This window comes from Dipodomys spectabilis, unplaced genomic scaffold, assembly GCF_019054845.1.
Source record: "Dipodomys spectabilis isolate Male_0828 unplaced genomic scaffold, ASM1905484v1 ptg000018l, whole genome shotgun sequence".
In the NCBI taxonomy this organism is placed as follows: domain Eukaryota; kingdom Metazoa; phylum Chordata; class Mammalia; order Rodentia; family Heteromyidae; genus Dipodomys; species Dipodomys spectabilis.
Window position 1 is genome coordinate 13,437,965 of NW_024870695.1, and position 282,011 is coordinate 13,719,975.

A 282,011-nucleotide genomic window follows, 5' to 3' on the forward strand; every position below is an offset into this window, starting at 1 on the left:
GTCCTGGGGCTTGAACTCGAGCTTTTTTTGCTCAAGGCTAGCGCTCTACCACTTGAGCCACAGCTCTGCTTCTGGGTTTTTGGTGGTTAATTGGGGATAAGAATCTTATAGACTTTCTTGCCTGGGCTAGCTTTGAATTGAGATTGTCAGATCTCAGCCTCCTAAGTAGATAGTATAGGCATTATAGGTTATGTGCCACTGGCAGCCAGCTCTTCTTGATTTTTTTTGAGTCTCATTATGTAGCTCAAACTTCCTTCAAATTTAAAATCATTCTGTCTCTGACACCCAAATGCTGCAATGACAGTTACTACCATGACCAATTTTTGGTGGTTCTTAAGATTCTCCGGAGCAAAGAAAAGTAAAAAGTTCCAGGCAAATAAACCACCCATTGAATATTGAATATTCTCTCCCCAGAAAATGTTTATTATCTTCAGCTTTAAGCTGGTTCAGGGATACCCCAGAGCTTAACCACAAAGTCCAAAGTTAAGAATATCCAAGAACAACAATAAAATTATCCATTTCTTGTGTTCTTACTCTGCCTGGCTCTTTACATATGTTTAATTTAACTCTCAAAGGAATACTAAGAGATATAACCTCATATACTATAATCAAACACCTCATGTCACCCTCATCTAATCCAATTATGTCAGTCAAAGAATGAACCCAAAGTCCCTCTAGAGCCAAGAGCCATAAAATTAGAAAGGCAGAACCAAGCACGTAGCTCACACCTATAATACTAGCTACTCAGGAAGCTAAGATCAGTTCAAAACCATCCTGGTTAGACAAATCTCTCTCTCTCTCTTTTTTTTTTTTTTGTCAGTCATGCGGCTTGAACTCTGGGCCTGGACCCTGTCCCTCAGCTCTTCAGCTCAAGGCTAGGGCTCTACCACTTGAGCCACAGCACCACCTCGGTTTTCTGGTGGTTAATGGGAGATGACAGTCTCACAGACTTTCCTGCCCAGGCTGGCTTTGAACCGTGATCTGCAGATCTCAGCCTTCTGAATAGCTAGGATTATAGGTGTGAGCCATTGGCACCCGGCTCTGGATAGACAAATCTAAGAGACTTCTTTTATTTGTCAGTGGTGGGGCTTGAACTCAGAGCCTGGGCACTGTCCCTGAGCCTCTTCGTATTCAAGGATAGTACTCTACCACTTGAGCCACAGCACCACTTCTGGTTTGTTTGTTTGTTTGTTTGGGGGGGGAGGGGGATGAGGTTGAGAATGTGGCTTAGTGGTAGAGTGCTTGCCTAGCATGTATGAAGCCCTGGGTTTGATTCCTCTGTACCACAAAAACAGAAAAGGCTGGAAGTGGTGCTGTGGCTCAGATGGTAGAGTGCTAGCCTTGTGCTGAAGAACTGAGGGACAGTACGTACCCAGGCCCAGAGTTCAGGCCCTATGACTGGCCAAAAAAAGAAAAGAAAAGCTGGAAGAAAAGCTGGAAGTGGATGCATGGCTCAAGTGGAAGAGTGTCTCAACTTGTGAGCAGAAAAACTGAATGAAAGCTCAAGGCCCTGAGTTCAAGAACCAGTACTAGGACAAACAATAACAATAAGGGCAGAAAAGAAACAAGAACAGGAACTAGATATCATACTACACACAGAGCTGAAGTTATCTGGTCTACCTCTCCAGGGTCCCAGGGCCTCATGGTATAATAAGACACCCAACGGTCTAACTGCCAATGCCTGAGAGGCCCTTCAAGGTATCACTGGCCTCTACCATCCTGGCATGCCTGCCCTTGCTCTACCTGCTTCTCATTTCTGCCCTCTAAATGTGAGCAGAGACAAGGGTCCTCCCTCCCCAAGAGAAGCTGGACTGGCTGCTTCGGCCCTGTCTCTGAGCCACTGCAGTGGGAGTTGTCGGCTGAGAGCAATGACTCAGACTGAGTTCATGAAAGACCGCTCTGAGACACAAAGGCTGCAGTCAGAAAGGACATCCAGAGGTCATAGGATCCAACCCCTTGCCTCCTCTACACTGGCCCCAGAGGCTTCTGATGCCCAGACCAGATGGATCCCCCACTTTCCTGGCTCTCCTTGGTCGATGGTACCACTGGTCCCCCTGGGTATTCTTTCTGTGATGAGTCAGAATCTCTTTGTTCACAGATAGCTACTTCTTGGTGAGTCTCCCCCCGCCCTCCCCACATACTTTCCCCCACGGAATACCAGGTTCTGAATGGCCAAGGAGGGAAAAGCTGCTTTTTCCTCCTTTCTGCGTCAAGGAAGGTGCTGAGATAATGGGGAAGGTGTAAATATGATCCAAGTACATTATATACATGTACAACAATGTCACACAAAAACCCATCATTTTGTATAAGAAAACAAACAAGAAGGAAGTACTAGGAAAAGCGCAACTTTACCAGAAGAGAGGAGGGACAAAAAACTAAATGAAGTGTCCTTGCAGGTCTTGTCTGGGCCAAGCGTTGTACTGAGTGGTCTCCTGAATTCTCCAGTGGCAAGGATTGGATGGCAGACAATGGCACAGTCACCATCTTTCTGATGCCCAAATCAGGCTTTAAAAGACTTGTTACACAATCAACCTAGGGTCTAGGTTTTATTTTATTTTTATTTTTTATTTATTTATTGTCAGTCGTAGGGCTTGAACTTGGGGCCTGGACGCTTATCCCTCAGCTCTTCAGCTCAAGGCAAGTGCTCTACCACTTGAGCCACAATGCCACTTCTGGTTTTCTGAGTGGTTTATTAGAGATAAGAATCTCACAGAGTTTCCTGCCCAGGCTGGCTTTGAACTGTGATCCTCAGATCTCAGCCTCCTGAGTATCTAGGATTATAGCAAGTACTTTTTTTTTTTGTCGGTCGTGGGGCTTGAACTCTGGGCCTGGGCACTGTCCCTCAGCTCTTCAGCTCAAAGCTAGCGCTCTACCACTTGAGCTACAGCGCCACTTCCGTATCTAGGATTATAGGCGTGAGCCCCCCAGCACCCAGTTTAGGGTCTAGGATTTAGACCCTAAGAATCAAGGCCTGAGGGAATGAGAGGGAAAGAGGGAACAGCTTACACTAAGCAAAAGAAAAGAAATGTACATATCACCTGTGGAAGAAATAGTTGTATTGTCAAAGCTCATAGAATTCACAAACTTTATAGACCATGATAATGACAATTTGCCTTGTGAAGGTTAAAATGTGTTTGTAACTTTAAGTATCACTATTCCACAATATTGTGAAATATGTGAAATTTATGTAATCACCTAATCTCAATAAAAAAATTTTTTTAAAAAGAATCAAGGCCCTAACTCATTGAGGAGAAACAAAAGTACCATCTCCAAAACAAAATCTCCAAACACTGAAAAAGCCCCTGATTGTTCCAACCTGGGACGGATGAATTGCTATGTCAGGGTGCTCTAAGTATCCTGAGCTGCCCAAGAGAGGGGAAATTGGGCTGGGCTGGCTAGCAGGAGAGAAAGAAAACCTTCAGAGGAGATGGGGGTTCTTAGACAGCTGGTAGTGAGTGGGTCTTTGGTGCGATGGGTTTGTGGGCTGAGCTTGCAGAATGAGCTCAGGCTCCACCCCAGCTCCTTTCAGGAAAGCCAGGAGTCAAAGGCAGACTGCAGGGGCACTAGATCTGGAGGAGGAGGGGACCAAGCCCCCACACCACTGAACACTCACTGTCTGCCCTTGTCCTACTTCTGCCACTAGCAAATAAATCTCTATTCCTGGACACAGTAACCTGAGCAGTGCTTCAATATGAGCTCATGCTTGAGAGGCCAATGGTCCTGTGGATGGCTGACAGAGGGGGTCAGTCAGCTCTGTCCTTCAGGGCTCACATATAGCAGGAAAATTATCACCACAGGTTCCCCTGACTGCCACCACCCACATGTGGTAAAGGAAGAGGCAGGCTAAAACCCAGAAACCTCTCCACCCACACCCAGCTCATCTCCTTTCCTTGGATAAGCCAAGAGATGAAGCTAGAGCTATTGGTTGGGACCTGAAGGGGCTAGAGATGAGGGAGGAATTGGGAAAATCCATCTTAGGTTGTCACTAAGCTTTAGAGGAAGCATCTTTAGACCAGATGGGGGAGGGCACCTTTGAGTGTGAAAACTTCTTCCCCGGTATTTCTGATCTAACTCCAGCGGTGCCAGGATCTTTAGGAAGGTATATCTTAAAGATGCTTCTAACTTGAGCTGGGCATTGGTGGCTTACACCTGTAATCCTAGCTACTCAAATGGCTGAGATCTGAGGATCACAGTTTGAAGTCAGTGCAGGTAAGAAAGTCCACAAGACTCTTATCTCCAATAAACTGACTACAAAAAAAAAAAAAAAAAAAAAAAGAAGTCGGGTGCCAGTGGCTCATGCCTGTAATCCTTACTACTCAGAAGGCTGAGAGCTGAGGATTGTGGTTCAAAGCTAGCTTGGGCAGGAAAGTCCATGAGATTCTTATCTCCAATAAACCACCAGAAAATCAGAAGTGGTGCTATGATTCAAGTGGTGGAGTCCTAACCTTAAGCTGAAGAGCTGAGGGACAGTGCCTAGGCCCAGAGTTCAAGTCCCACGACCAACAAAAATGAATAAATAAAAGAATAAATAAAATGCCAGAAGTGGAGGAGGTGTGGCTCAAGTGGTAGAGTATCAGCCATAAGCAAAAAGCTTAGGGACAGCACTCAGGACTTGAGTTCCAGCCCCAGGACAGGAACTACAACAACAAAAGAGACCAGAGGTTTGAGGATAGAGGTCATTGGCTCTGCTAAAACCCATACAGCAAGAATGGAAAGGATTATAGTTGTCCTGATTTCCACAAGGAAACATTGCCAATCTTGGTTTTTGGCTCATTAAGTTTTGTTTTATTCATTGTTGAGGTTTGAACTCAAGGACTCATACTTGCTTTGCTGGCACTGTACTGCTTGCACCATGCATCCAGGCTAGCCTTTTGCTGGTTATTTTGGCAACAAAGTCTGGAGAATTCTTCTGATCAGGCTGGCTTCAAACTATGATCCTCCAGATCTTAGCTTCCTGTATAGCCCAGGATTATAGGCAAGACCCATCAATGCCAGTTTAAGTTGTCTTCTTTTTTAGGTCCAAGATGGACTCACACTCAGTAATTGATGTTCACGGGCTAGCGCTCTACCAACGGAGCCACATCTCCAACCTTAAGTTGTCTATCCATTTGAGGGGTGCGGTGGTACATGCCTGTAATCCTAGCTCTAGGGACAGTAAGGCGGGAGCTTCTGGGCTACATAGTGAGCTTCTGGGTTATATAGTGAAACTCTGATTCAAAAAATCCTCTCTTCCTCAGGAGACCCTATGCTCTAATACAGGTATCTGGAAGTTTCTCTCTCCAGGCCAGATAGGCATCAAGTTAATGGAGTGGATGATTCCCTTATTTTTCGTTCGCCAAGCATCTTCCTCCTGCACTATCAGGAAATATAACTTCGATCTCAGCTATTCTGCCGCAGCCTCAAAACCTATATATCTATTTCCTGCCTTCCCCCTCCCCACAACCCCATCCAGACCCCTGCCTTCCTTCAAGTCATGTTACGTGCACCCCTCATCTCGGGGATGTGGGGTTCGTTGTCAAGCAACCCCCACCACTTCTTTTTCCTCCAAGCCCCGCCCCGTCTTGTCGAGCCCCCCCAGACTCCGCCCAGCTGGCCCTCCTGGCCACCGCGGCAGCCAATGGCTGCGAGTCTTGATTTGCATAGCAGCGCGGGGGCGCGGCGGAGGAAGGGGGAGGGACCAGGCGACCTCCTAAATCAAAGTTGGGAGGCGAGGACTGGGCGGAGGGGCCGCGGGGTGCTGGGCTGGGGCCGGCGGGGAGGGGGGGGGAGGAGGATGGGGGGCGGGCGCAGAGGACGGCGGAGCGGGCCGGACACGGACAGCTCCGTCGCTCCTTCCTTCGGCTCATCCCCACATCCCCGCTTCCCCCCTCCTTCGGCGGTGAGCAGCCTCCTCTGCGGACCCTCGGTCCTGTCGGCCGGGGGTCGTCCGTCTCCCGCGGCTCCCCGCACTCGCCACCTCGGCAACTTTCTCCACCAGAGCCCGGGGCTGGGGGGGCTGCTCTGCCTGGGCGGGTTTCTCCCGGGGTTCCTCGGGGGGCAGCCTCTGGAGGAAGGCTTCAGAGTCCCGTAGAGACGCCCGTCGCCCGCACCCTGCCCTGGGCCGGCCTGCCGTCGGGTCTCCGCACCCTCGCTTCTCCGGTTCCCCCCCACCCCCGACAACCATGACCGAAATGAGCGAGAAGGAGAACGAGCCGGATGACGCGGCCACCCACACCCCCCCGGGGACCGTCTCCGCCCTCCAGGAAACCAAGGCAAGTCGGGGGAAGGGGGGCGCGCCGGGCCTGGCCCCCCCGCCCGGGACGCCCCTGGCCGGGCGCTCTCCTCCGGGGATGCGCGGGCCGCCGTGGGCTTCGGAGCCTTGGGGTCACGGACGCCCGCGTGATCCCCAAGACTGCGAGCCGCGGCGGGGCGGGGGAGGGGAGTGGGCTCGCGACGCGGGGTGTCAAGGACCCTCTCCCCACCACCACCACCCCAACCACACGCGCCGGGACGCGCGCAGCAGCGGACGCGTCTCGCCCCCTCCCGGGCGGCCGCAACTCGGCTTTGTTGGAGGGAAGCGGCGCGGCGGAGGCGCAGCGAGTGTGGCCGTGTGTAGCGGGTGTGGGCCGGTGTACGCGCGCGGGTGTGCGTGCGAGACGCACCCCCTCCCGGGGCCGCCACCCCTGTCTGCAGCTCCGTCGCTCAGTCGCGTCTCTGGGAATTGTCTCTACAACCGTCTGTCCCTGCCCTGGCGTCCTCTGCGTGCCTCTCGCGCGGTTTCTCTCCGCGTCCCTACGTGCTGAGTTCCCGCGCGCCTCTCTCACACCCACCGCGGGCTCGGATTCCCGCTCCCCGCCGGGTTGGGTTCGGGGGGACCCGGGGGCTGCGGCTCGCCGGGCGGGCGCCCCGGGGCTGCGGCAGCGCGGGCACTCCGTCGCAGGCCAGGGACCCGGGGTGTCGTTGCGGCTTCCGAGCCGCTGCGAGAAAAGCAGCCCCACCCCCCACCCCCACCCCGGGAGCAGGGTGAGGGGAGGAGGGCGGGCAGGAGCAAAAGGAGAAGTCATCCTAATTAATGAATGTCATAATTAACCCTAATTATGTATGATTGTTACTCCTGCGGGAGTCGCAATGAATAAATTATTCCCCAGTGAAGACAGGCGGAGCCCAGACTCCAGGCATTGAAAGACAGTCAGGGGGGTGGGGGAGGCCTATGCTCACATTCAGCCCCCCTCCTCTCTTAATCTGTCTAATCCATCCCCAAGTTCTAGGTACCCAAGAAGTTCTGCAGGAAGCAACCTGAGTGGGGCTGGGGATGGAAAAGAGCAGAGGCCGTGTCCAGGATGCCCCCTGCACCTCTTCCCCTCACGCCCCACCCCAGACTTCAGGCCAAGACCTCCTTCCTTCTCTCCTGATGTTTTGCATTGTTTTGGTTTTTTTTTTTTTTCCTCCTGCTCTGGGTATCCAGAAGAAAGGAGCCACGAAGACCAGAAATGGGTGCGGTCTTGAGTTGTCCAGTGCCACTAGCTCATCTAGCTAGACCTCTTCCTGTGATGCCCTTTTCTCCCCATTCCATGGGACTGCTACTCACAATGAGAGGTTAAGTCAAGGTCAAGGTCATCAAGGAAGTGACCAAGGAGAGGTGAACAGGACTAGAGTCCTGTCTGCAGGAGGCCTCTCAGTTTCTTTCTATCTCTGAACCAGGAGACCCAGTGGGTCTCCATGTTCAAGCCTTCAGGGTACACTTGACCTGCTGCTGCCTTCTGAAAATGAGACTCTGGCCCTTCACAATCAAGTCCCCCTTATAGAGCCACATCTCTCCTGGGAAAGGAATGAAGTGTTGGGGGCGGGGGTGAATAAGTTCCTGGTTATTTGTGACAGCTTCTGTCAAGCAGAATCCTTGGAGTTGAGCCACACCCTGAGTTCCAATATCCCTGACCTCTTTGGCTGCCCTGTAGTCACCGTGGGCAGACATACAATTCCTTGCTTGCTTCCCAGGGACTTGGAGCTTCCCAAGGCTCCCCATTCCAAGGTCTGCCTCCTCCGGCCGGCTGGTCCCTCAGGAGCTCTCCAAGGCAAGCAGGCAGGCAGGAATGCAGTGCCACCTCAGCAGTCCTGCAGGCTGCAAGCTCAGCAATGTGGGGAGGCGGGGGTCAGGGCCTGGCAGATCCCTGCCTCACTCCTACTTACACAAGGACCCTCCAATGTCATCAGCTCCGGGTCTGAGCCACAGAGGTCCATGAAACAGAGGAGAGGGATTGCACATTTGGCCTGACCCCTTTGTACTAGGCCAGTTGGAGCCCTGGCCCTTTGGACTCCCTTCACATATATGAAAGATTAAAAAATGACAACAAACCAGGTGCCCAGAGCTCATGCCTATAATCCTAGCTAAGGAGGGCTGAGATCTGAGGATTGTGGTTCAAAGCTAGTCCTGGGCAGAAAAGTCCATGAGACTTTTTTTTTTTTTTGGGTCCAGTCGTGATGCCTGAACTCTGGGCCTGGGCGCTGTCCCTCAGCTCTTCAGCTCAAGGCTAGCGCTCTACCACTTGAGCCATAGCGCCACTTCCGGCTTTTTTCTTTTTGCTTATGTGGTGCTGAGGAATCGAACCCAGGGCCTTAAGCATGCAAGGCAAGCACTCTACCACTGAGCCACCTTCCCAGCCCCCTCCATGAGACTCTTATCTCCAGCTAACCACCAAAAAGCCAGAAGTGGAGCTGGGGGGGCAGGGGGACTTAAGAACAGTGCCTAGGTCCTGAGTTCACTGGTGTGCAAACATGCACGCACTCACGCATGCGCACGCGCGCGCGCGCGCGCGCACACACACACACACACACACACACACACACACACACACACACACACACACACACACACACACACTACCCTGGGCTGTGGGAACATCAGGGGAAGCTATTCAGCAAGGCAGAGGTGGACAGGGAGAGAAATCAGGGTCCTTGCTCAGTCAGACCCAAAGGGCTTTGTGTCCCCAGACTCTAGGGGGAGGGAGATGGAAGAGAAAGGGGATGGTTACTGCCCATCCAGCTCAGTGTGAAGTGGGTACAAGAGAACTGATGCCATGAGGCAATGAAGCTAACATTCCAGGCTTATTTATTAGTTTGGTGCCACCTGGCATTTCTTGCCAGACTGAGCCCAACCTCTGCCTGACTCTTAAGTCAGGGTTGCAGCCCTGTAACCTACCAATTCAGTGATCTTCTTAGTGGATCTTCCTCCAGTTTGGGTCTCCAACCATCTTACTACACTGGGCCTGCTCATCACCCTTTTTGATGCCATCCCTGGGAGGACCCTGCCATGCCAGCTCTGTCATCTGAGTCAGCTTGCGCCACATCCGCCTCCACCCACTGCCAGCTGCCTAGTGTCCTTTCAGGAGAGGCTGTGGGAAATTGAGGAAAGAAGGGGCCTTCGGGGAGTGATGAGGTAGGGGAAGATGAGGTCAGCCCCTGGCTCTGGAGCAGGTTCCAAAAGACAGACCTGGTAGCCTAGGTTCCAAGTCAGACAGACTGTAAGTACAATATGAAGGAATAGGGTCTGTGCAGGCCAAGTTGCCAGAGTACATGCCAAGGAATGGGTCCCAGGGCAGTGGAGATACCGAAAAAAATAGCTAAGCCAGGCACTGGTGCCTCATACCTGAAATCCTAGCTACTCATGTGACTGAGATCTGAGGATTGCTGTTGAAGCTTATCTTCCATTAACCAGAAAAATGCCAGAACTAGAGCTGTGGATCAAATGGTAAGGCACCAGACTTGGGTGAAAGAGTTAAGTGAGAATGCAAGGCCCCGAGTTCAAGCTCCAGTACTAACATTCAGAGAGAGAGAGAGAGAGAGGTAAGATGGGGAAAGATCCTCTTCAGGACTAAGAGACCCAGGAACAAGAATACCTCATTTAGCAGAGTTGCCAAGCCAGATACCACTAAAGTGGGCAGGCATCAAACCACTTGGCACAGGTGTCCCTGTCTTGCCTCTGGGCCACAGCCCTAGCCAACTGCCAGCCACCCCAGGTGGCATGTCATTTTTTCACTTCTCTGCCCTCCTGGGATGTAAGGCCCACAGCTGAGCCAGGGAGTGGGCAGGCAGAGTTGAGACTGCTCTAGTGCTGGAGAACATTCTGTTCTAGAGGCCTCTGGTACCCTGCAGAGGTGGCTGTTGGCACTGAGATCCAGGGAGGGGTATACCAGGAAAGAGCACAGGCTGGAGAGTGGGGAGGCTTACAGTCTCATTCCACAACAATCACTGTATCAGAAGGGCTCGTGTGTCTAAGAGGGAGTGATCATTGTTGGAGCCAAGAGAGGAGTTGTTTGTCCAAAGTCACAAGGGGGCTGGTTTCAGCTCTATGCTTTCAAGACATTGTAGCTGCCCAAAGATAGAATGGCCATCCCAAGAGAGGGTGTGCAAGAGGTCACCAACAGCCATCCAAAGGAGAGGTGGGGGACAAGCCCACAACCCCCTTCTAGCCCTAAATGCCTTCACAGACCTGGTGGGCCAGCCTATAGCACAGCTGAGGGCAAGGATGGCAGGTGGCTCCCAGAGCAGACAGATGCTCTTGGTCATTTGGGTCCAGCAGCCAGGGCCATGTGAAAATTCCAGTTCTGACTCTAGTGGTTACCAGACAAGTCATGCAAAAGTGATTTAAGCCCTCTGAGCCTCCGTTGCTCATCTGAAAAGTGGGGCAATAATGGTCATTACCTCAGAGGGGAGCATCAGCCAGGCGCTGGTGGCTCATGCCTGTAATTCTAGCTACCCAAGGGGTTGAGCTCAGAGCATCACAGTTTAAAATCATCCTGGGCATAAAAATTCTTGAGACTCCTCTTATCTCGTTAACCATCTAAAAGCCAGATGTGGAGATGAGGCTCAAGTGGCAGAATGCTAGACTTGAGCAAACAAAACAAAACAAAAAACTAAGGGATGGCAGCCAGGCCCTGAATTCAAGCCTCAGATTCCCCCCGCCACACACACACACACACATACACACAAAGAGATTAACGGGTTGGGAAATGGCGCTGTGGCTCAAGTGGTAGAGCTCTTCAGCTCAAGGATAGCTCCCAGGCCCAGAGTTCAAGCCCCACAACCAACCAAAAAAAAAAAAAAAATTAATGGGATGCTGCATAGAAAGTTCTAGTTCAATTCTAGTGATCTGACAAAGACAGCCTCTCATGTACATTCTCTGGGTTTATTTGAACTCAGAGTTTTGTATTGCCCAGAGAGTATCTCATCCTGCCTCTTCTATCTTAGATGTGGGGAAACTGAGATTCACAGAAAGGAAGTAGAATGATTTATGTTCAGGAAACAGATTGATTTTCTCATCATTGCCTGAGCATGTCTCCCTAGTCTAACCTCCCATGTGCTATATGTCTGAGACCCCTGGGCAGAACAATGGGAGATTTACTGATCTCTCGGGGCTCATCAAAGCCCGTAGTCATATTTGGTCGTAAATGGCCACCACCTAACCTGGCATTTGTTTTCTCCTTAATTGTCTCCCTGGCACTTTGTCTCTACTCCTGTGCCCAGGCATCTGGGGCCCAGGGCCCTGATTCTCACAGATGCACAAAGAAGCCCACAGTGCTGTCCAGGAAGCTGGGCTTGGAAGGAGCTGAGCAATTTAATGTGCCAGATACCCCAGGGCCCTGGCCTCCCAGCTGGCACACCAGTGCCTGCCTTGTGTCCAAACATCCCCTCTGCTTCCCTTCCATCTTACTGCCTACTGCCTCCTAGACACTGGAGGGGCCACTACTTCCATCTTTTTGGCACAGGTGCCAGGCAGGCAGCCATAACACACAGGCTGCCTGGCATGCCAATTGGAAACCCTAGCCAAGATCCTTTGTCTGCAGCCAAACCTGTGTTGTCCCCCACCCTCTGCCCCTCTGCTTTTCTATCCCTAGTGGGCAGGGGGTAAAACAGCTTCCAACAGGAGGAAAGAGGGGTGAGGCTCTGGGAAGGAAGGCCTCCACATCTTGTTCTGGGAAGACTCAGTAAGGTTATGTGTGGGTAAGCAATGGAAAGAATGCTAGGTTCACTGGTGAATTGACCCAGAACTTTGGTCATGTGAGCTCCATGTAAGATGGAAGCCACTTGAGTCAGATGCTAGTTGCTTACACCTGTAATCCTAGCTACACACAAGGCTGAGATCTGAAGATCACAGTTCAAAGCCAGCCTGGGTAGGAAAGTCTGTGAGACTCTTATCTCCAATTAATCAGCAAAATGCTAGAAGTGGAGATGTGGTTCAAGTGGTATTACACCAGCCTTGAGCAAAAAACCAAAAAACTGGCCCTGAGTTCAAGCCCTAGTACTGGCACGTACACACACATGTGCACGTACCCACTCCCCCACCCCCCACAAAGTGTCAAACAGCCACTTGCTCATCAGGTATCCAGGAGAGGCACACTGAGCCCTTACTGTATATTGAGGCCCTCTATAGGGATTTGAGGTGGCAGTGCCTGCCCTTGAGGAACTCACAGTCTCCAGAGGAAACAAAAAGTAGATGACAAGCCAGGCACCGGTGGCTCACGCCTGTAATCCTAGCTACTCAGGAGGCTGAGATCTGAGGATAGAGGTTCAAAGCCAGCCTGGGCAGGAAAGTCCATGAGACTCTTATCTCCAATAAACCACTAGACAGCCGGAAGTGAACACTGTGGCTCAAGTGGTAGAGCGCTCGCCTTGAACTGAAGAGCGCAGGCATAGAGCCCAAGCCCAGAGTTCAAGCCTTATGACCAACCAAAAAAAAAAGTAGATGACAGGTGCAACCTGATTGGAGCTGTAATGCAGATTGGTCCTGGAGTAGGTGCAGTGGTCACAGGAGGAGGAAGTGGTTCTATTCATGGACTTCCTACAGAAAAGCTGGCTTGGCCAGAGAGGGAAGGTATTGAGTAGGTAAAGAGAATGGTCATTAGACTTGATCTCCAGAGCTCAGCTTTCTGAGTAGGATTACAGGCAGAAGCTATGGAGTCCCTATGTTTTGTTTTAACTTGACTAATAGTTCATTCAGGCAATGAAATGATATGTGACCGTAAAAAAAAGAATGATGAGCCGGGCACTCACATCTCAGGGGGCTGAGATCTGAGGATCGTGGTTCAAAGCCAGCCTGGGCGGGAAAGTCCCTGTGAGACTCTTATCTCCAGTTAACCACCAGAAAACCAGAAGTAGTGCTATGGCTCAAGTGGTTGAGTGCTTGCCTTGAGCTGAAGAGCTCAGGGACAAAACCCAGGCCCAGAGTTCAAGCCCCATGACTGAAAAAAAAAAAAAGAATGATGAAACTCCTTATGCATTTGTCTAGAATGATTTCCAAAATAAAATTAAGTGAAGAAAGCAAAGTAAAAGAGAAAGTTTATTTTTTTATTTTCTGCTAAGAGCAAAGAAAATCTTTTCAGTTGTTTCTATCCCATTTCAATAATAGTTTTTTGGTTTTGGTTTTGGTTTTTTGTTGGACACGGGGCTTGAACTCTGGGCCTGGGCGCTGTCTCCCAGCTCTTCAGCTCAAGGCTAGCCATCTACCACTTGAGCCACAGTGCCACTTCCAGGGTTTTTTTTTGTTTGTTTTTTGTTTTGGATCCGGTCATGGGGCTTGAACTCTGGGCCTGGTCGCTGTCCCTCAGCTCTTCAGCTCAAGGCTAGCTAGCACTCTACCACTTGAGCCACGCCACTTCTGGCTTTTTTCTTTTTGCTTATGTGGTGCTGAGGAATCGAACCCAGGGCCTCATGCATGCAAGGCAAGCGCTCTACCACTGAGCCACCTTCCCAGCCCACTTCCAGTTTTCTTGTGGTTTATTGGAGATAAGAATCTCACGGATTTTCCTGCCTGGGCTGGCTTTGAACTGTGATCCTCAGATCTCAGCCTCTGCGTAGCTAGGATTACAGGCATGAGCCACCAGCACCTGGCTTGTTTTGCTTTTTTTTTTTTTTTTTTTGGTCGGTTGTGGGGCTTGAACTCAGGCTTGGGCTCTGTCCCTGCGCTCTTCAGCTCAAGGTGAATGCTCTAACAATTTAGCCACAGCGCCACTTCCAGTTTTCTAGTGGTTTATTGGAGATAAGAGTCTCACGGGCTTTCCTTCCCTGGGCTGGCTTTGAACCTCGATCCTCAGCTCTCAGCTTCCTGAGTAGCTAGGATTACAAGCGTGAGCCACCGGCATTCGGTTTGTTTTGCTTTTGAGACAGGGTCTTGTATATATCCTATCAGCCTTCTGAGTACTGTGATGATAGGCATGTATCACCACACTTGACAAAGTCGAAATAATTTCTTTTGGAAAGGTGGGGGTGGTGGGTAAACCTGGCTAGCCTTACAGCCAGCCTCAACTGGCTGGAGGACACCAGGCACTATTCCCTAGCTATAGGTTTGCCACTCTTTCTTGTGTACCCATCTGGACAGAACTCCCTTAAAGATTTTGAAGGTTACCTGCCTAGCTCCTGCAAGCTGGAACACAGGAGCCTCACTTAGTGCTTCCTCTTGGCTCTAGGCCTCTGCACGGCTGGCTGCTACAAGCAACACCCTGCAGGAATCCTGCCATGGGCAGCCCCCAACTGCTTCCCACTCACAGCTCTTCTTCTTCTTCTCCCAGCTCCAGCGATTCAAGCGCTCCCTCTCTCTCAAGACCATCCTCCGCAGTAAGAGTGTGGAGAACTTCTTCCTTCGCTCGGGCTCTGAACTCAAGTGCCCGACCGAGGTGCTGCTGACACCCCCAACCCCACTGCCCCCTCCTTCTCCACCACCTGCATCCACAGACAGAGGTCTGCCCACTCCAGCACCGTCCCCGTGCCCTGTCCCACGCCCCCTGGCACCACTCAAACCGGTAAGGCTGCACAGCTTCCAGGAACATGTCTTCAAGAGAGCCAGTCCTTGCGAGCTATGCCATCAGCTCATTGTAGGTAGGCACCTGGGCCCTGTGGTGGGCAAAGGGAAGGGATCCAGTGGGCCGTGGAGAATAGAACAGCCTGATATTAGAGTCTTGCTCCACACACCCACCCCCCAGCACTAACTGTGTTGACTGTGCTCGCTCCCCCCCACACCTCTCCCTCTCTCTGTTTCTCTCTGTAGACAAATGTGCATCATGAAGGGCTGGAGGGTAGCTTGGTGCATAATATGTATAAGGCTTTGGGTTCTATCCCCGGTGGCACAAAATAAATCAATGCATTGTCCTGAGAGGTGACCATGTGCCCAGTGTGGCTCTATGTTCATAGACACCTTGGCTTTAAGTGTTACTTTATACACTGTATGAGGCAGAGGTGCCAAGTTTCAAGACTGGCATGACAGTGCCCAACCTCTGCTCTCTCCTCATGCCCTCACTGGCCAACCCTTGCCCAACCCTTCTCACTGAACTCAAATTCTTCCCAGGAAACTCCAAGCAAGGCTTACGATGTAAGACATGTAAAGTCAGTGTCCATCTCTGGTGCTCTGAGGAGATCTCTCACCAGCAATGCCCAGGCAAGACGGTAAGCTGGGGCAGGGGGAGCATCATATGGAGATATGAGTGAATGAACCCCTCCAAGCTGGTTCTTCCTGTGAGGCTTTCCCTAGCTGTGGGAAGGGCCAAGCTCTCCATAAGCCATGACTTCCTCTGCCTCTTCTTGCCACAGTCCACCTCCTTCCGCCGTAACTTCAGCTCTCCCCTCCTGGTGCACGAGCCACCACCAGCCTGTGCCATGAGCAGAGAGTCCCCACCCACTGGTAAGTTTCCCCCCTGGGGCCCATGCTAGAAGTGGTGTGATGAGAAGTCTATATATTCCTCAGATGGGTGCCAGAGTCCCACTGGCCACTGTCTGCTTGGCATTCTTACCATGTCCCTTCTGTGGATGCCCTTGTGCTGAATGCCACCATGCTAGACACTGGGACACAGCTCTGAAGAAGGTGGCATTTATGAACTACAAAGGAACTAGACATGAAATAGACAACCCTACCAATCATCTATTGCTCACCATCCAATGAGTGCCTCAGAATGAGACTAGGGAATAAAGAGAATCAAATGCATTCTGTGCCCATCTGCAGTCAGGGAAGACTGCCTGGAAACATGAAAGGATCCGAGGAAGGCATGTGAGCAGAGGGAGGCCTGAGACAGACAGCGAGAGGCAGGGAGGTAATGAAAGAAGAACTGAGGATGCCAGGCCTTGTGGTCCATTTTCTTATGGTCTTTTAGTCTCTCCTCTAAGAGAAATCATGTGTTTTTAGGTGATCCTCTGGCTGCTGTGTAGATGGGAGGGGATGGAGTGGAGGCAGAGAGTTGGGTTGGAAGCCATGGCAGTTGTCAGGAGAGTCGGGTAAGCTTGATTGGGCTAGAGGCAGTGGTGATGAAGAGAAGTGGGCAGAGTCTAAGGATATTGGATTAGGGGCTGAAATAGCCGTGGTTCCTAAGGGCAACAAGGAGTAAAGAAGGCTCCAGATCTCTGCATGGGCACCGTGGGAGGACATGGGATACCACTGGATGAAGAGGTCTTAGAGGGGTGGGTAAAGCATAAGATGGAGACTCTGCCTGGAACGTGCTAAGCTAGAGGACCTGACCAGGCAACCAGGACTAGAAATGGCTCCTTCAGGGAGGAGCCAGACTGGAAGCTGATGCCAGGCCTTTGAAGGTGCATGCTCCACAGGAACCAGTGGAAAGGTGGACCCAGTCTATGAGACCCTGCGCTATGGCACCTCCCTGGCACTTATGAACCGCTCCAGCTTCAGCAGCACATCTGAGTCCCCCACTCGGAGCCTGGTACGGTGGGCACAGAAGGGGAGTCCAGAAGGAGGGAATGTCTGAACATGATAGTAGACCCCACGATGGAGCCTTCTCTTCTCTCTGTTCCCAGAGTGAGCGGGATGAGCTGACTGAGGATGGGGAAGGCAGCATCCGCAGCTCGGAGGAGGGACCTGGGGACAGCGGTGAGCTGCGGTGGGAAGGACAGAGGGGCAGGGAGGAGGGTGCTCTGCTCTTCTCCCCTCCGTTTTATACCTTGGCTCCACCCTGGTGTGTCTAGTATTTACAGCTCCAGCTGAGAGTGAAGGATCAGGACCAGAGGAGAAGAGCCCTGGACAGCAGGTGAGCCCAGGCTGGCCCAGAGCCTCATCAGTGGGGAGTGGAAAGGGGTGTCATTGTTGTCACTGTCCATGTTGTTCTTGTCATTGGCCCATAGATGGGGAGAACATTCACTGCTCCCTCACTTACCTGAAGCCTTCAGGGACAGGCAATGTCAAAGTTAGAGGCACAGGGGGTGGAGGAGATCCCTCTCACCCTGCCTGCTTCCTACAAGGGCAGGCAATTTCAGGGTGCAGCAGGCAGAAAGTGTCTTTTCTTCCCAGGCCCAGTCCATCCTTTTCAAAGTGAACAAGCACAGCAGGCAGAAGGTGATGTAGCACAGGTTAGCTGCAGTTTACTGAGGGCTGGGATTACAGGTGTGTACCACCTTGCTAGAGTGTCTTTTTTTTTTTTTTTGTCAGTCTTGGAGCTTGAAGTCAAAGCTAGCACTCTACCATTTTGAGCCACAAACCTACCCGTTTCTTAGGTTTGTTTTTTGTTTTTGTGGCTAACTGGAGATAAGATTACAGGTGCACACCTGTAATCCTAGCTACTCAGGTGGCTGAGATCTGAGGTTCAAAGCCAGCCCAGGTAGGAAAGGCCAGGAGACTCTGATCTCTAGTAAACTACTCAAAAAAAGCTAGGTGCTACGAATGTGGCTTAGTGGTAGAGTGGTAAAGTGCTTGCCTAGCATGCATGAAACCCTGCATTCAATTCCTCAGTACCACATACATAGAAAAAGCCCAAAGTGGTGCTGTGGCTCAAGTGGTAGAGTGCTAGCTTTGAGCAAAAGAAGCTTAGGGACAGTGCCCAGGCCCAGAGCTCAAGCCCCAGGACTGGAAGAAAAAAAAGAAGAGAGAGAGTGAGAGAGAGAAAGAAAGAAAGAGGGAAGGAAGGAAGGAGGAAAGAAAGAAAGAAAGAAAAGAAAGAAAGAAGAAAGAAAAGAAAGGAAGGAAGGAAGAAAAGGAAGGAAGGAAGAAAGAAAAGCCGGGTGCCAGTGGCTCACATCTGTAATCCTAGCTACTCAGGAGGCTGAGATCTGAGGATAACAGTTCAAAGCCACCCAGGGCAGGAAAGTCCGTGAGACTCTTATCTCCAATTAACCACCAGAAAACAGGAAGTGGTGCTGTGGCTCAAGTGGTAGAGCACTCCCCTTGAGCTGAAGAGCTGAGGGACAGCACCCAGGCCCAGAGTTCAAACCCCATGACCCACAAAAAGAAAGAAAGAAAGAATGAAGAAGAAAAAGCCAGTAGTGGCACTGGCTCAAGTGGTAGAGGCACTATTCTTGAGTACAGAGAGACTCAAGGACAGAGCCCAGGACCTGAATTCAAGCACCAGGACTGGCAAAAAAAAAAAAAAGTCTCATAGGGATTTTCCTGCTTAAGCTGACTTTGAACCATGATCTTCAAATCTTAGCGTCCTGAGTAGCTAAAATGACAGGCATGAGCCACCAGAGCCTGGCTAGAGGATCTTACTTCTATCACTGACATAGGACCCATCATGTCCTACCTCATGATTATTGGGGAAAGCATGCCCAGAATGCCTGGGCAGTGGGAAGAACCAATGTGATGTTTACTGCTGACCCAGAGCTTCTCCCCCAGCTCCCCAGGCCGCCCCTGCGGAAGGATGTAGGCCCCATGTACTCCTACGTTGCACTGTACAAGTTCATGCCCCAAGAGAACAATGACCTGGCTCTACAGTAAGTCCTCTCTGTGATTGGGCCCCACGGTACAGCTGCCAGACTCCAGCCGCAGGGATCTACCTCCCATTCCTTGCTACCCTGGCTACATGATGGGGTGGGGGACTTTCTTGAATCTTCTTCTTGCACACTTGAGGCTGCTGAGCCCAGACGGGCACCCAACCTACCCAGGGTATAAGAGTGACTGGTGCAGCCCTTTCTGGGCTGTCCTTGAGAAACGCCTGCTGTACCTATGGTCACAGTGCACTCGAAGAATATTGAGGCTCCTCTCCCAGCTGAGGGGCATGCAGAGGGCCCAGTTGCCTAGATGCTACCCCAGCTCTGTCCTCCCCAGGCCTGGAGACCGGATTATGCTGGTGGATGACTCTAATGAAGATTGGTGGAAGGTAACTTGACAGAATGGGGCATGGAGGGACTCTGGCAGGCTCTGCCCCCAGCTTTTCTCAGGGTCCTAAAGAGACCTGTGTGTGTGTGTGTGTGTGTGTGTGTGTGTGTGTGTGTGTGTGTGTGTGTGTGTTTCTGTCTATCTGTCTGTCTTTGTCAGTACTTAAGGCCTGGGTGCTGTCCCTTACTTTGCTCAAGGCTGGTGCTCTATCACTTGAGCCATAGCTCTACTTCTGGCTTTTTGCTAGTGAACTGGAGATGAGAGCCTCATGGACTTTCCTGCCAGGGCTGACTTTGAATTGCAGTCTCTGGATCTCAGCTTCCCGAGTAGCTAGATTTACAGTAGTGAGCCCATGGGTGCCCAGCTAACCTCCCTTCTGACCACAGGCCTGGCCAAGCCTAGGACCAACCCTGAGGCCTTGCTGACAGTTTGACTCTCTTTGCCTCGGTTTTGTCCCCTGATCAGCTCATACCCTTCCCATCTCAGAAGCACCAGCTGAGGGTTGGAATTATGACAACCCAGAATCTGGAGGATAATGGCATTGGCTCTGAGTGTGAACTAGGTCTAGAGAAGGCATGGGGGTAGCACTGAGGCTCAAGGCCAACCTCATCCCCAGGGCAAGATCGGCGACCGGGTTGGCTTCTTCCCAGCCAATTTTGTACAGCGGGTGAGGCCAGGAGAGAATGTTTGGCGCTGCTGCCAGCCCTTCTCCGGGAACAAGGAACAGGGTTACATGAGCCTGAAGGAGAACCAGGTAGGTACCGGGGGTGCTAGCTTAAGCCCTGTTGAGAGCATGGGAGAGAGGTGCAGAGACAGGGAAGAGTGCCCTGGGAAAGGTTTTGTGGCCTGACATAGGAGGAAAAGCAGGTTAGAAGTGAAGAGACTTCAGGGCCCTCCCATCATTCCCTGTGAGAAATTAGGGCTGGTGATTGATAGAGGCAGGGAGCTGAATGACCCGGGGGCATCGCAGGAGCACTGGGTTGAGTCCAGAAGTTTGTTGAGTGTGGGTGGCTCACACCTATAATCCTAGCTACCTAGGAGACTGAAATCTAAGGGTCAAAGTTCAAAGCCAGCCAGGGCAGAAACATCCATGAGATGCTTATTGTCAGTTAACCAGCAAAAACCCAAAAGTGGGGATTTGGCTCAAGTGGTAGAGCTAAATGAGAGGCCAAAGCCCCGAGTTTAAGCCCCAATACTGGCACCAGAAGAAAAAAAAAAAAAAGCCCAGTAGTTTGGATTTGAATGCTGATTCTGCCTCTGGCCTGTTGTGTCATTGTGGATGAGCTCTATTCCCTCTGTTACCTCCTCTGAGAAATGGATATAAGGAAGAACATTGGACCAGCTAATTTCCAGAGTCAGCCCTGAAGTGCTTCCTGGTGCCCACTGAGCCCAGGGCCTGATGCTGAACTCTGCACCTTCATGGGAATGGGATCTGCTCCCATCAGCCCAGAAGACTCCATCCACATCTCCCATGGGGCCCGTTGTCCTCGGGAGTGGGTCCCCTGGGGGCATCTGCAGTACTTGGGCCAGGGATGTAGATCATGCCAGGCCTCAGCTGTGTGTCTTCCATCCAGATCTGTGTGGGCGTGGGCAGAAGCAAAGATGCTGACGGCTTCATCCGCGTCAGCAGTGGCAAGAAACGGGGCCTGGTGCCAGCCGACGCCCTGACCGAGATCTGATGGAAGCCAAGAAAACCCAGATGCCACCCCTGCCCATGCCTGGCCCTTGCTTCTGGCCCAGGAAGGGAGCAGGCATCCTGGCCATGCCCTTCCTCCCTCTGCCTCTCTCCTAGGCGCCACCCATCACAGCTTAGGAAACTTCTGCACTGAGGAAGGTTTATTTCTTGGGCAGGGTGCCCTTGAATGGGTTGATACTACTCTGGGACTTGGGAGCAGGGAGGAGAAAGTGGGAAGGAATAAGGTAGGTCCACCCAGTGCCCAGGTACGCCCAGTCCCCTTGTAATGCTGAGTCCTACCGTGGGGAGGATCCTTGCTGTGTCTTCCAGAGACTGTCCACATGCCTTTGCATGCCTGACCCACCCTCTCTGTCCACAGAGCCTTTGCTTGGGTCTATGTGTGTTTGCCCCTTTGCAAATGGGGCTTTGGGAGGGGGCCTATCCCTGTCCCTTAGCTCTCTACCCTGACTCAGGGCCATAGGAGAGCCCTGAGTCCATCTCTTGGTCTCACCACCTCTATCACTCCGTCAATTCTCAGGAAAGTTCTGCAGGAATCTCTCCCATTACTTGAAACCTGGGCGGACAGAACCCGGAAGGGCTGAGGTCTGAGGAGGGGGTGACAAATAGGAGACTGTCTCTTCAAGGAAGCCCATCACCACAGAGCAGCCTCGTCACACTTCGTTTACCAGAAGAGGGTGTCCAAGAACATCCTGGACACAGAAATCCAACGAAGAACAACACCCATTTCACTGTTGGTCCGCCACTCCCTCCGTCACCAGGAACAGCCAGCCAAGGGATTGTCAGTTCTAGTTCCCCCAGGAGCCCCACCCAAAGGACTGATTTTCCTTACCCCATCTTGCTGGAATCTGCAGTGCACAGAACTGATGTTTTGGGGGGCCCCTCTTGTTGGGTCTTCTTTGTCCAGGACAAAGAGCTGTGGGAGAATACATCCTGGGGTAGACAGGGAAGGTGGAAAGCTCAGACTGATGTCTGGGCTGGGATGTGAAGTAGCAAGGAGGCCTTACTATGGGGTGGGAAGTGTGAAAAGGACCTCTCCCTTGCAGGCTGCTTTTGTCTGGTGCCAGTCCCCTTACCCCCAAGCTCAGAGCCTCCTCTTGTGCCCTCGGTTGTGTCAGCCCAGCGCCACTCATCCTGGGCTCAGTCACACCCTCCATCCAGTGAGAGTGACACAGATTCTTCTATCCCACAGACCTTGCCCCACTTCTCCCCAGCAGAGGGGGGGCTCAAGCCACACTGCCCTGTTTGCTGCCATGAGGCCTCCCCCCGCCACCCTCCCGGGGTGGGCCCAATGCCCACTGTACATGAGGCTGCATGATGAGTCTACTGGGGTACTGCCAAACCCCCAGACTCCTAATTAAATGTTTCTTGTCCCAGCCTGACTACTTGCTGCATCTGACTGAGATGGAGGAAGGGTAGGGAGCAAAGGGTGGGGGGGTGCTTCCACAGGGGCCGCTGGGGGAGGGTGGGATCTGGGAGGTGTGGAGATCTCTGGAACCTGAAGAAAGGGGGGCGGGGAAGCGGTGATTTGGGAGGCTGGGGGGAGGGGATCCCCCCCCCCCCCCCCCGCAGTCACTTTCCCCATATCCTGCGCACTCGGGGCCGGGGGGGGGGGGGGGGGGGAGAGGGGGGGCGGTGTCTGGGTCACGGCCTGCCCATCAGGGGGTGCCCCTCCCACCCTAGGCCCTCCTGCCCTGGCTAGGGAAGGGTGCAGTACCCGCCCAAGATCAGCCTCACCCCGCGGTCCCCCAAGACCGAAACGCTGGCAGAGGGGACAGTTGCGGATATTGGGACCCTGAGGTGACTCAGCCGTCATCGGGAGCCTGGCGTGAGAGGCCGAGCGTGCCCCGCCTGGCGCAGCCGGCCCGACGCCCACCTGCTCCGGCACAGCGGCCTCCTTCTGCGCCTCTCGGGCAGCCGCGTCACCAACGCAGCGAGCACGTCCTGGGCTATTTATAGGCCGAGGGGAGAGCGGTGGAGCACGAGGCGGGCTGCGTGGGGGTGCCAGGGCACCGTGGCGCTGCCAGGCTGCAGAGGGGAGGGGCTTCTCTCCTGACAAGTGTCCCCCTCCCTTTCCTGGGTCCCAGAACCCACCCTCTGCGTTAGGAAGGGCAGGAGGGGCCAGACTTTGAGTCCCTGTCCTTGAGCTTTCTTTGGGGCTCTTCACCCAGAGAAGGACCTAAAAATTGGATGTGTGTGTGTGTGTGTGTGTGTGTGTGTGTGTGTCAGAAGAGGAGGGCAGCCCTCTCCCTTTCTATGATCCCTGTCTGTGGGAGTAGAAGAAGGAAATAAAAAAAGGAGGGGGGTCACTCACCTAGATTGAAGGCTCAGAGCTGGACACTGGTGGCTCATGCCTAGTTACTCTGGAGGGCGAGATCTGAGCATTGCAGTGCAAAGCCAGCCACGGCAAGAAATTCCAGGAGACTTGTATCTCCAATTAGTCATCAAAACTGGATGTAGAGCTGTGGTGGGTCGAGAGGCACAGCACCAGCCTTGAGCAGAAACAGCTAAAGGATCACACCTAAGCTGTGAGTTCAAGCCTCAGTCCTGGGGCAGGAAAAAAAAGGAGACTCATAGAGAGGGGAACTCAGATAAAGACATCTGCTGTACCAAAAGGAGCATGCCCCGGGCTGGGAAGGTGGCTCCGTGGTAGAGCACTTGCCTTGCATGCCTGAGGCCCTGGGTTCGATTCCTCAGCACCACATAAGCAAAAAGAAAAAAGCCGTAAGTAGTTCTGTGGCTCAAGTGGTAGAGCGCTAGCCTTGCATGCCTGAGGCCCTGGGTTCAATTCATCAGCACCACATAAACAAAAAGAAAAAAGCCAGAAGTGGTGCTGTGGCTCAAGTGGTAGAGCGCTAGCCTTGAGCTGAAGAGCTGAGGGACAGCACCCAGGCCCAGAGTTCAGGCCCCACATCCGGACCCCCCCCCCCAAAAAAAGCATGCCCCAAACTTCCTGTGTTTTATTTCTCTTCATGATTCCATAGGGAAAGCCTTGCTGAACCCCCTCCACAGATGAAAATACTGAGGCATAAAAATGGTAAGTGGTTTGTTCATCCAAGGCTAAGACCAATCTGCCCTTTTCAACACAAGGACGTTGAGGCCCAGAGCCAGTAATGACTTATCACAGAGTAAATCAATGGTCACTGTTTTTGTTTTTTGGTGCTAGTCCTGGGACTTGAACTGAGAGCTTCACTTTATTGCTCAGCTTTTCTGTTTATGATTGGCACGCTACCTTTTTTTTTTTTTTTTTACTAGTTAATTGGAGATTAAGAATCTCACAGACTTTCTTCCTGCCCAGGCTGGCTTGGAATCATAATTCTCAGATCTCAGCCTCCTAAGTAGTTAGGATTACAGGCCTGAGGCACAGGTGCCGGGCAATGACTGTCAATAGAAACCACTTTTTCCCTCAGTTCAGCTGTTGTCCTAACCCTAGTCCTTCAATGCCTTAAATCACCAAGATGGAGCTAGAGACAGGGCTCCAGGGATGGATCTCCCACCTCACTGGAAACAGCAAAACTTTTGTAGCCACGCCTCTGCTCACCCAGAGTCTGCCACTAGCCAGCAGCTGGTCTGGACCCTCCTCCTCCCCAGCCTGTTTGCTGCACTGCTGAGCACAGCAGCTTTTTCTGGTGGCTGACAGCATGTTCCTAGCCTAAGGGCTGGGAACAGCTGGTATCCCCATAGTAGCCCCTGCTGCCTGCCTCTGTGCCTACTCTTAGGGATTTGGACCCACAACAGCATTGGCCTAAATCAGAGAATGTCCAGGAGCCCTCTGGTAGGGCATCTACCATTTGTCTCTGCTCTCTGACCTACACTTGCCCTTCACCCCCACCCCAGCCTGATTTTCACCTCATTTGCTGGCAATATGCTGGGTAAATGATACTCTGACTCAGGTAGAGGTGCAAAAAAGAGAGTCTGGGAGCCAGACAAGGGACAGAGACTATAGATAGTGAGGTAGAGCAAGGCATAGGAAGCCCCTCCATGCACCCCCACCCATCTTTTGTATGTGTGCCAATACTAGGGCTTGAACTCAGCTAAACTCTCACTTGGCTTTTTTCTTCAAGGAATCCTCAGATCTCAGTATCCTGAGTAGCTAGTATAACAGGCATGAGCCACCAGCGCTCAGTTCCCAGCTATCCTAGCCTACTCCTTTCCACTCCTTTGGCCTTCTGCATCCCATTGCCACCCAGGGCTTGAATCAGCTATAGGACCTGCTGAAGGAATGCCTCTGGGGATGTCTAGCCTGTCTCTAGTCCCTGTCTCAGCTATAGAAAGGAGGCCAAAGTTCCTCATAGCCCTTTCTTAGCTCACAGCCCAACTGCATGCCTTCACAGTGTCCGCTCTGAGTCACACCCTCCCACAGCTGGTGACCCAGAGCTGGACTCAGATGATACTAGTGGGCAGGTAACACAAATTCTGGTGAGTCATTGGCTCATTGGGGCCTCATTTTCTCATTGAGATGTAAGCTCAAAGAGTGTCTCTTGGTGGACAGTGAACCCCTTGGAAAAGCATGAGTTATGAGGTCAGTTGTAGGCTTTTGAAAAGATACACCTTTTTTGGGGGGGTGGGGGGAGTTGTGTACTGGAGATAGAATACAGAGCCTTGTTTGTACTAAGCATACACTCTACCATTGAGCTGTACCCCTAGCCCCAGGTACATCCTTTAACTGGATCTTCATGAAGCTCTAAGCTCTAGAAGAGATGCCCCTATATAGTTCTTTCTGTTTGAGGCTTCCTGGGATTTGACCATTCCCTACCCCCATCCAAAGCACTGCTCTAGAAAGGGGTTGGAGGCCCATATGGTTTACTTAGGGTGTTAGCCAACCAGTAGTAGGTAAGGTTCAGAAAAGTAACATGGGGCTAAGGTGTAGGTAGCAGTGATAGAACTCTTGCCTAACATGTATGGAAGAAGAAGAGTGACTCAAAGCTTCTGAGAGGCAGGTCTCTCAACACAGCCCATCCTAAACCTTCCAAAAAATAAAAACAAAAAAACCCAATCAGCTAATGAACCAAACAAAAAGGCCCAGAGAGGACTGTGTATACCCATAGTGACCTGTGAGTGAATAGCACCACCTCCTGGCCGAGGGTGGAACTGGCCATAAGCTCAGGGCCTGTGAATGTCCAATGCTTGGAGTACCTTGTTCTCTACTGAAGATGGGGTGGGGAAGGCTGGTCGCCAACACCCTTTCTAATTCAAACCTGGCAAAGACATTTCCCCACATCGAGATGCTATTTGGCTATGGCCTTTCCCCTTCTGGGCCTCAATGTTTCCACTTAGGAAGGCAAAGATTTAGAGCCAGAGCCCATGGATAAAGAGCACACAGGGCCAGGCACTGGTGGCTCACACCTGTAATCCTCGCTGCTGAGGCTGAGATCTGAGGATCATGGTTCAAAGCCAGCCTGGGCAGAAAAGTCTGTGAGACTCTTATCTCCAACTAACAACCAGAAAACCAGAAGTGGTGCTGTGGCTCAAGTGGTAGTGCTCGCCTTGAGCTGAAGAGCTGAGGGACAGTGCCCAGGCCCAGAGTTCAAGCCCCATGACAGGCGGGTGTGTGTGTGATGGAAGCACACAGGCTGTTCTAGTGGACAAGGGAGTTCCTTGCCCTGGGCTCTGATGCCCATGGCTGGAAGTGTGGGTGGATCCTTTAGATGTTTTAAGTCTAGGCTTCCCAGTCTTCTCCGCCTGGATAGGGATTATGGAGCTGAGCTGAGTCTGCTAGTCCCAATGCTACTTCAGACCCTCCTCTTCCATGTACCCTGCACATCTCAGAATACTGCTGCTGGTTATTCTAAGCATTCCCAGAACTAGATGGGGAGCAGGGAAGTAACCAGCAAGGGCATACACCTGGTCAAGTTGTGCTTTATTATACTAAGCAGGTGCCCCTTGGCCCAACTTTCTTCCCCAAAGTCAGTCCAAGTTGTAACACTCACATGTAGCTGCCTGAGACCTCTTCCACAAAGATATATGGCCCTTATTGCCACTCAACTACTCTTCCTCTCCCCGTCCCTACATTGATTGGTTTATGCCTTATACCTCCAAGGCTTGGAGGCTTACTGCTTTCATCTTCAGTGTCTATTCCACTCCTATCTTAGTTCAGGCTCTGTAAAACTTATAGATCCACAAGTGGAAATGGTGACCTTACTTCAGTATAGAATCAATGGAAGTCGATGTAATATACTTGTAAGTACTTGGCTCACAAAGCAGATTTTTATTGAAAAAATTATTGGCAGTTGTCACTACCAGTTAAGTGGGTAAAATAAAACCACTTCCTGCTAACGGCAGAAAAAATTCATTAAGCTGACATAAATTAAGCAACTCAGCAACTTTAATGAGACTGACATGCCTGTATTCCGATTCCTGCTGGATGAGGTCATAAACTAGGGTAAAAAGATTGAATTCAGGTAAACGGACACTGGTGGCCTGTCTGTAATCCTAGCTACTTGGGAGCTAGAAACAGAGAAAGTGGTGGTCCAAGACCATCCAGAGCAAGTTTTAAGAATCATCTCTGGTGGCTCACACCTGTAATCCTAGCTACTCAAGAGGCTGAGATCTGAAGATCTCGGTTCAAAGCCAGCCAAGGCAGGAAATCTCATTACACTCATTTCCAATAAACCACTCAGAAAACTGAAAGTGTGGCACTGTGGCTCAAATGGTAGTGCTCACCTTGAGCTGAAGAACTCAGGGACAGCACCCAGGCCGAGTTCAAACAAAAAATCCAAAGCAGCCCAGACAGGAAAGTCTATGAGACTCTTATCTCCAATTAACTACCACAAAACCATAAGTGGCACTGTGGCTCAACTGGTAAAAGGGCTTGCCTTGAAGGGACAGCACCCAGGCCCAGGACTGAAAAAAATTTTATCTCAACAGAAAAAACTAGGCATGGTGGTCACAAATGTTATGCCAGACACAAAGGAAGCATAAATAGGGAACTGTGACCTAGCCCAAAAATCACTTCGTCTTAAAAATCAGGGTTAGAGGTAATAATTAGGGATCAGTAGTATGTGTAGCACCTGGCTAGTAATTCAAACCCCAGCATGACCAAAAACAAGGTGGGGGGGAAAAAACCTTTTAGTAAAAAACAAGTTTGTAAGATGGGTTGCTTAAGTAAGAACATCTTAATAAATTATACCTGTTTAGGCATCTTAAGTAGTCCATTTCTGGATGAGTACAGTAATAATCCTCCACTTTCTAGGAGAACCCTAGAACAGTAGATTTCAAGTGTAGGCCTTAGAGGGCAGTTAAGAAGCACACTTTTTCCAGGCACCATTTAGAAAGTGTTGTATTCATCCTCCTGTCCCAGCTTCCCTAGTGCTAGGACTGTAGGTGTATACCACCATGATGGGCCAGAGGGTATTCCATTTTGGAGGGTTGGGCTAAAAGGCCAATCTTTGCCTACCTCCCAAGATGGCCCTGCAACCCAGTAAGGCAAGACCAAAGATATCTCTCTTGCAGTTGAAGTCAAAAGGAAATGGACTAATTGGGAAAAAGACTACCCCGTAAGCCTGGTATGGCTAGCTCTGAACATGAAATCAGCTCTGAATACTCATTAAAGCCAGAAATTTTGCAACCAGTAGAGAGGAAACAGTTAAGATAAAGGCTTGTTTTATTTCAACGATTGATCTGTAATCAGAGGCCACTATGTACAGACATGAGAGGGAAGCTTCATTTCTTGGTCTCTTCCTCCTTAGATAGAGTCTTGATGATCTCTTCCTTCTTGGCCTGAAGACGCTCCTCCCGACGCTTGCGGGCTTCCTTGGTCTTAGACCTGCGAGCCTCAGCCTGGTCACTGAGAGAGAAAAAAGATGGTTAGTTTGGAAAGACCTGCTGGAGAAGCTGAAGTATATAACCTTAGACTTCAACTTACGCCAGGAGTTTCTTGCGGGCCTTGTCTGCCTTCAGCTTGTGGATGTGTTCCATGAGAATGCGCTTGTTTTTGAACACGTTCCCCTTAACCTTCAGGTATAGGCTGTGATACCTGCAGGGCACAATAAGCAATGACATCAGAAGTGGGCTTCTGTGTACAGTTCCTAAACAGAATTTGATTTGCAAATAAATTCAATTTTAGGTTAGCTGATGGCATGCACAAAAGTGGGGATGACAAAAAAACAGATCTTGGAAAGGCCCATTCTCAAGGCCACTGAGACAGAGCTCTGTGCAAAAAGTGAACCATTAAGGCAACGAATGGGTCTTAGTTGGAGGGTAAGCTCACATGTGGCGGTCAATCTTCTTAGATTCACGGTATCTCCTCAGCAGCCTTCGCAGAATCCTCATCCTCCTCATCCAGGTCACCTTCTCTGGCATGCGAGCGTTGGCTGTACCCTTTCGCTTCCCTGTAGGGAAGGGAGTCAGGAATATTATCTGATGTTAATTAGACCCCTTGAAGCTTCAGTTACTGAAGCTACCTGAAGGGTCCACAATGAACCTGAAGTCTCATTTAAGCAGTATTACTTCCATTTTACAGATGCTGATTCTAAGTATTTAGCTTTTTTCACTTACTGAAAAATATTTTGACAATACTTGAGTTTATTACCATTTGAGTGGTACCACTCCCTCTAGTTTAATTTCCTTGGGTTTTAGGAAACACAAGGCAACTTAAGAAAGTTTTCTTCTGGAGTTGGGGGCCAGTGGTTCATACCTATAATCTCAGCTACAGTTCAAAACCAATCCAGACAGGAAAGCCTATGAAACTCTTATTCCCAGTTAAACCAAAAACCAAAGTGGAACTGTGGCTTAAATAACAGTGTGCTAGCCTGGGGTGGGGGTGGGAGATAGGAAAGGTAGGGGGGAAACAAAGGAGGAGGCAACAATGCTTGATAAAAAAAATGTACTCGGGGCTGGGAAGGTGGCTCAGTGGTAGAGCCCTTGCCTTGCAAAAAAATGTACTCATTATCTTGCCCATGTAATTGTGACCCCTGGGTACCATATTTTCACAGGTTAGAAAAAAAAAAAAAAAAGAACAAAAAGAACAACAACAAAAAAGATCACGATAAAGACATAAAACTCACACACAAAAAAAGTGTTAGCAATAAGGCAAGAAGTTTAGGGACAGGCCCTGAGTTCAAGCTCCAGGACCAGAACCAAAAATAAAGATAACATTTCAGAGACAGGGTCTTACTATTACATAGCTCAGGCTGGCCTAGAACTAGATCTTTCTCTGAAGTCTCCTTCCCAGTGCTGAGATCAATCACAGATTGTATACCACCACACTGGACCCACACCAGGGAAGCAAAATAAGCTGGAAGTGATCTTCATTCTTCTGAAACCATCCTGATATTACAAAGTAGTTTCATAAAACCATTATTCAAGTACCCAGTTCAGCATAACACAGGGATTTTACCAAGAATATTGTCAATTCCAATGTGTTCCTATACATACAAAGAACACAATCAAATACCATGGCCAAGTGATAAGAAAAGAACACAACACAAAATAGATCCCGAATGTACTTGTTTGAGTTTTAATTTTGCTAGGGATCAAACCCAGGACTCTAGCACATAGCTATTCCGCCCCCCACCCCCCATCTTGTACAGTTTAAGTCATAGGTAGAAATAAAAATCATGCTTACCTATACCCATATGTCTACCCTTTCGGCGAGCCAAGGTGTTTTTGCGGCATCGGGCCCGGGAGTGGACAGTCACAGGCTTGCGAATGATCAGCCCATCTTTGATCAGCTTCCGGATCTGCTGACCTGGGAAAGCACAGTAACACAATCATTGAGTGGAGACCCTATAGTCTGAAAAATCTTGAAATTTATTCTTTGCTTTTTAAAACTTTATTGGGAACGGATGGCTGCCTATAATCCTAGCAACTCAGGAGGCTGAGATCTGAGGGTCATGGTTCAAAGAAAGGACCGTTTATGAGATTCCACTATCTCCAACAAACTACTCCTAACAAGATAGAAGTGGAAATGTGGCTCAAATGGTGGACCATTAGCCCCGAGGAAGAAAAAAAAAGGGTCAGAGACAGTACCCAGTTAAAACTCAAGGACTGAAGGGGTGGGGGAACCTTTACTAGAGTTTGAACTCAGGGACCCATGTTAGAGGCAGACAGGCCACCTACCACTTGAGTCACAACGTCACAACCTCCAACTTGATTCCTTGCCTTTTAATAAATGTCTTAAATGTTTTCGAGTACACTTAAAAGATCATCCTTGATATAATGTAAAAGCAATGCAGGAGCCTTAGAGCAATTTATAGGACTGCTATCTGCTTAACTGCTATGAATAATCAATCACAGGCCAAGAGGCCTGTTTACTGAGTGACTGCATTACCTTCCACTCTATCCTTCAGGAATCCTCTGATAATTCTGTATTTTGAGTAACATTTTTTGACAGGTCACTTTGGTTGTGAGCTTAGGTTTGTACATGTATTTGATGTTTAACAAGGCAAGAGGTAAATACTCACGAGAGTTGGCATTGGCGATTTCATTGGTCTCATTGGGGTCCAACCAGACCTTCTTTTTGCCACAACGGAGGACACTAGAGGCAAGCCTCTTCTGCAGCCTGAGCATACTGGGACACAGAAGGTTCTCTATTAAGCCCTGAAGTCACTCGTACTCAAGAATGGGTTTCCCAAACAGAACTCTACCTTTCCAAGTATTTCAATACGGTAAGAGTTTACAAATAAGTGAGTAAAATATCAACACACCTAAGTCTAAGTGCACTTCCTCCTAAGGGCAAATAAATCTCCAAAAAAAATCGAAATCGTCGTTAAAGCCCCGGACGGTGTTAGCATGCCACATTGGAAGATTTTAAGATCAAATTAAACCTTGAACCTCAAACCTGTTTTTAACTGTTAAAAGTAATACGGGAGCGGTGGTGTTTATCCCCTCTCTGGTATTCGGCTGAGTTTTAGTGCGATCGACTTAGGAAGGCAGATTCCTTTGCTTTCTGGCCTCGTAACTAAGTTTTGTCACGGTCGTAAACTACAACTGATCATCCTTAAGAGGTGGAAGGCGTTCAGAAGCTACGCGTCGCTCACCCCGGGCCTGAGGCCTGCGCGAGGCCGGCCCCACGTCACATGGTAGCAATCTGCTTGGCTCTGGGAGCGCCCAGGGAACCGGGGATGAGGGGCGGGGGGAGCTGACTGCCTAATCCCCATCGCCGGCTCTGTTCTACCCGGGAGTCGCCGTCGCGGCGCTGCCACGAGCGGGACGCAGCGGCCGCCGGGGGCAGGCCTTTCCGGGTCTCCGGTTCCCGCGACTCTGCCCACCCCCAGCTCCTACAGGCCGGGGCCTAGTGCGCTCCTTCTACCCCAAGTTCTCGGACCCGCCGGTTCGGAGTTGCCCGCATCTCCTCTTCTCTATACTGGACCATGATACTCGGTCCCGCCAACCCCTTCTGTCTCGGGTCAATTCAGAACAGAGCCCCGCGCACCCTCACCTCATGGCTGCGGCCGCAGCAGCGAAAGGAAAGAACTCGCTCTGGATTGGCTTCTCCCATTATCTGTGAAGGGGAGAGCCCAAATCCATCCCCATTTGTGTTTTCACTCCCGTCTGATACTTTCATCCTCTGAAAGCACCCCCACACTCATATCCTTCCTAATGACCTGGGATAATAGGAGACTAGTATCCGAAATCGGTTTTAAACTTAAAAACGTAGAACATATACCCCTTCGGTAAGACAAAGTGGTATAGCCCGACTTCCCAGTACACATGCGCAGTAAGGATATTTGATCACGTGGGTAGTGGACGGCCGGAAGTCACGCTAGATGGCGCAGGCGGAGGGAGGGGTTTGGTTCCCAGGGCCTAGCCGAATAGTTTAAATTCATCCTTCTGTGGAAGGTTGTTGTGTTAGATTAAAGGTGGTGAACGAAGCAAGAGAGAATAATGAGAGATATCAAATAAAGGTAACTTTTTATTTACGTTAGAGCTCCTGGATCACAAACTATCACCAAAAGACAACGTTTCTGTGCCACTTGTTAGATCCTTAGATGCTGGGTGCCTGAATTTCCTCCTCTGTAAAGTGGACTTTAATTCTAATATTTGTGTTACGTGAAGTAAGCTTTGCAAAAGAAAACATTAAGACAGCGGGCTTTTTGTATGTGCCAGTCCTGGGGCTTGAACTCGGGGCCCGATTGATGTCCCTGAACTAACTCCTGTAGCTCAAACTAGCACTCTTACCACGGAGCCAGCTTTTTCTGTGATTAATGGGGGATAAAGAGCCTCACCGACTTCTTCCTCCGGCTGGCTTTGAACCGCGATCTTCAGAATGCAGCATGCACAGAACCTAGCAAGTAGCACACACCTCAGAAACACTGCACTGACAAGATAAATGTCGAAAATCAAGGGGAAAAAATCAAGTGGCTTTGGATGACCTAAGCAAAACACCAGAGGGAGTGTTTTGGGTTTAAGAATCATAAGGGGCAGGGCACTGGTAGCTCACACCTGTAATCCTAGCTACTTAGGAGGCTGAGAGCTGAGGATGGGGGTTCAAAGTCAGCCCAGGCAGGAAAGTCCCTGAGACTCTTATCTCCAATTAACCACCAGAAAACCGGAAGTGGCACTGTGGCTCAGGTGGTAGAGTGTTCTCCTTGAGCTGAAGAGCTGAGAGACAGAGCCCAGGTCCCAAAGTTCAAGCCCCATGACTGACCAAAAAAAAAAAAAAAATCATATGGGAAACCCAAGGCCAGTGGCTCATGCCTGTAGTCATAGCTATTCAGAAAGCTAAGATTTTTTTTTTAATTTTTAAATTGTTGTTATAAAGGTGATGTACAGAGAGGTTACAGTTACATAAGTCAGGTAAAGAGTACATTTATCCTGAGGCTTGAACTCTGGGCCTGGGCACTATCCATGAGCTTCTTTTGATCAAAGCTAGTGCTCTATCTCTTGAGCCACAGACCCACTTCCAGCTTTTTCTGAGTAGTTTATTTCCTGCCCAGGCTGGCTTTGAACCTCGACCCACAGATCTTAGCCTCTTGAGTAGCTAGAATTACAGGCATGAGCCACTGGAGCCTGGCTAAGAGTACATTTCTTTTTTTCTCTTTCTTTCTTTCTTTCTTTCTTTTTTTTTTTTTGGGTCCGGTCGTGAGGCCTGAACTCTGGGCCTTAGTGCTGTCCCTCAGGTCTTCAGCTCAAGGCTAGTGCTCTACCACTTGAGCCACAGCACCACTTCCGGCTTTTTTCTTTTTGCTTATGTGGTGCTGAGGAATCAATCGAACTCAGGGCCTCATGCATGCAAGGCAAGCGCTCTACCACTGAGCTACCTTCCCAGTCCCAAGAGTACGTTTCTTTTTGGACAATGTCACCACCTCTCTCATTCTCTCCCAGCTTTTCCCTCCCATCCTACCCACAAATTGTACGGTTCATTTTCAATATAGTGTCCAGTGAGTACCATTGCTGCATTTGTTCACTTTTTGTTCATCCATTTCTGTGAGAAAGCTGAGATTTTGAGGATCACAGCTGGGAGCTAGCAGGGGCAGGAAAATGTGTGAAGCTCTTATCTCCAATTAACCACCAAAAAGCTGGAAGTGGAGCTGTGGCTCAAGTGGTAGAGTGCTAGCCTTAAGTAAAAAAAAGCTCAGGGATAGCACCCACATCCTTTGTTCTAGCTCCAGGACAGGCACAAAATAAAGAAAGGAAGAAAGGGAGGGAGGATGGAAGGAAAGATGGAAGGACGGAAGGAAGAAAGGAAGGAAAGAAGGATTCTTTAAAAACAGAATCAGATTTGAGGTCTGGTTTCAATGGTTGTTTGGTTCAAGTTGGCTTTCTTTTCACCTGTTTGTTTTTGAGAGATGATTGTACTATGTTGTCCAGGCTAGCCTTAAACTCTGCAACTTTCTTCCCAGTGTTAGGATTACACATGTGCAACACCATGACAGGCCTTCATTCTGTCTCCATCTGAGCTTCTCCTGACAAGTATAGTTGAGAAATCCAAAAAGAAAACTAATATCTCATAACAATACAACATTTTATTTTATTTCTTGTCAGTTGTAGGGGGCCTGGGCACTGTCCCTCAGCTCTTCAGCTCAAGGTTAGCGCTCTGCTACTTGAGCCACAGTGCCACTTCCAGTTTTCTGGTGGTTTATTGGAGATGAGAGTCTTAAGGACTTTCCTGCCCAGGGTGTTTTTGAACCATGATCCTCAGATGTCAGCCTCCTAAGTAGCTAGAATTACAGATGTGAGCCCCTGGCACCCGGCACAATACAACTTTTTAAAACCTCATTTTGCAGCTGAGGTAGATTAAAAACACAGATCTGTCTGGGTTTTCAAAGCTCAGGCTTCCTGGTCATGCCAGGCTCTTTTTTTGGGGGGGGGGAGGGGGGGTCTGGTCGTGGAGCCTGAACTCTGGGCCTGGGCGCTGTCCCTCAGCTCTTCAGCTCAAGGCTAGCACTCTACCACTTGAGCCACAGCGCCACTTCCGGCTTTTTTCTTTTTGCTTATGTGGTGCTGAGGAATCAAACCCAGGGCCTCATGCATGCAAAGCAAGTGCTCTACCACTGAGCCACCTTCCCAGCCCTCATGCCAGGCTCTTGTTCCCAGTGAGTAAATGGGAATCTCAGCCCACAGTTGGAGCTATTCTTGGTATAATAAATAGTACTGGACTTCAGCTTAGTCACAGTTCTTCCCCCAAGTAACATGATCAGAGAAAAAAACTATAAACATCAAGGGCATCCATGGCTCATGCCTATAATCCTAGCTACTCAGGAGGCTGTGATCTGTGAGTCTCCTATCTCCAATAAGTTATCCAAAAAAACATAAATGGAGCCATGGTTCAAGTGATAGAGCACTAACCTTGAGGGAAAAAAAAAAAAAAAAAAAAAGCCCAGGGACAGCTCCCAAGCCTTGAATTCAAGCACCAGCACTGACAAAAAATAATAATAATAAATAAAATAAAAAATAATTTAAAAAATCCAGGGTGGACCATTTCTACAATTCTAGCTACTCAGGTGGCTGAGATCTGAGAATCACAATTCTGTTTTGTTTTATGCCAGTTCTGGGGCTTGAACTCAGGATCTGGATGCTGTCCCTGAACTTTTCTTGCCCAAGGAGACTAGCTCTCTACCACTTGAGCCACAGCTCTACTTCTGGCTTTTTGAAGTTCATTGAAGAATATCACAGACTTTCCTGCCCGGGCTGACTTTGAACAACCATTTGAAGATCTCAGCCTCCTGAGTAGCTAGAATTACAGAAATGAGCCTGAGCACCCTGCTGAGAATCATAATTCTAAGCCAATCTAGGCAAACAAATCCATGAGATTCTATCTCCAATGAATTCTCAAAAAGCCATATCTAGTCGGGCACCCATGGCTCATACCTGTAATCCTAGCTACTCAGGAGGCTGAGATCTGATGATGCTGATTCAAAATCAGTCCAGGCAGGAAAGTCCATGAGACTCTTATCTCCAATTAACCACCAGAAAACTGGAAGTGGCACTGTGGCTTGAGTGGTAATATGCTCATTTTGAGCTAAAGAACTCAGGAACAGTACCTAGGCCCAGAGAGCAAGTCCCATGACAAACAACAACAAAAAAATGCCATATCTGGAGATATGGCTCAAGTGATAGAGTGCCACTGGGGATTGAGAAAACAGAAGCAAGAGGACCTAGAGCTGGATTTCTAGCTCCATCATTGGTACAAGAAAAGAAAGAAAAAAGCTAGGCACAGGTGGCTCATGTTATAATCCTAGCTACTCAGGAGGCTGAGATTTTTTTGAGGATCACAGCTGGTAGCCGGCCTGGTCAGGAAAATCTCTAAGATTCTTATTTCCAACTAGCCACCAAGAAGCTGGAAGTAGAAATACAGCTCAAGTGGCAGAGTGCTAACCTTGAGTAAAAAAGGGACAACGTCCAGGCTCTGAGTTCAAGCCCCAGGACTGCCAAAAGAAAGAAAGAAGGAAGAAAAGAAAGAAAGAGGAAGGAAGAAGGAAGGAAGGAAGGAAGGAAAGAAGGAAGGAAGAGGGCTGACTGGGAAGGTGGCTCAGTGGTAGAGTGCTTGCCTTGCATGCATGAGGCCCTGGGTTCAATTCCTCAGCACCACAGAAACAGAAATAGCTGGAAGTGGCACTGTGGCTCAAGTGGTAGAGCACTAGCCTTGAGCTGAAGAGCAGAGGGACAGTGCCCAGGCCCAGAGTTCAAGCCTCACGACTGGAAAAAGAGAGAGAGAGAGAGAGAGAAAGGATGAATGAAAGAAAAGGAGGTGGCGGGGAGAAACACAGGGTGAGAGGCTTTGCTCCATTAATTTGGCCTTATTTTAGGGGCAGTTGACTTGGAAAAGTCTTCATCAATTTTTCAAGGAACAGGGAAAGGGGGGGAATAGGAAGGAAATTGATCCTCATATCTTGACTCTGCTCTGCTCCTAGAACATCTACACAAAATCTAGCAATCTTTTCATTCTTATCCTCCCAGTAATCCCAAGTGAGCAAATCACCAGTGTCAGAAAACCCTTTTTTTTGTGTGTGTGTGTGTCATGGGGTCTGAACTCTGGGCCGGGGTACTGTCCCTCAGCTCTTCAGCTCAAGGTGAGTGCTCTACCACTTGAGCCACAGCGCCACTTCTGGCTTTTTCTGCTTACTTGGTGCTGAGGAATCAAACCCAGGGCCTCATGCATGCAAGGCAAGCACTCTACCACTGAGCCACCTTCCCAGCCCAGAAAACCCATTTTTATAAGAAAGAAAACTGAGGCTTCAAGAGAAATGCAGTGATTTGTCCACTGCCACACAACCAGAAAGAGCCTGAGCTAACCCCAAGGACCTGGAGTCTCTTACTCCTCCTCGCCATCAGTCAAGGTTCAGGCCTTCGAAAAAGGGAGAGCAATGCTAGGTCAAAGATCATGAGATCTGATTTCTGGCCTGTCTCACTTCTCTCAGCTCCATATTTCCTCCTCTTTCCTTTCTTATCTAAGGTATGGACTCTTGAGGGCCCTAGGAACTCAACAAGGGCATAGATGCCTTCCTGGGTCCCTGGGATTTCTTGTTGTATGTTTTAGAGGCTCACCGCACCCCAGGCGTCAGCCCCCAGCCAGCAGCCAGGATGGGGAAGCAGAAACAATTTTGCTTGGTTCCAGGCGACCTGGGGCCCCTTGCTGGAAAGAAAGGAGTTAAAAGTCAGGTCCCAGGATCAACGGGAACGGGAAGTTCCGGTGGCCCCCAAGCAGGAATCGGTTAGAGAGACCCATAGGAATAATGGTTTAGGACAGAAAAGGAAGCGGTGCCAGCCATGCCAACCGGTGCTGGGGATACACTGGTCACCCCCTGTCACGCACCACACCCTCACCCCCACCGGGTGGCTGTCACCCTGGGCCGGCCGGAGGCCAGCGATCCAACCCCTCCAGAATCCCCAGGGCCGGCCCCCCTCGGCCTCCCTCTCATTGTCTGCGCGCGGCGGGCGGAGGGGCTGCGCGGGGCGGGGCCGGCGGGAGGGAGGGAGCGAGGGAGGGGCGGTGGGAGCGGAGGGGGCGGGGGGAGATGCTGAGCTTCAGGGGCGGAGGCGGCGGCGGCGGCGGCGGTGGGGAGAGCGTGAGCGCGAGCGCGAGCGCGGAGGGAGGCCAGGCGGCGAGGGGCAGCCCGGGGCCCGGCTGGGTGGCCGCGCTCGGTGCGGGCTGCGCGGCGCCGCGCCGCTCTCGTCTCCGACCGCCTCTCCCATGCGCTGAGGGTGCCCGGCTGGGCCGGGCCGGCGGCCGGAGGGAAGGCTCCTCTCCATGGTCCAGAAGAGCAGCATGTCCCGGGGTTCTTACCCACCCTCCCAGGAGATCCCCATGGAGGTCTTCGATCCCAGCCCACAGGTGAGGGCTCCGTGCCGGGCAGGCGGGCAGGCAAGAAGGGAGCCGTGGTTGTGGCCATCGGGATGGGCTGGAGGAGTCCTGGGAAGGAAAGGGTTATTTATGCCGACGCCGAGGGGGAGAAAAGGGTGCCTGTGCCCCCCCCTCCGTTCTCGCAGGTTAATGATTGATGGGCGCCTGGCCCGGAGTTGGGCTGCGGTGTGGCGGAGCGGGGAGGGGGCGGGTGGGCTGCCTGTCACTCTCGCCGCCTCGTCTCCCCCGCGTCCCGGTCCCTGCTGCTCCGGTACTGGCTTCGGTGGACGGAGAGTGGGGGTGCTGGCGGGGAGATCCGGGCCTTGTGAAGAGGAGGCTCGAGAGTGAGCCAAGGCAAGGGGGCGACGCTCAGCACGCTTGGGGGCGCCGGGCGGGGGTGGGTGGGGCGGAGGTGGCACCGGGAGATGGCCGAGTCGATGGTCAGAGGGCGGTGCCAACAAGGCCTTCGAAGCTGCAGACACTGGCTTTCGAGGGTGGAGAAGCGGGGGGGGGGGGGGGGGGGGGGGGCAGTCCTGAGCCGGGATTCATTCCCCCTACCAGCCACCTGGGTTTCTTCTCTCGGTCTTAGATTAGTTCCCTTCCCCCCCCCCACCCACGTTGGCTTGCCCTTCTCCCCAGCCCCCCTAAAACGCCTCCAAAGTTTGGAAAGTTGGACTGATGCCAACTCACTGTCCTGGAGGGGAGGAAGCTGTTTTCCTGCTTGAATGGGGTTTGCTGCCCCCCTTCACACTTAAGCTCCTGAGTTACCCCCAGATAGGAGCATTCTTGGGCAAGGTGGGTTTCCATAGAGTGACCAGCACAGTCTAGGGCAGTCATGCCAGGGGATTTCTCTGGGACACGTCCTTCTCCAAGGATAGCATTAACTCTTGCATTGCTGTGGCCAGCCTGAGCAACTGTTATCTGCCATGAGAGTGTGGTTATGGGTGTGTGTGTTGGGGGTGGGGGTCAGGTCAGACCTAAAAATACTTCCTTCCTCCACCCCAGGCCCCTTGGAGCCTGAGAGGCAGCTGACTGGGGCCTTCCTTTCAGCTGTCCCCTGTCCCTCTGAGCGCCACTCCCTTTGCCCAGTGAGGGGTGGGGTGGATGGTGTGAAAGTGTCTGGGGCACACTGTAGGGATCTGTTAGGTTTGTAGGGAGCCTGAAAACTACCTTGGGAATGAGAGAAGAGGAGGAGATGGAGGATCCTAGAAGAGTCTTAAGATTCTTTCATCTCCCATTATCCATTTGCCTTCTTGTACCCAGGTCGCATGAGCCAGAGCTTGGTGTAGTTGTGGCTCATCTAGGGTCTTTAGCCGAAGGAAATCTGAGATGGAGGCTGGGACAGGGACTCAGCTGGGAACTAAGCCTCAGTCATCTAACGTTCTGGACTGAGTGAAGGCCAAGTGTGTGTGTGTGGAGGGGAGGGTGTAGAAGCAACTCCTCCTCTGAAGGCCTAGAGGTACCTGAAACCTATGGCTGCCTGATATTCAGGTAGCATCCATCTGCCTCAGCCAGGGGCCCTTCCAGAGAGGCCAGCCAGCCTACAAGGGACCTGTGGGACTGTGTCTTAGACTTGGCTTGGGGTGGGGCTAAGGGGCTTTTAGATTGATGTAGCTGGGTTGGTACTTTGGGGATGGTAGGATAGGGCATGGGCAGCTGGGGAGGAAGCATTAGAGGGAGTTCTTGCCCCTTGGGAAAGATATGGCCACTATGATTATGAGGAAGGGGCTGAGAAAAAGCCTCTCTGCCCACCCACCAGAGCACTAAGCCAGAGGTAAGGTTTAGTATTTGATCTCCAGATAAGGTTTCATGGTGCTTCCCTCAAAATGTAGCTTTGGGTCTTCAAGAGCCCAGAGCCACCATCCCCTCCATACACTAGAAGACAAGAATTGGACTCAGGGGAGAAGCCAGGCTGGGCCTGGGTTGTCCATCAATCCTTCTTCTCTCTAGAGTCCAGGCACACTCAACTGGAGCTGAGAGGAAGCAAGAGAGGACTTTCCTCTCCCCCGCTCTCTCTCTGCACCCCCAGCACTGCAGGCAGCCTCTCCCTTCCCCAGAGGCTCTGCAGCCTGCCCAGCATCTTAATTAGCTTTGCTGCCTAATGAGCTTCCAGCTCCTTAGACGTTCCTCTTCCCAGCCTGTGGCTTGGTTTGGGGGGGTCCCTATATGAGCCTCCAAGGCTCTGTTCACTGTTCCCTACAGTGGTTGTGGTCGGAGCCCTTCCTGTGAGATCAGAGACCCTCCCTCCCTTTGGGCTGTACCACTTCTGCTAGAAGAGGCAGGGGTGGGAGTGGGGCTGTGCAGAGCACGAATGATATTCCCCAGGCTTGGCTGTATCATTAGCCCTGGTGGGATGAGGGCAGGAAAAGGGCCTGTCTGATTCCACTCTTGTTCCTTCCTGGCCTCTCCAGGGCAAATACAGCAAGAGGAAAGGGCGGTTCAAGCGGTCAGATGGGAGTACGTCCTCAGATACAACATCCAACAGCTTTGTCCGCCAGGTAATGGGGAGGCTGGGCTGGGAGTGGGAGGTGGCTAGTTGGCAGAGGACAGCTTTGGTGAGCTGGCCTGCAGCATTCTCCAGGCACCCTTCGCCGTGTCATTTGTCACCTGCTTGGAACCACCCCAACACCCTGACACCCTGTGACCTCTCCTAGATGTGCTGTCAGCTGCACCCACTGCCTCAGCCCCCACCCCCGCCAGCCCCTCCTCCAGCACCAACCACCAGCCCCTGCGCCTGCCTGCCTGCGTCATCTCATTCAGGGACAGCCTGGCCTGCCTCCTCCTGGCTTGCTTCGGGCTGTCACCCACTCCCCCTGCCGGCTGTCTGCTTCTATGTCCTCCCCCAGAATCTGTGACAGGGTGGGGTGGAGGCAGGTGCTAGGGAATGAGGTGCTGGGACATTTAGGTCCCTGGAGCCCTGGGTAGGTATGGGCCAGGGAGACACATTCCCGACATCCAATCATGCAGGGAAAGTGTGATGGGGTAGGCAGGAGGTATTTGATTTTAGACTGGAGTCCCACACCCCTCTCTGAAGGTAGAGGTGCTGAGAGTAGTTTTCTGGGCCTCCTGCACTCAGCCAGGAAGCTGCCACTTGCTTCTCTTCCAACTCTCAACCCTGGGCCATCTTAGGCCCAGGGAGAGGCAGTGAGGAGGCATGTGGTTGCTATGACTACTGAGCATCTCAGCAAAACCTGGTACCCAGAAAAGGCGAGAGGAGCTTGGGATCAGACAAGGCAAGGAACACATAAAAGAGGAAACAGGCAGGGCATGTGAGGGCAGAGGACTGCAGGTGGGAGGACACTTCTAGGGATGAGCCCCTTTTCTCCCCAGAGCCAGGAGAGAGGGCAAGAAGATCCCCCACAGATTGAAGTGAAGATCTTTTTGATTCTTCTGTCTCTATACTCGGCACATGTGAGCTTAAGCTTGACTTGGGAATTTCAGGAAGGGAGGCCTTCATCCCAGTGTCTGCTAAGTACACAAACAAATGGGAAGTCCTTTTTTCAACCACTCCCTCATCCCTCCTGTTGCAGAACTGGGCCAGAGCTAGCCCTAGGAAGATTGATAGTATACTGTTGTTATCCCTGTTGGCAGGAAAGCACCTTGGTTCCTTTTATTCATATTTGCCAAGCAGGAGGTCAGACCCCAGCCTCTAATTCTTCCTCCTCTCATCTCCTAGCACCTATCTCCAGTAGGTGGCAGGAATGGGGTGGGGTGGGGGGTAGACCTTGCCACATCTCTGAGCTAAATATACCCCAGCAGTTTGCACATGTAGCAACTCTGCTTGTAACCTGAGCCTGTTGGGGGAAACGGGCAGCGTGGGCCACCTCCTAGGCCAGTGGGGCTGGGCACTGAGGGTGCCGGGATGGAGGCACCCAGCCGGACCCTGGTGGTGGTGAGCTGGGGATGGGCAGGTGGTGGGTGAGTAGAGCAGCCCTTGGAAAGCTGGTGGAGCCTTCATCTAGCCCATGGCTGCTTCCTTGCTGTTTCCTGTCTCTTACCATTTCTGGTGTGTGTGTGTGTGTGTGTGTGTGTGTGTGTGTGTGTGTGTTCATGTATGTGTGTTGGTATTGGTGTCTGTGGGTGTCGGGGGTCAGTGAGCAACTCTGTCGGTTCATCTCTGCATCAGTTTCACTCTCTGTCTATCTCTGGCTCTCTGGCCGTCTCCCTCATTCTGGGTGCTTCTGGAAGGAGGGCAGGAAGGTGGGTAAACTATTTTTCCTTCTTGCTTTACATTTTTTTTTTCAGCCTCTACTAGTGACCCCCAACTCCAGCCTGTTTTCATGATTTGTCTGAGAAAAGGGTGGGCACCTGTCCCAGCTAAAATCCAGGGACCTCTGGGGAGAGGTGGGACTTGGTTGTCTCTTTCCTGGGTCCCCTTCCATGCCAAGCCAATGGGCCTTCCCTTCTCAGTAGCCTTTTTGTGCCATCAGGAAAGATCCCACCTCCCCACAGTCCTGATCCCACTTCCTACCTCTGTCAGCTACCAGCCTGGAAATCACACATAAACCTACACCTCCTGTCTCCTGCACTTATGTGGATCCCAGCCTCAGGGACAAACACCTCTGGGTATCCAGGATGGCTCAGTCACACACAGTCCACATATACCATAACCCTCCCGGGCCCCTCCCCCCCCCCCGGCCACTTTTTGCCATTGATCTTTGAAATGTACACATGATTTAGCATGTTCATGACCTGTACTGACAGGTCTATGCCTGGTACATGTGTGTTACACATCTGGGTATGTCTCTAAGAGAGTCTCTTGTGCTCTGAGTCGGTCAGTGTGGTCACAGCTAGCGTCCTGGCACACCCAGGTTTTTTAATCTGCCTTGCACAGCCACCTGGCAGTCTAATGTTGGGGAAAAGGCTGCCCCATGACCTGCTCTTAACCTGAAGTTTCTGTGTGTGCCACCAGAGAATTGTGGTGTGGCCTGATTCCGGCAGAATATCAGCTAAAAGGGCAGGAGAGGTGGGACTCTGGCTCCCTACACCCTCAAGTAGAAAATAGCATTTGTTTTGGTAGCCTCATCATGCTGAGCAGACTACCCATTGGCAGTAATGCAGAGACTTAAGCCTTAGCTGGTGGCTGCAGTCCCTGGAAGGGATGCCACTAGGCTTCTGTTGAGACTTCTTAGTGATGCCGGTGGCAGGGCAAGGAAGGAGGAGCAGGGAGCAGGACTCGTCCCCTGGCACTCCTCCTCTGCCCTATGCCCCTATCAGGTTCCCTCTCCTCCCAGGGCTCCAGGCAGCTGTCTTTGGACTTGCCTTAACCCCTGCTTGCTGCTGTCATTCTTCTCTGGGCCACAGTCTACCCATAAGCCTGCAAACTCTGACCATTAGTCCCTTCTACCTCTTCCTAGGCATCATGCTGGGTTTCCTGGGGCTTGAGATATTGTGGTAGGTGGCACCTCCACACTTTCCTTCCAGGCCCAGAAGCCAGGGAGGTAGCTCTAGCCTCGAGCTGGCCCCCTCTGCTTTCAGGGTTCAGCGGAGTCCTACACCAGTCGGCCGTCAGACTCCGATGTATCTCTGGAGGAGGACCGGGAGGCCTTAAGGAAAGAAGCAGAACGTCAGGCCTTAGCTCAGCTGGAGAAAGCCAAGGTGAGGGAGATGTGGGAGGGGCCTGCTGGTATGATTTCCCTACAGATTTCCAGATCCAACAGAGCCAGAATCAAATCCTGACCCATCACTCCAGTAGTGTACTCTTGACTTCCATGGCTCTCATCTTCCCCTGTAAAATAAGGATCATAACAGCTGCCTTAGATGTGGTATGAGAAGTGCTTGGTACTGTTTCTACACATAGTAGGGGCTTGATAAACACTAAAAGTGACTGCTTCTTCCTGAATCAAACTGCTTAGGCTAGAATTGAAGCCCTGAGATATATATATATATATATATATATATATATATATATATATACACACACATATATATATATATATACATATATATACATATATATATATATATATATATATATATTTTTTTTTTTTTTTTTTTTTTTGTCAGTACTGGGAATTGAACCCAGGGCTTAGCATTTTCTATCTTTTTTTTTTTTTTTGGGGGGGGGGGAGTCCAGTCGTGGGGCCTGAACTCTGGGCCTGGGCGCTGTCCCTCAGCTCTTCAGCTCAAGGCTAGCACTCTACCACTTGAGCCACAGCGCCACTTCCGGCTTTTGTTTTTTCTGCTTATGTGGTGCTGAGGAATCGAACCCAGGGCCTCATGCATGCAAGGCAAGCACTCTACCACTGAGCCACCTTCCCAGTCCCATTTTCTATCTTTTGTTGTTTTTTGTTAGTTGTGGGGCTTGAACTCAGCGCTTGGGCACTATCCCTGAGCTTTTTTGCTCTAGGCTAGCTCACTACCACTTTGAGCCACAGAGCTACTTCTTTTTTCTGGTGCTTAATTGGAGATAAGAGTCTCATGGACTTTCCTGCCCAGGCTGGCAACCTAGATCCTCAGATCTCAGCCTCCTCAGTAGCTAGGATTACAGATGTGAGCCACCAGCATCCAACAAACTAGTACTTTTTAGGCAAGTATTCTATGACTGAGCTATACTCCTGGCAATTTTGTTTTTATTATACTATATAACCCAGGCTGATCTAGAATTTACAATCTTTTACCTCTACCTCCAAGAGTTGGTATTATAGATATGTACCACTATGTTAGGCTATTTTTAAATTTTTATTTTGAGACCAGGTCTTGCCATATTGCAAAGGTTGGCCTCAAACTACTGGTACTTCTGTCTCTGCCTCTTGAGTGGCTGAGATTACAGGCATTTACTACCATATTTGGATAAATGCCAAGTTTTTAATAGGATATGCTCTGAAATCGTTGTTTTCTAACAGACAATGGTGATGAAGCATGATTACTTAGATGAATTTGAAATCTTTGCCGTGCAAGGAGTAGTTTTGGACTCTACAGAGAGTTAAACATGTGGAACGATTAGTAGTTCAAATATCTAAATAAATGACAGCTACTTAGTAGTAGTTGTCCCAACCTATTTGAAAATTAGAGACAGAAGGATCATTTTAGCCCAAGAAGTTGATGGCCAGCCTGGACAACATATCAAAACCCTGACTCAAATGAAAAAAAAAAAAAAAAAAATGAAAACGAAAAAGGGAAGAAAATGGCAGAACACTCTGCTTCCATCCCTCAGTTTGATTTCACTGTACTGACTACCTCAACTGGCATCACGAACCATGAAGAAGCAAGATAGGAACACACAGGAGGGAAAATCCTGAGATTCTTTTTCTAGGGATGTGCTACTCATATAAATAGGGAGCCAGGAAAAGTTTCTCCCTCTCTCTCTCTTTTTTTTTTAACTTTATCCAGTTATATTAAAACAAGTCCTTGCTAAAACCCCAAAATAAATAAACAAATGCAATGAAGATAAAATTAAGCAACAGCATAGGATTTTTGTAGGAATCAATGAGACACTACACATGAAGCCTGTAACAGTTCCTAGTATGATGAACAGTCATTGCTGGCAGTGTTATTGTCATTCCTTCTGTTCTCATTCTAGGCTCCTCCCACTTTCCCCCAATATTTGCAGTCTTCATATTTCCCACCACCCTGGGAGACCTGCATTCCTATTTATTTATTTATTGTTGGTCTTGGGGCTTGAACTCAAGGCCTGGGCACTGTCCCAGAACTCAGAGCTTTTTTTGTTCAAGGCTAGTGACATACCACTTTTTTTTTTCCGTTTGTTTTTTTTTTTTGTCGATGTGGGCATGAACTCTGAGCTTGGGTACTGTCCCTCAGCTCAAGGCTAGCGCTCTACCACTTGAGTCACAGAGCCACTTCCGGCTTTTTCTGCTTATGTGGTGCTGAGGAATCAAATCCAGGACCTCATGCATGCAAGGCAAGCACGCTACCACTGAGCCACCTTCCCAGGTCTGCTCTACCACCTTGAGCCATAGCAACACTTCTGGTTTTAAGATAAGAGTCTCATGGACTTTTCTGCCCAGGCTGGCTTTGAACCATGATCCTCAGATTTCAGCTTCTTGAGTAGCTAAGATTACAGGCTTAGCCTCTGGTTCCAGCTCCTTTTTATTTTTTTGGTACCAGTATAGTGGCTTGAAATCAGGCCTGGGTGCTGTTCCTTAACTTTGTACTCAAGACTGGTGCTCTACTACTGGATTCAGAGCTCCACTTTCCTGCTTTTGGTGGTTCATTGGAAATAAAAAGTCTCATAGACTTTTCTGCCTGGACTGGCTTTGAATATCTATCTCAGATCTCAACCTCCTCAGTAGCTAGGACTACAGACGTGAACCACCAGCCCCCATTTTCCTTTTTTTCGGGGGAGGAGAAGGTTGGTCATGGGGCTTGAACTCTGAGCCTGGGCACTGCCCTTCAGCTCTTTAGCTCAAGGAAAGCGCTCTACCCCTTGAGCCTTAGCCCCACTTCTGGCTTTTTCTGCTTATGTGCTACTGAGGAATCGAACCCAGGGCCTCATGCATGCAAGGCAAGTGCTCTATCACTGAGCCATCTTCTCAGCCCCTCTCCCCTTTTTTAAAAATAGTCCTGGGGCTTGAACTCAGGTCCTGGACACTGTCCCTGAGCTTCTTTTGCTCAAGACTAGCATTCTACCACTTGAGCCACAGCCCCACTTCTGGCTTTTTCTGTTTATGTGGTACTGAGGAACCGAACTCAGGGCTTCATGCATTCTAGGTAAGCACTCTCCCACTAAGCCACATTCCCAGCCCTAATTTCCTTTTTTTAATTGCTTTCTTTTTAATTTTTAGACAGTTTTGGGGATTGAACTCAGGTGTTGTATTACTTGAGCCACATCCTCAGATTTAGTTCATTTCTGAGATAAGTTCTTAACTTCTTGCTCAGGCTGGCTTTGAATTGAGATCCTCTTATCTTTGACTCTAGAGTAGCTGGAACTACAGGTATATACCACCTTTCATTTTCATTGAAAATTTAACATACATATAGGAAACCACACAAACCATTTAATGTTCATTCTGTTTATTATTGTTTTGTTGGTCATGGGGCTTGAATTCAGGGCCTGGGGATTGTCCCTGAGCTCTTCTTACTTAAGGCTAGCACTATACCACTTTGAGCCACACAACCACTCCCATTTTTCTGGTTGTTAACTGGAGATAAGAGCCTCTCAGGGGCTGGGAAGGTGGCTCCGTGGTAGAGCACTTACCTTGCATGCCTGAGGCCCTGGGTTCAATTCCTCAGCACCACATAAGTAAAAAGAAAAAAGCTGGAAGTGGCACTGTGGCTCAAGTGGTAGAACGCTAGCCTTGGGCTGAAGAGCTGGGACAGCACCCAGGCCCAGAGTTCAGGCCCCACGACCGGACCCAAAAAAAAAAAAAAAAGAGTCTCTCAGACTTTCCTGCCCAGGTTGCCTTTGAACTGCAATCCTCAGATCTTAGCTTACAGGTGTGAGCCACCAGCACCTGGCTTTAATGTACATTTTAATTATTTACAAAGTAAACATCTGGATAAGCACCAGCTCCATTATTATTATTGTTAGGCTTTAGCCTGTGGTGTCAACCTTCCCCCCTTTTGTGTACCTCCTAGACTAAGCCAGTGGCTTTTGCTGTGCGGACTAACGTTGGCTACAATCCATCTCCAGGAGATGAGGTGCCTGTACAAGGAGTGGCCATTACCTTTGAGCCTAAGGACTTCCTGCACATCAAGGAGGTGGGCTGGGTGCCTGGCACCTGGAAGGAGGATGGGAGTGGGTGCCAAGGGAGAGGCAGCCCAAGCTATTGTGGGGGGAAAATGTCTCCTGAGCCAAGCTGCTATGGCATCTTAGATAAATCTTTCTACCTCTCTGAGCCTCTAATTTCTCATTGTTTAATGGGTGGTAATGTCTAGGTCACTTTGTCATGTGGCCTATGGCTGGAGTGGTGATGAGCTTGGAGTGTATAAGTGTCTGCGTTTGCTCCTGCCTGCCTCCAGCAGCTTGGGTCCCAGAGGCAGGAAAGACTCTCTTCTTCTCTCTAAGGGAAGGGCACCATGGCCAGAGGGGATGATAGTTCTGGTATTGTCTTGAGAACTGTGGAGGGGGGTGGGCACTATCCTCGCAGGCTGGAGCTGGGGTAGAGATGACGTTGTGTGCAGGGTGAGCAATCCAGTGATTCCCCTGGAAGGGTGACTGTGGCTTACACCTCCAGTGCAAGACCTCCTGGTCTCTTCCACCCCACCTGCTGTTGTTTGCAGAAATACAATAATGACTGGTGGATTGGGCGACTGGTGAAGGAGGGCTGTGAGGTTGGCTTCATCCCCAGCCCCGTCAAACTGGACAGCCTGCGCCTGCTACAGGAACAGACGATGCGCCAGAACCGCCTCAGCTCCAGGTGTCTGGCTTGGGGGGAGGGGGAGCTCTACCACCCTGGGAGAGGCTACCAGCCAGGACTAGGCCTCAGGGCTGGCCCCACTGAGCTGCTTGTGGGGATGCTGGAGGACCTCTGAGGGCACAGCTTATAACAGGCCTGGGTTCCCCGCCTGCACGCCCACCCCATGGCTCACCAAATCCATTTGCCTCCCTGCCCACACAGCAAATCAGGTGACAACTCCACTTCCAGTCTGGGAGACGTGGTGACTGGCACCCGCCGCCCCACACCCCCTGCCAGTGGTAAGAGTTTTTCTGCCAAACTAAGGGGTGGGGAGGTGTTCCTGGGTGGGGTGATCACCCCACTGCCTGACCCCCTCCTCCCTATACCAAGGGAGTCCCCCCTCGCACAATGAGTACCCCTCCATGAGGCATAGTGTACCCCAACAAGCTACACCTGTCGTGTCTCTCCTCCCCTCTTCTTTGGTAGCTCCATCTCTCTGCCTGCCCCTCCCTGCCCCTCAATCCCCCCCCATTCATTTCTCCCAGCCCTGTTCCATTCACCTCTTCTTCTTTCTTTTTTCCCCCATCCCATCCCTGTGTTCTGTTCTGTGTCTCCATGCTCATCTCACTCCTCTCTTCCTCACCTCCCTCTCCTTCCATCTCACCTCTGGTCCAGGTAATGAAATGACTAACTTAGCCTTTGAACTAGACCCCTTAGAATTAGAGGATGAGGAGGCAGAGTTTGGGGAGCAGAGCGGCTCTGCCAAGACTAGCATTAGCAGTGTCACCACCCCACCTCCTCATGGCAAGCGCATCCCCTTCTTTAAGAAGGTAATTGTGACTGGGTTCCTGCAAGGTGGGTGGTGAAGGCCCAGCTCTTGGCAGGGAGAGGGAGCTGGAGTGGTCAGATGCAATTGGGTTTATGCTGTGGGCCTCAGGGCTTCCCCCTAAGCTGGAGGAGGGCTGGGGGCGGGGGTGACATCCCTCTCCACATACAACCCCACCTTGGCCATTCACCAGGAAGGGGTGGCTCTTGCCCTTGGAATTCTGCCTGCCCTGTGGAAGCAGGGACGGTGGTAATAAGACATGATCTTTGGTCACTTCCAATGCAGTGGAATAGTCCAATGTGTACCCCACTCTGGCTTGTGAAGTGGGGAGCGGGATGGCATTTCTTCTTTGTCCTTTTCCAACTCTATGGGTAGGCACATGAAGGGGGGGTCTCTTGGTTGCAGAGAAAGACAGACAAGGGACCCCTTAAAATTTATGGGCTGATAGGAGGTGGGCTCCAAATTAGGGGTTATCATATTTGCAACTCTTTTCCAAGAGGTGGAAGAAGGGTAGGGCTTGTCCAACGATGCCCAAGTCCAGTGGACTGATAATGCTTCCTGCCCTGGGCCAGGGCCACTTCTCCCTTGCCCTTGGCATGGGGTCCCGTTCCCTTTCTGGCTCTGTCTGTCACTAACACGCATGCCCTGTTATCTCTCCTCGTCTGCCCGCTCTCCCTCCTTCTCTGGTCCTGGCTCCTCCCTTGCCCTTTGCCCCTGCCTGGGTGGCCCCTTTCTCCTCCTCCCCTCCCCTCTCCTGGCAATCTCTGGACCCAGCCAAACAGAAGCAGAAGTCGGTGAGTATCACAGCTTTCTGTGTACCCCTCTCCACCCCTGGGATGAGCTGGGAAACCTTCTAACACCCACTCCCATATCTACCCTCTCTTCCCTACCCTTCCTGGTCCTCCCTGGTCATCCCTTCCCAACCCCTCCTTGATCCCCACATCTGGGCTCTGGGAGCAGGGGGAGGAAAGGCTGCATGGGGGAATTGGAGGCTGAGGGAGAGGGTGAAATGCCATCTCCACTCTGGGGTTTCCCTTCCCTGCTTCCCCCCACCCCAGACAGAGCATGTGCCCCCGTATGACGTGGTGCCTTCCATGAGGCCCATCATCCTGGTGGGACCGTCGCTCAAGGGCTATGAGGTAGGAGCCTTAGAGGGGAGTGGGCCCAGAGGGACCAAGACCTTCAGAAAAAATCCACAGAAAGATCCCCAGACCCAGAGAAATCCACAAGAGGGGTCTAGTTCCCCAGGGTATCCTCCCCCAAGGGCCACAGAAATCCAGAGAAAAATCCCTAGAAGGGCCTAACCTACAGGAGACACCCTTAGAGGGCCTCAGTCCTGCAAGGATGCCCCTAAAGAGCCCTCCAGAGATACCTAGAAGGACCCTTGAAATCAGACTACACTGGAGTCCCAGCCCCAGAAGGACCCCCCTCCCCCCCCCCCCCCCCCCCCCGCCCCGGCACACGGCAGCAGGCCACTTCATCTCAGCACTTTTTAAAGAAGGTGGAATATGAGGGTCCAAATGCCCATCAGGCCAACCCCCAGCGTGGTTTTTCAATTCCTGACTTCTCCCCCTCCAAACTCTCAACGGCAGGTTACAGACATGATGCAGAAAGCTTTATTTGACTTCTTGAAACATCGGTTTGATGGCAGGTAAGACCCTGGGAGCTGACTTCCCAGCCCCACCTACAGATGAGCAGGCTCTCTGGAAGGACAAGCCTTGGATTGAGGGACAAGAGGCAGGCCTGAAGGCTGGGGCCTGGGCCGTGCATTCTAGCCCATCCTGACTCCCCCCATTCCCTCCTGTGCCTCATCACCCAGGATCTCCATCACACGAGTGACAGCTGACATTTCCCTGGCCAAGCGCTCAGTTCTCAACAACCCCAGCAAGCATATCATCATTGAACGATCCAATACCCGTTCCAGCCTGGGTAAACTATTCACCTCCTCTACTCTCTGCTTCCTCTTCTGGACCACTGGGTGGGATGTGGGAAGTCTCTAGAAACTTCTCTTTTCTGGCTACTTCCTGGGCACTACCTTACATCTCCCTCCCCATGACTTCATGCCCCTAGCTGAGGTACAGAGTGAGATTGAGCGGATCTTTGAGCTGGCCCGGACCCTTCAGTTGGTCGCCCTGGATGCTGACACCATCAACCACCCCGCCCAGCTCTCCAAGACCTCGCTGGCCCCCATCATTGTTTACATCAAAATTACCTCTCCCAAGGTAGGTGCAGGGGCATGACCCCAGCGGAATGGCATGGTTCACAAAGAGGGCTCTGTAGTTGGCCTGCCTGGGTTCACTTGTTTCCTAATGGGGTGACTGAATAGTTTCCCTCTCAGTAAAACCCCACCCTGTGGACATGGGAAAGAGGCAGTCTAATGTGAATACCCAGCAATCAGCACAGGGCCTGGGACCACATACCTCATCATGCACTAGCTATTACTGACATGATTATTAGGGACATGCATCCAATCCCCTGTTTCTACTCCGGTTGACTCCATCCTTAGACTAAATCACTGAAATAATTATGCTTTTGTCCCAATGTCACTCAGCTACTTGGCAGGGAGAAGTCTTTCCTGGCTCTGATGTCAGCCTTTTTTTAAAAAATTGTGCTGTCCTCATTTGGACTTGAATAGAGAGGGTATTGATAGGAAAGCTGATTTACTTGTCATGTTGCAGCTCCTTAAACTTTCTTTCTAATTGTTAGTGAAGACTTGAGGAATGTGGAGTGTAAGGTGAAGGTTTTGAAGTCAGTTTTTTTTTTCTGTTGTTGGGGAGCAACTGGCCTTGTGCAGGCTAGGTAAAGCACTCTACTATTGAGCTAAATCCCAGTCTTAAGGTTTTGTGGGGTTTTTTTGCTTTATTTTTTATTGGTGTATATTAATTATATAAGGGGTCTTATTATAATATGTCATACCTGCGTATAGTGTGTGTGTGTGTGTGTGTGTGTGTGTCTACTAGGACTTAGACTTAGGCCCTTGCTTTTTTTTTTGCCAGTCCTGAGGCTTGAACTCAACACCAGGGACTATCTCTGAGCTTCTTTTGCTCAAGGCTAGCACTCTACCACTTGAGCCACAGTGCCACTTCTGGCTTTTTCTGTGTATGTGGTACTGAGGAGTGGAACCCAGGGCTTCATGCACGTTAGGCAAGCACTCTACCACTAGGCCACATTCCCAGCCTGCCCTTGCACTCTTGCTTGGCTGTTTCACTCAAGGTTGGTGTTCTACCACCTTAGCAACACCTCCATTTTGGGCCTTTTGCTGGTTATTTAGAGATAAGAGTGTCTCAGATTTGTCTGCCAGTTCTGGCTTCAAACTTCAATCCTCAAATCTCAGCTTCCTGAGCAGCTAGGGTTACAGGCACGAGGCACCAGCACTCTGCTAGCAAATAATGTGGTTAGATTAGATTCACACCCCTACTCTTGTTAGGTTTTGGAGTTAGAAGGCAGTGTGGGGTTGAAATCTTTGCTTTGGTTGGTTTTCAAATTTATTTATTGGTGTTAGTTGTTTTTATTAAGCTTGGGATTTGGGGGGAATTACTTAGTCCTTAAGCCTCAAATAATTCACTTACAAAATGGCATTCCTTCTCTGGTGTGATTATATTTTTGATGCTGAGGATGGAACTCAAAGCCTCAAACATGCCAACTACACACCCTACCATCAAGTTACATCCTCAGCCTCTATTATTTCTGAGAGATTGGAGGTGATAGAGATAAAGACCCCAGTAGACTGACTCTTGATGGCTGGAAGTGCTACTAACTGTTGTTGTTCTACATTAACATCTTGGGAATTAGTTTTAAGTTTCCAATGAGATAAAAGTGACGATGGAATATAAGTACTTGGGAGTGTGGGAGCTGAAAGGATCAAATGAGGTAATGATGCAAAAACATTTTGTGACCTAGAAAGTAACAGATGCCCACAGAGGTTATGGTGGGTACTCTTGAGCTAGACTTAACAGCACTGTGTCCTTTTGGCAAGTTATCTAACATCTCAGGCCCTGGTTTTGTCATCTATAACAAAGGCATTCTTGGGCTGGGAAGGTGGCTCAGAGGTAGAGTGCTTGCCTCACATGCATGAGGCCCTGGATTTGATTCCTCAGCACCACATAAGCAGAAAAAGCCAGAAGTGGTGCTGAGGCTCAAGTGGTAGAGTGCTAGCCTTAAGCTGAAGAGCTGAGGGACAGCGCCCAGGCCGAGTTCAGGGCCCATGACCGACAAAAAAAGAAAGAAAGAAAAAGACATTCTCCAATGAAGACTAAGTAAATAGACTGATCATACAAGATGCCTGGTACCCACAAAGGTACTCTGTGTGTGTGTGTGTGTGTGTGTGTGTGTGTGTGTGTGTGTGTGTTACTGGGAATTGAATAAAGGTTTCATACTTGCTGGACAAATGCTATCCCAAGTTCTATTTTGTTGTTGTTGTTGGTGGTGGTGGTGGTGGTGGTCATGGTCATGGGGTTTGAACTCTGGGCCTGGGCACTATCCCTGAGCTCTTCAGCTTAAGGCGAGTATTCTACCACTTGAGCCACAGAGCCAGTTCTGGTTTTCTGGTGGTTAATTGGAAATAAGAATGCATGGACTGGGGCTGGAAGGTGGCTCAGTGGTAGAGTGCTTGCCTTGCATGCAAGAGGCCCTGGGTTCAATTCCTCAGCACCACATAAGCAGAAAAAGCCAGAAGTGGGTGCTGTGGCTCAAGTGGTAGAGCACTCATCTTGAACTGAAGAGCTCAGGGACAGTTCCTAGGCCCAGAGTTCAGGCCCCACAAAAAAAAAAAAAAAAAAAAAAAAGTGCACAGACTTTCCTGCCTGGGCTGGCTTTGAATTGTGATCCTCAGATCTCAGTCTCCTGAGTAGCTAGGATTACAGGTGTGAGTAACCAGCTCCAGGCTTCAAGTTCTGTTCTGTTTTGTTTTGTTTTTTCTTTTCTGTGTGTGTGTGTGTGTGTGTGTGTGTACTTGGGCTTCAACCAGAGATTTACACTCTTGCTTAGCTTTTTTGCTCAAGGATGGTATTCTACCACTTGATCAGCTGTACTTCTGGCTTTTTGGTGGTTAATTGGAGATAAAGAGTCTTATGGACATTACTACCTGGGCTGGCTACTCAGCCTCCTGAGTAGCTAGGATTAAAGGCATGAGCCACCAGTGCCCAGCCCAGTTTTCTTTAATGTGGAACAATTCTTTAGTCTTTCACGACACTGACATCTTAGTATAGCCCTGTTAATTTTGCAAACTGTCCCTCAGTTTTATGTTTCCTTATGATTACTTTTAAATGTTGCATTTTATTATAATCATTATTGATTATAATTAAATTTAACTTTAATTTATTTAAAACTAAATTTATTTATTTTAATTATAAATTATAATTATTAATAATAATAACTAATGGGATTATTGTCAGGACTGAATTGAGAGTACAGAAAGCACACATCAGGTGGTCAAGGTGGCATGCCTCTCTACCTGTAGTGGTCCCAACTACTCATCAGACTGAAACAGAAAGATCACCTTTTCTGGCCTGCCAGCCTGGGTGAACTTAGCTAGACACGATCTCAATAAAAAGCACAATGACTGTTAACACGGGTTAGAGGAAGCAAAGCTGGAGGATGAAGCCCATAGACGAGGTTGGGCATGGGGAAGAATTACTGTCCTTCACATAGACAGCCTGAATGCATGTGGGGTGGACACAGGCCCGGTGAGGTCATTTTTGCAGAGGTGCCCAGGGCTGAGAGTCATGGAACATTCCATAGTCCTAACACTGGCTCTCCATTCTGACTCCAGGCAGAATCTGACCTTGGTACATTGCCTGGGTCCCTCTAACTCTCCTTTCCCCAAACCAGGTACTTCAGAGGCTCATCAAATCTCGAGGGAAATCTCAGTCCAAACACCTCAATGTTCAAATAGCAGCCTCAGAGAAGCTGGCACAGTGTCCCCCCGTGAGTGCCCAGAACTGGGGGAGAAGGGGAGAAGGGTATTTGGTTTCTTCTGGTCTGCACTGAAGACAAAGTGACCAGAAACACCTGGGCCAAGGTCTGTGGATACAGACCGATCTTGGGAAAGACAAACAAAGGGTAGACCCAAGCAGGGATTGAAACCCCCTCTCTCCTAGTCATGGCTATCTTATTTCCAGAAGGAGGTAGTTGGGCTGAGTTGCACTAGCAGACTTCTGGCAGGTCTGCCAAGTCCTCTTTCCCATTCTCCATATCCCTAGGCTTTTTTTTTTCCCCCTGGTCCTGGGGCTTGAACTCAGGACCTGGGTGCTGATCCTGAGCTGTTTTTGCATAGTGCTCCACCACTTGAGCCACAGCTCCACTTCTGGCTTTTGTGGTAATTTATTGGAGATAAGAGTCTCATGGACTTTCCTGCCCCAGCTGGCTTTGAACCATGATTCTCAGATCTCAGATTCCTGAGTAGCTAGGAGTCTCACAGACTCCTGCCCTGCCTGGCTTTGAACCATGATTCTGAGATCTCAGCCTCCTGAGTAGCTAGGAGTGAGCCACCAGACACCGGCCAGGCCACCCCCACAAGGCTTCTTTTTAACTTTGTCCTTCAACCCCTTGGCTCCACCCACTGCACCCAGGCCACACCCTCAACCCCTTGGACACGCCCCCGCTCATCCCAGCCCTGCCCCTAACCCCACCTCCGCAGGAAATGTTTGACATCATCCTGGACGAGAACCAATTGGAGGATGCCTGTGAGCACCTGGCCGAATACTTGGAAGCCTACTGGAAGGCCACACACCCACCCAGCAGCACGCCACCCAATCCGCTGCTGAACCGCACCATGGCTACAGCAGCCCTGGCTGCCAGCCCTGCCCCGGTCTCCAACCTCCAGGTACAGGTGCTCACCTCGCTCAGGAGAAACCTCAGCTTCTGGGGCGGGCTGGAAGCCTCTCAGAGAGGCGGCAGCGCGGTGGCCCAGCAGCAAGAGCAAGCCATGTAGCAGGTCCCCCTCTCGCCTTCCCTCCAGGAGTGGAGTGCAGGGAACACTGGGAAGGAAGGGAAGAGTTTTATTTTGTAAAAAACGTGGTTGAGTGGCACATTTCTGGTGTCTGTGGTTTTTGGTGGGGCTGGGGCTGGCTGGTGCTGCCTCCCTGGTCCTGGTTTTACCCGTTGGACATGAGACCTGATTGGGCCCTTAAAAAGGCCAGAGACTAATGAGGAAAATAGGAGAAAGATTCACTCACTGGACTCCACACCCATTTTAACTCAGGGCCTTGCACTTGTGTTTGTTTTTGTTTTCTACTTATGGCTGACACTCTACCATTTGAGCTACATCTCCAATTCCTCCGCACCCCTTTTAGAACCACAGAGCAGGAACTATTAGCTCCAGAGAAGCTGCTGCTATGTCAGAGCGTTAACTTCCTGGTCCCTCAGGAAGGGCCCAGAATGAACATCTTCTATGAGTTGGTGCTGAGCTAGGAAAGGCCCTCCTGTAGGTATCCACTGGGCCTCACCCTCCTCCTGTGGAAGCCACAACCCATCATCTGAGATCATACCATTAAGTATATGGTTCTGGGGGTAGAGCCAGCCAAACTCCATGAAACTTTCCAGGCTGCTGTTTTCCAAGCCTGTTTTCAGCAACAGAGTCCACTTGTTTACCAGGCCCCCAAGAAGCACTTCTGTGCTCTTTCTCCACTGAGACCCCAGAAGCACTCCCTACCTCCTCCCAGAGCTCCAGAAAACTGGGTCACACAGCAGAAACATTTGCTTAGGGTCACACAGTTTAAGGTGGCAGGGTGTGTGTAGAACTTGATCCTCTTTGCAACCTACCTGACAATCTCTACTGTCCATGGCCAGCAACTCAACTTCAGGAGGCATTTGGTGATGACAGCATTGAGCCACCATGGAAGGGGGGGGGGTCTCCAGTTGAGGAAGGTGACCCATCAGCTTTTTCTAGCTTTGCATCCTTGTTGGGGTGGGGGGGGGGGGAGGGGGGGAGGATGCTATCAGCCCTGGAGACTCATCCAGGGAGGAGATGCGTGGGGTTCTAGAAGCCTGTGATTGAAGTCTGGTGTGGGCTGAAGAAGCAAGGGTCAGTGGAGTTTGAGTTGAAATCTCTTAATGTATTTGGAAAAGTGGAAGGATTGACTAACCTAATCAACCACTAGTGAGTGGCAGCAGTACTAATGAACTGTTCATGATGATTAACCTCAAGACATTAATGATATGCATTGAGGAAGTGGTGACTAATTGTTTAGGGGCTTCCTTACCATGGTTTCTGTGAGAAATCATGAGTCCTGACTTACCACGAAGTTGGTGCCCCAGCCCTAACAGTGGTGCAAATGTGCCCAGCCTTGTCCTCTGGCTGGGTTCTAAAGCCATTTGCCCAGGTACCAGGTGCCCCTTCCCTAGATCCAGTGCCCTTCTCCTTCAGCCAGGCTGGGTATTATGGTGCTGTCACTAACCTGCCTTGCTTTGTGTGTTTTTCTCACCCCTGCCTGCCTGATCTGCATGGTGTGTGCCGTCTGTCTGCTAACCAGGGACCCTACCTTGCTTCCGGGGACCAGCCACTGGAACGGGCCACCGGGGAGCACGCCAGCGTGCACAAGTACCCGGGAGAGCTGGGCCAGCCCCCGGGCCTTTACCCCAGCAGCCATCCACCAGGCCGGGCTGGCACGCTGCGGGCATTGTCCCGCCAAGACACGTTTGATGCTGACACCCCCGGCAGCCGAAACTCTGCCTACACCGAGCCGGGAGACTCATGTGTGGACATGGAGACTGACCCCTCAGAGGGGCCAGGGCCTGGAGACCCTGCCGGGGGCGGCACTCCACCAGCTCGGCAGGGCTCCTGGGAGGATGAGGAAGACTATGAGGAAGAGCAGACCGACAACCGGAACCGGGCCCGGAATAAGGCTCGCTACTGTGCAGAGGGTGGGGGTCCGGTGTTGGGGCGTAACAAGAATGAGCTGGAGGGCTGGGGGCAAGGTGTCTACATCCGTTGAGGCCGAGGCTGCTTAGTGGGAGAAGGACTCGGAGCCCGGGGAGGGGATCCAGAAGAGGGGCTCACCGCCTGAGCTGTGTCTTGCCTCCAGGAGGCGCTGTCTCCCTCCTTTCAGATGCCTTTGCTCAGTGTTTGGGGTTTCTTTGATGGTTATCATTCCAGCTCCTGGGAGGCCTTTAAGCCCCAACAGTAGGTTTTTTCCTACTTGTTTGTGGTTGATGGTTGTTGGATACCCATCTTCCTAAACTGGCCCATTTCCCCCATCTTAGGGGGCCTCTCCTCTCCCCCTCCCAAGAGAAAAGGTGCACTTCCTTAAATCTTTCTACTCGGGCCTTTAAGTGAAGGTCCTAAATGAGGAGGGGCCCCTTCTTTTCCCAACTTGGGGTATTAGTGAAGGGTTGGTTGGGTGGTTTGGCTGGAGAGGGAAGCCACAGAATCTTCCCCCATGGGGGCTCTCCTTCCCCACACCCCAGATCCAAGGTCCATCACCATGCCCCAGCTTTCTGGCAGTATTCTCTGGTAGGTGAAAGCTACAACTTGGACACCCATAGGGAGTGTGGTCTTGGGGAGGGGTCTGGGTGGGAACACAGACATCAGAGGTGTATCCTCTGCCCTCTGTGACTGTGGCAAAGCCCATGGCAGAGAACTTGGAGGACTGGGCAACTTGAGATGCTGCTACCCACCCCACCTCCATGTTTCAGCCCTTGCCTACCCAGGAATGAGCTTTGCCTACAAACTCTCCTGCCTGCTGCCATCAGAAGAGGGGGGGCCCACTCTGCATCTGAGCTCCCCGCACATCTCCGTGCCACTTGGGTGTGGAGACTATGAACAGTCTGGTCCGCTTCATTCTAAACCAAAAAAAAACCAAAAAAACAAAAAAAAAAACAAAAAAAACCTGCTCCTTCACCGTCATTCACCCTGAGGCCTCAGGGGAGAGGCCTGGTGGGTTGGTACCCAAGAGGTGACCACCACCCCAGGGGTCACCTGGGGACCTACCTGGGTCTCCCTCGGGGGACTTGGCTGCTGCTGCTTTCTGTACTTGCCTCTTGTGATCCTGTCCTTTACTAGTGTCCACTTCTCCCAGGAGAGGCCTTGGTAGCCCCCTCCCCTAGAGTGCCCTCCGCCTCATCATCCTTCTAGCCCAGCAGTCCTGCCCCTCCCTCAGCATCCTAGCTGGGCCAGAGAGAGCCGATTGTGCCAACGAGGACTGGGCCCTGCCCGGCTGCCCACCTCAGGGATGGGTACCCCACACCTGTCTCTCCACCTCCTGTGCCAATGTTGGCCCACCCTCACCTGAGGGTGGGGTGCAGCTTTCACTTACTGGTTAGAAGATACCACTGCCCAACCTAGCCCCTGTCTGGTGTTCTGTTCCCCATCTATCTGTCTGTCTTGTCTGTACTCCTGTAGGAGAAATATTTTGCCACATATAAAACCGCCTTCCTCTCCTTTGCGGCTACCTCCTGAGCTTGCCTCTTTGTCCCCCCCACACGGTTGTCAGCTCAAACAGCCTCACACGCACAAGGCACGTGGGAGCTCTGCCCACTTGCAGGGGCGGGAAGGGGAGGTGCAGGAAGCTGTGCCAGAGTTGTTGTTTTGCAAAGTTCTGATGCTTCTGACACATCATCTTCAGGACTGACAGGAACTGCGTGGCAGGTCTCAGCTCCCCATTCAGCTGCAAGCTCAGACCTTTACCTGGCGCCCCCACACAGCACAGCCTGGGGAAGTGGGGACTGAAGTGTGGCTGGGGGTGGTGGGGAGAGATTCACTCATGCCTGGCACGTGCTTGTTTGTCTGCTGTGGCCTCACTGAGCCCCAGCAGCTCATAGAAAGAGGGGCTGAGCTTCCCGTTCCACTCATGCCCAGCTCAAAGTGAATCAGCATTGAGGTTGGGAAGATGATCGACGTGGGTGCAGAGAAGACTAGGGACTCTCACCAGTCCTGCCTGAGTGAAGTAAGAAGAAAATCATCAAGTGGCTGGTCCCTCTGCCATTACCAGCTGGCAGGATGTGGAGTCTAACGGCTCCTACCGCTGTCACCTGTGTCCTATTTCAGATAGCAGCTGCAAGCTTTCTCACGTTTTTTTTTTTTTCTTGCATTTTCTTTTTTTGTTTTTTTTTTGTGCCCTCAACGTTAGCCCTCTACCACTTGAGCCATAGCTCTACTTCTGGCTTTTGGATGGCTAAATGGAGATTAGAGTCTCACAGCCTTTCTGGTGTAAGCTGGCTTTGAAACAAGATCCTCAGGTCTCAGCCTTCTGAGTAGCTGGGATTACAAGCTTGAGCACTGGCATCTGGTCTTTTTTCTAGTTTCTGAGGTGATCCGGAACATGCATACACCTAGGTCCTCCTTCTCAATGCTCCAGTGCAATGTGTGTGTGCGTGTGTTTCACAGCAAACCTCCAAGGCCCTCCAGATGAGCAGTCAGCATGTCACTGAGAAGAGCAACTGGCCTAATGTCAGGTGGCTGACCCAAACTTTCTAAAGGATTGGTGTCCAAGTTGCTGGCAGGCAGGTCTCTGACTCCCAGCACAGTGCTCTTCGCACTACTTTTCCATTTGAGTCAATGTTTATTCATTGAACAAACATTTATTCGGCACCTCTTGTGTACTAGGTCAGAGGAGGGTAAGGGGTTGGGGAGGAAGAAGCAGGTGTCTGAATATGTTTATTTGCTCCTCATTTAACTCTACCTGAAATTACATTTGCCCAGAACTTGCAAGAAAGGCTTCTCCTCGTTGATGTAGAGATACAAGAAATGGGGAGAGATTTTGGTTTCTTGGTAACCACAGCCCTCAACCCACTCTGGTTGCTCAGTCAGCAAGCTGGTGGCTGTCAACATGTGAGCATCTCAACAGCCATGACATCAGCTGGCCCAGCTCCCACAGTCACCACTGGGACTAAGGGACAGAGGCATAGAGGACTCTTCCTAGCTGGTAGCTCCCTGACGAGCTAGTTCTGTGTTTGTGGTGGACCGTGCCCCAGCGTGAACAGGAGTGGGGCAGGCCACAGACCCTAGGGGTGACCTAAGGTTTTCACTGTCCTAAAATGAAGTGAGTTGAGCTAAGGCCTCCATGGCCCAAGGTCCAAGGGGTGCTCTTTCCCAGTACCCTACAAGAAGTCTTGTGTTAGTGGCGGTGATGGCTTCCTTAGAGAAATGACTCACCTTCCAAACCTTTCCACCTGTCTCTCAGAAGAGGGTGTGTGTGTGTGTGTGTGTGTGTGTGTGTGTGTGTGTGTGTGTGTGTGTGTGTGTGTGTGTGTGTGTGTTTCTAGACTTTAAATTCTGGCCCAGGTGTTTTGTCTACTTGGTCTGTTTCCTGAATCATATTTGCTGAGTAAATGAATACATAAATTGTCAAATGAATAAATAAATGAATATCCCACCACCACCAAGAGCTAGGTTCTGGGCCTCCCTGCAGAGTTAGGCTTTTTAACCCCTAGTGATAAGGTCTCACTATAGCTCAGGCTGACCCTAAACTTTCTTTGTGTGTATGCCACTAGTCATGGGATTTGAACTCAGAGCCTGATCACTGTCCCTGAACTTTTTGTGCTCAAAGCTAGCTCTTTACCACTTGAACCACAGCTCCATTTCTTGCTTTTTGGTGGTTAATTACAGATAACTTTCCTGCCTGGGCTAGCTTTGAACCGATACCCTCAGATCTCATCCTCCTGGGTAGCTAGGATTACAGGTATGGTTTAATCGTTCTGCCTCAGTCTCTCAAAGGTTGGCATTACAGTTGTGTATCACTGCATCTACCTGGAGGAAGCTCTTCAGTGCAGCACTTCCTTTCTTCCTTTATGGTACTCATGCTGGCCAGGCAGGCCAGAGGGTCACTTTCAATTTTGCATTTGGTGGAGGATACTCAGTGCATGAAGACATGTCTTTCTCAACATTCTCCCACCACCCCCCAAAAAATCACAAAATATGGTAGGAATGCTTACAATACTGCTGTTGCCCCCAGCACTCTTCTGTGCCCCATACTGACTTTTAGCTCCAGTCCCACTTGTTCTTTTCCAGGGCCGAAATGGAATCCACCTACATGGGATCTGGAAGTCAAGCCAAGGAGCATGAATATCTGTGCTGAGTGAGCAGTTTCCCTCTGCTTTCTTTCCACAAGCTTTTCCTTCTTCCTCAATTCTCTCACGTTTGTGTTCACGTTCTTTTTTTCTTTTTTCTTTTAACATTCCAAGTACATATTTTCAGACTGCAGCTTACTCATTCTAAGTCAACCCAATAGCAACAGAGTTCTAACTAACCAGGCTCTGGGCCAGGCAGGAAGGGAACATGCACTGGTGAATAAGATACAAATTCTATCAGGGCACTGGTGGCTTGTGTCTATAATCCTAACTATGTAGGAGGCTGAGATCTGAAGATCCCAGTTCAAAGGCAGCCTGGGAAGACAAATCCAATGGTTTCTTATTAACCAACAAAAAGCCAGGAGTGGAGTCTATGCTTCAAGTGGTAGAGCACCAGCCTTGAGCAAAAAGCTAAGCCAGAGAATTAGACCTTGAGTTCAAGTCCCGGTACTGGTACACAACATACACACAATGCCAAAACATATAAAAATTCAAACATACAAATATTTCAAAGATACAATTCCTAGCAGTAGTCATGTGTGATTGAAGGAAGCAGGCCAGGAAATCTATAGGCTCTTTGTAAAAAGTGGCTCCACGTTGCTAGAGAAACCAAGCCAAGCTTGTGTGAGCAGGTGGCTTTTACACAGGGTAGCTGGAGTCCCTTTCAGAGCACCTGGAGGAAATGCAGAAACAAAGGCACATTTGGAAGAGCTAGGCCCATGTGGGCAAGAACCAGTGAATGCAAAACCCAGGAGATAAATGTACAAATGCAGGTGGAAGCTATTCATGGAGGCTCTTGAATATGAGAATAGGAGGCTGCTCTGGAGCCAGAGGGCAGTGGATGGTTATTGAAAGCTTCTGAGTTAGGGAGTAAGAGTCCCTGACCTTTGCTTTTGGAATACTAATAGGGCATGAAGAAGATGCTCTGGACAAGGTGAGGACCAGTTAAAAAATTACTTGTCAGTGGAGGGAAACCCTCGTGGGCTGTGGGAGGACAGTGGCAGTGAGGTGGAATGTGATGACCACAGTCTCTTTCTCCTTGATTTGAAGGCAGGGGAGCAGAACACCCAGACAACTTCAGTGTTTTCTTAGGGTGACAGAATCAGCATGGTGTCTGAGACTCTACTTTTCTCAGCCTGAAACTGCTGTGTTTTTCCCACTTCTCTTGTGTTTTTTGGGGTTTTCCCAGTTTATGCAAAGAAGGAAATTCACAAACAACAACCTTCGTTTTTTTTTCTCTCCCTCTTCTCACCAGGCCTACTGTTTCTCTTTTGGCTCATGTTTCCTGTACTTCTGGCCTTACTACTGGCCTGCCTACTTCTGGCACCTGTGGTCCAGCTGATCAGGCAACTGAGGTAGGAGGATCACTTGAGTCCTCTCCAAACCAAAACTAAAACCAAAAGACCAACAGAAGAATGTTTCTCTCCAAGCATAGTGGTTCACACCTATCATCCCAGCACTCTAGAGGCTGAGGTAGAGGGATCATGAGGTCAAAGTCAATCTGGACTACAAAAAAGCTATAGGTGGGGCTGGGAAGGTGGCTCAGTGGTAGAGCGCTTGCCTTGCATGCATGAGGCCCTGGGTTCGATTCCTCAGCACCACATAAGCAAAAAGAACAAAGCCGGAAGTGGTGCTGTGGCTCAAGTGGTAGAACACTAGCCTTGAGCTGAAGAGCTGAGGGACAGCGCCCAGGCCCAGAGTTCAGGCACCATGATTGGCAAAAAAAAAAAAAAAAGGCTATAGGTTTGGCCGGGCGCTGGTGGCTCCTGCCCGTAATCCTAGCTACTTAGGAGGCTGAGATCTGAAGATAACCATCTGGGCAGGAAAGTCTAAGATTGTTATTTCCAATTAACCACCAGAAAAATGGAAGTGGCACTGTGGCTCAAAGTAGTTGAGTGCTAGCTTTTAACAGAAAAAGTTCAGGGACAGCTCTCAGGCCCTGAGTTCAAGCCCCTAACCAACAAAATGAAAAAAGAATATACTGTGAGACAGAAGAAGAAGAAGAAGAAGAAGAAGAAGAAGAAGAAGAAGAAGAAGAAGAAGAAGAAGAAGAAGAAGAAGAAGAAGAAGAAGAAGAAGCAGCAGCAGAGGCAGCAGCAGCAGCAGAGGCAGCAGCAGCAGCAGCTGGGCGCCAGGGGCTCATGCCTGTAATCCTAGCTACTCAAGGGGCTGAGATCTGAGGATCACAGTTCAAAGCCAGCCAGAGCAGGAAAGTCTGTGAGACTCTTATCTCCAATAAACCATCAGAAAACTGGAAGCATCGCTGTGGTGCAAATGGTAGAGTGCTGGCCTTGAGTGGAAGAGCTGGGGACTGCGCCCAGGCCTCACGACCAAAAAAAAAAAAGAAAAAGAAAAAGAAAAATCACCTCATATGTTTCTCTTCTGTTGGGGGTTTTCTTATTTATTTCTTTATATGTTTGCCTATTTAGTTGTTTTTGTTTTTTTTTGTCAGTCTTTGTGTTTGAACTCTGGGCCTGGGCGATGTCCCTCAGCTCTTCAGCTCAAGGCTAGCGCTCTAGCACTCGAGCCAGAGTGCCACTTTCAGTTTTCTGGTGGTTTATTGGAGATAAGAGTCTCATAGACTTTCCTGCTCGGGCTGGCTTTGAACCGTGATCCTCAGATCTCAGCCTCCTGAGTAGCTAGGACTATGTGTGAGCCACTGGCTCCCAGCTGTCTATTTAGTTTTTTTTTTTTTAATCTGCTTATAACAAACCTTTGTGTAGAGGGCTGACTTTCAATAGATCACAGCAAGGGAGCTGTTCTGCCACATACAAAACCCCAACCCAGCAGCAGGTTGTCTATGAATGGTTTGGCATCAGGTAGGTTCCACATGAATGTGCACATGTTTTACATGAGTTTGTGGGGTTTTTTTTTTGTTGTTTGTTTGTTTTTAAGGGTCTTGCTATGTAGCCTGGGCAGGCTTGGAACTCTACATCCCCGTCTCTGCCTTCTCAGTGCTGCAGTTATAGGTGTGAGCTCCTCCACAGGGTTTTAGTACCTGGGTCTTTACTGCAGGGTCTCTGCTAGAGATTTCTATTCTAGCCCTGTCTGAATTCAGACACCATTCTTAAGATCAACTGCCTGACCAGATCGTTTGTCAGTGGTGTGTAGAAGAGACCTCGGTTTCTCCTGGAAACTTCCTGAGAGGGACCTGAAGGTGGAGAAGGGACCTTGCCCTTTCCCAGGAGATAACATAAGGCCCCAAGACTGGAATAACTAGAATACTTCTTAAGACTGGAATATTCTCCCACATCAGAGGGGATCAGAGATCCCTGTGTGTCTCACAGTTGGTAGGTGCCTGGGGTCACCTGGGTCTTTACTTTAATCTAGGGTCTTGCCCTAGCAATGGCTCTTAGGGGAGGGAGAGCTGGCAGCAGTGATTTGCAGTGAAGCAGCAGAACGCCCAGAGAACTTGTCAGAGTTTTCTCAGGGCGAGGGAAGGCTATAGAGTCTGAGACTCCCTTTTCCTTGCGTCTCCAGGGTCCAGGTCAAACAGAATATGGTCACGATAACCTTTCATGCCAGCCCTCCCTCTCCCAGGGGATTCCCAGGTGGAGCCGGTGGCACGAGGGTTTCCCCAATCTCATAGGCAAAACCCGATTGGCTCTGCCCTGGGGGCGGGGCTCCCAAAACTTAAGTGAGACTGGGTTGAGAGAGAGAGACGATTGACTCCTACTGCTACTTGGTTTGGGAGGTGCCATGGGACAACTGATCGCCAAGCTGATGGGCATCTTCGGGAACCAGGGTAAGGGGTGCACAGAGCACCTCGTGATCTCTTTGATTTCGTTGTCTCCTGGGGCTCCCCGGTTTAGGGTCGTTGAGGCAGGGGTGCTGGGGATCCTTGAACTCCTAGAGTCCTATGTGGAGTTCTTCTCTTGCTTGGGGTGGGGTAGGGTGGGGGTCTCCTCGATCCTTGTGCCAGCCCTGTCCTCGGGTCCCCGCGCTTCCATGTGCCAGGGTGCCGGGCTAGAAAAGCCTCGTTCTTCCCCAACTAAACGGCGCTGGGCTGGTGGATCACTGCCGGATTTCCGCAATTGTGACTTAGGGTTTGTCTCTTTCCCACGACCCCTTGGCAAGCCCAGAGCCTCCCAGACTCACCCCCTCTGCCCCCCGCCCCAGTCCCTTTTCTAGAAATGTGGGTGGTAGGGGGACTGTCTTATCCGCTGACCCAGGGCAGCATAGGTGGGAAGTAGAAAGTGGTGAGGTGGGCAGAGACCCCCCTGGAACACTAGGGAGGAGGGATGAGCCCTTAGTTAATCACCGGGTTTGAATATGACCCTGCCTTTCCCTCGGATGCCTCCAGAACACAAAGTCATCATCCTCGGGCTGGACAATGCAGGAAAGACCACCATTCTCTATCAGTTGTAAGTGTCTGGGGTGGGGAGGGAGGGGGCGGAGAGGAGGCGGGGAGGGGGGGCGGGGCCTCCCAGTAGACTGACAGGCACTTGGGCCAATCGCCAAAGCCCTCCCCTTGGTTCTGTACCCACCGGGAGGGAAGGGTGATGGGAATGAGGATGAGGTTCCTGGCGTCGTGGCCTGGCATTGGAACCCTGCAGCTGTGGGCAGCTCCAGATGCCACGGCCTCCGCCCTCCACCCTGGGCCACGCGCACACCCTGTTACAATCTGGGCAGGTCTAGAAACCGGCCTCCTTTCCCGCACCTTGCACAGGTTAACTTGGGTCTCCAGCCTCCACCCCAGCTCCCGGGGGAGGACTCACCCTGCAGACCCCAGTCCAGCAGAGCTGCACACGTGCTCAGGGCTGCGCTGCTGGGCTCGCGCTCACGATGGCCTCTCTCCCCTTAAGGAGCTTGTACTTTGTGGAGCTAGAACAAAGACTTTCCTGAAAAAAGCAGTATGTGTAAATGTTATTTATTTATTTTGTCGGTCATGGGGCCTGAACTCTGGGCCTGGGCGCTGTCCCTCAGCTCTTCAGCTCAAGGCTAGCGCTCTACCACTTGAGCCTTAGCACCACTTCCGGTTTTTTCTTTTTGCTTATGTGGTGCTGAGGAATCGAACCCAGGGCCTCATGCATGCGAGGCAAGTGCTCTACCACTGAGCCACCTTCCTGACCCCTGTGTAAATTTTTTTTTTTTTTTTTTTGGGGTCCGGTTGTGGGGCCTTGAACTCTGGGCCTGGGCGCTGTCCCTCAGCTCTTCAGCTCAAGGCTAGCGCTCTACCACTTGAGCCACAGCGCCACTTCCAGCTTTTTTCTTTTTGCTTATGTGGTGCTGAGGAATCGAACCCAGGGCCTCTGGCATGCAAGGCAAGCGCTCTACCACTGAGCCACCTTCCCAGCCCCTGTGTAAATATTTTTGAAAAATCTAAAAGTTGCTGGGGGGAGGGTGTCAAGTGGTAGAGCTCCTGCCTGGCAAGCGTGAGGTCCTGAGTTCAAAATCCAGGATGGCCAAAATATAAGATTAGAGCAGAAAAAATTCAAGCAGTGCAGAGTAAATGTCCCTGTCACTCCCAGATTTTCTCCTCATCCTAACCAACATTATAAGCTTTGAAAAGCATTCATTTTGTATGTATGTGCTTCTGGGACTCCAACTCAGGGCTTGAACACTGTCCTTTAGCTTTTCTACTCAAGGCTGGTGCTCTACCACTTGAGCCACAGCTCGACTCCTGGCTTTTTGCTGGTTAATTTGAAGTAAGAGTCTCATGGACTTTGCTACCTGGGTGGCTCAGAGAGTCTGTGTGGCTGAAGCAGTGGCCTCATATCTCAGTCTCCTGAGTAGCTACAGTTACAGACATGAGGCCCCAGGGCCCAGCTCACAAGCAATCTTCACATACATGTGCGTCTATTCCATGTCACTGGGAGTGGGGCATTTGTCTTATGGCACTTACTTACATCTTTTTCCCAAGCCCATGCAACTCCAAGTGTGGTCCACAGACCAGAAGCAAGGACAGTATCTAAGAGCTTGTAAGAAATGCAAAAAACCCTGGGTACTGTGAGTGATGGCCCAAATGTGCCATCCCAGCACTTGGGGAGCAGAGACCAGAGGATCTATAGTTCTAGGCCAGTGTGGGCTGCAGAGTAAGAACTTACCTCACTGCAGCTCAGCACATTGAATCAAAAACCTGCATTTTTACAAGGCTTTCCCATGATTCAACTACATATGAAAATTTGAGATTGCCCTAAAGACTTTCCCTTCTGTGGCATCCAAGCCTGCTCACTACTTGATCTCACTTCTGCCTTCATTTTCCCTAGGTCAACCCTTGTCCCAGCTTCCCCAGCAGGTGCTTGGTTAAGCTTGTTTGAGTTATTCTGACTTAGACTAGGCTATGCATTTTGGGAATAAGAGATGGGGGGGCGGTGGTGGTCAGAGCTGGAAGTAGGCTGGGCTGACTCTTCTCCTGCCTCTCTAGCCTGACTAATGAGGCGGTTCACACGTGTCCCACCATTGGTAGCAACATGGAAGAGATTGTTGTTCAGAAGACCCACTTCCTCATGTGGGACATTGGGGGGCAGGAGGCTCTGCGCTCCAGCTGGAATGTCTATTATGCCAACACAGAGGTGAGGAGGACACCAGGCCTGTGGGGGATCTCCAAGCAGCTGTGTGATGTTAGCTTGCCCACTTACCCTCTCTGAATATCCGTTCTGCTGCCTATGAAGTCAGAGCTTAAGAACTTCTCCAAGTCATGATGGAAATTAAATAACAACAGAACAATTGCTAATGCATGTGTGCCAGTACGTAACATAGTGCAGTATCTATCAACATTTTTTTGAATCCTAGGTGGGGCATGATGGTGCGTATCTGTATCCCAGCTAGTTGGGAGGCTGAAGCTGAAGGATTATGAGTTCTAGGCCAGCCTGCTTCTAGAAGTTTTCTATTTGATATTCTGCATGGCAGAGGCCCTTTGTCTCCGTGGCAGAAGTCAAACTCCACGGTTTAATTCTTGAAGTGAGACAAAGCAGTTTGAATTCCAGCACTGTTACTCACAAGCTATGTGGCTCAGGGCAAGGTAGTTCATCTCACTGGGCCTTGTTCTTGTCTATAAAATGGGAGTCATAATAATAACGATTCCCTATGGTGATCATGAGGCCTAAATGGATCCAGGAATCTCCAGGGCTTAGCACCACCCACCGTGTACATCAGGTACGGGTATTCTGTCTGGACAGAAAGGCAGATAAAAGAGAACCAGGCTGTACAGTTCCTTTCCTGTGGGGCTGGCAGAGGCCAGTGGGCAGCACTGTGGATAGAAATCTGTTCTCCAAAAAGAAAGCCCCACCATTCATGGCTTTCCTCTGCTGGCCAGTTTATCATCCTCGTGATTGACAGCTCAGATCGAGATCGGCTGCTGACTACTCGTGAGGAGCTGTATAAGATGCTGGCCCATGAGGTAAGGAGAAGGCTCAGTGGGTCTAGCTGTGTGTCCTTAGTCCAATCACATAGTCTCTCTGAGCTTTGTTCCCAATGCCCTAGGCTGAGAGCATCTCTCTCATCTGTCCCAGATGAAAGATTGCAGTGCCCTCAACACAGTGATCACAGAAGCCAGAGTTGTTTTGTTTTGGGGCTGAACTCAGGGCCTGGGCACTGTCCCTGAGCTCTTTGCTCAAAGCTAGCGCTCTACCACTTTGAGCCACTCTGCTCGCTTCCAGTTTTCAAGTGGTTAATTGAAGATAAGAGTCTTACAGACTTTCCTGCTCAGGCTGGCTTTGAACCATGATCCTCAGATCTCAGCCTCCTGAGTAGCTAGGGTTATAGGTGTGAGCCACCAGTGCCTGGTCGCACTTCTTACTGTGGGGATCTGGGCAAGGTGCTTCTTCTCTGTCTCTGTCTCTGTCTCTGTTTCTGTATCTCTGTCTCTGTCTGTCTGTCTCTCTCTCTCTGTCTCTCTCTCTCTCTCTCTCTTGCTCTCTTTCTGCTGTTATGAGGGCTTGAAGTCAGGGATAGAGGACTTTCTCTTAGCTTTTGTGCTGGTGTTCTACCACTTGAGCCATAGTTCCAGTTTTGTGGTGGTTCATTCAATATAAAAGTCTCATGGAGTTTTCTTCCTGGACTGACTTTGAACTGTGCTCCTCAGATCTCAGCCTCCTGAGTAGCTAGGATTACAGGCATGAGCCACCAGTGCCTGGACTTGACTAGGGCTTTTCTGTCTACAGGCACTTCGAGATGCTTCAGTCCTGATCTTTGCCAACAAGCAGGATGTGAAGGACTCCATGACTGCGGCAGAGATCTCTCAGTTCCTCTCTCTCAGTGCCATCAAAGATCACCCATGGCACATCCAAGGCTGCTGTGCTCTGACGGGGGAAGGGTCAGTGGCAACCCCCTCCTGCAGAACCTGGACCATGCGTGGGATGATGGACCACAAGATCTTGTCCTCTGTCATTCCTCCTCTCAGAATTTGGTTCCCTATTGGCTCTGGCCTCAGTCAGATGAGCACTTGTCCACAGCCTGAGTGCGGTGGGTGCTCTGTGGGCAGGGCAGAGTCTCTGCTGCCTGGGGGCTGTTAATAGTGAGAGGTAGCATTCCCCAGAGGAACCATCATTTTAGTAACTAGGAAGTGTTGAGAAGGAAGTGAAACTGGGTAAGAATGATGGGGGGTGGGCAGGGACTGGTCTGATTGGATCCTGGTGGGCAGCAATAACATTTCCCAGGAGGTTGCCCTTGAGCCAACACCTCAACAAAGCAAAGGAGATGATCATGGAAAGGCTCAAGGGACAAACCTTCCAGTCGAAGTCATTGACTCTTCCGACATTGGATTTTTTGATCTGCCATCCCTACAGCTTCTGCAGAGAGGAAATGGTGGCACTGTTTCGTCAAATCTTTCTGAGTACTGGAGAAACAGCAGTGAACAAGCAGACACATAGCCCTGCCCCTTGTGATACGCAATCCTAGCACACCTGTAATCCCAGCACTTGAGAGATGGAGGCCGGAGGACCTCAGGCTTTACTACTGAGCTGGGGATTTTGTATTTTTAATAAGATGGCAGAAGGAAGCTGCTGAGAAGGAAACTATTTTTCCAATTCCCAGAATAATACCTGGCACACAGTAGTTGTTCAAGAAATGAGGTCACTTACTCTGTGTAGAAAGTCAAAGGAGCAGAGTAGTATAAAACCCAGCAAATACTTTCAGGGTATGAATGAGTTGGGCTACCCCAAAAGTACATTCCTTTGGTTTTGGACAGTTCCCTTTTCTTGGACCTCTTGAATAGAATAGTAGCAAGCTAGGAACCCAGTGTTTTCTTTCTTTCTGGCTCCAAATTGGAAAGCCTGCTGCCTCAGCCTCCTGAAACTTGGCTGCCAGTATCACCCCCAGAGTCCTTTTTTGAAGAAGATGCGTTAGGCCAGTTAGTCCAAGGAACCACAGATTTCCTTTTTGTGCCTGTCCTGAGGTTTGAACTCAAGGCCTGGGTGCTGTCCTTGAGCTCTTTTGCTCAAGGCTAGTGCTCTACCACCTTGAGCCAAAGTGCCACTTTTGGTTTTCTGGTGGTTAGTTGAATAAAGATCTCATGGATTTTCCTGCCCACGCTGTCTTTGAACCATGATCCTCAGATCTCAGCCTCTTGAGTAGCTAGGATTACAGGTGTGAGCCACCAGTATCTGATGGAACTACAGATTTCTTTCTTTCTTGCTGTGAGCCACCAGTGCCTGATGGATTTCTTTCTTTCCTTCTTCCTTCCTTCCTTCCTTCCTTCCTTCCTTCCTTCCTTCCTTCCTTCCTTCCTTCCTTCTTTCTCAGTTGTGGGGCTTGAATTCTGGGCCTGGGCACTGTCCCTGAACTCTTGCTCAAGGCTAGTGTTCTACCACTTGAGCCACAGTGCCACCTCTGGTTTTCTGGTGGTTTATTGGAGATAAGAGTCTGAAGGACTTTGCTGCTTAGGCTGGCTTTGAACCATGATCCTCAGACTCAGCCTCCTGAATAGCTAGGATTACAGGTGTGAGCCCTTGGCCCCTGGCTAAGGAACCACAGATTTCTGATAGTATATTTTCCCCTCTCTGTTAAGAAGGCCCTCCCTTCCCCCAACCTATAGTCAGTTTGGTCCAACCAGTATTTCCTAAGTACTCCCCACATGCCAGGGCCTGGAGATGACGCATTCCATCTTGCTTTGAGCTTGTTTACTCTTTCATGGGAGAAGTTCCTTGTGAAGCTTCTTCCCTGGCATTTGAAGTCATCCTGCACTGTCACTAGTGACAACAGCTGGGACAGAGACCCAGGCTTGCCCAGAGGTATTGCTAAGGGACCCAGCAAGGTGGGACTCCAGTTTGCTTCCTCAGAGGACCCTTCCCTGACTCCCAGAGGCCCTAGTACATCTCCTTCACAATCACTGAAGCATGGTTTGTGGATTTACTACTTGGAGCACTAGCTTGACACCTATGCCTCTGCTAGCCAGTAAACATCAGAGAATGTGATTGCTTTATGTCGGAAATCTCTGCCCCTGACCGGCACAGGTGGCTCACGCCTGTAATCCTAGCTACTTAGGAGGCTGAGACGTGAAGATCACAGTTCAAAGCCAGCCCAGGCAGGAAAGTCTGTGAGACTCTTATCTCCAATTAACCACCAGAAAACTGGAAGTGGCACTGTGGCTCAAGTGGTAGAGCCTTAGCCTTGAGCTGAAGAGCTGAGGGCCAGCGCCCAGGCCCAGAGTTCAAGCCCCACGACCCCCCACCCACCCCCAAAAAAGAAATTTCTGCCCCTGACCCAGATAGTACTTGATATAAGAACTCAGGTCAGTTGCCTTTGGATATTAAATGACTGCATGTCACCTTGGCTGCTCCCTTAGTCTGCTCCAGCCAAGGCCTTAGCCTTCAAGGCCATCACCTTACAGAAGTGCTAATCCCCTGCCCCTTTTTCCCTCCCACAGGCTGCCTGCCGGGCTCCAGTGGATGCAGTCTCAGGCCTCTGCTAAATGATGGCCCAGCCCCAGGCCCACTGGAAACTATGGGCATTCTGCACAGTTCAGTGTGGATGAGAAACCCAAGTGACTTTTGTGCTTTTCTCTGATTCACTGGTGGTTGCCGAGCAGCTATGGACAGTTGTCACCGCCAACTGCCACAGAGGAGCGAGTCCACAGACCCTAAGTTGCTCTGGCAAAGTTGTCATCCATTCTACAACCTCAGTGTTCTGGAGACCCCAGGGGAGCTGCGGGGTGTGTTGGGGAATGGGGAAGTGCAGCCCAGCACCCAAACAGGGAGGGACCTTTTACACCCTTTCACCCTTGCCTCTGAGGTGCTTACTCTGATCAAAGGGCTTGAGCTTTAAGCCGCCAGGTGCTATCCCTTCCCTTCCCTTCCAGCGTCCTTCCCTGAGAACCCCACTCCTCCCAAGGGTTCCAGCTTCCTATGGGGACTATTTATTTTGTTTGTCTTTGCATCATGATTTTTTTCCCTTTACATTGCATTAGGATTTTTTTTTTTAAAGATGCGGATGTAGTAATAAATATCGTTGAAAATTGTTCATCTTTTCTACCTGACTGTTCCTCAAACTGACTTGGTCTTTAAAGCTCTCAGAATATGGGGGGGGGGGGGGGGGGGGAAGGGGAGGCTGCCGCAAAGGATCATGTGGCCAGGGGGCTGGCTTAGGTGCTTTAAGCTGAAGGGCATTCCTGATAACATGAAGTTTATACTCAAGGAATCTTCAGATCAAAAGCGCAGGGAAGATTAGATAACGTTACACCCTCATGCTACCAAAGTGTATTCAAATGGAGCTGTGTTACCACCGCGGGGGTATAGCTCAGTGGTAGAGCATTTGACTGCAGATCAAGAGGTCCCCGGTTCAAATCCGGGTGCCCCCTCTGTGGTTATATCTTTTAATGTTTTGTGTGAGTATCCCTGGCCACGCTTAGATGTCGTCAGGCAAATCGGAACGGAGTAAGCCTGGGGCCCTTCACTCTTCTACGCGTGGGTACGGGTGTGTGGGACTTCCATCCCCGCGCTTGCCATCGGTCGGTCTGTGTACCTCCAACGGGGCACGGCCGGGAGGACGCGCCGAACAACCCCCTCGTGGAATGACAGGTGTCGCCTGTGCACCCCGAGTGCGGGTCACCCCCTGCTCCCCCTCAAAGGGAAGCCTAAGTTTCCAGGATCCTGGAACGGCCTAAGAAAGGAAAGGGGAGGCGGGAGAGGCTGCCCGAGCTTGTGCAAGGGAGAACGGGACGCCGAGGAGCAGGGGACTCCGGCCAGCCGGGGAAGCGCCCCGGAAAGGGTTTCGGAGACCCGCACACTCTCTGATTCCATTTTCCTTCCATCGTCAATAGGAATCTTTAGCTCAGAGCGTTGGGAAACGCGTCCGGTTTCCAAGCGAGCGATCTCGATGGATCTAGCCGGTTTCTTGAAAATCTCCGAGACACTATTTCCCTACTTTTGGTAGGGACGCACTGCGCCTGCGCAGCCGTAGCACTAAGAAACTACCAGCGCCCGGCCACCGGCAGAGGGGGTATAGCTCAGTGGTAGAGCATTTGACTGCAGATCAAGAGGTCCCCGGTTCAAATCCGGGTGCCCCCTTCCCTTTCTATTTTCTTCTCTTGAAACTGGGAATTTCTAGAGTGGTGTTTGTAAAAATATGCACCACCTGCGTTCGTGTTAGAAATGCAGATTCCCCGGCCTTGGAATTCGATACACGGGTATGAAACACATTTCCTAGAAACCTGGAAATAGGTTTTAATAAGCGCCCCAGGTGACTCTGACGATGCTCGAGTGCTACACATTTCAAACACGTGCAAGTCATTTGCTCTCAACGATTTCCAAGTTGCAAACAGTAACTCTGAGCCCCACTTACATCTTATAAGATGGACCTCTGACACGCCAGGCTCGGAGATTCTGTAGGGATCTGAAAGTCCATCCTGGGCGCTCTCACCTCCAACGAGGTGCAAGGCGGGGGCGAGCGCTGGAGGTGGGCACCGCGCCTGCGCAGGCCGGGGAGAGAGGATCTGGCAGGAAGGTAAGGGGTAGCGGGGGAACGTGGGGAGACTCGGGGCGCGCGCGGGGGAAAGGGGCGATTCACCTCAAAACGCCGAGCGTTGCGGCTCACCACGTGTCCACTGGAGGGCAGTCAGAAGCCACCGCTGCAAACCGAGCCCATTTGATCTCTGGGAGTCGGTCAAGTTGGGCTTTAAGTTAGACATCCAGCCCTACCTTAACGGTCCCAGAGTTCCGAGGATCGGAGGTTTAGGGCTGGAGGAGGGCGGCCTCCCGGGACCCTGGGTCCTGAGGAAGGAGGAACTGGGATTCGGGGAGGGGGGGGGCTTTGCTTCCTTCCTCAGGGCTTCTTTTTGACCTCGGTGACAGGCAATTTGCTCCTTCCAGCTTACACTGTCCCTCCCCTCGCCCCACCCGGCCCCCTCCTTCCGAGGACATCCACCCCCCCACCCCAGGAAGTCCAGCACCCACATTCTTCCTATGGCGATCGTGAAGGTCCCCAGGCCTGGGGCCCCTCCCCCGCCCACGCCGGCGCCCCCAGCTCCTGGCTTTTCCCACGAAGTAGGTCGGAGGCGCCTCCGCGTCCTGACCTGATTGCCTGCCGTCTATTAAATCTCCTAAGTTGCGGGTATTTTTATTCTGTCCTGGAAGCGAAAAGAAAAAAAAAAAAAAAGATACTGTGTCCCCAGAGCCGGGTGGTGACCGGGGGTGCGCGGGGAGGGGCCCGTGCAATTTCAGAGTGTGTGGAGGGGATCCAGACCCCGGCACCCCCTAGGTTGCCGTGCTGGGGGTGGGACGGGGTCTCGAAGGAGTTTGGGAGGGGAGTGGAATCGGGCCGCTGTGGGGGTACAGCTGGGGTCCTGGCGGTGGGGTCGTTTCGGGGACGTGTCTAACATCGCAGCCCCTCTGAACTCCGAGGGTCCGCTCAGAGAGTCGCGCTGCCTGGAGGAGGGGGCGCTGGGGTTAGGGGGGCTCCCTCTGGGCCTTCCTCCTGCGTTCCCTGGGAAGCGGGGGAGGGGCGCAGGACCCTCATCGACAGCGCAGGGCGGGTGGAGGCAGCTCTGGAGGAGAGGGAGGAAACCCAGGCCGAGGGTCCCCAGCCCAGTCCCTCGCCACCCCCTCCCTGCCCCGCCTCGGAGCCCCGGGGAGGCGGGGAAGTCGGGGCGCCCGCCCGGCCCCGCCTCCCTCCTCTCCCCCCTGCGTGGCTCGCGCTCTGGCTCCCCAGGCCGCAGCGCCGCCGCTCCGCTTGCTCCGTGCGCCCCGCGCTCTGTGCGCCCCTGCCCGGCCCGGTCCCCTCCCCCGCGGCGGGCCGGGGGCGAGCCCGGCGCCCACCATGCGGGGTGATCTCTGGTTCCTGGTGCTGGTGCTCAGGGGGGCGGCCAGCGCGCTGAACCCCCAGCCCCGAGCAGGTAGGAGACACCGGAACGGCGGGGTGGGCGCAGGCAGGTGCGGACCCGATGGGGAAGTCTGTGGTCCGGGAGGCCTGGGCTGGGGGAGTGAGGAGGAGGGACTCCACTTTCCCAAACACCCGAGGGGTACAAGGCATCGCATTGGACAGCGACGCCTCCTTACCTCCTTGGAAAGACGCTGGAGGGGGTTCTGTAAGGCTGTGGCCCCCAGGGAAGAGTGGGAACGGTGGGGACCCCCTGGCTGCTCTAGGGGACCAAGCTGAATTATAACGGAAAGAGTACTAGGGGACCTCCCCCCCCCTTTCCTTTCCTCTTCTCTGTCCCCAGTCCAGCTGACCCAGGCTGGGTGTGAGACCTGCCGGGTCTGCCTGGGGACCTGCCCTCACCTGCCTCTCCCCCAGCACAGCCACAGCTGCCGAACTTGCCACTGCAGCCCGCGGGGTACAGCAGAGAAGCAGGAGGCTGGGAAGAAGCAACTTGTGCCCCATCCCCAGCCTCAGTGGTCCCCCGGGTCTCTTGCTCCGTTCTGCCCTAGTGGCTTTCGGCTTTCCACTGCTCGACCTCGAGATTGGGTGTGAGCAGGACTCCCAAGCTATACTTTCTCTGGAGAAGACAGAGATCTATGTCTCCCTGGCCTAGGTGCCCCTCAGGTGAGGGAAGGGGTCTTCATAGGACAAGGGAGGGGAAGGTGGGATTTGCCATCAGGGTTGATGGCCTCAGTGTGTAGCTGAGCCTGGGTCCCTGTTGAGAAGGTACATGGGGGGTGGGGGGAAGGTGTGAACAGAGGGCAGTGGAAGGAATGTGTTCAGAGGCTGCAGGTGCAGAACTACCAGTTTTCAAGGCACCAGAGACTCTGCTTCTAGGCTTGTTTCATTTGCTGTGCAAAACGCTTTACCTCTCTGGGCTTTCTCCATTTACAAAGCCAGGCTGTAGGCAAAATCATTGCCGTGGTTGTGGGATTTGAAGGATCTCTCCCCCCTACCCCTTTTAGGATCACCTTTCCTTCTCAGACATGTATGAGAAGCAAATAATTAGGCAGGGGGGACCCTTTTGTAACCAGGAAGGGATTAGACAGGTTAATTTCTGAGATCTTTTGTTGCCCCAGTCCGGTTGCTCTTCTGAATTCAGCTGTGTTGGGTTGATGAGGGGTGGAACCTCTGGAGAGGAAAGGGAAGGGAAGGGGATGAGAAATCAAGCTTCAGGAGGGAGCCAGACCCAGACCTGGCTGAGCTCTGACTTCTGTCAGGGTGAGGTGGTAGATTGAGGAAGGCCAAGAGGAGGAAGGCAGAGATAACCCGGCTGAGTAGAGAACACCTTGTTTTCTCAGCATTGACAGGCTCCAGTGTGAAGCATGGACTTTCTCTGCAGCAGGCAAGGTTGAGGTTAGACCTGAGGAAGCTGTAAAGAAGCCAGGGGACAGCTGTCGACTCCCCATCAAGTGCTTTGTGTTGTTTTTCCCCCAGCCAGGCTGGATTTGGGGAGGCAGGGGATGTCATGTGGAAGGGGACAGGTTGGGAGCTGGTCCCCAGCTGGTCTGGGTTTCTTCAGGAGGGAGCCTGTGTGGTCAGGAAAGAGCAGCTGAGCGGCTCCTAGCAGCCCTCCCTTCTGGCTCTCTGGGCTGGTGCTAGGGAACTGTGTCTCCAGGTTAGCTCCCATGTTTAGGGTCAATGGCACCAATGTCAGGGACCCTCCAGGAACACAAGCCAGTGCCAGCCCTGCTCCCGCATCCTTTTTTGTTTTGGTCCGTCATGGGGCCTGAACTCTGGGCCTGAGCGCTGTCCCTCAGCTCTTCAGCTCAAAGCTAGCACTCTACCACTTGAGCCACAGCACCACTTCCGGCTTTTTCTGCTTATGTGGTGCTGAAGAATGGAACCCAGGGCCTCATGCATGCAAGGCAAGCACTCTACCAATGAGCCACCTTCCCAGCCGTCCCTCCTCCCCCCTCCCCCACATCTTTTTTTATTTTTATGTGTGCCAGAACTGCTTGAACTTAGCCTGGGTGCTGTCCAAGAGTTCTGTTGCTCAAGGCTAGCATTCTATCACTTGAGCCACAGCTCCACTTCTGGCTTTTTGTGGTTAGTTGGAGATGAGTCTTTTGGATTTCTCCTGCCTGGCCTGGCTTCAAAACCTGGATCCATAGATTCAGCCTCCTGAGTAGCCAGCTTTCTTGAGTTTAAATCCTGCTACCCAATGATTGCATGACCTTGAGAGGTTTCTTTTCATCGTTGTGCCTCCATTTCCCCATGTATGAATGATTTACTAGTACCTATCTCCTGGAGTTAATGTGGAGGTGAAATGAGTTCATGTGTTTAAAGCCCCTGGAACAGTGCCAGCCCAGAGTAGCAGCCTATAACAATTAGAGGCAACAGTCCTTAGACTGGCCACCACTAACTAGCTTGTGTTCTGGAAACTTCCTGACATTATATAGGGAGCAGGGGACACTTTCTTTTTCCTTTCCTTTCCTTTTTCTTTTGTCTAAAGCCAGCACTCAATTCAGTATCTGAAGCTTGCTTTTGCTCTTCAGCTGGCGCTCTACCCCTGAACCATGCCTCCAACGCTTCAGGGGACCCTTTCACATACAAAGGCTGGGGAAGAGTGCTGGGGACAATGAAGGGGAAGGGCCTAGGTATGCCACACACATGAGTACCAGCAGGGAGGATGGAGGTTTCCTGCCAGACTTCCTGGGTGTGCATGCGGGTACAGTGGTTGCTCCCATCTTGAGCTGAGGGCTGATGTTCTATGCCAGCCATTTGGGAGGAGGGAAGGTGGCTGAGTGACATCCCTTCAAGGTCAGGCCAAGCGAGGCCCAGCTCCTCACTGTCCCCATCTACCTTCTCTCTGCCTTCCTGGACTGTATGTCCCTGTTCCTGGCCGGAGCCCTCTTGTCCAAACCTCCACCTGAAGCTTATAGCAGGCTGATCATGGAGGTGATGCTCATCCTCATTTTAGTGCCTTATCAGAGGAGAATGGAGCGTCCCTAGCTTACAGCTGTGTATGGCCAGCCTGGTCAGTGGGGAAGACCCATGTGTCATCTCCCTGTCCTCTTCCCCCCACCATCCATTGCCTCCCTCCACCATCTTTCCTGGTTAGTACCACTGATGGTGTGATTACCAAGCTCCTCTCCTTGTTCCACACAGCTCCTATCCAGGCCCAGTCCTGCCCATGCCCCCAACTGCTTGCCGAAAGACCCAGATCCAGCCCAACACAAACAGTTCTGTCTCTAAGGCAGCTTCAGGCCCTGCCCAGGAGGGGTAAGGCCACCCTGGCATGGGTCTGGGCAGGAGGCAGCTGCCTCCTAGCCCTGGGCTCTGTGCCATCCGTGGGCAGCCAGTGGATATCCTGAGGATGAGGGTCAGGGACCACCCCTCTCCCCACCTTCTCCAGGAGCATCTGGTTGTGATTAGGGACAGAGAAGTGAGAGGGGCAGGCAAAGGTCCAGCAGGAACCAGCAGCCAAGAATGACTTAATTGGATAAAATGTCTAATGACAAACTGGAGCCCCACAGCAGTGTCCTGGCCAGGCCTTGCCTCTACCTCTATCCTTGCTAGCTCCCAGGAGTTAATTCCCCACATCGTGTCCTCAATTAGGCAGTGATTGAGTGCTTACTGTTTGCAGTCTTCTTTGAAGAGAGCAGAGCCAAGCCTGGGGAAACTCAAGGGAGACAGGCACATGGTCACATCAGTGGTGGCTTCAGGAAGAGTGACAGCCTAGGAAGATGGCTCAGTGGTAGAGTGCTTGCCTTACATGCCTGAAGCCCTGGGTTCGATTCCTCAGTTCCACATAACAGAAAAAGCTGCAAGTGGCTCTGTGGCTCAAGTGGTAGAGTGCTAGCCTTGAGCAAAAGAAGCTCAGGGACAGTGCCCAAGCCCTGAGTTCAAGGCCCAGGACTGGCAAAAAAAAGAGAGAGTGACAGCCACATCCTGGGGCCTTGGCAGCGGTGGGGGGTGGGGGAGGAGGAGTGGGGCTGACAGAGTGAGAAGTGAGGCCCATTTAACCCGGGATGGGCTTGTCATTGATGAAATCATAGGTGTGGGGTGAGGAATGGCATCCATATGTCTGGTGGGCTGGGTTCCTCATACGTCCAGAGTGGGTAGACAATTGGAAGGCAAATCTCCATCTCAAATGGAAAAGGAGGTTTTTTTGTGTCATTTAGAATTGATTTAGGGGTTGGATGTGATTTAGTGGCTGAGGTGATTACAGAGGATCAAGATGGAGGCTAGGCCTGAAGAGAAAAGTTTGAGAGACCTACATTTCAATCAAGGATCTGAATGTGGTGGTATACAACTATCCTCCCAGCTATTTGAGGAGTATAGATAGGAGGATTGAGGTTTAAAGCTGCTCTTGATACCTTATCTATAAAAGCCAAACCACTAAAGCTAAAAAGACTGGAGGTGTGGCTCAAGAGATCAAGGCCCCGAGTTCAAATGCTAGTACCCCCAGCCCCAAGAGGAAAAAAAATTGATTTAACAACCCGAGGGAACTGGAGAGAACATGCAAGTGTTAGTGCCTGGGCGAGGCTTTTCCAATTCTGTGCTGGTAGCAGACATTGCTAATGGATCCTGCCAATCTCTCCTATGAAATCCAAATGAAGCTTTAGAATTCTTTTCACTGACTGCTGCTGGCTGTCACTAATGAATTGGAGACAGCATTTGAGATGAAACTGTTTGCCTTGCCAGCTGGTCCCTGTGTCCCTAGTTTTATGGGGAAAGTGACTTGGCCAAGATCAAAGCATGCAGGTAGTGAGGAGACTAAGATGCAGATGCAGCCACAGTGAGGGTCCATCAGGAGAGTCACTCCCCACACTTAGAACCTAAGTCTGAGCAAGAAGGCAGAGAAGTTGCCCACCTTGAATGCTGTGGAGAATATAAAATGGCTCAGTTATCTTACATGAACCATAGTATCGAAGTTCTATTTAAAAAAAATTAGAAATAGAGCCAGGCAGAAGTTGAGAATACTCACCCCTTTGGGAACAGATCAACCTGGATGTGAAGCTTTTCTCTGGCTCTTGATGTGACCTCTAACCTCTGAACTTGCTTCCTCTCTACAGAACGGAGAGCATCTGTCTCTGGCAGAGGGGTGGTGAGAGTTGAAAGCATGGAATATGCAAGCTGTCTGGTGTGGCATTGGGCACATGGGTTTGGGGATGTGCTGTGTATCGACTGGATGATTTTGGTGTTGAGACCTCAGCAGAACATGTGGGCTGGTTGTAATTGAACCCTCTCTTGGTTCCTTACTGTGAGCTGCTGGCACTCAGTTTCCTGTCTTCTCTCAGGTCACCATGAAAGCCAGGCCTCTGCATGGGCTGGGAAGACCACACGGGGCTGGAATCAGACAGCTCGAGGAAGCCCTGGACAGGTGTCTGAGCCAGACAGGACCCAGCTGAGCCTGGACCTGGGTGGGGGCCCCTTAGCCATTGACACGCTGCCAGACAACAGGACCAGGGTGGTGGTAAGTGTTGGGTGAATGTGGGGGGGGCATGGAAAGTGGGGGCTGCCCTGGTGCCCCAGGTGCACATATCAGACACGCCTCACACAGCCTTTGGGGTGGGCCCTAGAGATTGGGGTGGAATCTGAGAATCCACAGCATCGGCTCAGCCACTCCTTCCAATGGGCCAATTAAAGAGAGGAGTTGCCAGGCACTGGTAATCCTAGCTGTTCAGAAAGCTGAACTCTAAGGATCTGGTTCAAAGCTAGTCTGGGCAGACAAAGCTGAGAGAGACTTATCTCCAATTAATCAGCAAAAAGGCAGAAGTAGAGCTGTGGGAAAAGCTAAGGAACAGTGCACAGGCCTTGAGTTCAAGCTCTAGTACCAATACAAAACAAAACACCCAAAAGTCCCTCCATACTGTCTACTCACCCTTTCCTCAGCATGGTACCTGTGAGCTGTCCTGGCTTCTACCTCCATCTCCCCATGTCAACTGCTGCTCTTGATAGGTCCCTCATAGACATAATCTGTGGACAGCCTCTGGTGGTGGATGAAGATTTGACATTTATATTCTCGGCCACCATTACTTTGCTATATCTTTAATCTTGTTTATTTATTTGGTCATAAGGCTTGTCCTCAGGGCCTGGACACTGGGCACTGTACCTGAGCTCTTTTTTTTTTTTTTAATTTAATTTTATTTTATTTGTGAACATACTGTACAGAGGGGTTACAATTACATGGGCAGGATAATGCGTACATTTCTTACCAAGCATTGCAGCCTCCTCCTTTGTTTACACTTCACATCCCTTCCCAGCCTCCCCCCTCCCCCCCAATCCCACTCCTTCTCCTTCCCCCCCTTCCCCCCCCCCCCGCCTCCCCCCCTCCCCCCGACCGACATTATAAAGCTCGTTTTGGACATGACAACTTGTACTTCTCATTGTTGCAACAGGTCCACCTGTATCCCTAAACAACTGGTTTTTCCCCATCTCCACCTGAGCTCTTTTTTGCTCAAGGCTAGCACTCTACCACTTTGAGCCACTTCTGGTTTTTGAATGGTTAATTGGAGATTAGAGTCTTATGGAGACTTTTCTGCCTGAGCTGGCTTTGAGCAGCAATCCTCAGATCTCAGCCTTTTGAGTAGCTAGGGTTATTAGCAAGAGCCACCAGCACCCAGCTTTTTTTTTTTTTTTTTTTTTGGTTGGTCATGGGGCTTGAACTCTGAGTCTGGGCTCTCTCCCCAAGCTCTTCAGCTCAAGGTGAGAGCTCTACCATTTGAGCCACAGTACCACGTCTGGTTTTCTGGTGGTTAATTGTAGATAAGAGTCTCATAGACTTTCCTGCCCAGGCTGGCTTCAAACCACAACCCTCAGCTTTCAGCCTCCTGAGTAGCTAGGATTACAGGTGTGAGCCACTGTTGCCCAGCCCAAATATAATTTTTAGTATAGTGAAACCTGTAAGCTCTTTGTTTCCCACGGAAACCTTGCTCCTGCCTGTCAGGCAAATTGTTTCTCCTCTGTTCTCTTGGCCCTGGGTCCTCTTTTTCCTGCTTTCCCCCACCCTTAACAATTGTGCTTCCTGAATTTCTCATAAGAGGAAAAATTCTCTTGAGAACTTACAAGTCTGAAAATGCCTTTATTCTCAATTTGATTGATGGTTTTGCTGAATATAGATATATGGATTAAAAATGAGTTTCCTAGACAGGCGCTGATAGCTCATGCCTATCCATAATCCTAGCTACTCAGGAAGCTGAGATCTGAGGATTGTGGTTTGAAGCCAGCTTGGGCAGGAAAGTCTCTGAGACTCTTATTTTCAATTAATCACCCAAAAAAGCTGCAAGTGGAGCTGTGGTCCAAGTAGTAGAGTGTTAGCCTCGAGAAAAAAGCTCAGGGACGGCACCCAAGCCCCAAGTTCAAACCCCAGGACTAATAAACACACAATAAAAACTTTCTCCCAGCCGGGCGCTGGTGGCTCATGCCTGTAATCCTAGCTACTCAGGAGGCTGAGATCTGAGGATCTCGGTTCAAAGCCAGCCTGGGCAGAAAAGACCGTGAGACTCCTATCTCCAATTATCCACCAGAAAACCGGAAGTGGTGCTGTAGCTCAAGTGGTAGAGCGCTCGCCTTGAGCTGAAGAGCTGAGGGACAGCACTCAGGCCCAGAGTTCAAGCCCCCTGACCGACATAAAAAACAACAACAACAAAAAAAAACTTTCTCCCGAAGTGTGAAGGCATGTCACCTTGTCATTTAGTGTCACTTTAATAGCTTGGCTGTCACTCTTGTTTCTGACATTTCTATATACCTCTGAAAGTTTATGGGGTGTTTCCTGTGAACCCAGCTTTTGGGAATCATGATGATTGTTCTTTTCCATTCCTCATGCTGGTCATTGGGGGAACCTTTTCAACTTGGGACTTATATTAGTGAATTCTGGATTTTTTTTCTGCTTTAATTCCTCCCCCCTCCTCTCTCTCTCTTTTTTTTTTTTTTGATGCTGATCCTGGGGCTGAACTTAGGACCTGAGCACTGTCCCTGAGCTCGTTTTTGCTCAAGGCCAGCACTCTACCACTTGAGATACAGCTCTATTTCTGGCTTTTGTAGTTTATTGGAGATAAGCATCTCATGAACTTTCCTGCCCAGGCTGACTTAGAACTGCAATCCTCATATCTCACCCTCCCTGAGCAGCTCGGATTATAGGCATGAGCTACAGGTACCTGGCTTCTAAGAGTTCTTTATTATTTTGCAATATTTTTCATTAATTAATTATTACTACTACTATTATTATTTTTGTCAGTTGTTGAATTCAGGGCCTAGGCATTGTCCCTAAGCCTCTTGGTTCTCAAGGCTAGCACTCTACCACTTGAGCCACAGCACCACTTCTGGTTTCTGAGTTAAGGTTAATTGATGATACTCTCACAGGGACTTTTCTGCCTGGGCTGGCTTTGAACTGCAATCCTCAGATCTCAGCCTCCTCATTAGCTAGGATTACAGGTGTGAGCCACTGGTACCTGGCTTATTTTTTCTTTTAAAGCCTCTTGTTTTTGTATCATGGGTGAAATATCTCCTCTCTCTCTAAGGATATTTAACAAAGTTTGGAGTATTTTGTTTTTTCCCTCTCTGTTACTGAATTTTCCTTTTACCTCAGGCTCTGAAGTGACTTGGCACCATGAATAATTCTGTCTTTATTTTAAATTTTGAGACTTCGTTCATCAAAATATCATCAGTGTTAGGCATTAATTTTGATTTTTAAAATATCACTCTAAAATATTCTTTTTCTTGATCCCTGAGCTTTTTGATGCCATCTCTCTGATGATTGCATTGGAGGTAAGTGCCGCACCCACTCTACCCTAGCCCCAAGCCTAAGGACACAGCCCCACTCGCCTCCCTTCTGCCCTGCCTTCTGGCTTCTGCAAAGCAAAGGCCAGGCCAGGCATGGAGGAAAGGTGGAATGGGCAGGCAGGGTTGGAGAGGTCCCTGAGATAGGGACTCCTAGCATCTTAGCCCCACAGCTTTGCCAGGCCCTGGGTTAAATAACTGTTACCTGCTCAGGGCCAGACATGATCGTCAGAAAGGCCAGTTTTTCCCAGTCTTTACAAAGAGGATCTGGCAGAAGACCAGCCACAGAGACACAATTTCTGGAAGCAATTGTCTGTGGGTGTTTGGGACGGACAGTGGGGGCTATTGAGAACAAGGATGGCTTCAATAACACCAGAGCTTCGAAAACAACAGCACACGTTTTGTTTGTTTGTTTTTCCTGCACTCTCGAATAGACTTGTTCAAAAGTATTGAAGATGGAGCCTGGGAATTTGTTTCTTTAAGGTTCCCCGTGTAACTGGGTGTTGTAATCCTAGCTACTCAGGAAGCTGAGATCTGATGATTGCAGTTCAAAGCCAGCCCAGGAAGAAAAATCCCCGTGAGACTCTTATCTCCAATTAACCACCTCCAAATGGGAAGTGGTGCTGTGGCTCAAGTGGTAGAGTGCTAGCCTTGAACACAAAGAGGCTCAGGGACTGTACCCAAGGCTCTGAGTTCAAGCTTCACAACCACCACCACCACCACCACCAAAAAAGTTCCCCATGTGGGGCCAGGTGTATTGATGCATGCTTATAATCCCAGCTGTGTGGTAAGTAGAGATCAAGGTTCAAGGCAAGTTCCACAAAAGTTATTGAGACCTTATTTGAAAAATAAACTTGGCTAGGAAGCACATCCCTGGGGTCCTAGCTACTTGGGAGGCAGAGGTAGGGAGATGCAGTCTGAGGCTGGTCCAGGCAAAAGCTGGAAATTCTATCAGAAAAGCAAACACCTAAGTAAAAAAGGACTGGTAGAGCACTTGTCTACCAAGTGTGAGGCCCTGACTTTAAGCTCTAATACGACTAAAAGAAAAACATAGTTCCCCACAGAGGTCATATCAGGAAACAAGGCCTCATCCTAAGTGGCCAGATGAAGCTACCTTGGATAAATATAAATCCTGGTGCTGAGGTCTCGCGAGAGTTTGGAGAGCTGCAGGTTAGTAGCTTTGCAGAGAAAGAGATTCTGGGTTCCTCACTGCACGTGGGCTGGGATGAGTCAGGCACATGGAGCTGCTGCCAAGGACTGAAAGGGGGAAGTGGCGCATTAATGGCAACCCGTGACAGTCTGGGGACCAGGCCAGGCCTCTGGGGATTTTGCAGGCTGTTTCTTGGCTCGTGTCCCACTTTGAGGTGGTTATCTCAAGACCAGAAGATTCCAGGAGGCTGACACAGGATGGTGAAGAGACTTGATACCTAGACCTGGGAAGGGATGGCAGAAGGCATATAGGGTACTTCCTGGTATACCAGGTTCTAGATGCTGCAGGGATCTAATGCTGAAGGTTCTAATCACTGCAGGGATGCAGCTGGGGCAGGGGGGAATAGACCTAATGTTCTCCATGTCACATGTCACCTCCTGAACGATCTGTGTATTTGTTTGCACTGCCTGTCTTTCCTGGAGCCCCTGGAGAGCCCAGGCTGTGGCTCTGTGGTCATTGCCTAGCCATGGCAGGTACCCCTTCTTCAGGGGAACAAGGGACAGAGGAAGTCCTCCATCTAGGTGGTGCCCACATCCTGTGACCCAAAGAAGTCTTAGTGGCAAGAAGGAGGCAAGATGAGGCACAATCAGGAAGTGGATACTTCAAGCAAGTTCCATTTGGTCAGCTCCAAAATGTTCTGAAGTTTCCATAGGAAGACATCTCTTTGTCCATCTGTATCACAGCCTGGTCTGTGCCATACCAACCCGGCTTGGGCACCTCTGTCCCTGGGGCCACCTCAAGGAGACAAGGGCCTGATGAATCGGCATCCATCTCTTGCCTTCTCAAGCTCCGCTGACTGAGAGCAGCTTGCTGTGGGCTCTGTGCATTCAGCCTGTACTGGCCTGCACCACCTGGTCAGAGCCGCCTCCTCTGTGCATCCCTGCACACAGTCTACCACCACCACCACCTCAGACTCCGTGGTGGAAGAACACTTGCCTGGCAAGCACTCTGGAGGCCCTGGCTTTCTTAATTCTCCAAGAACAAGGAAAATGAGACTTTGGGTGCAGTTTTCTTGTTCTGTTTTGGCATTTTGAGGTCCTTCTCCAAAGGCTTTCTTGGTTCCATGGTGCAGGTCCGGGGCCAGGATTTGGGAGGAACCCAGCTAAAAGCAGTTCAGTTCGGATTCAACTTTATCATAGCACGGCTCCCTGCTTCCCACCTCAATCTTCTCCCAGCCCAGTTTCCCTGAAGTCCCCCCTCCTCTCTGGTTCAAGCACAGCTTCTGAGCTCAGATAGCATGACAGGCCCAGAAATGCCAGGAGGGTGCCATGCATCCAGGAGAGTGGGGTGGGGCTGGGGGTGTGGGGGAGAGGGGGAGGAGCTAGTGAATGTGATGCCTGCTTGGTTTCTACAACCTTCCAAAGAAGGCAAGTCCTAAAGAAGTTGTGTGGGTGGGAGGAGGGAGGGGAAAGTTGGGATCCAAATTTTGGAGAGAAGAGATTTTTTTTTGAGAAGAAAGGGTGTGTGTGTGTGGGGGGGCGGTGGGGTGAGTCCAGATGTCTGGTCTCTAGCTCTATTTGGCAATCCTGGCTCTACATTTTGATCCTGATATGTCCCAGCTGCACGGCCTTTAACTAGACACAACCCCTCAGTTAATGAACGTGACATTGGGAACCCTTGCTTGCTTCAGATTTCCAATATGTACTGCCCAGCACGGTGCTACATATCTGTAATCCCAGCACTTAGGGGTCTGAGGCAATAGGATCAAGAATTCCAGGGCTTGGGCTAGGAAGGTGGCTTAGTGATAGAATGCTTGCCTAGCATCCATGAAGCCCTGGGTTCGATTCTTCAGTGCCACATAAACAGAAATAGCTCGAAGCAGTGCTGTAGCTCAACTAGTAGAGTGCTAGCCTTAAGCAAAAAGAAGCTCAGGAACAGTGCTCAGGCCCTGAGTTCAAGTCCTAGGACTTGCCAAAAAAAAAAAAAAAAAGAGTTCCAGGGCTATGTAGCAGGACTACCCTGTCTAAAAAAAAAAACCATAAAAACACACACAAAAAAATCTCAGCTGGGCACTAGTGGCTACTGCCTGTAATCCTAGCTACTCAGGAGGCTGAGATCTGAGGATCCTAGTTCAAAGCCAGCTGAGTCAGACAAATCCATGAGACTCCAGTTAACCAGCAAAAAGCCAAAAGTGGAGGTGTGGCTCAAGTAGAATGCTAGCCTTGAGCAGGTGTCATGCACACACACACACACACACACACACACACACACACACATGCCACATGCCACATGCCATTGGCTCACACCTAATCCTAGCTACTCAGGGGGCCGAGATCTGAAGATCATGGTTCAAAGTTAGCCCAGGTAGGAAAGTCCATGAGACTCTTATCTTCAAATAACTACTCAGCCGGAAGTGAGGCTGTGGCTCAAGTGGTAGAGGCTAGCTTTAAGCACAAAGAGCTCAGGGACAGTGCCCAGGCCCTGATTTCAAGCACCAGGACCAGCAAGAAGGAAGGAAGGGAGGAAGGAAGGGAAGGGAAGGAAGGAACGGAAGGAAAGGAAAAGAAAGTGGGGGAAGAAAGGAGGGAAGAAAGAAAGGAGAAAGAAAACTAAACAGACAACAAAAAAGTTCTCAGCTGAGGGTTGTAGATACTGGGTTATCAGAGTTGAGTCTGAAGAGCAAAATGTGAGGTGGGGGATGGTCTCTCGGTTCCAGTGATGTCCCTCCTCTCCAGTAGCCCTGTGGTGCTCCCTTCCCTCCATGCCCATTTGCTTAGGCTGTTTCTCTTCCATTCTAGTCCTTCCTGTTGATTCTTTCCTTTTTTGTCCATCATGGGGCTTCAACTCTGAGCTTGGCCTTTCCCTGTGCTCTTCAGCTCAAGGCAAGTGCTCTACCCCTTGAGCTACAGTGCTACTTCCAGTTTTCTAGTGGTTTATTGGAGATAAGAGTCTCACGGACTTTTCCTGCCCCAGCTGGCTTTGAACCGCGATCCTCAGATCTCAGCCTTCTGAGTAGCTAGGATTACAGGTGTGAGCCACTGGCACCCAGCTTCCTTTTTTTTTTTTTTTTGGATCCGGTCATGGGGCCTGAACTCTGGGCCTGGGCGCTGTCCCTCAGCTCTTCAGCTCAAGGCTAGCGCTCTACCACTTGAGCCACAGCGCCACCTCCGGCTTTTTTCTTTTTTTTTTTTTTGCTTATGTGGTGCTGAGGAATGGAACCCAGGGCCTCAGGCATGCAAGGCAAGCGCTCTACCACTGAGCCATCTTTCCAGCCCCCCAGCTTCCTTTTTAACTTGAGAAGGTTGGTCCCTTCCCACTCTTCCTTTCCTCCCTTTTTCCATTCTTCCCTTCCTCCAGAACTCCTAGATTCATATAACATAAAGTTAACTATTATTGTTAAGACAGCTTTTGCTGCATAGCCAAAGATGGCCTCAAACTCAATCTTCCTTTTGCAGCCTCTGGTATGCTGACATTACAGGTGTGTACCATCATGCTTGACCTCCTTCCTTCCCCCCTCCCTCCCTTCCTTATTCCCTCTGGGTTTATTTTGGTTGTGAGGCTTGAACTCAGCACCTGGGTGCTGTCCCTCAGCTTTTTTTTCCCCCTCAAGCCTAGCATTCTACCACTTGAAGCCATAGCACCACTTCTGGTTTTCTGGTGGTTAATTGGAGACAAATCTCAAGGCACTTTCCTTCCCTGGCTGGCTTCAAACCACGATCCTTAGTTCTCAGCCTCCTGAGTAGCTAGGATTACAGGCGTGAGCCATCAGTGCCTAGCATCCCTCTTTCTTTTCTTTCTCCTTTCTTTTTGATCCTTCCCCTTCTCTTTCCTCTTCCCCTTCCCCTTCCCCTTCCATGTTGCTCAGGCTGGCTTAGACTACTAGCTCAAGCAATCCTCCTTCCTCAGTCTCCTGAATATCTAGGACTAAAAATGTGCCACTGTACCTAATTTAAGATTATCCATTTATTTATTTAGTTAGTTTTATTTTTTATTTTTTGGGTCCGGTCGTGGGCCTCAACTCTGGGCCTTGGCGCTGTCCTTTAGCTCTTCAGCTCAAGGCAAGCGCTCTACCACTGAGCCACCTTCCCAGCCCAGATTATTCATTTATTATTATGTTGTTGTTTGTTTTTGGTGGCGCTAGAGATGGAACCCAGGGTTTTTGTTTTGTTTTTGCCAGTCCTGGGGCTTGAACTCAGGTCCTGGGCACTGTCCCTGAGCTTCTTTCCAGCTTTTTTTTTTTTTTTTTCTTTTTGCCTATGTGGTACTGAGGAATCGAACCCAGGGCCTCATGCATGCAAGGCAAGCGCTCTACCACTGAGCCACCTTCCCAGTCCCTCCCTGAGCTTCTTTTACTCCAGGCTAGCACTCTCCCACTTGAGCCACAGTGCCACTTGTGGCTTTTTCTGTTTATGTGGTACTGAGGAATCAAACCCAGGGCTTCGTGCATGCTAGGCAAGCACTCTACCACTAAGCCACATTCTCAGCCCTAAAATGAACCATTTTAAAGTGAACAATCCAATGACATTTAATACACTAATAATGCTGTGTGGCCAACATCTGTCTAGTTCCAAAACATTTTCATCACTGAAAGGATTCTCTGCATTGAGCAATTGTCCATCCCTCAACCCCACACTTGGACCCTGATTACCAATCTGTGTTTTATTTCCTTTTTCTTTTCTTTATTAGCATATATTAGTTATGCTGGGGGGGTTCATTATGACATTCCCACACATGCATGTAATGTATCCTGATCCACTTCATCCTCTCTGCACTGTTTCTACTCCATTATCCTATTTTTTTTTCTTTTGTATGTGTATTGGTCGTGGGGCTTAAACTCTGGGCCTGGGCGCTGTCCCTGAGCTCTTTAGCTCAAGGCTAGCACTCTACCACTTGAGCCAAGTACCACTTCCAGTTTTCTGGTGGATATTAGAAATAAGAGTCTCACGGGCTTTTCTACTCAGACTGGCTTTGAACCACGATTCTCGGATCTCACCCTCCTGGTGGGTAGCTAGGATTAGCACTGATGTTGGGCTTCAATTCTCCTTTCTGAAAACAATAGGTTTTATTGTTCTATATTCATACATGCTAGTAAACTATAATGCCCACATTCATACTCATTTACCCTCTTTGTTAGCCCTTCTTTCTCCACGTTCTATTGCATGTGTGTACGCACGCATGTGTGTGCATGTTTGTGTGTCTTTTTTCACTCAAGACTGGTACTCTATGAATTGAGCCACATCTCTACTTCTGGCTTTTGTTAACTAATTGGAGATAAGAGTCTCATGGAAGATGGGCACTGGTGGCTCACACCTGTAATCCTAGCTAATCAGGAGGCTGAGATCTGAGGATCACAGTTCAAAGCCAGCCCCAGTAGGCAAGCCAGAGAAATTCTTTTTTTTTTTTGGTTGGTCCTGAGGCCTGAACTCTGGGCCTGGGCACTGTCCCTAAGCTCTTCAGCTCAAGGCTAGCACTGTACCACTTGAGCCACAATGTCACTTCCAGCTTTTTCTGCTTATGTGGTACTGAGGAATCAAACCCAGGGCCTCATGCTTTCAAGACAAGCACTCTACCACTGAGCCACCTTCCCAGCCCCACCAGAGAAATTCTTATCTCCAGTTAACCAAAGGAAAACCAGAAGTGGTGCTGTGGCTCCAAGTGATAGAGCACTAGCTTGAGCAAAAAGAGTTTAGGATTAGCACCCAGGTCCTGAATTCAAGCCTCATGATCAACAAAAAAAAAAGTTTCATGGACTTTCCTGTTGGGTTGACTTCAGACTATGGTTTTCAGATCTCAGTTTCCTGAGTAGCTAGGATTACAGGAGTGCTTGGCTATTCATGTTCTACTTTTGTGGACTTACCAGACTGGGTGTTTCTGCCTTCACAAAATTTATATGCTGAAAGAGAGCCACTGATACTCAAACAAGCATTATTTGTAAGAGATACAAATATCATACAATATATGTTTAAGCCTTTTGTGTCTGGTTTCTGTCACGAAGTATGATAGTTTTCTGTTTTAGGAGTTCTGGGGTTTGAACTCATGACCTTATGCCTGCTAGGTCGGCACTCTACCACAGAGCTACACCTCCAGCCTCTGCTGGGGCTTGAACTCTGGGCCTGGGCGCTGTCCCTGAGCTCCTTTTGCTCAAGGTTAGCACTCTGCCACTTGAACCTCAGTGCCACTTTTGACTTTTTCTGTGATTAATTGGAGATAAGAGTCACACAGACTTTCCTGCCCAGGCTGGCTTTGAGCCTCAATCCTCAATCTCTCTCCTGAGTAGCTAGGATTACAGGTATGAGACACCAGTGCCTGGCCCTGTTTATTTCTGAGATAGTGCCTTGCTTCCTGCCTGGGCATGCACCTGGGCTGTAATCCCTCTGTTTTAAGCTTCTTGTCATAGCTGGGAGGACAAGCGCACACAACTGGGCTCAGGTCTTTTGAACCTTTCTGCCCCAGATTGGTTCAAAAACAATCCTTCTAATCTCAGATGTGAGTCCCTGGCACTCAGCTTTGTTTCTGGTGTCTTGGCTATGAAGTCCAAACTGGCTTCAAACTTGCCATACTCCTGCTTCAGCCTCTTGAGTTCTGGAATTACAGAACTCACTTTGGCAGCATAAAGTTTTTGAGCCTCATCCATTTTATGGTTAAGTAATATTCCATTGTATGGATATACCATAAGTTATTTAGTATGGACATTTAGGCTGTTTCCACCTTTTGGCTATTGGGAATAGTTCTGTTATATGCCTTATTGTAAATTTTTTTTTTTCTTTCAGTCGTGGGGCTTGAACTCTGGGCTTGGGTGCTATCCTTCAACTCTTCAGCTCAAGGCAAGCGCTCTACCTTGAGCCATAGCGCCACTTCCAGTTTTCTAGTAGTTAAATGGAGATAAGAGTCTCATGGAGGGGCTGGGAAGGTGGCTCAGTGGTAGAGCGCTTGCCTTGCATGCCTGAGGCCCTGGGTTCGATTCCTCAGCACCACATAAGAAAAAAAAAAGCCTGGAGTGGTGCTGTGGCTCAAGTGGTAGAGTGCTAGCCTTGAGCTGAAGAGCTGAGGGACAGTGCCCAGGCCCAGAGTTCAAGCCCCACCACTGGACCCCCCCCCAAAAAAAAAAAAGAGTCTCACAGACTTTCCTGCTCCGGCTGGCTTTGAACCATGATCCTCAGATCTCAGCCTCCTGAGTAGCTAGGATTACAGGCTTGAGCTACTGGTGCCCAGCTGTTTTGTTTTGTTTTTTGGTCCAGTCCTGGGGCTTGAACTCAGGGCCTGGACACTTTCTCAGAAATTGTTTTTCTTGGGCTGGGAAGGTAGCTCAGTGGTAGAGTGCTTGCCTTGCATGCATGAGGCCCTGGGTTCGATTCCTCAGCACCACATAAGCAAAAAGAAAAAAAAAAAGCCGGAAGTGGTGCTGTGGCTCAAGTGGTAGAGCGCTAGCTTTGAGCTGAAGAGCTGAGGTCCAGTGCCCAGGCCCAGAGTTCAGGCCCCACGACCGGACCCCCCCAAAAAAAAAAAAGAAAGAAATTGTTTTTCTCAAGGTTAGTACTCTTACCACTTAAGCTACAGCTCTATTTCTGGCTTTTTGCTGGTTAATTGGAGATAAGGGTCTCTTGGGGCTGGGAATGTGGTTTAGTGGTAGAGTGCTTGCCTAGCATGCATGAGGCCCTGGGTTTGATTCCATGGTACCACATAAATAAAGTCTATTTTTTAAAAAAAAGAATCTCCTGGACTTTCCTGTGCAGACTGGCTTCAAACTGTGATCCTTGGATCTCAGCCTCTTAAGTAGCTAGGATTGCAGGTGTGAGCCACCAGTGCCTGGCTGTAAATGTATTTTCTTTTAAATGTGTTTTTTCCCCCCACCATCCTAGTGGGTTGTGAGTGGTACTGCTTTGTAGTTTTGATTTGCATTTACCCTATGAATAATGATGGTGGAGATCTTTCCCTGTGTGTGTTGGCTGTCTGTGTATCTTCTTTGGAGAAAAGTTTATCCAAATCCTTTTCCTATTGGTTTTTCTTTGTTCATTTTTAAATTGGGATGTTTGTCTTGGGAACATTCCTTAGGTCTTCTGAGCCAAGCCTACATCTTCCCTGTCAATTGATGATGCTGTTGCCCATGTGTTCCTGAAAAGATGTACAGCAACGCACATGAAGGCCTGGCACAGGGCTGATAAACAATAAACACTGGCTGACTCTGAGTTAATCTGTGATCTGTGGTGATAAGCTATTCTAGTTTGCCCAGAATGGTCTTGGGTTTAGCACTGAATAGCTAATATCCCGGGATAGCTCTAAGCTCCAGGTGAACCCCAAGTTGGCCCCGGTAAGATAGGATGCATCTAATATGTCTGAAAGTTTGTATCCCCCACATATTTTATATGGAACCCCCAGGAATGGGATGAATGCCCTTGTAAAAGATGGTTGAAAGCAGGGTGCTGGTGGCTTACTCCTGTCATCCTAGCTACTCAGGAGGCTGAGAAATTAGGATCATAGTTAAAGTCAGCCCACATAGAAAATCCAAATAAGTCTTTTTTTTTGTCGGTTATGGGGCTTGAACTCAGGGCCTGGGTGCTGACCCTGTGCTCAAGGCTAATGCTCTACCACTTGAGCCACAGTGCCACTTCTGTTTTTTGTTGTTGTTGTTTGATTTTTGTTGGTCGTGGGTCTTAAACTCTGGGTCCGGACACTGTCCCTTAGCACTTCAGCTCAAGGCTAGCGCTCTACCACTTGAGCTACAGCACCACTTCCAGCTTTTTCTGCTTATGTGGTGCTGAGGAATCGAACCCAGGGTCTCATGCGTGAGAGGCAAGCACTTTACCACCTTCCCAGCCCCACTTCTGATTTTTGAGTGGCTAGAGATGAGTCTTTTCTGCCTGGATTGGCCTTAAAAAACCCAATCCTCAGATCTCAGGCTCCTGAGTAGCTAGGATTACAGGTGTAAGCCACCAATGCCCAACTCCATGAGGTTATTATCTCCAATTAGCCAGCAAAAGTCAAAACTGGACATGTGGCTCAATTGGTAGAATACCATCCTTGAGTGAAAAAGCTAAATGGGAGTGCCCAGGCCCTGAGTTCAAACTCTAGTACCATCTCACACACACACACACACACACACACACACACACAGCATTGAGAGAGCCTATCTGCTCCTTCACTGTGTGAAAACCCATTAACCAAGTACCATCTGTAAAGTCCTCACCCCACACTGAACCTGCCCTTCCAGCCTCCAGAACCGAGAGCAACACATTTCTCTTATTGATAAATCACTCAGCCTAAGGTACTTTTTTTTTTAATAGCAACCTAAATAGGCTCAAATGCTGCCAAGTCATTGCTTTAAACCAGTCTCTACATCAGAAACTTGGGGTAAATAATGCTTCAGAGTTTTCATAAGCTCATTGCTTAAGAAAATTAGCCACAGGGGCTGGGAAGGTGGCTCAGTGGTACAGTGCTTGCCTTGCATGCATGAGGCCCTGGGTTCGATTCCTCAGCACCACATCAACAGAAAAAGCTGGAAGTGGCGCTGTGGCTCCAGTGGTAGAGTGCTAGCCTTGAGCTGAAGAGCTGAGGGACAGCGCCCAGACTGAGTTCAGGCCCCATGACTGGCAAAAAAAAAAAAAAAAAAGAAAATTAGCCACAAAGGTCCCTCTGAGGCCTCACCTGAAAGTACAGAGGTAGGATCTCAGTAACAAAAGTAAGTGCCCTAGCCTGGCAGCAGCCGGCTCTGCCCTCCCTGCGCTCTCAGTATAGTTAGGCCAGCAGCAGTGGCAGCTGGCAGCCCCTGAAAGCTTGTCAGACCTGCAGGAACAGGGTTGAGTCCCATGTAATTAATCATCTTACTCAACTTTGAGAAGTACAGCTTCTACCAAAGGCTTTCAAGTAGGAGAAATCATTCAGGATACAGAAAATGCATCAATGTGTTCATCACAGTAGTATTTATAAGAGAATGAAAACTGAGCCATCATCCTGGCATTTGGGAGGCTGAGGCAGGAAGATCTTGAGTTCAAGACTATAAAGCAAGACTCCGTGTTAAAAATGACAACAAGCTGGGTGCCAGTGGCTCACGCCTGTAATCCTTGCTACTCAGGAGGCTGAGATCTGAGGATCTTGGTTCAAAGCCAGCTTGGACAAAGGAAGTCTGTGAGATTCTTGCTCCAATTAACTACCAGAAAACTGGAAGTGGCACTGTGGCTCAAGTGGTAGAGTACTCACCTTGAACTGAAGAGCTCAGGGACAGCACCCAGGCCCAGATTTCAAGCACCACAACCATCAACAACAACAACAAAAAGCAAACTATATAAATGATCAGTAAAAGAGAAATAGTTAAGAAAGTTGTGCCTAGTTATTCAGGAGGGTGAGATCTGAGGATTATGGTTTGAAGCTAGCCTGGGCAGAAAAGTCCCCATGAGACTCTAATCTCCAATTAACCAGCCAAAGCCAGAAGTGTAGGTATGACAAAATAAGTACCAGTCTTGAGTGGAAAAAACAAGCAAGCGCAGGAGGCCCTGAGTTCAAGCCCTAGTACTGGGGTACACACACGTACATGCATGCACGCACACATGCACACACAAACACAAATGTACCGTGCTTGCCTTTCTACAATTTGTGACAGGTGTTGTGTATCTCAACCTGAGGTTTGGAAGAGAGCACCTGGGAGATAGTGTGAGATGTTATAATCTGTTTTCTGTTGCTGTGATAGAATACTTGAAGCTGAGCAATGAGTAGAGTGGAGGTTCACTTAGCTCACAGTTCTGTAAGCTGGAAGGCCATGATCCAGCAGCTGCTGAGGGTCATGTGCTGCATTATAACATGGTAGGAAAAAAAGCACAGGCAGCTGTGTGCAGAAGAGAGAAAGCATGAGGTGTGGCCTTGCTTTCTAACAACCTGCTCTGTGGTAAGGAATCCAGGCATGCAGTAGCTTCATTGTCTCCCCTAATGACCTGATCACCTGGTAAAAGTTTCACCACCCTCCCAACACTGTTATGTGAGGAACCACATTTCCACAGGACTTTTCAAAAAGGCCAGCCATCTCATGCAGATGCTTGAGCTGAGAGAAAAGAGTGTGGGTGGATGGGTGGTGTGAGTAGAGGGCTAACCTTGTTTTATCTAGGGCTTTATAGCAGCTGCCCTGTGAGACAGGTGTTCTAGTAGTCTACTTCTTTATCAGAACAGAGAGGTGAAGCCATCTACCCAAGGTCATATAGCTACTGAGTGGTAGAGCTCAGACAAGAACACAGATCTGTCTGCCCTTAGAAGCTGAGCTTTTTTTTTTCTTTTCTTTTTCTTTTTTTGGTCAGTCATAGGGCTTGAACTCTGGGCCTGGGTGCTGTCCCTCAGCTCTTCAGCTCAAAGCGAGTGCTCTACCACTTGAAACACAGTGCCACTTCCAGTTTTCTGGTGATTTATTGAAGAGTCTCACAGACTTTCCTGCCCAGGCTGGCTTTGAACTACTATTCTCAGATTCTTAGATCCTGAGTTGCTAGGATTACAGGCATGAGCCACGGGTGCCTGGTGAATCTGAGCTCTTTGAGGCTCATGATTCTCAAACTTTCTCAGTCAAAGCACCCGTGGGGATCTTGGGGAGCCCCTCAAGCCCCTCAGTGGTGCTGATGCTGCCATCCCTGGAACACAGTTGGAAGAGTAGGGATTCCACACCTCCGACATGTTCCCATTGGGTTTGTAAGGCCTCTAAGGAATGGAGGCAGCAGGGACTGGGGTGCCCCTGCCCCTTTCTCACTTCCTGGCTTGGACCTAGCTATCTGCAGTGCTATCCCTACCAGCCTGGCCAGCCCTACTCTCTGCCGGGGCCTGCAAGGCTCTCTTGGTTTCCTGCCAGCATCTCCACCTGCCAGTTGGCTGGCAGGTGACAGGCTGATTGTGACAGCTTAGCTGGAGTTCCTTTCCAGAAACAGCCTGAACTCAGCCAAGGTAAATGCAGCCCTGCTGTCAGAAACCAAGGGCCTGCGGAGTCTCAGGGCATGAATAATTGAGGCAGAAGAGACACTTTTACACAGATGTTTAGGATGGAGCTGGGGTTGTTTGGAGGAAGCAGACCTCCATAATCAAGAAGTTTTCTGGGAAGGTCCAACAAAATTATTGTAATAGCTCCTACTGTGGGCCAGGCACTGGGCTATGAGCTTTCTGCTGATCTGTTTTGTCTAATTTGTTCAAGCATGCAATAAGAAAGGTTAACGGTTGGTGGGGACTGATGACCAACAAGGAGAGGGATGCTTGATAGTAACTACCGTGAAAGGGAGCCAGGGTTTAAATTTGGGTCTGGCTGACACCATAACCCATGCACCTGATCTGGGAGTCGTGGTTTTTAAATGGTGTTCCATGGAACCTGTAGAGGTTCCCAGAGATTCTTTATGGGCTTCTATGGGATGGAGGGTGATGAAGAACAAAGTAGTGCAGTGGGCTGGGCCCTAGACCCATCTCAGTCCTTCCGTGAGCGTGACTTTACTTTGATATGATTTATATACTGAGCTACCATGGAAGATTTGTTGGCAGAAAGGATTTCATGGACAAAAATGTTTGCAAGCCACATCTTGTGGCCTCTGAAAAATGAATGTGGATTACTGAGTGGATTTGCTGAAAGTTGTCTGGATCCTGCTGACTGTCTGAAACCTCAGTCACCATTGTCATTTTTTCTGTGGTGGGTTAGTAGATTGTGTGAATTTCTGGGACAGATTCACCACCAGTTATGGTCTCCTCCTCCTCCTCCTCCTCCTCCTCTTCTTCTTCTTCTTATTGTGTGATACAGAGAATGGAACTCAGGGCCTCATGTAAGCTAGGCAAGTATGCTAGTATGGGAGCCTTGAAGTCAGCCTTGAGCTTTTGCTTAGCTTTTGCACTCAAGGCTGGCACTCTACCATTTGAGCTAAACCTCTTCTTTCAGCCTTTTGCTGGTTAAGTGGAGATTCTCAAACCTCAGGCATCTGAATAGCTAGGATTACAGGCATGAGCTACTGATATTTGGCTTCCCATCCTTTTTTTAATTCTTCTTTAAAAATAGGTTCTCACGGGCTGGGAAGATGGCTCAGTGGTAGAGCACTTGCCTTGCATGCTTGAGGTCATGGGTTCGATTCCTCAGCACCACATAAGCAAAAAGAACAAAGCCGGAAGTGGCGCTGTGGCTCAAGTGGTAGTGCGCTAGCCTTGATCTGAAGAGCTGAGCGATAGCGCCCAGGCCCAGAGTTCAGGCCCCACGACTGGACCAAAAAAAAAAAGTTCTCAGTAAATTGCCCAGAATGGTCTCAATCACAAAATCTTCCTGCCTCCAAAGTAGCTCAGGTTACAGGTGTGAATTATCATGTGTGGCCCTATACAGTCTTAAGAGATACAGTAATACAGATTTCAGAGATTGGCCATGGTTTAGATGTGGTTTGAATGGCCACTGTGAAGTGTGGGGAGGGTGGAGAGCTAATCCCACTATGGAGATGTAGGGCTGGGCCAGGTGCCAGCAGCTCACGCCTATAATCCTAGCTACTCAGAAGACTGAGATCTGAGGATCATGGTTCAAAGCCAGCCCAGGCAAGAAAGTCTGTGAGACTCTTATCTCCAGTTAATCACAGAGAAAAGCTGGAAGTGACACTGTAGTTCAGTGGTAAAGTGCATGCTTTAAGCAAAATGAGCTCACAGATAGCACGCAGGCCCAGAGTTCAAGTCTCAGGACTGCCCCCACACCCCAACTACCCCCCCCCCAAAAAAAAAGATGGGGCTGGGAGAAGACTGTGACAAGCTAATGTCATGGGTTGGAGCCCTTAGGATTCAATCCTGGTGACCTTAAGAGTGCAGGATGTGACCAGGGAATATGGACACGGTGTCATGCGTGTATGAGAGTGTTCCTTGTATTGATTTTTTTTTTTTTGGTTGGTCGTGTGGCTTGAACTCTGGGCTTGGGCGCTGTCCCTGGACTCTTCAGCTCGAGGCGAGTGCTCTACCACTTGAGCCACAGCACCACTTCCAGTTTTCTAGTAGTTTATTGGAGATAAGAGTCTTGCTGTCTTTTCTGCCCGGGCTGGCTTTGAACTGTGATCCTCAGATCTCAGCCTCCTTAGTAGCTAGGATTACAGGCATGAGCCACCAGTGCCCAGCTCCTTGTATTGATCTTTATCATACCCTGTGTCCCCTGAGGATTCTGCCAGCCAGAAGCCCCTGTGAAATTTGGCCCATCAAACTTAGGCTAAACCATGGGCCCAAACAAACTTCCTGTTAAACCTACGCAGCTTGCCGTATTGTAGTGTTGACACCGGAATGGACTGAGACAGTTAGAGGGGGCAGCTCCTTCAATTCTGAGTCTCCTTGAGTTCAAAGGGACACCAACTTGTGTCAGATAAGAGGTGCCAGGGCAGGGCCCCTTGAGAACTCCAAGAATGAACCCCCTCCTCCGATCTCAGAGCTGGGCCCAGGGCACACCATGGGATCCTCAGCATGGCCACGCCGGCAGGGGCACAGACCCAGACCATTTGTCTTCCTGTGGTGCACAGGACTCACCTTTGGCCCGGGCTGCTTAGGTGAGGCAGGGAGAGATGCATTGGCGTCTGTTTAGGCATCATAGCTGCAGAGCGTGGCTTCTGTCACATGCCACAGAGTGCTGAGAAGCAGCTGCGTGCCGCCGGCCCTCCCCCAGCTGTCTTCAGCGTTGCTCTGCTCAGATGCCCTGGAGGGAGGAGTGCAGTGGGTTCTCCGAGCCCCTGAGAGCATCTGTTCCCCTCTTTGTGGCCTGCTGTTTCCTAAAGTGATCCAGATCCTGCAGCCACGATGAATGAAGGTAGCAGTAAAACATCCAAAGGAAGAGCAGGCCAACAGGGGAAACATCCAGAGGAGTATCTTTCTAGTTATCCCATCCCCACCTCCCCCCCCCTCTTACCCCCACCCCTCTGCCAGCTCCCTAGGGGAAGGCCATTCCTGCCCTTGGAGAACTTGTAGTCTTATAGGATAGATGGATGGACAGACAGCTGTGGAGGCAACAGGTATAAAAACAAATAAGTCATCCTGAGTACAAGACATTGCAGGGGGAGCTCAGGATATGATTAGAGGAGAGTGGGGGGAGAGGTTGGGGAGACCCCCCCCCCGCCTTGTAGTGACCCTCACCCTGAGGCCTGATGGGTAAGGGGGTGAGGGAAGAGATTTTAAGGACAGGATGCACAAAGGCCCTAAGGCAGGCTTAGTGATTTCTGGAACTGAAAGAAGCACCGAGAACAGGAAGAGAGGAGGAGGTGCTGGGGAGATCCAGACCACCATGTTTGAAATGGAGGGTTCCAGGAGGCAAGGATTAGCCACAGCCATAGCAGGTGGTTCTACAGAATCTATATGGGCTTCCAAGTTGGGGTGTTCAGACTGCCTATTATGCATGTATTTTCTCCTGCTCAGAGATGGAATAAAAGCTGCTTACTTGCAAATCCCAGGAGGCCAGTTTGTCCACCTGTCTGCCAGGTCAGTGTGCACAGGGCTAGATGGTTGTTTTGCTTGTTTGTTTTTACTTAAGGAAGACTCCCCGTAAAGGATAGAGAATAGGAGAAGCAGAGCCCAAGAAGGGAAAGGCTGGCATTTCTCTCCTATGGAGTGCAGGGGAAGGCAGAGACTGTAGGTGCTAGCATCAGCTCAGCTGCTTCAGTACCAGCCAGAGAGCAATGCACCCTCCTCTGTGTGAGAGAGTAAGTGTGTGCATGTGCGTGTATGTACATGCCCTGGTACCAGAACTTAAACTCAGGGCCTTGTACTCTGCTGGTGCTTTACCACTTGAGACATGTCTCCAGTTCCAGCTTTTTGCTGGTTAACTGGAGGTAAGGGTTTTGTGGGATTGGCTTTGAGCTGGGGATTGGCTTTGAACCTCCATCCTCAGATCTCAACACCTCCCGAGTAGCTGAGATTACATGTGTGAGCCACTGGTACTCAGTTCCCGTGTTTCTTCCCTCACCTTCCCCCCAGCCCTCCCTGACCTCAGGTCCCCAGAGAGTGTTACTTGTCAGAAATACAGAGTCTGCCTTCTGGCAGAGGAAAACAGAAGCTCCTGTCCCTGCTCCTGCTGGGTCCAGAGCAAGGGCTGGCTGGACAGCTGGCATCTTGGCAGGGAGAACATGGTTTGCTGTGTCTGCAGCTACTGCCGCTGGGAAGCCTGATTAATGACCCATGATGCCCAGGGCATCTCTGCAGCCATGGCTGCCAAACCAGCCTGTGGCCCTGCCTCCCCGCTGCCTACCTCCAAAGCCTCCAGAAAGCCTCTCCCTCTTTCTTCTATTCTTTCTGCCAACCATTTATCCAGTCTCCTTGAAACCTTGGCCCCAGATTCTCCTCTGTGGGAGACATTGCTGAACAAGCCTAGCCCACTGTGACCCCATCAGGCCCATAAGGAAGAAAATTATGCATTGTTAGGACTCGCCCCTTTCACAGTCCCATGGTGGCTGCCACACGGGCTCTGCACTTGAGGGTCTCTGTAGGATGTTCAATCCACATATGGCCTGCCTCCTCCATCAGACTAGCAACTCTCAGGCATTAAGGAGCAGCCTCCTCTTTTAGTCTGGTGGATGTTAAGATCCAAATGTTTTCCCCTTAAATAAAAGGCCCCCAAGCCAGGTGCCGATGGCTCATGCCTGTAATCCTAGCTACTCAGGAGACTGAGATCTGTGGATTATGGTTCCAAGCCAGTCCAGGAAGGAAAGATCATGAGACTCTTATCTCCAATTAACCACCAGAAAACTGGAAGTGGTGCTGTGGTTCAGAGTGGTAGAGTGCTAGGCTTGAGCACAAAAGCTCAGGGACAGTGCCCAGGCTTAGAGTTCAAGCCCCATGACCAACCAAAGAAAAAAAAAAAAGAAAAAAAGAAAAGAAAAAAGGCTGCTAAAGGTCAGGCCAGCTGTCTGGGAACTCCCAGAATACAAAGGTTCTAAGCTGGGCACCCCTGGTTCACGCCACCAGCTCAGCCTACAATCGTAGCTACTTGGGAGGCTGAGATCCAAGGATTGTGGTTTAAAGCCAGCCAGGGCAGAAAAGTCCCAATGAGACTCTTACCTCCCATTAATCACCCAAAACAGGAAGTGGTGTTATGGCTCAAATTGGTAGAGTGCTAGCCTTGAGCAAAAGAGCTCAGGGACAGTGCCCAGGCTCTGAGTTCAAACCCCATGACTGACACAAAAAGAAGGAGATAAAGGTTCTGCATGAGGCTGTTCTATTTCTCCCCCATGCTCCAAGCTGCATCTGGTCTTGGTCATGCTTGGGCACATTCAGGGGCTGCAAGATAAGCCTCCCGGCTTGTTTAGGTGTGGCAGGATTGAGCACTGGTGTAAGGGGCGTGGATGCGGCTGGGGACAAACCAGCTCTCTGAGCCCCAGGTCCAGCACCCTGGAATAGAGAAGGGTATTTATATGCAGCAATTTGGGTGGGGAGCAGCAGAGCAGGGCTCCTGGCCTTGACTGTTGCCTCATGCCTCTTTGGGCTGCCTCTGTGCCCACAGGAAGACAACCACAGCTACTACGTGTCCCGTGTCTATGGCCCCAATGAGCCCCGCAGCCGGGAGCTGTGGGTGGATGTGACCACAGCAAACCAGAGCCAAGTGAAGGTGCACAGGATCCTCTCCAACACCCACCGGCAGGCTTCGGTGAGCATTCCTATCCCTGGCAGGGTAATCCAAGCTAGAGGCTGGACTAGCCCATCCTGCCTGGGAACAGGCCTGGTGTGGCCTGAGGTCTGGGAGCTGGGGGGTTCTTGGCTACAGTGGGGACACTCATTCATTGTTCCAGAGACCTTGGGGCCTGCTCTAGACATGTCTGCCCTGCTCTGTTCAGACAAGCATGGAGCAGTGTGGGCAAACAGCTCTTGGCCCATCAGCTCAGCTTATGTTAACTCCTTCCTGCCCCCTACAGAGAGTGGTCCTCTCCTTTGATTTCCCTTTCTATGGACATCCTCTGCGGCAGATCACCATAGCAACAGGAGGTGAGGTGGAATCAGCAGGGGGCAGGTTACAGATCTCAGCCTGTACTTTAGGGGATGTTCTTGGGGAGAGAAGTGGACTGGGAAGGGATCCACGCTTGGTCCTCGCTCGGCTCTTAACCAGGGAATGTCTGGCCACTCCCATCACATCAGCTGACCCATATGTGTCTCCCTGGAACAGCATGGCTAGTGTGGACATCCCATAGGTCTTACATTTCTCTAAAAGAGGAGGAGACAGAGGGGCAGCCCTGAGAACTTGAGTTCCCATCCATATCAGGAGTTTGAGTCCCATGTCCCACTTTCCCAAGGTTGGGGGAGGTGGGAGTCACCTCTTCTTCTTGCCTCTCTCCCCACCCCACCATGGTCTGTGCCTTCCTAGAGGCATTGGGAGACCTTCTTAAGTCTGGGGCCCTCTAAGTACATATACATCAGGCCCAGAGCCCAGCAGGTAGCGATGAGGGAAAAGCCTAGAGGCTTCCCCTAAGGCCGTGTGTAGTTACTGCTCTGAACTTCTCACCCTAGGCTTCATCTTCATGGGTGATGTGATCCACCGAATGCTCACAGCTACTCAGTATGTGGCCCCTTTGATGGCCAACTTCAACCCTGGCTACTCTGACAACTCCACAGTCACATACTTTGACAATGGTGAGACCATGCTTCAGTGTGCACATTAACACAGCATAGAGCATCCCTGGTCTGATCCCTTAACCGGTACCCAAGGCCCAGGGAAGGCAAAGGACTTGAGCATAGCCACACAGCCTAGCAGTGCCCCCTCACAGCTTTCTGGGTTTTAGTCTCTTGAGTAAGATGGGGATCGCATGTCCTGCCTAGCAGAGTCTAATGAGATATGAAATGGAAACTGTCACCATACAATTCCCCGTTTGTCCTCCTTTTTATCTCTAGGGGGTCAGGAGAGACAAGAGGAAGGGCAGAATACAAGATAAGAGCTGGGCACCAGTGGCTCATACTTGTAATCCTAGCCACTCAGTAGACTGCTAGCCTTGAGCACGAAGAGGCCCAGAGACAGCACCCAGATGGGCGAGAGAGAGAGAGAGACAGAGACAGAGACAGAGACAGAGAGAGACAGAGAGAGAAATAAGAGAATATGGATCTGCATGCAGAAGCAGAAGTAGGACCCTTTGGTTCCAGGCAGTGTCTTCAGGCTGTACAGCAACTGCCATCTCAAATTTGCAAATGACTTCCATCATCTCGAATAGACCTGATCCATAGCCAGTCCTCTCTGGCTTCCATTTTTGCAGGATCCCACTCCCTGCTCTACCTCCCTGCCCATCCAGGTCTCTGCTCTTCTCCTCAGGGACAGTCTTTGTTGTTCAGTGGGACCACGTCTACCTACAAGGCCGGGAGGACAGGGGCAGCTTCACGTTCCAGGTGGCCCTGCACCGTGGGGGCCGCATTGTCTTTGGCTACAAAGAGGTGAGGGGGCTCTGGCTGCAGAGATCATTGGGTCTTAGAGTTTTTCCTCAATTCAGCAAATACTTGTAGAGAATCTGCAACGTATGGGTACAGCCTGTAGGCCCTGTCCTTGGAGTCATAAGTCTATAAGACAATAATTGCAGGGATGGACAGAGACAAGTGCTCCTAAGTAGAGGTGCCTGGTGCTAGCAGAGGCCAGAGGAGGTTTCTCTGAGGAAAAGGACACAGGGGTTGGACACAAAAAGAGTGCTGAATTTCTGCTGTACCAGTTTAAGAATGCAGAGAGTAATGCATATAGATTCCCTGGTCAGTGAACATACCCAGGTGAACAAAGCACCCAAGACACACCACTGAACTTAGAGCCCATGGTAGTATTAACCGATCCATTAGCCCGCCCTGTCACACTGAGAGGATCCTTCCTGAAAAGGAGCAAATTGTTCCTAAACCAGAAGAAGAAGTTGTGCAGAAGAAAAACGTATTCCTGAAGAAACTGAAGAAACAAAACTTATGGCACGGGAATAAATTTAGCATAAAATAAATGCAAATAAATGAAAATGAAAAAGGCCACTTGGCTTCAGAGCAGAGAACAGATTGTTTAGGGCTAGAAGATTATTCAGAGGAAAGATGAGGCAGCTTAGACAAAGACATAGAGAATGAGATAGACTTGAGAGCCATTGGGCTAATAAAAGGATTTAGAGATGTATTCAATGAGAAAGAAGAGAGAAAAGAAAAGAAGAGGCCAAGAATGACTCTGGGTTTCAAGCCTGCATGGAGGTACAGTCCACTGAATTGAAAATATGCGGAAGGTGGTGTGGGGAAGGTTTGGGACTGGGTAAGAATTTAGTCCTCAGTAGCTAAATAGGCACATAGGACTAGTGCTCCAAGAGGAGGCTAAACTGGCCCCAGAAAATGCTGGGGGGTGAATAGAGCCTCTTCTCCTGTTGTAGATCCCTATGGCTGTCCTGGAAATCAGCTCTTCCCAGCACCCCGTGAAAGCAGGCCTGTCAGATGCCTTCATGATTCTCAACCCATCTCCAGATGTGCCAGGTGAGTGTTCAGAGGTCCAGCAAACACCTCATTTGGGGAAGACCCAGCTCAGTCAGAGCCCAGGAGGGTGAGAATGGCAGTTGGCTAGGGAGTGGGACTGAGAGAGGAAGAGGGCTAGAAATACCCAATTTCCTTTTGATCACTGAAGCACCATTTTTCCCACTGTGTCCAGTAGGAAGCACTGGACTGGCTTTTAGGGGAGGGGTAGCCAGAGTCCTTGTACTCAGCACTTGCTCCACTTAGAAAACTTCCCAAAGATGTCAGGTGAGGGATAATGAGCCTTCCAAAATGCAAACAGTGGCTCTCAAGCAAGGGGATGAAAGGACCACTAGGCTGTCAGGAGACTCACAGTCTAGCCTCAGCCAGGCCATGAACTCTGTCCTGCAGTAAATGAGTTTCAGCAGCCACTGTAAAGTGGAAGTACCTCTTCCTCCAAGCTCTTCCTCCTGCACTGATAATTTAGGAACCCCAAATCTTTCCCTCTTGCTTTAGGACCCCCACCTCATGCCCACCAGGGTTTGAATCACACCTCTGGGAAGGTTGCCAGTAAGCCACCTGCCATCTCCAACCTCAGCTCAGGGACTTGGCCCTGTCCTCCTCTGCAGAGCTGCATGTGTGACAATTCCATCAGGTGATGGACATCTGAGGAACATCATTCAGGACTGGGAAAAAGCCCTTGTCTGCTTGTCTCCCTCCTACTCGTGCCTGCTGTGAAATCTAGGGCTGAGGAAAATGTGATATTTATCTAGAATCCAAATTCTAAGTCACTATGTATCAGACCAGTTGAGACACAATGGGGCAGACAGTCCAGCCCCCAGGACAGTCCTCTATCCTTGAGGTCAGAGATGCTGTTAAGTCTACCTGCTGGAAAAAGTGCACTTAATGGCAGACACTGCCTTGTGGCTTCCTGCCTCTAGTCCTCTTAACCTCCATTTCTTCCGACCACTGTGAAATCAGATGTGTTCCTCTCTGGCTCCTCAGTGCTTTTTAGGATCCAGACAAAATCTTTATGTGGCAATCAAGGCCCTTCACACCTGGGCATAGCATCTAAATCCTGCCTTTGTGCCCAGTGGTAGTGGCTCACACTTATAATTCTAGCTATTCCAGAGGATGAGATCTGAGGATTGCAGTTGAAAGCCAGCCTAGGTAGAAAAATCTGTGACTATTTGGATGCCAGCCAAGAGCAAAAAAGCTAAGTGAGAGACCCTGACTTCAAGTCCTGTACTGGTACAACGAAGCTAACAAACAAACAAAAAACCCCTTCCATCAGCAGCCTCTCTAAGTCCTGGTATATGTATCCTTCTGTTCTCCCAACCTGCCAAGGGCTGGCCACATCCTGGTGACATAGTTCCCTGGTGGAAACCCTCCTCTCCCATTCCTTTTTATTTTATTTTTTTTAAACCACTGAGACCATGCATTGATTGGTCAGGCTCAGAACTCTGTATCAGCCAGTGCAAAACTGTTTCCTCTTTTCTCCCCCTAGCATTCTGCTGCATCTCCAACCCTCATCCTCCTGCCCTTAGCTGCTTTTGCCCCAGTAGGGTGGCAATCCCCTGGGGACTCTCTGAGTTCTGAATGAACATTAGTGCAAGGATCTGGATCCAATCAAAGAGTTCAGGTTGCTATCCAAAGGATCAGCAGAGACCCGTTCTCTGCTGCCTTTTGACTTTGACTCACTGTAAGAACAAGAGTCTGGAACCACTTGAGTTTGGGAGGGATTATTATTATTATTATTATCATTGTGTGTGTGTGTGTGTGTGTGTGTGTGTGTGTGTGTGTGTACCTGGGTGCTGTCCCTGAGTTTTTGTGCTCAAGGTTAGTGTTCTACCACTTGAGGCACAGCTCCACTTCTGGCTTTTTGAGTAGTTTATAGTTTATTGTGACAAGAGTCTCACGGACTTTCCTGTCCTGCTAGGATTACAGGTGTGAGCCGACAACACCCAGCAAGGGAATATTTTGGAAACTGTATGCCTTTGTGTCCGAAGTTTCAGCTTGGAGGACCAGGCAAGGAATTGAAGAGATCTGGGAACTTTGAAATTGTAAATGGAACAAATAGGAACATAGACATTCATGCGTTTTTGTGGGATAGACTCTCCCACCTTTACTAGGTTTTAAAATGGGTCACATAGTGAATGCAAGACCTTGGGTTTAATCTCTAGGATAGGGAAAATAAGATAGGAGAAAATGGGCCATGACTCCTGCTTACAGGAGGAGTCAGAGGCCTCTGGTCAGATATCCTACCCAGCAAGCAGCGAATTTGTTTGGATTAAGCTGAACTGCAAATACCAGTCAACCCCAAATAACCATGACTTAAATGAAAAGCTCAGAGAGAAGCCTCCAGTATGCAGACCCTCTTATCTCCATGGAGATAAACCAAACCCAGAACAAGGTAACCTCTGTATCCTTGTATCCAAGTTTGACTCATCTCTGCCTGGGAAGATGTGAGGAGTAGAATTTGGTTCCTTACAATTGGTGAAGACACTCTCCCAGCCAGTGAATCCTTTGTGGGGGAGGGGGAGAAGGCTCTGTCTTCTCCCAGGCTCCTCCCACCACTTCCTCCTACTCTTCATGGGGTTGAGGGAAGAGGAGTTGAAAACAACCAGGTTTTCTTAAGCATTGCCGTATGCAAACAGTTATAATGCATGCTTTGAGCCGTGTGCAGAGCATCTTTGATGCAGAGAAAAGCCACGCACAGTTAGCATCGTCTGCTTAACACATGGGTGGCCTAGCTGCTCTTAATGTGGCTGGAGAGCCCGCCAGAAATCAGTCTAATTTCCTCTACTCATCAGCCTAAGAAACTCTTCAATTCACCCACAATATAAAAGGAACGTGAGCATAGCCAACATCAAAACTGACAAGAGTCTGAATTAGTAGAACCGGCTAATGAGGATTTGATTATCAAGGGCTCCAGATTGTAAGCTGCTCTTTGGCTGGCCCCAGAATGGCCCCAGATGGCCCTAACACACTGGACCTTTCCCTTCTGCCAGCAGGTTTTCCTTCTTCCTCAGTGTTTGTGAATATTGGATGGCTGGGCATAGAGATAAAACAGCATCTCAAACTGCCAGAGACGTAGCTTGGGGACAACTCCTGTCCCACATCTGGAAAAGATCTCCTGGCCATGCACATGGAAGCCTTTGTCCCTGGGCAAGCCTCACATGTTGTTGAAATAACCCAACGGCAAAGAACTGAAGCAGGGGCATTGAGGATTCTGTTTAGGAACAATTAAAAAAATATGACAAAGCCATATACTCAAACAAGTACAAGTTGGCAGTTGACGTGAGCCAGTATATTCAATTAGAGACAGATTTGCACATACTCAGCCTCATCCCCTTCCGGCCACCATTCATCTGCCCCGCCCTGTGTTTAGAGTTTAGCTTATTTTCTGAGTCCATCTGGCCATCCTTGGCATATATCCATGCCTGGGGCATAGTCCCAGCTCTGCCCCCACCCTAGATATTTGCAGGAGGCTCCCAGGAGTCCTCTCTTCCCTGGCTGCCTGTGTCTCTCTCTTTCCACTCAGTTTCCCTGACAAATAGATGTTTCATTATGCACTTGAGTCCCTTGTCCCTTAGCATTCAACCTTCCCTTTGACAGAGGATGAGCTCAGCTCTGTATCCTTGCAGGTGGAGAGATCTAGGAAACCAGCTGTAGAAAGAGGTCTGGCTGGCTTTCTGTGCCCTACCTAGGGACCACCCTTTTGGGAAAGGCCTCCATCTGCGGTGAGAGAGGAAGAAGGGTATGCTTTCCTCTGGGCTGTGGCTGATGTTAGAATATGTTACTGAGGTTTTTAGGAGTCTGTAACCCATTCTTTTATTCACAGCCACTTCTTGAAACCCTGTTCAAGGCCTGGTGCCAGAGGCTGGGGGGTGGGGTGGGGAGGGCAGGGACAAATACCAGGTGAACTGTGTCTGTGAATTCTGTCCCTGGGGTACTCCAAGTCTGGTATGGGGGTGGGGGAGAAGTGGGAGATCGGACAGGAAACTAGATATTGACTTAGCAGTAAGACAGGTGACCCTGGACACTGCACAGGGATTGTGGCGCTCAGAAGAGGACCAGCTGACTGCCCAAGAGTGGGAAGCATGCACCTTGAAGGTGGAAATGAAGAAGGAAGAAAAGTTGATATTAGACTTTAGATCCCATGACATCAGGTCCCATGGAAGGCAAGAAATGGATACTTGGACTTTCCTCCTCTCCTCCCTTCTCCTCTCCTTACCCCTCTTCCCTTCTCCCCTCTCTCCTCTCCTCTCCCTCTCTCTCCTCTCATTTTATTTGTACCAATTCTAGGGTCTTGAACTCTGTACCTGGTGATATTCCTGAGCTTTTTTTTGCTTAAGACTAGCATTCTACCACTTGAACCACAGTTCCACTTGTGGCTTTTTGTGGTTAGTTGGAGATAAGAACCTTACAGACTTTTCTTCTCAGGCTGGCTTTTTTTTTTGGTCGGTCATGGGGCTTGAATTCTGGGCCTGGCCACTGTCTCTGAGCTCTTCAATTCAAAGCTAGTGCTCTCCCATTTTAGCCACAGAGCCACTTCCTGATTTTTTTCTTTTTATGTGATATTGAGGAACTGAACTGAGGGCTTCATGAATGCTAGGCAAACACTGTACCACTAAACTACATTCCCAGCCCCTCAGGCTGGCTTTGAACTGTGATTCTCAGATCTCAGCCTCTTGAATAAATTAGAGTTACAGGCATGAGCTATTGGCAGAGATGTCTGCCTTCCTTCCTCACCCTCTCTCCCTCTCCCTCTCCCCCCTACCTCTCTCCCTCTCTCTTTCTTGTACTGCAGCTCAAACTCTGGACCTTGTGCTCTTGCTTAACTTTTTCCCCATAGCTGACACCCTATCATTTAAATAACCCTTCCACTTTGGGCTTTTTGCTGGTTAATTGGTGATAAAATTCTCACAGCTTTATCCACTAGGGCTGGATTCAAACCAAAATCCTTAGATCTCAGCCTCCCAAGTAGCTAGCATCATAGGTATGAGCCACCAGCTACCTCTAGTGACCAGAGTAGGCAGCACTGGCATTTTAGGCCCCAGAAGACCTGTTCCAAGACAGAGTAGCTTCCTCCTCAGTGGAATAATATTCTGTGGCTCTGAATGTCTAGGAGGAGAGGGCTGAGGTGTCTATCCACTGCTACCCTGACACAGAACAGTGTGGCATGGCAGAGAGATAGCATGTTTGGCCCAGACCAAACTGGGGTTCCACCTTGGGTTAAGTAAGAGAGAACAATTCCAAGGTTGAGGAGAAGTACATGATGGAATTCAGCTGAGATAGTCTGCTAAGCAGTGGAAGGAGTGTGGGGGATGAGAAGCCCAGCAGTTACACAGGACACCGCCAGACCGCCCCCACCCCCCCTGCAACTCCACCTACATAGATACCCTGCTGATTCCTGCTGACACCTTAGGACATCTCTCTCTAAACCTTTCAGCTGAATGATAAACTTATTTCCCCAGCTACTTCCTGTTTCTTTTCATTGCTCTCTCTCTCTCTCTCTCTCTCTCTCTCTCTCTCTCTCTCTCTCTCTCTCTCTCTCTCTCTTACTCTCTCTCTCTCTCTCTCTCTCTCTCTCTCTCTCTCTCTCTCTCTCTCTCTCTCGTGCTGGTCCTGGGGCTTAAATTCAGGGCCTGGGCACTATCCCTGAGCTTTTGTGCCCAAGGCTAGTGCTCTACCACTTGAGCCACAGGTCCTACTTCTGGCTTTTTTTGGTAGTTAATTGGAGATAAAAATTTGTCTCATGGGCTTTCTTATCCAGGCTGGCTTTGAACTGTGATCTTTAGATTTCAGTCTCCTGAGTGGCTGAGCCACAGGAGCCTGGCTTACTCCATGTTTCTTGTGTCAAAAATCTAACCCAAACTAGTTTAAATAGAAAGGGTACAGCAAACACTGGCGAATGCTGAAGAAGCCCAAAGAACGAAAGGAAAAGATAACCACCTGGGAAGACAGGGAATAGCACTAGTACTTCCTGCTAATCTCTACAAAATGGCTTTATTCTGGCTTTTTCCATAAGCCTGGAACTATAGGCATCTATAGGCTCTGAGCTTGCATCTTCTCAACTTTGTTACAGGAGAATAAAAATGCTTCTTGATCCTAGTTGAAAAGTCTCAAGGGAGGTCTCTGATTGGTCTAGCCCTAAACCAATCACTGTGAGACAGGACCAGTGAAAATGGTAGCTCCAGAGCAATCTACATGTAGAAATGGACTGGGCACAGTTTCTCCAATGGGAACACTGTTTCCAGAAGGAGGAAGGGTTGTTGGGTAGACCACACACTAAGTGGCCCTTTCCTCTTATGAGGAAACTCATTGGCAAAGGTCAGCTGCCAGCTGCTTGCCTTTCAGCGCCAAAAGAAACCAACCTGAGTCATGGTTCTTGGGTGGGTGTGGTGGGATAATGGGAAATATCAAAGCCCGTGAGAGTACCATTTTAGGACAAGCCCTTTCATCTACAGTTCCAGTGTTTTCCTTCCAAAAAAATATTGCAGCAGATTGTTTCTGTCTTTCCACTTCACAGAGAAGACACAGAGGCTCCAAAGCCTTGCCTAAGGTTAACCAACAAATCAGGGGCAGAACTTGACTCAGTTCTTGCGTTTCTCAATTCTGAAGTCCCGAGGGAAGTTTCTGCAGGGATTGAGGTAGGACTTAAGGTTGGCTTCTGGCCCTGGACCTTGCTCAGGCCTCCATAAAGAAGAGAGTGGTGGAATATGTCAGGAATGTGCAGGTGGGAGCCTGCCTGTGTGCAGATGTCTACAGAGCATTCCTCATGGGCCAGGTTCAGGGCCAGGTACTTACCACTCCACTCCTAGCAGAGCTTGGTGCAGAGCCAGTGTGGTGAATGCAATGGGCAGAGGGCACCTGGCCTGAGTAAGGGACAGCAGGGAGCTGGCTGAGGGGAAATGATCTAAGGAAGTAGGACTTCAGCTAGATCTTCAGCTTATCTGCACCAGTCAAGGAGAGAAAGGTGGGAGAACATGTAGATCAAGGGAATAGCAGCTATGATGGCTCAGAGGTATGAAAAGGGAACGAATGCTTGCTGTCCTGATCCCAGGGGTAGTCAGGCCTCTGTATTGAGTATTTCAGCCTGCTCATCAGAGAGCACTATTCTCTAGGGTCAGCTCCTGTCCTCCAATCTCCTTTGCAGCCTTAATGCTATTGTAGCACAGATTGAAGATTATTTCCTTCTCGGTGGCCAATTGCCAACTCCTGGTAGGCCCTGGGTACAGATCTTGAAGCCCTCTGGCTGTAACATGTGCCTGATGACCAGTTTTGCTTCTGTTTCAGAGTCTCGGCGCAGGACCATCTTTGAGTATCACCGTGTGGAGCTGGACTCCAGCAAGATCACCAGCACATCGGCCGTGGAGTTCACTCCATTGCCAAGTGAGTAGGAGTGTTCCCACCAGTGAAGGGCATTCTGCTAATCTGGAACACACTTTGGAGTGACACTGGGTTCAAATTGCAGGCCTGTCTCTGACTCCTGAGGGGTACAACCACCTAATCTTTCCAAGCCTCCATCTCTCATCTGTAACCTCATTGTGGCCTCATGGCACCTCCCTTCTAAATTTGTGGCCAGGGCAGAGTAACAGGTTGAATTGAGCATGGAAATGGCAGCAACTTCCAGCTTTTTTGCTGGTTAATTGGAGATTAGGAGTTTCATGGACTTGCCTACCACTGGATGCCAGTTTGCTTTTTGCTTTTTTGAGACATGGACTCACTTTGTAGCTCAGAATGGCCTACAATTCACTGTGTAGCCTAGGGTGACCCGAAACTCTCAATCCGCCTGACTCTACCTCCCAAGTGCTAGGATTATAGGCATGCACAATATTTGCTCAATGAATGAAAGGATAAAGGAATGCCTCTAAGGGTTATTGAGAGAAATGAATCAATAACAAGAAGCACTTACCATGTGTTCTTCTCTCTATCTCCCTATCCTCTCACTTCATGCTCATGACAGGTGAGTCTTCCGGGTAGGTGGTAGCATATTCCCTTATTCACAAATGAGTTCCTGAGGCAACACAGGATGCTACAATCCTCCAAGTCAAACTCCAGCCAGGAAGAGCAGAGGTAATGGCACCTCCTGTGCCATATGGATACCTCATTTCCCAGAGGAGAGTTAGAAGTAAGGAATGAGACACCCTATGCCCAGTTTGCCTGGACTTCCCTAGAGGAGGCGCAGAGCCCAGTCAGGACTCTGGTGGCAATCATTCTCTGAGGCCTAATGTTGGGAATGGGCAGTAAGGACCCCCCAGCTAGCATGGCCTGGACATAAATGAACAACTTCTGCCACTTTCCACTAGAAACATGACTTCTTGGACTTTACACACTTATAGGCTCTGTGATTTTTCTTCTGAGACCCCATGACACAGAATTCTAGGGTTATTTTTGTTCAATTATTGGTTAATGTCTGTCTCCTTATATGACTGTAAGCCCCAGGGGGCAGGGACATGGTCTTACTGTGGGATCCCTAGCACCAGCTCAGGGATGGCCCCTTTGTGATGAGGAAGGAAGGAAGGAAGGAGGGAAGGAGGGAGGGAGGGAGGGAGGGAGGGAGGAAGGGAGGGAGGGAGGGAAGGAAGGAAGGAAGGAAGGAAGGAAGGAACGAAGGAAGGAAGGAAGGAAGGAAGGAAGGAGGGAGGGAGGGAAGGAAGGAAGGAAGGATTTAATTTAGGGCTGCTCTTCAAGTGAGTATGGCAGTAATGACCTCAACAGCCCCTGCTAAGTCAGGGACTCCATAGTTCCAGAACCCAGAATTCTGGAGTTTCACCCTTTCAAACCAGGTCCTGGTGTTGAGTGGCCGCTATTTCCTCTCTTGCAGCCTGCCTACAACATCAGAGCTGTGACTCCTGCATGTCCTCAGACCTGACCTTCAACTGTAGCTGGTGCCATGTCCTGCAGAGGTTTGTACCAGGTTATGCACTGAGTCTCAACAACAAAACATGGGCCAGAAGGCAGCAAGGGTCTACTTGTTGCCCATAGTTTTGTCAGTATTAGGGTATCTCTGATTCTTAGGGTAGGAATGTCACAGAAGTGAGTTTCTCCCTGAGGCTTGTACCTGATTAAGGTGATCATGTGATTGGGTAGGGCCTTAGGTGGTGTCAGGCTTCTAGATTCTAGATATTGTGCCTGCCTCCATATACCCAAGCAGATTGGCTCATCCAACCTTTATGAGCAGGGCTTCATAAACAGTAGTCCATAGCTGTGGGCATCCAAGAATCACAGGAGATCTTATAGACATGTAGATACTGGGATCCTTTATGTCAAGAACCTGGGAAGGATCCCTGGGCCTGCATTTTAATGTGGTGTCTCATTTGCAACCAAGTGTGAGAACTGCCAGCTTAGCAACAGGCTGAGATGCAAAGATCCATTGCCCCTGACCCCAAACCACAGTCTCAAGATCTTTCCCAGGCTGAAACAAGGTTTCCTGAAAACCAGGAGTGTGGCTGCGGTAGGTATCCATGGAAACCAGGGAAGCTACAAAGCTGTGTTTAGCTGTGTTTGCTTAGTGTGGAAGCACGGAGAATTCTGGGTGAGATCCAGTGTTAGGGATAAAGTTCTTAAACCCGACTCATCTTCCACTCCTTGTTCTGAAATCATTTCCTCACAGATTAGACTCATAATGCAAGCTCTGTTCTCCGATCCAAGATAAACAAATGGCAGGAGGGGTAGAAAAAGGGATTCCTGTGGGGACGAGTGCCCTCATGAGGATGGGAAGCCTGAGGAACTCTGAGAGCCTTTAAGGCAAATTGAAAAATTATAGGCTCCGAGTTCCCCTGCAGCTGTTCTGCAGCTGTCAGCGTTTCCTTTGCTCCTTTCCAAGTCAGGGAGCAGATATAGCAGCCCAGGCACATAGGACTGGTGGCCAGGAAGGTGGGGGGCGGAAAGGGGCACTCCACAGGCCTCCCAGGTGTGCTTCCCACCAGCTGTGCTTGTACTCACTCTCTTGGGACTTCAGTTGGTTGACTCTGTAGAATGGACAGAAGCCATGTGACTCAGGAAGACGTGGGTGAGGAACACTCTGTTATTTGAACTCTTCAAATGCCAAATAGCACTTAAACAAAGCCTCCAGGGGCAGGGAAGGTACAGAGTCTCAGAATGGGTTGGCAAATTAGACCCAGGGTTCACTCTTTCTGGAATGGAGTTCTGCCAATTGTGGCCTCTGAGGTTCTCAGAATCACCAGCTGTGGCTCATGCCTGTAACCCTAGCTACTTAGGCCTCTGAGAGCTAAGGATCCTGGTTCAAAACCAGCCCTGGCAGACAAATCCTGAGATTCTTTAATCTCCAATTAACCAGTAAAAAGCCAGAACCGGAGTCATAGTTCAGAATGGTAGAGTGCCTGCTGCAGTGAACAACAAAACTGAGTAAGAACAGAGTTTAAGCCCCAGTACCTAGTGCATGCATGCATGCAGGCGTGCACACGCGCACGCGCGCACACACACAGACACACAGACACACACACACACACACACACACACACACACACACACACACACACAGAAACATATCCCTGGGACCAGTAACCCAGAAGTCTGAATTTTGGAGTGCTTCATCTTATGTGCTTTCCATGTTGAGAAACATTATCTTAGCAGTGAGGAGATTCTTGAGATGGCCTCAGATGAGCCCTGACATATTGAGGCTGGCTGCCACTGTGTGACTCAGCGTTCAACCCAGGCTGAGCTGCAGGAACTGAAAATGGGTCAAATGAACACAAGCCCTCGATTTACCACCACTCCTAGTTAGTGGCTGCACCCCAACTCAGAGATGATGACAGTGTGAGGGGAGGGACAGGCTTCTTCTACAGGAAGAGCCTGGTTGGAGAAAGGCCAGGGCCTGGGCTGGTGGCCCTTGCTGAAGCCATCAGCTCCAGCACAAGGATGCTCCATCAGAGTGGGCAAGACTGATTTGAGCCGGAACCCCCTGTCCCCCACACACCTATGGACTCACTTCAACCCATGCCTTTCCTTGCCAGCTCTCTAGAGCACTAGCTCAAAATGAGAGCTGATTCCAAGTCCCTAGAAAGCCAAAACGCAGAGCTGGTTCAGTGGAATCCCATAGTTCTCTTTCCCTCCCCAGCCTTACCCTTCCCTCCTTCCTCCCTTCCCCCTCCCCTCCCCTCCCTCTCCTCTGAAACTTTTTGGGATGTCCTTTCCTTGCTCTGGTGCTAGATCTGCTTTAGACAATTTCATATACCATGGAAGGTATCATCCTGTCATCCTACATTGCCCCCCCCCCCCCCCACACAGCCAACGTAACGTCTAAGGGTGACTTTAGCCTCAGGATTCGTTCAGGAAATGATGACTCATAATTCTGCCTCCTAGTATCACTGTGAGGTCCCATGGGGGTGGTGCTGGCACATTCAGGAGACCCTCAGGCAATGCCCTTTCTCATGCTCCTCTTTCACTCTGGGCCGACTGGCTCAGGGCCTGGCAACTCATTCTCACAGGCCTATATTGAAAGCACAATCCTTAACCCATTGGCTTGACCTAAAAAGAACTTGAGTCCCCACCTCCAAATCCTCACTGACCCCAAAATCATGGGCACAGAAGACCTGAGAAGGAACATGTGGCTGGCCCAGTTTGGCCACCCTGCAAGCAGAAGACATAGCCCCAGAGGCCCTTTCGGGACAGACTGAGAGCCCTCTGGAAGCTGCACCCTTGGGTCTCAGGCAGCCAAAGGTGCTAAGTTAACTTGCTGAGAAGTCATTCATTCCTTGCCCTGGTGGCTCAGGATGTTATTCTTCCAGATGTCCCTCAGCTTGAGTAGAGCTTGGTGGCTTCACCCAGCATTGAAGAGGGAAGAACAGAAATTTAAATACGATACCTTAGAGAACACTCTGTATGGTACCTTGTCCCTAAATAGGGACTTGGTGCCTTCTAGAGCAGCCAATATGGAAAGGTCCAGAGACCCCCCCATATTTTTTTGGTCAGTCCTGGGGCTTGAACTCAGGACCTGGGCACTGTTCTTAAGCTTTTGCTCAAAGCTAGCACTCTACCACTTGAGCCACAGCACCACTTCTGGCCTTTTCTGTGTATGTGGTACTGAGGAATCCAACCTAGGCTTCATGCATGCTAGGCAAGCACTCTACCACTGAGCCACATTCCCAGCCCTTCAGAGACTCTTATCAGCTCATTTCAGTCTTCCAGCCTCTGGCCTGTAGTGACTATACTGGGAGACACTGACTAAGCATGCTGACCTTCAGCCCAGCTAGAGGTCACCTGCATACACACAGCTGGGCAGATGAAGCCTTGGTCTGGTAGCCAGGTACCACCAATACCTTCCTCTCCTTCCAGGAAGGAATGGGGGACAGGAAGGTCTACTTCAGTTCCCAGGTACCAGCTGCCTGGTGCCATTATGCCTGTGCAATGGCCTTAGGGAGCCTGCTTACTTAGGCTGGGAAGAGCCTTCTCCTGACTGACATAAAGAACTGTCACTGATGGGAGCTGGGAAGATGGCTCAGTGGTAGAGCGCTTGCCTTGCATGCATGAGGCCCTGGGTTTGATTCCCCAGCACCACATAAGAAAAAAAGCCAGAAGTGGCACTATAGCTCAAGTGGTAGAGCGCTAGCCCCTCACATACTCAACCTTTTGGTCCCTCTGCAGGTGCTCCAGTGGCTTTGACCGCTACCGCCAGGAATGGCTGGCCTATGGCTGTGCCCAGGAGGTAAGAGGCACGTGTGATCTTTGGTAGTTCCTATGCCAGGTGGGGGGAAAAGGGGCTGCCAGCAGTTGTCATTAGCCCTGGATGACCTTGTTTTTTTCAGATTCTTCTAAACCAATCAGCCCATTTTGAGTCCCTGAGACTAGTGTCACTTGCAACTGACCTCAAATAGGAATTCCTATGGTCCCTGCAAAGGCCACAGGGCCTCTTGTACCTAGTGGTATCAGTGAAGCCCCTGCCAAGGCTCCAACTCTCACTCTCTGGCTTTTGAGGGAAGTGGTCAATCTAAGGGTGAGGCTTATTCCAGGTACCTCCCATTTAGTGGCTTGTACAAACAAACAGCTAGAAATTTCCAGAACACTTAATACTTTGATTCTGGATGAAGAGCATCCTCTAGCCTCATACTTTGACCTGGTTTATCGATTAAGGTGATGTCTCACTAACTAGCCTCAAACCTTAATTCTTTGGGTCTCTGTCTCCCGAGTATCTGGAAGTCATCATGCTTGGCTATTTTAGTTTTTAGAAGGATCTATACCATCCATACTATGTAGACCAGGCTGATCTTAAAAATTCTTGGTCCTCCTGCCTCAGCCCTCTGAGTACTAGAATTATAGGTGTTTACCAGCTCTCTCTTCTTGTAATACAAGCACATAGTATGTGCTAAATACATCACTGTGTGTGTCTATAGTTTTTGTTTTTGTTTTTTTTGGTCCGGTCGTGGGGCCTGAACTCTGGACCTGGGCGCTGTCCCTCAGCTCTTCAGCTCAAGGCTAGCACTCTACCACTTGAGCCACAGCACCACTTCCGGCTTTTTTCTTTTTGCTTATGTGGTGTTAAGGAATCGAACCCAGGGCCTCAGGCATGCAAGGCAAGCGCCCTACCACTGAGCTACCTTCCCAGCCTGAGTTGTTTTTATTTTGGTGTGTGTGTGTGTGTGTGTGTGCTGGTCCTGGGGCTTGAACTTAGGGCCTGGGTGCTGTCTCTGAGCTTTTTTGTTCAAGGCTATCACTCTATCACTTGAACTATAGCTCCACTTCTGGCTTCTTTTTGGCTTTAATTGGAGATAAGAGTCTCACAGACTTTCCAACCAGACTTTGAACTGCGACCCTCAGATCTCAACCTCCTGAGTAGCTAGAATTGCAGCTACCAGCAGCCAGCTGTTAATTTTTGTTTTGCTTGCAATTTTTTTTTCTGTCAATACTGGGGCTTGAACTCAGGGTATGGGCACTGTCCCTAAGCTTCATTTTGCTCAAGGCTAGAACTCTACCACTTGAGCCACCATAGCACCACTTCTGGCCTTTTCTGTGTATGTGGTACTGAGGAATCAAACCCAGGGCTTCATGCATGCTAGGCAAGCACTCCACCACTAAGCCACATTCTCAGCCCCCAACTTTTTTTTGTCACTCATGGGGCTTGAACCCTGGGTCCCTCAGCTCTTCAGCTCAAGGCTAGCCCTCTACCACTTGAGCCACAGAGCCACTTCCTGCTTTTTCTGCTTATGTGGTGTTGAGGAATCGAACCCAGGGCCTCATGCAGGCAAGGTAAGCACTCTACCACTGAGCCACCTTCCCAGACCTCTGGTGGTTTATTGGAAATAAGAGTCTCACGGTCTTTCTTGCCTGGGCTGGCTTTGAACTGCAATCCTCAGATCTCAGCCTCCTGAGTAGATAGGATTACAGGTGTGAGCCACCGGTGCCCGGCCCAATTTTGTTTTTTTGAGATGAGGTCTATGTTGCTCAAGCTGGCCTCTAACTCCTGGGCTAATCAATCCTCCCATTTCATCCTACTGAACTGCTAGAACTCAATAGAAGGTTTAAATGCATTCAGGGCTCAGCTCTGTCTGGACAGCAGTGCTGGAATCTCTCTTGCAGGCAGAGGGAAAGACATGCGAGGACTTCCAGGATGAGGAGCACTACTCAGCCTCCCCGGAAAGCTCCTTCAGTCCCTTTGACAGGGACCTCACTTCCACCTCCTCCTCTCTCATCCTTGACAGCCTCACTACTGAAGGTAAGGTCTGAGCTTTGGGGCTGGGAGAGGCCTGGGGAAGAGCTACTGCATGGACACTCCTGTTTTCACAGGGACGCTGGACTGGTATTGCTTACCCTTGATCCTAGGAGGGACTCAAGCTCAGAGAGTTTAGGTCACTAGCTGCGGAGAAGCAGAAGCAGGTTTTGAGCAAGTAGATACTATGTGAGCCAGATCTACCTTCTAGTATTCAGGGCTACATGGATACCCCCAGCCTTATGAACATTCCCTAGGGAAGGAAGAACTAGAGCAGGGGCAGGAAGTTTGACTGGAAGGAAGTCATAGAGAATGAGCAAATGATGGGAAAAGCTAGCAGTGTGGAGGAACTGAGCCCATGCCAGGTGGGGTGCAAAGTCATACATGCATTAGCATCCAATTATACTAATAATTTTGGAGTTTGATACAGTTATATACCCATTTTATAATGAAAATACCAAGACTCAGGGGTGGAGGACGTGCCCAAGCTCACACAGCGAGGACCAAAAGCAAATGTCTTTTCCCAAAACTCTACTGCCTTTCTCTATGCAGAAAGAAATGAAAATGAAGCTGGGTGCTGGTGGTTCATGCCTATAATCCTAGCTACTTGGTAGGCTGAGATCATGGTTTGAAGCCAGTTGGGGAAAAAAAAAAATCCATGAGACTTTTTTTTTTTTTTTGGGTCCGGTCGTAGGGCCTGAACTCTGGGCCTGGGCACTGTCCCTCAGCTCTTCAGCTCAAGGCTAGCACTCTACCACTTGTGCCACAGCGCCACTTCCGGCTTTTTTCTTTTTGCTTATGTGGTGCTGAGGAATCGAACCCTCATGCATACAAGGCAAGCGCTCTACCACTGAGCCACCATCCCAGCCCTCCATGAGACTTTTATCTCCAGTTAACCACCAAAAAAAGCCCAAAATAGAGCTGTGGTTCAAGTGGTAGAGTGCAGCCTTAAACAAAAACAGCTAAGCACCCATGCCCTGAGTTCAAGTCCTAGGACCAGCACACACAAAAAGGAAAATGTTGGACTGAAACCCCTTAAAATCCAGACACTCTCAGGGTAACAGACCATACCCATTCCGCTAATCTTGTTCCTCTGATCTATTTCTTTGAAGATGACACCAAGTTGAATCCTTATGCAGGAGGAGATGGTAAGTACTGAACCACAGGCCCCTCTTCATCAGATCCCGGGCTTTGGGCCCACCCTGAGGAAAGTGGGTGAGCGGAGGGAGGGCTCAGAGGCTCTAGGCACAGGTCCCTAGGTTGAGGAACCATGTATACCTTAGACATTCCTGATTGTAACCTTCTGCCTTCACTTCCCTAAATGGGGTGGGATGAGCATTGTGGCCATGGCCCCTCCTTCTTCCTCCTCTGCATCCTGAAGTGTCCTTGGGTTGGCAGAGAATACATGATTTGCCAGTCACCAGATGTAGGATTCTCCCAGTCTCTGATGATCTCTCTGGACATGGGAGGGGTCCCTCTTCCCTCGCCCTTTTCCAAGAATCAGCTTGGCCCTTGTGCAGCCATGGTCAAGGGTCAATAGAGAAACACATTCCAGCTTTAGACTGGATGTTCTCAGGGGTGTAGTGGGAGCAGTGAATTAATAACATCTGACATCTGATCTATCTCCCCATGAAGATAGGGCTATCGCCTTCCTGGAGAACGATGTGAATGTGTGCGGTTGGTGGTGGGGAGCCAGGCCATGTGCCCCTTATTCTCACCTTCATTCTCATCAGCCACAGCTCTGCCCCTCAGATCCACAGGGTCACAGCAGGCTGATAGCCAGGGAAGCTAGTGTGGGGAATATCACCCTAGCCTTATCACTGGTTGGCAGATGGAGATACGAGCCATGCACTAGAGTGCCCTGGGTAGTTTCTGTTCTGAGTTTCCTCTGCGTACAGCATGCCCAGAAGAGAAAAGGGATGCGGAGGACAATAGTTCTCAATGTATGCAACATTCTATTTTAGGGCTCACCCTCTGTTGCCTCCCTTTCTACTTAACTAACTATATAAAAATGATTCAGTATTTCTGTTACTGACATGCACATCTCCCATCTATTTTGTCCACCTTCCTTTCAGATAGAGGGAATAAGCAAATGGACACACCCAAGTATGTCAGGAGACTAGGCTTTTTAGAGTCTGGCCCTGAATTTGTACTTCCTTGAGCCTAAACTTTCTGGGAGTCTACTACTACCTCGTATAAGTTATGGGTAGGAATAGATGCGCTTCCAGCTCTAGACTACAGGAATGTTCTGTTTCCTCCTGGGGATGCTCTTGAGAATGCATGCTGATGGGGCTGGGAAGGTGGCTCAGTGGTAGAGTGCTTGCCTTGTATGCATGAGGCCCTGGGTTCGATTCCTCAGTACCACATAAGCTGGAAGTGGTGCTGTGGCTCAAGTGGTAGAGCACTAGCCTTGAGCTGAAGAACTGAGGGACAGTTTCAGGCCCAGAGTTCAGGCCCCATGACCAGCCAAAACAAAAAGGGGGGGGGGGCGCTGGGAAGGTGGCTCAGTGGTAGAGCACTTGCCTTGCATGCCTGAGGCCCTGGGTTCGATTCCTCAGCACCACATAAGCACAAAGAAAAAAGCCAGAAGTGGCGCTGTGGCGCAAGTGGTAGAGTGCTAGCCTTGAGCTGAAGAGCTGAGGGACAGTGCCCAGGCCCAGAGTTCAGGCCCCACAACCGGACCCAAAAAAAAAAGAAAAAGAAAAAGAATGCAAGCTGGCTGAAGAACTTCTAGAGGACCTAGAATTCAATTTGAGGGCCAACACTGGGATCCCAATTTTCCCCAAAAACTGAGGACATTGCTGCCACCCTCCAGGAAGTCTCCTTCTAAGGGTGGACAGGGACAAGTCATAGTGTGGTCATTTGTTATCATAAGAGCTGATGCTTATTGATGAGTTTGTTCCAGAGTGTTAGGTTAATTATGTTTATTGACATGATTTATCTCATTTTAACCCTTGCAATAATCCCTCTTTAAGTAGTTGTTATTAATTTCCTTGTTCTATAGAAGCGCTAATAGAGACCCAGAGAGGCTGATTTGTTCAGGATCACATAGCCAATAAGTGGCAGAGTATAGATTTGAATCCAAATAGCGTGATGGCTATTTGGCTCCAAATGTCTTTCTCTCTCTCTCTCTCTCTCTCTCTCTCTCTCTCTCTGTATGCTAGTGCTGGGGCTTGAACTCAGACCCTTTTGCTTTTCACTCAAGACGGATACTCTGCCACTTGTGCCACACCTCCACTTTCACCTTTTTGCTGGCTGTGTTCTATCCAGGCTGTGTTCAAATTATAATCCTCAGATCTCAGCCTCCTGAGTTGCTCGGTTTACCGGAGTGAGCTACTGGTGCTGGGCATAGGTCCCAAATTCATAACCTTCAAATGCCCCTTATATGGCCCAGGTATCAGAGAGAGCTTTTCTTAGGATATTTTATTAGACTTCTGGACAACTTTTTAAGTGCTTTTTGGAAAACATCTGAAAGATGCCACTAATAATGATTTCCCCCAATTCCTAACCATGTATTTGGTAAGTTGACCCAAAGAGTTCTGTGGGCTTTTATCTCTGAGATTTTGTCAGAACCTAAGATTCTGTGGCCTGGCCTTCTGCACTCTCCTTTTTCTGCCTTCTGGTCTCTCCACAGGCCTTCAGGACAACCTGGACCCAAAGACGAAAGGCCCCCCCGTACACCTGGGCACCATTGTGGGCATTGTGCTGGCTGTCCTCTTAGTGGCGGTCATCATCCTGGTTGGGATTTACATCAATGGCCACCCCAACTCCAATGCTGCACTCTTCTTTATTGAGGTCAGTGTGAAGTGTGGCCTCAAACCTGCTGCTGCCTGCTTTTGCGTCATTGTTACCTGGGTCATTCAGTTCCCACCTCTCCCCATCTCACCCCTTACTTACCACATCCCTGAGAAACCATTGCCAACTCCACATTATCCTTCTGTCCCAGTGGAACAGACTGTTGACCTTCCCCCATTTATAAAATTCTTTTTTTTTGGTAGGTCATGGGGCTTGTACTTTGGGCGTGGGTACTGTCCCTGAGCTTTTTCCTTCAAGGCAAGCACTTTGAGCCACAGCTCCACATCCATTTTTCTGGTGGTCAACTGGAGATAAGAGTCTCATGGGCAGGATGCCAGTGGCTCATGCCTAGCTACTCAGAAGGCTGAGATCTGAGGATCGAGTTTCAAAGCTAGCCGGGGCAGGAAAGTCTGTGAGACTCTTATCTACAATAAACCACTAGTAAAACCGGAAGTGGCGCTGTGGCTCAAGTGGTAGAGCCATCACCTTGAGCCAAAGAGCTGAGAGCCAGTGCCCAGGCCCAGAGTTCAAGCCCCATGACTGACAAAAAAAAAAAAAAAAAAAAGCCAGCCTGGGCAGGAAAGTTGTGAGACTCTTATCTTCAATAAACCACTCAGAAAACCGGAAGTGGTGCTTGGCTTAAGTGGTAGAGTGCTAGCCTTGAGCTGAAGAGCTCAGGGACAATGCCTAGGCCCAGAGTTCAAGCCCTATAACCGTCAAAAAAAAAAAGTCTCATGGACTTTCCTATCCAGGCTGGCTTTGAACCACAACCCTCAGGTCTCAGCCTCCTGAGTAGCTAGGATTATAGGTGTGAGCCACTGGTGCCTGGCTATGAGGGTTGTATTCTTTGGGAGCTGTAGTTAAGGATGATTCAGTTTTAGACTCTTCCAGAACTCTGAGGGAACAACTGAAGTGCAGCATGAGAGATTAGGCTCAACCCCTTTTGCTCTGAGCCACATAATTCAGCAGGTTCCATTATTCCACCCCCCCTCCCCCAACCTCAACTAGTTAATTACCTCGTAGAGGACCTTGTTCACTTCATAGAATTCAATTGAGTGGCCACAGCAGGTCCTTCTATTTTTTTTTTTTTTCTAAGAGCCAAGGATGCAAAAATGAATAAAATCCTACCCCTGTTCTTCAGAAGGTCATAGTTTGGTGGCATACTGAATAGATTTCTTGAAAGCACCTATGTAGCACAAGTAGCAGCATATGTCCTTGTCATAGATAGAAAATGGCCTACCTGGGTATCAACTGGGAGCTCCAGATCCCCAAACTCAGAGATTCTGATGGAGCAGGTTTTAAGTGAACCCAGGAATCATGCATTCTGGATGGTTATTTTGGCATTCCCAGAGCTTCATAGGTCATTCCAGCCATCACTGGCTGACTCTTTCTAGACTCTCAGTCCTTTGCTGTACTGCTGAAGCAGCTAGCTCTGAGTTCTGCGGACCACACAAACTCCTTCCAAACTCTGGCTCCCAGTGGTTGAGGGACTAGGGTAGAAAGTCTTTTGAGGGACACTGGCCCTGTTAGTTGGCTACCAGTGAGGCCCCAGTGCCTCAGGACCCTTGTAAGAGGAAGTCTTGGTACTTTCCCTCAGGGATGAGGTCCCCATGGGAAAGTCATGTCCACTGACTTTGCCTCTGTGCCCCCAGCAGCGGAGACCTCATCATTGGCCAGCCATGAAGTTCCGCAACCACCCCAACCACTCCACATACACGGAGGTGGAGCCCTCGGGCCACGAGAAGGAGGGCTTTGTGGAGGCCGAGCAATGCTGAAAGTGCCACGCAAGGAGACCCAGGGACGGGCAAGAAAGATGAGTCATAGCGATGCAGAGAAAAGGACTTTTCCTGGCATCCTTGAGCTTGCCCTGCGCCAGGAAGATGAGACAGCAGCTTATGGTGCCAGACCCACAGCTCAGTCCTCATACCCCAGACAAAGCGGGTTCAGCAGAAAAGCAACCATGTGGGTTTCTTAAAGGAATAGTAACCTCATCTCCTATGTGGATGCCAGGGGTCCCTCCTTCCGAGGCTTTCAACGATCTACTCCGTAGCCATTCCACAACCTCCTCGCCCCTAGAGATGGCCTCATGCCCTGCTCCTGGTCTCTGGAGGCCTTTCTCATGGGTAACTGGTTAACTGAAGCCAAGGCTGCTACACTCCAGATCCATGGGCTTACGAGCTGTCCTATGGCCATGAAATTGGCCTACTTAGCCCCCAACCTCTGCAGCTCTGGAAACCTGAAGAAAGGGTTCCTCCTATCTGGGAAGCTCTCAGCCCTTGGGCAGTATGTTGACTTCTGCATCAGGACATGTGCGGCCTGTGGCCTGCCTCTGGCCCACCCGAACCCAGCTTCTATCTGGTCAACTGGGCCCTGCATAGCCATCTGTCTGATGGGGGCTCCTGACTCTGTGACTTGTCTGGCCCTGATTTACTTGCTGGCCTGATCTGGTATTGACATCTGTAGGTATCTCTGAAGGCATAGCTTGCCTGGTTCATATTTTTCCTCTACCAAACTGGATTTTTACAATCATTTCAGATAAACAGGGCACTTCAAGACCCTCTCCAGCAGAGAGGGTCAGTTGGATCCTGTTAAGAAGGCATACCAGCCAGAAAGGTTAGGGACAGAGGACGCTGGCATGGGAGGGAAGGACTTTCTACCCACAACCTTGACCTAGGACATAGCCTCTGTCTCCCTAGCTCTGAAAGAAGTATTGGAAGCAGGGAAGTTCAGGCTGCCAAACTGAGCTTGTTTTTAAGGGACTTCTGTCTATCCCAGTGATGGTAAGCTTCTGAAGGGCATTGAAAATTGAGATCTAGAGCTCATTTCATTCCAAGTAAAATACATCAGCAGCAAATAAATGTTAAGGCACTGTCTCCACTTAATCACACCCTTTTGTATGTCATGAGGGACCTGCAAACGAAAAGTTAGTCTGAGGACAAGGAAGGCAGCCTTCAAATACCCAGACACATCCAAAACCTGACTGACAGCTTTGCAGCCACTCTGTGGTTTATCTGTGTGGGCTGCTAATGACAAGTAGAGTTAAACCAGAGAAGAGAGAGCTGGGGGACACAAGCTAGGGATGGGAGGTAGAATTTGAAAAAGAAAACGGACACTGCAGCAGAGTAGAATTTTTGCAAGTATCAGAAGACAGAAGATCTGGAAGAGCTTGACAAATGTGACCAAACTCCTCCCAACCCTCACCATCTTTGCTGGAGCCCAACTAGCAAAGTCTACAAGGAGGGCCCCTGTATCTAAGATGGCCCACCAGGAAGTCGGTGGGTGGCACTTTACAGGGTTAGTTTTGGTCCCTGACTATCCTTAGGGTCTCTAGTGACACAAGCATTTCTATACAGATCTGGAATTTGATCCCCAAGGATTTAGAGCAGGTCAGATGGGCAGCAATGGTGAATGACTTACTTCAAGAGTGACTAGGCAGGTGCTGGTAGATCACACCTATATTCCTAGCTACTCAGGAGGCTGAGATCTGAGGATCACGGTTCAAAGCCAGCCAGAACAGGAAAGTCTCTGAGACTCTTATCTCCAATTAACCACCAGAAAACCAGAAGTGGAACTGTGATTCAACGTGGTAGAGGGCTAACCTTGAGCAAAAGAGCTCAGGGACAACGTCCAGGCCTGAGTTCAAGTCCCTGGCCAACAACAACAACAGCAAAAGTAACTATTTGGAGACACAGGTCTGAGGGTCCCTCTGCACCGGGCTGACAAACCCCATACAGTGTGTATCATCAACTAGACTTCCAGGCCTTTCCGTCCTACAGGCATATTCATTCTCCAGGGAAAGGAAGTTGCCATTGGGGGAAGGAAGCTTTAGTTCTGTGAAATGGAACTGGGAAATTTTCTTTGTTATTCAGAGAGACAGAGGTCTTGGGAAAATTCTGAGGACTAAACAACAAATAGAAACAAAGGAGAATGCAGAGACTGAGTATAAGGGGACACCTTGAAGTGGTTCCCTTCATTTAACCCCTCCTAGATTTGTGGTTTTCTCTAGTAAAGCCCCTGGGGTTTCTGATTCTGCAGCCATCATGAGCCCAGTGACTCACAACAAATGGGCTCTCTAAGCTTGACTTGAAAACTTGATGGTGATCACCTCCCTTAGGCCATAATCAGATACCCCTGCCAGTCTCAGCAGGCCCTATAACTCTGGAGGCCACTTGTTCAGACCTGGGCTGGAGCCTGAGATTGAAAATGTCCTTCAGTCATGTTGAAGGGGATTTGTTTTTGTTTTTGTCAGTCCTGGGTTTGGAACTCAGGGCCTAGGCACTGTCCCTGAGCTTCTTTTGCTCCAGGCTAGCACTCTCCTACTTGAGCCATAGTGCCACGTCTGGCTTTTTCTGTTTATGGGCTTCATGCATGCTTAGGCAAGCACTCTACCACTAAGCCACACTCCTAGTCCCAAGTAGTTCTTGATGAACTTATAAAAACAAAATTTTTAATGTGTCTGTTTTACCAGGGTAACTGGATCCCTGTTTGCCGCTGTACACACAAATGTAGCCTTAGATTGCTAAAAACAAAACAAAACAAAACAAAACAAAAAAACTGTAACTGTGCTCAGCCATTAACTTAGATTGTTAAAAGACAATGGAAAAAGTTGCCAGCCAAACCTCATGGTTCCAAAAAGCAGGGTGTTCACCACTTGAAGCAACCTTTCATCTGGCTGTGGGCAGGGCTAAGACTCTTCCCTAGGTATGGAGTAGACTCACAGACTAGCACAAAGCAGTGCTCAAGGGCTGGGAAGGTGGCTCAGTGGTAGAGCATTTGCCTTGCATGCATGAGGCCCTGGGTTCAATTCCTCAGCACCACATAAGCAGAAAAAGCCGGAAGTGGCTCAGTGGCTCAAGTGGTAGAGCACTAGCTTTGAACTGAAGAGCTGAGGGACAGCACCTAAGCCCAGAGTTCAGGCCCTACAACCCCCCCCCCCAAAAAAAAAGCCGTGCTCAAGGTCTGCACCAGAACTCCCTAGCCATGAAAATTTACACCAGAAGAGTGACTGTCACCGATGGAATATACTCTTTATCTTCAGAAACCTACCTGAACCTCTAGCACATCTGGAAGAATATGGGGATTTTAGGACTCTAGCTATCCTCACTAAAGCATAAGTCACACAGTTTGTGTAAATTTTCAAAGATAATAATAAAAAGAAACAAGTCTTTTATAACCTCAGCTATAAGTAAAGTAAAAAGCAAAGGGTTCAGAGTGCACACACCTTGGTCCTGATGACAACTTCTTCCCAAGTCTTCAGCCCCTTTCTTTGAGTGGGAAAGAACTGGCACCCTGTACTGGCTCAACAGGGGAGCTCCTCAGACCACCTGCCCACCTCCAAGAGAACCACCAGGGAAGTAACCCCAGCTATGGATTTATCTCGGGCTTGTAAATCCCTAGAAGGCAATCTTATGCATTTTTAATCTACTATCTAGAGATACAAAATAAATCGGAGTTAAGTTCATGCTGTCACATTTCTGGATGCTTTGCACTTGAACAACTTTAACAGCTTCCTTGGGCTTTTATTACTTTTTTTTTTTTTTTACTCACAAAACATGAGTTTGCAAACCAAAACAAATAGAGGAAAAATGTGAACTCCTCACAGCCAAAACCAACGAAGCCAAATTTCAGGCTTCAGACGAGCCAGTTTATAAATAAACATGTTGTGTTTGCCAAGTAAAGAGAAATGTGTTGGAAAAGGCAACATGGACTAGAGAGAAGGTGCTAAGCTGAATGTAGAGTCAGAAGGCAGGAGTTTTGACTCCAGCAGTGCCCATGAGGAGCTATGACGTGGGCCAAGTCACCGAACTTTCTTCCACCTGTTCATGCCTCTGTGAAATGGGAGGTGTTATAGTAACACTGATTGGTCTAAAGTAGGAACTTAGCAAATACCTCTGCTTGGTTTTCAGTTTATACAGCATTCCTTTCTTTCCCATCAGGGTAACCAAATTGTTTTAGTTGGTCCAGAACTCTCCTGGTGTTACGTCTGAAATCCTTGCATCCCAGGAAGTCCCTTCATCCCAGAGAACATAGGAACATGCTATCTTGAGGCAGCTCTCATACTCTACTAGCTGAAGAAATAATTCCTAGTGTGCCCAGATAGGAAGCTCAGACTTCCCTAGGATTGGTTGGAAATGCATGACTCAGGCCTACCTGCCCACTCTGCAAAGTCAGAGTGTGAGTTTGAGCAGCTCTGGGGGATTTGTGTGAGACAATTTTTCTTAGAAGATCACAGCTGGTTGGGGAGGCACCATTCCCCCATTCCCCAGATGAGGAAACTGAGGCTCCAAAAGTCACTTGTTTATTTACTCATTCACTTGAGCTACATTTTTTTGGGGGGTCCGGTTGTGGGGCCTGAACTCTGGGCCTGGGCTCTATCCCTCAGCTCTTCAGCTCAAGGCTAGCGCTCTACCAACTTGAACCACAGCTCCACTTCTGGCTTTTTCTGCTTATGTGGTGCTGAGGAATGGAACCCAGGACCTCATGCATGCAAGGCAAACACTCTACCATTGAACTACCTTCCCAGCCCATTGATCTATATTGTTTGCCATTAAGTGAATTACCCTAGGTCACATAGTAAGTAACATAAACAACTTCCAAACCCAGGAGTCTTCAGAGTCTCAAAGTAGCTCTCCATGTACCTCAGGGCAGTGTCAGAACCACAGCTTAATATAGAAGAGCCTGTAGATTATGACAGAATCCTCTGGCCTGGTCTATAGAACTCCTTAGCAAGATGCACAGCAATGATGTCCAATCCCTCCTCACTCTGGGCTCCCAAAACTGTGAGCTTCTCATCTGTCTGGTTGCACAGCCCCACACGTTTGCCACAAGCTTGCAAATGTCCTGAAGCTTGCCTCTTTCGTCTCCTTGGGCCCAAGCTCCAGAAACTTCTCCACAAGAAGAAATAGAGCACTCTAGATTAATAGCCCATGCTATTTTATCTTCTTGAGTTGAAGACAAGGTCTTACTTCTCAAGGGAAGTGGGAAAGTAAGAGGGAGTCTTTACTTGACCTGTTAAAAAGAGAAATTCTTTTTTTTTAGAATTCATATTTATATATTTAAAATCAAACACAATTAAATAGAATATTGTTTAAGTACATGAATACTTCAACTTTAGAAGAATAACAGAGGTGGTACATAGTACCAAAAACTTATACCCAGCCTTTTTGTTTCTTCTGTTGATAAAATGGTGTGCCTGTATACAATCAATATTGCAACGGAATAAATTCTCTATTCATTCAAAACTTTATCAAGGACAGAGGTGATAATTATATACATATATATATATATATATTCATTAAAAAGAGAAATTCTTGGGGCTGGGAAGGTGGCTCAGTGGTAGAGCGCTTGCCTTGCATGCATGAGGCCCTGGGTTCGATTCCTCAGCACCACATAAGCAAAAAGAAAAAAAGCCGGAAGTGGTGCTGTGGCTCAAGTGGTAGAGCGCTAGCCTTGAGCTGAAGAGCTGAGGGACAGCGGCCAGGCCCAGAGTTCAGGCCCCACGACCAGACCCAAAAAAAAAAAAAGAAATTCTTTGAGAGGAGGAGGACCATCTCTTTTGATCTTCATAAAACATTACATTTGGTCCCAAGGGATAAGTCAATTAGGCCCACCATTTTCCACAAAGCTAAAAGCATTGAAAAAGATATCTAAATATAGACCAATATACTTGCATCACACTGTCACAGAGCTTTAAGTTTAGACCTTTTAGCCTCAGTCTTTCCTTTGTAACCACTGTGTGATTCAACGAACTGTTGAAAAGGTCAAAGACTCATCCTGACCAGCTGAGAAAAACTGGAAGATCTACAAAAATATATTCGAGCTAGGGGTCACATCATGTGTCTGTAGTATCAAGAATTCAAGGTCAGCTTGGCCCATATAGCAATACCGCATCTCAAAGAACCACACACAAAACAACCAAAAACAAAACAAAACAAACACTAGCTATTTCTTAGGTTTTTCAGAACAACAACAAAAGACATGAGCAAGGAATATTGCAGAATTTATTCAGCACAAATCAAAGAGTCAAGTGACCCCTTAACGAGTCCTTACTGATTTACTTCAATGACTCCTTTAAGAGGACAGGGCTTGGTGCCTAAGCTGTAGGTTATGGCTAGACCAGGTAAGGCATTAGCTATTTCCTTTTACCTTTTAATTATGCTAATGGTTCTAATTCCTTTTTAACAACAGGTTAAATCAGGGCTGGAGATGTAGCTAGGTAGTAGAAACTTGCCTGGCACATGAGGCCTGGGTTTGAGCTCCAGGGTCACAAAAACAAAACAGATTAAACCCTTGAATGAGACTTGGCAAAAACAGGTGCTCAGTGTGTATTAGTAAAGGTACGTAGCTGGGCCCTGTCAGGAAATTGGAGGAGAAAGGAAGGAAACAGGCCGGACTCCATCTTCCCCAGGTAAGGACTGTTTATTGAGATATAGCAGCAAGGGGCACAGCCTTCCTGTGGGCTTAGAGACTGTGTATAGTGGTGGAACAGGTGTTTGTTTTGTTTTGTTTTGTTTGTTTGTTGGTCGTCGGGCTTGAACTCTAGGCCTGGGCGCTTTCCCTCAGCTCTTCAGCTCAAGGCGAGCGCTCTACCACTTGAGCCATAGCACCACTTCTGGTTTTCTGGTGGTTTTTTTGGAGATAAGAGTTTCACGGACTACTTTCCTGCCCGGGCTGGCTTTGAACCATGATCCTCAGATCTCAGCCTCCTGAATAGCTAGGATGACAGGTATGAGCCACCGGCGCCCAGCTAGGTGATAGGTTTTTATGAGGTCTGAGCAAGGATTCAGAGGTCAATGAAAAAGCCATTAGGTAGGGCTGGGAAGGTGGCTCAGTGGTAGAGTACTTGCCTTGCATGCATGAGGCCCTGGGTTCGGTTCCTCAATACCAAATAAGCAGAAAAAGCCAGAAGTGGCGCTGTGGCTTAAGTGGTAGAAGGTAGCCTTGAGCTGAAGAGCTCAGGGCCAGCAGCCAGGCCCAGAGATCAGGCCCCATAACCAACAAAAAAAAAAAAAAAAAGGAAAGAAAGAAAGAAAGAAAAAGCTATTAGGTCTAAGGAGGTGGGGGTTTTCCAGTTGGGCCCACAATGGATGTTTATAGCCAGGCTTAGAGAGATTGCCCTGCCTGCGTTAGGCAGTCTGCCCATATCTTTGGTGGCTTGCCTGACATACTGACATCTGCATGTACCTGGGGAAACGAGGTGGGAGGCTCAGTCCTTCAGGCCTAACCAGAAACTTCTCTCTTCCTCACCTGAGCAATCTCTCCTGTGGATAGGATAATAGGAAGAAGAACGATAGGAAGCCTTCAGGGGCTTTCAAGGGCATAGAATGTCACAGCAAGCTCAGATGTGGCTTCCTTGGCAGGTGGTGCTTTTGGAAAGGCAGTGGGGTACAGGCCCATGGGAAGGCAAGGGAAGACCCTGAGCCTGGCCCAAGAGGGAGCCTCTAATCAATCTCTAAGTGACACAGTCACCAGAAACTCAGGCTTAAAAATTCCCATCTCCCTTGCCTGCTTCCTCTCCTTCATGAGCAGAGAAGGTTGGTGTCCCTAGAAGCCTGCAGAAAGAGGACAAAGCACTGGACACAGAGGCACTGTTTGCTCACAATGGCCTCCGGACTAGATCTGCCCTGAAGCTAAGATTCTTTGGCAAAAAAAATAAAGCACAACTTAACTTTCAGTCCTCAGCACCCAAACATATGACTCATAAAAGCTCACTGCACAGAACAAGGGCAGAAAGTGAAGAACAGAATACCAAAGGCTGTGAGAGTTCCTGGAACAAATTCCTTCCTGGCCCAGTCTTTGCCATCCAGATTCTCAGTTTCTGGGGAAGAATTAGGATCAAGTACTAAAATGCTAGCATCCTTTGTTTATGACTTTGTTTATGACTTACTCATCAGGCTTTTTGAAGAAGCTAGTCTGCCTCTGGGGCCTGAGAGAAGCAGGAAAGCCCTTTTTGTCTCTGATGTTAAGTTAAAGAAACACCCACCATCGAGGCTTCTTCCATCTTAGTTTCTTCTTTTCAAGATGCTGTGTGGATTTGACAAGCAGCAATTATAAGAACCTGGAAGAAGGCAGGTCTCTTGTACTGGTTGTATTTCCTACACTCATAAAAACAAGTTCCTCATCAATTTGGCAGACATGCTCCAACTCCTACCTCCACCCCCACTAATAATAAAAGGATTCCTTCTACAGGCTTTACAGCTCTGAAAACACTTTTATGCATTCAAATCTTAAAAGCAAAGCAACCAGAGCTGATGTGTAGGTGAGGCCATTCCAACTCTCAGCACTGTCTCTCCCTAGCCCAAGTCTAAGCAGGATGCTAAATTCAGTACAAATACAATCTACTTTGTATTGAAAAAAATCTTCCTGGCTTTCCAGGCACTTCCTCAATCTAGTTTGTCATCTAATCATTGTAGATCTCTTTTGAGGTTGGTAATTAGCAGCTCCCTTATAACCCTACCCCATTTTAGCATCACTCTTTAAGCCTAAAGGCTTAAAGCTCAAAGCGCTGAATGACTTTGCTGGCCCTACTGCCTCTCCCATGTACCTCTTTCTAAAATCTCATCAGAAACCCAGCTCTTCCCACCACGAGTAACAGAGCAATGAGAACTAATGTGAAGGAGTGTCTTTCGGGGACCAGGCAGTCCTTTGCAGCCCAGATGCCTTTCATACCAGTAGATAGGAAATTGTCCATCAGAATATGTCTTCTTGCCTGGCATGGCAGTGCACACCTGTAACCCAACCCTTAAGAGAATGCAGCAGACCACAAGATTTAGGTAGCCTGTCCTACAAAGCAAGACCTTGTCTAAAACAAACAAAACATGGAAGTGGAGCTGTGGTCTAGGTGGTAGAGCACCAGCCTTGAGTAAAAATGCTGCCAGATAGCTGGGAGCCTGTAATCCTAGCCACCCAAGAGGCTGAGAACTAAGGATTGTAGTTTGAAGCTGGCCCAGGCAGATACTCTCCAAGTATCTACTAAAAAGCCAGAAGTGGCAGAAGTGGTAGAATACACACACACACACACACACACACACACACACACACACACACACACACACACAGACGGGATTAGTTAAGACTATATGAATTAAGATAGGAAAGTGTCCACAATAAGACATTTTTTGCAATGTTCTCCCGTTATCAAAAAACTAAAATATACCTATACAATTTATTTTAAATCTTTCTATGATTTGCCCAAGGCCATCTAGCTAATTCGCTGTGGAATCACCATAGACCCTGGGTCTATGATGACTCCAAGTTCATTTTATTATCCCATAAGAACCCATTGAGATGAAGCGATTTTGGAGGACATAGAAGGCAAATTTTCAACAGTGTCAGGACTTTTGTCTGCAATATCCTTGGAAAGCAGCCAGCTAGCATCTGTTTGAATACCTCTAGCCACAGGGAGTTCATTATTATATTTTTTTTTCTTTCATCAAATAAGAAGACATCTATCTACCCTCAAATCTGCTTTTGAATTCAGAATCCTCATTGGGGAGGTGCCCACTTGAGCCAGGGTGACAAGGTAGACTAGCTCACCTTGGTGCCTGGGGAAGAAATTCTTCCCGTGAAGGGTCAGCAGGTTCCATGCTTCTTCATGAATAAGGAACCCCAGCCTCCCGCCTCCACTGCCCAGAACTTCCCGCAGAAGAACCCAGGTAAATCTTGCCTGTTTAGTAAGTGCTGCAGCTTTAGGGGCCACAGCTGCAGGAAATACCTGAATTTGTATTCACGGTAAGGCCTCCCACGGTTGAAATCCCACGGCTGAAAGGATAATGATCTGCCTGCTGAGCTGACAGTTTCCCATCTGGTGAGGGCTGAATTCTGTGCCTTTAGAAAAGACACCAGAAAAGTCAAGCTCTTGGCCTGGCTTTGACAGATCCGTCCCCCCCTCCCCTCCCCATCAGCTATGCTAAGGGGGTGGGGTGGGGTGGGAGGGAGGAAACTGCTGAGGTTGATGTGGGGGAAGCAGAAAGAAAGCCTAGAAAGGAGGAGAGGATGAATCTAGGATGCTAATGAATTCTTTGTGATCTCACCCCCTCTCATCCAAACACTTGCTCCTCTGCAAAAATCGGTGGAGCTTCCTTGCCAGCTGGCACCTGAAAATGTGCCCAGGTAGACAAAATCTTGAGTCCCAGGTCAGCCTCTGAAATGCTGGCTCTCTACGAAGGGGTGAATGTCTAGACAGAAAATAAGAAGGATCTGCACTTCCGGGGTCTGTTTTCCTGGTCTGCCCCCATTACCACCCCATGCAGCTGCCTCGTAATGACAACAGAGCTGGAAACCTAGCAACATTACAGACCAGGCAACTGGCATCAACAACAACAAAAAGAATGCTCTCTAGGGAGTTTGTTGTTGTTTAGCAGGTGCTAGAGCTTGAATTCAGAGCTTGGGCACTCCCCCTGAGCTTTTGTGTGGAAGGCTGGTGCTCTATCACTTGAGCCACAGCTCCACTTCCCAGCTTTTTGGTGGTTAATTAGAGATAGTCTCTTGGGTTTGTCTGCCTGGACTGGCTCTGAGCCGTGATCCTCAGATCTCAGCCTCCTGAGTAGCTAGGATTACAGGTATGAGTCACTGGTGCCAGCAGCCCTCCAGGAGTTTCAGTAAAGGTTCTGATATCTACCATTTGACTCTCCTATTCATTTTATCTACCAAAGACATGGCAAGCCCTACCATGCACCAGCCAGCTACTTGGAGCCAGAACAGCAGGGTAAACCTAAAAACCAGTACAATCTGCCACATTGGCATTAGAGCCAACCACATGCTAAGCCTTGCCCTAAGTGCTTTATAGACTTACATTAAAGTTGAGAGCCAGGGTTTATTCTTATTAACATTTACACTGAGATCAGAAGACTTATATAACTAGGTCACTTAGACCAAAAAAAAAAAAAAAATGCAGAGGGAATTTAAGCCCAGCTCCATCCTGCTGTAAAATCCGTGATTGAAAAAAAATAAAATAAAGAAACCTTATTTTATGTCAGTTGTGGTACTTGAACCCAGAGCCTGGGCACTGTCCCTGAGCTTTTTTATTCAAGGCTAGTGATCTACCACTTTGAGCCACAGTGCCATTAATTGGAGATAAGAGTCCCATGGACTTTCCTGCCCAAGCTGGTTTTGAACCATGATCCTCAAATCTCAGCCTCCTGAATAGCTAGATTATAGTCGTTAAGCCACTGGCACATGTCTAGCAAAAATATTATTACAGGAAATTTCTAACATACACAAAAATATCACATATACTAGTTGTCAAGTTACAATAATCATCAACATAGGATGGCCTTCACCTCTTCTCCCATGCACCCTCCTTCAGTGGGTCATTTTGACCCAAACATTATCCATTTGTAAATAGCATGTACCTCCAGAAGATAAAGCTATTCTTACTGGTGGCTCAGGAGGCTGAGGTCTGAACATCAAGGTTCATTAAAAGCCAACATAGGAAAGTCCTTGAGACGCTCATCTCCAATTAACCACCAAAAAGTCAGAAATAGAGCTGTGACTCAGGTGTGGAGTACTAGCCTTGAGCAAAAAAAGCTTAGGGAAGCCAGGTGCTGGTAGTTCATGGCTGTAATCTAGCAACTCAGGAGGCTGAGGTCTAAGAATCAAGGTTCAAAGCCAGCATGGGCAGCAAAGTCTGTGAGACTCTTATCTCCTAAAAAGGCCAGAAATAGAGCAATGGCACAAAGTAGCAGGGTAATCCCTTGAGCACAAAAAGCTCTGGGACAGTGCCCAAGCCCTGAGTTTAGTCTCCGGGACAGGCAATGAATAAATAAATACATGAATAAAGGTACTCTTAAATTCCTCAAAATAATGATTCTAGGTAGAAGATAACAAGAAACTGTACTGTTATTCTCTGAAGCAAAGAAAATTGCCAACTTATATCACACCCACAGGAGAAGAAAGCAGTTCCTTGGCCCTATGGCATTTTAGCAGAATGTGGCAAGAGCAGTTATCACCTGCTCTCCATCCAGGACTGTCTTCCTACAGTCCCACATCACCAGGTCCTGCCCACCTAGCCATGTGGAACAAAACTTTTCTGCACATTACCCAATAATATGGACACATCCACAATGGAAACCTACTAGCAAATGTTACCTAACCAGTTCTTCTTTGCAAGCTCAGAGAATCTGTCAGATGTTCATGGAACAACATTAACAACGACTGAGCAGCCCACTATGTGTCAGACACTAAGCAAGGCATTTCCATATGTGTCAACAACAAAACACTTGAGTTTTAAATTTTGATTCAATTTTTGTGGTTCAATTTTCCATTTGCTAGGAATTCTACCCTGCGCAGAAATACTGTGGAAAAGACAATCATTCCCTCAGAGGCTGAATCCATCAGACTAGCATTTCTTGGGAATGTGTGTGTCTGCATGTGTGTGTGCATACACCAGCCACTTTTTTTTTTTTTTTTTTTTGGTCCTTTTTTCTTCACTCCTGCCTCTTAGGCATCTCCTCATCTCTTTCTTTCTTTCTTCCTTTTTTTTTTTTGTCGGTTGTGGGGCCTGAACTCTGGGCCTGGGCGCTGTCCCTCAGCTCTTCAGCTCAAGGCTAGTGCTCTACCACTTGAGCCACAGCGCCACTTCCGGCTTTCTTCTTATGTGGTGCTGAGGAATCGAACCCAGGGCCTCAGGCATGCAAGGCAAGCGCTCTACCACCGAGCCACCTTCCCAGCCCCTACATCAGCCACTTTAAGAGTCATCTCTGAGTCTTTAATTTATGTTTCTTGTCCTGTATTACCCTGGCATGCCCTGGAAGAAATCTCTCTCTATTCAAATTCACAAAATACATAGTAATCTCCTTCTCCCATGTTTCAGGGTCTGCAGTCCCACCCTAAGGTGCTTGGGACTCAGATGGGAGAAATGGTAATTGTCATCACCAAGTGACAAGGAAATGACAATTATCATTTGGCATCCACAAGAAATTGGTTCTAGGACCCCAGAAAATATGAACACCTGAGAATGTTCAAGTCTCTTATAGAAGATAGCTTGACTTTACAAAGCCATTAGAAAGAATAATATTATGTCTTATGCAGGGAAATGGATGGAACAATGATAAAACAAATCATGTTAAGTGAGGTAAGCCAAGTTCAGAGAGACAAATGACACATGTTTTCTCTCCGATGTGGAAGCTAGATCTAAAATACACTGGGGCATGATAAACTATACAGAACTCTAGACATTCACACACACGGTGAGACTAAAGGAGGATACTCTTAGGGGAGAAACTCAAAGGCATAACGCCTCTGAACATTTTTTTCATTGCTTTATTAAAATGAATATCAGGATTGCTAGCAATCATAAACAATACACATGATTAACTTAACATCTGGAAGTGAATCTTAAAGATATCCAAGGTGAACATTTAAAATAATATTTAAGTTGGGCACAGTAGCTCACGCCTGTAATCGTAGCTACTCAGAAGGCTGATATCTGAAGATCATGGTTCAAAGCCAGGCCATGCAGGAAAATCTATGAGACCCTTATCTTCAATTAACTATAAGAAAACCAGAAATGGCACTATGGCTCAACGTGGTAGAGCAAGTAAACTCAGGGACAGTGCCCAGGCCCTGAGTTCAAGCCCCATGACTGACAACAAATAAATAAATAATATATAATACTTATCAAAATGTGCTAGGAAATGAAAACAAGGGTTTGGTTTGGGTTTGGGTTTTTGTTTTTTTTTGTTTGTTTTTGCTTTTTTATTGCTATTGTTGGTGGAGATGACATTGTTTTTGCTTTTTTAATTTTTTTTGGGGGGGGTCCAGTCGTGGGGCCTGAACTCTGGGCCTGGGCGCTGTCCCTCAGCTCTTCAGCTCAAGGCTAGCGCTCTACCACTTGAGCCACAGCGCCACTTCCAGCTTTTTTTTTCTGCTTATGTGGTGCTGAGGAATCAAACCCAGGGCTTCATGCATGCAAGGCAAGTGCTCTACCACTGAGCCACCTTCCCAGCCCCCCCAGCTTTTTTCTTATATGGTGCTGAGGAATCGAACCCAGGACCTCAGGCATGCAAGGCAAACGCTCTACCACTGAGCCACCTTCCCAGCCCCTGCTTTTTAAATTTTTTTGTTGTTGTTTCTTCACTCTTTTGTCTTGTTTGTTTGTTCATCTGGCTTTGGGAGGGTAAGAAGGAACAGAAATGAAGGGACAAAGTGAACAAATACAGCAGTAGTACTCACTAGACACAACTTACTGAACTATACAACTTGTGGGTGGAGACAGGAGGGAAACACTGGAAGAGAGTGAGGGAAGGGGTGACATTGCCCAAAACAAAATATACTCATTATTTGACTTATGAAATAGTAACCTCTCTGTACATACTTTAATGGATAAATACATCTATATATCCATATATATTCTTTTTTTAAATTATTTATTTGCTTGTCCTGGGGCTTGAACTCTGGGCCTCGATGCTGTCCCTGAGCTCTTTAGCTCAAGGCTAGCAGTCTACCACTTGAGCCATAGTGCCACTTCCAGCTTTTTCTGTGATTAATTGGAGATAAGAGTCTCATAGACTTTCCTGCCTGAGCTGGCTTTTAACTGCTATCCTCCTATCTCAGCCTCCTGAGTATCTAGAATAACAGATGTGAGCCATTGGTGGCTAGCTTAATTTTTTTAATGAATATGGCATGGCATATAGCCTAGACATATCCTTCCATATACATTAAACCATTTCTAGATTATTTAAATTTCTAATACAATGGAAACACTATGTGAATTGTTGCTATACCATATTGTTTAGGGAATAATGACCATACATGAAAGTTTGTCTGTGTTTGATACATGTCCTAATATTTTCCTTTCTCAGTTGGCTTCATTATAGATGTAAAACCCATGGATAAAGAGGCCATTTACTCACCAAAGAGTAGATGTATAAGGCAGAGCATACCCATGTTGCTCTGCACAGTATATGTAGGCATAGTGGGTCAACAGTGCCAGTGCAGACAGAGGAATGAGGATGTGGCAGGGGACACAGAATGCTACCCTGGATTCTGTACAGGTCACCCATATGGCCATGCACAGTAGACCAAGAGTCACACATTGGATGTTACATTCCAGTTGCTGTTCACAGTCATATTGGTGATGGCCCTTAGTGAGGTTGGCTAGATTTTGTCCCTTCTGTTTTTCTTCAAAGAGTCTAAGGTGTCTTTGACTGTTCTGGGCTGTCTGCCCCTTTCCATGAGACTCTTGTTGCTGGGGAAGATGGTTCCTGAGGTTTGTTCATTAACCCTGGGCTGTCTGGGGATGAGATAGTGAAGCTTTCTGTGTCTCTGGCAGAGAGTTTACTCATTGAATCATGGGTTTTCCTGTACAGTGAAAAAGGCAAGAGAAAGCCCTGTTGGAGAGAAGAAATAACTATGGCTGGGCTTTAGACAGGCAGAGTGGTGGAAAGGACACCGTAGGAAAGGTATAGGAGCAAAGTGCTCTCTGTCCTCCAAGTGGAGGACAAGCCATGGTGGAGGAGAAGAGAGAACCCTAGAAGCAGCTTTACAGACTGATACAAACAGTCTGAGGACTTACACAAAAATGGAGGGCTAAGGAAGAGGCCTTGGTAGAGTTGTCAGCAGACCTACAGAATGTTCATCTGGCACAGCAGATAAAAGGAACTGGAATGAAGGGGGGAAACATGGAAGCCAGGAGACCGGCTAGAAGGCCTTAAGTGTACTCTATTGTAATTGATGCTTACTTACAGCAACTGCTGAAATACAGACCTTTGGAAGAAAGCACTCTCTTGGCTCTGAAGATTTTAGGAAGGATTTTGTAGTACATTCATTTCTTAATTCCCTAGAGCTTGGCACAAAGGCACTCAATAAATATTTGGAGAGGGGGAGTGGGGAGAGAGGGAGAAAGAGAGAAAGAGAATAAAGCAAGCTCCAAGTCGACAGTCACCACGGTGGTGGTTTGGGAAGAGGTAATGAAGCCTTTCTGCAGGACAGTGGGAAGTCGAGGAGGACAGCTACAGACATTTCAATGAGAAGATCTACAGGACTTGGCAGGTGACTGGATATCTAAAGAGGGCAAGGGAGACATTCCGTGACTGGAGAGTGATGGGGTTGTTCATAGAAGTAAGACAAACAGGAGTAAAAGTGGGTGTATGGGAAGGGCAGTGAGAGGATACTTCTCACTTTGGACAGGCTACCAAACATAGCAGCCAGCAGCTGCGCACATGGAACTAGAGCTCCTGGGAGAGCTGCGCCCTGGCAGGATAGCATGGAAGACACCCACAAAGAAGTTCTGGTGGTAACTCTGCAAGTGGGTGGGTGAGCTCAGAGAGCAGGAAAGAGAATAAACAAGCCACCCAAAGGCAGAACCCTGAAGAAGGCCAGTACTTATGGAAAGAGAACAGGCAACGGTTGGAGAGAGAAAAGGAAAATCAGGCAAGTGCAGGGGCAGGGCAGCCAAGGAGGAGAGGTTCAGATCGGGAGGTGATCACCAGCCAGATGCCCCAGAGGTCCAGGAAGCAAACTTGGGGGTGTGCCTGTAGTCCATCCTCAAAGGGAAAGTCCTCAGAGGACTCAGCTGTGTCATGGAGAGGGTGGGATCCGGATTGGGCCAGTTAACAAAGAAGTGGGTGGTAAGAGCTGAGGCAGCCAACTAAAGCACTCTTTGAAGGCTAGAAGAAAGGAAGGCCTTCCTGAGGGAAAGTGGGACTGGAGGAAGATAGTTCTGTTTTGTTTTTTTGTCAGACGTGGGGCCTGAACTGTGGGCCTAGGCGCTGTCTCTCAGTTCTTCAGCTCAAGGCTAGTGCTCACCATTTGAGATACAGCATCACTTTCAACTTTTTCTGCTTATGTGATGCAGAGGAATGGAACCCAGAGCCTCATGCATGCAAGGCAAGCACTCTACCACTGAGCCACCTTCCCAGCCCAGAAGATAGACTTTTGAATGGTGTGAGAAAGGATTTAAGGGCAAGAGATGAGTCAGTGGGGTGGAATGGGAGGGAGACAGAGGTATTTGATGGAACAGAGAAAGTCCCAGAGAAGGAAATCAAGCATTAAAAAAAAAAAGTGGGGGCTAGGAAGGTGGATCAGTGGTAGAGTGCTTGCCTTGCATGCATGAGGCCCTGGGTTCGATTCCTCAGCAACACATAAAGAGAAAAAGACGGAAGTAGTGCTGTGGCTCAAGTGGTAGAGTACTAGCCTTGAGCTGAAGAGCTCAGGGACAGCCCCAGGCCCAGAATTCAGGCCCCATGACCAGCAAACAAAAAAAAAAACAAACGAACTAATAAAATGGTTGGGATGTCGCTCAATGGTAGAGCACACACATGCAAAGCTCTGGGTTTGATCCTCGGCACCACAAAAAAAAAAAAAAAAAAGAACAAAGCATACAAACCAAAGGAAAATCTAAATGGGAAAAAAATTGTAATAGTAGGGCTGGGAAGGTGGCTCAGTGGTAGAGTGCTTGCCTTGCATGCATGAGGCCCTGGATTCAATTCCTCAGCACCACATAAGCAGAAAAACAAATACAAAAAAAAGAAAAAGAAAAATTGTAATAGTAAGTCCTTACATTTGAAAAGTAGTGAAGTGTAATTTATATAGCATTTTTACACAATTTATTTCAGTTAATCCTTATGAAAGACATGCTATTTCTACTAAAACACAAGATAGTTAAGTGACCTACCCAAGATCACACAGAGCATCAGGATAAAAACTTAGAATCACAAAGATGCTCATAGATCAAATGCTTGCTGTGCTGGCACTATATGAAGTACCAAATATCCCAAAGAGGACAGGAAGTAGTTCATGCCCCCACCCCTACCCCATGATGGAGCTCCACTCTATTGACAGACATACTCCAAGACATAATGCACTTGGAAGACATGTAAACAACGTGTACAAATCCAGACTTGGGAAGGAAGCTGATGTAAGGGAGGTTTTCAAAAGAGAGGGTGGCTCACACCTAGCTACTCAGAAGGCTGAGATCTGAGGATCATGGTCCAAACCCAGTCCGGGCAAAAATGTCCGTGAGACTCTTATCTCCAATAAATCACTAGAAAATGGGAAGTAGCCTTGTAACTCAAGAGGTAGAGCTCTTGCCTTGAGCTGAAGACCTGAAGGACAGCACCCAGGCCCAGAGTTCAAGCCCCATGACTGACCAAAAAACAAAAAAGAGAGAGGGTGATTGGCCTGTGTCTGCTAAGACAAACAGGAATGAGTTGGGCTGAGAAGCAGGTGGAAGAGAAAGACACTCACAACAAAGGAAATTAGTGTGCCAGGGCCAGGGCCTTTGGGAACTGTCAGCGACTTGCTCCGCTGGAACACAAGGCAAGTGTGGGCACAGAAGAGAAGTATGCCAAGATCGTAATGGGGGCATACCTCCCCCCCAAAAAAACGATCACTACTTGCCCTCGATTAAACTAGTGAAAAGTTTTAACTGAAGGGAAAGATTCCATCAGATTTGCTTTTTCTTTTCTTTCTTTTTTTTTTTTTTTGCAGTACTAGAGCTTAAACTCAGGGCCTCACACTTTACATAGGGGCTCTATTACTGTACCATGCCTATATTCCTTTTTAAGGCTGGTTATTTCTTAAATAGGATCACTTCTTGCCCAGGAAGTGAAATATAGCTATTTGAAGCATCCTGTCCTAGCTGGGTATACGACAGGTATGTGCCACCATGCCCAGCTTCTTTTGTCAAGATGGAACCTTATAGATCTTTCTGCCCAGGTCAGCCCAGAACCATGATCCTCCTGATCTGGGCCTCCCACATCTAAACCCAGTGGCACGGGCTTCAGCTGTGCATTCTAAGAAATCTCTGAAGGTCCTCTGGAGGGAGTAGAGAAGACAGGTTAGAGGAAGATACTACGGGAAGCAGAGAGAGGTGAAGGTGCAAACATGGCAGCCTGAGCAAGAAAGGACAAGGTCCTGGACTGGTAGGAACATTTGTAGAAAAGATATGAAGAAATGGCCCTAGACAGATGGACAGAGAGCTGGCCAACCTTAGATGAAGAAGGACATAAGGAAATAAAGTGGAAGAATCTAGCATAATTTTCAGGTCTGGCTTGATCAGAAGTGGGAAAAGAAGTAGCTATTGGTAAGCTGGAGTTCAGGACATATTGAGTTGAAAAGTGAGTGGGCATCCAGATGGAGGTGTCCACAGACACTTGACTAGGGGTGTTTAGAGCTCATGGGGGAGCATGAGCTAGCGATGTATCTTTGTGAGCCACCCCCATAGGGTAGTGATTGTAGCCACTGGTGAAGGTGAGTGTCTAGAAAGAGAAAAGCAAAGGGTCTCTCATATAGTCTTGAAGATCACTGGCATTTAAAGAGTAGATAAAAGAGATCTAATAATGAGATGAGGCCGGACGCTGGTGGCTCACACCTGTAATCCTAGCTACTCAGGAGGCTGAGATCTGAGGATCTCGGTTCAAAGCCAGCCCGGGCAGAAAAGACCGTGAGACTCCTATCTCCAATAAGCCACTAGAAAACTGGAAGTGGTGCTGTGGCTCAAGTGGTAGAACACTCGCCTTGAGCTGAAGAGCACAGGGACAGCGCCCAGGCCCAGAGTGCAAGCCCCACAACCGACAAAAAAAAAGGAAGGAAGAAAGAAAGAGATGAGGAGATGCCTAAGAGGTAGGAGTGAAGAAAAAAGGAAAAGAAGAAGATGGAGGAGGAGGAGGAGGAAGAGGAGGAGGAGGAGGAGGAGGAGGAGGAGGAGGAGGAGGAGGAGGAGGAGGAGGAGGAGGAGGAGGAGGAGGAGGAGGAGGAGGAAGAAGAGGAAGAAGAAGAAGAAGAAGAAGAAGAAGAAGAAGAAGAAGAAGAAGAAGAAGAAGAAGAAGAAGAAGAAGAAGAAGAAGAAGAAGAAGAAGAAGAAGAAGAAGATCTGAGTATACATAGTGGCATATGTCAGTAATGAAGGCACTTGGAAGGCTGAGGCAGGAAGATTTAAAGTTCAAGTCCAGCCTGGGATACATATAAGACCCTCTCTTTCAAAGAGAGAGAGAGAGACAAGGGAAGTTCCATGTTTCTTTGCTTGGGGCCCAGGGAATAGATGGCTTTCCCAGGCCTTTATGAAACAGAAGTGAAGAAAAGAAAGACCCTTTCAAGATGAGAAATGGAAGGAGAAAGATTGAGTCCCACTCCTTTCCTCTTTGCCGTGTTTTCTGGACTCTTGATGTAAAAATCAGCACATTCACAGAAAATAAAGCATGGTATTGGACAAAATGTGAAGCGTCAGATGTTCCAAATGCTTCTATTATGTGCTTCAAAGCTAGACCAGCTGAAAATGGAGATCATCCAATGTGATCATGCTGTCCTTAAAAATGTTCCTTTGATAAACATTAAACTGTTCTGTTTACCAGAAATGTTAACAAGGAAAATAAACAACAGGACTATTTAGGAGTATTTCAAAATTGAAGTTTAAACCATAAGAGAAAACAAGAGGGAAAAGATCCAAAGCTGCATGAACACTGCAGACCTCAGCTGCCCTTGACATCTTCCTCTCTGCCTGACATTACATAATACTTCATCAGCCAAAGATATCTGTTTCACATCCTAACTTTCACTGAGTATGTGTCATATTTAAGGGACTGGATAGTGAAAGAAAAACTATGAAGAGATATAAAAAGGTATGGAAAGCAATGCAGAATATAGGCATGATAATTTTCTACAGAAACTCTAAGGAGTGGAGTGCCAGGGGCTCATGCCTATAATGCTAACTACTCAGGATGCTGAAATCTGAGGATCACAATTCAATCAGCCCAGGCAGGAATGTCCATTGAGACTATGATCTCCAGTTAACCACCAAAAAGTCAGAAGTGGAGCTGTGGCTCAAGTGGTTGAGTATCAGTCTTGAGGAAAAAAAGCTCAGGGTGAAGCCCAGGACAAGAAAGAAAGAAAGAGAGAGAGAGAGAGAGAGAGAGAGAGAGAAAGAAAGAGGGAAAGAAAGGAAGGAGGGAGGGTGGGAGGGAGGGTGGGAGGAAGGGAGGGAAGGAAGGAAGGAAGGAAAAAAGAAAGAGAGAGAGAAAGAGAAGAGGGAGAGAGGGAGAGAAGGAGGGAGGGAAAGAGAGAAAAATGAAACTTTAAGGAAAATAAGTGAAAAATAAGTGATCAGACTTTAGATGGTATAATTGATCCAGAAACCCTATCTAACCCTTAGTAACTAAAAAATCTGAGTAAAATATTCAAAATGTATGAATAAGTGTAAGAAATAATGCTGGATAATGTGATACATGCCTGTGACCCTAGCATAAGAGGCTGAGCAAAAGGATCTCAAGTTCAAAGCCAGCCTGGGCTACACAGTTAGATGCTATCTCACATGCGCACACACACCATACAGAGAGATAAATTAAGCAACTGGCAAATCAGATGGCCTTCAATTTTCAAGAACTTTAAGGAGATTCAAGGACAGAACACAGAACCACAGTCTGTCCAAGATGGAGATTCTGACTGGATACGCTTCTATACAGATGAGACTCTAAAGATATGGTCTTGCTGCTAGGATAAAATAGAAATAAATCTAACCTACCAGGTGCTGGTAGCTCATGCCTGTAATCATAGCTGCTCAGGAGGCTGAGAACTAAGGATCACAATTCAAAGCCAGTGCAGGCAGGAAAGTCCATGAGACTCTTACCTCCAATTAACCACCAAATAAAGCCAGAAGTAGAACTGTGGTTCAAGTGGTAGAGTGCTAGCTAGCCTTGAGCAAAAAAGTTCAGGCTATGAGTTCAAGCCCTAAAACTAGCAAAAATCAATAAATCTAACCCTTCGGCTAGACATCTGCCTTGACTCTTGGTATTATTTTTTAAGTGGTTATTGTTTTAAGCAAAAGATGAGAGCCTTGGGCTGGGAAGGTTTGCTCAGTGGTAGAGCGCTTGCCTTGCATGCCTGAGGCCCTGGGTTCGATTCCTCAGCACCACATAAGCAAAAAAACCCGGAAGTGGCGCTGTGGCTCAAGTGGTAGAGCGCTAGCCTTGAGCTGAAGAGCTGAGGGACAGCGCCCAGGCCCAGAGTTCAGGCCCCACGACCGGGAAAAAAAAAAAGATAAGAGCCTTCTTTGCTGAAATATACCTAAAAATACTAACGCATATAGAGACTATGATTTCAAGACACATTTATAAAAATGGCAGTTATCCCAAAATTGAACCAACGCAATTCCAGTCAAAATCTTAATAGATTTTGTAAAGAACTTGACAAGCGTATTCTACAATGTAATGCCAAGTACAAAAGGCCAGGAATAGCCAAGACAAAATAATATCTTGACTTCCCTTCCAGATGCAGATCTAGCTTCTCTAAGAGGCAACTGATTAAGGCAATGTGACATTGAAGCAAGGACAGAAAAATAGAGCAATGAAAAGAATAGAGAGCTCAGAAACACACCTGCCCACATGGCCACTTGATGTATAGCAGAAGGAATCTTGCAGATGAGTGGGGGAGAGATAGGATGGTGCAATAAATAGCACTAGGACATTGACTATCTACACAGAAAAACAGAATTAGAACTCTACTTTTTACTGTCCTATTCCAGGTGAATCAGAGACCCACATATGAAAGGAGAAACTATAAAGCTTTTAGAGGATAATAGAATATGTTCATGACTTCACAGAGTAGGGAAATCTTTCTTGCACTAGAAGTCAAACACACTAACCCAGGATTTCACAACCAGGGGCAATCTAATTTGCCCTTTCTTAGAGGGTATTTGACAATGGCAGGAAGCACAACTTGGTCAGAGGGATGCTATTGGTATCTAGTGGATAGAGGGCAGGAATAATGCTAAACATCCTATAATGCACAGGACATGCACGTTCACATACACACATCAAAGAATTATCCAGCAAAATATCAATGAGGCCAAGACTGCAATGTTCCAGTACATTAACAATAGTAAAGAACATCTTTTCAGTCAAAGTTAAGCTGGGCATCAGTGGCTCACACCTGTAATTCTAGCTATTCAGGAGCTGGAGATCTGAAGATCACAATTTAAAACCAGCCTAGATAAAAAGTCTGAAAGATTCTTATCCCCTATTAACCAGTAAAATGTTGGACTGGAGGTATTTCTCAGGTGGTAGAGTACCAGGTATTAGTGGAAAGGCCAAAAGAAAGCACAAGACCCATAGTTTAAGCACTGGTACCAGCACACACACACACACACATTACACACAAAAGAAGTACCATTAAGAGACTAAAAAAATGTCTTATTTAAGTCAGGCATTGGTGGTTTACATCTGTAATCATAGCTACTGAGGAGGCTGATATCAGAGGATCATAGTTTGAAGCCAGTTGGGCAAAATAATCTATAGAACATTTATCTCTAATTAACCACCAAATAGCTGGAAGTAGAGTTGGGCTCAAGTGTTAGAGTACTATCCTTGAGCAAAAAGGAGCTCAGGGCCTAGACCCTGAGTTCATACCCCAGGAATAGGAAACAAACAAACAAACAAGCCTAGTGAGAGCTCAAGGCCCTGAATTCAAGTCCTGGTACCAGCACAAATAAAAAAGTTTTAAATCCCAGGTTAATAGCATCTTTGGGATGAAGAAAATAAATGCAGTTGGAGTAAGGCACACAAGACTTCTCACACTTCTCACATTTGGTATACTTTCTTTCTGGGCTAATAAGAAATCCACATGTGTTCATGTTCATGTTACTTTTTTTTTTTTTTTTTGTATATGTGTGTGCTAGTTGGGGCTTGAACTCAGGGCCAGCATTCTGTCCCTGAGCTTTCTTGCTCAAGGTAAGCACTCTATCACTTGAGCCACAGCTCTACTTCCTACTTTTTTGGTGCTTGATTGGAAATAAGAGTCTCATGGACTTCCCTGCCCAAGCTGGCTTTGAACTGAAATCCTCAGATCTTAGCCTCCTGAGTTGCTGGGATTATAGGCATGAGCCACCAACACCTGGCTGTTATTGTTATCGTTAAGTTATTCCTTCCTTCCTTCCTTCCTTCCTTCCTTTCTTCCTTCCTTCCTTCCTTCCTTCCTTCCTTTCAATATGGGCCTGGGCGCTGTCCCTGAGCTCTTCAGCTCAAGACTAGCACTCTGCCACTAGAGCCACAGTGCCACTTCCAGTGATAAGAGTCTCATGCTTTCCTGCCAGGGCTGGCTTTGAAATTCAATCCCCAGATGTTAGCCTCCTAAGAAGATAGGTTTTTTGTTTTTTTTTTATCCAGTCATGGGGCCTGAACTATGGGCCTGGGCACTGTCCCTCAGGTCTTCAGCTCAAGGCTAGTGCTCTACCACTTGAGCCACAGCGCCACTTACGGCTTTTTTTCTTTTTGCTTATGTGGTGCTGAGGAATCAAACCCAGGGCCTCATGCATGCAAGGCAAGCGCTCTACCACTGAGCCACCTTCCCAGCCCCGAAGATAGGGTTATAGGCATGAGTTACCAGTGCCCAGCTATACTTTATTTTTTGACATAGGGGTCTCTATGTAGTCCAGGCTAGCCTCAAACTCAAACCTCCTGTGTTAGCTCCTGAGTCATGGAGTTATAGCACATGTCAGCGTACCTGGCTTGTATGTTTTTTTTTTTTTTTTTTTTTTCTTTTTTTTGGTCAATCGTAGGGCTCAAATCTGGGCTTGGGTGATGTCCCTCAGCAATTCAGCTCAAGACAAGTGCTCTACCACCTGAGCCACAGCACCACTTCCGAGTTTCTAGTGGTTTATTGGAGATAAGAGTTTCACGGACTTTCCTGCTGGGGCTGGCTTTGAACCTCAATCCTCAGATCCTAGCCTCCTGAGTAGCTAGAATTACAGGCGTGGGCCACTAGTGCCCGGCTTTGCATGTTTCTTTTTTTTTTTTTTTTTTTTTTGGGGGGGGGTCCGGTCGTGGGCCTGAACTCTGGGCCTAGGCGCTGTCCCTCAGCTCTTCAGCTCAAGGCTAGCACTCTACAACTTGAGTCACAGTGCCACTTCCGGCTTTTTTTTTTTTTTTTTGCTTATGTGGTGCTGAGGAATCGAACCCAGGGCCTCAAGCATGCAAGGCAAGCACTCTACCACTGAGCCACCTTCCCAGCCCGTTTCTTATATATGTATGTACTAGGGCTTGAATTCAGGGCCTGGGCACTAGCCCTTAGCTTTTTCTATTCAAGGCTCTGCCAGTTGGGCCACACTCCACTTCCAATTTTTTTTTTTGACAGTCATGGGACTTGAACTCTGGGCCTGCGCACTGTCCCTGAGCTATTCAGGTCAAGGAAAACGCTCTACCACATGAGCCACAGCATTGCTTCTGGTTTTCTGGTGGTTAATTGGAGATAATCTCACGGACTGGGGCTGGGAAGGTGGCTCAGTGGTAGAGCGCTTGCCTTGCATGCATGAGGCTCTGGGTTCAATTCCTCAGCACCACATAAGCAAAAAGAAAAAAGCCGGAAGTGGTGCTGTGGCTCAAGTGGTAGAGCGCTAGCCTTGAGCTGAAGAGCTGAGGAACAGCGCCCAGGCCCAGAGTTCAGGCCCCATGACCAGACCCAAAAAAAAAAAAAAAGAATCTCACGGACTTTCCTGCCCCAGCTGGCTTTGAACCATGATCCTCAGATCTTAGCCTCCTAAGTAGCTAGGATTATAGGCGTGAGCCACCTGAGCCGGACTCCTGAGCTTCTTTTTGCTCAAGGCTAGCCCTTTAACACTTGAGCCACAGCACCACTTCCAACTTTTCTTGAGTAGTTTATTAGAGGTAAGAGACTCACAGACTTTCTTGCCCAGGCTGGCTTTGAGCCATACCCTCAGATCTCAACCTCCTGAGTAGCTAGGATTGAAGGTGTGTGCACCAACACTAGGCTTCTCAAGTATTCTTTTGTACAGCTGCTGTTATGACAATAGAGTTTAAGAAGCACAAATTCAAGTGGCGCTGTGGCTCAAGTGGTAGAGAGCTCGCCTTGAGCTGAAGAGCTGAGGGACAGTGCCTAGGCCCTGAGTTCAAGCCCCATGACCGACATAAAAAAAAGAGTCTCACATCATAAAAAAAAGAGTCTCACAGATTTTGCCAGGCGCTGGTGGCTCACACCTGTAATCCTCAGCTACTCGGGAGGCTGAGATCTGAGGATCGAGGTTCAAAGATAGCTTGGGCAGGAAAGACTGTGAAACTCTTATCTCCAATAAACCACAAGAAAATCGGAAGTGGTGCTGTGCTCAGGCAGTAGAGCACTTACCTTGAGTTGAAGAGCTGAGGGACAGCGCCCAAGCCCAAAGTTCAAGCCCCATGACTGGCAAAAAAAAAAAAAAAAGAAGAAGCACAAATTCAGGGTAATGGTTACTCCAACAGAAAAAGGAAGAAGATGGGGCTGGGAATGTAGCTCAGTGGTAGAGTGCTTGCCTAGCATGCATGAAGCACTGTTTGATTCCTCAGTACCACATACACAGAAATAGCCAGAAGTGATGCTGTGGCTGAAGTAGTAGAGTGCTAGCCTTAAGCAAAAAATGCCCAGGGACAGTGCTCAGGCCTAGGACTGGCACAGAGAGAGAAGGGGGAGGGGAAGGAGGGAGGGAGGGAAAGATGGAGGGAAGAAGGAAGAGGAGATCTATGAAGAAATCCTAGGAGACTTTGGCTTGTTAAATTGAGAGATAAGATGATACAATGGTCAACTGCATATGTGGTGGGGGGGTGGAATGTGGGATGTGGGTGTGTAAAGTGTTGCTAGGGGTGGAAACCCAGGCCTTCTACATGCTAGGGCATCGCTCTACCACTAAGCTACACTCTAGCCTCTGGTGTTTTATTTCTTAGGTATATGTTGCAAATATTCTTTTGATCTATTTGATAGTTCATAATATAAGTTTGAAAGAAAATCCTATCAATATAGGTTTTAAGTTTCCGCTTTATTAATACATCTAGTGCAACCTCCAACACTGAAGGCTTTGGCTTAGTCAGACTTATCTTTCCTAATACCTTTGTGGTACCACATGATGGCCATAAAAGCCTGAAAAATACTTGCAATATGATGAACAGATACCGTTGGTATGTAATAAGCTATAATTCTTTATGTAAGTGGTTAAAATGAGAACATGCCTCCTTTAGCAATTACTTCAGTTTCACAGAGGCTCCCCAATACCTGGAGGGGCACTCTAGGCCACGCTGTCCTCTGGCTGCATTCGTTCATTTGCTTCTTCACTTTTCTTCCTACATTAATGAAGGAATCCATACATAAAATACAGCCACATAAAGTAGCTTGTCATATTTGACAAGAAAAACATTTCTAGGGGGCTGGGAAGGTGGCTCAGTGGTAAAGCCCTTGCCTTGCATGCACTGGCCCTGGGTTCGATTCCTCAGCACCACATAAGCAAAAAGAAAAAAGCTGGAAGTGGCGCTGTGGCTCAAGTGGTAGAGTGCTAGCCTTGAGCTGAAGAGCTGAGGGACAGCGCCCAGGCCCAGAGTTCAGGCCCCACAACCAGACCCCCCCCCAAAAAAAAAAAAGGAAGAAAAACATTTCTAGGAAGTGGCACTGTGGCTCAAGTGGTAGAGCACTACCCTTGGGCTGAAGAGCTCAGGGATAGTGCCCAGGCCCAGAGTACAAGCCCCATGACCGATTAAAAAAAAAAAAAGTGAATAAATTTCAGGTAAATAACAAGCCCACTTTTTTATTTCCAGTCCTGGGGCTTGAACTAAGGGCCTGGGCACTATCCCTGAGCTTCTTTTACTCAAGGCTAGCACTCTACCACTTAAGACACAGCACCACTTCTGGCTTTTTTCTATTCATGTGGTACTGAGGAATCGAACCTAGGGATTTATGCATGCTAGGCAAGCACTCTACCATTAAGCCACATTACCAGCCCCAACAAGCCAATTTTTAGGATGAGAATGTCCCATGCAAAATTTAAGAGATACTTACACTAAGGAAAAAAATACTCAGGATCTATATATAATTAAACTTTTTGGCAATCCTCATGAAATTAAATTTGACTGAAGCTAGGTGTGATGGTGCATGCCTGTAATTCTAGCACTTGGGAGGTTGACGAAGGAAGATTGAGAGTTTAAAGCTAGCAAGGTTACATAACAAGACCCTGTCTCAAAAGAATAATTTTTTTTTCAAAAAGTTCCTTTAACTAGGTGACCTGTATATTATCTGGCAATCCTATTAAAGGTAGATGTATGCCTGAAAGGCACTGGTGGCTCACACCTGTAATCCTAACTACTCAAGAGGCTGAGATTTGAAGATCACAGTTCAAAACCAACCGGAAGAAAAGTCTGTGAGACTCTTATCTCTAATTAACTACCAAACAGCGAGCAGTAGAACTGTGGTTCAAGTAGTGGAGTACTAGCCTTAAGAAAAAAAAATCTCAAGGACAGTACCAGGTCCTGAGCTCAAGCCCCAGAACTAGCACACACAAAAAATAAAAGTAGAAATGCCCAGCCTCTACACATCTGTACGCTCTGGAGCGCTGAAAGGGAGATGATAGAGCCTTGAGCTGAATTCCTCAGGGACAGCTCCCAGGCCTAGAGCTCAAGCCCCACGATTGACAAAAAAGAGAGAGAGAGAGAGAGATCTTCCATGCGATTGTTTCTAACATATTTATAAGATTATGTCTTTGTTGCCTTGTATGTCCCTCCCCCATGGTATAACCCCTGCTTTCACTATATATGATGTTGGTATATGTGAAGGGGAAGGGAAAAAACAAATCATTAAAACAGCAATACAGGAGGACCCATTGCAACAATGAGATGTACAAGTCGTTATGTCGAAAAACTTTACAACTTTGGTGGAGGGGATGGGGGGGGATACAAAGGGATGGGAAGGGGAAACAAAGGAGGAGGCTACAATGCTTGATAAGAAATGTACTCATTATCTTGTCTATGTAATTGTAACCCCTCTGTACAGTATTTTCACAGTTAAAATAAAGAAAGAAAGAAAGAAAAAAGAAAAAAAAAGGACTGGGAATGTGGCTTAGTGGTAGAGTGCTTGCCTAACATGCATGAAGCCCTGGGTTCGATTCCTTAGTGCCACATACACAGAAAAAGGTGGAAGTGGTCCTGTGGCTCAAGTGGTAGAGTGCTAGCCTTGAGCACAGAGAGGCTCAGGGACAGAACCCAAGCCCTGAGTTCAAGCCCCAGGACTAGCAAAAAAAAGAAAGAAAAAGAAAAAAAGGGAGCTGGGAAGGTAGCTCAGTGGTAGAGCCCTTGCCTTGCATGCATGAGGCCCTGGGTTCGATTCCTCAGCACCACATAAGCAGAAAAAAAGAAAAAAAAAGCCAGAAGTGGCGCTGTGGCTCAAGTGGTAGAGTGCTAGCCTTGAGCTGAAGAGCTGAGGGACAATGCCCAGGCCCAGAGTTCAGGCCCCACGACCGGATCCAAAAAAAAAAAAGGGAAATGATGTCCATGTCCACTGAATCTGTTACTCATGAGTTGAGTACATTCCAAAGGTAATTCCACTTAGCCCTGCACCAACCCTAGTTGGTGCCTATTGTTCATTTTACCAAAGACCACAATAGTGTATTCAAGGTAGCAAGCATCATATGGGTAAGGAATCAAATGCAGATTTGCTTCCCACGTATATATTCTTCTGCTGAGTACTTTTCATTGGAAAGCTTTCAGATGAAAGCCTGCATTTCCTCTGCAGACTGAGGGTGCTGTGTGTCAGCTAAATGGCTTCCAGTTTTCTACCTTCAGGTTTTCCCCCACCTCATTTAAAAAATAGTAATCATCTTTAAGTCTTATATATAGCTCACTTCTGCCACCTGCTGGAAAGATTGCAGTACATATTTCTTTTGGAAAATGGCTCTGTTGAATAACCAACCAGTCAGTCCTCTGATACTGTAGCTTGTTTGCTTAGTGATTGCAGCCAATTAACAAGAATTATAGTTTCCTGGGTTTTCCAAGTTCTAGTGTTTTCAATTTACAACACATTCCAAATGAGTCAAGCCTGAACTTTGACCATCTGGAAATTAGTATTTTAGCAGTTTTTCCCACATGGGAATATTTTTCATGCTTGCCCAGTGTTGTGCACTTTCCAATCCTTTTTTTTTTTTTTTTTTTGCCAAATCCTTTCACAGATTTTGCTTTAATAGTCGCCTTTAGTGTTGCATTCACAAAGTCTGAAAAGAAGTACTAAATAGGACAGAAAAAAATATTTTATTTAAATCAACTTTTGGTCTATAATCCTAGCTATTCAGTAAGCTAATACCTGAGGATCACAGTTCATATGCAGCCTGGGCAGAAAAGTCTGTGATTTTTTTTTTTCCTTTTTTCTTTTTGTTGGTCATGGGATTTGAACTCTGGGCTTGGGCGCTGTCCTTGCATTCTTCAGCTCAAGTGGTGCCACCTCCAGTTTTCTAGTAGGTTTATTGAAGTTAAGAGTCTTGGGGCTGGGAAGGTGGCTCAGTGGTAGAGCACTTGCCTTGCATGCATGAGGCCCTGGGTTTGATTCCTCAGCACCACATAAGCAGAAAAAAAAAGCCAGAAGTGGCATTGTGGCTCAAGTGGTAGAGCGCTAGCCTTGACCTGAAGAGCTGAGGGACAGCACCCAGCCCCAGAGTTCAGGCCCACGAACGGACCCAAAAAAAAACAAAGAATCTCACAGACTTTCCTGCCTGGGCTGGTTTTGAACCATGATCCTCAGATCTCAGCCTCCTGAGTAGTTAGGATTACAGCCATGAGCCACCGGCGCCCGGCTGTATATTCTTATCTCCAATTTATGAGCATAAAGCTGGAAGTGGATCTGTGACTCAAGTGGCAAAGAGCTAGCCTTGATCACAAAAGCTAATAGTGTCCAGGCCCTGAGTTCAAGCCTCAGGACCACCATCAATCAATCAATATATAAATAATCTTTTAAACACTAATATTATACTTCAATAGCACAAGAAATAACACTTACCTTTTTCTTGTGTATGTGTGTGTGTGTGTTGTCGGTTGTGGGGCTTGAACTCTAGGCCTGGGCGCTGTCCCTCAGCTCTTCAGTTCAAGGCTAGTGCTCTACCACTTGAACCATAGCACTACTTCCAGTTTTCTGAATAGTTTATTGGAGATAAGAATCTAACAGCCTTTCCTGCCTGGGCTGGCTTTGAACTGTGACCCTCAGATACTAGCCTCCTGAGATGTTAAATTACAGGCGTGAGCCACCAGCACCTGACCACACTTATCTTTTTCATATATCCTTGCCCCCAACACATGCAGTCTTGCCTAGTCTGCAGCCCCCAGACTAGCGTGATAGCTTTGTTACAATGAACCTGCACTGAGTATCATAGTTGGCAGAGTTCACTCTGACAGGTATTCAAGCATCATGTCATATTTTCACTGCTCCCAAAATCCTCTATATTCTACCTATTCATCTCTCGCACAACAATCTCTGTAAACACTGATTTTTTTTTTACTATCTCTATAGTTTTGTATTTTCCAGAATGTCTTATGTGTACATTTGGGATCATACACTATCCAGAATGTTATACTGTATGTTGAAAATCATATTATCTTTTGGGATTGGCTCCTTTTACTTTAGTAAAAGTTTAAGTTTCCTTAAATCTGTATTAGGTCATTTGTTTTTAGCCCTGAATTACATTTCATTGCCAGGATGTCCCACAGTGAATTTATCCAGTCACCTACTGAAGGATATCTGGGTTGTTTCAAGCTTTGGCAGTTATGGACTAAGTTCCTATAAATATCTATGTGCAGGTTTCTTCGGAGTAGACTTAAGTTTTCAACTAATTTGGATAAGTACCAAGGAGCGTGATCTGGATCATATGGTAAGAGCATATTTAGCTGAGTGAGAAATTGCAACTGCTAAACTGTCTGCCACAGTGGCTGTGCTGTTTTGTATTCCCACAGAAACCTTGGATTTCCTGTTACTTCACATCTTCACAAGCATTCGGTATTGTCAGTGGTTTTTTTTTTTGGATGTTGGTCATTTTTCCATGTTTATTTGCCATCTGCCTATTTTCTGTGCTAAGATGACTGTTCAAATCTTTTTGCCCTTATTATTATTAATTTTGTGCTGGGGATTGAACTCAGGGCCTTATGCTTGCTAGACAGGCACTCTCAAATGTGAGCTGTGACTTCAATCCTTTTTTACATTGGTTATGACAAGGTAAGTTTTTGCTTTATACCGGTGCCCACCTGGGCTGCAATCCTCACTTGCACATTTGCTTCCCCACGTGGCTGGGGATGATAGGTGTTCACCACTGTGCCCAGCCATTCATTGCAGTTCCCGCATCTATGCAATAACAACCACAGGCCACTGAGCCTAGACATTGACTGAAATGGAATCTAAAGAACTTTTTTTTTGCCTAGGCTGGCCTCAAATTACAATTTCCAGAAATCTGCCTCCCAAGCAGCTAGGATTACAGGCTCAAGCTACCCCACCTACTTTTTGTTTTGTTTTGTTTTTGGTGGGAGGTAGGGACTTGAATTCAGTATCTGATGTTTTTATGCTCATTGGCTGGCATCTTACCAAGAGCCACGCCTCTAACCCCACTTTTACTTACTTTTAAACCAAATTTTAAATCACTTTCTTATTGTTGAGTTTTTTTTGTTTTTTTGTTTTTTTGTTTTTTTGTTTTTTTTTGCTGGTCATGGGGTCTGAACTCTGGGTCTGGGCGCTGTCCCTCAGCTCTTCAGCTCAAGGCTAGCGCTCTACCACTTGAGCCACAGCGCCACTTCCGGCTTTTTCTGTTTATGTGGTGCTGAGGAATGGAACCCAGGGCTTCATGCTTGCAAGGCATGCACTCTACCGCTGAGCTACCTTCCCAGCCCTTATTGTTGAGTTTTAACTGTTTTTTTTTTTTTTTTCCCTACATTTTGGGTAACAGTCCTTTATCAAATATGTCTTTTGTTTGTCTTGTAAAGTTAAGATGGAACATAGGGTTTCATTCATGCTAGGCAAGTGCTCTACCACTGAGCTACAGCTACAGTGGCCAGACCTGGGGCTTGAACTCTTATAAGTACCTCTTGCTAACCTGATTGCGCCACTGGAGCTCCAGTGGGGCTTGAACTCTAAGCCTGGGCGTTATCCCTGAGCTTCTTTTGCTCAAGGCAAGCACTCTACCACTTCAGACACAGCACCACTTCCAACTTTTTTGAATAGTTTATTGGAGATAAGAGTCTCATGGAGTTTCCTACCCAGGCTAGCTTCAAATTGCGATCTTCAGCTCTCAGCCTCTTGAGTAGCTAGGATTACAGGTGTGAGCCACTGGTGCCCAGCTCAAATATGTCTTTTACAAATATTCATCCTTGGTCTATGGCTTATTAACTCTAACTTTTTTTTCTTCCTTTTCTTTTTCTTTTTGTTAGTTGCGGGGCTTGAACCCTGGGCTTGAGCACTGTCCCTCAGCTCAAGGCTAGTGCTCTACCACTTGAGCCACAGCACCACTTCCGGTTTTCTAGTGGTTTATTGGAGATAAGAGTCTCACGGCCGTTCCTGCCCAGGCAGGCTTTGAACTGTGATCCTCAGATCTCAGCCTCCTGAGTAGTTAGGATTACAGTCATGAGCCACTCGTGCCTGACTTGTAACTTTTGTTTTTGTTTTGTTTTGGAGTACTCACCAGAAAACTGGCTTGAACTCAGGGCCTCAGGGCTTGCTAGACAAGCCTTCTAACATTTGAGCCAAACTCTTATCCCATTGGGGCTATGTTTTAAAGCTACTTTCCAGACCAGCATGGCTCATGTTTGTAATCCTGCCTACTCAGGAGGCTGAGGTCTGAGGATTACAATTCAAAGCTAGCCCTGGCTTCAAGACTTTGTGTTCAATGAACTAGCAAAACAAAACAAAACTCAGAGAAGAGTTCTCAAGATGGCGACGGGGCAGTAGGGAAACGCCACAGCTCTCTCCAACCAAAAAGAGAGTTCGAGTTCCAACCTTTAATCTCCCCAAGAGACCGACAACAACAAAAAGACGAACACTCAGAGAAAAACCAGAGGTGGAAAATAACAAAAAAAGAAAGAGAGGAAAAGAAGAATTTCAGAACAGAGAAGAGCGAAGACCCCTCCCCCAACCTTTACTGGCCGCGCGGCAGTGCGCCAAGCCGCCGGCCAGCCGGCCCGGCGGGGGCTGCCGGAGCCACAGAGACACAGGGGGCTGCTTGCAGATCACCAGGTACCGGATTGCAGAACAGCGGATCGCCAGGAACAGAGAAACCTACCAGCCGGGAGTCTCCAGGAGGATCCCACCCCACCCATCACTCTCCACCGGAGCGGAGAGGCTCCATCCCGCCAAAGCCGCCCGGCACCAGCAGCGCCACAAAGGGACCTGTCCGCAGACCACCTGCCCAATCCCGATCGCAACGACCCGGCGGGGGGCCGCCCAACCCAGCCCGCAACCACCCCAACTGAACTCGGACTGCAACAACAACTGACGGACTGCAACAACAACTGACGACCTACAGGGTGAGTACCCATCAGGGGACAGGGAATCCATCAAGGGAGACCAGAGCTGGAGGGAATCCCCAGACCCTGACCTAGACTCCCTACCCCAACACCCGGACCACAGGACCCACTAAAACTGGGAACTGTTCGAGAGCTCCACCAGCCGGTGGAGCACACTCTGCTGGCCAGACCAGAGCAAGAGCGCCCCTGGAAGGGAGCTTAAATGCTCAAGCCAGGAACAGTGCCCCTGGGTCAAGACTACCAACAGTAGAAGAAATTTGAACTGTGTCCTCCAGGCTGCATAACCAAGGTGGTATACACATTAGCACAGGCCTAACGAGCGCGCTCCAGGCTGGGGCAGGAACCAGGCCAGGGGACCGGCGCCTGAACAAAGCAAAAAGGGTCAGAAGTGGGGCTGTGGCTCAAATGGTAGGGTGCCAGCCCTGAGCTGAAGAGCTGAGGGACAGCACCCAAACCTAGAGTTCAAGCCCACAACCAGCCCAAAACAAACAAACAAAAACACATCAGGAGCCCATAGCAGACTCCAGTATTTGGGAGAGTGCATCCAGAGCATCTGATCTTCCCAAGAGCACCCGCAAGAGCAAACACAAGCAGTCTAGGCTGCTCAACCCTTCCAAAGGCGGGAATTGCTACAGCAGAGAGCTGAGAATCCTAAGTGAATAGCAGCTGGAAATAGGCTCCCAACAGAATCCAGATCAGGCACAGACTCTCTCTACCAATACAGAATCAGCAACCAAGCAAAGACAGACACACCAAAACAAGATTGAAGAGCAGTCTCCTGAACCCCCATGCGAAAATCACAGAGAAAAATCACAAGGTTTACCACTACCCAGGACAGCAAGCTCACCTCAAAAGCCAGCAGCCACGCAGGGGAGAGCCCCAGTGGGAGCAAAGCAGGAATGGAAGACAAAAACTACATCCAAGGGTTGCTGGAGGCAATGACTCAAGAAATAAAGCGAGAAATGGATCAGAAATTGAAAGAGCACAAGGATGAACTATCAAAAGATATACAGGATATCAAACAAAAATTGGATGCAAAAATAGAAGCTGCACAAACCTCAGTAAGAAGTGAGATAAACGCCAAATTACAGGTAATGCATACTGATATCACCTCATTGAGAGGTGAGATCAGTACTCTGAGAACCAACATTGAATCCATAAAGGGATCCATTTCCACCATGCAAACCACAATAGAAGCCACGGTCAACAGAGTGAATGAAATGGAAGGTAGAGTGTCAGATACAGAAGACAGAATACACCAACTGGACCAAAAAGTGACAGATATGGAAAAATCACTCAAATTAAACCAAAGGGAAATTCAAGAGCAAGCAGATAATGCTAAAAAATTTAACCTTCGCATAATCGGAGTAGACGAAGGTGAGGAATTCCAGAGCAAGGGAATGCAACACCTATTTAACAAGATAGTCAATGAAAATTTTCCCCACCTCAAAAACGACCATCTTAACTACATCACAAAAGCTTATCGAACACCCAACAAGCAAGATCCCAGGAGAAACACTTCTAGGCACATAATAGTAACAATGATGGATCTGAATAATAAGGAAACAATCCTGCATGCAGCAAAAATGAAGAAGGAGCTATACTACAACGGGAAAAAAATTAGAATCACTGCAGATCTCTCCACACAAACAATGAATGCAAGAAAAGCCTGGGAAAGCACCATACGAGCCCTGAGAGTCAATAACTGCCAACCCAGACTGATATACCCGGCAAAGCTAGCATTCACATTCGATGGAGAACTGAAAACTTTTAATAGCAAAGAAAAACTAAGTGAATACATAAACATTAAGCCAGCATTACAAAGAATTCTAAGAGAGGGGACACAACCTGAAGAAAGCAACCAGGAACTGGGACCTGCCCCAAACAGGCATTACTCAAAGTCTAACTGAGCAAGCACAGGAGGAAAGGAAAGAAGAAAAACTTAGGAAAACGGAATGGCAGGGACAACAATGCATCTCTCTATACTTTCTCTTAATATAAATGGGCTGAATTCGCCAATTAAAAGAAAACGAACTGAGGACTGGATCAGAAAACAAGACCCATCCATCTGTTGCCTTCAGGAGACCCACCTCTCAGCCAAACATACAAACAAACTCAGAGTGAAGGGGTGGAAAAGGATCTACCAATCAAATTCCCCCAATAAGAAAGCAGGTGTAGCTATCCTGATATCTGACAAAATAAACTTTTCATTAAAATCAGTACAGAAAGACAAGGACGGACACTACATATTAATAAAGGGAACAATCCAAGAGGAGGATATAACCATCATCAACTTATATGCCCCAAATATCGGTGCACCCAGATATGTTAAACAAATGCTCTCAAACTTACAGAATAAAATAGATCCCAATACGATAATACTAGGAGACTTTAACACGCCACTCTCACCAAAGGACAGGTCTACCAACCAGAGGATTGGCAAAGAAGCTACCGAATTAAGTGAGGCCATACTTCAAGCGGAATTAACTGACATCTACCGAGTATTTCACCCTAAAACAACACAGTACACATTCTTCTCAGCAGCTCATGGAACTTTCTCCAAAATAGACCATATCATAGTTCATTCAAGGAACTTAAGCAAATACAAAGGGATCGACATAATCCCCTGTATCCTATCTGACCACAGTGGAATCAAGCTAGCTCTCAATAACAAAGCATACCGCAGAAATTTCTCTAATACATGGAAATTGAACAGCACACTCCTTAACAAGGCCTGGGTAACAGAAGAGATCAGAGAAGAAATAAAGCATTTCCTAGAACTCAATGAAAATGAAAACACCTCACAAAGAAACTTGTGGGACACAGCAAAAGCAGTCCTGAGGGGCAAATTTATTGCCCTCAGTGCCCACATCAAGAGAATGGAGACAGACCAAGTAAATAATCTCATGTTGCAACTAAAACAGCTAGAAAAACAAGAAAAAATGGGACCTAAAGCTACTAGACGAAGCCAGATAACCAAATTGAGAGCAGAGATTAACCAATTAGAAAATCAGAAAACCATAACCAAAATAAACCAAACAAAAAGCTGGTTCTTTGAAAAAATAAACAAAATTGATGGCCCGTTGGCAAGATTAATTAAAAAAAGAAGAGAGGAAACCCATATTAATAGGATTAGGGATGCCACGGGAAACATCACAACACGTACCCAAGATATCCAAACAATTCTAACAGACTACTTTCAAAAGCTATACTCTCTAAAGGAAGAAAATCTGGCGGAAATGGATGCATTTTTAGAGAAATACAAGTTACCCAAACTGAGCAAAGAAGAAGTTAACCAATTAAATAAGCCAATATCCTATAATGAGATACAGGAAGCTATCAAAAGTCTTCCAACAAAAAAAAGCCCAGGACCAGATGGATTCACAGCAGAATTCTATAAGACCTTTAAAGAAGAACTAATACCCATACTCCTCAAGCTCTTCAGAGAAACAGAGAAGGAGGGAGCTATCCCAAACTCATTCTACGAAGCCAATATCACACTCATCCCCAAACCAGGCAAAGACCCAACCAAAAAGGAGAATTACAGGCCAATCTCCTTGATGAACACAGATGCAAAGATCCTTAACAAGATTCTAGCTAACAGAATCCAGAAACACATAAAAAAAATAATACACTATGATCAGGTAGGCTTCATCCCAGAGACACAGGGATGGTTTAACATACGTAAGTCAATAAATGTAATCCAGCATATCAACAGAGCCAAGGTCAAGAATCACATGATTATCGCCACAGATGCAGAAAAGGCCTTTGATAAAATTCAACATTCATTCATGCTAAAAGCTCTGGAGAAAATAGGAATAGAAGGAACATTTCTAAAAACAATAAAAGCCATTTATGACAGACCAATAGCCAATATTATACTTAATGGGGAAAAGCTACAACCAATCCTCCTAAAAACAGGAACAAGGCAAGGATGTCCACTGTCTCCACTCCTCTTCAACATAGTCCTAGAACCCTTAGCCAGGGCAATAAGGCAAGAAAAAGACATTAAAGGGATCCGCATAGGGAAAGAAGAAGTGAAACTATCCCTTTTTGCAGACGACATGATACTATACCTCCACGATCCCAAAAACTCCATCCCCAAACTTTTAGAAATCATAAGTCACTTCAGCAAAATAGCAGGATACAAAATAAACCCACAAAAATCAGTTGCCTTCCTATACACTGATAACGCACAGGAAGAGAGGGAAATAAAGGGAGCAACCCCATTCACAATAACCTCCCAAAAAATAAAATATTTAGGAATTAACCTAACCAAAGATGTAAAAGAACTATTTAATGAGAACTATAAAAAGTTAAAGAAAGAAATTGCAGAAGACACTAGGAAATGGAAAGACCTCCCATGCTCCTGGATAGGCCGACTTAATATAGTAAAGATGGTGATACTTCCAAAATTAATATACAAATTCAATGCAATTCCTATTAAAATCCCAATGACGTACATCACTGAAATACAGAAAACAGTCCAAAAATTTATATGGAACAACAAAAGACCTAGAATAACCAAAACAATTCTAGGGGATAAAGACAATATGGGAGGGCTATCCATGCCGAACTTCAAACTCTACTACAGAGCTATAATCACAAAGACAGCATGGTACTGGCACAAAAACAGACCCGAAGACCAATGGAACAGAATAGAAGATCCAGATATAAATCCACAGGCCTACAGCCAGCTGATATTCGACAAAGGAGCCAAAGACATACAATGGAAGAAACACAGCCTCTTCAACCGCTGGTGCTGGGAAAACTGGGCAGCCACATGCAGAAAACTAAAAGTGGACCCCAGCCTATCACCATGCACCAACATCAACTCAAAATGGATTAAAGACCTTAACATTAAACCTGAATCTCTGAAACTACTGCAGGACAGAGTAGGAGAGACACTTGAACTAATAGGCACAGGAAGGAACTTCCTGAACAGAGTCCCAGGGTCACAACAAGTTGGAGAGAGACTCGACAAATGGGACTACCTTAAAATAAAAAGCTTCTGCACAGCTAAATCTATCGCAACTAAGCTAGAAAGACAACCAACTAATTGGGAAAAAATATTTACCAGCAATATATCAGACAAGGGGTTAACATCCTGTATATACAGGGAACTCAAGAAACTAATCCCTCCCAAACCTAACAAACCAATTACTAAATGGGCAAGGGAACTAAAGAGGGACTTCTCAAATGAAGAAATAAAAATGGCAAAGAAACACATGAGGAAATGTTCATCATCCCTGGTGGTGAAGGAAATGCAAATAAAGACAACCCTGAGATACCACCTTACCCCAGTCAGAATGTCCCACATCCACAAATCAGCCAACGACAAATGCTGGAGGGGATGTGGAGAAAGAGGAACCCTATTACACTGCTGGTGGGAATGTACACTTATACAACCACTTTGGAAAGCAGTCTGGAGGGTCCTTAGAAAGCTAAAGATTGACCTCCCTTACGACCCAGTCATACCACTTCTAGGCATCTACCCTGAACAACAGGAACCAATATACAAGGACACGTGCACCTCCATGTTTATTGCAGCACTGTTCGCAATAGCTAGGATATGGAAACAACCTAGGTGCCCCACCACAGATGAATGGATCCAAAAATTGTGGTATCTATACACAATGGAATATTATGCAGCCATTAGAAATGACAAAATAATGGCATTTGCAGGGAAATGGATGGAGCTAGAAGGAATCATGTTGAGCGAGGTAAGCCAAGAACGAAGAGACAAACGGTACATGGTCTCCCTCATAAGTGGATGCTAAATCCAAAAGGTTAGTGATACGACAAAACTAACAGGACTTAAGAAACAAAGAACTCCCGCTCATCTGGTTGAACCACTACTAAATATCCTCATGCTGCTGATCACAAATATGGTATATAACATGTGAACACTGTTATATATTACAGACTGTGGTAGACAATTTGCTCCAGGGAAGTTAGAATGAACTTGTGACTTTGAAATTATGTAATCATTTAATCACAATCAAAAAAAAAAAAAAAAAGAACCTCGGGGAAGGGAGGGAGGGAGGGGATGGTAGGGGGAAAACAATGGAGGGGGTAACAATGTTCAAGAGGAAGTGTACTCATAACCTCACTCATGTAACTGTAACCCTCTGTATAGTAGCTTTACAATAAAAAAATAAAAAAAAAAAAAAAAAAAAAAACTCAGAGAAGTGGCGCTGTAGCTCAAGTGGTAGAGCGCTCGCCTTGAGCTGAAGAGCTGAGGGACAGCGTCCAGGCCCAGAGTTCAAGCCCCACCACCGACAAAAAAAAAAAAAAAAAACTCAGATTGGAAGTGTGGTTTAAATGGTAAAGTATCAGCCATGAGCAAAAAAACCCAAGTGAGAAAGTACAAGGCCCTGAATTCAAACCCCAATATTCATATGAAAAGGGGTGGGGAGGGGAGGAAAACCTGCTTTGCAGAATTTCCACCATAATGTTAAATTTCCATGCAAATCATCTAAGATACGGGTTTGAATGATTGCCAAGAGATAATCTTTCATATCTAAATTCACATGATGTCAGGCCTTACTGCATAGTTCACTGGACAGTTTAATGAAATTTAAGTACTAATATGATTAGAACCTTATATTTTTCTAAAAATGAATCTGAGAAAAGGAGATTCTTTTGGAAGGAGTTTGAGAAAAGATCTTGGGAAAAGGAGGTAATGACCACTCTCTGCTGTGCTATTTGTCCCTTCTGACTTATAATTTCCCAGACAGAGCTAACACTGGCTTGCATATTTGAATACACTACCATCTTTCAGTATGTGATGACTTCATTGAAAAAATATTCAAAACTACTTTCCAACTCTTCTCCATGTCTTCCATTTGTGGTATGGCAATACACAACAGTGCATATTTTAAATATTTTTCCTAATAATATAAATAATACAGGCTCAATAGAGATATCCTGGAAAACTCAGAAATGTACCAAAGGAAAAAAGAACATAAATCTCCCTTAACCTTGCCATATAAAAATAACTACTGTTAACATGCTAATAGTTTCATTCCTTCCAGTATGTTGTGTTATATATTTATATATAGATTTTTCCTTAAAATAGCGTAATACTGTGCATGCTGTTTCATAGTTGACTTTTAAAACAAGTTTTTAAAATTTGACTTTATTTATTTATTTTGTCAGTCGTGATGCTTGAATTCTGGACCTGGGTACTATCCCTGATCTCTTCAGCTCAAGGTAACTATTGTACCACTTGAGCCACAGTGCCACTTCTGGTTTTCTGGTTAACTAAGACAAAGGTCTCACAGACTTTCCTGCCTGGGCTGGCTTTGAACTGAGATTCTCAGATCTCAGTCTCCTGAGTAGCAAGGATACAGGCAGGAGCCACCAGCGCCTGGCTAAAAGTTGACTTTAAAGAGTTGACTTTTCCATACAAATCTGACAGGAGCCAACTCTAATTACTCAAAATGGCTGCATATAGAATAACGAGGCTGAAAACTTTGGGGAAGACATTTACCTCCTTGGACCTGATGTTCTTGTCTAAAACTAAAGAATATCTTTCCAACTTTAAAAGCCATTTTCAGGCCAAAGACTATTTTTGGATGAAATCATCTTGTCACCATGTTATATCATAAGCACTATATTTAACAGTCCCTAGTTCAGTATAGCCTTAGTCTATACATATTTTTTATTTTGTTAGTTCAGATGCTCTTCCACTTATGACGATACTATGTCCTAATGAAGCCATCATAAACTGAACGTATCTTAATTCAATAATGTATTTAAGCCAGGTGCCAGTAGCTCACATCTGTAAACCTAGCCTCCTGAGATCTGCCAACTAGGGTAGAATAGTCTGTGAGACTCTTATCTCCAACTAACCAGCAAAAAAGCTAAAAGTAAAGCTGTGGCTCAAGTAGGAGAGCACCAGCCTTGAGCATAAAAGCTGAGGTATGGTGCCTAGGCCCTGAGTACATACATAAAAATTTTTAAGAAGCGTCTTAATTCTCCACTAGAAAAACTCCTTTCTTGCATAGCTCAATACATGGGTTTAATTTCCACTCACTTACATGGGAATCATCTGTTTCCCTGTTCGCATATCCTAATCCATCAACAAATTCAGTTTCTTCTAGCCCCGGTCTTGCGACAGTACCCTAACAAATTGTACTTTTCCATTCTTATATTCTCCACATTTAAAATAACAACAACAACAATAACAACAAAATCTACTTTTTTAAACTTTTTCTTTTTTTCTTTTTGCCAGTCCTGGATCTTAAACTTGGAGCCTGGGTACCATCCTTGAGCTTTTTCGCTCAAAGCTAACACTCTACCACTTGAGCCACAGCTCTAGTTCTGGCTTTTTGGTGGTTAATTGGAGATAAGAATCTCATAGACTTTCTTGCCCAGGCTGGCTTTGAACCATGATTGTCAGATCTCAGCCTCCTGAGTAGAAAGGATTACAAATGCATGCCATCTTTGTTGGGTAAGACCATTTTTTAATTATGTAAATCATAGCATATCACTCTCTTTAAAACTCTTCAATGACTTCCTTGGATAAAATCTAAATACTTATCTCTCAGGATCTTTAAATCCATTCTGTACATCTGACCTAATGCCTAGGGCCTGAGACCATATGAAAGAGTAAAAAAAATGTCTGAGACAAGAGGAAAAAAAAACTGATTTCAAAATGATAGAAAGTCAAAATTGATGTTTGTAACTACATAATAGAATGTCAAATTAGTGCTAAATTTTAACACATCTTCTATGTAGTTTCTATTTTATTTATTTTACCTTATTTGTATAGCTTTCATTTTGCTTGTTATAATGTGGACTTGATCCTCCAAAACAAAAGAATCTGTTCTGCTGTTCCCTCTTGTCTCTGCCTTTCTCCTGACTCCTTTTCATTAATTCCCAAATTAGAGCTGGGCACACCAGGGGCTCATGCCTGTAATTTCAGCTGTTCAGGAGGCTGAGATCAGAGGATTAACCTTTGAAGCCAGCTTAAAGAGACAAATCTGAGCCTCTTATCTGTAATTAACTAGAAAAAGCCAGAAGCAGAGGTATGGTTCAAGTGGTAGAGCATGAGCCTTGAGCAGAAATTCTAAGCAAGAACATGAGGCCCTGAGTTCAAATATAAAATAAATAAATGGCCAAAAAGCAAAGAAGTTCTCAAATTGTCACCTTCTTAAAGGGACCTTCACAACCTGTCTAAAGGAACTCTCCATCCCCTCCGCACCCACATAGTATTCTGGTGCCATCTTTCCTCTATCAAGCTGCTCTCACCATCTGGAAATACTTTTGTTTATTCTACCTTTGCCTTTAGACCAATAATAAACTCCACTAGGGCATAAAATGTGTCTTCTTGGGACTGGGAAGGTGGCTCAGTGGTAGAGTGCTTGCCTTGCATGCATGAGGCTCTGGGTTTGATTCCTCCGCACCACATAAGCAGGAAAAAAAAAAAGCCGGAAGTGGCGCTGTGGCTCAAGTGGTAGAGTGCTAGCCTTGAGCTGAAGAGCTGAGGGACAGCGCCCAGGCCCAGAGTTCAGGTCCCAATACCGGACTAAAAAAAAAAAAAAAAAAACTTTCAATGGGGGAAAAAACCTCCAAGCACCCCTCTCTTTATTTTTTATTTTTTTTTAACTCTTATGAGCCTTTCAAGATGGGGTCTCCAGACAATGCTTTCTAGTTGGCCCTTCTCCCTTGAAATTAGGTTCTTCCTCATGTATTCAGTGACTGTTGAAGTATACCCTGGACCAGGCAGTGAAGTAGGCGCTGTCCCTCAGCTCTTCAGCTCAAGGCTAGCGCTCTACCACTTGAGCCACAGCGCCACTTCCGGCTTTTTTCTTTTTGCTCATGTGGTGCTGAGGAATCGAACCCAGGGCCTCAGGCATGCAAGGCAAGCGCTCTACCACTGAGCCACCTTCCCAGCCCCCCCATTGAAAGTTTTGATGAAAGCTCTTATAACTGATCCTATTGGGGTGAGAGCAGAAGGAATAAAAATTGGTTCAAGAGCCAGGCATTGGTGTCTCAAGTCCTATAATCCTCGCTAGTCAGGAAGCTGAGAACTGAGGATGGCAGTTCAAAGCCATCTCTGTGAGACAATTATCTTGATTTAATTACTAAAATGGGAGAGTGGAGCTATGGCTCAAGTGGTAGAGCCTTCAGCAAAAAAAAAAAAAAAAAAAAAAAAAAAGCTCACGAGGGGCTGGGAAAGTGGCTCAATGGTAGAGTGTTTGCCTTGCATGCATGAGGCCCTGGGTTCGATTCCTCCTCAGCACCACATAAGCAGATAAAGCCAGAAGAGGCACTCAAATTGTAAAGTGCTAGCCTTGAGCTGAAGAGCTGAGGGACATGGTCCAGGCCCAGAGTTCAGTCACCATGACTGACTGAAAAAAAAACAAAACTCAAGAACAGTGCCAGGGCCCGGAGGTCAAGCCCTAGGTCTAACACAATAAACAAACAAATAAGTACATTGTCTCAAAACTAAGGGAAAGGAAAGTAAGTAGATTAGCTAAGCAGCAGCATCACCAGTATATTCAGTGGCTGCCGCTTGAGTTCTAGTTCCCAGAGCCTCACCCCAGATTAAAATAAAACTTTTTTGGGGGGAGGGGTCAGTGGTAGGGCTTGAACTCTGGACCTGGGCACTGTCCCTGAGCTCAAAGAAGCTCAAGGTGAGCGCTCTACCACCTGAGCCACAGTGCCACTTCCAGCTTTGAGGCGGTTTATTGGAGATAAGAGCCTCTCAGACTTTCCTGCCCGGGCTGACTTTGAACCGCGATCCTCAGATCTCAGCCTCCTGAATGGCCTGGATTACAAGCCTGAGCCACCAGCGCCAGGCTCCCAGATATTCACAAAGGCATTATGGGACCTACTCTTACTATTCATGAGGCGGCGGGGCTTCTTCCGTGGTGGCTCCTGGGAAGTATTTAAGTTATGTATGAAGGGAGAGGGCAGACAAAAAGGCTTATTTGAATATTCATGAGGGGGCGGGGCCTCCTCCCGCTGGGGCTCCTGGGAGAGTTCTAAACTAGTCTCGAGGCTGGGGAGCGCCTGGGTGGCGGGAAACGGGCTCTGGAGCTGCTGGGAGCGCCTTCCTCCTGCTGCCGGGCGAGAAAACCCTGAGGAGATTTTCGTTTTTGTTTTTTTTTTCCTGAAACATTACAAAAATTGAGGATTCTCTGGTAACCCGACTAAGTTCTTCTCTCCAGTGATTCTTTAGCCGGAAAACGATCGAAATCTGTGGTAAAAAAAAAAAAAAAAACAACCAAAACAAAAATGTTCCCATCCCCAGCCCTTCCTTGTGGAAATAAGTTCGTGTTTTTAAGGGGTTAAAAAAATGTCTTCGCCAGGTGAATTGCCTTTCCATTAGCCAGCTTACCTCTGTGGTGGTCTCGGGGTGGAGGGAGGTGTTCTTCGAAGGGGTTTTTTTCGTTTTGTTTTTTGTGCCGGAGCTGGGGCTTGAACTCGCGGCCTGGGCGCTGATGCTGAGCTGCTCTTTGCTCGAGGCTAGCGCTCTACCATTAGAGCCGCAGCTCCACTTCCGGTTTTTTTTCTGCGTTGGCATTATAGGCCTGAGCTACCAGTGCCCGGCTCTTCGAAGGTTTTTCTCCAGAAAGTAGGGGAAAGTCCACCCAGTAGCGTTCACACTATCAAGTGTAGTGCTAAAAAGAAAAGGGCTGGGAAGGTGGCTCCGTGGTAGAGTGTTTGCCTGGCATGCATGAGGCGCCGTGGGTTCGATTCCTCACCACTACATAAGCAGAAAACGCCAGAATTGGTGCTGTGGCTCTAGTGGTAGAGCGCTAGCCTTGAGCTGAAGAGCTGAGGGACAGCGCCCAGGCCCAGAGTTCAGGCCCCACGACCGGACCCCCCCCCCAAAAAAGAAAAGAAAATGCTTCAGATGCCTATGTAAAAAGTGAAAATCAGCCTTGTGGATTAAATAAATTAGGATTATTCCACTTGATGCAATCAAATTCAGCCATCAAAATGTATTTCTTTTCAGGGGAGGGAAAGGGGTGACAATTCTGGAGCTTGAACTCAGGGCCTGTGCACCTTCTCTATGCTTTTTTATTATTTTTAATTATCTTGAAGTAGTTTTACAAAGGAGTCATTTAACAAAGCAGTTTATATGTATATACATATACACCCATCCCTATACTACTTTACCCTTTCCCTCTTAATTTTGCAGTATATACATTGGATCTTTCTTTTTCTTTTTTGCCATCCTAGGGTTTGAACTTGGGCACTGTCCCTGAGCTTCTTTTGCTCAAGGCTAGCACTCTCCCACTTGATCCACAGTGCTTCCTGCTTTTTCTGTTTATGTAGTACTGAGGAATGGAACCCAGAGTTTCATGTATGCTAGACAAGCACTCTACCACTAAGCTACATTCCCAGCCCTATATTGGATTGACTGCATTCTCTCCCTTTTTTCCTCTTCTTTACCGCTTTCCCCTTGACCCCCACCCTACCCCCTTCCTTCTTTTCTTCCTTCTTTCCTTCCTTCCTTTCTCTTTTTTTCTCTTTTTTTTTTTTTTTGGGGGGGGGTCCAGTCGTGGGGCCTAAACTCTGGGCCTGGGCGCTGTCCCTCAGCTCTTCAGCTCAAGGCTAGCACTCTACCACTTGAGCCACAGCGCCACTTCCGGCTTTTTTTTTTCTGCTTATGTGGTGCTGAGGAATCGACCCAGTCCTCTCTTTCTTTCCTTCCCTCTCTCTCTCTCTCTCTCTCTCTCCCTTCCTTTTTTTTTTTCTTTTTTTTGGGGGTCTGGTCATGGGGCTTGAACTCTGGGCCTGGGCGCTGTACCTCAGCTCTTCAGCTCAAAGCTAGAGCTCTACCACTTGAGCCACAGAACCACTTCTGACTTATTTCTTTTTGCTTATGTGGTGCTGAGGAATCAAACCCAGGGCCTCACACATGCAAGGCAAGCGCTCTACCACTGAGCCACCTTCCCAGGCAATTTGGTAAAATCTTATTAACTTGTTAGTATGCGTGTATGTGCACGTGAACAAGCACACAAATCCTTAGGCTTGAACTCAGGGCCTCAGTGCTGTCCCTACCATTTGAGCCATAGCTCTAGTTCTGTTTTGTTTTTTTGTTTTGTTTTGTTTGTAGTTTATTGGAAATAAGTGTCTCACTGACATCCCTGGCTCTGAACTGCGATCCTTAGATCTCAGCCTCCTGAGTAGCTAGGATTACAGGCTTGAGCCACCAGCCCATGCCTACTTTTCCTATTTTTCTGTTCTTTTTCTTTCTTTTCTTTTTTTCTTTTTTTGCTGGTACTGGGGATTGAACTCAGGGCCTGTGCACTGTCCCTGAGCCTCTTTGTGCTCAAGGCTAGCACTCTACCACTTGAGCCACAACACCACTTCTGGCTTTTCCTAAGTGATTCATTGAAGATAAGAATCTCAAGAAAGCCTGGCACTGGTGGCTCACGCCTCTAATCCTAGCTACTCAGGAGGCTGAGTAGTTAGCCCCAGCAGGAAAGTAGTGAGACTTACCTCCAATGTGGCGCTGTGGCTCAAGTGGTAGAGTGCTAGCCTTTAGCTGAAGGAACAGTGCCCAAGCCCAGAGTTGAAGCCTCAGGACCACCAAAAAAAAAAAAGAAAGATGGGAATGTGGCCTAGTGGTAGAGTGCTTGCCTAGCATGCATGAATCCTTGGGTTTTAATTCCCCAGTCCACATATACAGAAAAAGCTGGAAGTGGCACTGTGGCTCAAGTGGTAGAGTGCTAGCCTTGAGCAAATGAAGCTCAGGGACAGTGCCCAGGCCCTGAGTTCCAGCCCTCGGACTGGCAAAAAAAAAAAGTCTCAAGGACTTTTCTGTCCCTGATGGCTTCTAACCATTATCCTCAGATCTCAGCCTTCTGAGTAGCTAGGATTATAGGCATGAAACACTGGTGCCAGGCCCTGTTTTTCATTTTTCTTTTCTTAGAATATGTTTCATCCAAATACATGTTTCATTTTATAGGGCTCATACTTTATCAAAAGATTTTATATGTCTTCAAATGATTGTGAGATAAATTAACATCATGGTAAAACTTTCGTAAATGTGGAAAAAGAGCTATTGCCCATCAAAGTGAGGATCTTTTTGTTTAAGAACAAAAACAATGGGCTGGGAAGGTGGCTCAGTGGTAGAGTGCTTGCCTTGCATGTATGAGGCCCTGAGTTTGATTCCTCAGCACCACATAAACAGAAAAAGCCTGAAGTGGCGCTGTGGCTCAAGTGGTAGAGCACTAGCCTTGAGCTGAATAGCTGAGAGATAGAGTTCAGGCCCCAGACTGGCAAAAAAAAAAAAAAAAAGAACAAAAACAAAAACCAGTAAACTGAAAATGTAATAGGAGGCTTACCTAGCATGTACAAAACCTAGGTTTGAGCTCCAGCAGTGAAAATTAAAAAAGACAAGTTCTTCTTTGCTTTAATTTCCTTTCTCCTTTGTTTCTTGTACAGGATAAATTAATGGTATAAGGAAAAGATGACATCAAGAATAAATAACAGTTTCACTTTGATTCCCAAGGAGAAATATAAACGCTGCAATCGTGGATCTGCCTCTTTTTCCAACATCCTTGATTCAGGTTCTCCAACCATGTCAACATTTGGACATTTTAAAGTTTTGCCATTGGAAATATTCCAAATAATTTTAAAGTATTTGTCAGGTGAGTTTTAGGAACTATGAATAGGTTTCATAAGATGCTAAAATATTATAATTTTTAGCCGAGTGCCTGTGGATCACCCTTAAGCAAAGTAACTAAGGGACAGCTACCAAGCTCTGAGCTCAAGCCCTAGGACTGGCACACACACACACACACACACACACACAAAACAATATTATAATTTTTCCTAAGAACTAGTTTGTTATCTTAGGCTCTGTTAAAATGCTAGTAGCAGTTTAACTAAGCTTCTTCCTCTCCCTTAGAGTTCTATTGTTGATAGAAAAGGAATACAATGAGAAAGAACAATGTTCAACTCTTTTTTTAAAAAAATTTATAAACTAAGCTGGGCATTTGTGGTTCACACCTGTAATTCTAGCTAATCAGGAGGCTGAGATCTGAGGATCAGGGTTCAAAGCCAGCCCTGGCAGGAAAAGTCCATGAGAGTCTTATCTCCAATAAACTACTCAAAAAAAAAAGACAGAGGTGGCACTGTAGCTCAAGTGGTAGAGTACTAGACTTGAGCACAAAGAGGCAGAGAGATAGTGCAAAGGCCCTGAGTTCAAACCCCAGTACCGACAGAAAAAAAGTCTATAAGTCAAGTGTGGTGCTACATCTCTAATTACAGTACTTGTGAAGCTGAGGAAGAAGAATCATAAGATCTAGGCCAGGATGGCCCTATATAACAAGATTGTATCTCAAAAAGGAAAGAAAAAGAGAGCTGGGCACTGGTGGTTCAAACCTATAATCCTAGCTACTCGGGAGGCTGAGATCTGAAGATCACAGTTCAAAGCCAGCCTGGGTAGGAAAGCCCTTGAGTTCTCTTATTGACAACTAAACACGCCCCTCCCCCCCCCCCAAGAAAAATAAGTGGTAGCTCAAGTGGTAGAGCACTAGCCTTCCGCATGAAAGCTCAAAGCCCAGTTCAAGTCCCAGGGCAAGCACAAGAAGGAAGGGGAGCTAGGAAGGTGGCTAAGTGGTAGAGTGCTTTCCTTGCATACATGAGGCCCTGGGTTTGATTCCTCAGCACCACATAAGCAGAAAAAGCAGGAAGTGGTACTGTGGCTCAAGTGGTAGAGCGCTAGGCTTGAGCTGAAGAGCTGAGGGACATTGTCCAGGCCCAGAGTTCAGGCCTCATGACTGCAAAAAAGAAAGAGGGAAGGAAGGAAAGAAGGAAGGAAGGAAGGAAGGAAGGATATAGGAAAGAAGCATACCTGTAATTATAATGTCATGTTAACAGCGCTTGGGTGCTGTCCTTCAGCTCTTCAAGCTCAAGGCTAGCACTCTACCACTTGAGCCGTAGAGCCACTTCCAGCATTTCCAGCTTTTTCTGTTTATGTGGTGCTGAGAAATCGAACCCATGGGGGCTGGGAAGGTGGCTCAGTGGTAGAGCGCTTGCCTTGCATGCCTGAGGCCCTGGGTTCGATTCCTCAGCACCACATAAGCAAAAAGAAAAAAGCCGGAAGTGGAGCTGTGGCTCAAGTGGTAGAGCGCTAGCCTTGAGCTGAAGAGCTGAGGGACAGCGCCCAGGCCCAGAGTTCAGGCCCCACGACCGGACCCAAAAAAATAAATAAAAAAAAATAAAGAAATCGAACCCATGGCCTCATGCATGAGAGGCAAGCACTCTACCACTGATCCACCTTCCCAGCCTTTGATTATACATTTCTCTAGGTTTGTTTTTATTCATAGACTGTACTGATAATGATATTCTTGTCAAATATATTTCTTTTTGTAGTGAAGGATGTCAGTATGCTAAGTATGGTGTCCAAAACAGTCAACCAGCACATTATTAATTATATCTCAACCTCATCAGGAAGTAAAAGACTTTTACTACAGGATTTTCATAACCCTGAGCTACCTGACAAGAATCAGGATTCCTACATAATGGAGCACTACAAATCTCTAGGTAATTTATGAAATAAGAATTGCAATAAGTAATGAATTAAACTTATTTAAGAGGATTTTCTTTCTGTAGGCTAGTGCAATGCAAAGGACTTCCTAAAATGTACCTATCTGTATGATGCTTTTACTCTTTAGTGAAAGAACTTTTCCTTCACAAAGTTGCTTACACTTATCTTTAAAGGTCAGAGAATGCACTTTAATGTAAAGTGCCAGCCCTGGTGAATTTCATGTGGATTCATTGCCACCTAGACTTATTGTATAGGTGCCTTACTAACTTAGAGAATTGATGTATTTTCTATGCTTTATTTTCTGTGTTTCAAATGAGTGTTATTTCTATGTCTTTTCCCTTTCAACCATAATCTAGCCCTTAAAAATAGAAAAAAAGGGTTGGAGGTGTGGCTCAAGTGGTACAATTCAGTGTTCTGGGTTCAAGCCCCAGTACTGCCCAAGAAAGGAAGTAAGGAAGGAAAGGAGGGAGGGAGGGAGGGAGGGAGGGAGGGAGGGAGGGAGGGAGGGAGGGAGGGAAGGGAAGGAAAGGGAAAAGAAAAGAGAAGAGAGAAAAGAAAAGGAGAAAAAGAAAAGAAATTTAAATACATTATTGTGGAGGGTCATTTATTTTCCTACCAGAACCTATGGTTTTCCTTTATAAGCAATGTATGCATTTATTAATAAATCATTATAATTAAATTGAACTTATCAAGGGACATTCTGTATAATCTTTCTTCCCTTGATATATAATCCTGTATATCTTTTATCCCATTCATTGTTTTTATTCACCCTAGAGTAATAAAATTCTTAATTTAACTTTGACTAATGACAGCAATTTAACTATGAAACTAATTTATAATTAACCAAAGCATTGCAATAAAATGTTGAGATTTAAATAAAGATATAATAGTAAATTGAGCACATACTGCCTTTTAGTAGCCCAAGAATGCCTCCCTCTAAGATAATAAAAAAAGATTATATTGGGTACCAGTGGCTCAAACCTATAATCCTAGATACTCAGGAGGCTGAAATCTGAGTGTCATATCATAACTTTCTCACTTTTGGGTTGTAGGGGGGAGGGGGAGGGGGATGATCCATGAGATTCTTATCTCCAATTAACTACCAAAAGGTCAGAAGTAGAGATATGGCTCAGTGGTAGAGCACTAGCTTTGGTGGTGGATGGGGAATGGAAGCTAAGGGACAGCTGAGGGACAGGCCCTGGGTTTAAGCCCCAGAACCAGCACAGAAGAAAAATACTGTATTGGTATGCAAATACATTCGACAAATATATTTAATTAGAACAAATGCAAGATGTGTGATCTGAATAGAGTGTTATTGATTTTAGTGTTAATGACTAGATTTGGTAAGCCTATGACCACATATGACCCCCCCCCCCCAAGTGGTTTTGGTCTGACAGAATGAATTTTTTTTTTTTTTTTTGTCAGTCGTGGGGCTTGAACTCTGGGCCTGGGCGCTGTCCTTCAGCTCTTCAGCTCAAGGCGAGCACTCTACCACTTGAGCTACAGCACCACTTCTGGTTTTCTGGTGGTTTTATTGGAGATAGGAGTCTCACGGTCTCTCCTGCCTGGGCTGGCTTTGAACCGCGATCCTCAGATCTCAGCATCCTGAGTAGCTAGGATTATAGGCGTGAGCCACCAGCGCCCGGCTAGAATGAATTTCTTTTTTTCCTCAACTGCTTAAACAAAAATAATCTGGGACAAAAGGAAGAGGGTTGGCTTAACTGGTTCTAGCAAGCACAAAGCCCTGAATTTAAACCCTAATCTCACGTACACACACACATACACACACACACACACACCAATTATATAGATAATTCTGTTAACATACAAATATGTATTGATCTTACTGGTTGGTTTTTTTAAAAAATGGTATTATTCAGCCTTCAACCTTCCATTTAATTTTTGACACACACCTGGTGTATAACTGGTTCTTTTGGTAAATGTTTGATGTACTTTCCCTTTTTTGTGTGTTGTAACTCCTGTCTGATCTGTTCTTGTTTCCAGACATTAAAATAACACTTTCAGAAGATTATAAATTTTAATTTGCTTTTTCATACAGAACCAAGCAGATGGCCAGTGTGGAAAGAACATTACGTCTGACTCTATTTTAATAGGAACAATTTAAAAAGTTGGTCTCTAAAAGCAGAGTACCTTTGTTTTAAAAGAAAATTTAAAAGTCAGCCAATATTGGGTTTTATGATAAATTGCAACTTGAATTAAAAATATGAGTTTTACAGTAGAAAAAGTGATCAAAATACAATTATAGTTTAAAATCTCCAGTTATAATATACCATGAGACTGGATGCCAAAATGAGAGGAAAAGAACTTAATCTAAAAGAAGTTTTTACGGGGGCTGGGAAGGTAGCTCAATGGTAGAGTGTTTGCCTTGCATGCATGAGGCCCTGGGTTGGATTCCTCAGCACCACATAAGCAGAAAAAAGCCAGAAGTAGCACTGTGGCTCAAGTGGTAGAGTGCTAGCCTTGAGTTGAAGAGCTGAGGGACAGCACCCAGGCCCAGAATTCAAGCCCCATGACTGGCAAAAAAAAAGTTTTTATGGGCTGGGAAGGTGGCTCAGTGGTAGAGCGCTTGCCTTGCATGCCTGAGGCCCTGGGTTCAATTCCTCAGCACCACATAAGCAAAAAGAAAAAAGCCGGAAGTGGCACTGTGGCTCAAGTGGTAGAGTGCTAGCCTTAAGCTGAAGAGCTGAGGGACAGGGACCAGGCCCAGAGTTCAGGCCCCACGCACGACTGGACCCAAAATAAATAAATAAAAATAAAAAAAGTTTTTAGCTGGGTGCTGGTGACTCACACCTGTAATCCTAGCTACTCAGGAGGCTGAGATGTGAGGATAGCAGTTCAAAGCCAGCCCAGGCAGGAAAGTCTGTGAGACTGAACTCCAGTTAACTACCAGAAAGCAGGAAGTGGCACTATGGCTCAAGTGACAGAGCAAAGTGCTATCCTTGAGCTGAAGAGCTCAGGAACAGCATCCAGACCCAGAGTTCAAGCCCCAAGACTGGCCCAAAAAAGAAATTCTTTTTATGTAAAAAATAAGAAGTGTAGTGGAGCTGTGGCTCAAAATGGTAGAACAGTAGCCTTGAGCAAAAAAAGCTCAGGGTTCAAGCCCCATGATTGACCCTCCCCCCCCCCCAAAAAAAAAGGGGGAAGTGTTTATGTTTAAATTCAATTCTGATCATGTGGTACCCAAATGTAGGCAGCCACTGGTGACTTCTGCTGATAAGCTGCTAATCCTGGATACTCAGGACGCTGAGATCTGAGTATTGCAGTTTGAAACCAGTTCTTGCAGGAAAGTCTATGACACTCTTATCTACAATTAACCAGCTAAAAGCAAGAAGTGGAGCTGTGGTTCAAGTGGTAGAGCCCCAGCCTTGAGTGATAAAACTAGACCCTGGGGGCTGGGAAGTTGCCTCAGTGGTAGAGTGCTTGCCTTGCATGTATGAGGCCGTGGGTTCAGTTCCTCAGCACCACATAAGCAGAAAAAAGCCGGAAGTGGCGCTGTGGCTCAAGTGATAGGGTGCTAGCCTTGTGCTGAAGAGCTGAGGGACAGCGCCCAGGCCCAGAGTTCAGCCCCCACAACCGACCAAAAATAAATAAATAAATAAATAAAACTAGACCCTGAGTTTAAACCCAAGTACCAGCACATTCCCCCCTTTAAAAAAAGTACATTAGATTCCTATAGATTTTTTTAGAATTATATAATTATTATGCAAAAAGGTAAATATGCAGAATATAAAAAACTAAAGAAAGTCATGATATTTAAGTAGCTAGTTTTTTTCCATGTGTATTTTTAGTTCGAAGACATTTGTTTTTATAAGAATGTTTTAACAATGTACTGCCATTTTAGGAAAATCAGAATACTTAAAGGAAACAAATCATACACTTGTCATTATAGTTGCTGTCACATCTTACTGAGAAGTTGAAGGGCCTTTTTTCCTTTTGAAAAATGTCTGATCACAAAATCCTACACATTCCTACCATGTAATCCCCATAAAAGGAATAGATAGATATTTAAACTGAACTACTGTGAGCAAAAAATGACTTCTGACTTCTGAAACTTTAAATACTCATGAACACAAAATCTCTTTTCTCATTCTTTCCATGTTTTACAACTCTTAAAATATTTTCCTTTTTAAAAAAAGTTAATTACAAGAGATAATGAAATCTGTTTTCTTTTTTTTTTTTGGTCTGGTCGTGGTGCCTGAACTCTGGGCCTGGGCGCTGTCCCTCAGCTCTTCAGCTCAAGGCTAGCGCTCTACCACTTGTGCCACAGCGCCACTTCCGGCTTTTTTCTTTTTGCTTATGTGGTACTGAGGATTGAACCCAGGGCCTCATGCATGCAAGGCAAGCGCTTTACCACTGAACCACCTTCCCAGCCCTGAAATCTGTTTTCTATGGAATAAAGAAAATTTCCCTAGTGTATCTTTTTTTAGATCCAAGACTGCTCTTCCAATTGAGCTGTGCCTCCAACCCCTAAGGGTTGGTTATTTATTTAATTTTTCCTAGAGTATCTTTATATTTTATTGTTTGGTTTTTTTTTGGTCTGGTCGTGGGGCCTGAACTCTGGTCCAGGGCGCTGTCCCTCAGCTCTTCAGCTCAAGGCTAGCGCTCTACCACTTGAGCCACAGCGCCACTTCTGGCTTTTTTTCCTTTCTTTATTATTTTTTTTGTCGGTCGTGGGGCCTGAACTCTGGGCCTGGGCGCTGTCCCTCAGCAATTCAGCTTAAGGCGAGCGCTCTACCACTTGAGCTACAGCGCCACTTCTGGTTTTCTGGTGGTTTATTGGAGATAGGAGTCTCAAGGTCTCTCCTGCCTGGGCTGGGCTGGCTTTGAACCGGGATCCTCAGATCTCAGCCTCCAGAGTAGCTAGGATTACAGACGTGAGCCACCAACGCCTGGCTCCTTTTTTCTTATGTGGTGCTGGGGAATTGAACCCAGGGCCTCATGCATGCAAGGCAAGTGCTCTACCACTTAGCCACCTTCCCAGCCCCTTATTGTATGTCTTTAAATTAAATGCTTTCCATCTATGTCCTGTAGAATCCATTTCACAATTTATATATTTGTGTGTGTGTACATGTATGCATGCATGCCAGTCCTGGGGCTTGAACTCAGGGTCTGAGCACTATCCCTAAGCATTTTTGCTCAAGGCTAGCACTCTACCACTTGAGCCACAGCTCTACATCCCATTTTTTGGTGGTTAACTAGAGATAAGAATAACATGAACTTTCCTGCCCAGGCTGGCTTCCAAAGGTGATCCTCAGATCTCAGCTTCCTGACTAGCTAGGAGTACAGGTGCAAGCCACCAGTCCTCAGCTCAATGTCACCATTTTTTTTCCCCCAAGACTTTAGGTCTCTTAGCCTCTTAGATGAACACCAGAATCACTTGATGAATGCCATAACAGTATACCACACTGGACTTCAGAAAATTATGGTGTTATTAGATATGTTAAAATTGATCACATTGTTATTTTCTTCTTGTGTCTCTTTACTTTCTCAGGTCTACTATTTAAAAGATGTACATTGCTGCTACCCACCAAGGAAAGACTGAGGTACATTCACAAGAAGCTCTCAGAAGTAAGATGATATTTTTGAATTAGCTCACAATCTCTATCTCCAGTAATTTTGCATGTGTATGTGATACTGGGGATTGAATCCAGGGCCTTAAACATGCTAAAAAGCACTCTGCCTCTTGAACTATAGATCAAGATATCTTATTATTAGCATACTATTATTAAGATATCTTATTATTAAGCTATATAGACCATGATATCTTATAACTAAAATCTTATACTCATTTTAAATCTATTATTAATTAATAGAATTTCATGAATTAGTACTAAAAAATTGATCATTGGTAATCTAATACTCTCCTGGGTACTCAGAGATTATATAACATGAGATGTAGTATAGTATAGTCATGTTCCCATTTGCACAACTCCAGTTACATATAGTCAACTATAGTCTGAAAGTATTAAATGAAAAATGCCAATATGTGAGGTTTAGATTGTGCATCATTCTAAGTAGTATGATATCTCTTGTCATCCTGCTCCAACCCACCTGCCATGTGACTCGTCTCTTTGTTCATTGTATCCATGCAGCATATCCTGTTCTCATTAGTCACCCTATAGCTAGCTGATTATCAGACCCACTATTGTAGTATCACAGTGCTTGAGTTTAAGCAAACTTCATTCTGCTTAATAATAGTCCCAAAGTGAAACAATAATGATGTTGGTAACTTTAGTACACTGTATTTTATCATTTTTCTGTGTATTACTAGTTATTATTGTTATCCTCTTACTATATTCAATTTATAAATTTATCACTGGTATGTATATAGAGAAGAAAACATGGTTTATTCAAAAGTATTTTTATCCCAGATAGGAACCCTGAGAAAGTTAGTTTATTTTATTTTTTGTCAGTTGTGGGGCTTGAACTCTGGGTCTGGGCACTGTCCCTCAGCTCTTCAGCTCAAGGCTAGCACTCTACCACTTGAGCCACAGTGCCACTTCCAGCTTTTTCTGCTTATGTGGTGCTGAGGAATTGAACCCAGGGCCTCATGCGTGTGAGGCAAGCACTCTACCACTGAGTCACCTTCCCAGCCCCTGAGAAACTTATTTTAAAATTATGATTTAAGAGAGGCCCTGGTAGCTCAAGCCTGTAATCTTAGCTACTTGAGAGGTAGAAATCAGGAGATTTTGCTTAGAGGCCATCCCAGGTATAAAAGTTAGTGAGGCCAAGCGCCAGTGGCTCAAGCCTGTAATCCTAGCTACTCAGGAGGCTGAGATCTGAGGATAGAAGTTCAAAGCCAGCCCAGGCAGGAATGTCTGTGAGACTCTTATCTCCAATTAATCACCAGAAAACCAAAAGTGACACTGTGGTACAAGTGGTAGAGCGTTCACTGTGAGCTGAAGAGCTCAGGGAGAGCACTCAGGTCCAGAGTTCAAGCCCTATAATGGACAAAAAAAAAAAAAAAGTAAGATTCCATCTCAATGAATGGCTGGGCAAAGTGTGCACTTCTGTTATCCCAACTACAGGGGAAGCACAATGGCTGGGGCAGTGGCACAAACCTGTCATCTACAATGACATGTGGAAGCACAAGAAAGAAGATTGTAGCCCAGCCTTGCCTGGGTAAAAACCTGAAAATCTCCTCACTGGAAAACCTACACATTGGGAATGTGATTCAAATGGAAGAGTAAGCATAAGGCCCTAAACTCAATTCCTAGCACCACCAAGAAAAAAGTAACAAAGCAATGACTTGTATATTTTATTAAAATGAAATAATTTCTGAATATTAAAATCTTTAATTTTGAATATACAAAAACATTAGGAAAGCTGCATTTGTTTATTTTTTGTGTGGTGCTAGGGACTGAACCCAGAGTTTCTCCCATACTACTGAAAGTGCTCTTCCACAAAACTATTCCCCCAGGCCTGGAGAGCAATTTTTTATTGTTTTTATAAAGGTGAGGTACAGAGGGGATTACCATTTCAAAGTCAGGTAATGCATGCATTTCTTTTTGGACAATGTCACCCCCTTATTCATGCTCTCTCTCAGTTTTTCCCTCCCATCCCCACCCACATTTTCAGCATTCATTTTCAGCATAGTGTCAAGTAAATACCACTGCTGCATTTGTTCACCCTTTGTCCCTCCACTTCTGTGACCCTTTTACCTTTTCCCCAAAGACAGATAAACAAACAAGCAAGACACACAAAAAATACTTATTTCCATTTCCTGGAATTCATTTAGGCAAATATTATTTTATATGATCAGAGGGACAGAGGCAGTGCTCCTGTGTATTCCTCCACTGAGTATTTTCCTTTAGTCTCACTGTGTGTGAATACCTAGAGTCCTGTGTACATTTTCATGTCCCTGGGTATTTTAGATCTAGTCTTCTGCAGGGAAAGTATTTTTAATATATAATATGGCAAATTTTTTTCTCATAATTCACTTGGGAATGCATATCAATGTATTTAGACATAATCTTGATATGACTGAGTTTTACTATACAAAACCAATATATATCCAGTCTGATGTTCAGGCCGATACTCAACAGTATGCAAATTATTCTCATGCACTGACAATTTTCCATGTACTATTTGGTTTGGTCTACCCATTCATGTAGCATTTAATCAGATAATCCTTCCATCATCTGGCCAATCACCAAACAGTTCTGTATACTAGTTTAATTCAAAGTTTTTCCCTCACCCCACTTAAAGCATCACTTTCATTCATCAAGATAAGTTGATCAGGATGAGGGCATGGTTCAAGTGGCATAAAGCCTGCCTAGCAAGCATGAGGCCTTGAGTTCAAACCACAGTATTTGAAAATAATAAATCTCACAGCAAAATCTTTCACTGGCTACTTTTTACTGCTATAAGCCTAATTAAGTGGTCCTATCTTTTTCTTTTCTTTTCTTTTTCTTTTTTTTTTGTCAGTCATGAACTCAATACCTGAGCACTGTCCCTGGGCTCTCTTTCGTTCAATGTTAGTGCCCTAACACCTTGAGTCACAGTGGCACTTCCAGTTTTCAAGTGGTTAATTGGAGATGAGTCTCACAGACTTTCCTGCCCAGGCTGGCTTTGAACTTTTATCCTCAAATCTCAGCCTTCTGAATAGGATTACAGGCCTGAGCTGCCAGCACTGGGTACCATGGTTCTATCTTTATTACTAAATAAACATTATTAATTTTACCTCCATACATTTTGCCCTTATTGTTTCTCTCATCAATATTTTCTATTTGTTATATCTGAGCTCTACTTTAAGATGTTGGTTTATTTTGCATGTATTCATCATAAGCTTTTTTTTTTTTTGGTCGGTCGTGGGGCTTGAACTCTGGGCCTGGGTGCTGTCCCTGAGCTCTTAAGCTCAAGGCCAGCGTTCTACCATTTGAGCCCAGCACTACTTCCAGCTTTTTCTGCTTATGTGGTGCTGAGGAATGGAACCAGGGCCTCATGCATGTGAGGCAGGCACTCTACCACTGAGCCACCTTCCCAGCCCCAGGCTTTTTTTTTGAGGATGGGGGACCGTGTCCTCACTATGTAGCCCAGACTGTCCTCCAAGTCTCCATTCCCCTATCTCATTCTCTTCCAGAGTATGGGGCTTATAGATAGATACTTCATCCCTGGCTAAATAAGTTTTTTTTTTTTTTATCATTTCTGAATATACTATTTCCCTGTTTTCATATTGTCCAGTATGGTATTTATTCATTTTAACATCCTATATATTCCATCCTGAGTTATTGTAGTAATTTCATATGTGTATATCTTATTCTCCTAAATAAATTGTAAGTCCCTTAAGGACAGAGACTATGTTTCATTCTTCTTTTGTAATCTCCATAACACTTTGTGAAACAGAATATATACTGAAAAAAATAACATTACATATTCCATTAAATTTAAATGTTAAATCATTTTACAAATCCACTGAAAATGAAGAATTTTCACTTGTTCTCTTTACAGATTTCCTGTTTCAAATTTAATGGCTGTGCAGCTCCCATGCAATGTTTAGGATTACCATGTTATGGCATATTTTTACAGGTACATTTTTTTAGTGAAAGAAGAAAGGAATGTTTTTAGAGCTATTAACAGAGTATGGAATCTATCCTTTTGTAGACTAATAGAAGTTATAATAATCTTAGAAATATATGTATATATATTTATTTCTGTATATGTGTGTGTGTGTATTTGCCAGCCACTGGTAGCTCATATCTGTAATTGTAGTTACTCAAGAGACTGAGATATGAAGATCGCAGTTCTTAGCCAGCCCAGAGAAGAAAGCCCGTGAGACTGATCTCCAATAAACTACCAAAAAGGTTAAAGTGGAACTGTGGCTCAAGTAGTAGTAGAGACTGCTACCCTTAGAATATGACCTAATAGCGTTTCTATAATCTGAGATTTTCTGTTTGTAACTGATATATAATGTTTAACATTTATTTACTCCATGTCAATGTCCTTGAAATTTCCAGCTCTCTTCACCATCCCTCTTTTTTTTTTTTTTTTAACTAGAGACTGAACTCAGAACCCTCCTGAATTTTTTTGCTTTTACTTTGTTTTTCAAGCAGAGTCTTGCACTAATTTTTGCCCAGGCCAGACTTGAACCACAACCCTCATACCTCCATCTTCCTGAGTAGCTGGAATTATAGATGCACCACCATACCAGTTATGTGTGTGCATGCACGCGTACACACATGTGCTCATGCATGCACACAGGAATTGACCTAGGACCTCATGACTGCTAAGTAAACACTATACCAATAAACTATATCAACAGCCCCTAGCCAGTTGTAAAGACTGAAAACATTATGAGGGTATGGATGTGTGTGCACATGTATATATAATTGTTTAAACTCTTGGACTAGTTATTAAGTTCTGAAATCAGCTGAATGATTTCAAGAACATTTTATATGTATGTGTGTGACAATACTGGGGCTTGAACTCAAGACATAGGCTCTGTCCTTTAGGGATTTTTTTGCCCATGGCTAGAATTCTACCACTTGGTAGTTAACTGGAGATAAGAATGTCACAGACAAGGGCTGGGAAGGTGGCTCAGTGGTAGAGTGCTTGCCTTGCATGCATGAGGCTCTGGGTTTGATACCTCAGCACCACATAAGCAGAAAAAGCTGGAAGTGGCACTGTGGCTCAAGTGGTAAAGTACTGGCCTTGAGCTGAAGAGCTGAGGGACAGTGCCCAGGTCCAGAGTTCAAGCCCCATGACCAACAAAAAAGAAAAAAGAAGAAGAAAAAGAATGTCACAGACTTTCCTTCGTGAGCAGGCTTTTGAACAGTGAACTTCAGATTTTAGCCTCCTGAGTAGCTAGGATTACAGGTGTGAGCCATGAGTGCCCAGCCTGTTTGTTTATTTATTTTCAGTACTGAGGTTTGAGCTTACAGCCCTGAACTTGATAGACCAGAGTTATGTCACTTGAGCCACAACTCCAGTCCTTTTTCCTTTCGATTGCTTTTCATTATTTTTATTTATTCTTTTTTTTTTGGTCAGTCATGGGGCTTGAACTCTGGGCCTGGGCAGCATTGTCCCTGAGCTCTTCAGCTCAAGGTGAGTACTCTACCACTTGAACCACAGCACCACTTCCAGTTTTCTGGTGGTTAATTGGAGATAAGAGTCTTATGGGAAAAAAAAGAGTCTTATGGGGGCTGGGAATGTGGCTCAGTGGTAGAGCACTTGCCTTGCATGCTTGAAGCCCTGGGTTCGATTCCTCAGCACCACATAAGCAGAAAAAAAAAAAAGCCAGAAGTGGTGCTGTGGCTCAAGCGGTAGAGTGCTAGCCTTGAGCTGAAAGCTGAGGGACAACACCCAGGCCCAGAGTTCAGGCCCCACGACCGGATCGCCCCTCACCCGCCCCCCCCCCCAAAAAAAAGAGTCTTATGGACTTTCCTTGCCTGGGCTGGCTTTGAACCATGATTCTCAAATCTCAGCCTCCTGAGTAGCCAGGATTACAGGCATGAGCCACCAGTACCCAGCTTTTTTGTTTGTTTGTTTTGTTTTTTTGTTGTTTGTTTGCTTTTTTGTCAGTCATGGGGCCAGAATTCTGGGCCTGGGTGCTGTCCCTCAGCTCTTCAGCTCAAGGCTAGTGCTCTACCACTTGAGCCACAGCACCACTTCCGGCTTTTTTCTTTTTGCTTATGTGGTGCTGAGGAATCGAACCCAAGGCCTCAGGCATGCAAGGCAAGTGCTCTACCACTGAGCCACCTTCCCAGCCCCCTAGTTTTGGTTTTTTTGTTTTTTGGTTTTTTTGGGTCTGGTCATGGGCCTGAACTCTGGGCCTGGGCGCTGTCCCTCAGCTCTTCAGCTCAAGGCTAGCGCTCTACCATTTGAGCCACAGCGCCACTTCCGGCTTTTTTTCTTTTTGCTTATGTGGTGCTAGGGAATCGAACCCAGGGCTCATGCATGCAAGGCAAGCGCTTTACCACTGAGCCACCTTCACAGCCCTTAGGTTTTTTTTTTTTTTTTATTGTAAACAAAGGAGGTAAAAATTTACTAAGCCTTTACTATATGCCAGACACTGTTTTAAACAGTGTGCATGTATTATCTAAATTAAAACTTATGGAAGCGGCACTGTGGCTCAAGTAGTAGAGCGCTCGCCTTGAGCTAAAGAGCCTAGGGACAGTGCCCAGGCCTAGAGTTCAAGCCCACGACCGACCCAAAAAAAAAAAAAATTATAGCAATCTGAGGAGTCGGTACTACATCTGAGAGAATCTTGCATTGTGCCCCACCTTGTCAGAAAACAACTACACAGATTCCAAGAGCTCCTTCTAACCCTCTTCCAAGGCAGACCTTTTTTTTTTTTTTTTGGGGGGGGGGGGTCCGGTCGTGGGGCCTGAACTCTGGGCCTGGGCACTGTCCCTCAGCTCTTCAGCTCAAGGCTAGCACTCTACCATTTGAGCCACAGCGCCACTTCCGGCTTTTTTCTTTTTGCTTATGTGGTGCTGAGATATCGAACCCAGGGCTTCATGCATGCAAAGCAAGTGCTCTACCACTGAGCCACCTTCCCAGCCCATGCAGAGTTTTTTTTTTTTTTTTTTCAACTTGTTTTTGTCTTTCTGTCTTTGGAATAAGTAATAGATATTACTTAACATTTATAGTTCAAAATTTCAAAGTACAAAATAAAGTTAAAAGTCTACCTACTAGGTCTGTTCCTCATTCACATCTCTTCACCAGAAATAATAGCCATTACCAGTTTCTCTCCTTCCAGAAGGAATAAAATTAGCTTTTTGGTGCTGGAGATTACAGCTTAACTTTTTTTGTTGTTGAGACAGAGTCTCACTAGATAACTCAGATTGGCTTCCAATTCAGAATCCTCTGCCTGAGCCTCCCTGAGTACTGGCGTTACAAGTGTGCACCACCATACCCAGCTTCCGTGTGGTGGGTTTTTGTTTTATTTGTTTGTTTGCCAGTCTGGGGCTTGAACTCAGGGCCTAGGCATTTGTCCCTGAGCTTCATTTGTTCAAGGCTCTACCACTTGAGCCAACAGTGCCACTTCCAGCTTTTTCTGTTTTTGTGGAGCTGAGGAATTGAACCCAAGTTTTATGCATGCTAGGCAAGCACTCTATCACTAAGCCACCTTCCCAACCCAGTGTAATGGGGTTTTTTTTGCAGGTTACTTTTTTTTTTTTTTTTTGCCTGTCTTGGGACTTGAACTCAGGGCCTGGACAATACTATCCCAGAGCTTCTTTAGCTTAAGGCTAGCACTCTACCACTTGAGCCACAGCACTACTTCTGGCTTTTTCTGTTTATGTGGTACTGAGGATTCAAACCCAGGGCTTCATGCATGCTAGACAAGCACTATACCACTAAGCCACATTCCCAGCCCTGCAGCTTAATTTTTTTTTTTTTGGATCTGGTCATGGGGCCTGAACTCAGGGCCTGGGCGCTGTCCCTCAGCTCTTCAGCTCAAGGCTAGCACTTTACCACTTGAGCCACAGCACCACTTTCAGCTTTTTTTCTTTTTGATTATGTGGTGCTGGGGAATCGAACCCAGAGCCTCAGGCATGCAAGGCAAGCGCTCTACCACTGAGCCACCTTCCCAGCCCCTGCAGCTTAATTTTTAAACTACTGATATACAGTTAGTTGTGGGGTTTTCGTTTTGTTTTGTTTTTTTGTCGGTGGTAGGGCTTGAACTCTGGGCCTGGGCGCTTTCCCTGTGCTCTTCAGCTCAAGGCGAGCGCTTTACTGCTTGAGCTACAGCACCACTTTCCACTTTCTAGTGGTTTATTAGAGATAAGAATCTCACAGACTTGGGGGGGGGGGGGGGAAGGGAAGGGAAGGCTGGGAAGGGATGTGAAGGGTAAACAAAGGAGGAGGCGGAGCTGGGAAGGTGGCTCAGTGTAGAGCGCTTGCCTTGCATGCATGAGGCCCTGGGTTCGATTCCTCAGCACCACATGAGCAAAAAGGAAAAAACCAGAAGTGGCGCTATGGCTCAAGTGGTAGAGCGCTAGCCTTGAGCTGAAGAGCTGAGGGATAGCATCCAGGCCCAGAGTTCAGGCCCCACAACCGGACCTCCCCTCCCCCCACCCAAAAAAAAGAACTTATGCAATTAAGCCCAGCATTAGTGGCTTACACCAAAACCCTAGCTACTCAGGAGGTTCAAAGCAAAAGACTCTTTATCTCCAACTAACCACTGAAAAACTGAAAGTGGCGCTGTAACTCAAGTGGTAGAGCACTCGCCTTGAGCTGAAATGCTCAAGGACAGCACCCAGCCCCAGAGTTCAAGCCCCATGACCAACAAAAGAAAAAAAAAGATAGTTATTATTTGTAAGCAATATCATAAATGAAAGCATGGAGGAGGAGTGTAAAGGAGTTCTACAAAAATAAAACAGCAAAGCCGGGCGCTGGTGGCTCACGCCTGTAATCCTAGCTACTCAGGAGGCTGAGATCTGAGGATCGCGGTTCAAAGCCAGCCCGGGCAGGAGAGACTGTGAGACTCCTATCTCCAATAAACCACCAGAAAACTGGAAGTGGCGCTGTAGCTCAAGTGGTAGAGCGCTCGCCTTGAGCTGAAGAGCTGAGGGACAGCACCCAGGCCCAGAGTTCAAGCCCCACGACCTACAAAAAATAAAAATAAAAAACAAATAAATAAATAAAACAGCAGAAGCCACAAAGCATGGTGGTGTGATCCTACAATCCCAGGCAGATCAAGCCAAGCCTGGGCTATAAGCCTGCCCAAAAAGGAAAAAAAGGAAGGAGACTGGGAGAGGATGGATCAAAAACTCAGCTAGGGCCAGTACCAGTGGCTCACGCCTATAATCCTAGCTACTCAGGAGGCTGAGATCTGAGGAAGAGTTCAAAGCCAGCCCAGGCAGGAAAGACTGTGAGACTCCTATCTCCAATAAACCACTAGAAAACCGGAAGTGGCGCTGTAGCTCAAGTGGCAGAACGCTCGCCTTGAGCTGAAGAGCTGAGGGACAGCACCCAGGCCCAGAGTTCAGACTCCACGACCAACCAAAAAAAAAAAAAAAAGATACTTACTTTTCAACTAAAAACAAGCTGAATTTGAGAGCATTTCTATAATGATTATGTAAATTGTTGGTATTTGAATACCTCCCTAGTGATGCTATAATTACCTTGATCATATGTTAAAAACAGTTATACACAGCCAAGCACCAATGGCTCATACCTATAATCTCAGGAGGCTGAGATTTGAGGGTTGTAGTTTGAAACCAGCCCAAGAAAGAAAGTCCTGAGACTCTTATCTAGGAAAAAAACAAACAAACAGAAATAGAGCTGTGGCTGAAAGTGGTAGATTCTGTCCTTGTGCACAAAAGCTCAGGGCCACCACCTAGACCCTGAGTTCAAGCTCCAGGACCTACCAAAAACAAAAAAACTACAGTCATAAGGGAATAGTAACTTAACATTTTGATTTTTTGAATGTCTATAATGTTTTCTTTCTTTTTTTGAGGATTATAAATGTTTTCTTTATCTTATTTTCCTCAGACTTTAATAGCAGGTTGGGATGAAATTGAATGCCATCGTGTTTATAACTTCTTATGTGACTTGACTAATCTCTCCCGCAAGATGCAGACTGCTGTCTGTAGCAAACCAGGTAAAGAACTTCAATTCACTAATAATATTATACAGAGGCTAATTTTTTTTATTTTTTATTTTTGCCAGTCATGGGGCCTGAACTCTAGGCCTGGGTGCTGTCCCTCAGCTCTTCAGCTCAAGGCTAGTGCTCTACCACTTGAGCCACAGTGCCACTTCTGGCTTTTTCTGCTTATGTGGTGCTGAGGAATCGAACCCAGGGCCTCATGCATACAAGGCAAGCACTCTACCACCGAGCCACCTTCCCAGCCCCCAGAGGCTAATTTTTTTAAAAAGAAGGAATTCAAAAGCATATTTAAAAACCAAATTTTAAAAGAAAAGAAAAATCCAAATTATGACATATATAATAAAGGAAATTTAAGGAAACAGTAAACACTCAATTTGTTACTAGTGCAAAAAAGTAGTGTGCAGAGGATGGGAGGTACAAAGCCTAACAAACTCCAGGCCCTTAAGTTCAATCCCCACTACAATTAAAAAACAAAAAACAACTATATGCAGCTGGTGCCAGTGGCTCACACCTGTAATCCTAGCTACTTAGGAGACTGAGATCTGAGGATCGATTCAAAGCCAGCCTGGGTAGGAAAGTCTGTGAGACTCATCTCTCCAATTAACCACCAGAAAACCAGAAGTGGTGCTGTGGCTCAAGTGGTAGAGTGCTAGCCTTGAGCTGAAGAGCTAAGGGACAGTGCCCAGGCCCAGAGTTCCAGCCCAATGACAAAAAAAAAAAACCCTCTATGCAAGCTGAAGATATAGATCAATGGGTGAATACTTGCCTAATGTGTTTAAGGCCCTAGGTTTCACCTCAATAAAATAAATAAATAAAATAAAAAGAAGAAGCAAGCAAGTCCTTAGAAGGCATGGAATTAATGAACTGTATGAATAATGTCATTCCTTAAGCTATGTGGTATTAACTAATAAGTTTATTCTAGCATTTAAATTTCTATATATCTGAGCTATTTCATATTTTTAAAGTTCTAGAATCTTGCATCCAGCTTTTTTACTGACAAATTCCAACAATATGTATAGGCAAACTGTGTAAGTATAGAAATTGCAGCATTATTTGTTGTTATATAATACTGCAGGACTAGGAATATGGTTTAGTGGTAGAGTGCTTGCCTAGTATGCATGAAGCCCTGGGTTCAATTCCTTTGTACCACATAAACAGAAAAAGCTGGAAGTGGCACTGTGGCTCAAGTGGTAGAGTACTAGCCTTGAGTACAGAGAGGCTCAGGGACAGAGCCCAAGCCCTGAGTTCAAGTCTCAGGACTGGAAATAAATAAATAAATAAAATACTATAAACAAAGCCTATTGTTAGAGAATGGGTAAATGAATTGTGGCAATTTATGCAATTAAAACTATTAATAGCTAAAATAAATAACTGGAGCCATGTATAATATGGATACTTTTTTAAACATAATTTAGGAAAAGAAGGCTACAAAAAAGGTATTTTCAGGGGCTGGGAAGGTGGCTCAGTGGTAGAGCGCTTGCCTTGCATGCATGAGGCCCTGGGTTCAATTCCTCAGCACCACATAAGCAAAAAGGAAAAAGCCGGAAGTGGCGCTGTGGCTCAAGTGGTAGAGTGCTAACCTTGAGCTGAAGAGCTGAGGGACAGTGTCCAGGCCCAGAGTTTAGGCCCCACAACCGGACCCCAAAAAAAACAATTCTAAACAAAAAAGGTATTTTCAATATAATACTATTTATGTACATATGAAACAATTACATTTAGTCTTTTTCCCTGCAATTGCTGGGGATCAAATCGAGGGCCTTGAGCACGCTGGCTACATGCCCAGCCTATATATTTAAACTTTATGGTTACACACAGATACAAAAAGATTAAAAAAAAAAAAAAAACAGAAAAAAACACTTGGGCCTGATGCCTGTTGCTCATGCCTGCAATCCTAGCTACTCAGGAGGCTGATGGCTGAGGATGGCAGTTCAAAGCCAGCCCAGGGAGGAAGGTCTCCATGAGACTCTTATCCAATTAACCACTCAGAAACTGGAAGTGGGGAAAAAAAAAAAAAAAAGAAACTGGAAGTGGGACTGGGAATGTGGCTTAGTGGTAAAGTGCTTATCTAGAATACATGAAGACCTGGGTTCGATTTTCAGTACCACATACACAGAAAAAGCTGGAAGTGTCACTGTGGTTCAAGTGGTAGAGTGTTAGCCTACCAAAAGAAGCTCAAGGCTGGGCACTGGTGACTCACACCTGTAATGCTAGCTACTCAAGAGGCTGAGATCTTAGGATTGCAATTCAAAGCTTGTCCCAGCAGGAAAGTCTGTGAGATTCATCTCCAATAAACCACTTGAAAACTGGAAATGGAACTGTGGCTCAATGGTAGAGCGCTAGCCTTGAGCTGAAGAGCTAAGGACAGCGCCCAGGCCAGAGTTCAAGCCTCACAACCAGAAAATAAATAAATAAATGAATAAATAAATAAGAAGAAGCTCAAGGGCAGTACCCAGTTCCTGAGTTCAAGACTCAGGACTGGCAACAAACAAACATGGAAGTGGAGCTGTAGCTCAAAGTGGTAGAGCACTAGCCTTGAGCTGAAGAGCTCAGGGACAGTGGCCAGGCCCTGAGTTCAAGCCCCATAACCAACAACAGCAACAAAAAAACAACATAATTGGGCCTGATGCTGGTGGCTCACACCTGTAATCCTAGCTACTCAGGAGACTAAAATCTAAGGATACCAGTTCAAAAACAGCCCAGGCAGGAAAGTCCACAAGACTCATATTTCCAATTATTCACCAGAAAACTGGAAGTGGTACTCTGACTCAAAGTGGCGGAATGCTAGCCTTGAGCACAAAAGCTTTGAGACAGTGCCTAGGTTCTGAGTTCAAGCCCCAGAAGCCCCCCTCCACACACACACACACACACACACACACACACACACACACAAACACACTCTCACACACATACACACACACACACACATATACACAGAGCCAGACAGATAGCTCATGCCTGTAATCCTAGCTACTCAGGAGATTGAGATATGAGGATCCTGGTTCAAATCTAGGCAGAAAAGTCCATGAGACTCTTTTTTCTTTTTTTTTTTTTTTGGTCCATCCTGGGGCCTGAACTCTGGGCCTGGGCACTGTCCCTCAGCTCTTCAGCTCAAGGCTAGCACTCTACCACTTGAGCCACAGCGCCACTTGTGGCTTTTTTTCTTTTTGCTTATGTGGTGCTGAGGAATCGAACCCAGGGCTTTATGCATGCAAGGCAAGCGCTCTACCACTGAGCCACCTTCCCAGCCCCAAGTCAGTAGATTTTTATTTTATTTTATTATTTTTTTTGTTTATGTGGTGCTGAGGAATCGAACCCAGGGCCTCATGCATGCGAGGCAAGCACTCTACCACTGAGCCACCTTCCCAGCCTGTCAGTAGACTTTTAATCAAGCATATTATCCTCCATAATGTAGGGGACTTCATCCATTCATTTGAAAACCCTAATAGACCAAGACTAACTCCCAGGGCTGGGAAGGTGGCTCAGTGGTAGAGTGCTTGCCTTGCATGCATGAGGCCCTGGGTTCAATTCCTCAATACCACACACGCAGAAAAAGCTGGCAGTGGCACTGTAGCTCTAGTGGTAGAGTGCGAGCCTTGAGCTGAAGAGCTCAGGGACAGTACCCAGGCCCAGAGTTCAGGCCCCACGACCAAAAAATAAAAAGACTAACTCTCAAAATAACAAGGAATTTACCTAGCAGACAGCCTTTGAATCTACATGAAACTCTCTTCCTCTTTCTTTTTTCTTCTCTCTTCTTTCCCCTCTCTTTTTCCCTCTCTCTACCATTCACACACAAATATATATATATATATACATATATATATATACACACACACACATTTACATATACAATATACATGCACACAAACACACACAATCATATATACAAAAATAATGTCTATCCTCTTGGTGGTTTCTCTGGAGAACCCTGACTAATATGACTAACATAGGAGGGACAAAACCAAAATTCAAGATTATAATTACTTCTGGGGAGAGAGGGAGGAGGTATTGGAAGTGATGTACAAGAAACTTTAGGGGTTGGGAAGATGGCTCAGCAGTAGAGTGCTTGCCTCACATGCATGAGGTCCTGGGCCCGATTCTCAGCACCACATAAACTGAAAAGGTCAGAAGTGGCATTGTGGCTCAAGTAGTAGAGTGCTCGCCTTGAGCTGAAGACTTCAGGGACAGTGCCCAGACCTAGAGTTCAAGCCCCACGACCAACCGAAAAAAAAAAAAAAAAAGAAAGAAAGAAAAGAAAAGAAACTTTAAAGCCAGGCATGATGCATGCCTCTAATCCTAGCTACTCAAGAGGCTGAGATTTGAGGATGGCAGTTTGAAGCCAGCCAGAGCAGGAAAGTCTGTCAGACTCTTATCTCCAATTAATCACAGAAAAAGCTGGAAGTAGTTTTGTAGCTCAAGTAGTAGAGAGCTAACCTTAAACAAAAGGAGTTTAGGGACAGCACCCAGACCCAGAATTTAAGGCTCAGGGCTGGCAAAAAAATTTAAAAATTAATAATAATAAGCTTAAAGTATTTCATTGTAAAACATTGTGGATTAAAAGGACAGATTTACTTATTTTTTAAATCATGGTTCATTTACTTAAGACAGTATGCAACCCAAGCCAGCCTCAAACTTGTGAACCTCCTGCCTCAGCCTCCAGAAAAAGGCAGATTCAGAGGCTCGATGAATCAATAACACAATTTATTATGCTCTCCTTTGATCAAAAACTGATCAGAGCAAGGTGCCAGTGGCACACCTGTAACTCTAGCTACTCAGGAGGCTGAGATCTGAGAATCACGGTTCAAAGCCAGCCCCAGCAAGAAACTCTGTGAGACTCTTTGTGTGTGTGTATGAGAGTGTGTATGTGAAAGAGAGAGAGAGACAGACAGAGAGACAGAGAGAGAGACAGAGAGAGAGAGAGACTCTTATCTCCAATAAACCACTAGAAAACGGGAAGTAGCGCTGTGGCTTGAGCTATGGCTCAAGCGGTAGAGCCTGAAGAGCACAGGGAAAGCGCCCAGGCCCAGAATTCAAACCCCTTAACCGGCAAAAAAAACAAAAAACAAAAAACAACTGATCAGAAAGCTGAGTCTGGATCTTGAACTTAGGGCCTGGATGCTGTCCTTAAACGTTTTTGCTCAGGGCTAGCACTCTACTACTTGAGCCACAGCTCCACTTCCAACTTTTTTGGTGGTTAATTGAAGATAATAGTCTTGAGGACTTTGCTGCAATTCTCATTTCTTGGCCTCCTGAGTAGCAAGAATTACAGGCATGAGCCACCAGTGCCTAGCTCTGATTAAAAACTTTTATTAGTTTCCTCATGTGTTCAAGATCAATCTAAATTGATAATTCTTTTGACCTGTCTCTGCACTTATTTACCTACTTATTTATTTTTGTCAGTCACAGGGCTTGAACTCAGGGCCTGAGCACTGTCCCTGAACTTTTATTGCTCAAGACGAATGTCTACCACTTTGATTTTTTTTTTTGGGCCCGGTTGTGGGGCCTGAACTCTTGGCCTGGGCGCTGTCCCTCAGCTCTTCAGCTCAAGGCTAGCGCTCTACCAGTTGAGCCACAGCGCCACTTCCGGCTTTTTTTCTTTTTGCTTATGTGGTGCTGGGGAATCGAACCCAGGGCCTCAGGCATGCAAGGCAAGCGCGCTACCACTGAGTCACCTTCCCAGCCCAAACTAATTTGTTGTTGTTGTTTTTCTTTTTTTTTTTGTTGGTCATGGGGCTTGAACTCTGGGCTTGGGCGCTGTCCCTCAGCTCTTCAGCTCAAGGCAAGCGCTCTACCGCTTGAGCCACAGCGCCACTTCCTGTCTACCACTTTGAGCCACAGTTCCACTTCCAATTTTCTGATAGTTAATTGCAGGTAAGAGCCTCACAGACTCTCCTGCCTGTGCTGGCTTTGAACTGTGATCCTCAGATCTCAGCCTCCTGAATAGCTAGTATTACAAGTATGAGCCACCAGCTCCTGTCATCTCATTCCTTTTTAAACCTGAAACTGTGTAAGATTCTGATATATGTGAACTTATTTTTTGTTTTTGTTTTTGCCAGTTCAGGGGCTTGAACTCAGGGCCTGTGCACAGTTCTTTTTTTTTTTTTTTTCCAGGGCTGAGGACCGAACCCAGGGCCTTGCGTGTGCCGGGTGGGCGCCCTTCCACTGGGCTAAACCCCCAGCCCCCTGTGCACAGTTCTTGAGACTCTCTGTGTACAAGACTAGCATGTACTATTTGAGCCACAGCACCATTTCTGGGCTTGTCCTGTTTATGTAGTATGGAAGAATTGAACCCAGGGCTTCATGCATGCTAGGCAAGCACTCTACCATTAAGCCACATTCCTAGCCCTGAACATATAATAAAATACATGTCCTCTACCTATTATTCAGAGTATTGAGTATAAATCAGAAAGGTAAGACAAAAAGAGAATCAAACTACATAATCAGGGCATCTTAAGAACCAATAATCTGGGGCTGGGAAGGTGGCTCAGTGGTAGAATTCTTGCCTTGCATGCATGAGGCCCTGGGTTCAATTCCTCAGCACCACATAAGCAGAAAAAGCCGGAAGTGGCACTGTGGCTGAAGTGGTAGAGTGCTAACCTTGAGCTGAAGAGCTGAGGGACAGTGTCCACAACTGGCCAAAAAAAAAAAGAACCAATAATCTCTTGGTGCCTTCCTGTTTAGACACACAGTTTATGATCACTATATTAACCACAGTGTTAATAGCTTGCTCTAATCACTATCAAATATGCAATCCATGTTTTTAAGGGAAAAAAATGGTTTGTGATTCTTTGCCTTCATAGGAAGTATCCATAAATTGGAGTTAAGAATCAGACTGTTCTGTAGAAATGTTCTGCTTGATCACTGGACACATCGAAGCGATTCTGCTTTTTGGCTGACTAGAATATTAAAACCATGGCCAATGGTGAATCAAGCAAGATTACTATATATCATCTTTGGGCCAATATCACCTCAGAATGGTGAGCACCAAACTTTTCATAGTTGTTTGTTTTATGAAAACTATCTTTTTTAATCTGCTCAGTTTCTTAATGACTAAATTCTGTTCCATAACTTCATAGATGTTATTCTACATAACTTGTACATAACTTAAGCTTCAAGACAAAACTTGTTTTGTTGTAGCCAATTACCAAATATATTTCTATCCCTGTTTACCTGAAATAGCTGCTTTTTAATTTTAAATATTATCTTTTTTTTTAATTGTTTTTTTTTTGGGTCCAGTCATGGGGCCTGAACTCTGGGCCTGGGCGCTGTCCCTCAGCTCTTCAGCTCAAGGCTAGCGCTCTACCACTTGAGCCACAGCGCCACATCCGTCTTTTTTCTTTTTGCTTATGTGGGTGCTGAGGAATCGAACTCAGGGCCTCAGGCATGCAAAGCAAGTGCTCTACCACTGAGCCACCTTCTCAGCCCCCTTAAATATTATCTTAAATCAAGATTTATGTTTGTCATTGGAGGGGACTAATATTATTAAGAAATAAAATAGTGGTCAGAATTGATGCTTTACTACATTTTAGTGTATAATCTGATTTTTATAATTTTTTGCCTAAATTTTGCTTAAAGTTAAAATTATGCTTTTATTTTACTTCATTTTTTATGTGGTAATGGTACTAAGTGTAAACTCCTGTTTGGAACTACAGGGCTTCTTGCTTGCTAGGCAGACACCCTACCACTTGAGTTACAAATCCAGCTTATTTTCATTATTTTTTAAACAGGTCTTATGTTTATGCAGCCTGTATAATGATCTTCCTATTTATTCTTCCTGTGTAGGTGGGATAACAGGCTTGTGCTACTATTACCAGCCTTTTATTGGTTGAGTTAAAGTCTCACTAACATTTTGCCCAGGGTTGGCTTTAGACTGCAATTCTCTTGAGCTCTGCCTCCCAAGTAGTTAGGTATGACCCACCATACCAGCTAAAATTATCATGTGTTTTCTTAGTCTATGTTCATTCATATCAGGAAGTAATCAGTGTAAAGCATGTTGAGTTGTAGCAGTAAGATTAAAATGTTGTATGAGTCAGGTATCAGTGGCTTACAGCTACTCACAAGGCTGAGATATGAGGATTGTGATTCAGAGCCAGCCCAGACAAGAAAGTCTGTGAGACTCTTATCTCCAATTTATTACCAAAGAAGCCAGAAATGGTGCTGTAGCTCCAAGTGGTAGAGCACTAGCCTTCAGCACAAAAAGCTCAGAGACAGTGCTCAAGCCCTTAGTTCAAGCCCTAGGAACTCCCCTCCTCTCCCCCCCAATCACCCACGTACACACTTTCACAAATGTGTATAACCTACAAAGAGAACTGGTTATAGATAAGTAACCAAAAAATTGACTCAATGACATTTCAATTAGAAAGATTTGAAAGACTCTCAAGGATAGCATTTCAATTTTGGAAGGATATCAATAGGTTTTATTTTATTTTAGCAAAGTTATAACAATTTCTGCTGTGGGATAATGTCATGTTTGAACTGCAAGTACTATTTTTCACAGTCCAACTGTTTGCATTGTTTTATCACATTAGTTAGAAACATTGAAATTTATACTGTTATCAGAACTGACTTCATTTTGAAAAGTAGCTTATATAGCAAAATTCCATTATGCAATCCAATATCCACTTTAAAGAATCCGTAAAGCCTTTGCCACAAAACCAACTATTCTGTCATAGCCTAGCATTTGTTTCAATTCAGGAAAGGTGGTTTGGAAGAAGATGATAGAAGGACCTACAGATGAATCCAGTCTGAAATGTTTGGCTGATGCCATTAAATTGCTATATGACATAAACAGCAAAGAATGGTCAACAGATGATGTTATCAGTCTTTTAGATGAACTATCAGGTAAAAATATGTATTTACTAATATAGTGCAATAGAGTTGGTTATTGGAATATTGTTAGAAAATTGTAAGGCCTGGAGCCGGTAGCTCATGCCTCTAATCCTAGCTACTCAGGAGGCTGAGATCTGAGGATCACGGTTCAAAGCCATCCTGGGCAAGAAAGTCCATGAAACTCTTACCTCCAATTAACCACCAGAAAACCAGAAGTGGCTCTGTGGCTCAAGTGGTAGAGCACTCGCCTTGAGCTGAAGAGCTAAGAGACAGGGCCTAGACCCAGAATTTAATACCCACGACAGACAAAAAAAAAAAAAGTAAGGACAAGCTGGGTGCCAGTGGCTCATGTTTGTAATCCTAACTACTCAGGAGGCTGAGATCTGAGGATCTCAGTTAAGAGCCAGCCCAGGCAGAAAAGTCCATAAGACTCTTATCTCTAACTTCTCATAAAAAAGTCTGAAATAAAACTGTGGCTCAGTGGTAGAGCATTAGCCTTGAACCAAAAAAGCAGCTCAGGGTCAGCACTCAGGCCCTGAGTTCAAGTCCCAGGACCAGCACACACAAAAAAATTGTAAGGTATAACAAATGAAGGATTGGAGCCGGGCGCTGGTGGCTCACGCCTGTAATCCTAGCTACTCAGGAGGCTGAGATCTGAGGATCGCGGTTCAAAGCCAGCCCGGGCAGGAGAGACTGTGAGACTCCTATCTCCAATAAACCACCAGAAAACCGGAAGTGGCGCTGTAGCTCAAGTGGTAGAGCGCTCGCCTTGAGCTGAAGAGCTGAGGGACAGCGCCCAGGCCCAGAGTTCAAGCCCCACGACCGACCAAAAAAAAAAAAAAAAACAAATGAAGGATTGCTGAGCACCAGTGGCTCATGCCTGTAATCCTAGCTACTCAGGAAGCTGAGATCTGAGGATCGTGGTTCAAAGCCAGCCCAGGCAGGAAAGTCCGTGAGACTCTTATCTCCAATTAGCCACCAGAAAACACAAAGTGGCGTTGTGGCTCAAGTGGTAGAGCACACGTTGTTTGCTGAGAAGCTCAGGGATAGTACCAAGACCCAGAGTTCAAGCCCCGTGACTGACAAAAATATAACAACAAAAGAAAAACAAATGAAGGATCTATTAGAAATCATTAATTACCCTAACATATTTTAAAAGTTTGACATTATGTTTGAAGATAATGCATTTAATCAACTTCCTTTCAATTATTAGTTGTATAAATATATTATTATTAATTATTTGAAAGCTTCATTCCTATTTTGCAAGTTCTCAGAAGCACCCTTCTAAGTTATATAAAAAGAAAGCCTTCTTCTTTTTTTTTTTGGTCCAGTCATGGGGCCTGAACTCTGGGCCTGGGTGCTGTCCCTCAGCTCTTCAGTTCAAGGCTAGCGCTCTACCACGTGAGCCACAGCGCCACCTCCGGCTTTTTTCTTTTTGCTTATGTGGTGCTGAGGAATGGAACCCAGGGCCTCAGGCATGCAAGGCAAGCACTCTACCACTGAGCCACCTTCCCAGCCCTAAGAAAGCCTTCTTCTAATACAAGAAAGGTGAACCAATTTGCTTTCAATTTTAAAGTTTACAAAGCTATTCTTTTTTCCTTCTTCATTTTTTGTTTTTGTTTTTTCCATATGACATGCTCTCACTTTTCCAACTGACATGTGTAGGAGAATTGTTTTTACTATTTAATATTATTAACACAATTGTGAAAACTTCTGTGACGTGGCAATAACTTCAGTCTCCGGTTGAAGGCTATAGTTGAAAAACTAAAACATTTGAGTGTTTTCCTTGGCACTGATATTTAATAACACAATACACTATTGCGTGCATTTAAAGATGCTTATTATACTTATTGTGTAATTTCTAATCAAGTAACTTTTCTTTCCCTAATAAAAGTGATTCCCCGGGAGTGGCTTCTAGAGAATAATGCTCATCTCCTCATCTTAAGTGGGAACAGCATCTGCTTCTCTTTCATGGCTAGTAAAGCTGTGAATGGACATGCCTTTGAGCTGGCAAAACTCACAGTCTTTTTAGCTTTGGTAAGTAAAAAAACAAAAACAAAAAACAAGTTGCTGGGTTTGTCCCTCAATGACAGAGACTCTAGCCTAGTTGGCCCTAGTTTCCATTCTCAGCACCAACACACAAATTAAGAACTGACTTGAAGACTGGGAAAGTGGCTTAGTGGTTTCATGCCTGGCATGCATGAAACCCTAGGTTTGATTCCTCAGTACCACATAAACGGAAAAGGCTAGAAGTGGTGCTGTGGCTTAAGTGGTAAAATGCTAGCCTTGAGCAAAAGGGACAGTGCCCAAGCCCTGTGTTCAAGCCCCAGGACTGGCAGGAAAAAAAAAAAAAAGAACTGACTGACCAGGTAGCTGCCTGTAAGGAACTGAAATGTGTATAAAGTATTAATGAAGAGTTTAAGTATTGAAATATATTTATATTCTTAGTTTTTGGTAGCTTTTTTTTTTTTTTTTTTTGTCAGTTGTGGGGGCTGAACTCTGGGCCTGGGCACTGTCCCTCAGCTCTTCAGCTCAAGGCTAGTGCCCTATCACTTGAGCCACAGCCCTACTTCCGGCTTTTTCTGCATATGTAGTGCTGAGGAATCAAATCCAGGGCCTCATGCATGCAAGGCAAGTACTCTATCACAGAGCCAACTTCCCAACCCATTTGGTAGTTTTCTTGGGGTTTTTTTTTTTGCGGGATGGAGGGATTGTTTTGTCTTATTTGGGGCAGTACTGTGGTTTTTAACTCAGAGCCTTATACTTGCTAGACAGGCACTGAGGCTTGAACTCAGGGTCTAGGCATTGTCCCTGCACATTTTCTTCACAAAACTGGTGCTCTACTACTTGAGCCACAGCTCTACTTCTGCCTTTTTGGTGGTTAATTATAGATAAGAGTCTCACAGACGGGCTGGGAAGGTGGCTCAGTGGTAGAGCGCTTGCCTTGCATGCTTGAGGCCCTGGGTTCGATTCCTCAGCACCACATAAGCAAAAAGAAAAAAGCCGGAAGTGGCGCTGTGGCTCAAGTGGTAGAGCGCTAGCCTTGAGCTGAAGAGCTGAGAGACAGTGCCCAGGCCCAGAGTTCAGGCCCCACGACCAGACCCAAAACAAAAACAAAACAAAACAAAGAGTCTCACAGACAGCCAAGCCCTGGTGGCTCACATCTGTAAAGCTTCTCAAGTGGCTAAGATCTAAGGATTGAAGTTCAAAGCCAGCTCAGGCAGGAGGCCATGAGCCTCTTATCTCCAATTAATCACCAGAAACCGGAAGTGGAGCTGTGACTAAAGTGTAGAGCACTAGCTTTGAGCAGAAGAAGCCACACACACACATAGAGTAGTAAGAAGTTATCAGGCAAGAAGGCAGGAGAGTAACAAGAAACTATCCAGGGAAGCAGAGCAGAGAAGTTAAATTACATGATTATATATTCAGAGCTTTGTAAGCAGTTCAGGATTCTCCCTGACCCCATCATTATAACCCTAAAGTATCAAGCATAGGTTAAGCTTCCTTCACTGAGCTATAGTCCCAGTCCCCAGTACTATTGTTCATATTATATTCTTTATTCTCAGTATTATTTTTGAAGGTAAAATACAATATTTAGCTAGGAAAGAAGACGCTAAAGAAAGGGCTTTAAGCCATTTTATGAGCCTGAACACAGTTTCAGATAAGGAGTTGTTGCAGAGTTTTAAGGAAGGGAGATAGATGACCAATTGTGTTTTGGGAAGGTCACTTTGGTAGTTCTGTAGTGAGTAGGAAGAACATCACTAAGGATAGAGAAGCTTTTCTAGAAAGCCTTTTCTAAACCAGATACTGGTAACTCATGCCTGTAATCCTAGCTACTCAGGAGGCCAAGATCTGAGGATCACATTTTGAAGCCAGCCCAGGCAGGAAAATCCCTGAGACTCTTATCTTCAGAAAGAGCTGGAAGTGGCACTGTGGCTCAAGTGGTAAAGTGCTAGCCTTGAGCAAAAAGAAGCTCAGGAACAGTGCCCAGGCCCAGAATTCAGGCCCCCAAGACTAGAAAAGAAAGAAAGAAAGAAAGCCTTTTCTACATGCACCCAGCACATTTCTTTTATAGTGCCTAGTACAGTAATTTGCACATAAATGTTTCTTGTCTAATTAAGATTATTTATTTAGGGGCTGGGAAGGTGGCTCAGTGGTAGAGTGCTTGCCTTGAATACATGAGGCCCTGGGTTCGATTCCTTAGCACCACATAAGCAAAAAGAAAAAAGCCGGAAGTGGCGCTGTGGCTCAAGTGGTAGAGTGCTAGCCTTGAGCTGAAGAACTGAGGGACAGCGCCCAGGCCCAGAGTTCAGGCCCCACAAAAAAAAAAAAAAAAGATTATTTATTTAGCTGGGCGCCTGTGGCTCTAGCGACTCAGAAGGCTGACATGTGAGGATCGTGGTTGCTGCCCAGGCAGGAAAGTCTGTGAGACTCTTATCTCCAATTAATCACCAGAAAATCAGAAGTGGAATTATAGCTCAAGTGGTAGAGCACTTACCTTGAGCTGAGGAGTTCAGAGATAGCACCCAGGCCTAGAGTTCAAGCCCATGACCAACAACAACAAAAAGATTGTTCATTTCTACTAACATTAAGATTACTTATTTCTACTAACATACAATTTATTTATTTATTTATTTATATTTGTCATTCATGGGGTTTGAACTCTGGGCTTGGGCTCTGTCCCTGCACTCTGCAGCTCAAGGTGAGTGCTCTGCCGCTTGAGCCACAGCGCTACTTCCAGTTTTCTAGTGGTTTATTGGAGATAAGAGTCTCATGTGGACTTTCCTGCCTGGGCTGGCTTTGAACCGTGATCCTCAGATCTCAGCCTCCTGAGTAGCTAGGATTACAGGTTTGAGCCACTGGTGCCCAACCATACAATTTATTTTATGCTGTACATTATCTGTTTGGCTGTGTGGGTTAAACTGACCATTTAGAATATTAGTAAATAAACATTTTACCTTTCAGTCAATTTTGGGTAGGAATATGTAATTTTTTTTTTTTTTGTGGGGGGACCGTTGGTTATGGGGCTTGAACTCAGGACTTGAGTGCTGTCTCTGAGCTTTTCACTCTACTGCTCTACCACTTTGAGCCACAGCGCCACTTTTGGTTTCCTGGTGGTTAATTGGAGTTTCATGGACTTTCCTGCCCAGGCTAGCTTTAACCTGATCCTCAGATCTCTGAGTAGCTAGGATTACAGAAATGAGCCACTGGTGCCTGGCTAAAATTATTTTCATTTATTTTATTTTATTTTATTTTTGTCAGACATGGGGCTTCAACTCAGGACCTGGGCACTGTCCTGAGCTTCTTTTGCTCAAGGCTAGCACTCTACCACTTGAGCCACAGTGCCACTTCTAGCTTTTTCTGTTTATGTAGTGCTGAGGAATTGAGCCCATGGCTTCATGCATGCTAGGCGAGCACTCTACCACTAAGCCACATTCCCAGCCTAATTTTATTTTCAGTATCAGTTTTTACATTAATAAATAATTCCCTGATAATTTTGAACCTGGCTTTAATCTTTTTAATAATGTTTTTCTACTAAAAGTGCATGACTTGGATGCAAAAGATTAGTAGATATAAGAGCATTTCCCATCTACAAACTCAGTAGCGCATCCTATATAAAAAATACTATATCATAAGCCATCATCTCAACACCATTTTCAAGTTCTACAGCTTTTCTTCACATGTAGACCTAGAATAATGATTTGTATGTCTAAATCAGGTGTGTGAGAAAGAACTGTATCGCATGGATTGGGCCGTTAAAATGATGCAAAATGTCTGCAAAGTCTTTAACAGCCAGATGGAAAGAAATAACTTCCTGCAGAATGTAGCAAGTGCCTTTGCCTGTGTTATAATGGAAATGCTACAGTCAGTTATATCTGGTGAGTAAGAATGTATACAATGTACAGATGTGAACAAAAGTGCTTTCTAGTCTTCACTGAAGACTTCTCTCTAGACTCTGTGTAGATTGGTATTTCAAAACTAACAAAGGAAGGGGCAGACACTTTTTTTTGTTGTTTTTCTTTGAGCTCTTTTTTTTCTTTTTAGTTTTGGCTTAGTTACTTTCAAAATTCAATATTAGTTTCAATTGAGAATATAAGGTTGAAAAATCTGCTCTAAAAGAATACAGTTTCAATTATGCACAACAAGAAATTTTAATTTGCTCACTTACCAGCTATCACAATCCTCACAATAATGTATTTATATAGGTTTCAAGAAATATTTTCCAGTTTTATTAGGCATCCAACATATTTAACTCTGCTTTATAGATGAGAAAACAAAGGCTTAGAGAAATTACCTGACTTGTCCCAGATCATAAACAGAAGCAATAAATCATGGAATAGGATATTTTTCTTGATTTCTAATCCAGTGTTCTGATATAATTTCATGATTTCAATAGTAATATATGACTTAGTAAAGATCACTAACAGAACCTTCTGTTTAAGTATCATTAGAAACAATTAGTCCTTCTTTTGTTTCTAAATCTTATATTTAAAAATTTTATCTTTTTCTTTACTATCTATTCCTGTGTATGGCATATAGGAGATCATGATGAGGATAACAGAGACTTTTTGAACTTGTTCCATCTTATACATGCTCAGGCTAACTTCCATAAGGAGGTCTTATACATGACCATGAATACTGTCTCTTCCTAAATTCTCCAAAGCTTTGCATTTAGAAAAAACATTGCTGAACTACTTTTTCACACCTGAAGATAGGATCTACAAGGCTTTTCATCATCTAAGGAACCTAAAAATTCTAAAGTTGCTCAGGATTTTAGCAGCAATGACTTTCACCACTGTTAATGTAAAAATAACAAATAAACCCAGGAATATGTTTTAGTTTCTCTGGAAAACAACCTTTGCCTCTTTGGGGTTTGATAAACCACACTGGAATGGAATGTTAACTGTCCAATAATCTAAGGTCAGTCCAACCTGTTTTGTAAATTTTTGAAGCAAGAGCTGGTTCTGTTTTATAGTTTGAGCAGATCCAAATTCACTAAATAGTGGTGTCCATTCTCTTATGCTGAATGTTTTGTGAAGATTTGCAAAGTGGTATTATAGAATGTGTTTGAAATAAAACACATTTTTTTACCATCTTCTTGGCATATGATGATGAAGAACATTATATTTCACTGATGTTTTATATAAACTAGCAGATAAAAAAAGATCCAAAAGAGTATGTGTCTGTGTTGAATCATACCAAAGGTCTATACATCATACAAAAGGTCTATAAATAGAGGAAAGCATAAACTGTCTGGTACAATTAAATCATCTTTTATACTCTTCTGGAAATTACAGTAAAAACATTACAAAAGAAATATAGCCAGGTGCTGGTGGCTCACATCTATAATCCTCGCTGCTTAGGAGGCTGAGATCTGAGCATTGCTATTCGAGCTAGCTTGGGCAGGAAAAATCCATAAGACTGTTATCTCCTTAACCACCAAAAAGCTGGAAATGGAGCTGTAGTTCAAGGGGTAGTGTACTAACCTGGAGCAAAAAAAAACCTCCTGGAATAGGCCTAGGTGGGACAAGATAAAGATAGATAGATGATAGATAAATACATACATACATACATACATACATACGTATGTACATATATACGTACATACGTATATACGTAGTAGAAAGTAGCTAATCTGTTGCCAGATCAGTTTCCACAATTTTCACGTTTTTCTAATGATTTTCTCCTTATCTTAACAAGTGGGGCTTGAGAGACAGGGAATGTAGTTTAGTGGTGGAGTGCTTGTTTAGCATGCATAAAGCCCTGGGTTCAATTCTTCAGTACCACTAAGTAATAAATACAACTAATAAAAGGAAAAAAAAACATTAAAATTATTATTTTTTAAAGTGGGATTTGAGGAAGTAAACTAGAAATGTGAGTGGTTAGAGCAGCCTATGAGAGGGTAGGGTTTCAATTCACTCAAATCAATGGATCCATAAGCATAGCTCTAATGGTAGAGCTCCAGTGATGAGCAAGCCAATGAATTCCAAGAAAGTCTAGGGCTATTTTAGTAGGCCTACTATGTGACACCACCTCTTTTGCTATTAAGGTTATTATTAGTTATCATAAATATTGTTATAATTGTCACAATAACTTTAATTATAATAGTTAATAATAACTGATGGTTGTTATTGCTTCAATAGTCATGATTATCACTGGACTTACATAATGCCCAATGCTTCCTGGATTTTTCTTTTTTTGGGGGAGGGGGGTCCGGACATGGGGCCTGAACTCTCGACCTGGGCGCTGTCCCTCAGCTCTTCAGCTCAAGGCTAGCACTGTACCACTTGAGCCTTAGCACCACTTCCGGCTTTTTTCTTTTTGCTTATGTGGTGCTGAGGAATCGAACCCAGGGCCTCATGCATGCAAGGCAAGCATTCTACCACTGAGCCACCCTCCCAGCCTCATGGGTTTTTCTTTTTATGGGGGCCAAGACTGGAATTTGAATTCTGTACCTGATGCTTTTGCTCATTGGCTAGTGCTCTACCAACTGAGCCATACCTCCAACCCCCACCTGGATTTCCTCTTTGTGTGCTTCCCCTGCCTCATCAAACCCAAAGCCTTGCACATGTTAGGCAAGCACTCTACCCCTGAGGGGTATCCCCATCCACTACCTACTTCCCACTGCACTTCTCCAAGGCTGACTCTTTTCCCAAGTCCTTGATTTCACTCAGAGCTAATGAGAGAAGAAAGTTTGGAGGTAGGGAGGAGTGTAAATTATGGGAAATTCTCAAATTTTGGCAGGAACGATTTAGTGAGAGACTTGATAAGACTGAGCCGGAATTTGCAGTCTTGAAATTTTGTGATTTTCACAATTCTGTGCTACCATGCTTTGCTGAATACCTTTGTCGTCAGGATTAAAGTGTGATATTAAATTTTAATATGGGAGGTTAACTTGCAAAAACATTTTTTATCCTTCATTCAAATGTTGAAGTGATAGTATAAGCAACCATACTGCCATAAAAAAAGGATCATTTACTCAAACTTGACAAGGCTATTAATCTCTTAACTCTAGAAGTCATAACAGCTATGAAAGCTAATAATCAGTCAGATAATTTAGTCTGTGCCCTTTTCTAAATTAGAAGATTAGCCTATATAGAAGACCCAGGTTCCCAACATTCTTTTTTTGTCAGGCCTGAAGCTTGAACTCGGGGCCTGGGCTCTATCCCTTGAGCCTCTCTGTGCTCAAGGCTAGCGCTTGAGCACTACAAGAGCATCATTTCTGGCTTTTTTGTCTGTGTGGTACTGAGGAATTGAACCAAGGGCTTCATGCATACTAGGCAAGCACTCTACCACTAAGCCACATTTCCAGCCAGCAATGTGTTGTGTTTTTTTTTTGTCGGTCATGGGGCTTGAACTCTGGGTCTGAGCACTGTCCCTCAGCTCTTCAGCTCAAGGCAAGCATTCTATGACTTGAGCCATAGTGCTACTTCTGGTTTTCTGCTGGTTTATTGGAGATAAGAGTCCCACAAACTTTCCTGCCTGGGCTGACTTTCAGTAGTGATCCTCAGATCTCAGCCTCCAGAGTAGCTAGGATTACAGGCATGAGCCACTGGCACCCGGCTGCAATGTGCTTCTTATAGTAATTCTACCACTGGTAGCTAGAAAACCTGTAAGAAATCAGGATATGGACATACACTTTTTGGTTATCAAGACACCACTATGATTAAAAAAAAAAAAAGATTATGATATGTATGAAACTCAGGCAGGTAAAACAGTGTTATCCAGGTGAAAAGTGTCAAAGGATTAAGATTTTTTTTTTCCCCAGGCATATGTCTGGGAAACACCCAGAGCCTGGGCGTTATCCCTGAGCTCCAGTGTGAGTGAGTGAGTGAGTGTGTGTGTGTGTGTGTGTGTGTGTGTGTGTGTGTGTGTTTTAATAAACTGGCAGTAATTCAAAACACAGAAAACTTTAAACTTGTTCTATATAAACAAGTGAACACAGCTTGCCTTAAAAAAACAGGATTAAAGGCAAGGGTGGAATTATCTCAGTGGTGGTTGGCTGCCCATATGCTTCCAATGGAGGCATTTGGTCATGGAATCTCCTATGGGAGCAGATGGAGAGGGAGAAGGGAAACAGAGTAGCCTTCAAAGGTCGGGCCGAGCTGCTGGATCATGAGCACCTTGAAGTGATCCTGGATGGTGATGTGGTGGTGTCTCGAGTATTTGTTATTGAGGAGAAGCTGGCAGGATCCACTGAGCAGGTCTGCTGTCCTGTAGGGTCAAACTTCCTCAGGGTATAGACCTGGGTCACCCTCCTCCTTCAGGGAGTACTGGAGAAACAAGCCATGCCTGAGCCAGGAGCTCCCTGAGATTTTTCTGCTTAAGGCTAGCCCTCTACCACTTTGAGCCTCAGTTCCACTTCCTGTTTTCCATAGTTAATTGGAGATAAGAGTCTCTAGAATTTTCCACCTCCTGCTGGCTTCCCTCCAGAATCCTCAGATCTCAGCCTCCTAAATAGCTAGGATTACAGGCCAGAGCCATAGCACCTGAAAAGAATTTTTGTTGATTCCGGAAAACTTGTCAACTAACAATGACTTTTTTCCCTGATTTGGAGCACTCAGATTACAAAGACTTTGAAAAACAAAACGCCAACTAGATTTGAAAAGATCTTACATTAAAAACAAAAACAAACAAACAAAAAAAACGTGTTTCCAGGTCCCTGAGGTTCACACCTGTAATCCTAGCTACTCAGGAGGCTGAGATCTGAGGATCCTGGTTTTAAGCCAGAGACTGTGAGATTCTTATTTCCAGTGAAGCACCAATAAGTGGACCTGTGATTCAACTGGTAGAACACTAGCTTTGAGCAAAAAAGACTCAGGACAGGACCAGTCCCTGAGTTCAAGGCACAGGACTGGCACAAAAAAAAATAATAATCAGGAGCTGGGAAGGTGGCTCAGTGGTAGAGCGCTTGCCTTGCATGCCTGAGGCCCTGGGTTCGATTCCTCAGCACCATATAAGCAAAAAGAAAAAAGCCGGAAGTGGCACTGTGGCTCAAGTGGTAGAGTGCTAGCCTTGAGCTGAAGAGCTGAGGGACAGCGCCCAGGCCCAGAGTTCAGGCCCCACGACCAGACCAAAAAAAAAAAAAAGAAAGAAAGAAAAAAGCCGGAAGTGGCGCTGTGGCTCAAGTGGTAGAGTGCTAGCCTTGAGCTGAAGAGCTGAGGGACAGTGCCCAGGCCCAGAGTTCAGGCCCCACGACTGGACCCCCCCCCCCAAAAAAAAAAAAAAAAATCAGAACAAAACTTGGTAACATTCTATTATCATTGCTTTCTTAAAGTTGCATAAAACTTCAAATTGTGCAGCCAGGCACTGGTGGCTCACGCCTGTAATCCTAGCTATTCAGGAGGCTTAGATCTGAGGTTCAAAGCCAGCCCGGGCAGAAAAGTCTGTGAGACTCTTATCTTCAATAAACCACTAGAAAACCGGAAGTGGAGCTGTGACTCAAGCAGTAGAACACTCTCCTTGAGCTGAAGAGCGCAGGGATAGTACCTAAACCCAGAGTTCAAGCCCATGACCAACAAAAAAAAAAAACAACTTCAAATTGTGCATTTTTATCTCACCAGAATTTATTGTCTTTGATATCTAAATACTTAATATTTGTGGAATCTTATTAATTTCTTATATTAATAAAAATTAATTAAACTTGGATACATTTCCAATTGGTTCAGAGTTTGTCATTATGCAAGTTATTGAGTTGCATGTGGAGGAACTTAGCTTTTTTTAAGCTGTTAATTATAGACCTACCATGAAAAATGCATTGTCCTTTTTTTTTTTTAATTTAATTTAATTTTATTTATGAACATACTGTACAGAGGGGTGTCCTTTTTTTTTTTTATGGTGATGATATTGAACCCAGCCCCTAACCCAAGCTAGATATACACTCTGTTATTGAGTTACACTCCGGCTTGATGAATTGTCTTAATATGAAATGTTGCTCAGGAGACTGAGATCTGAGGTCATGGTTCTAAGCCAGCCCTGGCAGGAAAGTCAGTGAGACTCTTCTAATAAACTACTCGGAAAAAGCTGGAAGTGGTACTAGCCTTGAGCAAAAATAGCTCAGGGACAGTGCCCAAGTGCACAGTTCAAGTCTCAGGACCAGCAAAAAAAAAAAAAATTGGCATCAGTTATTTATATTTATTAATATAGACACATCCTTAATAGGACAACATATAAAATTTAACTATTTTTTATTTGCTAGCAACTTATGAATTCAACAACAATCTGTAAGTAGAACAGCAATCTATATTGTTCTATTTAGTTCAGAAATCAAACCCCTGAGCAATTCATATTGCAATTGCTTCTAGACTAGAATTGTTACAATTATTAGTTTAACACCTGTTCCAAAACCCAAAATATGTAATCAGGTATTATGGATGACCTGCAATTTCCAATGATTACTAGATCACTCTTATAGTGTCTTATAGTAGCAAAGGAGTCCTTAAATATTTGATTTATCTGATTATTATTTTATTGTTGTTGTTGGTCATGGGGCCTGGACACTGTCCCTCAGCTCTTCAGCTCAAGGCTAGCACTCTACCACTTGAGACACAATGCCACTTCAGGCTTTTTCTGTTTATGTGGTGCTAAGGAATCGAACCCAGGGCCTCATGAATGCAAGGCAAGCACTCTACCACTGAGCCACTTCCTAGCCCTGATTTATTGTTTGTTTTGTTGGTTGTGGGACTTGAACTCAAGGGCCTGGATACTGTCCCTGAGCTTTTGTACTCAAGGCTAGCACTCTACCACTTTGAGCTACAGCACCACTTCTGGTTTTCTGGTGGTTAGTTGAAGATGAGTCTCAGACTTTCCTGCCCAGGCTAGCTTTGAATCATGATCCTCAGATCTCAGCCTTATGAGTAGCTAGGATTACAAGTGTGAGCCACCAGCACTCAGCCTGGCATTTGATTTATAATAGAAGATAATGTCAAGGTTTTTTTGTTGTTGCTGTTTCCTTGTTTACATATGGCTTTAGTTTTATTTTTGTTTAAAATAGCTAGGAACAAAACTGACAAAACTGACTTAGAAGAGGCTATTCTGGATTTAGCAAATATTTAGAGTTTGATGAAGCCAAATCTGTAATTTACAATAAACAATTTTCAATTTCAACTAGGCTTAAGTACCTTAATTACTAAGGGAAATCCTCATTGTTTTTGAGTAATTTAAAAATAAAATGATATTTCCAGGGCGTTTTTTTGTTTTTGGTCCGGTCATGGGGCCTGAACTCTAGACCTGGGCGCTGTCCCTCAGCTCTTCAGCTCAAGGCTAGTGCTCTACCACTTGAGCCATAGCACCACTTGCGGCTTTTTTCTTTTTGCTTATGTGGTGCTGGGGAATCAAACCCAGGGCCTCAGGCATGCAAGGCAAGCACTCTACCACTGAGCCACCTTCCCAGCCCCTCTCAGGGCTTTTGAAGCCAGAATAATGCTAAATCTAAGCCTTAAAAAAACAAAACAACGAGGTGGGGGGCGGGGTAACAAAACAAAACAGGGCTGGGAAGGTGGCTCAGTGGTAGAATGCGCGCCTAGCCTGCAAGAAGCCCCAGGTTCAATTCCTCAGTACCACATATGCAGAAAAAGCCGAAAGTAGAACTGTGGCTCAAGTGGTAGAGTGCTAGCCTTGAGCAAAAGATCAGGGACAGCACTCAGGCCCTGAGTTCAAGCCCCAGGACTGGCAAACAAAACAAAATAGAAAAAGAAGTACATTTTCTGAAATTTATTAATTATGGCATTCCATTATCAAGCACAAGAAAAATGAAATGTAGGTTATTCTAATTTTGTAACATTTGTTTTTATTTAGCTTTCTCAGATCTATTTCATGATAATCCTTTAGCCTGAAACAAGCTATATCTTTTCCATCAAACCATTTTTATCCACTTAGGTATTAGTGGGATGATTCTTACTAGCATTATGTCTTTTAGTGTTTTTCTAAATAATTTACAATTATTCGGGCTTTTAACTACATTGTTAGACAAACAGAATTAGATATAATGTTACATAATACAGATTTGTAAAATTTACATGAAAGTTTATTACAGAGATCATATTTTCAAAGTTTTATCATGTTTTAACTTAAAAAAGTTATCCCCAGCCCCTTAGGAAGCTAAAACAGGAAGAGTGAGTTCACAAGGTAAAGACCACAATTAACTGTGCTTTCGATTTCTCCAATATATCACTTATATTTGCCTCAGAAAGGATGTCTTGACTTGAAGTAGAAAATTATAGCTTGAAGCTGGGTGTGATGGCTCATATCTATAATCCTAGTACTTAGGAGGCTGAGGCAGGAAGATTTTGAGTTTAAGGTCAGCCTGGACTACACATCCATTGAGACCCTAAGTGAAAGAGTCAAAGGAATGTTTTCATGGAAGACTTTATGCAAATTATTCCTGATATACATTTGGAGTAAATAAATATTGCATTCTCAAAATATACCCATATTGCTTAGAATTATAAAATTATAAAATATGTTGGGGGAGCAGAGAAAGGCTGGTAAACTAAGAATTTGTTCTGGTTATTAGGGGACACAGGAAAAAAAATGAATTTGTTCTGTGTGAATTCTGCTTTCGGTGTAGTTTCTCAAAATAATGCATCCTAGAATTCTATATTTTTTTAAATGGGAGAGACTATGAATATTAATATTTTATCACCTTTCATCTAACAATAAATGAAAGCCCTAAAATTTAAATGACACATTGAAAGTCACATAATTTGTTAGAAGACAACAGTGTTTTTTCTTGTGCATATTATTATTACTTTGGCAGTACTAGATTTGAACTCATGACCTCAATCTTGCTAGACAGAAGTTCTAAAACTAGAGTATCCTACTTATATTTCTCTTTATAGCTGTGATAACAGGTATAGATCACTGCACTCAACTTTTTGGTTGCTAACTTTTTGCCTGCTTCAAACCTCAATCCTCTTGATCTCTGCCTCCTGATTAACTGAGATTACTGGCATAAACCACCACGTCAATTCTACTTTTTTTTTTTTTTTGCCAGTCATGGGGCCTGAACTCTGGGCCTGGGCACTGTCCCTCTACCACTTGAGCCACAGCACCACTTCCAGCTTTTTCTGCTTATGTGGTACTGAGGAATCGAACCCAGGGCCTCATGTATGCAAGGCAAGCACTCTACCACTGAACCACCTTCCCAGCCCTCTACTTATTTTTTAAAAGATGAGGATCTTGGGCTGCATTGTGACTTAGTGGTAAAGTGCTTTGCTTAGTATGTTCAAGGCCCTGGATTCAATCCTTACTGAAAGAGAAAAAGAAAAAGAGGATGGGTCTTATTTTGTTCCTCAAACTGTCCCTGAAATTCTGGGCTGAAACAATCCTCCTGCTCCAGTAGCTAGGACTATAGGTATGTTCCACATGTCTACTTTTGTCCAGGATTTTAAAATTCAAGTTTTCTATTTTAATCATGACATCTATTATACTGTTTTTATTTTATTTTTTGCCAGTCCTGGGGCTTGAACTCAGGGCCATGGTGCTGTCTCTGAGCTGCTTCTGCTTAGGGTTAGCACTCTACCACTTGAGCCACAGTGCAACTTCCAGCCTTTTCTGAGTAGTCTATTGGAGATGAGAGTCTCACAGACTTTCCTTCCCAGGCTGGCTTTGAACTCTGATCCTCATAATCTCAGCCTCTTCAGTAGCTAGGAGTGAGCCACCAGCACCTGGCTTAATTTTATTTCTTTTAAAATAGCAATGGAACACAATATTATACAATCATTACAAGAAACCATTAATCTCATCTGTCTCATTTTTTATTTGATTTGCATTATTTTATAAATTTTTAGGGGTGCTAGGGTTTGAACTCGGGGCCTCACACTTAGGCAGGCACTCTACCACTTCCCCAGCACCCTCCACCCAACTTTATTTTTAAGCTTGAAAGGGAAACCATATGAATTATGATGAATTTTTCAAAGGAATACTTACTACAAATCAGGGGGCCAGTTCTAATCTGAATCTCAAGATATATAGTTCCTTTTTGTTGTTGTTGTTGTCGGTTGTAGAGCTTGAACTCTGGGCATGGGTACTGTCCCTGAGCTCTTCAGCTCAAGGTGAGCACTCTAACACTTGAGCCAGAGTGCCACTTCCAGTTTTCTGGTGATTAATTGGAGATAAAAGAGTCTCACAGACTTTGCTGCCCAAGCTGGCTTTGAACTCTTCCTCAGATCTCAGCCTCCTGAGTAGCTAGGATTACAGGCGTGAGCCACGGGTGCCCAGCAAGGTATATAGTTTCTTCAACCTAATTGGGTGAAGAAGTGCATTGACAGGTTTTTGGTTTTGGTTGTTTTTTCCTAGAAAAGGATCATTTGACAAAATAAGCAAAACAAATTAGTCTTTGGGGTAAGAGATTTTTCCTAAATCAGATAAGATTAGCCTTTTTTTTTTTTTTTCTAGTCATGGGCTTGAACTGTCCCTGAGCTCTTCAGATCAGGACAAGTGTTCTACCACTTGAGCCACAGCCTCACTTCTGTTTTCTGGTGGTTAATTGGAGATAAGAGTCTCACAGATTTTCCTTCCCAGGCTGGCTTTGAGCCATGATCCTTTGATCTCAGCCTCCTGAGAAGCAAGGATTACAGGTGTGAGCCACCGGTGTCCGAGCTGAGATTAGCCATTTTTGCTTTAATAATTTGTAATTAGACACAAAGAATGAGAACTAAATAACATTTCATTCTTTGCATGTACACAAGTGGTCTAGTTGTGGTAAGTCCAATGAGAAGTTTCTTTTTTTTTTTTTTTTTGCTGGTCGTGGGACCTGAACTCTGGGCCTGGGCGCTGTCCCTCAGCTCTTCAGCTCAAGGCTAGCACTCTACCACTTGAGCCACAGCACCACTTCCAGCTTTTTCTGCTTATGTGGTGCTAAGGAATGGAACCCAGGGCCTCATGCATGCAAGGCAAGCACTCTACCACTGAGCCACCTTCCCAGCTCAAGTTTCTTCTGACTGGAGAGTGAGCTAAGAACAACCTCAGATTATACAACCTGCAGAAACACTGATAAGAGGCACCTTGAACTTACAAGGGATCTTCTGCCTGTGAGACAGAAAGGGGTGGACTCATTTTAGCATCTTGTGCCACTGCATCTAGACTTAAGGAAAGATTCCCCATGTGAATTTTTGAACAGCTCTCCATGGTGACTAATGAGTCTACATTTCCAAGTGTTGGTATTCTCAACAGGCTCTAACAGCTCAAATGCACTCAGCACCTGCCAGGTGAATGCATGAACTCCTGATAGTCCGGGAGTACCTCTGTCTCTACTTCACCAAGTCCCTTGCTTGCCAGCGAGTAACCAAGCCCCGATGCACTAGAAGTCTGTCAGGCAGCAAGACTGATGATGATGATAAGAGACTTCTTGCTGGACTGCTGATAGGAGCTATGAGAAATTCAGAAACAAAAACACTCAGATAGGAACATTGCAAAGGTATTACGTAGTAGCCAGAGATCAGGAAGGGAATTTTGACTTTCTCCTCCCTCCCTGCCAAATTTCACAGCTGGGAAAAACAAACACTTCCCCGCCCCCAATAAGTTTCATTTGCTATCTCATCCTTAGATGAGAATGCGCTACTAATGAATTAATGCAATTATACCAACATAGTTGTAGAGCACCAGGCGGACATATAAATATGCATTTTTACCTCTAATTGTCAGGGAAAATGGACAACTTAGCTGTACACCTAAATGGAGGAAGAATTCAGGAAATGGCAGTTCCTCCCTGCCATACACATCACTCCCAGCCATCTTACTTGGAAAATCCGATAGATTGTGAGGTTGCTTTTTAATTGTGAAAGATCGTACCTTAAGTTAGGTCTCAAAGAACGTAGCCTGCATTTCTTGTTCTTTTCAAAGTGGCCTGAGAAATGCTTCGTCAGTGCATCTGAAAAAAAAAAAAAAAAGCAAAATAAGTTCTCTTTTGATTTTTTTGAATCAATACCTGAAGTAATGATCAAAAGAAGAGAAAAAAAATCCACCTGTGCATCAACAAGAAAAATGCTGGGCCTTTCAGCTCCATCCTTTGCCTCGGAGCTGTTCTGCAGGCTCCCTGCCGCAGCTACTAAAGTAGATAGATAATGTAGGACAGAACGACTAAGCCTATGATGGCAAAGAACATCAAGATGAAAATATCCAGCATTGTGCAGTCTTTGGCCAAGGATTCTGGGGAGATGGGAGCTGTGAACGCCAAGGTGGCAGTCAGTGCAGAGAAATGGCTCCTTTACTCTCTTGTTATCCTCTCCCTTTCCCGGGACCGAGACCGGGAGATGCAGTGACTCCAGCCTTTAGCAGCTTATTGAGCCCCTCCCCCACCACCACAGTCAACCAATCACAAAGCCCAGGGTGGCTAACCAGGGAACTGCTACATTTAGATCCCACCAAGGCAGAGAGGCTCAATTTTCTCCTAAGGAATCCAGTTTTGCCCCTTTGTATGGAAATGCTATCTGCTTTTAGATACTCAGTGTCTATTCCCAGCATGCTGCTAGGGGAGAAAGGAAGGGAGGGGGGAATCACACACACACACACACACACACACACACACACACACACACACACACACACAGAATGGATTCTCCAGACTGCTTTTGTTCTTCCTTTTTTCTTTCACACATTTGTGGCAAATTGTCTCAGCAGAATAATGGCTGGTGGTTGGGTGAATGGGCCATTGGCAAGTTCAGAGGTCATATTCTGGGGAACATGAGGCCTCCTTGGTGATAGATGGCCATTTACACGATTCTGTCCCTGTGCCAGGGATTTCACATGTGGTGGAATTTCAGTCTGCCAGTGGGTCTTCAGGTCTTTACGCCTGGGGCTCAGAGGTGGTCAGGAGCTTTCCGGATTTGAGACTGACAACCCAACTCCCACTCTCTAAAGTCCACAGTCTTTCTCCTGCCCAAGATTGGCTCATCCTGTTGGTCTGGGAGCCCTCTGACCCTGACTGCACGGGTTCAAGGTTTTGTGTCACATGATTCCATTTACAGGATTGACTTTGAGGCCTTTCCTCCTCTGGGCCCTTCATGTCTGTGCCAGTATCATCTACCTTTTCTTTGTGTCCTTCATTGAATTCAGCATGGCATTATCCACATGATTATATCCATGAAAATATCCTCATGACTAGTCACTCATAAGAGTAAGTAAGGGGCTGGGAAGGTGGCTCAGTGGTAGAGCGCTTGCCTTGCATGCCTGAGGCCCTGCGTTCGATTCCTCAGCACCACATAAGCAGAAAAAAAAAGCCGGAAGTGGCACTGTGGCTCAAGTGGTAAAGTGTTAGCCTTGAGCTGAAGAGCTGAGGGACAGCACCCAGGCCCAGAGTTCAGGCCCCACGACCGGACCCAAAAAAAAAAACAAAAACAAAAACAAAAAAAAAGAGTGAGTAGAAACATAAATCCAAATGGCTTCTGAGGGAAGAAAGATTGAAATCTGAAGTCTTGATGTCTAAAAAAAAAAAAAAGACAAGACTCCTATCTTAATTTCTACATTTGTGTGTGTGTGTGTGTGTGTGCCTGCTAGTCCTGGCGCTTGAACTCAGAGCTTGAACACTGTCCCTGAGCTTTTTTTTTTTTTTTTCGGTCGTGGGGCTTGAATTCTGGGCCTGGGCGCTGTCCCTCAGCTTTTCAGCTCAAGGCGAGCACTCTACCACTTGAGCCACAGCACCACTTCGGTTTTCTAGTGGTTTACTGGAGATAAGAGTCTCACGGACTTTCCTGCCAGGGCTTCTTTGAACCGCAATCCTCAGATCTCAGGCTCCTGAGTAGCTAGGATTACAGGCGTGAACCACCGCCGGGGCTCCCTGAGCTTTTCTGCTCAAGGCTAGCCCTCTACCACTTGAGCCAATCTCTATTTCTGGATTTTTGGTGGCTAATTGGAGACAATATTCTCACACTTTCCTGCCCAGTATGGCTTTGAACCACAATCCCCATATATCAGCCTCCTAAGTAGCTAAGATTATAGGTATGAGCAACCAGTGCCCAGTACTTTCTACCATTCTGTGTCTCAAAAGTTTAAAAAAAATTTTTTTTTTTTGGTTGTGGGGCTTGAACTCAGGACCTGAAAGGTGTCCCTGAGTTTTTAGCTTAAGGCTAGTGGTCTACTACTTTGAGCCACAGCACCACTTCTGGCTTTCTGGTGGTTAATTAGAGTTAAAGAGTTTCAGGGGCTGGGAAGGTGGCTCAGCGATAGAGCGCTTGCCTTACATGCCTGAGGCCCTGGTTTCGATTCCTCAGCACCACATAAGCAAAAGGAAAAAAGCCGGAAGTGTCACTGTGGCTCAAGTGGTAAAGTGCTAGCCTTGAGCTGAAGAGCTGAGGGACAACACCCAGGCCCAGAGTTCAGGCCCCACAACCAGAGGCCCCCTCCAAAAAAAAAAAGAGTTTCATAGACTTTCCTGCCCAGACTAAGTTTGAACCACGATCTCCAGATCTCAGCCTCTTGAGTAGTTTAGGATTGCAGGCATGAGCCACCAGCACTGGGCTCCTTTAAAAAACATTCTCTCCAGCAGTTTTGCTATGTAGCCCAGACTGACCTTGGACTGAATTCTCCTGCCTCCACCTCCCAAATGCTGGTATTACTGGAGTGAACCACCACACTTGGCTGTTTCCTGCTAAATTAGAAGAAAGAAAGAAAGAAAGAAAGAAAGAAAGAAAGAAAGAAAGAAAGAAAGAAAGAAAGAAAGAAAGAAAGAAAGAAAGAAAGAAAGAAAGAAAGAAAGAAAGAAGAAAGAAAGAAAGAAAATCCCTGGAGCACTTCTAAGGTTTAGTCTCCTTGGCTTGAGCCCAAACAGTTTTTGAAGGGTTCCAGAATAGACACCAGTGATCCCCAGTGATCCCCTTTACAACAGTGAGCCTCAGGAATTTCCAAATGGGAATCTCGAAATTCCTCCCCTTGGTTGGAGCACAGAGATCCTGTGAACAGGAAGCCTGCCTGTCCTTTCAGTGGCTGAGAAGGTGACAAAGAGACAGGTGACAGAAACCTACAAGGGAGGGGCAGTGAGAGGGTGAAAGACAAACCAATCGTGATCCAGCTCTGGCTCCTCCCCCTCCAGCTGGGAACGTAGTAAGCAGCCAGCTATCTGTGTGTAAATGTGGGGGGCGGGTGCATGGTGTCACTGTTGCTTTGTGTTACCCAGTGCCGCCTCTGTACTCCCCACTCAGGTTCAGTTCTGTCATTCTCCTGGTTACAAACGCTAAGCTGGAAGAAGCCCTTTTCCCTCCCTTCGATTGTACTTGAGGCCAGAGCCCCAATGGAAGAAATGCTCCTCAGCACAAAGTATCTGCACAGGCAACTACTGGTGAAGAGTAGGGGCCCCCTGGGGTGGGGACCAGGGGAAGGGACGCTTCTTTACTACTGCCTCTCTGAGCAAGAGGGGAGTCCCACTCCCTATCAGACCCTGGGTGCATGCAGTTAAGCCTGGAGATACATAGAGGGCAGCCTAGGACAGGATAATACCTGGTACGGGTGTGCAGGTAGCTGATCCTCATGCTGGGATCCAAAGGCCTTATACTAAACCATTTAGCATTTGTGATTTCAGGAACACAATCTGAATCAGTTACTTCACTCCCAGAGCTGCTAGCAAGATAGGAAGAGAAATAGGAAGTCACACTCATAAGGTATAGTGAGGGCTGGCCCAGTCCTGTTATTTCACCGATTAAGCAGGCACTGAGCTACTATTACCTGCCCTGCACTGGGCATAGGCAAGGGCTGGCTCAAGGGTTTAATTAGTAGGTCTAGGCCAAACCCTAGCCAGATTCTAGAGAATTCAACATGGAGAGCCATCCTCTGCCCCACTGCACCAGGCAGTGGAGGACATTTCCCCTTGGAAGTATGATGAGAGCTGAGCACTGTCTGGGATCTGGGAGTGTCTCCAGGCTGGGTACAGATGAGTGATGGAGAAGCCAGCAGCAGGCTAGGGGAAAGTTCTCAGCCAGGAGGAAGATGTCAGGACCTAGAGGACAACAAGCTGCCCTTTGACTCTTAGTTCTCTGCCTGGCTCTCAGAGGGTAACAGGCCAATGTCCCCAAGCAGACAGGACTCGCATACCCAGGAGCGCCTCAGAGCCAAAGAAGAAGCCAAGTCCGCAGGTAAAAATTATACTTTTATTTGAGTCACCAGGAAAAAGATTCAGTTGTGGTTCAAGTCAATGTTCAGAGTCATAACAGGCCAGAAAGATCTGATCCCAAGCACAAGCTCACAAGGGAAGGGATCAAACAGACCGAGGAAAGACAACCCCATATAAAAGATGAGTGGGTAGCTTCTCACACACGCACACATGTACACACACACACACTCACGGACAAAATGTTTGGACAGAGGCCATTTTCACAGGGTCACTTGTGTTTCTTTTTAAATACAGGCTTCTGGGGATGGTACATTGTTTTTGTTTTGTTTTCCAGCTATATATATTTTTTTTTTAAAAAAAAAAAAAGGCCCAAAAGTGCATATGTGAAGGGAAAAAGGCAGAAACTAAACATAAAAGTTTTCCCTGGAGGGAGGGGCGGGGCAGGCAGGAAGCAGTGTTGGGAGACTCCATGCTTCTCACCATTGGACTTCTTGCACTGGAGGATTGGTCGACAAAAAATTAAGTTCACATTCTAGCTGGGGCATCTTCTCTTCTGGGATTAGACTGACTAAAAGACCTCTGTGAGGAGAGGCAAAGACCAGGGGTTCAGCCCAGCCCTCGGGGTTCTGTGGTCTTCTAAGGGTGGATTGGTTCTGGAAAGGAACACGGCCTCCAGCAGCCCTGGGTCCCTCAGCACCAGTGAGACGGCCCCTCCTCTCGGGATATGGGGGAGAGGGAGAAAGAACAGAGGGAACAGCTGGCTTGCCCTGTTTTGGTAGGGAGTCAGCTGAGTGGAAACAGGAGGCCTCTGGCTCCTCCCACATGTTCAGGATCTTTTCCCTGACCTGTCCCCAAGACCCTCATTGTGCTTTGAGATCAAGAGAAAATGGAATGGATCAGTGCCTCAGGGACTAGTGCATCACCCAAGACATCAACTGCCCTCACTTCCCACCCCCTACCCCGAGATTCCCCAATAGAATATTCTACCTGTCCTGACCTAGACTGGAGCCTGAAAGGAAAAGGAACATTTCAGGCAGGATTCTCCCAAGGCCAATTTCCTCAACCACTGGCTTAGGCCTCACCAAGAGGGTACTACTAGACTTGGACTCTGGGTTAAGTTGGGAGAGGGAGATCCTAGGGGTGACAAGAAAACCTAGAGATGAGGAAAGCCAAGCACAGGCTGGCCTCGTCCCCGGATGGACATAGCACCATCTGTCCCTCTCTCCGCCCAGAGTCAGTGCTTCCAGTTTTGTAACTCCAGGACCCTCTTCCTGGCTACAAGGGGGCTTTATGGAAGTGAGAGGGAAAAGCCCTATGTGAGGCACCATGGTATGAGGGACCCAGGTCCTTCTGGTACTCTAACTCTGCAACTCTAGATATGAAGATAGGGAAGAGAAAATGCCTGCAGCTCAGCAACAGGCCCCGCCCAGGCCAGAACCAGCCTTAACTTCTGCACAGCACCCTGCAAAGGATAAAGGGGAGGTGGCTTTCTTCAGGTCTAGAAACATCGCAGGGTGAAATAGCTGTGTCTATCTGTCTGTCTGTTACAAGCCCAGACACACTTTCTTCTCGTTCTCACCTATTTGCCCTGACCACAGACACTTGCAGTCTCGCTTCTGTCCCAACAGACCCCCCACTGGAGATACATAGAGCCCTCCAGGCTAGGCATCATTCCAAGACTTTCTGGCATCTCTCCCCACGAGAAGAGGCCCAGCTTAACATGGATCCCCACCACAGGCAGCCCAGTCTCTAACCCTTTGGGCGATGGCTTTCAGCCTGGGAAGCAATTGACATTCAGTCCCTGGAGATGGGGGGCAGTGAGCAGAGCTCCGGGGGCGAATACCATTTCTCTGCTTTCTGTGCCTGGCCTAACATAGAAAGGCAAGAACCTGACCCCAGCTGTGCTTGCCCGGGAGCTCTCTAGGTCTGTGTGGGCCGAAGTACAAGAAAGAACACACATGGGGGCAGGAATTCACATCTCAAAAGTGGGAATTCTATTCTCCTTCTGCTGCCCTCGAGGCAGGGCAGGGAGCCCCCTCTTTGAGGGAGAGAGGCGAGTCGATCCCACAAGTCCCCACATAACCACAGAGCCTCCCACCCCCATCTCAGGGGAACGTGCAGAGTGCTGACTGGGAGTCCCGTGGGGCTGGAGTGAGCCCCAACTCTGGAACGTCTGGGTTGAGGAACTGGGCAGGACAGTGAGAGAGAGGGGCGGTGAGGCTATCTGCCAACACGCTTCCTGCCCAGGCCCCGGCCCTGCTAGGGTACCTTGCCTATTCTATCCAGAGAGAAATGACGAAGTCAGTGGAGGGGAGAACCTGCTAGATGAAAGAACCCGAGAAAAGTGGCAGAATGAGGCTTCGGTTGGCAAAAGAAGCTGGAGAAGGGGTAAGAATAGACAAGCTGTCGCCGATCTTAAAAAAAAAAAAGAGAGAGAGAGACACTGAACGGGTGTCTGTGGACGGTGAGGCCCCAGGATGGATGCGATGCTGTGGAATGCACTGAAGATGGAGGGAGGGGGGTCCGGGGCTCAGATGGCCTCCACGTAATTGGCTGGCAGCATCCCCGTGTCGCCCGTGCGCTCCACGGTCCCGTACATCCAGCCGTCGTCGATCTGCTGCACGTTGACAATGGTGTCCCCATCCTGGAAGGAGACCTCGTCCTCATCCGCAGCGCTGTAGTCATACACCGCACGGTACCGCTTCTGCGGGCAGGGGCGACAAGGCAGCGCTGAGCTACACTCCCAGACCTCCATTTATTTCTAACTCTGGGGGATCCTGAAGCAGGGTTCAGGGGAACAATGAACCAAGAGATGGGGAATGGGAAGGGAAGAGTGCTGAGCTGTGCTCTGAAAGTTCTTGTTTCTTAGTTTCTGAGAACACACATCCTTGTTCATAAAGTATTTGGTTATAGATCAAGAGACAGACATAGGGTAAGGGTACACTCTCTCTGCCTCTTGTCCCATGCTGGGAGACTTTAAAAGCTGGGAGTGGTGGTGCATGCCTGTAATTCTAGCATTTAGTAACTAAAGCAGGATTGACAATTTCAAGCTAATCTGGGCTAATATTAGCAAGATTCTCCCCCTTTCCCCCCCTTGTGTGTGTGTGTGTGTGTGTGTGTGTGTACATGCGCACTAGTTCTATAGGTTGAACTCAGGGCTTGGGTGCTGTCTCTAAGCTTTTGTACTGGAAGCTAGTATTTTGCCACTTGAGCCACAGCTCTCCACTTCGTGCTTTTTTTTTTTTTTTTTTCCTAGGGGGTGGGGTGGGGATAAGGGGGGTGGTATTGGAGATAAGGGTCTCTCAGACTTATCCTGCCTGGGCTGGCTTTCTTCAGACTCAGTCTCTTGAGTAGTTAGGATTATAGGCATGAGCCTCCAGCAACTGGCAACCTTATTATTATTATTATTATTTTTTTGGCAGGGGTGGGGGTAAAAAGGAGCCCAGCGCCAGTGGTTCATGCCTATAATCCTAGCTACTCAGGAGGCTGAGATCTGAGGATCACGGTTCAAAGCCAGCCCCGATAGGAAAGTCTGTGAGACTTTTTTTTTTTTTTGGGTGGGTCATGGGGCCTGAACGCTGTCCCTCAGCTCTTCAGCTCAAGGCTAGCAATCTACCACTTGACCCACAATGCCACTTCCAGCTTTTTCTGTTTATGTGGTGCCGAGGAATGGAACCCAGAGTTTCATGCATGTGAGGCAAGCACTCTACCACTGAGCCACCTTCTCAGCCCCGTGAGACTCTTATCTCCAATAAACCACTAGAAAACTGGAAGTGGCACTGTGGCTCAAGTGGTAGAGCGCTCACTTTGAACTGAAGAGCTAAGGGACAGCGCCCAAGCCCAGAGTTCAAGCTCTATGACTGACAAAAAAAAAAAAAGCTAAAAAGGAATAGACCTAGATCCCCATAAACCTAACACCAAAGTGACAAGCCCTGTTCACTATGATGTGGATTTTTTTTCTTTGGGGGAGTGGGTAGTGGTACGGGGGTTTGAACTCAAGGCTTCAAGTGCTTACTAGGCAGGCACTCTACCAATGAGCCATGCGCTCAACACTTAAGTTATTTTCAAAATAGGATCTCCTGGACCAGCCTGGACTGAAATCCTATTTGTGCTTCCTTGAGTTGCTGAGGAGGACAGGTATGCTCCCCCTGCCCAGCCACTGACTGGGGCTGGCTTCTGATGATCTTTTCCCCCCAAACAGTAAGGACTATAGACTCGAGTCTCATTTGTTTTGTTTTGGAAACAGGGTTTCATTATGTATCCCTGACTCTGTTTCCCAGGCTGACCTCAAACTTACCATCTCTGCCTCAGACTTCCAAGTACCAGGATTATATGAGTGTACCACCAGGATTATATGAGTGGTCAAATAACTCTTCAGATTGGAGAAAGTGCTCTGAAGGGAACCAGTTGGGGGCCAAATGACAGAAAACATCAGGGGAGATCCATTTGCTATGGGTTGGTTTGGGAAGGGCCTTCAGAGGAAAGGGCATGTCAAGATGTGAAGGACAAAGTGGATCACCCTCATGAAAAAAGGGAGAACAAGGTCCGTGTCTAGAAGGCCCCAAGCGAGAGGTACTTCATCTGTGCCAGGCAGGGAGAGCAGGTAGAGGCATGACTAACTCAAGGTATACCCAGGGCTAGAACACAGGACCCCAAGCCCAGTCAGACTCAGCTACTTCACCATACTTCTTCTGTGAGGCTGCCCCCCCACCTCCCGCCACAGACAACAGGAGATGAGTCAAAGGCCAGGAGGTCCATTGGCCTCCCACCTCTGAGATCTCTCCCCTCCAGCCGGTTACTCACCCCACCCCCTCCAGGAGCGCTGCGCTGTATGGAGACGGGGGCTGCGGGCTCCTTGTAACCACCGTAGGACGGGGTCACTTGCTGCTGCTGGGGCTGCTGGTAAGCTGGAAGGTAGGTAAATAAAAGCATCAGAAAATGTCTGGCCAAATCTAACCATCCCCTGAAAAACAATCTCCACAGTCAAAGGCTTGTTGCCTACATGTATGCGCGTGCGTGTGTGTACAGGCAAGCAGGTAGTGCCCTGGGCCCCACAGCTAGGTAGGGCTCTGCATCTTGTCATGTGTATGGGTGGGTTAGGAGGGAGGGTCCTGCCCTCAGCCCAGTGCAGGGCTTGAGCCCAGGGTTCATACCCTTGCCACTGATACGGCCTGGTGGGGAGGGGGAAAAGGGGTGTAGAACCAGCTCTCTGAAAGTATGCAGTATGCCTTGGGCTTTCTCTTCAACCTCTTTCCTAGGGTTACAGCAACCTGGCCTCACAGCCTGTGTCTCCACAGGTGGACACTCACCTGTGGTACTGGTTGGGATGTGGTGTGGCTGCTGCTGCTGATCTGGGGGCCGCCGGTAGCTGCTGCTGTCCTGGGATTCTCGGCGCTCCGGTTCCATCCCCTCACCCCCACTGGGGCCCATGCGGCTCTTCTCAAACTCCTCATGGTATTTGATCTGCAGGGCAGACGTGCCAGGTGAAGGATCCCACAGCAAACCAACCACTCCCTTCCTGAGGTCACTTAAGATAGGCACAGTGGTGAACACTTATAGTTCCACTTACCGGGGGAAGGCTGAAGCCAGGAGTTCAAGGCCAGTCCAGGCAACATAGTGAGATGCCTGACTGGAAAGGCACTGAGAAGAGGGAGGGAAAATCCTAAGCTGGGAGAGTCTCCTGCAGGGCTCCACAAAGACAAAGCACCCACGTACATTTTTGGACAAGAGACTTAGCCTTGACAAGTCTTAGTTTCTACCTCTAAGATGGGATATCTGAAGCCAGGTGCTGGCAGTTCATTGCCTGTGGTCCCCGATACTCAAAAGGCTGAGATGTGAGGATCAAAGTTAGAAGCCAGCTCAAGCAGAAAAAGTGAGGCTCTTGCGTCCAATTAGCCAGTGGAAAGCTGGAAGTGGAGCTGTGGCTCATGTGGTAAAGTGCCAGCCTCGAGGGGAAAAAAAGCCAAATGAGGGCTCAAGGCCCCCAAGTTCAAGTCCTAGTACTAGCACCAACATAAATAACACAAAATAGGATATGGTGTCACGTAAGCTGCACTGGAGGCTGTGCTGAGATGATCACTGTCATAGGACCATGTGAATGAAAGCATCAGACAAACATGAGCTGTCATTTGTGTGTATCTATGGCACAGATTGGGCCTCCCCTGCCTCCTCAGGAATCATCAGGAACACTGCCAACTCCTGCTGACTGAACCGTAGGTGCCAAGCACTGTGCTTAGTATTTAATACCACATCTATGGGAGACTTCGCCTGACAGAAGGGGCTTGCTTGCCTAAAGACTGGCTTGTATATTCCTGTTGCTGACACACATTTGAGCATAATCCCTCAAATCGCATCTATTTTATAAACACACTTTACAAATAGGGAACATATAATGTAACACATGATATTATCTTTCTTTTTTAACGAAACACAGAAGTTCTAAGGTTTTCTCGTAGCCTCAAGGGGACTTCCTACCCCCCTTTCACAGAGGAAACGGATGATGAGATCAGCCAAGAGGAGGTGCTGAGGCTCAGGGTTTGAGTGTTCTGTGGCTACATGGCTAGTCTAAGACTAGAGAGGAAGTGGCAGGGTGACTGAGTGAACAACCCATCCTTACCCCCAGGGAAAATGAGGAAAGCGGGACAGTCCCAGAAACCAGTTCAGTCCCAGAGGTTCAGGCAGGCCTCGGGCACCTGCCAGGAGGTAGCTCTTACTTCCTGTTCACAAGGATCCTGCCCTGCCCTTTCCTGATCCTAGAAACGCTGAGGGCAGGGAACAGGGAAAGGAGCAGGGCAAAGATGAATGTTTCCTGTAGCAAGTGGGAAGAGCGCCTGATCCTGTGTCCAGGCCAGCAGGGCGGGACTAGGCTGTGGTGGCCCGGAGCAGCCTCTTTGGCCATCCACTCTCCACAGGGAGTTGTTGCCATCTCTCATCCTTGCTGCCCACAGCAAGTCAGTTAGCCCTTTGCCAGGCATGACAAAAGCGCTATGGCTAATTGGGAATACCTGTGTGGCTTGCAAGGCTAAATAATAGTTATTTACTAAGGTCTGGGCTAGAGGCAGAGGATGGCTCACCTGGTTTGAGTTGGGATGGGTCCCTCTTTTCCCCATCCTGTTATTTCCCTTTATGACCCACACCCAACATGGCAAAATATGTGGAGCCTATGCCTGGGGAGGGGGCTCACTCTGGTGAGAGTGAAACCCTCCAGTCCTACTGAGAAAGGTCCCCGAGGGTAAAGTGTCCAAATAGGGCAAAAGGTGAATTTCCCAAGCCCTACTTCCCCTGGTGACCTTGGCCCCTGGAGGGACACAGGAGAGGACCCCTTCTCTGTTCCTGAACCTCCAAGTTCACCCGCATCTGCCCTTCGGACTTTTATCCCTTGTTTACTTTCTGTTCGTGAAATGAGGCTTGATCCCAGGAACCAGTGTGTGCGGGGCAGAGTGTAGAGGTGGGGAACAATGTCTGTGCTGGGGCCTGAGGGTGCCGGACAGGAGGCCTGCAGGACAGGTGTTCCTGGCACAGGGCCCAGGATCCTAGGTGACAGCCTCTCGGGGTGGCTGTGTGCACTGGAGCTGGTGAGATGGAGGGCTCTGGGGAAGAGACAGGTTGGGGCTGCAACTCCTCTTCTGCCCCAAGGCCAGGTTCTGCCCCTCATCACTGTTCTGTAAGTCAGCCCTTCACTGTGGCTGCTAGCCAACACTCATGGATCATTCCATTTTTTTTAACCTTGGGAGTATCCCCTTCCCCTCTAGGCCCCAGTCCTGATGGTCATGATGCCAGCTGCTTGGGTAGTCCTGAAGACCTGCTCTAAAAGCAGGTGTGGTCATGTATGTATTTCCACAAGTAGCTGGTGGAATCCATTTTACTCCTTAAACGCTGTTACTTGCCAGGCACCAGTGGCTCACGCCTATAATTCTAGCTACTCAAAAGACTGAGATCTGAGGATCCAAGCCAGTCAGAGCAGATAAAGCCATGAGACACTTACCTCCAATTAGCCAGCAAATAAAACCATAAAATGAAACTGCTCAAGCAGTAGTTCCCAAATCTAGCAAGCAAGAGGTCCTGAGTTCAAAACCCCAGTATCACACATAAATATAAATTGCTACCTGTGAATAAATGTGTAAAGAACTTAGGGACTGAAAACCCAGATAGCCGATAGTGGCAGCCTGAACACAAGGCATCCTCTTCCTCAATATTAGCAACCTCCACATTTGCACAGCCCTGCACCCTAAGGCCACTAACGCTCCTCACACATTACCTAGACTCTGATGACAATCACCCCTAAATCAATCATAGACACTTTACATTCCCATTTTGCAGAGAAGGAAAATGGGGCTCAGAGGGACAGTAAGTTCCACAAAAGAACTTTCACTGCTCTGAAACAGCAAGTTGGTTACACAAGGACACAGTGCAGGTAACACAAGCCCCTTCTTCCTGAGAGGAGACTACCCACATGTCCATGTGCCCAGAGTCCTAGTTGAAGCCTGCTGGTCTGCACCTCCACTTCTCCCCAGCAGAGGAAGAATCTGTTAGTACTGTGCCTGCCCTCCTATAGGTTTAAACAAATAGACAAGGAAATATTGTATGGCTTCTGAGGGCCTTGCTGATCAAATTTCTGATGGTCTCAGAGCCTTCCATGAGGCTGAGTCAAGGCATCAGCAGAAGCCCAGTGGAAGATCATGTAAGATCACACTCCAGCTGTCCCATGAGGCCTTAAGTGCACAGGCAGTCAAGGCCTAGACACCCTGGCGTTGATCTACTGGCCAGACCTCCATATGACTAGGTAGTGTCTCTTCCAAAGCTCTGCTGGCGGAACTTCTGCTTTCTGAAGCACCTGCTTCCTGATTGTGGTGGAAAATAAAAGCTGACTGTCCACACATCCCTCCCCGCGTGATTCTGCATCAGGGCCAACGAGGGAACATCAGTCTTTGAATGGAATAAACTACTCACGTGCCAACTCTTTCTCCCTCCTCTCTTTCTCAGACAATAACGCCTTCCAAATCTCTAGGATTTGCTGAAATCCTAGTTTCTGTGACCTTATATGCATTACTCCTTTCCTTAGCCAGCCCAAGAATTACATTACCATTGTCACCGCCATCTTATCAGTGAGGAAGCCAAGGCTGAGGAGGTGAGTGCCTAAATCAGAATCCAGTTCTAACATCAGAGCCCTAGTTCTCAATTTCCATTGCAATACTGCTCGTTGTACAAGTCACAATGTTTTATTTTTTACTTGCACTCTACTACTTAAGCCACAGCACCACTTCTGGCCTTTCTGATAGTTAATTAGAGATAGTCTCATAGACTTTCCTGCCTGGAAACCATTATCCTCAGATCTCAGCCTCCTGAGTAGCTAGGATGGCTTTTTCTGTTTCTTGATTTACATATGATACTATGTGTTGTAATTCACGGAGGGAAAAAAAATGGTTAAAATTGGGCCTAGGGAAATATCTCAATGGTAGAGCACATACTTAGCAAGGGAAAGACCCTGGGTTTGATCCCCAACAAAAATACCAAGCTATGTACAAGAGAAGCAATACATAAGCAAATATGTAGCTGGGTGCTGGTGACTCACACCTATAATCCTAGCTACTCAGGAGGCTGAGATCTGAGGACTGCAGTTCAAAGCCAGCCTGGGCAGGAAAGTCTGAGACTTTTATCTCCAATTAACCACCAGAAAACCGGAAGTAGTGCTGTGGTATAAGTGGTAGAGTGTTCTCCATGAGCTGAAGAGCTGAGGGACAGCGCCCAGGCCCAGAGTTCAAACCCCACAACCAGGGGGTGAGGTGGAGGGAGAGTAAATACCTAAAGACAGGTGGAACTCCATATCTGAACTTTCTCATATGTTAAAGACCTCAAGAAGCCCAGTGCTGGTGGCTCACACTTATAATCCTAGCTACTTAGGAGGCTGAGATCTGATGATTGTGTTTCAAAGCCAGCCGGGGGCCAAAAAATTCTGTGAGACTGTTGTCTCCAAGCACCAGAAAACCAGAAGCAGAGCTGTGACTCAATGTTCTAGAGTGCTAGCTTTGCGCAAAAGAACTCAGGGACAGTGCCCTGGCCCTGAATTTAAGACCCAAGACACACACACCCCTCAAGAGCCAGTCAGGGACAGTGCCCTGGTCCTAAATTCAAGACCTAGGACACACACAGACACACACAGACACACAGACACACACAGACACACAGACACAGACACACACACAGACACACACAGACACACACACAGACACAGACACACACACACACACACACACACACACACACACACACACACACACACACACACACACACACACACACACACACACACACACACACACACACACACACACACACACACACACACACACACACCCCTCAAGAGCCAGCTACTTGGTTGGGAAGCAGAGGTAGGAGAATAACCAACTGGGATTGCCCAGAGCTCATGATCAAAGGCCAGTACAGCAAACACATAGCCTGAACCCACCGCTCAGCATCCATCCTCCCATCCTTTAGTGTGGATAGCACTGCCACAAACATATACTTTACAAGACTTTATTATACCTCTCAAGATGTCCTGTGCATTCTTACTATTCCACAAGGGACAATTTCACTCAAACTTTTATTTATTTATTTAGTCAGTTGTAGGGCTTGAATTCAGGGCCTGGGTGCTGTCCCTGAGCTTTTTTCACTCAAGGCTAGTGCTCTACCACTTTGAGCCACAGTGACACTTATGGCTTTGAGATAAGAGTCTCATGGACTTTCCTACCCGGGCTGGCTTCGAACTGTGATCCTCAGATCTCATCCTCCTGAGTAGCTAGGATTACAGGTGTGAGCCACTGGCACCTGGCTTCAGTCAAACATATGGGCTTGCACAAGCTAAGCATGCATTCGTTCTACCTCTGAGCTGCTTACCAGGAGTCTCTCTGACTCTTCAGTCACAACATAGGAAGCAGATAGGTTCATCTTTGAATAATAACATCATTGTTATTCACACAACAGAGGACAGGTTGTGTGCAGCCAAAGCGACCGTCCCGCTACACGCACTGCCGTTAGACACTTGTTTTTCAAGAGCTCTGGCTGGTAAAATCCCATCTGCAGCCTACTCTTACAGGGAAGGCAAATTTTCATCTCTACAGGACAGTCTGACCTTTAGAAACAACCACCCTTCATTTGGTGCTAATCTGGGAAGGGACAAGCCACATACAAGAAACAAAACACAGGTGTGGCTCCTGACTCTATCTTTCCCAAAAATCTTCTGGAGGCTGGCATAGTGCAGCACCTGAAGGTGATTTAAAGTTGCCCTGGGGGGTTCTGGAGCAGAGCCAAGGTCTAAAGTCCTGACTTAAGGGTCAGTGCACTCAGGAGCCCAGGGAAGTATGGATTTCACACACACACACACACACACACACACACACACACACACACACACACACACACACACACACACACACACACACACACACACACACACACACACACACACACACACACGAGGCTACCTCAGGTGGCATGGGAGCCCTGACTACAGGGTATTTATTCTGACTTGTTTCATATGTTGCCAGACAGACTTTAATTGCATTCATTAAAAGCAAGAAAGAATCTTCCAGCTTGTGGTCACACTTCACAGGCCCCGGCTACAGCTGCAGAAGCAGCTGAGGCAGACGCCAGGTCAGGTTCAAGGTACCTCCCCCAGCTCTGGGCTGAGGACCATCAGCTAATTGCAGCTCTGTGGCTGTGGATAAGATGGTTATCTCCTTGGGGTGGCAGTCTGGCCACAGGGAGGTTTTTGTTAACTACGATTCCTCAGACATTAACACCTCTGACAAAGTGGGGCAGTGGGGTTGGCAGGGGAGCAGGTGAAATAGGCTGGGTATGGAGTATTCTGGAAGCCTTCCAAATAGGAAGACAGGGATCACTGGGCTTGCTTGTCTCCTTCTTCCTCTAAAACTCATAGGATGAAGCAGTGAATGAATGTGCTGCTGGGCTGGCAGTACCAACAGGGGGCAAACAAAAAAAGAAAGACAAGGAAGAGCTTTCACAATAAAAAGCCACAAATTCCAGCTTCATGAGCCACTCCAGGTTTTCCCCAGTGTCCAAGGTCATGCCCTGCCCCCCCCCCAACTTCCGCATCGGGAGCTCTTAAGACAGACCCAGCTATGAAGGTTCTCACCCAGAGGGGAAGCCCTCAGGCATGAGTCTGACCCTCCAGGCTCAAGGGAAGGACTTCATTCTTCAAATCTGTAATATCAAACTGTATGTCCTCAGCTTGGTTGCTAGCTTCCTTCCTTCTTCTCATTCCTTCTTTCTTTTCCCCTCCCTCCCTCCCTCCCTCCCTTCCTTCCTTTTTGTCTTAAGTCAGCAAGACACCAAGTGTCTCATGCCTGTCATCCTAGCTACTCAGAAGGCTGAGATCTGAGGATCACAGTTCAAAGCCAGCCAGGGCAGGAGATGCCATGGGACTCTTATCTCCAATAAACCACCAAAAAAGCCCAGAAGCAAGGCTGTGGCTTCAGTGGTAGAGTGCTAGCCTTGAGCAAAAAAAGCTCAGGGACATCCACTCAGGTTCAACCCCCCAGTACATGCACATGCAGATTGTCTCCCAATGTAACCTAAGCTGGCTTTAAACTCAAGGTCCTCTTGCTCCATGTTCCCCAGTGCTGAGATTACAGGTATCGCACCACAACTGTTTCTTTATATAAGCAGACATCAGCCTAAAAGTCACCATGCTGGCATGGCTGATTCTGCTGGCTGTCCTGCCCTTCTGAGATCTACCTGACCCATGGTTACAGCCCCGGGGAGGCCTGGCCCAGCCAACTTGTAGAAACTCCCTGCCAAGGAAGCCCAGTGGAGGAATGGCAAGGGGAAGGGTTAAGGGATGAAAGGGAAGGGTACAAGGATGGGGGGAGAGGGGGAGGGAGAACACAGTGTGAGTACTGGAAGAGCCCCCTCCAGCCTCTAACCCCACAGCCACCAGCCATCACCTAACACAAAATAGCATGCCTCCTCCATCTACAGGACCTCTGTGTCCGGGCTGGCCAAGTACATCCTGCTGCTCTGTGCATGGGCTCCTGAGTACCTACTGTGGTTGTAGCTCAGAGGCACCTTACTTCCACATACCCCACATCGGACCCCCACGAGCCCCAGAACCACACCGCCTGCTGGTCTGTAGCTCTGCCAAAAAGGAAACTGCTACCTGCTCTCTGGCCCCAGCTGCTATGGATGGCACTGAGGTGGAGCTGAGCCCTCCCCCACCCACTCCCCACAACCCCCCCACCCAGGCACAGCCAGGCGATGCCGACCAGCTCAAGGCCAGGGTCAGCAGACAAGCCAGCTAGGGTTTTCACACAGGAAGGAAGAGCAAGCCGGGGTGGGAGGCTGGTGAGGGGGGGCGGAAGTGTCTACAGTGCCAGCACCTAGTGGCAGACAGGAGGCCTCCCTCCCTCCCCAAACCCCAGTTTTCTGTGCTAAGATGAAGTATATAGTGTGTACCTTGACACCCACCATACCCAGAGAAGAAGAAAAACCAGCCTCAGGGAGTGGGGCTGATTTAGTACAGAGTCCCTGTCCCACCCTCACCCCCTAAAAGGGTGGCCCCTTCAAGGCAGAAATGCAGACAGAAAGGCACCTGGGGACCCCAGCTCTCCCCTTTCCTCTGCTTAGCCGAGCCAGCCAAATCCTCCTGTAAGGGCAGTGAGGAAGCTGGCCTCCTGCTCTGTCAGGCTAGCAGAAGGGAGGGGACAGTGTGGTCACCATGGCAGGGGACTGGAACTCACGTTGCTGATCTGGTCCTGGGTCTTCTTGATTCTCTGCAGTTCAGGTGTGTCTGCCACCACGCTGAAGCCTTTACCCTTGCTCTTCTCAAATTCTTCCTTGTAGCGCACCTGGGGGCCAAGAGAAAGAGGGATTGGATTCAGGAGGTGGAGACAGGGGCTAGGAGAAACATCTTTTTTTTTTTTTTTTTTTGTCGGTCGTGGGGCTTGAACTCTGGGCCTGGGCGCTGTCCCTCAGCTCTTCAGCTCAAGGTGAGTGCTCTACCACTTGAGCTACAGCGCCACTTCCGGTTTTCTGATGGTTTATTGGAGATAGGAGTCTCAGGGTCTTTCTTGCCCGGGCTGGCTTTGAACCGCGATCCTCAGATCTCAGCCTCCTGAGTAGCTAGGATTACAGGCGTGAGCCACCAGCGCCCGGCTAGGAGAAACATCTTGATGAGAAATCCCCAACACAAAGCAGAAGGCTTGACCCAGGATATTTATCAGTGTACTCTGAGTGGCAGGCTCAGGGCCAAGTGCCTTCATGAATCATATTGCTTAAATCTATACAGGCACACACTCTGTCCTATTTTATTGATAAGGAAACTGAGTCATCAAGAATTAAAGTCTCGGGCTGGGAATGTGGCTTAGTGGTAGAGTGCAAGTGCTTGCCTAGCATGCATGAAACCCTGGGTTTGATTCCTCAGTACCACATCAACAGAAAAAGCTGGAAGTGGCACTGTGGCTCAAGTGGTAGAGTGCTAGCCTTGAGCACAGAAAGGCTCAGGGACAGTGCCCAGGTTGAGTTCAAGCCCCAGGATTGGCAAGAAAAAAAAAAAAAGAATTAAAGTCTCCAGCCAAAATCAAAACCATATAACATACTAGCAAATGTTCACAGCCACCATGATGTAAGTCCTTGTAGGGCACTGGGTGGCTCACACCTATAATCCTACCTACTCAGAAGACTGAGATCTGAGGATTGTGGTTCAAAGCCAGGCTGAGCAGGAAAGTCTCTGACTTTTATCACCAATTAACCGTCATAAAGCTGGAAGATGCTGAGCGCTAGTGGCTCATGCCTGTAATCTAATCCTAGCCACTCGGGAGGCAAAGAGGAGAGGATCAAGCCAACTGGGGCATGAAAGTCTTTGAGACTCTTATCACCAGTTAACCACCAGAAAACTGGAAGTGGTGCTGTGGCTCAAGTGGTAGAGCCCTCGACTTGAGCTGAAAAGCTCAGGAACAGTGCTCAGGCCCAGAGTTCAAGCCCCACAACCACCAACAACAACAAAAAGACTGGAAGTGGAGCTATGGCTCATGTGATAAGAGTGCCAGCCTTGAGTGAAAACGCTAAGGGATACCGCACGGGCTCTGAGTTCAAGCCCCAGCTCCTATATGCATGCACACACCCAAAAATGCAAGTCCTCACTCTCCTGTCTCCTGACCTTTCACCTCCAGACCCCCATCCTGCCTATAGCTATAAGAAGATTCTAGTTGAGCTTTTAACTTGAGGGTAGGGATGGGGGGTGGGGGGGAATGAGGGAGGATGGAGGACGTGACACAGATCATGACGTGTTGTACTCCTAGCCTGACTTACGAAATTGAAACCTCTTTGTACAACTACTAAATACATAAATGCATTTAAAAAAAGCAACTTCTTGCCAGGATGTGGCCCTACCCACCAAAAGCCTGGGAGAGTTTTTAACTGACTAGTTGAGGGAGGGCTGTGCCAAAAGGATAAAACTGGTGCCCAGAAAGAAGGGTGGTAAGCCAGCCACCGGGAAGGTTCCATCAATGAGCCTCTGACAGGCTCTGGCAGCTTCCTGGAGCCTGCCAGGCTAGCTTCTGAGGCCAATGCCACTGGAGAGGAGATAACTCATGTGGGGATAAAAAAAAAAAAAACATTTCAGAAGAGAGGGTCCTAGCTCCAGGCTCCACCTACCACCCAATCCTCTTCTAAAGAATTCAAGTCAGATATCAGAAAGGACTTCCCTGACACTGCAAGAATAGATAAATGAGGAACAGCTTGTCCTCCCCTGGGGATTCTGAAGAATAGAACAGTATTTCAGGAAATACTCCTGGGACAGGGAATGATCCCTTGGCTTCAGAAATGTACTGTCTCCCTCCGCAGCCATCTGTTTCTAGCTTCACCAGCTGCCTGGATTTCCTCCATGGGGGATCCCAGGGGTCAGCCCAGGACAGTCGGACCAGGGCTTTAGCAGTTTCCAGGACAATAAGCCCAGGCAAGCTCCCAGGACTGAGCTGATGGTACCCTGAGGACCCACAGCACAAGGCCACACAGATCAGGGCATTCCCTGACCTTTTTGTTCTGACCAAGGGCTAGCCAGGCACTGGTGGCTCACACCTGGAATCCTAGCTATTCAGGAGGCTGAGATCTGAGTATCATGGCAGTCTGGGCAGGAAACCAGTCTGGGCAGGAAAGTACTTGAGATTCTCATCTCTATAATCAATCACCAAAAAGAAGGAAGTAGAAGTGTGGCTTAAATGGTAGAACACCAGCCTCGAGTGAAAAATCTAAGGGGTACTACAGACTTAGTGCCACACACATCCCCCCAAAAAATCAGAGGAGAGAAAAGGGCTAGAGGGAGCTGAGAATGACAGGCTGTGGTCTTGGGCCTCAGTTCCCGTATGTGTAAAGTGGGGATCAATGAAGCAGACAGTGGCTCTGCGAGGAGCACTGTGATGGGTACGCATGGGGGAGAGTGACTGAAAATGCCTTGTCAATGTTCATTTGCTGAACCACAGCCAACCCCACTCCCTCCTGTTTCCTGGCTTTGCAAGGGTCAGGCCCCTAATCCAAGGGAACAATCACCATGGTGACACTGCAATGACATCAGCAGGTTCCCAGGCTTGGGAATGAGCCTCCCTGTCCCTGCTGGGAAAGGATAATTCATTTCACCCTGGTAAGCCTGAGAGCCTTGTGCCTGGGTCTTGGGGAGGAGCAGGGGAGTTCTGCCTGTTTTCCCATGTCCCTAGCAGATCAGCTGATCTCTGCACTGGAATCGGGGACCCTACGTATGACATCTGTAGGACCTAATTGGAGAACCAAGGTGAGAAAGACTCACTGAGGGCAGGAGGGTGGTCAGAGGTCTGGAAGGTATGCCAGCACTCAAGGACAGGACCAGAAATATGAGGGGTGGCCCGCCGCAGCATTAGGAGGGAAGGGACCCGCCTGAAGCCACTGAGCCTGGGTATCAGCTGGGCTGGAGTACATCTCAACACTTTGGCAGGGAATGTGTCCCTTATGAGAACCAGGACCTCCCACCCTGGCAACTCCCCACAGCTGGGCTAGGACTAACCCCTAAGGCACCAAATCAAATGTTCAGTAAACCACTGGCCATAAAACTACTTTTTGGATGTGGGTTCTTAGTCATTCTCCCTGGATCTCTGTCTCGTCTCGTTCACCACTATTCCAGCAAACAGTAAGTCCAAATCAATGTGTGTTGGCTGAATATAAATGACCTGAATGTAGACGCATCATCTCCAAACAAATAAGGCAACATAATTTGACAAACACTTGCTCTGATGATCAGTGTTAAGAAAGAGATAAGCCAGCCTGGCAAGGCAAGCCTATTTCCCCGGCAATCAGGAAACTGACACAGGAAGATGACAAGTTCAAGGTTAGCCTAGTCTACACAGGAAGACCTTATCTCAGAAAGAAAGAGGAGGAGGAGGACAAGGAAGAGGACAGCAAAAAAAGAAAGAGGAAGAGAAGGAGGAATGAGGAGGAAGAAAGAGGAGTTAGAAAAGATTATGACTTAAAATAGACTGAGAAAAATATACTACTAACCATTTCTACTATTATAGGCCTAGTACTTGCCTATATTATGTAATCTTATATATATATATATATATATGTATGTATGTATGTATATATATGTAAAAGCAAGCAGAGTTTAAATTTAATAGGCGAAAGTGAGGAAGAGCATTAACCGGAAAGGCCAAGACTGGAAGCAAGGGTCAAAGGTCCAATCCTCTCCCTTCCAGGAAAACAGTAAAAAAGCAACAATTTACAGAGTGCTGGCTCCATGCCCAGAACAGTCACTGGAATAACATATACCTTTGAAGAGAGGTGAGCCCCACTTCATACATGAAGACCTTTGGCACAGAGTAGTTAAACAACTTGTCCAGGGTCACACAGGTAGCAGTGACAGATCTAGGAGGGTAGTCACTTGTGCAGGTGAGTAGAATGTCATTCTTCCTGGTGTGCTAATGCTTGCTGTGCTTGTGAGAGACCCAAGACAGCTGAGACAATTCTGTTCCGGGAGGTTCTTCACTACACAATCCCCCCTTGCTCTCCCCTTGGTGGCGTTTTCCACAACACTACAAAAGGTATCAGTCCTGAGGCCTGAACTCAGGGCCTAGGCGCTGTCCCTGAACTTTTGGGCTCAAGGCTAGCGCTCTACCACTTTGAGCCACAGTGTCACCTTTTGGTTTGCTGGTGGTTTATTGGAGATAAGAATCTCACGGACTTTCCTGCCTGGGCTGGCTTTGAACCATGATCCTCAGATCTCAGCCTCCTGATTATAGGCATGAACCATGGGCACCAAGCTAAGTGAGCTACTCTTCTGCATGAGGGAGTAGAGTGTCAGAGCCTGGGCCAGCCCAAGCTGCTGTCTCTACTCAGCCTGATCAGTTCTGAGTGATCAGAGGGTCATTTCTGGACAGTTCTGTGGTTAACACCATTTTCCTGGGGGAGGCTGCTGCAGGTGCCCCAGACACCCAAAGTGCCACTTTGGGACCAATATAGACAGGAAAACAAAGCCAAAATAGCACAGGCAGCTTTGCAAAGACACAGAAGGGCTAAGACCTTTGCAGGAGGCCCAGGACAGGCCCTGGAAAGATACCCTGCCAACACCCTGGTGGGGTGGGGCTGGCCCGACAAAGGACACTCTCACTTCCCTTCCCTTTCCGACAGCCACAGGCAGCTCTAGACAGCACTGCTCCTGCAAGGGAAAGGGCAGCCACAGGAACGAGACCTGTCACCACCTCCAGCTGGGCAGGCTCAAAGAATCAGGATCCGCCACTAGCATCCCCACAAATGAGTCTCTGTTCCCATTTCACTGATCAGGAAGGAGAAAAGGCTATGAGAGGCAAAAACAGCCTCAACCACATAGCTGGTGAGAGATTACATCCCAACAAGCCCCTACAAGTATGGGGGGGGGGGGGGGGCTGGGAAGGTGGCTCAGTGGTAGAGTGCTTGCCTTGCATGCATGAGGCCCTGGGTTTGATTCCTTAGCACCACATAAGCAGAAAAAGCCAGAAGTGGCACTGTGGCTCAAGTGGCAGAGTGCTAACCTTGAGCCTTGAGGGACAGCGCCCAGGCCCTGAGTTCAGGCCCCACAACCAACAAAAAAAAAAAAATAGAATGCTGGGTGATTAGCACATTCTACAGACTGGTGACTTGGGTCGTGCTAGAACTGTTATGAGCAGAGCAGAACCACATCCGCTAAGCTAGAAATCTGTCTCCCACTAAGTTCTGGGCAAGTGATATGGCCTCTCCAAGCCTCTGTATCACTATCTGTACATTGGGGATAAGGCACCATTTATCATGTTGTTATGAAGAGAAAAAAGATCAGGTATATGTGAGAACACAGGACTTCACACACACACAGAGCTTGTTCCTCAGTAAACACCTAACAATGATAGTAGGTCAATTTCCAAGTTCCCCAATGTGTCAGCAGCTCAGGAGAGGCAAAGGTCAGGCTCCTGAAGCTGGGGGAGGGGAGGGAGCGCGCAGAGGAGCCTCTGAAGACTAGCATGCTGGGAGCCGGCTACCCTGCCAACAGCTAGTCTTTCTGCTCCTCTCACCTGGGCTGGGTACAAGGTAGGGCAAGGTGCCTCCTCCCACAGACCCCGCCCTGCAGGGATCAGCTTCCAAGGGCAAAAAGGAACAGCAGATGGCCTTGGAGCAGGAAGGCAAGGGGCCTGAATTGAGAGAGGAGGGGAGAGAGGGAGGGAGAGAGATAGAGGGAGAGAGCAGCAGAGAGGCAGAGATAAAGAGAGGCAGAGAGACAGGTATAAAGAGACAGAGAGAGAATGCGTGTGGTCTCTCCAGCCTCTATTGGTGTGCACACCTCAGGACCTGTGCCTTTCCCAGGTCTGCCTCTCTTCCAGCAGTGCTCAGTATGGGCCCTTCTGATCCCCTCCACCTCTGGTCCCAGGGGCCTTCCTCAAGAACAGGAAGGGGGAGTTCCACCATGGGGAGAGTGGTTAGGGCCAAGCAGCTGGTTGTCACCAATCCCCTCTCTGCCAGCTCAACCACATGCTGTCCTCAACTGGCAGGGACTTGCTGTGCAGAGACAAACCAGCCATGAAACACACAGGAGGCCTGAGCCTCAGGCCACATCAGGGTGGTATATGGCCAAGGGACCACACGTAGGTGCTGACAGATCAGGACCCAACTGAACTCCGTGTGTGTCAAAATCCTGTGCTTCTCTCTCAGCTTCAGGCCCCAACCTGTGACATGAAGGAAACAAGTCTCCCATTTACCCCCTGGAGTTGAGTTCAAGGATGAGAAGTATCTCAAAGCACTCATCAAGTTATACAAGTTCTTAGCAGCAGAAGGGACAATGGTGCTTATCCAGAGACTGTTCTCGAGGACTAGATGGAAACCCAGGAACAATGGTCTCAATGTTGGACCAACCTGAACTCCAGGCCTCACTGAACAGCCTCATTGAGGATCCGTGAGCTAGTTGGTTTGGCACTGAGCATGACACTTAGTAGTGTTCATACTGTTACTGCCTGCATGAGCTATTAGCAAGTCCCTACATGTCTGAGCCTCAGTTGCCTCATCTGTACAATGGGAAAGCAGCACACTGTCTTGTCACAGGGCTGCAAGGAGCAGCATCTGAGAAAGCACACAGGAGACCCTGGGAAGGGGGTGTGGCTGATTCTCCCCAGTGGCACCCAGGGCAATTATGACAAGATCTGGCTGCAGGAGCCCCACATCTAAGGGGCTCAGTGATCTTCCATGACCCAGATGGAACATTCCTGGACATCTTGCTCACCTGGCAAATTCCCCTAGTGCATTCCGTCATTTAATCCCATAATCCTCATGAAGCCTGCCCCCACTGCAGGCCATGCTCACCCCTGGCAGGGACAGTTGTTCCTAACTCCTCCTCCTCAGTAATGGGAGGAGGCGGGGCCAGGGGTGTGGCTTCCTGCAAGAGGCAGCCTCCAATCCAAATTCTGGTAGGAAGGGGCCAAGCTCACTCCCACTCCCTGGCCAAAGACAGGAAGTATGAAGTAACTGAGGCAGGGTGGGGGCAGGGAGGCTGGCAGGCACTAGGATTTCAGCAGGACCTTGCTGAGCTCAACCGCAGGGGAAGGAGCTCTTGCCAAATCCGGGTTACGACAGCCCGCCCTCCCTCCCTCAGCTCAGTCCCTCACCTGACTCTGGAGCTCGCTTTGTTGCTTCAGGCGGAGGTTTTCCGGAGTGTCAGCCACCATGGTGAAGGATTGCTTGGGGTAGTGTCTGCAGGACAGAAAAACAAAACGAAACACTGGGCGTCACTCTGGGGAAGGGGCAAGAAGAAAACAGAGTAACAACTTCCTCTTCTCGCTGGGTAGCCACTGCCACAGCCCCACCAGGACCACAACGGCAGCGGGGTAGTCACCCCAACACGCAGCAGGCCTGAGTGGCCACTGGCCAGAGAACTGTCCTGAGCCTTATAGAAGCCATTCAATGCCGTTCCTTCAGATTACCCTTGCTTGGAGAAAATCTTCATAAGCCCTAGAGTTTTCCTGGGACCACCCAGGAAGGCCTGGTGAGATTGGAGAGAAGATGGGCACAGGGTCCCGACTGAGAACAGATGTGGAGCCTAGCAGTGGAAGAGCAAGAGAGAAAGGGAGAGACAGGCATTTCCTGGGGGGCTTGCTACAGGAAATGGTGAGAGGCAATTCAGATGTCCATGAGTATTTCAAAGACATGGTGGCTCACGCCTGTATTCCCAGCAAGTGGGAGGCTACAACAAGAGGATTTTAAGTTCAAGATTGGCCCGGGCTACCTAGCAAGTCTGTCTCAAAGCCAGACACACATGTCTGTGATCCTAGCTTCTCAGGAGGCTAAGATCTGAGGTTCACAGATTGAAGCCAGTCAGCCTGGGCAGAAAAGTTCGTGAGACCCTTATCTACAATTAACCTGCAAAAAGCCAGAAGTGGAGCTGTGGCTCAAATGGTAGAACACCAGCCTTGAGTGAAAAAGCTAAGGGATAGCACGAGGCTCTGAGTTCAAGCCCAATTCTGGCCTCAAATTTAAAAAGGTCTGTTTCAAAACACAGGGAAAAAAACCAACAAAAAAACCAGAAAGGACAGGGGAGAACACAAAGGAAGGGGTGACATTATCCAAAAAGAAATATACCCATTACCTGACTTATGAAACTGCATCCTCTCTGTATGTTATCTTTATAATAACAATAGAATTAAAATTTAGGGGCTGGGAAGGTGGCTCAGTGGTAGAATGCTTGCCTTGCATGCATGAGGCCCTGGGTTCGATTCCTCAGCACCACATAAGCAGAAAAAACAAAAGCCGGAAGTGGCGCTGTGGCTCAAGTGGTAGAGCGCTAGCCTTGAGCTGAAGAGCTGAGGGACAGTGCCCAGGCCCAGAGTTCAGGCCCCACGACCGAACCAAAAAAAAAAAAGCTAAGGGCTAACAAGGCATAATTTAGAGAGCAGTGGGCAGACCAACTGAGGCCAGAAAGGAGTCACATTCAAGTGACAGGTAACAGTAACAACAGTTAATGTTACAATGAGCCAAGGACTTCATGTCTTACATCATCAAATTCTCTCTGCTATTCTATTCTGTGAACACTGCCACCTGTCTCCTCCGACAGACAGGAGAACTGAGGCATATGGACACTAAGTGACACAATCCAGATTTGCATTCAATCTCTTCAGAGCCCAGCCATGATAAGCACAGGGCCCTGAACCCCAGAAAGAGCTGGCAGGAGGCAGGGCAGTCCGGACTTTAGCCTGCAGGAACTACAGGAAAGATTCCCCCACCCACCCACTACACAGAGGAGGGGACATCGTGTCGGCAACCTGGCACTTGTCACTCAACAGTTTCTCGAGTTAATGCGTTTGTCACAACACTATTCTTCTCCTTTCCCTACTACTTCTCTGCTTCACTGATTTTTCCCCATCTCCCAGAACATTAGCTGCTCAAGAGTACTTGTTGCCTAAACAAATGTCACATCAGGACCTGAAGCTGGGCCAGGACCAGAACTCCTGCACTGGACTGGGTCACCATGAGATCCCCTAGCAAACAGGAGAGGAGACCCACAGGAGCGCTTTTTGTGCCTGTGCTGCTATGAGAGACAGCTGAGGGAGTCTGCATGGGCCCCAACTATTTCAGGGACTGGTGGGTGGCTTCTCCAAGCAGGAAAAGCTGGCCATTTTTAGCTTTGGGTGACCGCACCCACCACAGCTGTGACCACTGCAGATCCCTGACTCACAGGCAGCCCCCATGTCAGAAAGAGGTGGATGGTGGGCTCCTGGGACCTCCTTTCTAGACATGTCCCACCTGGGCTGGGTGGCTGGCATGCTCAAGAGCCAGACATGAGTTGCCACATGTCTGTGCGTTCACCAAACTTGGCTTGTTCACCAGTGGCCCTGCGCCATCCTGAGCTACATTTCCCTGTGGATGGATCACTTGGCAAAGGGCAGAACTCGGGGTATAGAGAACTCAACCAAGAAGAGCATGACTAGAAAGGGCGAAGCCCTGGCCCTAGGATGGATGTGCTGGGTAATCTTGGTAAGTCCTTTCTCCTTCTGGCTAGTCTCACTGTCCTGGACCTAGGTAGGTGATCCTCGCTATGCCCCGCCTGGGTACTGACTGCCAGGTCAGCAGCTTCCCCAGCAGTGGGGGAGGAGGAAGCAGGAAGAAAAAAGCAAACACAGGTGCCTGCAGCTGGCAACTGAAATGGTCTGTGGATGAATAGGGGGTTAAGGCAGGGGTCCAACCCCTAGGCTTGGCCCAGCTCCATGAAGCCAAGGCCACCCACAGCTCAGGAGACCATCCAAAATTCCTGAGCTGGTCCAGGGTAGGGGAGGATCAAGTAGTAGTCTGTTCCTAGAGACAAGCAAGGGAGAAAAACAGAAGGGCTAGAAGAAAAACCTCTAAGAGTTGGTTGAAGCCAGGTGCTGGTGGTTCATGCCTGTAATCCTACCTACCCAGGAGGCTGAGATCTGAGGATTGCAGTTCAAAGCCAGCTGGGCAGGGAAGTTCATGAGATATTTACTTCTAATTAACCACCCAATAACTGGAAGTGGAGTTGTGGCTCAAGTGGTAGGGAACTAGCCTTGAGCAAAAAAGCTCAGGGACAACACCCAGGCCCTGAGTTCAAGCCTTAGTATAGACACACACACACACACACCAAGAACTATGCTCCAGCAAAGTAGTTTTGGAAATATAGAGATTAAATATTAGTTACCTTTATGATGCATAGTAGTAAAACTAGGAAGACAAGATAAAATCACATGACACAGAGAAAAAAATCCAGTCTGCTGGCCCAAGGTCCTAATAGGGAAAACTTCAGATCCCCACCCTACCACACTTCAGATCCCCACCCCACCACGCTGAAAGCATTTAGGGCCTGGGATGAGGCTCCATCAATCCACAGGAGGCAGAAGTGGAAAGATGCTGAGATGTGCAGGCAACTGTGGCCAGGCATGAAGGGTCAATTCTGAGGATTCTGTAGCACTAAAGCAATTATAAGTAGGGTGGGGATGGGGGAGAAATGGGGCAAGGACCCAGAAGCTTAGCAAGTCCAAGGAGTCAATCTGCAAAACTGAATGACCAGGTTAAAGAAGCCAGGCACCGGTGGCTCACACCTGTAATACTACTACTCAAGAGGCTGATATCTGAGGATCGAAATTCAAAGCCAGCCTGGGCAGGAAAGTCTGTGAGACTTTTTTTGGGGGGGAGGGGTTGGTTGTGGGGCCTGAACTCTGGGCCTGGGCACTGTCCCTGAGCTCTTTAGCTCAAGGCTAGTTCCCTACCACTTGAGCCACTTCTGGTATTCTGGTGGTTTATTGGAGACAAGAGTCTCATGGAAGCCTCTCCCTATGCTGCAGCTCACACACACCGTATCCACCTTACACACACCTCATACGTAGTGAACACAGACGTACGCATCCTCTGCAGCTGTGAGCAGTGCCTATTCTGAGCTGCAGGACAGCAGCAAGTCCACACCAGCTGCAGTGTGACAGGCCATATTCAAATTCTTCCTACACACTGTGGCCCTCTGCTTGCACCCTACACCCCACCCAGAAGGCTCCAGGAACCCCTCTGACCTGCAGCAAGCACTTCCAAAACTGGAATACTAATCCCATCAGAAAGGAAATGGAAAGGGGGGAAAGCCAGACAAGATGTGGATCAGTAGGGGTGGGGAAGGATTTGAATCCTGCATAGATTTAAATAGATAAAGAAGAGCTCCAGAGGTTCCAACTTCCTACCCCTGCACACTAAGTCCAGCCCTGCACAGAGGCAGGTGGCAGGCACAGGCTACTTTCCCCCTGCTGGGTCAGCCCTTTCCCCTCCCCACAGCCCCCAGCCCTGGCGAGACAACCCTGCCTTTCCCTTCCCCTGCTTACTGCGCTTCTGGTTCCCATGGCAACCTCAGCTCTGGGCTGAACAGGGAGAAAGAGAGAGAGAGAGAGAGAGAGAGATCTCCCCACAGGGTATGGGGGCAGGGGAAGACTCAGAAAGCAAAGGTGCCCTTAACCAAGGAGAAGCCCATGGGGCCTGTGCAGGATCCAAGGGAAGTGAAGGCAGGAGCCCTGGCTCTGTTTCTAGAAAGGAGAACAGAAGATAGCCAGCGCCATTCTCTCCCCCACCCCCATATGGCTGTCTTTAAAGAGGGCTCCAATAGATTTGACCTCCTTCCAAAGCCAGTTGCTGGGAATTCTTTTTTTTCCTGCCTCTCTCTCCTCAGGTTGAGCCTCCATTACCTTCAGATCCTAGGTGGTACAGAAGGTGCGTGTATGCGTGTGCGTGTGTGCATACCAATATAACTTGAGATGAAGAGCCCACCCATCCCTGCTAGAACCCCAACTCCACAACAGCCTGAGTGGTAGGGAAAGAATGAGACGTAGAGCTGAATGTCTCTTCCTCTGCCCACCGGAAGAGAGGCCCTGTAGGTGCCCCTCTACTCTCCTGTCCCTGCCTTCACTAGCTCAGGTAAGCAAGAAGACAGGTAAGGCATGGGGACAGCCTGCTTGAGCAGGAAGCTCTGGGGAAAGGGAGGGGAGGAGGGGTCAGAAGAGACCTGGCATCCTGGAGGGCAAACCCAGGAAAAAGACTTGTGTCAGCCAGGAAGAGAGGAAGGAATGGCGCTGGGCAGCTATGGGTAGCAGCCTGGCTTTTGGAAGACTCCACAGGCACATGTATCGCCTCTTCTGAAGCTTACCACAAGGCTTTGTTCTAGAAAGGACAGGCATTATCATTGTGCCTGTCTTATAAATAGAGAAACTGAGGCTCAAGGTCAAGGATAGACTTTGTACTCTCTCCTGCTCCATAGCTGCCTTGCCAGCTAAGGGCAGGCTGACATACATGTGCTGTTGACAGGGCGGAGGCATCCTTGGAACCCAGCCCATTGCCTAGATATACCTTCCAAAGCCCTCTGGGGTCTCAAAGAGGTCATGGTCTAGCCATGACCTGGGGGGGATGACAGAAGAGGTGGTCTCTATCTCAGAAAAGAGTCTATCCCTGAGGACCTCTGAGTCACTTCCTCCTGGGAAGAAGACTTGAGGGCAGGAAGGATGGGGGAAGCTGCTCTGAGTTCAGGGTCCTGGGTGACAGGGCCAGCCCCTACATGGCAAAAGCCTCACACCCCTGTTCTGCCACTAACTACAACCTAGAGGCCGAATAAAGATAGAACTGAGGTCCTGAAAGCCCTGCATTCCGTTTCTAGAAGGGACCTCACCCCTTCTAGACTGGGACCTCCTCAAAAACTGCAGCTTTGTGTTCAAGGAGGAACAAAAATACATCCACAAGAGCAACAAGGAGCTTTTGGTTTGACCAAAAGGGAAAAAAAAAAAAAAAACACCCAGCCCTGACATCCTGCTTCTGGTCAGAGCTGCTGGCTCCCAAAGCCTGGGCTGGAACACAGCCCACAGGGAGGGCTCTGCTAACCCAGTTTCTTTCTCTCTCTGTTTCTTTCTCTCTCTCTCTCTCTCTTAGTCTCTCTCTCAGTATCTCTCTCTCTCTCTGTCTGTCTCTCTCTCTCTCACACACACACATACACACACATACACGCCTAAGGGTCTGAAGTAGTGGGAATAGGAAGGTACAAGGAGACATTGTCTAAGTAGTTCTGGAAAAAAAAAAAAAAAGGGCAGCCAAAAAGATCAAGGGTAGACTGGCGGAATTACTTAGTCTTCAAGGACTGAAGACAAAATGAAAAAGCGAGAAAAAAAGAGTTCATGATGCTTTTTATTTTATTTTTTTGCCAGTCGTGGAGTTTGAACTCAGGGCCAGGACAGGCCTGGGTGCTGTCCCTGAGCTTCTTTTGCTCCTAGTGCTCTACCACTGGAGCCATTTCCAGCTTTTTCTGTGTATGTGGTGCTTTTTCTGTGTATGTGGTGCTGAGGAATTAAACCCAGGGCCTCATTCATGCCAGACAAGCACTCTACCACTAAGCCACATTCCCAGCCCTGTGTCTGAGATTTTTTTTTTTTTGCTCCAAGGCTAGCACTTACCTACTTGAGCCACAGCTCCACTTCTGACATTTTTGGTGATTTTTTTTTTTTTTTGGTTGGTTGTGGGGCTTGAACTCTGGGCCTGGGCGCTGTTCCTCAGCTCTTCAGCTCAAAGTGAGTGCTCTACCACTTAAGCCACAGGGCCACTTCCAGTTTTTCTGGTGGTTTATTGGAGATTCATGTACTTTCCTTCCTGGGCTGGCTTTGAACCACAATCCTCAGATCTCAGCCTCCTGAGTAGCTAGGATTACAGGTGTGAGCCACCAGCGCCTGGCTTTTGGTGATTTATTATAGAGTCTCATAGACTTCACTGCCAGGGTTGGCTTCAAACCAGTCCTCAGATCTCAGTCTCCGGAGGAGCTAGAATTATACACGTAAGCCACTGGTCCCCAGCTTGACAATGCTTTTAAGGATAAATAATTTTGTCAAGCTGAGTTGGATATAAAATGTCTAGGCCTTGCTTTCTTCACCTTAAAAAAATGGGTATGAAGCTGGGTGCCAGTGGCTCACACCTGTAATCCTAGCTACTCAGGAGGCTGAGATCTGAGGATCCTGGGTTAAAGCCAGCCCCAGCAGGAAAGTCCGTAAGACTCTTATCTCCAATAAACCACCAGAAAACCAGAAGTGGCACAGTGGCTCAAGTGGAAGAGTGCTAGCCTTGAGCTGAAGAGCTGAAGAACAAGACCCAGGTCCAGAGTTCAAGCCCCACCACAGACAATAAAGAAAAAAGAAAAAGAAAAATGGGTGTGATAGGAAGGCAAAGTGATCCCCAAGGTTTCTTGCAGCCTTGACATCTAAGTATAGCGATTTAGGGACAAAGAGATGATGGGAGCTACCCGAAGGCTGTATTGGCCACTGGCTACCAGATTTTGTATCTTCCTCTCCAAATATTGCACATATGCACTCATGCATCTCTACGTCTATGCAGAAAGATGCAGAGAATTCTAGAGAGGCAGGAAAGCCCCAGGCCCCAGCCTTACCCATCCCTTACAAGTGTTTATTTGTGCTAGGCACCAGTGGCTCATGCCTGTAATACTTGCTACTCAAGAGGCTGAGATCTGAGGATTGCTATTGGAAGCTAGCTCAGCCAGCCAAATCCACAGAACTCTTATCTCCAATTAGCCAGAAAAATATCAGACTGGATGTGTGGCTCAAGTGGTAGAGTTTGGGCTGGTAATGTGTCTTAGTGGTAGAGTGCTTGCCTACCATGCATGAAGCCTTGGGTTGGATTCCTCAGCACCACATAAACAGAAAAGACAGGAAGAGGCACTGTGGCTCAAGTGGCTCAAGAGCAAAAGAAGCTCAGAGACCGTGCCTAAGCCCTGAGTTCAAGCCCCAGGACAGGCAAAAAAAAAAAGTGGTAGATTGTCAGTTACAAACAAAAAGACTGTGTAAAAGGCTCTGGACTTAAGCTGAAGTACCTTGCTGGAATCCAGTGGCAATGACCACCACCCTTCCACCTAACACCTAGGGAAGGGGCAGGGATATATAGCTCAAGCAAATTGAAGAACCCCAATATCTACAGTCAATGATAGGGAGATGCAATGTAATTTCTCCCTTTGCTTTCCCATGCCTTGCCTTTTCTCTGGCCTCTCCACCAGGATCCTGTTTAAAAGCCCCCATCCCTACCTCCAACCTCACCCCAACTCCCAGGGCCCTGGGACCATTTGCATGGAGAAAAAGAAATAGGTTTGTAAGAGTCAGGCCAGGGCTGGGAAAATCTAGTTTGCAAAACAAATAAATGGGGGCATAAATATTTCTCTAGCCCCCAGAGCAGGCTGGCTCCCTCCACCTAAATCCTTCCAGAAAGAACTGATCATCAGTTTTTAGGCTAATGTGCCTTAAGCAGTAGTATAGCCTCTACCTGGCCACCAGTCATGCCAAAATAGCTTCTGCCTGACTGAGAAACAACAGCAGCACATTGAGCTGGCACCCAAGTGAGTGTGTATCTTTAGGAGGCACCAGCCAAGTGTGTAACTGCACGTACAGGGCCCATCACGCAGGCGGCTGGCTGAGAGCTCTGTACTGTGTTCACACCCCTACCTCACTCCCAAACAAGTCTGACGCAAGGAGGGAAACAGAAGCCGCCTTTTTGCTGCTTACAGTTGCTTTCCAGAACTTTCATCTTAGTGGTTAGATGCTAGGGAAAGACAGCTTTCTTCTCTCTCATCCTCTTCTCCCTAGCTGCCCTTGGGCTCAGGAACAGGCAGAGCTTGGAGCACCTACCATACCAACCTCATAACCCTCACCCAAGGGGCCAGGGGAGGGGGGAACGACACAGAGGGCCAAATCCTGGCAAAATGCAGGGCAGATACCACCAGCTCCTGAGAACCCTGCTGCAGGTTTAGCCTAGTGGGGGAAGGAACAAGGGGATGCTGGGTAAAAAGGAAGCCAGGCCAGTGGCTGGACATAAAGCATGGCTAGGACAGAAATGGGGAAAAATCTATACCCCAGAAACCCCAGGATTTGGAAACCTGAATACTGCTAAAAAAATGACACCAGGAGGGAATGACAGCAAACAATGGGTATGTGCCTGGCATACAGCAGGAGCTCTGGCCTAGGGTCCTGGTTCGGGGAACAGATAGACAATAGCAGACAGCCCATATCCCAGCTTGCCACTATGGACAGCTAGCCCAACAGACAGCACAGACCTGCTGTGGGCATTGGGAACTAGCAGGTAGCAAATGGACCTTGGTTAAGGTGTTGCCTGAGCTGCTTCAGTCTCCCAGTCTTCCCCCTTGCCCACAGTCCTTTCTCAACAAACATGCTGGGTCACACGTGTGTGTGAGGAAAGGGAAAAAGCCAACCTCTTCTTCTCTGCCTACATGACCTGGGAAGCCTTGCCTCACAGGCAGGATAGAAGTGGCATGTAGGAAAGAAGCTTTATCTTCTGCCTCTCCCCAACTCCTACCCCCTGCTCCTACCATGATGTCTCCCAGAAGACAGGGAGGAAAGTAAGCTGGGACTGAGAATGTGGCTCAGTGGTAGAGTACTTGCCTAGCATGCATAAAGCCCTGGGTTCAATTCCTCAGTACCACATAAATAGAAAAGGCCAGAAGTGGTACTGTGGCTCAAGTGATAGAGTGCTAGCCTTAAGCAAAAGAAGCTCAGGGGCAGTGCCAAGGCCCTGAGTTCAAGCCCCAGGACTGGCAAAAAAAAAAAAAGTAAGCTGGCATTAGGCTGGGAAAATACACAGAAAACAGAGGAGCCGGGCGCTGGTGGCTCAGGAGGATGAGATCTGAGGACCGTGGTTCAAAGCCAGCCCAAGTCCATGAGACTGTTATCTCCAATAAACCACCACCAGAAAACCGGAAGTGGGGCTGTGGCTCAAATGGTAGAGGGGAAAGAAAGAAAGAAAGAAAGAAAGAAAGAAAGAAAGAAAGAAAGAAAGAAAGAAAGAAAGAAAGAAAGAAAGAAAGAAAGAAAGAAAGAAAGAAAGAAAGAAAGAAAGAAAGGAAGGAAGGAAGGAAGGAAGGAAGGAAGGAAGGAAGGAAAGAAAGGAAGAAAGAAAGAGAAGGAAGGAAGGAAGGAAGGAAGGAAGGAAGGAAGGAAGGAAGGAAGGAAGGAAGGAAGGAAGGAAGGAAACAGAGAGAGGCATCACTGAGCTGTGTTAGAGACTCAGAAAAAGTCTTGGCTCCTACCTCAGCTAAACTTCAGTCTGGGGAGTGGATGTCTAGAAGCTGTCCACACAGGAAGCTGAGGGTCTAGCCTGAAGTGATCCAGCAGCCAAGGGGTTAAATTCTCTAGCTTCTATGAACCCCACCCTACTTACCCCCCATCCTCAAAGAGGGAGGAAGTAGCAGAGAATCAGGGCTTGTGTGAGCCCTTAAGAATTTCAAGAATGTCCCATTTCCCTTGGGACTGGGGGGGGGGGTAGAAAGGGCCAGCTGCAGGGTGGGGGACAGCAGAGCTGTGGTTCTTCCTCTACCACAGGCAACCTGCCCAGTGGTCCAGTCCTTCAGTAGGGACAAGCTTCACATTGCCTCTTGGGCTGGAGATTTTATCAGGCATCAGTTTTCCAGCACCTGGCACAGGTTGGCACAGAGCAGCAGTCAGACAATAAGTGTCTAATGAAATTCAAGCCCTCAAGGAGATGGGGCTGTGGTATTAGGAGGGGACTGGCAATAGGCTATACAGATACGGACAGCTGGCTACAAAACCCTTTTAGACAAGTCCTCAGGAAGTTCCCTTCCTGGGTGAACTTCATCTAAAAGGCTCCTGACTGAAAATTAAAAACTAGTATCTAATACTCCCATACCTGAGGCATGTAATAAATTATGTATTCTTTTTCCTGAAGAGAAAAAAAATACTATAGACTCAAATCAGATCCTAAATTTATATTGGAATACTGATCTTGCCATCTACTTGCAAAAAGTCACTTGACCCTCTGAAGCTCTGTCCAGCAGGTGGCTGTGAGATCTGGCCTGTGACCACGTACCTGACATTGTCTTTGCTAGTTCCTTATGAAGTGACCTTGAAGATGAAAGGCTGTCACACTGAAACTGCAGAAGGTGGGAGGGCAGTGTCCCTCTGAAGCAGGAAACAATGGTTCTTTACCCCAATCCATGCCTCTAGCCGACTGGGCTACAAAGAACAGAGCCTAGAAGGGCACTGGTGACTCATGCCTGTAATCTTAGCTACTCGAAGGTTGAGATCTGAGGACTGTAGCTCAAAGCCAGCTCAGACTCTTATCTCCAATTAACTAGCAAAAAAAAGACAGAAGTGGAGTTGTGGTTTAACTAGTCAAATGCTACCCTTGGAGCAAGAAAGCTGAGGACAGTGCCCAGACCCTGAATTCAAGCCCCAAGTACTGGCAGTGAAATAAAATAAAGTATAACAAAATGGGGATAATAAGAGCCTTTGTTTCTCTCTTATGCTGCCTGGGGAGGGTACAATGTGATTACAATGTATCGAGGGGTGGGCTGAGCTGGCAATTTCACCTTGTGGTTATTACAAGGTAAAGACCGGAGGAGCCCACCCAAGCACCTGCCCCTGCTAGACTCACGCATTGCAGTAGGGCTTCTTCTCATAGCCCTTGTAGTTCTTCATGTTCAGTGTCATCTTGCAGGTCTCGCAATGAAAGCATGCTTTATGCCAGAACTGGGTGGAGACAGAAAGAGGACACCCATCAGACACCAGGACTTCAGGCAGGGGCTCTGCACACCCTCCTACACCCCCAACATAGAATCGCTCCTGGGGAGCAGGGGGCATCTCAGGTCACAGACTGTGATGGCCAATGACACTCCCTTCTCCACTCCCCACCAGGCAGTCCCTTGAGCTCTTGATGGGGGGGTAGGGGGGAGAGAAAGACAGGCCTGAAGGTGAGTGGAAAGGAACTCAGTTACAATGGTGACAGAAGCCCCCAAGAGGTCAGTTCTGCCTCCCCAAACCACTGGCTGGCTCAGAGCTCCGAGCCCTCATTGCTTATGCATAGAGGCACTCTGGTTGCTAAGTAGCAGCAAGGAACAGAAGGGGCAGCTCCACCCACCTCAAAGGCCTGGAGAAGGAGAGGACCAGGCCCCCAGGCCCAGATCCAGGTCCTCCAAGCTCCCACACAGTCTGCACCCCTTCCTCTGAGGCTCCAGCCCTGATGCCTGCCACATCCTATGGGACCCCCCTCCTCCCCATCCAGAAGAGCAAGGTGAGTGTCTCAGCTCTGCACACTACACCCATAACCCCTCCCTCCTAGCTGTCCCCTTCCCCCCCTCCCCCATCCTGCTGGTTGACAGGGGAGAAATACTGAAGAGCTTCACTCCACCTATGGACATCAAAGTTCTACTCAGCTAGCTCCATGACCTTGAGCACCTGCTCTTTGTGAAATATACACAATAATACTTATCCTTCCTGGTACTGTGGCGGAGTCATGGGAAATCACCTGCAAAGCCTTTATTCAACATAGCACCTGGCACCCAATGTTAGGTGCTGTGAACTTCAGACTAGAGGCAGGCAGGGGTGGGGGTGGAGATGTAGCCAGTCCTTCACTGTGCCCAATCACAGCTCTAATCTCCACTGCCTATGTGTGTGAGACTGAGGAACAGGTCAGACACCAGTAAACCATAGAGGTCTGGCTGGAATGGAACCACCAGGACCAATCGAGGGTGAGACTGAAGAGGACAGAGAAGGCAACGAGGGAAAGAAAAATAGCATCATACAAGTGACTCTACCCCTGAGAAATGTCCATGAGGAGATGTCATCCACCCCTGGTGGAGGAGGATGAAACTCTAAGATCAGTACCCACCAAGGCTCAGCCGCCAGGATTCCAGAAACCAGCCTGACAGAGTAGTCTGCCCCTGTCCCACATCCCAGCAGTCAGACACTCCAGGCTCCAAAGAAGGTGGCCAGAAGTCAGAGAAGTAGCCAAAGAGACTCAAAGGTGTTCTCTCAAAGAGCTGGTCCCTGGCCATCAACCTAGGAATTCCCCCAAAGCAGCTTGTATTCCCCAAGCCACAGGTGCTACAGAGACATTTGCAGGAGGAAACCAACAAAAGGAAGGTGAGAAGCTTAGACTCAACCTCTCCAATTCCAGCCCCATTCAACCAGAGACCCCCGAGGGTAAGTAACAGCAGGGGTAATAGCTCTCTAACCGGGCACTTTCCCTTCCTATCAAGGAGACACAAAGGAGAATCAAATGTACAAATATTAAACCATTCTTTGGGAAGAAGGCCAATTGGAAGTCTGGAAGTAAAGGGCGTAGTAGCTGCTGAGTTTGCCCGCCCACCCCAAACCTGAGCCTACCCCAGAACCACAGTCCCACTTCACCCCCACGAGGTGTTCAATCCCAACACTAATGCATAAAACCAAAACAAGGTGGTCTCTCCGCTCACAGGCCCCCAAAGTGACATCTCCACTCCCTCCTCAATGACTGAGAGGCATTGGCAGGCTGCCCCAGCACTGTCACCACCCACCCAGACTGTTGGCCTCTGCCTGCTCAGCTGCACATGCCCCTGGCTGGGCCCCGCCTCCCCTGCCCCCGCAGGGGCCTGCCAGCAAAAACATTCTCCGGAATCCAGACCATGACCCACTTTCACACACACATAAGCAGGGATAACACACTGTCCTCGGGCTGGGGACCTCCAAGGCTACCTCCTGATTGATTTCGGAGGAGACAAGGACAAGAGACAGAGACACACCCTACTCACTCTCACAGATGGCCAGGCCTCCCTCCACCACCACCCTGGAGCCAAGTCCCATGGAGAAGTTGGGAAGAGTATACACTTGAACAGGGCGTTCAAGGCCAATACCCAATTCACGGGTTCCACAAGGCCTCTCCAGGCTGCCATGAGAGGAAGGAGAGCCATTATACTAGAGTTTATTTCTAGAAGAAGCTCCCCACACTCCCTCCCAGAGATCCTTGGCCTTCAGCTAGATAAATCAGAGGCTGGGGGTAGGGAGGGTTAGTTACCTGTCCCCTTACACTAGGGGAGAGAGTGAGAGAAGGGGTGGCATTGTCCAAAACGAAATGCACTCTCTACAAGACTTACGTATGTAACCCCTCTGTACATCGCCTTTACAATAACAACTTTAAAAAAACAAAGAATGGACTAAGGACCTACAGGATAACTATTGAAGTTCATCTCCACCTGCAAAGCAGTTAGAACTGCTGTCTCCCACAGCACTGTGGAAGGCAGTAAGATGCAGCTTGATGCCTCTAACTGCTACATGTCAGGAAAAAGGTTCCCAGGTTCAGTGGCTGAGCACTAGGATCCTGGGAAGAAACAAACTGTCCTGTCTGAGGGAGGGACATGATGGGGGGGGGGGGGGGGGGAGGAAGATGGTACAGTCCCAGAGTGGTCCTGACTGCCTCCTTCCTCTGGCCCAGGAACCTCGTCCCAAAGCCCTGGTTGAAAGATCCCAAGAAAGAATTCATGAAAGCATTCTTGGGACTCGGGATACAGGGAACAAAGTACACTTTGACACAAGGCTCTAATACTACAAAACACTTGCCAAGTCCAAAGTGTCACTATTCAAAGACATCAGACAGCTCTGACCTGGCCGATAGTGCCAGTGAGAGAGCACTCAGCCAGATTCCAGATCCCTTACCAACCATTCTGGAAAACCCCCTCAAAAGCCAACTCTGTGGAAAGGTAAGCAGGCTGGTTCAGGCAGAAGTCCTGCAAGCATCCTTCTTGTGTGGGCTGGGCATGGGCCAGGGCTCCAAAGGGAGGGACACTATGCCTACAGCCTGGCATCTTAACCTCTGTACCTAGGTTCTCTGGGGGTGGCTGTGACTCAGGCGTAAAGTATGAGACTTTCTCCTCTCTTCCTGTTGCCCAGGGTTATGGTTTTTCCCTCCTCTAGGGCAATACCAGCCCCACCCCGACCAGGTCACCTGACTGGTCACCAGTTAGCTCAGCTGGCCACCTGAGCTGCTGGCAGACACAGGAGATCATTATTATTTCTAATGTTCCAACTCCTGTAATTCCAACACTCAGGATCCCAGACCCAGAGCATTAAGTCAGATGGGATCAGGCAGGGGTGGAAGCTAGTTCCAGCCCTGATAAAGAGTAACTGCAAACACACCAGATGAAAGAACTGTGGATTCCAGCTCTGGCAACAAGTAGGGATGCGCCTGTTCATGGTGTTTATAACTCCCAGGGGCAGCCCTGGCTGCTGTGGGTAATGATGTATGAATGGGTAGGGTCGTAGGGTGTTCCAAACTCCACTAGGAAAACAGTACCACACTACAAGGATTTGTCCCTTCCAAAGAAGAGGGGGTACTCCAAGAAGCTGAAGTAGAGAGGCCTCACTAACGGGAGATTTCCAGAGGGACTAGTTGCAGACCAATCTCTGAAGAGAACCCTGAGGTCTCCTGTTTTCAGAAGTTGGGAGAAGCCAATTGTCAGTGGCTCATGCTTACAATCCTAGCTAATGAGGAAGTTGAGCTCTGAGGATATTCCAAAGCAGGAAAGTCTAAGAGACTTTTTTTTTTTGGTGCTGGTCCTGAGGCTTGAACCCAGGACCTGAGCTCTGTCCCCAAGGTTCTTTTTGCTCAAGGCTAGCACTCTACCTCTTTTCGCTTTTTCTGAGTAGTTATTAGAGATAAGAGTCTCAGATTTTCCTGCTTGGGCTGGCCTCAAGCTGCAATCCTCAAATCACAGCCTCCTGAGTAGCTAGGACTTCTGGCATGAGCCACCCACTAGCAAGTGAGTGCCAGCTCTGAGACTCTAATCTCCAATTAACTACCCAAAAGCTGGAAGCAGAGTTGTGATTCAGGTGGAAGAACATCAACCTTGTGGGCAAAAAGCTGACACACAGTGCTTCAGTCCTGACTTCAAACCCCAGTACCAGCATGCACACACACACACACACACACACCACACAAGTTGGAAGAAACAAGTCAGCAAAAGACAGGGATGTAGCAAGATTGACAATACAGGTCCCTAAACACAAAGTGAGTGCACAGAGTAGGTGCTCAGTAAATATTTGCTGAATGACTAAGGTCACCTTGTTTCTCCCCCAGCTCCAATTTCAACCTCATTCCTCAAACACTGTCATCAATAATACATATTTATCCAGCATGCAGAGCACACAGGTCTGTGGGTTAAGAGCTGGGTGGCCTTCGGTGGTGGCAAGGTTTTACTCACCCTACCTACACCTTCAAGAGATAAGAGTCAGAGAGGAGAAAAGATTTCACTCCAAGGACACAGCTTGTGCTGTGGTCACATTACAGGCTATAAACCATCAAGGGACTGTAGTGAACCAGGCCAATCTAAGCTGACTCTCTGGGAAGCCTTTGGAGCCTGGTTAGCAACTGTGCCTGTGGGCCTGAACCTTCCCCACTCCAAGAGAAACCCCTGGGGCACCCTCCAGGTACAAGCTCAGGAGTCTGGGTGCCAGCTTTTACTTCCTAGAGGAGTTAGGGAAGAATAGGGAGGATACTTGGATATTCCAGGCCCCTAACTTAGTGCACAAGGATGAGGGGAATAAAGTCTTTCCAGGGCCACTCTCTATAGACTAAGACCCTCTGGGCAAGAATGAGTAAATTCAAAAGGTTGTTTCTCCATCTAGGAACTCCAAGCTTTAAGTTCTGTCCCCCAGAGGCAAGCACAGTAATCTGGTGGGTCAGTACCCTCTTGTGTGCCAACAAGATGTCCTCTCCTTCTGCCTAGTCTAGCCCAGAGAAACAGCATGGTCCTATAAGAGCAAGTTCAAAAGTGTTTCAAAACCTCAATCCCATCTCCTCACTAGGATTCAAGGGCCAAAGATCACTGAGGAAGCACCAAACACTAGAAGGAAGGGAGAGAGAAAATATCCAATGAACTACCTTTGCTCAAACAAAACCCCCACTCCTCTTTCATGCATGCCCAGCCGAGCCCCCAACCCTCTTCACCACCACACACACCCCGCCCTCCCACCCCCCCTGCAGTTCCATCAGAAAGAAAGGAATATTTAGACCTGGAGCCAATCTGGGGTTATAGGTAGAAAGCAAAATGAGGAGAGGGGTAAATAAAACCGAGGCCTCCCTGGAAGACCTAGGCTCCTGCTGGAAGAAGAGGGGACCCAGAGGAGGGGCACGTTGCCTTAGGGCCTTAAAGGGAAGCCTCCGGGACAGGATCCTCCCCCCCCCCACCAGGAAACACCCAGCTCTCTACACTCCCCCCATTCCCACCAACGGTATAATGGCAACCAGATGAAGAAGTCTATCATGGGCTGGGGGGTTGGGGGTGGGGGACGCATAAGGCCTCCAGGGGACAGTGAATTTCCAGAAGGCTACACTCCCCTGACCCCCCAAACAACTCCCCTTTTCCTCGGCTCCCCCACAACTCCGCCAACCCCACCCTCCATTGGAGAAACCTGCTTTGAAAAGTTAGCTCTTTGTTCTATAAGACGGTTTATAGGCTGAGCACAATTTCAGATCTCAATGAAGCAGGAACCCCCCCCTCCACCAGCCTCCCCCCCCCCCCGCTCGGCCCTAGCACCCCGACCCCACCCGGCTTGGGCTGGGCTGCCCAGCACCAGGACTTGGCTATTTGAGGTGGGGGTTGGGACTCTGGAGGAGGGCCCACGGGTCCCCCCCAAACCACTGCTCCACTGAGGAGGCCGCAGGTCGTTCAGGGAGGGAAAAAATGAGGAGGGGGTTATGCAGTGGAGCCCTGAACCTCCCTTTTCCAGACTCGACCCCTCGCGACCGACAGGCCCCCACCCCAGCCTCCGGGCCCGGAAGCCCGGCCACCCGCAGCCGGACCGGCGGGTTTCGCTGGCCCCCGGCCTCCGCCCCGCCCCCGCCGCCCCCTCCCCCAGCGCCCCGCGCTTCCGCCTACTTGGCGCTCGCCGCCGCGGGGAGAGGGAGCGGCCGTCTCCACTCACACTCCGGGTCCTGGGCGGGGGGAGGCGGGAAGGCACCTCCAAACTCCCCCCGCCACACACACGCCACCCGCCGGGCTTGCCAGTCCTCTCCGATCCTCCCAGTCCTTGGGAGCACGAAGCCCACCCATCTTCCAGTAGAGGCTGCCCACCCCGCCGCGCCCTGGATGTCCAGGCTTCCAGATGGGGGATGGGGGGGTCCTGTCCCCACAATCCAGGACATCCCCTCGACCCGCTCTCCATCTTTTCGTCAAGGGATCGCGGGGGCCAGGCAGCCCCTCTCTTTATTCCCCCCCCCCCCCCGCCCCAATGAGAGTGTGGCTCGGGGACTGCCTAGACGCGTCTCCCGGTCCCGGGGCTCACCTTATCCAGACAGTTCACCTTCTCCGTGGGGTACACGATCTTGCCGCACCGGGCGCAGTTGGGGTTCATGGTTCCAGGTAGAGGCTGGGGCGGGGACGCCCGAGCTCGCGCGCGTTCCGCTTTGCCGGGGCGAGCTGGCGGGAGGCGGCCGCGGCTGCGACTGTGCAGACGGCGGCGACCGCGACTGGATCAGAGGAACTGGCCTCGGCCTCCGCCCGCCTTCCCCTAATAAACACGGCGGGGAGGAGGGGCTGCACCGGGGCGGAGACGCGCCGCGGGCGCGGGCAAGGGGCGCGCGCGGCGCGGCGCGCTCCCCGGGCCACGCGGGGCTGCGCCGAGGCGCGTTCCGGGGAGGACCGCAGGGCCCCAGTGCTTGCGCCGCGGCTCGCCCAGCCCCCTGGTGCCCTTTGTCCTGTACGGTTCCGTCGTTGAGCGGTGGGCGGCAGCGATCCCCCCCCCTCCTACCCCCTCCTATCCGGACAACTGGGACACCGAGGGCTCCTGGGGCCGGCAGACCTCCCGCCACCCCATCGAGGGTGTGGTTGAAATCCTATGGAATGCCCGAGTTAGAGTCACCCTACTCGGGGACTTTTCCTGCTTCCAGTCGGTGCCTGCCGTGGATCTGGGGACGGAACGGGAGCCCCCTCGGTCCCGTCCCCTCTCTCACACACACCCCCCTCGTTAGCTCCCTTCCCGCCCACATCCTTTCCCACTTTTGTAGGGCAGGATGCCTCCCGGCCGGACACAGCCCCTTCGGGACCAGGCTACTCCCCCTTCTCCCACCACACTCCAGCGCTCAGCGGCACAAGCTTTCCCCAGGCTCCGGGTATCTGTCACCATCAGCTTAGCGCTTGGTCTCCTATTCCTCCTTCATTCCTTTCCCCTGGTCCGTACTCCAAGTAGGAGCTGGAACAGTCCTATTATCCAAAAGAGCTTCCTCCTCTCACTGCAGCGGCGCGGGGGTATAGCTCAGTGGTAGAGCATTTGACTGCAGATCAAGAGGTCCCTGGTTCAAATCCGGGTGCCCCCTCGGTAGTGTTTTGCTTTATTTTTCTTTCTTCCTGTGATTATGTTCAATTCTTATATTTCAACATTCGATTCTAGGTTTAAAACAATGAAAACGAGAAAATTCCTCATAAAAAATAAGGAAAGCTCAGAAAGAGTTTAAAAGAAAGCCTCCGACTTTCCTTTGTTCCCAGAGGAAGAGGGTGTGGGTACAATGCATGACCAGGTACAAAAGATGCCTTGTCCTCTTACAGGTGCTACTCAGGTGTGTTCGTGGGACAAGATGACCCTCCAAGTCTGCCCTCATTTCCCATGGAGGTATGGCAAAGGTCAAAAGAAGGAAACTTACAGACACAGCCCTTCACCAACTTCAACTTTCATTTTCCTTTTTGTGGTATGAATGTGTGTTGCTTCTGATACCCGCTGAATAAACGTACAAGAACGTTTCACCACCTAATGCACATCCATCCATCCTTTGAATGTACATGAAATCATGTCCCTATGCAAAGTAATTTAAATTACTGCAGTGACTTTCAAATGAGAACACACCAGAATAACCACCCCACCTCCAGAATTGCCTCCAGCTTCAGATCCTATAGGGCTGGAGGGGAGGGGCCCTGCGATTTTGTTTTTTGAATAATTTTCCAAGTGATGCTGGGGACCAGGTGCCACCCGTGGGGTGTGCTACAGAGCCATCGAGTTTCAAATCCTTAAGATGGGGACAGATATCTGCTGGCCAGGGGACTTACAAGTATCACTGTCAGACTGGAGGAAAATGATATGTGTGAAGGGAGAAGCAAGGGCATCCCCTTCAACTCAGTTTTGCCCAAAAAAAGGAAAAATAAAAGACGGAGAGAAGCATGCTGCCTGTGTCAGGGGTCAGCTGTGATAGATATTTTAAACTTGGAATTTAATTGTGTCATCCCTGGGGACCCCAGGGGAATACTTGCCTGCATTTTTCCCCCTAGTTCCCATTACTGCAAGTTACTGGGCTGTACAAGGAGAGCGAAGGGAACTGCAATGCAAAACCCAGACTAAATGCCAACCTATGTTTATACACTTCCTTGGATGCCCAGCCTCACCTTGCCATCTTGGTCTAGGCTATCAGGCCATAGCCCTACCTTTGGGCTGATATAAGAAGGGAAATTATTCACTTTTAAACTCTTTTATGGCTGCCCATGTCCTCTGAAACCTGGAAAGTCTGTAGGTTTTCTTTTTCTTTTTTTATTGTGAAAATACCGTACAGAGGGGTTATAATTACATGGGCAAGATAATGAGGACATTTCTTATCAAGCTTTGTTGCCTCTTCGTTTCCCCTTCCCATCCCTTCCCATCTCCTACTCCCCACCCTCCTACCCCCAACAGTATGTAGGTTTTCTGAACCTGGATTCATCCTCTTAATCTTTTGTGTCAGACAATAAACTGGGACCCTTACTGCTCCTAAGCTTCTTTTTGCTCAAGGCTACCACTCTACCACTTGAGCCACAGTGCCACTTCCAGCATATTCTGAATGGTTTGTTGGACATAAGAGTCTCAAGGACTCTCCTGCCCCAATTGGCTTTGAACTGAGATCCTCAAATCTCAGCCTCCTGAGTAGCTAGGATTACAGGAGTGAACCGCCAGCATCTGGCTTCTAACTTTTTTCACTCAAAACAAAATTGTAATTGACATTAAAGCAGTGAGCTGGTGAATAGTCTCTGAGAAGAACTTAATACAATCACTGTACAAATTGGGAGAGCAAGTGAGCTTTGGGTCACAGAGTTGTGGGAATACTCAAGAAGGAAGTACATCTTCAAAGTATTTACAAATCACTGATAAATTACCTTGAGACCTGAGTGCCTGTGAAAAATGTAACAGCATGAGAGGGGGCACCCGGATTTGAACCGGGGACCTCTTGATCTGCAGTCAAATGCTCTACCACTGAGCTATACCCCCTCTGCTGGCAAAGGCTTGGTAAATTCTTACACATGGATTGCACATTTTTGTACTGAACCTTGGTAATTTGTTCAAAATGACTACCTTTTTGCTAGATTATACTAAATTTTCCAATACAATCGCACATGTTAAAAAAAAAAAACTGAAAACATGTAAATCCCAGTATTTTCTAGGCTCATTTCATTATCTACAACCCCATACGTTTTACTCCAAGTCCCCAAATAATCTCTTGTAAAACTTAACCTCTAGTCTCTTCTGGATACAAATATTGGAGAAAAGATACACCCACTAAGAAGCTTTCCTCCAGAATATGCAAAAGCCTAAATCATCACCTAGAATTATATAGGGGAGATTTACAGGGAGTCAAGTGTGGACTCAGACTACCTCTAGAAAGAAATCCTGCAATCTGCAATCATGAGTGGACCTTGAGGATAGTATTATGCTAATTGAAATAAGCCAGGCAAGCCAAATACAGCATGATTCCAATTCTATGAGGTATCTAAAATACTCAAACTCACAGAATACAAAATAGAATGCCAATAACTGGGAGGAGTTAGAAACAGAGACTTGCTGATGCATGCTGAGATATCTGTTACACAAAGGTAAGGAAATTCCTGCTACATAACTTTGTGCTTGTAGTTAATAATACTGTATTGTACATTTTAAAAAATCTGTTAAGGGAAGTGGCACTGTGGTTTGAAGTGGTAGAAGGCTAGCCTTGAGCAAAAGAGCTCATGGACAACACCCAGGCCCCTAGTCCAAGCCCCACAATAAATAACATAAATATTAAAATCTAGCCAGGTGTTGGTGGCTCATGTCTGTGATCCTAGCTACTCAGGAGGCTGAGATTTGAGGATCGCAGTTCAAAGCCAGCCCAGGCAGCAAAGTCCATGAGAAGTTTCCTTTCACAGCGTCCTTTTTCCTTCTGCTGCCATCCCTTAAACCTCTCTTCTAACCTCCTATCTTCCTTTTACAAGGACTGGTATAATTACTGTGAGCTGTAATCAAAGATAATTACCCCTTCTCAAGATCTCTAACTTAATCACACCTGCAAAGTTGCTTTTAGGGAAAATAACATTCACAAGAAGGTTCATAAGCCCTACCATAAGAGCCAAGCTGGAGAGGGCTTCAGGCACTCAGGTCACCTGTGGCAAGGGAGCCACAAAGCTTGCTGTGGATTGGATGGCTTGACATGATAAGAAAAAAAGGATGAATCAGAAAAGATTCTTAGGGCTGGAAAGGTGGCTCAATGGTAGAGTGCTTGCCTTGCATGCATGAGGCTCTGGGTTCCATTCCCCAGCACCACGTAAGCAGAAAAACCCAGAAGTGGCACTGTGGCTCAAGTGGTAGAATGTTAGTGACACTGTGGCTCAAGTGGTAAAATGCTAGCCTTGAGATAAAGGACTGAAGGACAGTGTCCAGGCCCAGAGTTGAGAGTTCCAGCCCCACAACCAGAAAAAAAAAAAAAAGATTCTTAGAGCCAAGCACCAGTGGCTCCCACCTGTAATCCTAGCTATTCAGGAGGCTGAATTCTGAGGATACCAGTTCAAAGCCAGCCTGAGCAGGAAAGCCTGTGAGAGTTATCTCTACTAACTACCAAAAAAAAAAAAACAACAAAAAAACAAAAACAGAAGTGGAGCTGTACAGTGGTAGAGCACTAGCCTTGAACAAAAGGAACTCAGGGACAGAACCCAGACCCTGAGTTCAAGCCCCAGGACTGGCACAAAAAAAAAAAAAAAAGATTCTTAGCAGAGTGTAGCAGTGCATACCTGTAATTCAGAGAGGAGGGAGACCATAGGTAGATAGGTAGGTGGATTCAAAGAGGTGATAATTGAAAAAGAAAAGGGATGGGGACATAGCTCAAGTAGTAGGCCCTGAGTTCAAAGCCCTAGTACAACCAAAACAAACACTGTGCAGACTTCAGAAGAGTAAACTTTATGTCTTCAATCTCATAGATTTACATTATAGGCTAGCCTATCTACTGGCAAAGCTGATACTTAGCCCCTGAACTTCATTAGCGTCAAGAGACCTTCTACTAAGCTACACTCAGACAGACACATTTGATAGAGATCTAGGTTAGAAAGAATTCTGGGACTTGTCAGTGTATAGATGATACCTGATGGAAGAGGGTAGTTATCTCAAACGCTTACTACATTTGTGGTTTTGAGAACCATTGTATGAATATTATGATTTTTCTTTTTTGTCCATGACCTAGACTTAAACTCAGTATCTGGCATTCTACCATCTGAGCCAGGTCTCCAATCTGAATGTTAGGAGTTTTTTGTATTTTTTGTTGATCCTGGGACTTGAACTCAAGATCTGAGTGCTGTCTCTGAGTCTCTGTGTTCAAGGCCAGCACCTTACCACTTGAGCTACAGTGCCACTTCCAGCTTTTTCTAAGTAGTTTATTGGAGATAAGAATCTCATGGGAGCCCGGCTGGTGGCTCACACCTGTAATCCTAGCTACTCAGGAGGCTGAGATCTGAGGATTGTGGTTCAAAGCCAGCCCAGGCAGGAGAGATCGTGAGACTCCTATCTCCAATAAACCACCAGAAAGCTGGAAGTGGCGCTGTAGCTCAAATGGTAGAGCGTTCGCCTTGAGCTGAAGAGCTGAGGGACAGCGCCCAGGCCCAGAGTTCAAGCCCCACGACCGACAAAAAAAAAAAGAATCTCATGGGGACTTTTCTGCCTGGGCTGGCTTCAAACTATGATCCTCAGCTCTCAGCCTCCTGAGTAGCTAGGATTACAGGGGTGAGCCACCAGCATCCAACTGAATGTTAGGATTTTTTAAAGCCAGTCAATTTCATGTTTCTAGCTTGAAATTGGCAGGTGGGAGTACAGTATTTGTGCCATGGAAAGTGGCAAGTCTAACAGGACCTTCAAGTGTAGGTCAAAATTGACTTCTTTCTCCTACTCCTTCTGCAGTATTCTCTTAGTTACTCAGTGTCATTCCAGGATATCTGACACAGTTTGTCATATAATACCAAGTTACTATCAACCACTGGAAGCAACACCTGGATGCTACAAATCAGATTCCCCCAGAGTCAGGTACTAACTATGTAACTGATTAATTCTGTTTTTTCCAAAAAGTAAGTAGCGGAGCCGGGAAGGTGGCTCAGTGGTAGAGCGCTTGCCTTGCAAGAGCTGAGGGACAGCGCCCAGACCCAGAGTTCAGGCCCCACAACCAGACCCCAAAAAAAAAAAAAAAAAGTAAGTGGCAAGCTCTCTAGCTCACTGAATGGGGGAGGGGAGAGGGGAGAACACAGGTTTAAGGCAGGAGAAATCCTGTGATGGTCATTTTGGAGAATAAGAAAGTAAATCTATGTAGGCAATGGTGTAGAGACACACAAGGCAGAACTTGGTTGCGCTTTTCTTCAATAGCATTCCAATGCTTGGGTGCAGGTATAATCCCATAATTAAATTTACTACAACCAGTACTTTGGAGAATTTTTTTAAAAAGCAGCATGATCCCTGCCCTCAAGTAACCTGGTGTGCTTGAAGATACATATTTCAAGCCCCTCCCCCCAAAAAATCCACAAACAGTGGACATGAGGAGAACAGCAGAACTTCTGAGACAGGTGGCTGATAATGAGAGAAATTAAAGTCATGGGCTTCCTTTCTTCTTTTCTTTTCTCCCTCTCTCCTTGTCTCTCTTCCCTAGGTAGTGAAAAAGGCTGAGGCAAGAGGAGAGAGACTTTGAGACCATCCTGGAAGACTTTGTTTCAAAATAATAATGATGATTATAACAAGAGGAGATATGTAAACAAGAAAGTAAACAGGACTCGAGAAACAAAGGACTTCCACTCATTTTGTCCTATCATTGCTAAATGAATCCATGTTCTTTTTTTTTTTTTTTTGGTCCAGTCGTGGGGCCAGAACTCTGGGCCTGGGTGCTGTCCCTCAGCTCTTCAGCTCAAGGCTAGCGCTCTACCACTTGAGCCACAGCGCCACTTCTGGCTTTTTTCTTTTTGCTTATGTGGTGCTGAGGAATCAAACCCAGGGCCTCAGGCATGCAAGGCAAGCACTCTACCACTGAGCCACCTTCCCTGCCCCTGAATCCGTGTTCTTGACCACATATGTGGTATATGTATGAGTGCATCTGAGGGAAGCTAGAAGGAGGACACGGAATCAGAGGGAAATGGGAAAACATACCAAAGAGGGGCCTATCAGCTGCACTGGACATAGGTGAAAATGAACTAAGCAACTCAAAGGCAGTGATGGGAGGGAAGGAATGAGAGGGAAAAAGGGAACAGTGTACACTAAGCAAAAGGAAAGAAATGTAAATATCACCTGATATGGAAGAAATCGTTGTATTGTCAAAACTCATAGAATTCAAAAACTTTATAGACCATGATAATGACAATTTGCCTTGTGAAGGTTAAAATGTGTTTGTGACTTTAACTAAGTATCACTATTCCATAATACTGTGAAATATGCAAAATTTGTGCAATCAACTAATCTCAATTAAAAAAATTAAAAACAGTAAAAAAAAAATTTAGTTGCAAGAAAGAAGAAATGTAGGGGCTGGGAAGGTGGCTCAGTGGTAGAGCACTTGCCTTGCATGCATGAGGCCTTGGGTTCAATTCCTCAGCACCACATAAGCAAAAAGCACCACATAAGCAAAAAGAAAAAAAAAAAAAAAGAAGAAATGTATAGGCAATCATAGCAAAAAGAGATATTCTTGCCAGGCTCCAGTGGCTCACACCTGTAATTCTAGCTACTCAGGAGGCTGAGATCTGAGGATCACACTTCAAAGCCAGTGGGCAGAAAAATACCCATGAGACTTTTTTTTTTTTGTCGGTTGTGGGGCTTGAACTCTGGGCTTGGGTGCTGCTGTCCCTGTGCTCTTCAGCCCAAGGCAAGCGCTCTACCACTTGAGCCACAGCACCACTTCCGGTTATCTAATGATTTATTGAAGATAAGAGTCTCATGGACTTTCCTGCCTGAGCGGGCTTTAAACCATGATCCTCAGATCTCAACCTCCTGAAGTAGCTAGGATTACAGGCATGAGCCACCAGAGCCCGGCGAGAGACTCTTGCTTTTTTGTTTTTTGTCGGTCGTGGGGCTTGAACTCTGGGCCTGGGCGCTGTCCCTGCGCTCTTCAGCCACAGCATGCACCACTTCTGGCTTTCTAGTGGTTTATTGGAGATCAGAGTCTCATGGTCTTTCCTGCCTGGGCTGGCTTTGAACTGTGATCCTCAGATCTCAGCCTCCTGAGTAGCTAGCCAGCGAGACTCTTATCCAATTAACCATTCAAAAATCCAAAGTGATGCTGTGGCTCAAAGTGGTATAGTGCTAACCTTGAGTGAAAGTGCTCAGGGACAGTGCCCAGACCCTGAGTTCAAAAGTTCCATAGTTGAAAAGAAAGAGAAGGAAGGCAGAAAGGCAGGAAGAAAGGAAGGGAGGGAGGGAAGAAGGGAAGGGAGGGAGGGAGGGAGGAAGGGAGAGAGACAGAGACAGAGAGAAGGAGGAAGGAAGGAGGGAGGGAGGGAAGGAAGAAGGGAAGGATGAAGGGAAGGAAGAAGGGAAGGAAGAGCTGGGCACCCATGGCTCATGCCTGTAATCCTACCTACTCAGGAGGCTGAGATCTGAGTATCACAGTTCAAAGCCAGCCCGGAGAAGAAAGTCTGTGAAACTCTTATCTCCAATAAACCACCAGAAAACCAGAAGTGGCGCTGTAGCTCAAGTGGTAGAGCACTAGCTTTGAGCTGAAGAATTGAGGGACAGAGCTCAGGCCCAGATCAAACCCCACAACCAACAACAACAACAAAAAAAGAAAGGGAAGGATATGAGAGAAGATATTCTTGTGTAGAGGAAACTTGATGTTTGAAGGATCCAGGGAAAAGGAAGTGCTTGATCATGCTGGAGAAAATGGAGACAGTGGGGGCCATCTGTCCAGGAGCAGAAAGAATATTGGGAGCTAGGAATGTGGTTTAATGGTAGAGTGCTTGCCTAGCAAGCATGAAACCCTAGGTTCAATTCCTCAGTAACACATAAACAGAAAACGCCAGAAGTGCTGGGTGCTGGTGGCTCACACCTGTAGGCTGAGATCTGAGGATCACAGTTCAAAGCCAGCCCAAGCAGGAAAGTCTGTGAGACTCTTATCTCCAATAAACCACTCAGAAAGCTGGAAGTAGTGCTGTGGCTCAAATGGTAGAGCACTAGCCTTGAGCTGAAGAGCTGAGGGACAGTGCCCATGCCCAGAGTTCAAGCCCCACGACTGACCAAAAAAAAAAAGAAAAGAAAATGCCAGAAGTGGCATTGTAGTTCAAGTGGTAGCATGCTAGCCTTGAGCTAAAGAAGCTCAGGGACCATACCCAGGCCCTGAGTTCAAGCCCCAGGGCTGGCAAAAAATATATATAATAATAATTAAAAAATAGATATGGAAGAACAAGGGAATCACTTCCTCCTGTGAGCAAAGTAGTGAGCTTAGTATTAACACAATTGAGGCTGAAGATGGGAAGGATGGAAACTAGACCTAAAGAATTTTTGACTCCAGTGGCTCATGCCTGTAATCCTAGCTAGCTACTTAGGGGGCTGAGATCTAAGGATCATGGTTCAGAGTCAGCCCAGATAGGAAAGTCCATGAGACTCTTATCTCCAATTAACCACCAGAAAACCAAAAGTGGCTCTGTGGCCCAAGTGGTAGAGCACCAGCCTTGAGATGAAGAGCCAGGGGATAATGCCCAGGCCCAGAGTTCAAGCCCCACAACCAACGAAAAAAAAAAGAATTTTGAAAGCCCAGTGCTAGTGGCTCACTTATAATACTAGCTACTCAAGAGGCTAAGATCTGAAGATTGTGGTTCAAAGCCAGCCTGGGCAGGAAAGACTATGAAACTGTAATCTTCAATAAACTACTCAGAAAAGCCAAAAGTGGTACTGTGACTCAAAATGATAGAGCCAGTGCCAGCCTTGAGCAAAAGAGTTCAGAAACAGCGTCCAGGCCCTAAGTTCAAGCCCCATGACCAGCCTCCCCCCCCCCCCAGCCCCCATCCCACCCTCATTCCAGCAAAAAAAATTCTTGGATACCTGTAGAAACGACTATAGTGATGGAAGACAGGTCTCCTACTATTCATATCAGGAGTGGATCAGAGTGGTCTTCTTCCTCCTCACCCACCGTCTGGTGCCTCTACACTCTTCTCTTGGTTCTTTAGTATCACCCCAGCAGAACTATCAGTTTTTTTCCTTAACAAATTATTGGCCATCACTAGAGGTAACATCTGGTCAGTCAGAACTATAAGCTATAACTGCCCCTCTGCCATCCCAGCAAAGGGAGTATAGTTCAGGGATAGATCGTTTGACTACAGATCAAGAGGTCTATGGTTTAAATCCAGGTGCCCCCCAGTAGTGTTCTTTTTTTTTTTTTGCCGGTTGTGGGGCTGGAACTCTGGGCCTGGGTACTGTCCCTCAGCTCTTCAGCTCAAGGCTAGTACTCTGCCACTTGAGCCACAGTGGTGACACTCTGGGGGTTTTTCTGTTTATGTGGTGCTGAGGAATCAAACCCAGGGCCTCATGCATGTGAGGCAAGCACTCTACCACTGAGCCACCTTCCCAGCCCTAGTAGTGTTCTTTTAAAGATAGATGTCATGTCATGGAAAAATCAAAGCAATGGAAACAAAGCAGAGAAATTACCTCTTCAACATTTGTGATATGTCCTGGGAATAGGGAAAGTGATGACCCATCCTCCTCTTGTCTTCACATTAGTATCCAAAGCAACATGCTAACATGCAAATAAATGGCTGTACAGCACCAGGAGCACTTTTTTGGGGGGGGAGGAGGGGTTGTGGGGCTTGAACTCTGGGCCTGGGTGCTGTCCCTCAACTCTACCACTAAACCACTTTCCCAGCCCAGCAGCATCTTTTGTGTCTGTGTCTGGCCAAGTATGGTATGGAGCCCTCACAAAAAGTCTTTTTACAATAGCTACATATCTCCTCCACCCGCCCCATGCCATAACTTCTTTTTCTTCCAGGGCTGGTGACTGAAGCCAGAGAGGTAAGTGCTTCACCACTAGATTGCTGGGGTTTGTTTTGTTTTTTGCCAGTCCTCAGGCTTGAACTCAGAGCCTGGGTACTATACCTGAGCTTCTTTCACTCAAGGCTGAGCCACAGCACCACTTCTGGCTTTTTCTGTTTATGTGGTACTGAGGAATCTAATTCAGGGCTTCATGCATGCTAGGCAAGTACACTACCACTGAGCCACATTCCCAGCCCCTTCTGGTTTCCTCCTTAATTGGAGATAAGAGTCTCATACTAGCTGAGCCTGATGCCTATAATCCTGCCTACTTGGAGCCTGAGATCTGAGGATAGCAGTTTAAAGCCAGCCCAAGAAATAAAGTCCCTGAGACTCTTATCTACAATTAACCACCAGAAAGCTGCAAGTGGCGCTGTGGCTCAAATGGTAGAGTGCTCACCTTGAGCTAAAGAGCTCAGAGACAGCACACAGGCTCTGAGTTCATCCCCATGACCAACCAAAAAAAAAAAAAATTGAGGGGCTGGGAAGGTGGCTCAGTGGTACAGCCCTTGCCTTGCATGCATGCATGAGGCCCTGGGTTCAATTCCTCAGTACCACATAAGCAAAAAGAAAAAAGCTGAAAGAGGCACTGTGGTTCAAGTGGTAGAGCGCTAGCCTTGAGCTGAAGAGCTGAGGGCGCCCAGAGTTCAGGCCCCACGACCGACCGGACCCAAAAAAAAAAAAAAAAAAAAAGACTTGACCAACAAATATTCTGAAATGACAAAACTTGTTAGATATGATAATTTTAGCAGATATAGTATTGATTTCTTTCTGTAAACCTAATAGTGCTTAAGTTAACCAAAGTTACAGAAAGAGCCTTAGCTTTTACAAATCCAAAGCAATCTTTCACTAGGAAATCAGCTGCATGTGATGGAGCCAAGCAACACTCCAGTTTACTTTTACCATGGTGGAGGTAGTCAGAATGGTGTAGGTAGGAGCGAGGCCTGTCTTCCAGGTTGGAAGAGATGGACTGGATCTGGACTGCATGTAGACTGGCTAGCACTGAACTACATATCCAAACTGAACAAACTTCAGGAATATCAGACAATTTAAGCCAAATAACTTGATTACAATGCCAGATAACAAGTTTACACAGATACAGACATACATGTATAGGCCTGCACACACAGAATCAAGTTGAGGTCCGTATGAAATTGAGTTGGCACGAAATAGCAGCTGAACTCCCACGATGCCAAGATGGCGCTTTAGCCACCTGGTCAATGCTAGAAAGAGTAAAGATTTTGACAGTGAGGGTTCTATCACACATGAAGCTTCAGGTTCCACCCCCACTACAAAGGCAGAGGAGGGGTCCCGCAGGGGAGGGGGGGCCTTGCAGGAAAGGCCGTAGAGGGGAGCCCTCGCAGGGAGGCCACAAAGGACGGGGTGTACCTCACTAGGGAGACCGCAAGTGGGAGTTCCTCACGAGGGAGGCTGCAGAAATAGGTGGAGTAGTAAGCTTGGTGGAAGTTTAAGAGTCAGATGAGACCTAATCCTTAACCTACCATGTGGCCAGATGGCGAACTCAAGATGGCGAATTTCTGAAAAAATGCAAAGAAAACCTAAACAAATGGAAACTCACAATTTTCAAACCTAGAATGGCTAGCCTTTGAGAGGGAACCTAGAGGGGGGTCCTTGGGAGCCAGCCTGCGTTGCACTCTTCAGGGTACAAGCCAAAATGTTGTAGAAAAGAGAAAGGAAGAGATAGGGAAAGTTAGACATGATTGGCAGAGAGAGAGCAAAGAGAGCCTGAAAGTAAACAGACTTCTGACCATTTACCATTTCAGTGGCAAAAACTATCTACATCTGAGACTGGCATAAAAATGAAGCATTTTGGCTTTCCAGGGAGCGCAGGAGGCATCTCAAAGGGTGGGCGTGACTCACAGCACCCCATTAAATGTGTAGGAGAGTCAGTCTGGTGAGTGAAGGAGAGATGACCAGGGAGAAGCGGCGACCCGACTTCCCCCTGAGCACTCTAGAGAAAAATGGCCAAACCCCCAAAACCAAGCATCTTCATCTTTGGAGGTGACTAGCCTTTTGGCTAAAGGCCGTAGGAGCTCTCTGGCATGGTGCCACATCTGGACAGAGACTGAGCAACAGAGAACCATAGACAGTAGTTCCACTCACCAGAGTAGAGAAGTGGTGTAGACTTGGATGTGAAGGCCAGCAATGGTATTGGTGAAAAGTCTCGCATGGTGTCTCAAAGCAGTTCAGTTCACAGAAAAGGGGTGGTTAGGAAATTCTAACATTTCCAACTCAAAAACCCCATCTGAGTCACGGCACCATATGTAAGGTATATTAAATAGGTTTCATTAGGTAGCCAATGAAGAGACCACCATGCGCTATTCAGAAAGGAGAAGTTTATTTACCGAACTGCTGCCCTTGCCATGCTTGATGGAGAAGCATGAGTTCCCTATTTGATTTTGAGCTGCAATGTCTCCTCACCCCTTATCAATGTTTTAAAATGTGCCTATTGTTTGGGGTCCAATACCTGCCTTGAATACCTCCCTCTAGGCAGAAAACAAACTCCAGGGGCACAATGTTTATCTATTTTACTCTGCTCCCAAACGCAATCTAATATGTGCCCTGGACAGACTCTGATATGAAGGAGGTGTTGAATATGTACATGAATGCAGACTTCAGTGGAAGAATGAAATTGTGTGTGTGTGTTGGAAGTGTGTGTGTGGGGGGTGTACCAATCACACATTGAATGTAGTGCTTTCTCAATTGTACTTCATTCTAATGAGACCATTTAGAACCCACTTAAAACTCCACCCTATACCCTATTTTCCATAGGAAATCCCTACATAGGGGCTGGGAAGGTAGCTCAGCGGTAGAGTGCATGCCTTGCAAGCATGAGGCCCTGGGTTCGATTCCTCAGCACCACATAAACAGAAAAAGCCGGAAGTGGCGCTGTGGCTCCAGTGGTAGAGCACTAGCCTTGAGCTGAAGAGCTGAGGGACAGTGCCCAGACCCAGAGTTCAGGCCCCATGACCGGCAAAAAACAAAAACAAAATCCCTCCATAAAACTTGATAGCAAATTAAGGTTAATACACTTTGCCAGAGAACCACACAGACATCCAGGTACAGAAAACAAAGAAAGGTTTATTGCAGGGAAAAGGGGCCGGCAAGACCCCTTCTTACAAAGTGAGAAGAAGCACCGGCTATTGTCTGGGTTGACCTATACAACCCAGGAGGTTTAGGAGGGGCTAGAAGGGGCTAGGAGGCGGAAACCCTGGCTCCATGTCAGACTAGTATTTATGGCTGCTCTTCAAATAGTTATTGCCTTATGTCATGGTAGCTGCCCCAGAAAAGTGCCATCCCAAGGTTAAGGGGGCTGGAAGTTGATTGTTTACTGCCTTTACTGCATGGGCCTAGTGCTGCCTAGTAAGAGAGCATGCTAAACTGTGGAGAAGGAAAGGAGTGGACTAAGCTATGGGAAGGGACTCATTTCGCTAACAAAACTTTTTGTTGTTGTTTCTCGACGCTGTTTCTGGGGCTTACCACTTGAACCACTTCTGAGTTTTTTGGTGCTTAATTGGAGGTGAGAGTCTCACGGGCTTTTTTTGCCGGGCTGGCTTCGAACTGCCATCCTCAGATCTCCATTTCCGAGCAGGCAGGATTACAGGGGTAATCTTACCCACCGGCGCCGGCTCAGCTTTAGCTATTTTTCAGGCAAGGTCTGGCGTTAAATTTAGCCTAGGCCGGCCTGCGAACGCGACCTTCCTACCTCTGCACGGGAGCACACACGGCTTGTTACTTGAGATGGGAGGTCTGGCTGTCTGCCCCCGCTGGCCGCGGAATGCCAACCTCTATCTCTAGAGTAGCTGGAATGAAAACGTTGCACTACCGCAGCCGGACGCCTCGCCACGTCCGAAAGGAGACGCCGAGAGCCCCGTGTGCTTCCGCAAACCTCAGCCTCTCGCGATACTCGTAGCAGCGACAGCTCAAGACGACGTCCAGGACTGACTACGTAATAAGGCTGCGCTTGAGGAAAGACGCGGGTTTAAACTAGCTCTCGGTCACGTGACGAATGGGGGCGGGACATCACCTTCATATCCCAGTATCCTTTGTACCTACTTCCTTTCTGTCCTTTTCCGGCGTCCAAGATGTCCAAGCGAGGTGAGACTTTTTCACGAGAGAATCCTCCGCCATCTGAAGCGCTGTGGCTTCGGGCCTCGTAGGGAGCTGCGGCTCTGGGCGTCGGGGCCTCCTTTCTCTCTTCTGGGCCTGAGAGGGAGAGCATGAGCACAACAAGAACACTGGAAGGGTCCCGAAAGTGGCGGAGGGGTGGGGGTGGAGGGGGAACGTTAAGATGATAGGATCGGGGCCTGATTTTAAGCTGAACCGGGTGAGGTGTCTTCTCTCTTAGTACTATAGCAGTGGGGTGGCAGCTGGGCTGGTTTGGATCCAGTTTGTGGAGTCTGTGTGGTCTTTCGCCTTGCCAAGAAGCTAACTGCTTGCTGGCAAGAGGGATGAGGTTATCCAGTCCCCCTTTAATCTCGACGTGGGGACGGTAGTTCAGGAACAACTATGTTCTGAAAGAACCGGATGGTACGCGAGGAGGGTGTTAGTCTTTTTGAGCATGTCCGATGGATTTGTATCCTAAAAGTGTGAGGGGAGAACCAAGATAAGTGTAGGCAAATGATCACATCCCGTTTTCCTACCCGCAGGACGTGGTGGTTCGTCTGGTGCGAAGTTTCGGATTTCGCTGGGTCTTCCCGTAGGAGCTGTGATAAACTGTGCCGACAACACCGGTGAGTCTGGCAGATCCTGCCACCCTCCCTCCCCCTTTTAAAAGCACTCAGTGGGCCTTCTGCTAGTGACCTATTGAGCCGTCAAGAAGGGGCAGAGTAAAAACACCGCTTTTGGGTGAAGTGGCAGCGTGTTGTGTTGTTTTGCTTCAATCGGTGGTGTGACAAACTTCCCCGTGGAGACTTAGCTGCTTGGGAAACAAAAGGTTTTTGTTTTAGCTTTATGCGTGCAAAACAAAGCTGAAGTTGGTCTAGGACTTGAAATCCAACACAGCAAGACTGGTGCTTTTTCACATCTTATAGGAGCCAAAAACCTGTATATCATCTCTGTGAAGGGGATCAAGGGGCGACTGAACAGACTTCCTGCTGCTGGTGTGGGTGACATGGTGATGGCTACAGTCAAGAAAGGCAAACCAGAGCTCAGGAAGAAGGGTGAGTAGACATAGAAATTCTTGGGTCTCAGGTTCTCCATTTACTGGAAAATGGGAAATATTCTTTTTGCAGTTTTCAAGTGCTTGCTTTTTTTTTTTTGGGAAACTAGACCTGAATTTATATTGCTACCATTTCCAAGTACTCATCGACCCTTTTCTACTTCATTTTTTTCCTGCAAGCAGAGTATTTAACCTGACACTTTACAGCTCAGTTCATCAGACACTTGTGGACCACACCGTGTGAAGTTCTCTACTTAATTACTAATTGCCTGTCTAAATACATAAAGTGGCACTAAGTGAATATATGTCTTTAATAGGTGACACAGTAAAAAACAGGTGAAATCAGTTAATTTGACACTATTGGCCAAGTTTCCTGTTCTGGAATTAACTGTGTTACATTGTCAAGTGATATAAGGATGAGTTTATGGAGCCTCTGGCTGGGTCTTCCTGTAGGAGCTGTGATAAACTGTGCTGACACCACCAGTGAGCATAGAAAGAACATCAGGTGGGCTGGAAATGTGGCTTAGTGGTTGGGTGCTTGCCTAGCATGCATGAATCCCTGGGTTCCATTTCTCAGTACCACATAAACAGAAAAGGCTAGAAGTGGGCTGTAGCTCAAGTGATAGAGGGCTAGCTTTGGGCAAAAGGATGGTGCCTAGAACCTGAGTTCAAGCCCCAGGACTGTCTGGAAAGAGAGTTGAGCAAGCAAGAATCGAGTAATGTTCTTCAGAGATACACTTGGACGCCAGCGCTACATTATAGATGAGACTAGATGTCAGAAGTTTGGTTCAAGATCTTGGTAGTAGAAGTTAAAAGGGAAGTAACTGCACATGGCTTAATCATGGACTATATGACCCAAAGGATTTCTTTCCCACTAGGCAGTTCTCAGCAATTCCTCTCCTGCCCGACAGGCACTTAAGACATTCAGTTTCTCAGCATTGTCGCTGTGCTACCTTAGGTCTGTTTTAGGATACCTTGCTCTTCCAGAGAAGCCCTAGACATCTTTGTTATCATAGATGTTATCATAGATGTGATGGATTGCTCCTTGTGTGTGAGCTTGATCTCTTCACAACTAGTGGACTCCTTAACCTTTTGGTTAGAAATACATCTTTTGTTTCCCATTTAATGTCACCCTCGGACTTAGTAGCTCTAATTGTGATTAGTTATTTATCAATATGTTGGGTCAAGGATGAATCTGTATGGGCTTTTTCCTCTTCTCAGAACACTCCTTGGATCTGGTCAGTAGCCTGGGGAGCTGTCAGGGAAGAGCAGAACATGTGGCCCTTAATTTGGATGAGATGGCAGTAGGATGTACTGTTGATCTCTGTCCGTTGTGGGACAGACCAAAGTATTCATCTTAGCTATGAATTTCCAATTTTGCTTGTGTCTTTCGATCTTTTTTTTTCCTTTTTCTGGTAGGTCATAGGGTTTGAACTCTGGGCTTGGGCACTGTCCCTACGCTCTTCAGCTCAAGGCGAGTGCTCTACCACTTGAGCCACTTCCATTTTCCAGTGGTTTATTGGAGATAAGAGTTTCACAGACTTTCCTGTCTGAGCTGAACCTTGATCCTCAGATCTCAGCCTCCTGAGTAGCTAGGATTACAGGTGTGAGCCACCGGCGCCAGGCTGATCCTTGTTTTTGCTAAATTTACTCATGCATGAAGAGGGGAATACTGAAACTCTAGGCTGATGGCCTTATACCATGATTTGTAAAAAGAGGTTCAGTATTACATTTGTCTGACTTGGCCTCAAAGGTAAAGTAACCAAAATCCTTGCCCCTATAGTTAAGGTGTTTCCTCGTGGGTACTAAGCTTTGCCTTTACTAAAACATGACCATGCAGTGTCTTGCTTTGATAACCCCAGTTACTTCGGGAGGCAAACATTACCAAGATTGAGGTTCAGGATCAACCCACTCAAAAGAGACCCCAGCCTCAGCCAGTAACTGGGATTGGTGGCATGCT

General features: G+C 47.5%; 8 protein-coding genes and 5 non-coding genes across 16 annotated transcripts in view; 10 read left to right on the top strand and 3 right to left on the bottom strand.

Annotated features, from left to right (window-relative positions):
* Positions 1–5,679: 5,679 nt before the first annotated feature.
* On the top strand, positions 5,680–22,128 carry Stac2 (SH3 and cysteine rich domain 2). Its single transcript, XM_042674152.1, has 11 exons — positions 5,680–6,251; positions 14,541–14,847; positions 15,314–15,411; positions 15,556–15,646; positions 16,561–16,673; positions 16,768–16,840; positions 16,936–16,997; positions 18,575–18,672; positions 19,007–19,058; positions 19,674–19,811; positions 20,632–22,128. The coding sequence occupies exons 1-11, from the start codon at positions 6,162–6,164 to the stop codon at positions 20,734–20,736; spliced, it is 1,227 nt and encodes a 408-aa protein (XP_042530086.1). The 5' UTR covers positions 5,680–6,161; the 3' UTR covers positions 20,737–22,128.
* A 6,210-nt stretch (positions 22,129–28,338) lies between these two features.
* On the bottom strand, positions 28,339–32,236 carry Rpl19 (ribosomal protein L19). The gene is made up of 6 exons (XM_042674004.1): positions 32,131–32,236; positions 31,154–31,260; positions 30,316–30,438; positions 28,960–29,080; positions 28,615–28,725; positions 28,339–28,536 (listed from the first exon to the last, which is right to left on the bottom strand). The coding sequence occupies exons 1-6, from the start codon at positions 32,133–32,135 to the stop codon at positions 28,413–28,415; spliced, it is 591 nt and encodes a 196-aa protein (XP_042529938.1). The 5' UTR covers positions 32,136–32,236; the 3' UTR covers positions 28,339–28,412.
* Positions 32,237–38,311: 6,075 nt separating this feature from the next.
* Cacnb1 (calcium voltage-gated channel auxiliary subunit beta 1) lies at positions 38,312–59,891 on the top strand. 2 transcript variants are annotated; one of them, XM_042674124.1, is made up of 14 exons: positions 38,312–38,466; positions 40,887–40,973; positions 43,954–44,073; positions 48,013–48,135; positions 48,658–48,794; positions 48,996–49,072; positions 49,449–49,603; positions 50,658–50,738; positions 51,192–51,250; positions 51,419–51,528; positions 51,670–51,821; positions 55,429–55,524; positions 56,237–56,422; positions 58,071–59,891. In XM_042674124.1, exons 1-14 carry the CDS (start codon positions 38,383–38,385, stop codon positions 58,530–58,532), a joined length of 1,929 nt encoding a protein of 642 aa, XP_042530058.1. In that variant the 5' UTR covers positions 38,312–38,382; the 3' UTR covers positions 58,533–59,891. The 2 variants fall into 2 exon arrangements, with proteins under 2 accessions (XP_042530058.1, XP_042530057.1); XM_042674123.1 differs by lacking the exon at positions 49,449–49,603 and adding an exon at positions 50,374–50,393.
* A 6,362-nt stretch (positions 59,892–66,253) lies between these two features.
* Arl5c (ADP ribosylation factor like GTPase 5C) lies at positions 66,254–74,004 on the top strand. Of its 3 annotated transcripts, none has more exons than XM_042674188.1 (6): positions 66,254–66,349; positions 66,908–66,968; positions 68,972–69,119; positions 69,863–69,946; positions 70,710–71,010; positions 73,412–74,004. In XM_042674188.1, the coding sequence occupies exons 1-6, from the start codon at positions 66,304–66,306 to the stop codon at positions 73,549–73,551; spliced, it is 780 nt and encodes a 259-aa protein (XP_042530122.1). In that variant the 5' UTR covers positions 66,254–66,303; the 3' UTR covers positions 73,552–74,004. The 3 variants fall into 3 exon arrangements, with proteins under 3 accessions (XP_042530122.1, XP_042530124.1, XP_042530123.1); XM_042674190.1 differs by having other exon boundaries at positions 70,710–70,861; positions 73,412–73,558; XM_042674189.1 differs by lacking the exon at positions 69,863–69,946.
* A 265-nt stretch (positions 74,005–74,269) lies between these two features.
* Positions 74,270–74,341, top strand: Trnac-gca. The gene has a single exon. It is a non-coding gene; the product is annotated as a tRNA-Cys (tRNA).
* Positions 74,342–74,978: 637 nt separating this feature from the next.
* Positions 74,979–75,050, top strand: Trnac-gca. Its single transcript has one exon. It is a non-coding gene; the product is annotated as a tRNA-Cys (tRNA).
* Positions 75,051–76,717: 1,667 nt separating this feature from the next.
* On the top strand, positions 76,718–128,497 carry Plxdc1 (plexin domain containing 1). The gene is made up of 14 exons (XM_042673782.1): positions 76,718–76,873; positions 82,146–82,321; positions 104,214–104,357; positions 104,623–104,692; positions 105,212–105,334; positions 106,005–106,123; positions 107,071–107,170; positions 114,449–114,544; positions 115,980–116,061; positions 119,762–119,822; positions 121,691–121,826; positions 122,933–122,968; positions 125,455–125,615; positions 127,271–128,497. The coding sequence occupies exons 1-14, from the start codon at positions 76,798–76,800 to the stop codon at positions 127,388–127,390; spliced, it is 1,500 nt and encodes a 499-aa protein (XP_042529716.1). The 5' UTR covers positions 76,718–76,797; the 3' UTR covers positions 127,391–128,497.
* Positions 128,498–176,276: 47,779 nt separating this feature from the next.
* On the top strand, positions 176,277–209,414 carry Fbxo47 (F-box protein 47). The gene is made up of 10 exons (XM_042674161.1): positions 176,277–176,457; positions 178,187–178,357; positions 183,874–183,950; positions 187,833–187,910; positions 193,821–193,929; positions 200,733–200,909; positions 202,627–202,773; positions 204,656–204,798; positions 208,481–208,640; positions 209,302–209,414. Exons 1-10 carry the CDS (start codon positions 176,277–176,279, stop codon positions 209,412–209,414), a joined length of 1,356 nt encoding a protein of 451 aa, XP_042530095.1.
* A 15,412-nt stretch (positions 209,415–224,826) lies between these two features.
* On the bottom strand, positions 224,827–264,131 carry Lasp1 (LIM and SH3 protein 1). Its single transcript, XM_042673725.1, has 7 exons — positions 263,920–264,131; positions 257,258–257,352; positions 245,944–246,028; positions 238,558–238,665; positions 230,113–230,266; positions 229,607–229,710; positions 224,827–227,507 (listed from the first exon to the last, which is right to left on the bottom strand). Exons 1-7 carry the CDS (start codon positions 263,986–263,988, stop codon positions 227,334–227,336), a joined length of 789 nt encoding a protein of 262 aa, XP_042529659.1. The 5' UTR covers positions 263,989–264,131; the 3' UTR covers positions 224,827–227,333.
* A 746-nt stretch (positions 264,132–264,877) lies between these two features.
* On the top strand, positions 264,878–264,949 carry Trnac-gca. Its single transcript has one exon. It is a non-coding gene; the product is annotated as a tRNA-Cys (tRNA).
* Positions 264,950–266,787: 1,838 nt separating this feature from the next.
* Positions 266,788–266,859, bottom strand: Trnac-gca. Its single transcript has one exon. It is a non-coding gene; the product is annotated as a tRNA-Cys (tRNA).
* Positions 266,860–278,902: 12,043 nt separating this feature from the next.
* Positions 278,903–282,011, top strand: part of Rpl23 (ribosomal protein L23) — a 4,960-nt gene continuing 1,851 nt past the window's right edge. The window contains exons 1-3 of the mRNA XM_042674029.1: positions 278,903–278,988; positions 279,540–279,623; positions 279,924–280,052. Coding sequence (XP_042529963.1) covers positions 278,976–278,988; positions 279,540–279,623; positions 279,924–280,052 — 226 coding nt within the window. The 5' untranslated portion in view covers positions 278,903–278,975. The remainder of the gene's footprint in view (positions 278,989–279,539; positions 279,624–279,923; positions 280,053–282,011) is intronic.
* LOC122103636 lies at positions 279,655–279,790 on the top strand. Its single transcript, XR_006146809.1, has one exon. It is a non-coding gene; the product is annotated as a small nucleolar RNA SNORA21 (small nucleolar RNA).

Coding starts and splice junctions, on each gene's coding strand:
- Fbxo47 (XM_042674161.1), top strand. CDS start 176,277: ATGACATCAAGAATAAATAACAGTTTCACTTTGATTCCCAAGGAGAAA. Junction 200,910..202,626: donor GCCAATATCACCTCAGAATG/GTGAGCACCAAA, acceptor GTTTCAATTCAG/GAAAGGTGGTTTGGAAGAAG. Junction 202,774..204,655: donor TCTTTTAGATGAACTATCAG/GTAAAAATATGT, acceptor CCCTAATAAAAG/TGATTCCCCGGGAGTGGCTT.
- Stac2 (XM_042674152.1), top strand. CDS start 6,162: ATGACCGAAATGAGCGAGAAGGAGAACGAGCCGGATGACGCGGCCACC. Junction 16,674..16,767: donor AGTCCCCCACTCGGAGCCTG/GTACGGTGGGCA, acceptor CTCTGTTCCCAG/AGTGAGCGGGATGAGCTGAC. Junction 19,812..20,631: donor TGAGCCTGAAGGAGAACCAG/GTAGGTACCGGG, acceptor TCTTCCATCCAG/ATCTGTGTGGGCGTGGGCAG.
- Lasp1 (XM_042673725.1), bottom strand. CDS start 263,988: ATGAACCCCAACTGCGCCCGGTGCGGCAAGATCGTGTACCCCACGGAG. Junction 257,353..263,919: donor AGGTGAACTGTCTGGATAAG/GTGAGCCCCGGG, acceptor GTCTCCACCCAG/TTCTGGCATAAAGCATGCTT. Junction 229,711..230,112: donor CATCCCAACCAGTACCACAG/GTGAGTGTCCAC, acceptor CCTACCTTCCAG/CTTACCAGCAGCCCCAGCAG.
- Cacnb1 (XM_042674124.1), top strand. CDS start 38,383: ATGGTCCAGAAGAGCAGCATGTCCCGGGGTTCTTACCCACCCTCCCAG. Junction 38,467..40,886: donor TCTTCGATCCCAGCCCACAG/GTGAGGGCTCCG, acceptor TGGCCTCTCCAG/GGCAAATACAGCAAGAGGAA. Junction 40,974..43,953: donor CCAACAGCTTTGTCCGCCAG/GTAATGGGGAGG, acceptor CTCTGCTTTCAG/GGTTCAGCGGAGTCCTACAC.
- Plxdc1 (XM_042673782.1), top strand. CDS start 76,798: ATGCGGGGTGATCTCTGGTTCCTGGTGCTGGTGCTCAGGGGGGCGGCC. Junction 107,171..114,448: donor CCCATCTCCAGATGTGCCAG/GTGAGTGTTCAG, acceptor CTTCTGTTTCAG/AGTCTCGGCGCAGGACCATC. Junction 121,827..122,932: donor TGACAGCCTCACTACTGAAG/GTAAGGTCTGAG, acceptor ATTTCTTTGAAG/ATGACACCAAGTTGAATCCT.
- Arl5c (XM_042674188.1), top strand. CDS start 66,304: ATGGGACAACTGATCGCCAAGCTGATGGGCATCTTCGGGAACCAGG. Junction 66,969..68,971: donor ACCACCATTCTCTATCAGTT/GTAAGTGTCTGG, acceptor CTGCCTCTCTAG/CCTGACTAATGAGGCGGTTC. Junction 71,011..73,411: donor TTGTCCACAGCCTGAGTGCG/GTGGGTGCTCTG, acceptor TCCCTCCCACAG/GCTGCCTGCCGGGCTCCAGT.
- Rpl19 (XM_042674004.1), bottom strand. Junction 30,439..31,153: donor AATCGCCAATGCCAACTCTC/GTGAGTATTTAC, acceptor GTGCTTTCCCAG/GTCAGCAGATCCGGAAGCTG. Junction 29,081..30,315: donor GGGTAGACATATGGGTATAG/GTAAGCATGATT, acceptor CCTTCCCTACAG/GGAAGCGAAAGGGTACAGCC.